General features: G+C 35.3%; 4 protein-coding genes, 2 long non-coding RNA genes and 4 pseudogenes across 6 annotated transcripts; 4 read left to right on the top strand and 6 right to left on the bottom strand.

Moving 5' to 3' along the window:
* Positions 1–13,525: 13,525 nt before the first annotated feature.
* LOC141489302 (olfactory receptor 14A2-like) lies at positions 13,526–14,482 on the bottom strand. Its single transcript, XM_074190019.1, has one exon. It carries the CDS (start codon positions 14,480–14,482, stop codon positions 13,526–13,528), a length of 957 nt encoding a protein of 318 aa, XP_074046120.1.
* Positions 14,483–52,467: 37,985 nt separating this feature from the next.
* LOC141489301 (olfactory receptor 13G1-like) lies at positions 52,468–53,436 on the top strand. Its single transcript, XM_074190018.1, has one exon. It carries the CDS (start codon positions 52,468–52,470, stop codon positions 53,434–53,436), a length of 969 nt encoding a protein of 322 aa, XP_074046119.1.
* Positions 53,437–59,210: 5,774 nt separating this feature from the next.
* LOC141489747 (uncharacterized) lies at positions 59,211–106,236 on the top strand. The gene is made up of 4 exons (XR_012468976.1): positions 59,211–59,334; positions 94,663–94,728; positions 105,332–105,502; positions 106,147–106,236. It is a non-coding gene; the product is annotated as an uncharacterized LOC141489747 (long non-coding RNA).
* LOC141489746 (triosephosphate isomerase pseudogene) lies at positions 84,962–85,712 on the bottom strand (annotated as a pseudogene).
* LOC141489748 (uncharacterized) lies at positions 106,236–270,780 on the top strand. Its single transcript, XR_012468977.1, has 3 exons — positions 106,236–106,309; positions 192,735–192,838; positions 270,702–270,780. It is a non-coding gene; the product is annotated as an uncharacterized LOC141489748 (long non-coding RNA).
* Positions 108,788–109,720, bottom strand: LOC141489745 (olfactory receptor 14A2-like). The gene has a single exon (XM_074190199.1). It carries the CDS (start codon positions 109,718–109,720, stop codon positions 108,788–108,790), a length of 933 nt encoding a protein of 310 aa, XP_074046300.1.
* LOC141487789 (olfactory receptor 14A16-like) lies at positions 130,965–144,503 on the bottom strand (annotated as a pseudogene).
* On the bottom strand, positions 179,236–180,168 carry LOC141489744 (olfactory receptor 14A2-like). Its single transcript, XM_074190198.1, has one exon. It carries the CDS (start codon positions 180,166–180,168, stop codon positions 179,236–179,238), a length of 933 nt encoding a protein of 310 aa, XP_074046299.1.
* Positions 197,055–197,733, top strand: LOC141487774 (KICSTOR complex protein ITFG2 pseudogene; annotated as a pseudogene).
* LOC141489743 (olfactory receptor 14A2-like) lies at positions 245,158–246,086 on the bottom strand (annotated as a pseudogene).
* Positions 270,781–288,358: the final 17,578 nt, after the last annotated feature.

Below are 288,358 nucleotides of genomic sequence, written 5' to 3'. Positions count from 1 at the left end.
CAAACTGGCCATACTGGGCCTGAACAGCAGGGTCAGTATAGGCTCCAGTTCCACACAGGAGGTCAATGGCTAAATCCAGGGGAGTATAACCCCGGGATTTTGCCAGCTTAGAGGCCTCTCTGCGGGCCTGAGCCTTAAAAGCTAAATATAAGGAGGGCATCTAGGCACGCGGGCTGCAATTTCGTCAAAGTCAGCAGGGGTCCAAGGGTGCGTAGCAAAGAGGTTTTGCATCAGTCTTTTTACATAAGGGGAGCTTGGGCCGTATTTAGTCACGGCCTCCTTAAGTTCCTTAAGCATCTTAAAAGGGACAGGGCGGTAGTCTCGGGCTCCGGTAAGGGGGTCCGTAAATACCGGGTAGAGGCCCCAGTCATCCCAGTCCACCTCCTCCCCTTTCTCTATTGCTATGGAGGCACTGGTGGCAAGTAGGCTGGATGGGCGGAGCCCTTGAGGGGATCTCTGAAGGGCAGACAAGGAACACGGGGGATTTTTTGCCTCTGTTTCCTGGCTGGGCCGCCAAGCCTGGGGCGCGGCAGCTGTCCAATCAGCGCGGACTTCTCCCTCCTCGTCAGCAGCCTCCCGGTCCCACCTACTCACGCTCCTCTTCCCTGCCACCCCTGAGGACTGTTTGCACCCCTCCCTTCCTGAGCTCGGAAACTTCCGGCCCTGAATCTTCTCCCTGGGGGCCCCTTGTTCCCCCATTGTTTCTTCTAAGTTCCTCCCACGGATACAGGGGAGGGAGTGGCCTTCCCTCTTCCTCTGAGCTCTCTGAATCCGATCCCGCCAACGAGCTACCCACCTGAGTGCTGATTGTTCGTGCCAAAGTCACCTTCTGGGGATGCAGGGCTGCATCCACTATCTTATACACTGTAAAATCCTTGGGGGTCAGTTTTCCCGGGCAGGTGTCATTATAGGAGGCCATGCTGCTGCCCTACCACCTTCCATTTATCTGGTTGGATCCCACTATGTTGCACCCAAGGGCAGATGTTCCAGATATTCTCAACAAAAGCACGGCAAGTCTTGATAGGTAATTTACGGCCATGCTTAGCGCAGAGTTTATAAAGCTGCGCCTGCAACGGCCTCTTTTTCCTCCGGCTCAAAGGCGGGAATACTATTCCGGCCCCCCATGCTGTCTACTAGCCGAGGCTGCAATCCTAACAGGTGGCAGAACTTCAAAGTTCCCGTTCGGCAAAAGAGAAGGAGGAAGCAGGGCACAATCAGACAGGCCAGCACGGCAAGGAGCGTGATTAGAGCAGAAGGAGAAAGGGGAGAGAAAGAAAGCATAGTCAACACAATAGGGGTATGTCCTTCAGGCAATATCTGAGAGTAAACGCCCTCTCCTTCCTCCCGGTCAGAAACGACCGAGGCTGTCTGGAGAATCCGACCAGCGGATTCAGACGTTCCCTAGCAAAATCAGGTCCCGGGTTTCGGCACCACTTGCCGGGTTTTTATTTACAACGCCGGCTTCTTTATGCTAGTCCGTCCTCTTACTCACCAGTCCAACGTGTGATGAGTCTTCGGGGTACCTCCGGCCCCCACTCTTTGATGGGGGAAGAACCAGACAGAGCGCCTCAGGTGGGTAATGAGTCTTTATTCTTCTCTGATCACATTCCCGCTCCCCCCCACCTCTCAGCAGACACTTTTATCCCCTCTGTCCTCCCTCCCATGAACTCTTACTCAATGAGGGGCCGAGTTCTGTAACATTCCCTTATAAGGTGATTATGTTTCCCCCTCTAAGCGACCGCCAAGCCTCTTCCCCCCCGCCCCCAACAAGGTAACAGCACTATATTGGTTTCATAGGAAAGAGTTAGGCAGAGTTAAATCTTTCCCTCTTTTTCCAAAGAGTTCATATAGCATTGGAACCAATTGTTCCTTAAATGTTTGGTAGAATTCACTTGTGAATCCATCAGGTCCTGGAGATTTTGGGTTAGGGAGTTCAATTGAATTTCTTTTTCTGAGATAGGGTTGTTTAGGTATTTAATCTCTTCTTCATTTAACCTGGGCAACTTATATTTTTGTAAATATTCATCTATTTCACTTAGATTATCAAATTTATTGGCATAGAGTTGGGCAAAATAATTTTGAATTATTATTTAATTTCCTCCTCATTGGTGGTGAGTTCACCTTTTTCATTTATGATACTAGCAATTTGGTTTTCTTCTTTCTTTTTTTTAATCAAATTGACCAGAAGTTTATCAATCTTATTGGTTTTTTAACAATACCAACTTTTGGTTTTATTTATTAATTCAACAGTTGTTTTGTTTTCGATTTTATTAATTTCTCCTTTAATTTTTAGAATTTATAATTTGGTATTTAATTGGGGATTTTTGATTTGTTCTTTCTCTAATTTTTTAGTTGCATGTTTAGTTCATTGATTTCCTCTTTCTCCAATTTATTAATGTAAGCATTTAGAGCTATAATATATCCCCTGAGAGTCGCTTTGAATGAATCCTATAGGTTTGCTATGTTGTTTCATTATTATCATTATCTAGGATAAAATGGTTAATTCTTTCTATAATTTATTTTTTTTTTTTTGGTCCACTCATTTTTTAAAATGAGGTTATTCAGTTTCCAATTTGTTCTGGGTCTATATCTCCTTGGCCCAGTATTGCGTATGACTTTTATTGCATTGTGATCTGAGAAAGATGTATTCACTATTTCTGCCTTTCTGCAGTTGATCATTAGGTTTTTTATGTCCTAGTACATGGTCAATTTTTGTATAAGTTCCATGTACTGCAGAGAAAAAGGTATATTCCTTTCTATCCCTGTTCAGTTTCCTCCATAAGGCTACCATATCTAATTTTTCTAACAATCTATTTACCTCCTTAACTTCTTTCTTGTTTATTTTATGATTCGATTTATCTAGATCTGATAGTGGGAGGTTGAGGTCTCCCACTAGTAGAGTTTTTTTGTCTATGTCTTCCTGTAGTTCTTTCAGCTTCTCCTCTAAGAATTTGGGTGCTATCCTACTGGGTGCATATATATTCAATATTGAAATGACTTTATTTTCTATGGTACCTTTTAGGAGGATAAAGTTTCCTTCCTTATCTCTTTTAATGGTATCTATTTTTGCTTCTTCTTGGTCTGAAATAAGGATTGCTACCCCTGCTTTTTTTACTTCAGGTGAAGCAAAATATATTTTGCTCCAACCTTTTACCTTTACTCTATATGTATCTTTCTGCTTCAAATGAGTTTCTTGTAAGCAGCATATTGTAGGATTCTGGTTTTTAATCTAATTTGCTATTTGCTTATGTTTTAAGGTAGAGTTCATCCCATTCACATTCAAGGTTATGATTACTAATTCTTTATTGCCCTCTGTGCTATCTTCCCTCTGTATTTTTCCCCCTTCCCCCCTTTATCCATATTCCCTAGTATTTTGTTTCTGAATATCACTCCTTTCAGTGTATTTGCCTTCCTATATCATCCCCTCCCCTTTCTTTCCCCTTTCCAGTTTTCCCTTTTCCCTGCCATCTTTGGAGGGATTCACAATGATGACCTCTTTGGATTCTGCTTCATCTTGCCTGAGTTCAAATACCTTTCTCTTTAGAGGAGGCTGAATGATGCACTGAAAAGACTGCCAGGCCTGGAATCTAAAAGACCTTTATCTAAATCTGGACCTGACCTTCATTTCTGGGCTCAAATACTTCCAAGCTGTGGGATTCTGGGCAAATCACTGAACTTGTGCTTGCTTCAGTTTCCTTATCTATAGAACAGGAATAAGGATAGGACCTCCCTCCCAGGGTTAAATGAGATAATAATTCTAATAGCATCATGCCTAATACATTGTGAGCACTATATGTGTTAGTTATTATGATCTTATGCTCTATCCACATAAACTTTTTTTTTTAGGTTTTAGCAAGGCAAATGGGGTTAAGTGATTTGCCCAAGGCCACACAGCTAGGTAATTATTAAGTGTCTGAGGCCACATTTGAACTCAGGTACTCCTGACTCCAGGGCTGGTGCTCTATCCACTGCGCCACCTAGCCGCCCTCCACATAAACTTTTGATTGCATCAAAAGGCACATGAAAAGTAACCACTGCTCCCATGAAGGATACATGAAGATATGCAGAAATATGTACTTTATTACACAATTGAAAGGAACTACTGGTAAATGTTTCAATAAGACTTTTTAAACAGAGTTTTATTTTCTAGACTGCATTGTGTAAAGATGGGCTGCAATTTTCAGAACTAGGCATTAAGGTGCTTCTAATACCTTAGGGGGACAAGAAAGATATTTCAAGAATTACAATACAAATTGGAATAAAAAATTCATGTCATTACTAGTTCATGGAGATGTGATAGTGGGTGTTAGCTTCTGATAGTCAGGATCAGGCACAGCTTCATGGTTTATGGAGCTTTGTATGCATACATGCATATATATGAATATAAATACATACATTTATGAATATATAGATAAGTCAATATGTATATATCTATTTAATTGTCTTTCAGTTCATGCAGTAATGTGGATTTTTTTAAAGTTTTTGCAAGGCAATGGGGCTAAGTGGCTTGCCCAAGGCCACACAGCTAGGTAATTATTAAATGTCCGAGGCCTGATTTGAACTCAGGTACTCCTGACCCCAGGGCCGATGCAACCTAGCCACCCGCAGTAATGTGGATCTTAAACAGTGGGTTCAATTTCTTCAAGTAGAACTATTCAGGTTGTTGAAGGAGATATCCCATGCATTTTGCTAGGAAACACATAGAAGTAGGTAAAGGCAGGAAGAGGGATTTTTCTATTTTTCCAACCAATAGACCTTTTAAAATTCTAACTAATGATGTTAAGTTTACTTTAAATTGAAATTCTGGTCTTATATTTTGACAAGCATTATTCCTCAAAATCCCATTATTTATTTATTTATTTATTTATTTACACATTACTAAAATAGTCTTATTGTAAAAGTAAACATAATTTTCCCTCCCCCCCAAATATAAAGAAACCTTAAGAAAAATAAAGTGAGAAAAATGAAAAAAAATTGTACTTCAGTCTGTGTTCAGAGATAACATCTGTCTCTGGGTTGAATCATCTTCTTTATCATTAATCTGTTAGAGAAGTTGCTTCAATATTTTTTCTGACAGTTGCTATTGCTAATTGTATTTCCTTCCCCACTCCAATTTATTCTCTTTTCTCTCTCTCTCTCTCTCTCTCTCTCTCTCTCTCTCTCTCTTCTTTCACTTTATCACTCCTCAAAAGTTTGTTGTATGGGAGCCAAGTGTCACACTGGAATCCAAATCTGACCTCAGACACCCAACAATTGCTCAGTCATGTGACCTCAGGCAAATCACCCAACCCCAACACTGCAAAAAAAACGTGTTGTATCTGACCACCATTTCCCATGGTCTTCCCTCTCTTCTATCACCTACACTCCCCCTGCCCTCCCCTGCCTCTTCCCATCCCCTTCCTCTCCATTTTCCTCTAGGGTAAGATAGATATTTATACTCTATTTAGTATGTATGTTGTTTCTTCTCTAAGCCATTTCCAATAAGAATGAGGTCTCACTCATTCCTCCTTACCTTCTCCCCTTCTCATTCCAATGCAAAAGCTCCTTGACTCTTTTTTATGAAATATCTTAGCCCATTCTACCTTTCCTTTCCCTTTCTCCCAGTACATTCCTTTTTGCCCATTGATTCCATCTTTATGATATATTATACTTTCATATTCAGCTCTCTCCTGTGCCTTGTCTACATATGCTCTAATAAACGAGAAGGTTCACATGAGTTATCAGTATAATTTTTTCATGCAGGAATCCTTTCAGTTCAACATCATTAAATCACTCATAATTTGGCCTTCCCATCCACTCTCTCTATGCTTTGCTCGAGTCCTGATTATATACAGTTTTAATTTCTTCATTTAAAAACTTGTCTATTCATATATCAATTGGGGAATGACTTATAAATTTGATGCAATTCTTTATACATTTTAGAAATGAGACCTTTATCAGAACTACTGGTCTACTGGTTGTGAAGATTCTTTGTCAACTTTCTGCTTTCTTTCTAATTTTGACAGCATTGATTTTATTAGTGTAAACCCTTTTTAATTTAACATAGTACAAATCTTTCATTTTGCAGTTTATAATGTTCTCTAATTCTTGTTTGGTCATAAATTTGTCCCCTTTCTATAGATCTGATAGATTATTTCTTGATCTATTAATTTATCTATGGTGTTATGCTTTATGTCTAAATCCTATACCCATATTGACCTTATTGTAGTATGGGGTGTGAGATATGAATTTATGGCTAGGTTTTGCCATACTACCTTCCAGTTTTCCCATAATTTTTTGTCAAATCGTGAGTTCTTATCCTTGAAGCTAATGTCTTTGAGTTTGTCAAACAGTAGTTTACTGTAGTCTTTTACCTATCCTAATCCATTGATCCATTATGTTTCTTAACCAGTATCAGGGAGTTTTGATGGCTGCTGCTTTATCGTACAGTTTTAGATCTGGTAGAGCTAGTCTACCTTCCTTTACATTTTTTTCCATCTGTTCCCTTGCTATTCTTGCTTTTTTTGTTGCTCCAGATGAATTTTGTTACTATTTGTTCTAGTTTGGTAAAGTAGTTATTTGGTAGTTTGATTCATATGGCATTGAATAAGTAATATGATTTGGGTAGAATTTCCATTTTTATTATATTATCTCAAACTAACCATGAGCATTTGACATTTTTCCAGTTATTTAGATCTGACTGTATTTGGATGAGAAATGCTTTATAATTGTATTCATATAGTCTCTGGGTTTGTCTTGGGAGGTAGATTCCTTAGTATTTAATGTTGTCTGCAGTTACTTTGAATTGAATTTCTCTTTCTGTCTCTTGCTCTTGGGCTTTGTTGTTCATATATAGAAATGCTAATGATTTATGTGCATTTATTTTATACCCTCCTACTTTGATGAATTTGGTATTTGTTTCGAGGAGATTTTTAGATGATTTTCTTGGGTTCTGTATGTATATCAGATTATCTGCAAAGAGGGAAAGTTTGCTTCCTCATTGCCATTTCTGATTCTGTTAAATTTTTTTTCTTATCTTTTTCCAACAGGTAGGATTTCTAATATTATATTGAATAGTAATGGGCATCCCTGTTTCATGCTTGATTTTATTGGAAATGCTTCAAGTTTATTCCCATTACATATAATATTTGTTGATGGTTTTAGATAGATACTATTTATTATTTTAAGGAAAACTCAATTTATTCCTAAACTTTCTAGTCTTTTTAATAGGAATGCATGTTGTATTTAATTAAAGACTTTTTCAGCATCTATTGTGATTATCAGATGATTTCTGTTGGTTTTGCTATTGATATTTTTAAATATGTTGAGTGTTTTTCTAATGTTGAACCATCCCTGCCTACCTGGTCATGGTGTATTATCTTATTAACTTGCTGTCGTCCCATTACTAAAATTTTATTTAAGTTTTTTTGCATCAATATTCATTAGGGAGATTGGTCTATAATTTTCTTTGTCTGTCTTGGTTTTTCCTGGTTAAGGTATTAGCACCATGTTGGTGTCATAAAAGGAGTTTGGCTGGATTAATTTCTTTCCTATTTCTTTAAATTGTTTATCTAGAATAGGGGAATAACTTTATACCTTATTGTGAGGATTAAATGAAATGTGAGAAATGTAGGGTGTTTGATTTCCACTGAATGAAAGAGGAGATTTTTTGTTTGAATATATATATATGTGTGTGTGTGTGTGTGTGTGTGTGTGTGTGTGTGTGTGTGTATTTATATATATGAGAGAGACCTATATATCTCTCTCTATATGCCTGTGATTGTGCCTATATGCAGGTATGTTAGAGTAAGACAAAATATTGACCCCACCTTGATCAGACCTGATATTAAATCAGATCTGCTCCATTTTGTTCCAAGTTGATCAAGGGTTTCTGTCCTTTACAAGTGGCATATAACTATACACACCCCTATGCTCATGAGTATAATGATGTGGCACAGAAAACATATTATTAGAGAATGGTATTGAATGAATTGTAACCCTGACCAGTGATTGGCATAAAGGGGATGAACAAGCCTTTCAAACTGTATTTGAGACTGGACATTATCATAATTTGCAGCATTTCTCACTAGGAGAAATAGCCCTCTGTAGAGAAGTTTATTAATAGAAACTATTTGAATCACTCTGGATTAAGTATTTATAATTGCAATGCATTTACAACAGAAATAATATATATGTCTATACCTTAAAGTGGAAGACTAAACACAAGCTTATACATCTAGGCTTTAAACCTTGCTATCAGGATTGAGTTATATAAACCATAAAAATGTGAACAGTGAGTTATCCCACTTATTCAAACAGAAATTTTGAATTTGAAGAATTATACTGATTAAATGAATCAGAAAAATAATGTATGAATATGCTCTTTAGATAGGAATAAAATATCTTAGCTTAATCAAAAAAGGGAGAATTTGATCACACTGAATGGAAATTCTCAGTGACCTGTACAGACTCAGTCATTGTATACTATTCTTTATTAGACATTGCTCTTTCATATTTCTCTGTTTCGTGGATACTCAGGTGATTTGAAATGTTATGTCTCTTGGGGGGTCTCTACAGTTGACAGATCTTCAAATACAATATTTTCAAATACCTACTTTTCTTTCAGAAAAGTCTTGGCCTCTTGATTTTACCTTCAAATTTAGAACAAAAGCACTTAAATTCAGAACTGGGAGCGACATCAATTCTCATTCCTTCAGTTTAACTTGAATGTGACCTTGAACTACATATAAAACATCCTCAATTGTGGTCATTCAAAATTCATATAACTATTTTGAGTGAGGGAGAATCTTAATCTTATTGTTTTCCCCCATAAAACCAACATCTATTTTTATTTTCAACATTTCATTACTTTCAACTTTATTAAAATCTCCTTTGATTTTCAGTGTTTCTAATTTGGCAATTAATTGGAGATATTTAATTTTTTCTTTTTTCTAGTTTTTAAAAATTATACGCCCAACCTATTGATCTTGTGTTTGTCAAATTTATTGATGTAAGCATTTATAGATATTAATATTCCCTTACATACTGCTTTTACAGATATTAATGTTTCCCTAAGTACTGTTTCAGAGGTATTTTATAAATTTTGGTATGTATGATGTGTCACTTATCATGTCATCTTTAATTAAATTAAATTACTTACTGTTTCTAGGTTTTGTTCTTTGACCTACTCATTCTTTGTGATTAGATAATTTAATTTCTAATTCATTTTAATCTATATTTTTTCATGACTTTTTAATATAATTTTCATTGTTTTATGATCTAATGCATTTAATATTTCTACTTTTCTTCATTTGGCTGCAATGTTTTAAATGCTTCAATACAAGGTCAATTGCTGTGAAAGTGTTATGTATAACTGATAATATTATACTTTTTATTTCCATTCAATTTTCTCCAGAGATCTTTCATATATCTGAGCTTTTCTGAAATTCTCTTCATCTTCTTAACTTCTTTTTTTGCTTATTTTATGGTCAGACTTTTCTAGTTCAGAGAGGGGAATGTTAAAGTTCTCCACTGGTATAATGTCTATTTTTCTTATTTAACTCATTTGACTTTTCCTTTAAAAATTTACTGCTATGCCATTTGGTACATATAATTTTAGTCTAGTTCTAATTTCATTGTCTATGGTACCCTTTTTTTTAAAGAAAATGTAGTTTTCTTGTTGATCTTTAATTAGGTTGATTTTTTCTTTGTCTGAGATTGTGATTGCTAGCCATGTCTTTTTTTTAAAAAGCTCAACTGAATCATAAAAGATTCTGTTACAGTCCTTCATTTTTATCTGTGTATCTTTTTCCATTTTAAGGATGTTTCTTTTAAACAAAATATCATTGGAATCCAGCTTCTAATTAATTCTTTTAACCACTTCTGTTTTATGGGTTAGCTCATTCCATTCACATTCACAGTTATGACTACTAACTTTTCATATTTTCTTCTGTTTCTTCTCTCTGCTCTCTCTGCTCTCTCTCTCTCTCTCTCTCTCTCTCTCTCTCTCGCTCTCGCTCTCGCTCTCGCTCTCGCTCTCGCTCTCGCTCTCGCTCTTGCTTTTGTTCTCTTCTCCTTTCCCTCTCCCATATCCCTCTTCAAAAGTGTGGTATGCTTTTAATTTCTACTTCCCTAAATTTTCCATTCCTTCTTTCCTTTCCCCTCCCTTATCCTTTCCCCAACCTATTACCCTATAACATAAGATAGACATATATTCCTCTTATATACTACATAATTTCCTACTTGAGGTGAGATGGTTCTGATGAGGGTAAGATTCAAGTGTTGCCCACCTCCTTCGTCTTCCTTTTCATCATAGTTTCTTTTGTTTTTCTTTCTTTCCTGCCTCTTTTATATGAGATATTTCCCCCTGTTCTTCTCCTCACTTTTACCAGTGTACTCATCTTTCTTGCCCCTTAATCTTTTTTTGAAATCATGCCATCATAGTCATACCACATCCATGCCCTCTCCAAAATTTTTCTAACTCCCCTAATAATGATAAAGTTCTTAGGAGTTACAGTTATCATCTTCTCATACAGGAATATAAACATTTAAACCATATTAATGGATTTTAGTTCTTTTTCATAGTCTTTTTTTATTTTACTCTTGAATTTAGAACTTAATCAAAATTTCTATTCAGCTTTGACTTTTTCCAATCAGAAATGCTTGAAAATCTTCTATTTCATTAAATATTCATTTCCCCTGAAATATTAGACTCAGTTTTTTGGCAAGTTATTTTTGATTATAAATCCTATCATCTTCCAAAATTTTGTATTATAAGTCCTTCCATCCTTTATTATGAAAACAGCTAAATCTTAAATGATCCTTGCTTATGATTCCATGATATTTGAATGGTTTCTTTCTACCTGCTTGCTAAATTCTTCTGTGATTTTGGAGCTCTAGAATTTATCTATAATATTCCTGGTAGACAGACATTTCCTCCTAACCTCTTAAGTTATTTTGGGCTGAGAAATGGTTTCACCTGATCTCATATTGATACTGGTGCTCCAGAATTTGATTTAATGTTAATTTTTTATTTGTTTGGGGGAAATTTGGGATAACTTGGCTGAGTTTTACTTTGGGAGCTTTACTCTCCTCTCTTGGTTCTATCTTTGCACTCATAAGTTTTTGTTTGTACTTTTTTAATAGCGTTGTAATTAGTCTACCACAAATCTTGTTATAATCGACCTGTTTTTAAGAGAAATTGTGATTTTGTTAAGTTGTTTTTCAATCATGTTTGACTTTCTATGATTCCATATGGGAAATTCTTGACAGAGATCCTGTAGTGATTTGTCATTTCTTTTTTCCAGCTTATTTTACAGACTGAGGAATTGAGGTGAAGAAGGTCAAGTGACTTGCCCATGGTCATGAGTTTAGTGATCAAATATTCACTCATACAATCAAGGCATCCTTTTATAGAGCTTTGTTATAAAAATTCATTTTATACTTTTAATTGGTGCAAACTAAACTGAAATTGGGATTGATTCATAATTACTCTGATTTGCAACACAGATCTTCCAGAGTCCATAGTAATAAAGAGGTAGTCAATGAAATTTGGATTAATACTTTCCCAAAACAATATGTCCTTATGCCACAGAAACACAGTGCTAGGAAAAACATCTCCTGACTAGGTTACATCATTTTCCCAAGAGGCATGTAACTCAAAATTACATGAATAATATCTTAACAAGTATGATTCTATCAAGGACTATACAAAATAAATCTAAATCTAAGTCTTTAAAATTGATTTATTTTTTTAATTTTTTTCTTTTGCAAGGCAAATGGGATTGAGTGACTTGTGCAAGGCCATACAGATAGGTAATTATTAAGTGTTTGAGGCAAGATTTGACCTCAGTAAAATTTATTTAAATGAAGACTGCTGTTATTAAACTTAGCTATTAATCAATTATCAGTAATAACTTTCAAAACTCACCCAATTTAATTTATTCTTTAATGTTGCTATGAGAATATTTTTCAATTTAAAAAATATAACAATAGCTACCTTGATCCACATTGTGTATAAGGCTAGGTGTGTTCCATTTCTAGACATTTAGATTATTAAAGCTCCTAGCAATTTGCTTCAGTACTCTAAGAGGAAGGCAATAATTCTTTTTATCCCAGCTTCATTCATCTAGTAAGAACTATTTCAAAGAAATATTTGTTTCAAAAGATATAATTACAAATACATGAAATTTACTTATCAATATGTAAGAGTCATAATCCCACCCTTTGTGACATGGGGTATGGTCTATAGCTTAATTATAAGAAAGAGTCCTAAATTACAAGTTCCCAATCCTCTTCAGGTTCAAGTCCCAGGGACTTGGTTTCTGTTCTTTGTTGGCTAGTTGCAATAACCCAATTGCAATTCTGCTTCCAGGGTTTACTGGTCAGGATCACTCATTGCTTTTGAAACTAAGAAAAAACAAATGGTACAAAAGAGAAACAAACATGAATAGACCTATTTCTTGGAACTGGAATAAAAGAGTGGAAGAGAAGGAAATCCATTCTCTCTCTCTCTCTCTCTCCCCCAGCTCTTGTTCTCCCTCTCACTCTTCTCTCTGCTACCACCATGAACTCAACTAGTGACAAGGAAAAGACATGAAGTTATTCTCCCTCACTCAAAATACTTATATGAATTTTGAATGACCACAATTGAGGATGTTTTATATGTGATTCAAGTTCACAATCAAGTTAAACTGAAGGAATGAGATTGATATCCCTCCCAATTCTAAATTTAAGTGTTTTTGTTCTAAATTTGAAGGTAAAATCAAGAGGCCAAGACTTTTCTGAAAGAAAATTAGTTATTTGAAAATATTGTATTTGAAGATCTGTCAACTGTTTGCTTAATTAGGTATTTGAAAATATTTGTTAACCCCTTACTGTTATTGAGGTGAACAAATATCGTATTTTGAAACTACTTAAAACCTTTATAGCAAAATACACATGAAAAGTATTTTTGGTGCTTCTGATTCAAATGCTTCTATTTTTTTTACAAAGCAATATGATTAAGTGACTTGTCCAAAGTCTATTAAGTATCTGAGATCAGATTTGAACTCAGATCCTCCCTACTCCAGGGCCTGTGCTCTATCAACTGTACCACCTCCCTGCTCAGCTTCATCCATTGTTCAAGGCAGATAGAATCTTCTATCATTCCACTAATCCTGTTATTAAAGGAACAGATGATATAAATTGAAATGAGGATATTCAAATTCATTGTTTTCAAATAAATTCACTTTTTTTTAGAAAACTGGTAACTTGATTTTAGAACTCGAATGGGCATACACAGTATGAAAAACATATTTTTATGATGTTCCAGGTCTTTTGAAAGTCAACATTTTATAATTGGTGAACTTGACAGGGGTATATAAGCAATGATTTTAAATTTTAAACATATAAAGATAAAGGATCTGTCTATATATATATGCAAACACATTTATATGAAACTCATAGACATATGCATGTCTGTTTATGTATATATGAGTATGAATATACATGCACAGGTGTGTATATATATATATATATATATATATATATATATATATATATATGATCATGGAAAAAACTTTGGTATTAATCTCTTTGATAAGTATTTCCAGGTCATAAGCTTCCTCAGAGCAATCTTCATGTCCTTATTCCTCAGGCTATAGATGACAGGGTTCAGGGTTGGAGGCACCACTGTATAGAACATGGACAACACCATGTCTAGAACTGAGTCAGATTCTTGCTGTGGCTTTAGATAAACAATGACAGCTGTTGTGACAAAAATCGTGAGAACAATGAGATGGGGCATGCAAGTGGAGAAGGCTTTTAATCGATCCTCTTTAGTTGGAATCTTCAGCACAGTTGAAAAAATGTGGCTGTAAGAAATTGTGATGTAAATGGAGCAGAAAATCCCTAGACTAAATCCCAAAACCATAGTGACATAAACTGCAAGATATGATTCAGAGCAGGAGATCCTAAGTAAAGAAGGGACATCACAGAAAAACTGGTTGATCTTCTTGGAGCCACAAAAGGGCAAAGTGAATGTACTAGCTGAGTACAGGACCCCAAACAAGCCTCCAGTAAGCCAGGAAGCAGCTGCCAGTTTCACACAAGTTTCACTGTTCATAATGACTTCATAGTGTAGGGGCTGACAGATGGCCACATACCGGTCATAGGACATTGCTGTGAGAAGAAAAAGCTCTGATGCTACAAATAACATCATTAAAAATAGTTGTGATACACACTCTAAGAAAGAGATGGTGTAACTGTGATTGAGGGAATTTGCAATTGATTTGGGAACTGTGGTAGAAACAAGACAAAGATCTAAAAAGGACAAATTCTTTAGAAAGAAGTACATAGGAGTATGGAGTTTCCCATTGAGAGAGATGAGGGTGAATATGAGTAGATTTCCCAGCAGAGCCACTAGGTAGATGACCAAGAAGAGGATAGCATGTAAAATTTGTAGCTCCCAGCTGCTGGAAAAGCCCATGAGGAAGATTTCTGTAATCACAGTGAGATTTGCCATGGTCTAGGGGATGGAAAGTTCTCGGCACTGTCTGCATAGAGAAAAGAAACAAATATCAAATGATGAGAACATTCATTGTTTTGAGGGTTAAGTTCTCTTGGTTTATGTTCACTGTGTGACCTTGGACTATAACTGCCTTAATTTTCTCATTTTTTCAAATTGAGGTGATTGAACTAGTTCTGAGAATTTTGATCTAACATCCATGAACCTAAAATATTTTGATAAATATATTTTGTTTTCATTTTAATCTTATGTATTTTATTTGATATTTTTGAAGATAGACTCTGTAGGCATCACTAGATTTCCAACGGGGTCCATGAAACACAAAAAGTCTCAGAACCACTGAAGTAAATGATTTTTAAAGTTCTTTTATATCTTAGATGATCTAGGAATTTTTAAACAAGACCCTTACCATGAAAAATTGATATCATTAGTTATATCTCTCAGTGGATTATTTTCATTATCATGACGTTCTTTCATCTTTTTAGGTAGACAACTGGAGTCCTATAATTGGCAATTTATACCCAAGACACTGAAGTTTCAAATTGCTATGTGAGGTTTCAGAGGTTATACAAAGGCATAGCAGACCTGGTTTCCTGATTTGAAGTATGTCTTTAAAAATCCTCTATCTTCTTTTGCTGAGCTACATTTTAACATGCTGTCCCTAAACACGTTTGTCTTCTCATTCTTCAAGACTGACAGTAATATGAATTCTCTAATAATCATATCTGATTTTCATTGCTCTGGATTCATTCACTATGCAAGACGTTTTAACACCATAATATTTCCAATAGACTAGAAATTTCATGTAGATGAGGACAGTGTCACATATAAGAATTCCATAAGATCTGTTTAATTTCAAGCTCTGCCTTGGTTACCTCCAACCCAGACCAGCTATGTTGAAATGTAAATTCATCCTAAAATGGAAAATAACTCCTAAAGCATTCTCCTCTGTGTTGAGTCTCTTCTGCTTTTTTGTAGAATGCAGGATATGGAAAAACTGTGCCTTTTACCCTTAAACCTCACTATAGATTTTCAGTCAATTTGTCCTACTTAGAACACTTCCATGCTGACACTAATATCGTCATTAATTTTTTTCCCCAATCTATATGTCTTGGAATCATTGTTTGATAGACATAAATAGAAATTTGTGTTCAGATATGGAGCAAAGAAATTGCAAATAATGGTTCAACCTAACATTTGATAAAATATTTATTGAGATATTATTCTAAATTTGAAGAGTTTTAAAAATAAGTCATCTTCAGTTTAAGGGGTCAAGATGTTACTACTATGGTGGATAAGAAATATATGCAAATAAATATAATGCAGATTTGAATTGGATATATGCACAGGCGAACAAAGAAGTCAGAGCAATATGAAACAGAGCTTATTTCTGATTATCAGGATCAAGGGATGACTTCATGCTTTATGGAGTTTGATATGTAGGAAAATTCTTGGGACTAAGTAGGATTTTAAGAGCCATAAATATTAAGAATGCAAAAGAAGATATTTCATGTATCTTATGACCATAAACACAGATGAGGTTACAAATAGGATAAGGAATAGGGATTGTCTATTTTTTTATGTTTTTGCAAGGCAAATGGGGTTAAGTGGCTTGCCTAAGGCCATACATCTAGGTAATTATTAAGTGTCTGAGACCAGATTTGAACCCAGGTACTCCTGACTCTAAGGCTGGTGCTTTATCCACTACGCCACCTAGCCACCCTGATTGTCTATTTTCTTACTAAAAACCTTTTGCTATTCATATATTGATTTCATGTGGTTTAATTTCACTAACCTTATACTGTTATTAAATAACCACATTTTCCATTCATTATTTTTCTTCTGTCTATTTTTTATTTTTATTAGGACTTACAGTTCTTATATCATTCAACAATTTTCTTGGCAATTATTATTCATCTCACTTAAGTTTCTTCTCTTTCTAATTGTTTCCCTATAGTTAACCAATTTAACTGACTATTTAACACTTCTCTTGAATCTCTTCTGATTTGGTCTTATTTCATATTATATGCATTTTTAAAACAAGATGATGGGGTTAAATGACTTGTCCAAGGTCATACAGCTAAGTATAAATGTCTGAAGCTGGATTTGAACTCAGATCCTCCTGACTCCAGGGCTGGTACTCTGTCCAGTGTGCCACCTAGCTGCCCCCATATGATATACCTTATCAAACTCTAATCCCTGATTACTTTAGCCATCCACCTCTTATAATTTTACTCATATACTGCAGAATGGAGCTAGTCAAAATCACAAAATTCTACCATATAATTAATATATGCCATAGAATCATGAATGATCCTCACTTCTGTCAGATTGTCATTTTGCTCCTTTCATGTTGGTTTTTTCCTCATTCTTTCCCTTGGCTGCTCCCAATTTTATACTTTCTCCTTATACCTCCCATACTTTCCCTTCCAAACATTTTTACAAATGAAGTCTTAGTATCATTTTCCATTTAGAATATAGTCAATTTTTGATGAATTACTTATTTCTTTTTTTATTTCAAATTGCAACTTCTTCTCCACTCTCTTCTTTATTCTCTGCTGATCATTCAGGGTGGCCCTGCCCCTGCCAAAAGTGAAATTCTTTATGTACATTCCCTTGATTCATTCCTCCTTTTGTAAAGTTTTTCCTCTGTTAATAACCTTTCATCCATCTCTAATTTTTATTTTTTCCTCTGTATATTCATTCCTTTTCTGCTGCCTAAAATTTCCCTTATCCTTAGAAATCCTCAAATAGTTCCTATAGTGCCCTCAATGTTATGTTTCTGCATCTGGTATCTCAGTAATAGTTCCAGAAAGACTCTGACACTTTCTCTCTCTCTCTCTCTCTCTCTCTCTCTCTCTCTCTCTCTCTCTCTCTCTCTCATATCTACCTATCTTTTTATTTCCAGTGCCACCCCTTTTAAGTCTTTATAAACTCTCAAAAATCATGACCTGTTGCTTTGAAACTTTATGTCATCAGGAGTACCACAATCGTTTCAATCATGAGAAGCATACCTTTAGTACTATAGGTTTTTTTTTTTTTGCAAGGCCATGGGGTTAAGTGACTTGGCAAAAGTCTCTTAACTAAGTATTAAGTATTTGAGATTGGATTTGCTCTATGCACTATACCACTACCCAGCTGCTCCTACTAATATCCTTTTAACATAGTTTTTTAACCCATATCCCCATGTCCAATCAGTTTTCAATTACCTCAATGTCTCTGCATTTTTCCCTTTCACTTCATTTACTTACTTATTCCCCTATCTGATCCTTTGTTCAAAAGGGTAATATAAATAGTGGATAGAGCACCAGCCCTGGAGTCAGGAGGACCTAAGTTCAAATCCAACCTCAGACATATAATAATTATCTAGTTGTGTGACCTTGGGCAAGTCACTTGACCCTATTGCCTTGCAAGAACAGAAATCAAAAAGGTTAATATAAAAGACTTTTCACTTTTATACTGAATCCCAAACCCCAGTACATCAGTTAATTTAGACTATCCTTTCCAAATTCAGCAATAACTTATGAATATTCAGTTCTGATTACTTTTTCTCCAGACTTATTCAACTTTTTTCCTTCTGTGCAGTATTTGATATAGTTGAGCACTCTCTTTTCCTTTAGAGCATTTCCTCTCTGGATTTATTTTTACACTGTTATTTCTTGGTTATCTTAACTGTATCTATCTATTGATTCTTAGTTTCTCTCACTGGATTATCATCATCCCACTTTGTCCTCTGACAATATCAGAGTTCTATTTTAGGCTTTCTTCTTTGCTCTCCATGCACTCATTTTAGTGACCTTATATTTTCATGTCTTTATTCATGCTCCCTATGATGAGTCCTTCACCTTTATTTCCTGCCCTAGTACTTCTCTTGAAATTTAATATTGTCTGGAGAATTTAGGTGGTACTGTGAATAGAGCACTGGCCCTGAAGTTAGGTGGACAGTGAGTTCCAATATGACTTGATACTTACTAGCTGTGTTAACTTGTACAAGTCACTTAACAAAACAAACAAAATTAGATGTATTTTTATTGGTTGTGATCTTTTTTAAAATATTTATTTGAGATCAGGTATTCAAAAGAATGTTTTGACAGAATATTATGGACAATGAATTTGTAATTTTGGAACTGGCTGCACCACAAAGAAAGTTAATCCTGAGTGGGCAGAATCATTATTGAGGGGCTGAGGAGAGACTACTTGAATGTTCATTAAGTAGTAAGGGAACAGTATGAGGGACCTGTGTTCCTAAAAGGTAGAGAAGAAGGGATTCTAAAGCTTAGCAAAGAATATAAAGATGTAGAAGCTTACCTAAAGCAATCTTCATATTCTTTTTAATTTTGTCCCAGTTGGCTTTGATTTTCATGTTTCATATAGAAGTTGTCACAAACCCTCTGTGATAATATAGTCTTTAAATATTTCTGGAAATTTAAGATGAATTTTGTCATAGTATTTTCCTAATCGTGTTCACAATGTCACTTATGCATCTCTGTTTAAGAAAAGTGGAAATTTATACCTCTTATTATGATAAGACAATCTGTTTTCCATTCAGGCAACCACTGGTTTATGTAGAGGTGGAGCAAGAGTTCAGAAGTGAAGGATATTTATATTCTCAAGGATAAAATGCACAACTAGCAAAATCTTTTCATTTCCTTTCTTCTGAATTCTGGTTCTAGTAGCATGTCACCATGTTCTCAATCACCAGAGCATTCTAAAGTTCACATTTCCACTTTGACTGTAGTATTTAAAAGAATCAATTTTCTTAGCATCTAGTCTATTCTTTTTCTTTTTTCTGTATTCTTACATCATTTTATTTCCTTCTGAGATTTAATATCTCTAAATTTGGTAGGATTCTCTCAGGGAGATTATTTCTACTATCAGTAATTGTTATGGGTACTACAGTCCCTCAAGTATTCTGAGCCCAGAACCTAAAGGCAACTTGTTAGTATGACCCTTGAGGATTGGGGGATGGCAGGGGAGTGGTATGTATTTGAGGACTCTATGATGCCTAGATTCTTTGAATTATCTTGATAACATCAGAAACATTCCAGTAACCACTGGGTCACAAATATCACAGAAAGGTATACAAATTCATATTTCGCCTCTTTGCCAAACAACAAAATAACCTCACAAAAATATTTTCCTCTGCAACTCTTAGGAAAAGCAGTATAATTCAAAGCAACCATTTTCCATCATAATTTTCCATTTGTTTTAAGTTGTAAAAATAAGTTATGGAATTATTCACGATTCTTCTTTTGAGAGAGAGAAAAAGAGACAGAGAGAGATAGCAGATATCTTAATACTTAAAGTCTCTGCATCACTCCCATCTTGTGTTCCTTAATTCATCATTGCTTTTCTCATTCTGTTTAGGTCATTCCCCCCGCCCCTATACTCTGTATAAAATTGAAGTTAATACTTCATTGATCTCTACTTAATTGTGTCCTGAGTCATGCAAGTATATTTTGAATTTTTATCCTAACTCACCAAACCTCATCATGTTTAAAAGCTCTCCTTCTACCTTTCCATAAAATAATCCCATGGATAGATAGTCCAGTAATAAGGTTCATTACACACATATTCAGTGATACATATGAACTGAAGTTTGCTTTCTCTATTTTTTTTTCAGGTTTTTGCAGGGCAAATGGGGTTAAGTGGCTTGCCCAAGGCCACACAGCTAGGTAATTATTAAGTGTCTGAGGCTGGATTTGAACTCAGGTACTACTGACTCCAGGGCCAGTGCTCTATCCACTGCGCCACCTAGCCACCCCTCAAGTTTGCTTTCTCAATCATTACCCCTAAATCTTTTTGCTTGTTACTTAAATTTGGCCATTTGAATATGGATTTAATTCTAAACGCATGAATTTTATTTCCTGGTCCTTTCTTGGAACTTATCTGTGGCATACCTTCCTTCTTTATTTTTAGCTATACTTTATGCCATTCATCTTGATGATTGTGATTAAGAAATCTTCTCCCTCTCCTCCCCAGTAAATGCCAAGAGAAACAATATGCTATTGATTATAATTTATTCATGAAAAACATATTTCCATATTATCAATATTGAAAAAAGAAACAAAATAAAACAACAAAGAGGAAGAAAGTACAAAAACTATACCTTAGCCTGCATTTTAGGTTCATCAGATTTCTCTTTGGAATCTTTCTCCATATGGGGCCTTGTGAATTGTCTTGAAGAATTTTCTTGATCAGAGTGCATAATTCTTTTAATCGTGTTATTACTGTGTTCTATGATCTCCTGGTTTTATTCATTTCATTTTCTGTGAATTCATAAATGTCTTCCCAGCTTTTTTTTAAAATTTCTCATAGCAGAATGGTATTATATCACCAAGATATCCAACAATTTGTTTAGTCATTTTCTAAATGTTGGTTATCTCCTTGATTTGCAATTCTTTGTCACTACAACGAATTGATATATGCTTTTTTATAAATAAACAATTTTTTCCTTTTCCTTGATATCTTTGGAATAAAGATTTAATAGTGACATGTCTGCATCAAAGAGTATGCATAGCTTTATACCTTTTTGGATGTTGTTCCAAATTGTTTTCCAGAATCATCAGACTGGTCTGCAGTGTCACCAACAGGACAATTTTTCCACATTCTCTCATTTTTCTTTATTGTCATATTAGTTATTGAGACAGGTATGAGTTGATATCTCAATAATTTTTTTGAATTTGCATTTCTCTAATGTTCTACCATTTTTTTCATATGGCTAATGCTAGTTTTGATTTCATCCTCTGAGAAATACCTATTGGTATTTTGTTAGGTTCCTTTGTCTATGATAGGGTTACTTAAATGCTCTAGTTCCACTTCTGTTAATTTGGGCAATTCATATATTGTTTCTATAAATATTCATCCATTTAATATGGCTTATCAGGGGAATTGCTCTTATTTTTTATTTATTTGGTTTTTATACATTTGAGAAGTGAGGCTTTTACCAGGGAAACTTTCTGTAACATCCTCCTCCACTTTTAATTTTAGTTCTATTATTTTTGTTAGTAAAAAAAGATTTTGAATTTCTTATAATCAAAATTATGTATCTTACTTCCTATAATTCTCTTTATTTCTTATATATCCATAGATTTGATAGGTTATATTCCCTTCTGTTTTCCTAATTTACTTGGGATGTCATCCTTTATATTTAAATTATGTATCCTTTTTTGACTCTCTCTTGGCATGTGACATGAAATAGATACTGCCAAACTGTTTTACAGTTTTCCCAGCATTATTTGTTAAATGATGACTTCTTACCCAAAACCCTGGATCTTTGGGTTTATCAAGCACTAGATTGCCGTGGTCATTTACTACTGTTTGCTGTATGTCTCATCTATTCCTCTGATTCCCAATTCTGTTTCTTAGCCAGTACCAAATTGTTTTGATGATTGCTTCTTTGCAATCTAATTTGAAATCTAGAACTGTTATGCCACCTTCCTTCACATTTTAAATTGATTTCCTTGAGAGTCTTGTCCTTTTGTTCTTCCAGATGAATTTTATTATTATTTTTTGGCTTTGTAATTTTTTTTGATAGTTCAAAATGACTCTGAGTAATTAAATTAATTTAGGAAGAACTGCCATTTTTATTATAATGGCATAGTCTGGCCATGAGCAATTTATATTTCTCTCCTTACCTAGATTTGACTTCATTTGGATTTATATAGCTCCTGGATTTATCTTTTCATATTCCCAAATATTATATATTGTCTGCAGTTATTTTAAATTGAATTTCTCTTTCTGTCTTTAGCTGTGAACTTTGTTGGTAATATGTAGAAATGCTAATGATTTATTTGGGTTATTTTATATCCTACAACTTTGCTAAAGTTGGTAATTATTTCATCTATTTTTTGTTGAATCTCTGAGTATGCCATTATTTTATTTGGAAACTGATAGTTCTGTTTCTTCATTACCTATTCTGAAGGACCTCCACTGACTGAAATTTCCTCAATTTCTTTTTTTTGATCTTTTTTGCTATAGTTAATATTTCTGGTATAATATTGAATAGTAGTGGGATTAGAGACATTCTTACTTCACTCAAACTTATTTGGGATAATATTATATATATATGTATGTATATATATATGTATATATATATATATATATATATATATATATATATATAAAATACTTGCTCACAGTTTTAGATGGATACTATTTAAAATTTTTAGAAAAGCTCCATTATTTTCATTCTTTCAAATGGTTTTTTTTTTGCAAGGCAATGGGTTAAGTGGCTTGCCCAAGACCACACAGCTGGGTATTTTTTTTAAAAAAAGGAATAGTTGTTGTGGTTTTTCAGAGCTTTTCCCGGATAAATTGAGATAATCATGTTTGTTGGTTTTGTTATTGACATGGTCAATTCAGTTGATAGTTTTCCTAATTTTGAACCAGTCTTACATTCCTGGTATAAATTCAAACTGGTCACAGTTTATGATCTTAGTGATATATTGCTGTAATCTCCTTGCTAGTATTTTATTTATAATTTTTGCATAGATATTCTTTAAGGAAATTGATTTTGCTTTTCCTGGATTAGTTATCAGCATATTGTGTCCTAAATGGAATTTGGTAAAAAATTTTTTGTCTATTTTCTCAAATAGTTTTTACAGTATTGGAATTAATTGTTCTTTAATGTTTGTAAAATTTCCCTTGTGAATCCATCTAGCTCTGGGTTTTTTTAAATTTTCTTAGGGAATTCATGTAGACTTTATCCAGTTTCTTTGTCTATGATAGGGTTACTTAAATACTCTATTTGCTCTTATGTTAATTTGGGCAACTCATCCATTTTATCTAGCTTGTCAGTGATATTAGCATATAATCGGGCAAACTAGATTCAAATAATTGTTTTAATTTCTTCTTCATTGGTGGTGAATTCACCATTTTCATTTTTGACATGGGTAATTTTTTAAAATTTAATTAACAAGATATTTATTGGTTTTAATGACTTTCCCCCCATAAAATAAACTTCTAGTTTTTTTATTTCAATCTTTTCTAACTTTCAGTTTTATTAAACTCTTCTTTGATTTTCAGAATTTCTAATTTGATATTTAGAGAGTTTTAATTTGTTCTTTTTCCTTGAATTAAAAAATTTCATACCCGATTTATTGACCTACTGTTTCTCAAATTTATTGATATGAACTTTCCCCTAAGTACTGCTTTACTTGAATTTCATAAATTTTGGCATGTTGTCTTATCATTTGTGTCATCTTTAATGAAATTATTTATTGTTTCTAGTATTTGATCCTTGTACCGATCTTTTAGGATAATATTGTTTAATTTCTAATTATTTTTAATCTATTTTTCCCATGACTCTTTAGCATAATTTTTATTGTATTATGATCTGATAATACATTTTCTATTTCAATTTTTCTGCATTTGATTACAAGGTTTAGATGTTTTACTTCATGATCACTTGCTGAAAAAATTATATTCCTTTTATTTCCCATTCAGTTTTCTCCAGAGTTCTTTCATTTATCCAACTTTTATCCAAATATCCATCTCCTTAACTTTGTTCTTGTTTTTTTAATGGCTAAATTTTTCTAGTTTAGAGAAGGGAAATTTGAAGTCCTCCACTAGCATAATTTTATTTTTAGGTTTTTGCAAGGCAAATGGGGTTAAGTGGTTTGCTCAAGGTCACACAGCTAGGTAATTATTAAATGTCTGAGGCCGTATTTGAACCCAGCTACTCCTGACTTCAGGGCTGGTGCTCTATCCACTGTGCCCCCTAGCTGCCCCCACTAGCATTATTTTAGTGTCTATTTCCTTATTTAACTTATCCTCTAAGAATTTGAATACAATGCCATTTGGTGCATGTATGTTTAGTATTGATCTAACAGCATTGTCTGTGGCACTTTTTTTTAAGGAAAATATAGTTTCCTTGCTGATGTCTTTTAATTAGGTCAACTTTTACTTTATCTAAGATCATGATTTCTACCCCTGCCTTTATTTTTAAAGCTCAACTGAATCATAATAGATTCTGTTCCAGCCCTCCATTTTTATCTGAGTGTATCTTTCTGCTTTAAGTGTTTCTTTTAAACAAAATATTATTGGATTCTAGGTTCTAATTCATTCTTATGCCCACTTGTTTTATGGGTGAGTTCATTTCATTGACATTGACATTTATGATTGTTATTACGAATTGTGCATTTCCTTCCATCTATTTTCTTCTTTTTCTCCCCCCATCTCTCTCCCTGTCCTCCTATTTCTCCTGAAAAATTTAGTTTGCTTCTAATTACTGCCTCCCTTAATTTACCATTTCTTCTATCATTTTCTTTTCCTTACTTTATTCTTTTCCCATCCTATTACCCTGTAAAGTAAGACAGAGGTATATATTGTACTTAGGGCATAAGTTATTCCCTCCATGAACTGATTTTGGTGGTTCAAGGTTTCAGCACTTCCCACTTCTTCCATTTTCCCTTCCTTCGTAAAAGTTCTAACTTCATACCTCTTTTACATGAGATTTTCCTCTGTTCTTCTCCTCACTTTTATCAGTGCATCCTTCTTTCTTGCCCTTTAAAGAAGTTTATGTTCTGAAATTATGCCATCATAATCATAACACATCCATATCCTCTCTATCTAATCTTTTCCTAAATCCCCTAATAATGATAAAGTTTTTAGGAGTTAAAATTATCATCTTCCCAAATAGGAATTTAAACATTTTAGCCAGATTAATTACTTATGGCTTCTTTGTCAGGTTTACTTTTTATGTCACTCTTCAGTCTTTGATAATCAAAATTTCTATTCAGCTATGATCTTTTCCATAAGAAATGCATGAAACTCCTCTTCATTAAATATTCATTTCCCCCTGAACTATTATAATCAGTTCGTTGGGCTTATGATTCCCAGCATCTTTGTCTTCCAAAATATCATATTACAAACCCACCAATCCTTTACTGAAGCAACTAAATCTTACATGAGCCCCAGCTAGTGACTCCATTGATATTTGAATTATTTCTTTCTACCTGCTTGTTATCTTTTCTTCTTAACCTTGGAGCTCTAGAATTTATCTATAATATTGCTGGGAATCAGACATTTCCTGTCAATCTCCTAAGTTATTTTGGGTAGAATAATTGTTTCACCTGATCTTATGTTGTTTCTGCTGCTCTAGAATTTAATTTTAACTTATTACTTTTATGGTTCGTTGAAGGGAATTTTAAGAGAGTTTGTGTGAGTTTTAATTTGGGTGCTTTGCTCTGTCATCTAGGTTCTATCTTTGCCTCTCACAAATTTTTGTCTGGACTATTTTAATAGTCTTGTAATTAGTTTACCTCAAATCTTATTTCAATATATCTATGATTAAGGGAAACTTAGACTTTGTTGTTGTTTGTCAGTCATGTTTGACTTCCTGTGACCCCATTTGTCATATTCTTGGCAGAGATGCTGAAGTGGTTTGTTATTTCTTTTTCCAGCTTATTGTACACATTGAGAAACTCAAGTGAAGAGGGTTGAGGGTTAAATTACTTGCCTGGGATCATGACTATTAATTACCAACAGCAGACATCACTGAAACCTTAGTGATTAAAGATTCACTGATATAATCAAAACATCCTTTTAAAAAGTTTGGTTATATAAGTTCATTTCATAATGTCAGTTGGTGCCAACTAAAATGAAATTGTGATTGATCCATAATTACCCTGATTTGCAACACAGGTCTTTCAGAGTCCATTGTAAAATAGAGTTAGTCAATACCATTTGGAAAGTCCTCAAAACAATATTCCCCTATACCACAGAAACCTAGTGCTAAGAAAAACATCATCTAAATAGGGTATATCTTCCTCCCTTCATCTTCTTTATTTCTTTGAAGAGGGAGGTTCATTCCAATGTGCATGAATAATGTTTTATCAAGTATTATACTATCAAGAACTATACAAAACCTTTAAAAATTTTTTATAATAGGGGAGGGTAGGTAGCGCAGTGGATAGAGCACAGGCCCTGGAGTCAAGTTCTCCTGAGTTTAATTCTGATCTCAGACACTTAATAATTACCTAGCTGTGTGGCCTTGGGCAAGCCACCTAACCTCATTGTCTTGCAAGAACCTAAAAAAATTGTTTACAATGGTTACTGTTTTACATATATGTGTATATATATATATTATATATATGTGTGTGTGTGTGTGTATGTATTTATATATGTATATAAATATATATGTGTATGTATAAAACAGTAACATTATATAAATGTGTATATATATAGTAAAGCAAATAGAAATCAATCAATAATTTTTCACAACTTATCCAATTTAATGTATCCTACATATAGCTGCCAGATGTTTTTTTAAATTTTGAAACAGTATAACAATAGTTACCCTAATCCTCATTGCCTATAAGACTAGGCATGTTTCATTTTATCCCCTTTCCTGGGTTCTTTGTTATTCTTCGGATGCTTAAAGCATTTAGGCTCTCAACAAATGACTCTAGCTATCACCAGAAGTGCTCCTCCAAGCTAGGTGATGGTAATTACTTATATTCCCATCCATTTATCCACTGACAGCTAGATTAGCTCTGCAAAGAAATACTTATTTCACAACGGATAATCCCAAACATGTGAGTTCACTTACCAATATGGGGGAGTCATAATCCTTCTTTTTGTGACCTGGCCAGGGGAAAGAATTCCTTTTTATCTATCTTTGGTCAAAGGATAGGGTTTATAGCTTAACTCCATTATTGAAAGGCTATTCCTAAATTCCAAATCCATAAGCCCCTTCAGGCTCAAGTCTCAGGGCCTTTGACTTCTCTGCTTAGTTGGTTTGGTGCAAAATCCCACCTGCAATTCTGCCTCCAGGGTTACCATGGCTCAGTTTCTTAATTCCAGTGAGAATCACTCATTAGATCTGAAACTAAGAAGAACAAATGACATGGAAAGAAATTAGACCCATTTCTTGAACTAGAGTAAACAAGTGCTACATTCAGAGGCCATAAGTTTCCTCAGAACAATCTTCATGTCCTTGTTCCTCAAGTTATAGATGACAGAGTTCAGGGTTAGAGGCATCATTATATAGACAATAGGTCTAAAATTGAGTTGGATTCCTGTTCTGGCTTTAGTTGAGCAATGCCACCTGCTGTGATAAAAATCATGAGAACAATGAGGTAGGGCAAGAAAGTAGAGAAGGCTTTTGACTGATCCTCTGTAGTAGGATTCTTCAGCACTATTGACAAAATGTGACTGTAAGAAATTGTGATGTTTATGGAGCAGAAAATCACTAAACTAATTCCCAAAATCATAGTGACTTTAACTGCAAGGTGTGAATGAGATCAGGAGATCCTAAGTAAGGAAAGAACATCACAGAAGAAATGATTTATCTTCTTGGAGCCACAAAAGGGCAAAGTGAATATTCTAGCTGAGTACAGGACCCCAAGCAACCTCTAGTAAGTTGGGAAGCAGCTGCCACTTTCACATAAGTTAGACTGTTCATAATGACTTCATAGTGTAGGGGCTGACAGATGGCTACATAGTGGTCATAAGACATTGTGAGGTGAACAAGCTCTGATACTACAAACTACATCATTAAAAGGAGTTGTGACACATACCTTAAGAAAGATATGGAGTGGCTGTGCTTCAGGGACTTGGCAATTAATTTGGGGACTGTGATGGAAATAAGACAAAGAGCTAAAAAAGACAAAATCTTTAGGAAGAAGTGTATAGGAGTTTGAAGTTTCCCACTTGGAGAGATGAGGATGAATATGAGCAGGTTTCCCATCAGAATCACCAGATAGATCAACAAAAAGAGAATAACATGTAAAAAAAATTCTCAAGTATTGGAAAAACTCATGAGGAAGAATCTTGATCAGGGGATGGAGGGATCTCTCCACTGTCTGTATAGAGAAAAGAAACAGCTGCCAAATGTTAAGTTCTCTTGATTCAGGTTTACTGTGTGACCTTAGACTCCCTTTATCTGCCTTAATTTACTCATTATTTTTTTTAGGTTTTTTTTTGCAAGGCAAATGGGGTTAAGTGGCTTGCCCAAGACCACACAGCTAGGTAATTGTTAAGTGTCTGAGACTGGATTTAAACCCAGGTACTCCTGACTCCAAGGCCGGTGCTTTATCCACTACGCCACATAGCTGCCCCAATTTACTCATTATTTAAAATTGAAGTGATAGAACAAGTTCTGAAGATTTTAACCTAATGTCAATGAACCTAAAATATTTTGATAAATATGGTTTGTTTTTATTTTAATCTTATATATTTATTTTATATATTTAAAAATAAGATTCTCAGAAATGAGTCCATAGACTTTACCAGATTGCCAAAGGGGTCCATGGAGCACAACATAGCTAAGAAGTCATTGAATTTGATGATTAAAAGTTCTTTTATATTTTATATGTTCTAGGGATTTTTAAACAAGAGCCTTACTTTAAAAATTGTATATCAGTGGTTATATCTCTAAGTGGATGATTTTCATTACCATGAAGTTATTTCATCATAAGACTTCCTGTTAAATAGAAGATTCTAGTAGTATTATTGGAAATTCATACACAAGACACTAGAGCTTGGAAATGTTATGTGAGGTTTCTGAGATTATATAAGGTGTATCAGAACCAAGATGTTAAATCAGTTTTCCTGTTTCAAAGGCTGTCTTGAAAGATCCTCAAGGTTCTTTTGCCGAGATATATTTTAACATGCTGTTCCTAAATAAATGTTTGTATTCCCAATCTTCAAGACTGGCAGGGATGTAAGTTCTCTAGTAAATGTATCTGATAGCTACTGCTCTGGATTCATTCTCTATGCTAGATATTTTGACACCATAATCAGCCCAATATACTAGAAATTTCATGTGGATGAAGGTAGTGTCACATATAAGACTTCTTCAAGACTTAATTTAATTTCTCAACCACCACTAACCCAGACCAGCTATGCTGAAATGCAAATCTAACCCAAAATGGGAAATAACTCCCAAATCTTTCTCTTCTGTGTTGGATCTCTTTTACTTCTTTATAGAATGCAACATGTGGAAAAAGTTTTCCCTCCATCCTCAAACCTCATTTTGGATTTTCAATCAGTTTGTCCTACTTAGAATCCTCCTACGTTCAGACACTCACATTTTCATGATTTTTTCCCAAGCTATTCATCTTGGAACCATTGTTTTTGTCTACAAGGTTATACATAAACAGAAATTTGTATTTGGGTACGGAGCAAAGGAATTACAAGTAATGGATCAGCCAAAACATTTGATAACACATTTATTGAGATCTTGTCCTGCTTAAGCCCCTATTCTAAACCTAAATATTTAAAAAAAAACATGAATCATCTCCAGTCCAAGGATTCAAGATATTTCTACTCTGTTAGGGGTTCAGAAATTATATGCAAATCATTATGATACAGAATAAAATGGAATATATAGGAAGAATTCAAAGAATCCAGAGAAATGTGAGATAGAGCTTATTTCTGACTATCAAGATCAAGGGATGATTCATGTTTTGTGGAGTTTGGTTTGTAGGGAAATTGTTGGGGCCAAGTAGGATTTCAGCAAGCATAAATATTAAGACTGCTGTTTGATCTTCTTTCATATTATAAACTTTACTGGACTCTATCCCCTGATTACTTTAGTCATCAACTTTCTATAATTTTACTCACATAATTCTGAATGGAGCTGGGTTAAAGTTCCATACTAATTTATGCCATATAATCACTATTAGTTCTCATCTTTAGCCAGATAGCAATATTTTTGACGTGCAATTTTCATGACTTTTTCTCCAGAGTAATTCAATTATTGATTTCTGTGCTGTATTGGTCACTATTAAGCCATCTCTTTTCCTTTATAATATTTCCTCTCTGATTTTTTTTACACTGCTCTTTCTTAGTTATCCTAATACATATCTGACTACTAATTCTTAGTTTCTCTTGCTAAGTTATCATCATCCCCTTGTGCCCTCGAACTGGGTTTTTCTCTAGGTTCTATTTTAGACTTTCTTCTATGCTGTTTATATATACTTGGTCTTAGTGACATTATTTCACGTCTTTATTTATGTTCTTAACGATGATGAGTCCCATAACTCTATTTCTTGTATTAGTCTCTCTTTTGAAATTTAGCATTGTAGGGGGCACTGTAGATAGAGTGCCCTGGAATTAGTAGGACCTGAGTTCAAATTTGACCTCAGACAAATACTACTTGCTAGCTGTGTGACCCTGGGCAAGTCACATAACCCTGTTTCCCTCCTCCAAAAATAATAAAAGAGAGAGAGAGAGAGAGAGAGAGAGAGAGAGAGAGAGAGAGAGAGAGATTAGCATTGCAACCTGTATGAAACATTTTGATGTGGATTTCTTTAGCTATTTCAAACTTACCATGCCCTAAATCCACCTCATTATTTTCTTCATTCCACAAAGTCCCCCCCCCCACCGCTGTAGAAGTTTCTTACTTTTTCGTGAGAATCACAATCATTTCAGACAGCAGATATATAACTTAAATGTGTCATTTTCACTCCACCTGGTCCCAGGTCCCCACATCCTGTTTTCCACATAGTTTTGTATTACCTCAGTGTCTCCCACATTTCCACCTTTCTCTTCATTTTCTCATCCACCCCTTGGGTTCGTACCCTTGACCCTTATTAGCTTGAATACTTTATTGTCTTCCTACTTGGTTTCCCTCCCCAAGTCTTTCACCTTCAATACTTCCATCATAGATCTGCCAAGTTAGTTTTCACAAAATACAAAATTGAGTATGTCACTCCCCTACACATAAAATCCCGATGTGCTCACTAATCCTCATAGAATCAATTTTGAACTCTGTACCCAATTTTTTATTTCCAGCCACAGTGCATATTAATCGTCTCTACTTGAATCTATGCTAATGTTCAAGAAAATTGAACTTCTTACTTGTTCTCATACATGGTACTCTATCTCCCATCTCTGTGCTATTGCCCTGCTTGCTGAAAAAGTCTAAATCCAAGATTTTTTCACTTTTGTCATTGAATTCCTAGTGCAAAGTACAGTGCTTTATGCATGTTAAGACTGTAGCAGGTGATTGCTGATTGATTTTTTTGTGATTAATCTTTCAGTGATTACTTAATTTATAAACCATAAGAGGCATTAGAAAGATAATTGCAGCCCCAAATATGAATTTAAATTGTCTGAAATGCACAAGTTCACAGTGTTCATTCTTCCTGAATATTACTAAATATGTATTTTTGGAGCAGCTTGGTGCAGCAGTGGATAGAATATTGCCTCTGGAGTCAAGAGGACCTGAGTTTAAATTTGGCCTTAGAGCCTTGATACTTATTAGCTGTGTCAATTCCATTTCTTTGTAAAAACAAACAAAAAGATATAATTTTGTTGGCTATGATCTTTTTCCTTTCTATTCTTTTTTTAAACATTTAGTTAAGATCAGGTATTGGAAACAGTATTTTGACAGAATGTTATGGCATATGGATATGTAATTTGGAATTGGCTACACCACTAAGAAAGTTAACTCTAAATGAATACTGCTATAATTGGGAGGGCTGAGGAGAGAAAAATTAAATGTTAATTAGTAAGGTATGAGGAACCTGGACTCCTAAAGAGTGGAAAAAATAAGAGAATTGTTGAATGTTCATTAGGTAGTAAAGGAATCTTATGAGGGACCTGGACTCTTTAAGCAAAGAAAAGGGGAACTCTAACACTTAATAAAAAATTTAAGGAAGTAGAAGCTTGCCAGCAGCAATATTTACATTCTCTTAAATTTTTGCCCCACTTAGCTTTGATTTTCATAATGTTTCAAATAAAAATTGGCATAGACTGCTATAATATAGATTTTTTTAATATTTCAGGAAATTTTAAGATAGGTTTTGTCACAGTTTTTTCATAATCTTGGGCACAAAGTCACTGATACACCTCCATTTTAATTATAAAAAGTGGAAATTTATACTTTTTAATTCTGTTCATTTCTTTAATCTGTTGCTTGAGATAAGACAATCCATTTTCCATTCAGGCACCTACATGTTTATGTAGAGATGCAGTAAGTGTTTAAAAATGAAGGATATTCATATACCCAATGGTAAAATGCACAATTAGCAACATCTTTTCATTTCTTTTCTTCTGATTTCTGGTCCTAGGAGCATCTCTCCTCTCAGTCATTGGAGTATACTATGGTACGTTTTTCTACTTTGATTATCACATTTAAATTGTCTTTAGGGAATCACATTTTAGAATCTAGTCCATTCTTTTTCTGAGGTGGATATAATTGCTATATTCTTACATAATTTTATTTTCCTTCTGAGATTTAAGATCTCTAAATTTTGTAGGAATCTCTTAGGGTAATAGCACTGGAGAGCTCCTGATTATTTCTCTTGTCAACAATTGATATGGTTCCTATGGTTCCTGAAGAGCTCTGACCACAGAACCAAAAGGCAGCTTGTTAGCATGGCCTTTGAGGATTGGGGGGGGGGGAGTGGTATACATGAGAATGCTATGATACCTATAATCTTTGACTTATTTTTATAATACTATAATCATCCTGGTAATCATTATGTCACAAATATACCACAAAGGAACACAAATTAATGTTGTACCCCTTCCCCACACCACAAAATAATCTTATAACAAAATATATTCCTCTACAGCTCTAAGGAAAAGCAGTATAACTCATTATCTCTTATAATTTTTCCTCTGTTATAAGAAGGAATATTACTGAACAATTTGGCACAAATGTTGCTCTCTGTTTCTAGTCCCCAGCAATTCTGATGCATACTAGGCTTATATTGAGATGAAAAAGAAGTGATGGAGCTATTCGCTTTTCTTCTTTTGAGAATGAAAAAAAGTCAGAGAAAGAGCAAAACAGCAGATGTCTTAACACTTAAGTCACTGCCTCACCTCCATATTGTGTCCCTCTGCCAAGTTTCTAATCATTTCCCTTAATTCATCATTGCTTTTTTCTTTCTGTTTAGGTCATTTTTTCCATACTCTGCATACCATTACAGATAGTACCTTCATTGATCTCTACTTAAATTCTCTTTTACACCTTTTTTTCTTTATGATTTATGTAAGTATCATTTACATTTTTATCCTAACTTACCAAACCTCATCATTTTTAAAAACTCTCTCACAAGCTTTTCATAAAATAGTCCCATTGATGATGATATTCCAGTCTTGAGTTTCAGGACACAAAGAATCAGTGATACATATGAATTCAACTTTGCTTTCTGAATCGTGACTTCTAATTTGTTGCCTAAATTTGGTTATTTGAATATGAACTTTTAAGCCTATGAATTTTATTTTCTGGTTCTTTCTTGGAACTTATCTGTGGCCTTCCTTCTTACTTTATTTTATTTACACTTTATGCCATTCATCTTGGTATTTGTGAATAATAAATTTCCTTACTCCCCTCCCCACTTAATGACAAGAGAAGCAATATAACATTGATAATAATGTGGTCATGAAGACATATTTCCATATTCTCCCATTGCAAAAAATAAACAAAATAATACAATAAAAATGAAGAAAATATGATAAATATATTTTAGTCTATATTGGAGTCATATTTCATGATGGGTTCTTTGGAATTGTCTTGCATAATTTTCTTGTTCAGAATGCATAATTTTTATAATCTTGGTGTTACTGTGTAAAATGTTCTCCTGGTTCTGCTCATTTCATTATATATGAGTTCTTACATGACTTCGCAGCTTTTTCTTATATTTTCTCATAGCAAAATTGTACTCTATCACCATCTTATTCCACAACTTGTACAACCATTTCCCAGTTTATGGTTATCCACTTGATTTCTTTTTCTTTGCCACCACAAAAAAATTGCTACATATGTTTTATGTACTAGTAAATAATTTTTCCTTTTCTTTGGAATAAAGATCTAGAAATGACCTTACTGGATCACAATTTTATAATTATTTGGATATAGTTTCAAATTGCTCTCTAGAATGGTTGAACTAGATTACAATGTCACCAACAGGACATTAATGGGTTGCAATTTTCCCACATTCTCTCACTTTTCTTTATTATCATATTAACTATTCAGATAGATGTGAGATAGTATCTCATATGTAATAACTTGGTCTAACCAACAGTAATTCATATTTCTCTAGTTTTTTCAATCTGACTGTATTTGTGTGAAAAACATTTTATGATTTTGTTTAGATAGCGCCTGTATTTTTCTTCACAGGTGGATCATAGATTATGATCCTTATAGTATATTATTGGAATCTCTTTTGAAAATGTTATTGAAATTTTTTGCATAGATATTCTTTCATGAAATTGGTCTTCTGTTTTTTTCCCCTCTGTTTTTTATTTTATTTGTTTGGGTGTCAGCTTGATATTTCTGTCATAAAAAGAACTTGGTCAAACTTTTTTTTTTTTGCCTAATTTTCCAAAAAGGATTTTTTGTATTGAAATTATTATTCCTTAATGTTCCTTAAAATTCACTTGTGAATCCATCTGACTCTTAGAAATTTTTTTTCCTTAGGGAGCTCATAGATGTTTTGTTCAATTTCCTTTTCAACGACTGGGTTACTTAAATACTCTATTTTCTCTTCTGTTAATTTAGGCTGTTTATATATTATTTTTGTAAATATTCATCCATTTCACCCAGATTGTCAGGTTTATTAGCATACAATTGTGCAAAATAGATCCTAATAATTGCTTTAAATTCTTTTTCATTGGTGGTGAAGTTGCCATTTTCATTATTGATACTGGTAATTTGTTTTTTTAAAAGTTAAATTAATAAATAATTTCTCTGACTAATTGGTTTCCTCCCATAAAACCTGTATCTACTTTTATTTATTACTTTATTCTTTTCTTAATTTCAATTTTATTAAATTTTCCTTTGATGTTCAGAATTTCTAATTTGGCATTTAGTGAGTTTTAATTTTTTCTTCTTCTAGATTTTAAAATATTGCATGCCCAATTTATTGTTCTATTTTTCTCAAATTTATTAGATATAAATGTCCCCCTAAATACTACTTCAGTTGAATTTCATGAATTTTGATCTGTTATCTCATTATTTGTGTCATCTTTAATGATATTATTTGTTGTTTCTAGATTTTGTACTTTAATCCTCTCATGTTTTAGGTTCTGATTTGGTTTCTAATTAATTTTAATCTATACTTTCATCACTCCTTAATATATTTTTAATGAATTTTGATCTGGGAATGATGCATTTACTTGTTTTGTTCTTCTGCATTTGGTTGTAAGATTGTTATATTCCAATGCATGATCTGATGCTGTTAAGGTATTAAGTACAAGTGAGAAAAATTATACTCTTTTTTTATTTCCATTTAATTTTCTCCAGAGGACTTTCATATACCAAACTTTTCTAAAATTCTATTCATCTACTTAACTTCTTTCTTGTTTATTTTTTGATCATATTTTTCTAGTTCAGAGAGGGGAAAGTTGAAGTCCTGTATTAGTATAGTTTTAATTTCATTTTCTTAATAAGCTTATTTGAATTTTCCTGTAATTAGGTTAGATTTTGCTTTGTCTAAAATCATGATTGCTATCCCTGATTTTTTTTTAAAACACAATTGAATCATAATATTCTTTTCCAGTTCTTCATCTTTATCTGTGTATCTTTCTATTTTAACTGTTTATTTTAAACAAAATATTGATTCCAGTTTCTAATTCATTCTTTTATACTCTTCTCTTTTGTGGGTGAGTCCCTTCCCTTCACATTCTCAGTTATGATCACTAACTGTGAATTTCCTTACATCCCATTTTCTTATTTTTTACTCCTCTCTCTGTCTTTCAGTTGTTCTGTTCTTTCATCCCTTTTTTAACATCTCTTTTGTTTTTGACAATTGCCTTTTTTGTCTATTCTCTTTTTCATCACAACTTTCTTATTTTATCCTTTGTCTCTTTCTACCTAGTTGTATACACACTCACAGACATTCACCTTTGAACAATTTTACATGTGAATAAGGTTCAAGTGTTGCCTGCTATGATACTCCTAAGAGTTTTAATTTTGCTATCTCCTTCAGGTGGTAATCAATGGATTCTTTCAAGTTCTATTTTATGTTCTGGTTCAAGGATATGGGAGCAGTTTTTTTTGATAATTTCTTGCAATATGTTGTCTAGATTCTTTCTTCAATATGACTTTTAGGAAATTCAGTAGTTTTTAAATTTTATCTCCTCTTGGTCTATTTTCCAGGTCAGTTGTTTTTCTGTTGAGTTTTCCACATTTTCTTCATTTTGTTCTTACTTTGTTTTTATGGTTTCTTGATTTTTCCAAATCTAATGTTCAAGGAATCATTTTCTTCAACAAGGTTTTTGCTTTATTTTTTCAATTCTACTTTTTTAAAGTACTATTTTTCCAGTAATTTTATGCCTTTAAAAAAAAAAACAAGCTGTTAATTGTATTTTCAACATTTTCTGCTTTTGCTTTAATTTATTTATCTAATATTTCTCTATTAGTTTTATTTGATACTGAAAATAATTTTTTTTGCTCTTCCAGAAATTTTTGTGCTCTTGTGTCCAATTCACATTTGTTCTTTGAGGCCTTACATGTAGCTATTCTTATTTTATTGTTTTTATTTTGTCAAATCACCCCACCATCTCAGTGGGATATTCAAGGCTACCCGAAATCTAGGATCCATTCCAATTCTGAAAAAAAGAGGCTTGGTAGGTCCGGATTGATTCTATGAGTAGTTTAATTATCAAAGTAGGATACTCACATTGAATCAATCTAGGATGGCAGCTAGACTACTTTTTGAATTTTCCCCCCACCCCCATTTCCCACCCCAAAATCCCTGTGGGTAATTATAGAAAAGGGAGAAGGACATATCACTGTAGACTGACTGATATTTTGGGGTTTGGGCTCAGGTCTCAGATATCTGTGTATCACATCAGTGCTATTAGAGCTAGAGTACTGAGCATATGAGACCTTATACTGGTCACTGTTGTCATGCTCCAGCCAATGTGTTTTCTTTTGGCTTACATTAATCATGGTTTATATTATCCATAGCTTACAATGATATAAACTCCATAGGAAGCTCCTTTCATGTCTTTTGCTGCTTAAGAAATCCCCAGTTTTATAGCTTTCACCAATAGGGATCCCACAATATTATTTTGAATTTATGTATTCCACTTCCCTGTTATCACTATATCTTTTGTAGTCAGGTTCTTTTTTATTATTATTTTCTTATTTCCCCACCTTTTTTCTTGATTGAGAATTTTATGTTAGTGTTGGGCTCATATTCTTGGAGTGTGGGAAGAGATGTACACTGTCTCAAGTTTCAGGCTTTTTTCATAATCCAATTTTCAGAGCTAGATTTTGGAAGTTTAGAAGTTTTTGATACTTATAAAGTGGTGAGATCTGGAAAAAGGTATGGTTAATGCTTTCTTGGACTGCACTCTGGTCCTTACCCAGATAGGATCTTTGACTTCTTGAGATTTCAATCAGTACTGCTTCTTAGGGTCCCCCCTCCCTTAGAACCTGAAGTGAAACCTCCCCTTGGGGCTTACATTTTCTCTTGATTGAAAGTTTTCCTCTCCCTTTACCTATGATTCAGAAGTAGATCTAGTCAATGGAATTGTCAGAATTTGGGTTCTGCATCCAGGTTTAAAACAGGAGTATGCTATTTCTTTTTGATTAGTTTCCCAGGTCCCTTTGCCATCTCAGGCTTAAATGCTCCTGAAACTGTTGATTTTTCTGTCACTACCACAATGGTGGTAATAAGGTGGTGGGTTCCCCATCATCATTCCTTCTCTCTAACCTTTAATCTCTCCTTGTTCATTTATTCCTTTCTTGTATTCTACAAACACATTCAACTCCCTCATGTTTCAAAAAGGCTCCTCTAGTATTTCATTCTTGCCCAGTAGAACCCCATTGATTTTCCTTTCCTGAGGTTATGAATCCTATACACCATAGAAAGTCCAAATAGCACCCAATCATAGTATGGTGACCCTCAAACAAAACACATCCTCCATGGAGACCCCAAAAGCTCCCAGTCCCTATAGAAACCGTATCATCCTGTCTCTTCTATCCTATATCCTATAAAATGAGTAGCTCTCTCCACTCCCTATGGCTGGAGTCTGCTCAGAGACAGTCCACCATTCCTTTCTTCAATAATTAACTTTGTATTTATTTTCATTCATAGCATTACCTTCTTTTTTTTGGCAAAGCAATGGGGTTAAGTGACTTGCCCAAAGTTGAACAGCTAAGTAATTATTAAGTGTCTGAGGCCAGATTTGAACTTAGGTCCTCTGGACTTCATGACCAGTGCCCTATCCACTGCAGCACCTGGCTGCCCCCTATTATCTTTCTTTTTACCACAGGTTCACCCTTTTACCTTTCATTAGATGCTGAAACCCAGGAGATGAGTGGAAGGGAATTTTGAAAGATCACTACCAGGGAAGCAGTGAGCTGTGATAGCATGCTTGGGTTAACTCCTTGATCATGCCTAAAGGAATACTTGCTCCCCTTTCCTGGACCTATCAAACCCTCCTGCTACCAGTTCTCTCACTCACCCCAGCTTCAGAAGATGAGGCTAATTTGAGAGATGAGACTCCTTCCTGTTAACTCCCCCCCTTTCTCCTTGCCAGGAGGCTCAGGAAGTTCTTTTCTGAAATTCTAGCTAGTTGAGGAACTGCCTTGAAACAGAGAAATGGAACTGGGATGCCACTTTCTTTCTCTGTTTTAAACCAAAACTAAATGACTCAACAGGTGAGAACACTTCCTGTGTGGGTCTTGGTTATAGCCACTGGGCTTCTCTTTGTACCTTCACCTCTCCTAGTATTCATCTTCATGGGAAGCTACATTCCAAAAACACCCCAGTCACTCTACTGGGATTTGCCTACAAAAAATCTAAAACCAATAGATCCCCAAATCGAGCCTAAACTGCTTGTCAATATAAATTGGATAATGGGGAGGCATGGTTATCTGAGGGGATTTTTGATTATGCCACTCTCACTGACAGAAGCAACCTTTTGGTACTCTTTCCTATGTGAATCCATCTTAAGTACCCATATTATCCTTCTTATCAACTAGAACTTCCCAAATCAAGTTCATCAGCTCCTCAGCTCATTCCACCACTCTTCCAGCTAATCTCCTGGAAGATGTCCTCGTTTTGGCCCCACTCTGCTTTCCCCTCCTTATGTTCCTCTTCCTCTACCCGATTTCAGGTCTTTTGCTAAGAGTAGCCACAACATTTATTCTCCCTCCTTCTGTTTCAGGTAATTTATCTTTTTTAACCACCACAATTTCTTCCCCTCTTTTATATCCTTTTCAGGCTTGCCTTTGCCCATCCTGTCTTCCCTTTTTGTGAAGTAGCAAGTCTCCCAAGGGCAAATCTATCAGGGTCCCTGTCTCTTTTTATTTTTCTGACTGCAGTCAGATTGAAAAACTGCCTTTGTTTCTATTCTGCTGATCCCCCCCAGTTTTCTATGGAATTTAATTATCTTACTGTATCCTATGTTATTTTTTCCACTTCTATGACTGCTGATGAGTAGCACAGAATCATGGAGACATGCTAAATAGACAGAATCCCTCAGACAATCTCACAGGGACAACTGCATACCCTAAATGGGACTACCAATAGAAACCCTAAATGGGACTACCAATGTCCCCAAGATTTACATGCAAGGGACTGAAAGATTAACTGCCTGATGGCCAACCTGCAAACTGCAGCTGAGAAAACTGTCAGCTTTGATACAGTTAAGGAGGTTTCACAGGACCCCAATGAAAACCTCACAACATTACTTAACAGATTTAAAGAGGTTACTACAAATATACTAATTTCATCCTGAATCTCTTAAAGAGATTATTTTTTCTAATTTTTCTACTTTTTCTATTCATTTCTTAGTCAGGACTTAATGTCTGTAGAAAACTGAGGAAGATGGAGGCTGCTCCACCCAACCCTCCCAGACACCCATAGGAGTGCTGGTCAATGAGGCCTTCTTGTTCATTAATAATTGGGATAAACAGAAAGCTATAACCCAGGCTAAATCTCTCCAGATTTTAACCTCTGCCATTAATGGGTTCCAAAAACCCCACAGTTTTATGTTAATAATGGCAAAGATCCCAAAAGTAATTGTTTTATATATGGTCGGTCAGGATATTGGACAACACAGTGACCAAATCCCAGAACAGCTTCCAAACCTTGCCCAAGGCAAAAAAAGGACATTGGAAGTCAGACTGCAACTCTCATTCTCTAAAGGACTTCAATCCACTCCTAACAACTTCCCTGCTCTCTTGGGTTTAGCTAGGGATGACTGACCAGTGTCAGTGTCCAGGATCTACCTTGGCCCTCAAACCCATAGCATAACTGGAACCTTGGGTAAGGCTACAAGTGGCAGGTAAGGCAAAATATTTTCTCCTAGACACAGTGACCATCTTCTCTGTCCTGACAAAATATAAAAGACCCCAAAGAACTCATTTATTTCAATTATGGGGTAATGAAATTCACCTCTTATTCTCTAATTATTACTCTTCTGTTTGGACTTCCACTTTTACTCTTCCCTGCCTGGTAGTTGCCAGCTGTCCTACACCTATATTAGGTAGGGTATACTCTCTCCAGTCTAAAGGCTCAGATCTTAATTCAGTTGTTCCATCAGCAATTGTATGAGGATCCTATGATATTTTCCTTCTTTTATTTTCTGACTCTCCCAAGTATATTTCTACTTTCCTGTATCTCCCTATAAACCCTGTCATTTGGGTTACCTCTGTTCCTCTAATAGTTTTCCATCATGAGCCAATTCATATCAAGCTGAAGGACCCCACCTTCTTCACTAACAGACATCAGTATCCTATCCCTCTTGCAGGCCTTAAGGGCCTCAAGATGATGGTTGTTAGACTTCTTAAGGTAGGGCATCTATGACCCACATCCTCCCCTCATAACAGCCCAATACTTCCAGTAAAGAAGCTTACTGTTTCTTTCCTTTGTATAAGACCCTTGTATCACTGATCAGGCTGTTATGCCTCTATATTCTGAAGTACCTAACCCACATACACTTCTTTCCCTCATTCCCTAATCTACTACACTGTAATCAATCTTAGATATTAGTTATTTATTTATTTAGGGTTTTTTTTTTTTTGCAAGGCAGTGGTGTTAAGTGGTTTGCCAAGGCCATACAGCTAGTTAATTAGAAAGTGTCTGAGGCCAATCTGAACTCAAGTACTCCTGACTCCAGGGCTAGTGCTCTATCCACTGCACAACCTAGCCACCCCATCAGTCTTAGATCTTAAAGACACCCAAAAGTCTTAACAGCTAACTTGGACAATCATCCCTCAAGGTTTTAGAGAAAGCCACCCCTCCCCACATCTTTTTGGCCAAACATTGACCCAAGACCTTCTGGGAGTTATCCTTTCCTCTTTGACTCTTCTCCAATATATGGATGATTTTCTTTTATGTATTTTAGACTGAATCCTTCCAAAAGAATACTGCTGATCTCTTTAATTTCATAACTGGTTAGGGATATCATGTGTCTTGGGACACCCATCTAGGTTTCAAAGTTACCAGTTCTGGTAAATCAAAGACTAATGAGAGATGAGAACTTTTCTTTTTTATGCCTATGCCCCTGGCTAAACATAAGCTCTTGACCTTCCTTGGCTTGGCTGGTTATGGGATTCCCTAATTTGGGGTCCTAGTAAAGCCCCTCTGAGGGCATCTAAAGCATCTCTTTCTGAACCACTGCATCTGGAATTCCCATATTTGTCCCTTTTTACAAGCTCAAGGAGACCCTCATTATACCTTTTCCCTTCCAGACCTTAATAAGTCCTCCCTGCTTTATACTGATGAGAGACAAGGTATAACAGTGGATATTCTTGGTCAAAATATCCAGACCAGATCTGAAATTGATTGCATACCTTTCTAATCAACTTGATCCCATGGCCTGGGGCTGATCAATCTAATTGTGTGTCCTGGCAACTGCTGTCCTTTTGACCAAGAAGCCCAGAAATGAACATACTCTTCTGGGGATAATTCAATTGTTTCCCTACATCCCGTATCTGATCTTTGTATTGCTGTCTGTGAATCTTGCTATCTGTGAAGTCTCTACAGGAAGAAGCAAGTCTTTAAGACCTAATACCCATGCCTTATTTACTGGATTTTTCTAGAAAATGTTGCCACAAGCACTTGTCGTGCCCCCTGCCCCCACTTCAGGGTGAATTAATCCTTTTCTCTACTGGACAAATATATCTTTATAACTGACTTCTTTCATTTTTGCTCACTTTTTTTTGCTCTCTAATCTTCACTTCCTTCAGATCTCCCTCACTGTGTCAGCTCCACCAGGCTGACAATTTCTGACTTCTTAGCAATTAGATAGAACCCTTGCTTTGGTTCACTTTTTACTAAATCTTACCAATTTTGATTTGGCAAAAACTTGCTGGCTCTGTCTTTCTTTCTCTATGGCTACATATCAAACCCTTATAGCTCCTTTATCTGTGTGACTTCATAGCCCTGCCTCACTTTCCCTTCACAAGGAAGTGGGTAATGCCTTTCTAGACCATGTTCATACTCTTCTGGGAAATTACCCTGCCTCTCTTTCCAATACAGCTTCAAAGCTCTGTAATAGTTGTTACTCTTCACTTTCTAGCCTCTCCCTGGTCAACACCCCCCATCACTGGCATTGTTGCTGTGGATGTTCCTTTCCTAGTTACAATCAATCTCCAATACCCCAGTGTGCTCCTTGCAGACAAGCAATTATACACTGCTGCTTTCCTCATCATTTGATCATCAAAATATCTGGGTTAATTATTCTATCTCACCCTCTGAAAATTGCCTATTTATTTATCCCCTTTGATTCTCAGTCTCCCCATCCCTGATAGCTTCTAATTCTGATCTTACTATTTAATATGACAGTGACCAATGAACAAGTAGCTCTCAGACTCACTCCTGTCCATATAGGAACTGGATCTCGTTGCTTGAGGCTACAGCATATTAGTGGACAATGGAACCAAACTTCTTTTGATTGAGCCTGAGGTAGAATATCCTCCTTTCACAGCTGTGACAGGCCTAGCCCTTGGGATTCTCTCTCCTTTGGCACAGGGAGAAGAATGAGTTTGTTCACCTCTTCTCTCTCCACCTTAGTGTTTGCTAGAGAGGATATGGGATCTTCTTTCTCTCTGGGAATGCTGCATATTTGTTTTCCCACCAACTGGACAGAATTTGTTCCCTAGTCTACCTCTCACCCCACATTGTGGTAGCCCCTAACAGTCAGTCCCTTCCTGACATGCTAAAGACACATGCAGGAAACTGAAGGACCCCCACTTTCATTTCTTTCTTAGTAGTTATAGACATCCTTTCTGGAGTGGGCACAGTGCTAGGAGGCATCACAACTTCTCTGTATTACTTTCAGCAAAGTCTTGATGATTTAGCCAAAAACCTCCTACAGATTTAAGATCAAGTAGTTTCCGAGATGCTGTAACCTTTCAAAACAGATGGGATGTGGACCTACTGATTGCTTCTGTTCCTGGACAAAGAATACTATTTATATGTTAATTGGTCTGGATTGGTTCAGTATACTGCTAAAAAACTCTCTGATCAATCATCAAGAGGAAAAATCAGTTGACACCTGATCTAGTTGGTTTCTGTCTTGCTATCCTTCAAACAAAATACAGTGAACACTGCAATATCTCAGATGGCCAAATCTATGATGCAACTTTGGACCCAAGGATATGAACAGTTGTACCCTTTATCTTTTGCAGTACCTGAGGGCATCATCACCCCCATTTAGCTAGACACAACTCTGGAAGAATTGACCTTTGACTCCAACCCCCTTTTAGTTTAATGAAAATAAAATGACTCAAATGTTGAATCCAGGCCCGAGTTTCATTCTTGCCCAGTAGAGCCTCATTGATTATCCTTTCCTAAGGACACAATTAGATCAAATCATAGAAACTCAAAACAAGTCCCAATCACACCTTAGTAAATCTCAAACAAAATACTTGCTCCATGGAGACCCCAAATGGCTCTCAGTCCCTATAGAAACCATACCACCATTTCTCCTATGTGCCATACCCCATAGAAGGAATTGCTCTCCCCACTACCCACTCCTGGAGTCTGCTTGGATCCAGCCCACTACTACTTCCTTCAATAAACAGTTTTTTCATTCACTTCCATTTATAGTGCTATCTTCCTTTTTACCATGAATTCACCTTTGGACATTTCAACTAGCTCCTATCATTCTTTGCTGTTTATTATCCTTTCTTTCTTAAATATAGCTGTAAAATATGAATACAAGATATGTTCTTTTCTAAAACACAATTTTATTAAAATCTTATTATTAGCAAAAATTCATCATCCAAAATATGAACGTATGATTTTCAATCAACCTGTACACAAATTTTTTTAATGCCAGGTGGTGGAGATACAAAGATAAAAATGTGAATTATTCTTGCTTTTAAGGAGCTTGAAATATATTTGAGGGACATTAGTACTTAGATGATAAAGTAGAGGAAAAGTGAAGGAAAGGGAGGGGGGAAAGATGGGAGGGTGAGGAGAAAAGGGGAAAAATTAGGTTATGGAAAGGATGGGGATAGGGAAATGAAAATGAGAGGGAGTAAGAGAAAGGAAAGAATTTTGGGTGAAAGCAGTATTTATGGAGTATGGAGGGAAGGTTGATTCATGAAAGACCCTATTCCATGGTGAACAGTCTCTATGATTTCAATTTGAAATAAATAATATCCATTCACACTCACATAATGTCTCAAGGTTTACAATAATTGTGACATATATTATCTCATTCATCTTCACAATAGTAACAGGAGTTTAAGAATAGAAGTATCATCACCTCCTTGCCTGATAACACAGGGAGTAGTTATATAGATTCAGGAGAAATTCCTGGTCTTTTGACTTTTAGATCATTTTTCTTTTATGTTATATTATGTGGCTTAGATATAATTTCTCTTGCTCCTGAGAAAATTATTTTATTATTATATCAATAACTAATTTAATATGCACGATCCAAAGAGCCTTTTTGATGATTAATAATGAAGTATTTTTTTTAAAAGAGAAACATTTATTTTTTAGTTTTTTTGCAAGGCAAATGGGGTTAAGTGGCTTGCCCAAGGCCACACAGCTAGGTAATTATTAAATGTCTGCGATCGGATTTGAACCCAGGTACTCCTGATTCCAAGGGCCAGTACTCTATCCACTGCACCACCTAGCCGCCTCTATAATGAAGTATTAATAGGTTAGTTATTAATAGGGTTTTCCCCCATTTTATTCCATCATTCAAAGTTCAATGAAAGAGAGGGCTGACAATAAGATATTCTCCTCTATCTTAGGCGGGACTCCACCCAACTGAGGTATTATTATTAAAAGTTAAAGATAATCTAATGTAGGTGGATTCTGCCTTATTGTTTAACTGCTTAAGTGGTATCATACCCAAGTGAATCTCATCAAGTCATAACCTCAGCAGGAGAATTTGAAGACTTTTTACTCATTAATTTGCTCTTCATTAATTGGTTGACCTCATTAATTTTCCAGGGTTGATTTTCACACTCAGGGACAACCCCTTTTTCAAAAATATTTAAATATTCAATGACCTCCATTTTGGGTGTTTGTGTCTCTCAAGAGAAATTATTGACCATCAATTTGTTGATTATTAGCTAGTCCAATTAATAAATTATTTATTAATTACTCATAAACTATGTTTCTTGAAATTTTGAGTCACTGCTGAGTGGAATATTCCCTCTTAAGAGTTAACATTCCTGGTGAAGTCCTCTTAGGGTTAAAAATCATTAAAACAAAGGCAGACTCTTAGTACTATTCTTAAAAGAGTGAGAGAGGCCTTGCATTCTCAGTCAGACACTACCCATTCTAGTAGGGAATGAACCAGTGGACTATTGAAGTGGTCCTTGCATTGATTCTGTTAGGGAAGGAAATAGTGGAATAGTTCCACAGAAGAGACCTTGCAGTCCTAGTCAGCCACCTATTTGATAATAGACTGTGAGCACAGTAGCCTGCCTTCTCTTGTTTGATAAGTACTAAACTAAGAAGTTGATAGACTTCCTTAGAAGACCTTGCATCCTCAGACATTCATTCTTTTACCAGAAGGTCATTAGAAATCTTCTTCTGATATCCTCACCATTTATTCTTCGCTTTGTGGCTGGGTAGAATTTTCGTGTAAAAATTGTATCTCTGAAAACCTTAACCAGTTAGGTTGGAAGAGAAGGGACATGGGAAAGGGGAATGTGCTAGGCCATATAATCTTGCTTAACTGTTACCTCAGGGCAGTTCCTTGATCTTCACTACCTTTGTGAGACTTGGAGTATACCCTTTTCTCAACAAAAGCCAAAATAAACTTTCCTTTTTGTTCAGAGGAGTCTCAATATTTTTAAAGTGGATTTTTATCCAACACACTGCAAATAAAAGTGAATTCATCTTCATCTGTCTTTTTTTTGAGATGATATGTGTAAAATGAAGAACAATCATTCGATATCCTTTGTATATCCCAGCATCTAAATGAAATCTCCTGGATCTGGTCTTCCTGGTGTTCTTATGATTTCACAAACATTTAAACTTTGTAGAAAGTATTTTAACCTTGGATAGCCCTTGGGAGGGAAAAAAAAAGCAATTAAACTGAGTTGCCCAGTTTCTTCTGTTAGAGGTGTCAGTGTATTATTTTATGTCGTTTTTAAGTAGGGGAAATGTTAAGAGAAGTGTTCTATAATTAATCTTTTCTCTCTGCACTTTTCTCTCTGTGCACCTTATATTAATGCTGACTTGATCCATCCCTCCCTTCCTCCCCAATCCCATCTTTCAAGCTGGGAAATGAGGTCAATGAACTTTTAGCAAAGTACCTTACTCCTCCCTGGCAAGGACTCAATAAATCCCTGCCATCAGGCACAAAATCCCCTATCAACAAAGCAAAGAATCCTTGTTTTAGCCCAAAAGGATTAATCCTTTGACCTCCCCCCATCTACATATCCTTAATTGCCTCATCTTTGCTCAATAAATTACTTTCCCCCCACTTTTGTCTCCCTAGATCTTCTTTAAAAGCTCAGCTCACTCTTCAGTTGAGTTGTTTGTCTTCTGAAACTTACTTGCCCTGGGGCAACCTGATACCTTACTCCAAATTCACCCCTCTACCACTTATATCCCATTTGCTTATCTTCCTGTGGGAAGCTAGCCTGCTCTTGGGGAACATCATTGCCCAAATAACCTCTCATTTACTACTTATACCCTGCTTGCTTCTTTACTCAGTCTTTCATGATGGTTTTGGATGTTTAGGTTGTTGAGGCTGTTTAGTGGTTTCCTGCCCTTTAGACTCTTTTCCCCTCTAACTCACCACAATAATTAAATAAACATTTTTGTCCCTAAGAACAAAAAAAGAGACAACTTGTGAACTTTTTGTAGCAGCTTGTGAATTAAAGTCTAAGCTTTTCTTACTTCCCTGAATCAGAGAGTTTGGTGATTTCTTCACCCAAAATGAACCCATATTGATCTTTAAGCCTCCTTCAGGAGGCTCATTTTCTCAGTTTCATAAATGCCCACAGGAAGGGACAGTAGTTGGATTTCATCCAGCACCCAGCAGCAATATCCTGTCTAGTCTCTTTTTGTAGGGAAAGTTAAGCAGGTTTGTCAAAACCACTTGAAAAAGGATTTGCTTAAAAAAATAGTGATATTTTCTTTTGACTTTGGTGTACCAGAAATAATTAGAAACTGTCAGATTTTGCCATTTCTGTCTGGACAACATTTCTTGAAACTGACCTCTCTACTCACACAATAACTACTTTAAGATAATTACAAAGGTTTTATAATTTGTTTCCAAACATTAAGTCTTTCATTATTCCAGTAATCCTGCACATTGCTGCCAAATGAATCTGCTTGAATTGACAGTGGGAGAACAGAAATTAACCAACACTACGAACCAGGGTTTAATGTTACTTTTGTTGATTGTCTAGACTTAATGAAGAAATGGAGAAACTGTTAATTATGCAGATTAAATTTTAAAATGTGTGTGTTTTTTTTTTTTTTTTGATGAAGAACCAGTTGCTAACCATTTACAGCATACCCTTGCCTAAGGACAGATCTGTTTATTTCACTCTCTGCTCTTTAAATTCTCCCTATTACTGACCCTCACTTATATTTCCTACATTGTTTTATATTACTACTTCTCCCATACTCTATATTCTACTTTTACTGACTTTCCTTAAGTTCCTCAAATATAACACTTCCATCTCTTTGCTGTTAAGCTGGTTATTCCCCATGACTGGATTTTTTTCTCCTTTTTTAACTCTGCCCCTATAGAATCCCTCTCTTCAGTGCAGTAACTTGGAAAACAATTTTTTACAATTAGTGGTTTTGACAAAGGACTCATTTCTAAAATATATAGAGAACTGAGTCAAATTTCTAAGAAAACAAATCAGTCCCCAATTGATAAATGGTGAAAGGATATGGAAAGGCAATTTTCTGATGAAGAAATTAAAACTATAATAATGTTTGTTTACAACCATGACATCAATGAGATGATGCCATGACAAGCACATGAATTGAATTTGTTTTTTGTTTATTTATTTTTTAGGTTTTTGCAAGGCAAATGGGGGTTTGCCCAAGGCCACACAGCTAGGTAATTATTAAGTGTCTGAGACTGGATTTGAACCCAGGTACTCCTGACTTGAGGGCCAGTGCTTTATCCACTAGGCCACCTAGCCATCCCTGATTCTTCTATCACAAAGATTAATATGGATTTAGGTTTAGCATATTTATGCATGTAAAGTCTACCATTAGATTGTTTTGTATTTGGGGAGGCAAGGAGGGAAATGAGAGAGGGAGAAAATTGTGAAACTCAACACCTTGTAAAAATAGTTGGTGAAAACTACTGCTGCATGTAGTGAAAAAACATAAAAATAATTTTAAAAAAAGAATCCTCTTTCTTCAAGATGCATCTCAAGTTTAACTTTCTAGATCAAGCCATTTCTGATCTCTCCAACTGCTAGTGCTGCCTTCCCTTCTAAAAAACTTTATATTTAAATTTATAAAAAATTTATATTTATACAAAAATATATTGTATTTATTTACGTTGATTCTTTTTATATTGATTTGTTTAGACTTACATCATATGTAGTTGTTGCTTCTCCTGCTTGGGTGTAATTTCTTTTAGAATAGGCATTGTCCCATTTTTTGCTATTTTTACCTGCATCACCAGATAAACATTAGGTACTTAATTTTTTGTTTAACATATTGCTTTAAAGCTCACAAATATCATCTCATTTGAGTCTCCTATAACATAGATGCTTTAGGAATTATCTCCATTTTAAAGAAGAGGATATTAAGACTCAGGGAAGTTATATATATAAGAAGCTAATATTTACATGCATCATTTAGAAATGAAAAAGACTCTCAGAGTGACAAACCAATATAATGGGTTCCCAAGGGAGAGTGTGGAATCTCCTTCCCTGAAGACCTTCAAGAAAAGAATAGGCAATTCCATGTCCAGGATATTAGAAATTTAGTTGCCTGACTAGAGGGAATCTGATTCCTAATTTTTGTTGTCTCTGATTGTTTTGCAATATCTGCTATTTTGAAAGAACCTTGCATAAACAACAGCAGTTCTGAGCATTAATGGCTCTCTAGTTCATCATCATTAAGAAGGACAGGAGGAAATCAGTAGAATTCACTTGTAGTATGAGGCACTAATATGTAAGGGGGAAACACTGATAAGATTGTTACGGATACCTAAGGAAATTTTTGTCTTCCACTAATCAGTCAGTGAGAAAAAAGTAGCATGTTCTATAGTAACAGGTGAAAAGGAATTCAAAACCATGAGGATGTCATAATGTTCTGTCTGGAGCTGTATTTGTACCCTAAGTGATATGTTCAATTTATGAGTTGGTAGTAGCTTCTCCTATAAAGTCCTGATTTAAATGTACCAATAGATATGTCTGTTTAGTCACCCTTTTCTAAAATTAATTTTTTCTTTTATTATAAACTTTATCAACTAATCCAAGCATTGCAATACACAAAGAAAAAGATATATGAAACATTGTAAGCTTTTATTACTTTTTTCTTAAAAAAAGGAAAGCATTACATTTAAACATTACTTTCTTTTTATCTCCTGATACACATTTCAAATTATTTTGATGATGATAACTGCCTTGTGAATAGAGTTTGAAGTTTGAAAACCTTGAAAACCTTTCATATTTTCCCAGATAAACGTTCATAAAAGGTAAAGTGAGTCTTCTTTACTGGTGAGTCTTTGTCCTTATTGTTAATCAGTTTCTGTCTATGTCTATTTTATTCAGTGTACCTAGTAAAAAATAAGTGATGATGATAATAATAGAGATAATAGCAGTTCAGATTTTTAATTTTTTTAAAAAATATATTTACAAAGTTCTTTATCCTGATTATCTCTTTTAATCTTTCTAATAATTGTGTAAAATTTTTTTATTAAGTTTAAGTTATCTCTTTTATAGACATAGTACCTGAGACTCAGAGAAGAAGGAGTATAGGATAGAATATGAAATCTCAGTTCCTTATTTTTTCTTATACCTTAGAGTCTAAACTTCAAGTCATTTAAAATATATTTTCTGTAGAGGTAATGTAAATTCCTCATTTCTTATTTATAATGTATTAATTAAATATTCAAAATGCTGATTAAACATAATGTAAAAATATTAACATATTCTTATATATATAAGTTGCCTGAAATGAGGCTATCAGAAACTAGAAAATGTAGTAATAGTAATCTCCATAACCTTATAATACTTTTGCTCCATTTAACATCTGAGTAATTCTTTTCCTCATTAAAAGATCTAAGGATGTGACCTAATGTAGCTTCAGTCAATATAAACAGCATATTTCTGTGTAGTTAGTTCTACTGGCCAAACATAATTAGGCCAACTTTTAAAGATGCTTTGAAAAACTGAAAACATTTTGATCGGTCTTATATTGGGAGGTCAGGCAATGATTTTTGAAGGGATTTATAAGATCACTTAATACTACCCACCCCCATTTTACAGATGAGAAAACTGAAAACAAGAGAAGTCAATGTGGAGCACCTAAAATTACATAGCAAATGATTAGATGAGGTTGAAGACCTGAATTTTCTATTCCTAGTTCAAGAATTTTATTCAATCATTGATTCATTCATTTAAAATTTATTTATGGATTACTTACTACTTAGATGGGGATGCTTCAAACTCCTTAGATTTTCTCTTTTACCTAATAACTTTTGACCCAGTATCCCCTACACAGTCCATTTTAATTTAAAATTCTAAATTTTGACTCAGACAGGTCTCTCTTCCCCAACTATACAAAACCTCATCCTTTAATTCAAAGTTCAGTTCAAGTTTTATCTCTTCCCAGTGCCCTTCACTCTACAGATCTCTAGCATTCATTGATCTCTGAATTTTTATAGTACCATTGTGTAGTAGAAGCATATAAGACCCCCCCCCCCAATAACAAGGTGAATTTGTGTGAACTTCGAAAGCTCAATGAGTATCTATATACTTCAATTTCCTCATCTATGAAATGGAAATGCCTCAACAGGTTATTGTGCAAAAGCATAATATATAAAACATTTTGCATCCATAAGTTACTGTGTAAATTAATTTTATCACAACATTCCTTTGAATGCTTATCTTGTTTTGTCCCTATTGTTTAACTTTATCTTTGAGTGTATTATCTCCTCAAATATATCAGGGTTTCAGCTTTCAAAGAAAAGAGTTGTTTCTTGGTACTCCCCTTTCTCCTCACCCTCTATTGCACCTACTATAGTATCATGCTTAAAGATTACCCTCAGATAGGCTTAATAAATATATATGTATTAAATAAAAAGATAATATATATGTATATATATATATAAATAAGATAATATAAAATGTGGACTCTACTCTCATTCTTCTTCTTTTTTTTCAGTTTTAAGTTTTTGCAAGGCAATGGGGTTAAGTGGCTTGCCCAAGGCCAGATTTGAACTCAGGTACCCTGTCTCCAGGGCCTGTCCCTATCCACTGTGCCACCTAGCCACCCCTTTAGGTGGCATATTTAAAAAGACCTCCTATGATCTCTAATTTAAAAAGTGTTAAAATGCTTATTGAAATGACTTGAATTGAATCAAATGAAAGAGAGGGTAAAACTATCTTCATTATTCTTTGACTTATTTTCAAGGTCAGTTCTTAGTTTGTTGGGATGAAGAACCAGTCTATGGATATAGAATTTATCCTGGTGGGAATCTCCAGCCTCCCGGAGCTACGCATATTTTTGTTAGTGTCCTTCCTGTGTATCTATGTAGTTGCTCTGGTGGGAAACTCTCTCATCTTCTTCACCATCTATGCCAGTCAACAACTTCACACACCCATGTACTTCCTTTTGGGTAACTTATCTGTCATTGACCTCTTGTGCACATCTACAATTGTGCCTAAGATGTTAGCCAACCTTTTTTCTCAGAGGGCTGTGATCTCATTTGCAGGTTGCATGGCCCAGATGTATATGTTCACATGGGCCTTAGTCTCAGAGGCTGCTCTTCTGGCTCTCATGGCATTTGACCGTTATGCTGCTGTCTGCCATCCCCTTCATTATCCAATGATTATGAGTAGTCGTGTCTGCATCGGTATGGCAGCAAGCATCTGGGTCATTGGTATAAGCAACTCAGCAGTCCATACCAGCTTGGCAGTGCCCTTGTCCTTCTGTAGGTCCCTTGTTATTGACCATTTCTTCTGTGAGCTGCCACCCATACTGAAGCTGTCATGCTCTGACACACATCTCAATGAAACCGTAGCTTTCTGTGCAGATGTGATATTTGGAATAGGGAGTTGTTCCCTCATCTTGGTTTCTTATGGATGTATTATTAGGATGATTCTGAGGATTCGCTCCTCTGAGGGCAAGAAGAAAGCCTTTTCCACCTGCTCTTCTCACCTTACTGTGGTCTCCCTCTACTATTCTACTGGAATTTACACCTATATCCGCCCAACCTCCAACCTCTCTTTGGGAAGGGACAAAATTATCACTGCCCTCTATTCTGTCATTATCCCTATGTTCAACCCAATTATTTATTCTTTCAGGAATAGAGAAGTGAAAGGGGCCCTGCAGAAGCTGTTGGGAAAGACTCTATTCCTTCCACCAGGCAGAACATTTAGCCCCAAAAACCATCCATCTTAACTCTGACTCAACACTTTCTCCATTATTAGAAGTGTTGAAGTAGAGGCTAAGTGATCTCATTTACTAAATGATCTCATAGACTACATTTATGCTTTAGGAAGGAGTTGGACTAGCATATTACCTGGGATCCTTTCAAGTTCTAAGTTTATATACCTTTTGATGTAGGTGCTGTTATAGTCAAAGAAATACAAGTTTAAAGGTAGGATATCAGACAGCGTTTCAGACAGTTGAATAGAAATATTGAGGTGGGAGCAGGAAACTTTCCTATCCTCATTAAATGACATCACAGAGGCAGTCACTTCTTTTCCATACCCTCTTTCTCATAAAGTGATGATTATGTTTAATTATATAATTATTTCAGTTTGCAATAGTGTTGTGACATACTTGTCATCAATCAGGGATTTTTCATATACATATATATTTATAAATGCATATTTTTGTTTAGATGGGAAACAATGGTACTAGCCATATATTTTTTGTCGTTAATATTTGCAACATGCCTGGAATCAAAAGAAAATTTCACATAAAATGCAATACATACTGAAAACTGTAGACTTCTTTTTGACTCCCATTCCCTGATTAGGAAGTGGTCATTGAATATTTACTTGGAACAGTTGTTGCATATTTACTTTATTATTTCATAGAATATTGTCTATCAGCCACTGGCTCTGGCTTGATATCATGTAGCTGGAACCTAAATCTGGTTATATATCTTGTCTTTGTTTCTATTATTTAATAGGTGTAAAATTTATTGATTTTACTATGTATCCATTCGGTTGACCAGATTAAAGAATAGAATTCTTCCTTTCCTGAAGTCCTTGAGAACATAGCATGTGTCAGTGATTGACATAAATATGCAGTCTGAGAAGAGAAAACTCTTTGGAAATTGACCAAATATGAGTGAGATGTATGATCCGGATTAGATAATGTTGCTCTCACTTTTTCTATTGAGAATATAATAGAGTTGGATAGCAAAGCAAAGTTGGTCATTCAATTTCAATACAGCTCCAAACAACATGGACTTTTCCAGTTATTCAAACCAGCTGAATACATCAGAGTTAGGAATCTTGAAGACAGCAGGGATTATAATGTGTATATGTGTATGTGTGTGTGTGTGTGTGTGTGTGTGTGTGTGTGTGTGTGTGTGTGTGTGTGTGTGTGTGTGTGTGTGTGTGTTGGGCTTGAACACACCTGTATCTCCATCCTCATGCTCTCTTAAATGATTCAAACCTTCTTGTCAGTGTGCTTTTTTCTCCTCTTTTTCAAACTATCCTCACACCCAAACAAACCCCAACATTTGCCCAAATGCAGAACAAAGTGGTCATCTAACCACAGAGGCACAACAATTCAGTCTTGCTGTGAGACATGGAGAGAGGGTATAGAAAGAATAAGAGTTTGGTAGTAATTTGGTAGTAGTTTTGGTAGTAATCCCTGCATATGCATTTGCATGCCTTTTCATATTGGTCCCATTCAAGAGTGTCAGGGTCATTGCAGAGTAAAAAGACTAATTCTCTAGTTCAGGAATTCTGTGTGATAGACCATGAGACAGACCTGAGATAAAGACTGATGACCATAGGAAAGAGAATGTATAAACTTTTTCCAACTGTCCTTCTAGCACTGATCAACAACATTTCTGATGTATCATCTATCAATTTTCGTCTGGAAGGAGTTAGGTTTAGGAGAAAGAAGGGGTGTTTTTTTTCCATCACAATATGATTATGTGTATTGAAATAATAATGATGATAGTAATATATCAACAATTAATTGCCATTTATGTAGCAATTTAGGATTTGCAAAGCACCCAGCATATGTTATTTCATTTGATCTTCATAACAGCATTGTGAGGTACTGGTATTATTATTATTATCTCCATTTCACAGATGTGGGGGCAGTTAGGTGGTGCAATGGATATAAGTGGGCCTGGCGTCAGGAAGGCTCATATTTTCAAATTTAGTCTCAGACATTTTATATGTTGCTTAGTAAGTCACTTAACCCTGTTTACCTTGGTTTCCTCATCTGTAAAATGACATGGAGAAGGAAATGACAAACCACTGTCCTATCTTTTGCCAAGAAAACTCAGAATTGGGTGAAGAAGAGTCTGACAATACTGAAATGACTGAATAACAACCATTTGACAAATGAGGAACCTGACTCTGAATGACAATGATATTTGAATACTAAGCATCTGAGGCAGGATTTAATATAAATTCATGTCTTCCTTATTCCTTTCCAGCTCCCTATCCCCTACAGTCAGCTGCCTCTTTAGTCAGAACTCTTACTCCTTTTTTAACAAAACACACCTTTTGTTCCAAGCAATGACTTGCATTCACCTGTTTTAGTATTGCAAATTGTCTCAGTTTACCTGTATTCATCATCTAATTCTTGATTGTCTTTAGGATGATTCTAACATAAAAATTTTTATTGAATAAACTCAGTCATATGGTTTCTTTCTTTGTTTAGTCTGGACCTATGATACAATGCAACAACTTGCATATACCAAACAGATTTAGAGAACTTTGGGACACAGAGAGATTAGGATCACAAAGCTAGTTTGTGTCAGAGACAGAACCTGAACTCAGATCTTCCTGATTTCAAGCTCAAATTTGTATTATGTGATGCTACTGTTAGTGGATGAGAAATCAATCAAATGTATAGTTTAACTCAACTGATAGAATAGGTTAACACAACTCTATTCTAAAGCCTGTAGTACTTATATAAACTGATGCTGAGTGAAAGCAGCAGAACCAGAACTTTAGAAACACTAACAATGACAGTGGGTGATGATCAAATATGATGGTCTTGTTCATTTGAACTGTATAATTTCCCACCATTTTTTTCATTGTTCCAGTTAATCCTGCGCATTCCTGGCAAATCAATGTGTGGAGTCAGCTTGAACTGGCTGGGGGAAGAGTAGAATGTTATATTTTCAATATCATCATTTGCATTTCAGAAATCACAAAACAATCCAAACCAGGGTTTTATGTTACTTTGTTGATTGTCCAAACTTAATTAAGTTATTTAGAAATTATTAATAATGCATATTAAATTTAAAAATATATGCAGAGTCCATTTTTTTGAAGAGCCAGTTGCTAACCATTTACAGGACATCCTTGCCTAAGCAAAGATCTGTTTATAACACTTTCCTGTTCATCAAAATCTAGTGTCTTCCTACTGCTCTAAGGGAAAAAAATAGGTTTTTAAAGCCTTCCCAACTTGACCCCTACTTATATTTTTAACAGTGTTGTACATTATTCCACTTCTCACACTCTGTACTTGTCTGACACTGACCTTCTTTCTCTTTCTCAAATATGAGAGTTCCATCTCTTTGCCTTTAAGCTGATTGTTCCACATGCTTGGATGTTTTTTCTTCTTTATCTCTGTCTTGTAGAATCCCTTTCTTCATTACAGTACAATTGGGAAATAATTTTTGCAACTAGTACTTCTGACAAAGGACCAATTTATAAAATATATAGAAAAGTGTGTCAGATTCATAAAAAACAAATCATTCCTCAACTGATAACTGCTCAAAGGATAAGGAAATGTAATTTAAAAATGAAGAAATTAAAACTATCTATGGTTTCATGAAAAATTGCTCTAAATTATTATTGATTAGGGAAATGCAAATTAAAGCAAGGCTGATTGTTTTCACACCTCTCAGACTGGTCAACATGACTAAAGAGGAATATCATCAATGTTGGAGGGAATGTGGGAACACTGGGACACATGTATTATTGGGGGAGTTGCGAACTGATCCAAACTTTCTGGAGAACAATTTGGAGTTATGCCAAAGGGCAATAAAACTGTACATGTCCTTTGATACAACAATACCACCAATAGTTCTATAAAAAAAGAGATCATGAAAAGGGCTACAAATCCACATGTAGAAAAATATTCAAAAGAATATTCACTTTTTTATGATGGCAAAGAGTTGAAAATTGAGGGAAAGTCAATCATTTGGGAAATGGCTGAACAAATTGTGGTATATAAACGCGATGAAACATTTTTCTTCTATAAGACATCATGAGATAAAGGATTTCAGAAAAAGCCCATCAAGACTTACATGAATTGGTGCTGAATGAAATGAACAGAGCCAGAAGAAAATTAAAGATACCAACAGCAACATTGGGTGATGATCAACTATGATGAATATGTTCATTTTAGTAGTACAATAATCAAAAACAATTCTAAAACACTTGTAATGAAAAAAAACACCATCCATACCCAGAGAAGTAGATATGGAATTTAAATGCAGACCAAAAAAGCTTACTACCTTATTTTTTAAAAAGTAATCTTATGTATTATGACCCCTTTCCCCCTCTCTAATGATTTTTCTCCCATTTGAATTGGATTCTTCTTTTATGACATGATAAATATGAATTTAAGTTAAGCATAGTTACACATGTAGATCCTATCATTAGATTGCTTTCTGTTGGTGGATGGGAGGAGGAAAATAAGGGAAGAAGAAAAATTTAAAACTCAAAACTTTGTTAAAAAATGGTTGATGCAAACTACTATTCCATGTATTGGAAAAACAAATAAAAATAATTGTTTATAAAAAGAATTCCTCTCTTTCTTCATTCCCTCTTCTCTTAAATCTAACTATCTAGATCAAATCTTTTCTGAATTCTCCAACTGCTAGTGCTTTATGTTCTAAATAACTTTATATCTAACTTCTTTGTATTTATTTATTTAGATTCTTTTTGTATTGATTTGCATAGAATTACATATATAGTTGTTGCTTTTTCTGCTTGGGTTCTTTTAGAATAGTGATTGTTCCATTTTTGTATTTTTACTCCCAACACCAGGTACACAGTAGATACTTTTCTGTTTGTTGACTGATTAATAAATGACATTTAAAGTTCACAAACATCATCTTATTTGAGTCTCCTGGAACATAGATATTTTAGGAATTATTGTCTCCATTTTGTAGAAGGGGATATTAAGTCTCAGAGAAGTTGCATATAGTAGTATATGAAAGGCTAATATTTACATGCATCATTTAGAAATAAGAAAGACTATCAGAATGGCAAATCAATATAATGGGCTCCCAAGGGAGGGTGTGGAAGCTCCATCCCTGAAGACCTTGAAGAAAAGAATAGGCAACTCCATGTCCAGGATGTTAGAAATTTATTTGCCTGACTATGGGGAATCTGACTAAATGATACTCCAAGACCACTCCTGATTTTTGTAGTCTGTGTTTTTTTTTTGCAGTGTCTGATATTTTGAAATAAACTAAGCATAAACTATGGCAGTTCTGAACATTAATGGCTCACTTTTTCACTCTAACATATCTCTAATAAGGACAGAGGAAATGAATAGAATTCAGTCATAATTTGAGGAACTTGTATTAAAATGAAATGATGAAGATTCTTTAAGACTGGAACAGATATCCAAAGAAATTTGTAGCTTCCACTTGTCTGACTGTGAGAAAAAGGTAGCATATTTTCTAGTAATAAGAGAAATGGGCTTCAAAACCAGGAGGGTATTCTGTCTGGTGCTGTATTTCTAGCCTATGTGATAAGATCAACTCAAAAGTTGGTAGCAACTGCTCCAATAGAGTTTTTTAAATAGACCTATACATATGTTTGTTTAGTCACCCTTTTCTAAAATTGGTTTTTCTCTTTTATTATAAGCTTTATAATCAGCAGATTCAAGCATTGCAATACACAAAGTAAAAGAAAGGTATATGAAACACTGGAAAATTTTTCTACATATTTTTTTTAAGGAATGTATTACATTTTACAATATTACTTTCTTTTTCTCTCCAGATATCCATTTCAAATAATTAGGATCACGAAAACTGCCTTGTGAATAGAGTATGAAGTTTGCAAACCTTGAAAATATTTCTTATTTTTCTGGAAAAGCTTTTATAAAATGAAAAGTAAGTCATCATCACTGGTGAGTCTTTATTTGTCCTTGTTTTTAAATAGTTTCTGTTTATGTCTATTTTATTCAGTGTACCTAGTAAAAAGTTATGATAATAATAGAAATAATAGTTCAAATTTTTAGGTTTTTTTAAAAAGTCATTTACAAAATTCTTTATACCAATTATTTGTTTTGAGCCTCCTAATAGTTCTGTATAATTTTTTAATAAATATATTATATTTCTTTTATAAAATTGGTAAATAAGTCTCAGAGAAATGCACTATAGGATGGAATATATAACCTTTAGTTCCTTACTTTTTCTTGTGCCTCAGGATCTAACCTTCAATTCATTTAAAATATATTTTCTATAGAGGTAATAAAAATTCTCCATTTTTAAATTTACCATCTATTAATAAAAAATTCAAAATTATGACTAAACATAAGGTAAAAATATTAACTTGACTCATTAATATAAAATCTTTTTTCATTTTCTAATGCACAAAACTTTCTGAGATGAAGCTATCAGAAACTAGTAAATGTAATAACATTTTCCATAATCTTGAAATACTTCTGCTACATTAAACATCTGATTAATTTTTATGTTCTTTCATTCATTAAAAGATTTAAGGATGTGATCTAATCTAGCTTCAGTCATTATAAGTAGTATATTACTGTGTAATTCTACTAGCTAAACAAATTTAGGCTAACATTTAAAGGTGTTTTGTAAATCAAAAGCATTTTGATATGTCACATTATGGTAGTTCATATCATGATTTGGCAGGGATTTATAAGATCATTTAGTACCACTCGTCCACATTTTACAGATGAGAAAACTGAAAACAAGAGAAGTCAAGTAGCGCACCTAAAGTTACATAGCAAATGACGAGACTAGACTGAAGACCTGAATTTCCTATTCCCAGTTCAAGAATTTTATGCAATAATTGATTCATTTATTTAAAACTAATTTATTTATGGATTACTTATTACTTGGATGGAAATATATTTAGGACTTCAAACTCCTTAGATTTTCTCTTTTACCTAACAACCTTTGAACCAAAATCCCCTACACAGTCCATTCTAATCTTACTCTAAGGTTTGGCTCATAGGAGACCCTCCTCCCCAACTATCCCAAACCTTAAATTCAAGGTTCAGTTCAAGTTTCATATCTTCTCTGTGCCCTTCACTCAACAATTTTCCAGTGTTCATTGATCTCCTCCTCCTCCTCCTCCTCATGTTTATAGTGCCATTGTGAAGTAGAAGGTATTTGAATTAAAAAAATAAAATTTCCCCCCAATAGCTAAATGGATTTGTGTGAACTTAGAAAGCTCAGTGAATATCTGTGAACTTCAATTCCTTCATCTGTAAAGTGAAAATATTTCTAAAGAGTATTGTGAAAAAGCATAATAGATAAAATATTTTCTAAACATAGCAGTATATAAATTTATTTTATTGCATTCATCTGGATACTTTTCCTGTTTTTTTTCCCTATTGCATAACTCTGTCGAGGAATATGTTGTCACCTCAAATATATCAGTGTCAGCTCTCAGAGAAGTGAGTTGCTCTTTGGTACTCCCCTTCCTCTTAAACCTCCATTGTACTTAATATAGTGTCATGCATATAAATTGCTCTCAAGATAGGTTTAATGTGTGACATAAAATGAAAAAATAAAATATAGACTCTGCTCTCCTAAGGACATACTATGATCTATACTTAAAAAAAGTCTAAAAGTACTTATTGGAATGACTTGAACTGAATCAAATGGAAGAGAGAGAGAGACTGAAATTGGCTCATTATTGCTTTGACTTATTTTCAAGGCCAGTTCTTAGTTTGTTGGGATGAAGAACCAGTCTATGGAAATAGAATTTATCCTGGTGGGAATCTCCAGTCTCCCGGAGCTACGCATACTTCTGTTAGTATCCTTCCTGTGCATCTATGTAATTGCTCTAATGGGAAACTCTCTCATCTTCTTCACCATCTATGCCAGTCAACAGCTTCACACACCCATGTACTTCCTTTTGGGTAACTTATCTGTCATTGACCTCTTGTGCACATCTACAATTGTGCCTAAGATGTTAGCCAACCTTTTTTCTCAGAGGGCTGTGATCTCATTTGCAGGTTGCATGGCCCAGATGTATATGTTCACATGGGCCTTAGTCTCAGAGGCTCTCCTTCTGGCTCTCATGGCATTTGACCGTTATGCTGCCATCTGCCATCCCCTCCATTATCCAATGATCATGAGTAGTCATGTCTGTATTGGCATTGCAGGCACCATCTGGGTCATTGGTATAAGCAACTCAGCAGTCCATACCAGCTTGGCAGTGCCCTTGTACTTCTGTAGGTCCCTTGTTATTGACCATTTCTTCTGTGAGCTGCCACCCATACTGAAGTTATCTTGCTCTGATACCCATCTCAATGAAGCTCTAGCTTTCTGTGCCGATGTGATATTTGGGGTGGGGAGTTGTTCCCTTATCCTGGTTTCTTATGGATGTATTATTCGGACAATTCTGAGGATTCGCTCCTCTGAAGGTAAGAAGAAAGCCTTTTCCACCTGCTCATCTCACCTTACTGTGGTTTCCCTCTACTATTCCACTGTAATTTACACCTATATCCGCCCAACCTCCAACCTCTCTTTGGAAAGGGACAAAATTATCACTGCCCTCTATTCTGTCATTATCCCTATGTTCAACCCAATTATTTATTCTTTCAGGAATAGAGAAGTGAAAGGGGCTCTGCAGAAGCTGTTGGGAAGGACTCTGTTCCTTCCACCAGGCAGAACATTTAGCCTAAAGAATCATCCATCTTAACTCTGACTCAACGCTTTCTCCATTACTAGAGATGTTAAAGTAGAGGCTAAATGACCACGTATTAAGGATTTGATAAAAGACATTTATGTTTCAGGTAGAAGTTGGACTAGATATTTTCTGGGATCCTTTCAAGTTTTAAATTTCTATAACTTTTGAAGTAGGTGCTAGTTCAATCAAAGCAATTCAAATTTAAAGGTAAGATATCAGGTAGCATTTCAGAGAGGGGGGCAGGTGACTATCCTAAACTCATTAAATAATGTCACAGAAGCAGCCACTTCTTTTCCATACCCTATGACGTATGAAGTGATGATTATGTCTAATTTTATAATTGTATCAGTTAGTATTGTGTTGATTTGCTTATCATAAATGAGGGGCTTTTCGTGTATGTATATATGTATACACACACACACTCATACACACACATAAATACACATTTTGTTTAGATAGGAAACAGTAGTACTAGCCATATTTTTTATTGTTAATATGTACAACATGTCTTAGAGTCTCAAGAAAATTTCATATAAAATACAACACACACACACACACACACACACACACACAAACTGAAGACAGGAGATTGTTTTTTGACTCCCATCCCGTGTGCAGGATGAATTGCATTCCCATATTTTAGTGTTGCAAATTGTCTCAGTTTAGCTACATCCATCATTAACTTCTTCATTGTATTTAGGATGATTCCAAAATAAAGATTTATTGAATAAACTCAGTCATGTGGTTTCTTTCTTTGTTTGGTCTAGATCTGTGATGCATTGCAACAACATATATATAATAAACAATTTTAGAGAATTTTGGGGCATAGAATGATTAGGTCTTGCTCAGGATTGTAAACCTAGTCTGTGCCAGAGACAGGACCTGAACTTAGATCTTCCTGATTTCAAGGTCAATTTTTCAATTATACCAGTCTGCCCTTAGTTATTTCACTTAGTGGATGAGAAATCAATCAAATGAACAGTTTAACTCAGCTGATAGTGTAGTCTAATAGAACTCTGTTCTAAAGCCTAGAAGGAATTACATAAAATGAGCAGAACCAGAAGAACTTTAGACACACTAACAACAATGGGTGATGATCAGCTTTGATGGTCTTGTTCATTTAGGTAGTAAAATAAGCAAAAGCAATTCCAAAGGACTTGTAATGAAAAATATCATTCATATCCAGAGAGAGAACTGAGGAGTTTAAATGTGGACTAAAACTTACTATTATCAATGTTTATAAGTTGTCTTATATATTATGTCATTTTCCTCTCTAATTTTATTTTCCTTCTATTTGCATTTGATTTTTATTTCACAACAGGATTAATATAAATTTATGTTTAGCATAGTTATAAATACAGAGGTTATATCAGATTGCTTTCTGTCAGGGGAAGTAGGAGGGAAGAGAGGGAGGGAAAATATAAAACTTAAAACCTTGCAAAAAATGATTGGTGAAAACTAAATAAACAAATAATTTTTTTTAAATAGAAGTCTTTTCTGGGTGAACAGAGTGATCTTTCAAAAAGGTGGCATTAAGGAAAGTATCTTTTTCACTAGAAAGAACAAGGACTCACAACAGGTTTCAGAGTTATGTGACTAGCAATTCCTTATCCTTGTATGATATCTTATAGAGAAAAGGATCTTCACATATTTTAATTTCTTTGAACCTCACAGCAAATCAACAGGGTAGTCAGGACAGGATATTAATCCCTATTTTAAAGGAGAGAATATGGAAATTCAGTAAGTACTCATAACTTTACATCATCTTACAGCTAATGATTGACAAAGACAGTACTGAAGTCCAATTAGCCCTGATTCTAAGTTCAATGCTCTTTCTTCTACTTCAGTTATAATTCTACTCATCAGCACCTTGGGACAGTTTTTAAAATCTAGTATTTGTGAATGGTATGAAGAAATAGAAATGCATTCTTGTAGCTATGAGTTGAATTAGTCAATTATAAATTGATATCATCTATGTTGTATTATAGCTTTATTTATTTTGTTATACATTTTCTAAATGTATTTTAATCTGATCATGATCTACAATTAATAGTTTCACTATAGGTGGCAAGAAAACTATGGGACTAGATAATGTCTAAATTTCCTTCCATTTTTAAGTCAATGATCCTAGGACACAATGAAAATAGTGAACTGGATGTGAAATGTTGTTAGAATGCCTTTACTATTCTCTGTATATAGGATAAAATGACTCTACTTATCTATCACCCTACTTGGCAATACTATATCTCATGCAATGTGGACAAAATAGCCCTTCTAGTTTAATTCAGACTCCTATAAGCTCCTTTTTTTAAAAACTAATTTATTCAATAAAACTAGCATGCAAATCTATTATGTACATTGCTATTCTTTTTAAATATAAAATAGTTTTTATGTAAATTTCTAATTTTTACTTCTCTCCTCTAACACAACCCCTCCCTCCACCTTCTCCCTTTCCCATATAATTCTCATTAGTCTCAATTAGATAGATGTATGTAAAATTATTCTATGCATACTTCTGTTTATCAGTTCTTTTCCTGGATGTAGATGGCATCATTCTTCATAGATCCTTTATTTTTAATTTATATGTATTTATAATAACCCAAATGATTTTGTCACTCAAATCTATTCTTAAAACATTATTGCTGTTACTGTATAAAATATTTCTTTGTTCTGCTCACTTGATTTTTCCCTATTTTGTGCAAATCTTTCCATGTCTTTCTAAGGTCATTGAGTTATCATTTCTTATAGCATAGTAGTATTGCATCAAAACCATGTACCACACATCTGTTACCAAGTTGAAGGGAATCCCCACAGTTTCCAGTTCTTTGTCACAAGAAAGAGAACTTCAATAACTATCTCAATCACATTCAAAGTTCTAATTACTATTTGTGAATTTTTTTCATTTTATTTTTTACTCACTATTTTCACTCAGCCTTTTTACTCTATCCTTGTTATTTTCCCCTCAACTCCCCATTCTCCTATATCTCCCCCCAACCTCCTAAATCTCATCCACATACATATTCCTCTAAAAGTCCCTCTCCTATCTACCCCCCCCCATTTTTTTTCATTTTTGAACATGGACAGAAGATTTCTCCACCCTTCTAGATGTTTATTTTCCCCGATTAAATTTGTATGAGAGTAAGGTTTGAACATTACCAGGCCCCTTCCCCACTTTCTTCCCCTCTATTATGTCTTCCTTTCGTGACCTGTTTTAATAATATATTTGCTCCCTTTAACCTTTGTCCTTCCAATTTTGTTTTTTTTTAGAAACATCTCATCATACAAAATTCAGGCTCAATTTTTCTTTCATGCACATTTTTAAATTGTGATAACATTTTCATATATAAAGTAAGTTTACTGCTTCACCATAATGAGTATCTTATTTTTAGTTTTTAATGCTCCTTATAGTTCTTCTGGATCTTTATATGAATTTTCTATTGAGTTGTGGTAGCTTTGTAACAAATAACTGAAAGTCTTTCAGTTTATTAGTTGCCCATTTCTTTCAGTTAAGATTATGTTCAAATTTTCTGGCTAAGTTATTATTGGACATAATCTTAACTCTTTTGCTCTTCAAAAACAATGTTTCAAGACCTATGATCTTTTAGAATAGAAGCTGCTCTGTCTTGTGGAATCCTGACTATATTTCCACAGTATTTAAATCATTTTTTCTTGTTGCCTGCAATAGTTTCTTTTTTTAACCTGGGAGTTTTGAAACTTGGCTTATGAAATTCTTGTAAATTTTATTCCTTGGATTTCTTTCAGATGGTGAATTTTTTCTACTTTACCTTTTTTGTTAAAGTACTTAGGACAATTTTTCTTAATAATTTCTTTTGTTATTGCATCTGGATTCTTTTTTATCATAAATTTCATGTAATCTGATAGTGTTTATATTGTTTCTGTTCTCTGGATCATTTGTTTTTCCTAATGAGTTATTTCAGATTCTCTTCTATTTTTTCTAGTCTTAGTGTTTCTTAGTATCTTATGCTATCATTTGATTCCTCTTGCCCAATTCTGGTTTTTAAGGAGTTATTTTCTTCCTTAAGATTTTTGTAACTTTTTTTTCATTTGGTTAACTTCATTTTCACCCATTTTTTGCTTTGTTTTTAATTTTTTCCCTAATTTTCCTCAATCTCTCATTTGATTTTTGAATTCTTTTTTAAAGTTATTTCAATAACTTTTTTTCAACTTGCGATTATTTGATGTTGTTTTTGGTTGTACAAGTGGCTTTTGTTTAACCTCACTTATTCCCTCAAAACATAAGTTTCAATAACATTGCCACTTTTCCTGGCCCTGATTACCTATGGTAAATTTGTCCAAAAGCTTTCTTTAGAAATGTTTTTGGCCATAAAGTTTTTACTTAGTAGTCTCCCATATGGTATGGGTCAAGAGAAGCATTTTGAAGATGGAAATAGAAAATTTCCCATCAAAATGAAAAAGGCATGAATAGAAGATGAAAGCAAAGATAGATAACAAAAAAATACAAAAAGGGTAGCATGATGTGTAAGATTATAGTTAGGAGTCATAAAGTTAATAATGAATTGAAATTAGTAAGAATATCTAGAGAGAATGAAAAGTTTTTTCAAAGACATATTGTTAAAATTATTAGGGACACAGAAAGGAAAGGATCCCACCTTCACTTAATAGGATGATGATAACAAAGAGAAGAGTTGGGACTCTTTATTATTACTTTGCTCCTCTTTTTTTTTTTTTTTGTTTTGCAAAATGAATTTTGCTTTAGACAAAACAAAAAGAATGTAAAATTGAATCTCAAATTAAGTAAGGATGGATGAAGAGAATTTATCCCAATATAACGACATGTATAGTTGCTGAAAGAAAAGGTAAATATATTTATTGTGACCTGCATGATCTGAGAGCTTTGAAAGTTCAGGGTTAAGAGAGGAGGAACCATCCTATTTTCAATAAGATATCTTTTTATTGGGGTGGCTAGGTGACACAGTGGATAGAGCACTGACCCTGGAGTCAGGAGTACCTGAGTTCAAATCCAGCCTCAGATACTTAATAATTATCTAAGCTGTGTGGCCTTGGGCAAGCCTCTTAACCCCATTGCCTTGCAAAAAAAAACCAACCCCCTCCCAAAAAAATATCATTTTATTTCTGGTTATCTACCCACTTGGCCTCCTGGAGGCTTACTTAATTTCCTCATCTTATATAAACCTATGTATTAGAAATAGCATCTCTACTATTAAATTTTCAAAAACCTATAATTTTGTCTTGGAAAAAAATTATTAAATTGTCTGTCATACTTATAGTTCTTGAAAGTTACAGCTAAAATACTTAGAACAATTGAAGGTTGTGCAAACAATAAATGATATAACCAATATTTGATGTCAGGTCTTATGATGTCATGGGTCTCTCTCCTATATCAAACTTCTAAATATTATGGGTGAATTTGGGGCATATGGATATCCAGAGGAAACAAAAATCACTAGGCTCTTCTTATAGCAGAAGTTTGTAGTTTTATAAATTGAAATCTATTTTCTACTTAACTTTTTTATTTTCTTAGATGCCTTATTTTTACTGAGGATAGTTTTTTCATTTAACTTAAAAAACAGCAAATAAAATGAAAATTTCCATTGTGAATTGTTTTTCTATAAATAATACTTAAAATTTCTTTTTTTTCTCTATTCTCTATCTTTTTCTTAAGCCTGTTTCTTTTAAAGTTTACAGTTATAAACAGGCTGTTGAATACAATATGAAATTTCTCTAAGTGAAAGTAAAAAAAAAATGAAACAGTTTTGCATGAATAAAATCAGTTAAGTAAGGACATGGGAAGTTATCCATGCTGGAAAACTCTGATAAACTGTCTTGAGGAAAAAGAGCAATGAGGATATGGTTCAAGAACAAGGAGTTGATTTGAACAAGTTCTAACTGCCATTATACTGTACAGTGCCAAGCGTATGAGAACCTTATGTTGAGGTGGCTTATAGATAGTAAGGTGTTATGGTATTACCCTTAAGTCATAGTACTTATTGTATTACAGGGACTGAAATGTGTGCAACTTAAGGATAAGACATGGTCCAATGGTCAGAAAGGAAACAAGAATGCTTTGTGGAAAATGTTAGAAGTATGTTGAACTCATGAAGGGGAAGTTGATTGTGAAAAGTACATGTGCATGTGGAGGGTAGGACCAGCTTGGAAAATACATATATCTTTCTCTATCTCTATCTCCATCTCTATCTCTATCTCTATCTCTATCTCTGTCTCTGTCTCTGTCTCTGTCTCTGTCTCTGTCTCTGTCTCTGTCTCTGTCTCTGTCTCTATATCTATCTGTCTCTGTCTCTGTCTGTCTGTCTATCTATCTATCTATCTATCTATCTATCTATCTATCTTTCTATTTTACGTCAGGTTGCCTATTATTAGATCAGGAGAGGGGAACATCTAACCTGTGGGTCACATTGGTCTGGCATTGCCAAGGCAACCACAGTTTTGAAATGCAATAAATCTTGGAACATTTTAGGGATGAATTCATTAAATGTTTGAACAAGTATAGCCCAAGAATGATGTTATAAATATTCCAATGTTCCTTGACAGGAAATTGGCTCCTCACCCCTGATGCAGATAGTCACTAGGCGCAAAAAATGGTAATGGTCATAGCTGATGGGATATCCTGAGATCTAGTGAGAAAAATCAGCTCTGAAGATTATTTTTATGAGCTCCTTCCCCAGTCATCTCTCTTTCGTGAACATAACAAATAGAAGTTAAGGAGCTTTGGAATTCATTTATTCATTGATTCATCCAATCATTCATTTAGTACAAAAGTAGAAGATATATTTCTGTCCTTAAGTAATAGGGTGATCTAGTCAGCCAAGTAATATGCAATAAAGTATGCATTTTGGTGAACTCTTTGCCCTTTGGACCAAAGTTGATATGCTTGGAAGAAATGAATCTTCATCTAGGTAGTCATGAATAATACAGTCTTGAACTTTGAGATAAACTAGGATTTTTAATATGAGACAATGAGAGGGATATTGTAAAATTTCTTTCTGGTGTAAATGAATGAATTTGATTTTTGTTTGGTAAGCAATCTTAGTCAACATAATTACATCAGCAAGAATTTATTAAGCCTAGTTATATGTCAGACACTATGCTAAATGCTGGTAATGTCAAAGAAGTGAAAAAACCCCATAATTTTCTGCCTTTTGGGAACTTATATAATCATAATAATAGAGGGAAGATACCAACCATATAAAAGGAAGCTGAAATGGAGGATTGGAAAGGTATCATTGCAGGATTATATTAGAAAAATTCTGGATTGGATCTTGATGAGTCGTTTACTACTACTACTACTACTACCTAACAGGCTTCATCCTCCTGGGTAGGGGCAGGTCCATACTAGTGTCTAATGCTACTGCCATTCAGAAAAGTAGGTAGTCAGGGCAAAGGGAAAGCTTCAAGCCTGATGGTTACCTGTTTGATCCTTGGTATGACTGCTCATTTTACAAGATTAAATATAACAATTTACATCATGTTGTAATCTTGGATACCAAAAGTCACAGTAGATATATGTATGACCCCAAACAAGACCTACACCTGGAATATTGTGGAAGAGATGGAGTACTATTCCTTAAACATTGATAGGAGGAATTTATAGGCCAAGGTGAATATGAGCATGCATGCTATACCTGTTTTAGGGGCAGGCACTTGAATGCAAGTTTTAATAGTTGTAATAGTGGGAGCAATAGTGGTTGCTGTTTGTTGTTAGTTGTTGTTGTTGTTGTTGTAGTTGTGGAAATACCAGCTAGCATTTATTTATGAGCTGTCCAAAGGACTTGATACACATTGTCTCATTTTATCCTTATATAATGCTATAAAGTAGGTGCTATTGTTTTTTTTAATTTTATAGGTGAAGAAACAGAGGCTAAGAGAAAAAGTGACTTGTCCAATACCACACAGATAATAGCTGTCTGAGTCAGTGTTCAAATTTAGGTCTTTTAGACTCTTAAGTTCAGAATTCCAAGCCTCTCCTGTGTTGCTAATAGAATGAACTGAAGGAGAAGGCTATGTAATTACCTCTAAATTATATACCCAGGGAGAAATATGCCCATGTTTGATACAATTGAGAGTGCCAATGATGAAGACAGTTTGATTTGATGTCAATGTGGATCTCTTATTTGCCCATATTGGGATTGGATTGGGATTGAGATCTGGACATGGATCTTCCACTAGGGTACTCCCTTTATTGTTCTTAGAAAATATTAAGATATTGTAGCTAGTAAATGTCCTAAACTAAAAGTGACAGGCATTGGATAAAAGTAAGTGTAGGTAATCTCACAGATATTCTAAGTTACCCTACTCCTTTATTGTTGACTGACAGAGATGTAATACACCTGATAATATGTTGTCTTGCAACACTGAAAAAAATAAAAAATCTAACTAATATATGTAGGTATTTTAACTGCTCAGTGATGTTAATAGGCTTCCACTGGAGAGTCCTATGCTCAGCTGTGTAGTTTACAGTTATCTTTGTGAGCAGATGTGCTGGATAAAATTTGTACCATGTATGCCTCTCAGAGAATCAATAATCTTTTATCATACCGTTCCATTTCTCTTATCAAAGTGACATTAACTTGGTGTCAAGACATATATCAATTTGTGGCTCTAACTAATTAGAATTTAACTCAGATCCTCCATCCATTGATTGGGAATTTCATTTTTTAAATTACATTTTAAATTCCCATGGGGCATGGATTTAGTAGAATTGACTCTTCCTTGATGCAGATGCACATATTTTGATACTTTAACATTTAATTTTAGCAAAGAATTGCTAAACAAATAAGCATAAAAGAAGTAGAGAGCAAAGCATAATAAATAAATGATACACTTGGTAAGTGACCATGAATTTGTTTATGTCTTAATTTACATACATAGGATTGATATCAATCTTTTTTAAAATTTATTTTTAATTTTTATTTATTTACATCTTTGAAATCAGTCTTTTAGATTCTAGTTTGAGAATGTATTGCTTTATTCTTCCCTTGAATAGGTAAAGTTGAATAGTAATACAATCCCCACAGGAAGTTTTATTCAAACTTTTAGTAAAATAAGTTGTGGGGCAAAACTAGAGAAATTCTAAATGTGTAATGTGTAGTCAAACAATTTACTTGGGGTCTGTGTAGATTCAGGAAGAGACAGAAACTTGGTTCATTTTTGGGTTGTTCTGTCCCTGGAAAAAATAATCAGTATTTTCTTCTCATAGGTAGGTGGTTCAATTCTAATGAAACAGGGAGGATGGACCACATGACTAGTCATAGCAGATATTTGGAAGCCATTGAAGCTACTTAAGTAAAAGAAACAGATTTATTTTTAGAAATTCACACAATTTTGTATCAGTGTGGATTATGAATTTGAAAAGGTAAAGACAGATTACAAGAAGACCAAGTAGTATTACAGGGGAAGAGTTGATTGGGTATAATGAGCTTGTCTTGGAATGAGAAAGTCATGGTTTCATGTTTTGTGTCTGACACACAATAGTTCTGTTTCTCTATACCAGTTAAACTCTCTCTTCCCCTATTAATACTAAGATTATATTGGTAGAACTTTCTTTTTTTTAAATTTTCTTTATTTAAGGCAATGGGGTCAAGTGACTTGTCCAAGGTCACACAACTAGGTAATTATTAAGTGTTTGAGACAGGATTTGAACTTGATATGAACAAGTCAGAAAAGTACAGATAATATTAAGCATGAATAGGCACAACTGATTCATTTTTTTTTCCTTAAAAAATAAAGGTGGGTTGGAGCCAAGATGATGGCAAGAGCAGGGCCTCTCTTAGGCATGCTCTTCTAAATATTTCAAAAACCTTAAAATTATGACCCTAACTAAATTATCAAGAGAAATAACCCAAAGAAAGATCCAGTGAGGCAATTCTCCAGCTCAAGTTAAACTGGAAAATAGTGGGCAAGCTCTGCTCTCTGGGGTTGGAGGGGGCTGCTGTGCACCAGAGAGAAGGAGCTTCAGCCTCCTCAGAACAGCCCCAGGGCACCTGGGAGTGCCTGCTCCAGGCAGCAGAAGTAGTTTTCAGACCTGCACCCCAGGGAGCATCAAGCACAACTTAGAAGATCAGCAGGGAGACCTCTGCCAGAGAGAGCGAGAAGCCCAGACCCTCAGCCCAGCCGCAGCCCACAGCACAGCCCAAGATTCCAGGAAATGGAAGCAGGTCTGTGGAGCTGCCCATCAGGAGCTGCCTGGCAGCTTCTCCCTGAGCACTCAGTCAACAGAAGGGAAAGGAATGGAGGGAGATTGTTGAGGTCTGTTATCTGTCCCTGGGATGGGACTCTGGAGATTTAACCATATTTAGACCCTGGTCTCAGTCTGGCCCCCACCCCCCATAGAGCAGGGATCCCCCTCATAGCCTGGGGTAGAGAGGTATGCTTGTGATCATTCAACAGACCAGGAGAGCAGTCACAGCCTCATATACTGAGGTACTTCTAGGGATGTTCCACTAACACTCAAAAGCTCAGTAAGCACCCCCCAGACCAGACTGTGGAGATGAGTAAACAGAAAAAAATCTGATCATAGACAATTACTTTGATCCTATGGTGGACCAAAATACTCAATCTGTAGATTAGACAGTTCAAGCTTCTGCATCTAAAGAATCCAAGAGTTATAGAACTTCGGCCCAGGCTATGGCGGAGCTCAAAAAAGATTTTGAAAATCAAGGAAGGGAGATAGAATAGAAATTGGGAAAAGAAATGAGAGAGATGCAGGAAAAACATGAAAACAAAGTCATCAGCTTAGTCAAGCAGATACAAAAAATTGCTGAAGAAAATAACATGTTAAAAACCAGTTTAGGTCAAATGGATAAAACAGTTCACATATTTATCAAAAGCAGAATTGGACAGATGGAAAAAGATATAAGAAAGCTCTCTGAGGAAAACAAATCCTTCAGATGTAGAATGGAGCTAAAGGAAGCTGATGACTTTGCGAGATCTCAAGACACAATAATTCAACACCAAAAGAATGAAAAACTAGAAGCAAATGTAAAATATCTCATTGAAAAAACAACTGATCTGGAAAATAGACCTGGGAAAGATATTAATTTTTAAATTATTGGTCTGCCTGAAAGTCATGATTAGGAAAAGAGCCTTGACCTCATTTTTAAAGAATTTCTACATGCCCTGATATCCTAGAAATAGAGGGCAAAATATAAATTGAAAGAATCCACTGATCTCCCCTGGAAAGAGATCCAAAAAAAATCAATCCCCAGGAATATTATAGCCAAGTTCCAGAGCTCCCAAGACAAAGAGAAATCCAGAAGGACAGAATTCAAATATCATGGAGCTGCAGTCAGGATTACCCAGGACTTAGCAGCCATCTACATTAAGGGCTCATAGGGCTTGGAATATAGTATTCCGGGAGGCAAAAGAGCTTGGAATGTAACCAAGAATCAACTACCTAGCTAAACTGAACATCCTCTTCCAAAGGAAAAGAGGGACTTTCATGATAAAAGGAAATTTCAACTGTTCCTGTTGAAACAACCAGAGCTGAACAGAAAGTTTGATCTTCAAGTACAAGACTCAGGTAAAGCATAGAGAGAGTAGATGGGAAGGGTAATACATGAGAGACTTAATCATGATGAACTGTGTATATTCCTACATGGAAGATGATTCTGAAAATACTTATATGAACATTCTTATTTAATAGAGCAAGTAGAAGGAGTTTATAGACAAGGCACAGGAGAGACCTGACTTTGAAGATATGATATACTGTAAAAATGGACTCAATGGGTCAAAGGGAAATATACTGGCAGTAAGAGAAAGGAGAGGTAGAATAGGCTAAGAAATTTCATATAAAAGATATTTCATGTTGCTTTTGAAATGGAATGGAAAGGGGGAAGGCGAGGGGGAATGAGACATTTCTCATTGGAAATGTCTCAGAGTGGAAACAGCATACACACTCAATAGGGTATAGACATTTAGAAGAAAAAGGAAAGAAGAGGGACAGTGGGAGGAGAGGGAGAATGCTGGTAATAGAGGAGAGGGTAGATCATAGGAGAGGATGCTCAGATATAACACATTTTATTTTTTTACTTTTTTTTTAAGGTGGTGAGATTGGGTGGCCTGTCTGGGACTATGGGGCAAGGTGGTTTCTGGGTCTCTGAGGTGGGATGTAGGCTTGGGACCTCTTGGCCTCAGGGATGGTGCTCTGTCCTCTGCACCACTCAGCTGCCTCACAGCACATTTTTGAAGAGGGACAGAGTGAAAGGTGAGAGAAAATATAATAGATAGTAGTGGGTTGGAATGGATGGAGGGAATTACAATCAGCAACAGCAACTATGGAAAAATATGGAAGTAACTTCTATGATGGATTTATGATAAAGAATGTGATCCACCTGAGACAGAACTGATGGTATTGGAACACAGACTGAAGCACATTTTTTCTCTTTCTTTTACTTTATTTCTCATGAGGTTTTATATTTTTGTTGGGTAAGGGGTATTATGTTTACTCTTAAACAAGAATATTTTAGTAATGTGCAAATAAATAAAAAAGTAGTAATATGATTAGAAAGCTCTTAAAATTAATGTCTCTGAAAAATGTCTCCAAATCATGAACTTCTTCAGTGAAATCTTCAGGTCATTTTTCCCTCAGTGTCTAAATGATGGCATTCAGCATCAGGATAATCATTATATAGACCATAAATAAAAATATTTCCAGAACAGAATTAGATCCCAAAGAATGGTTTAGTTAAGACATGAGAACAAAGAGGTGGGGTAGACAAATGGAGAAGATCTTTGTTCCTTCTCTATGGTTGAAATCTTTAGCACATTTGAAAAAAAATAAAACTATTATGGAAATGCAACAGAGAATCACTAAATTGAACCTAAGTGCTAAAATCACATTAAATGTATGGTCTGTCTCAGAGCAAGAGATCTGAACAGGGAAGGGGCAACACAGTAGAATTGAAGATCTCCTTGGATCTAAAAAGAGGCAAAACATATGTATTAATTGCCTACAGGGACCCAAACAAATCTCTAGTTGCCATCTTCACATGAGTGGCTCTCATAATCTTGACTTTAGGGACTGACAGACAGCCACATAACAGCCATTGTTAGGAGAAAAAACTCTGATTATGACGTAAAAAAGATAGTTAAAAAGAGCTGTACTATAACAATGAGATGAAATGGTTGTGGTTCAGGGATTTTGCAATAAATTTAAGATAGAAATAAGACATAGATCTAAAAAAACCCCCAAATTTTTCAGCAGAAGTACATGGGGGTGTAGAGTTGTGCATCTAGAGACATGAGGGTGAAGATGAGCAGGTTTCCTGTCAGAGCCATCAAGTAGTTCAATAGCAAGAAAATAGCCTGTAACACCTGCAGCTCCTGGGTGTTGGAAAAACCCATGAGGAAAACTTCTGTCATCCCATTGAGACGGGAAATGCTCTGGGGATTTTATTTACTATCCCCTCAGAGAGTAGAATCAGTTGTCAGATGAAAGAATATTCTCTATGCTATGTTTCAGAGGATGTTGTGGGAATGACAGTGTATCTGCATCGAATTTGCTATTTGTTAAATGAGGAGATAAAACTGTTTTGGAGGAACTTAACTTTAGGTCCAACTATTTGTTTTAAAAAAGATTTCAATTGGGGCAGCTAGGTGGTGCAGTGGATAGAGCACAAGCCCCGGAGTCAGGAGTATCTGAGTTCAAATCTGGCTTCAGACACTTTATAATTTCCTAGCTGTGTGGCCTTGGGCAAGTCACTTAACCCCGTTTTCCTTGCAAAAACCTAAAAAAAATATTTCAATAGCTCTGCTTTCATAAAAATAGTTTCTATTTAAATCCATGTATTCTTTTTTACATTTAAAGAACTTATTCTTAGGAAAGGTCTGTAGGCTTCACCAAAGGATTCAAGATAGAAGACTGGTTTCTTGAACCGGATGATTTCTGAGGGCTCTTTATAACTCAAAGGATCTGTGTATTCCTTAACAGTATCCTCTCCTTGAAAAAGGCGTTAATGATAATAAGTCCTCTCTAAATCATGATTTTTAAGAGTTAAAGAGTCATTTTATCACAAGAATCTATTTTAAGGATTTGAGGGACATTTTATCATAAGTATCTTATGAGTACATTTTTTTCAAGTAACATTATTATTATCATTCTGAAGGCAAGATTCTAAAATTGAGAGGAGTTATGTATCTTTCTAGTGGTCATGCAAGAAATGTCAGAATCTGGACTACTGATTCAAAGCCTGACCTGAAAACTTCTCCAAGTTCTTATACTGAACAATAACTGAACTTTCTCTTCATGACCAGATGGTTTGTTTCTACCATTTTTGAAAAATGATAGAGATAAAATTTTAAAAAATTGTTCATTTTTATATCTACATGCAAAGGTAGTTTTCGACAATCATTTTTTGTAAAGTTTTTAGTTCTCCATTTTTCTCCCCTCTCCCTTCCCTCTCCTATCCCCTTGACAGCACATTATGTAATATAGGTTATACATGAATAGCTATATTTAGCATATTTCCAGATTAACCATGTTGTGAAAGAAGAATCAGAACAAAAAGGAAGAAAAAACCTTGAGAGGGGGAAATACCATGAAACAAAACAAATTAAAAACATTGGAAATATTATGCTTTGGTCTGCATTCAGGCTCTATAGGTCTCTGGATGTGGATGGTATTTTCCATTTTAAGTCCTTTAGATTTGTCTTTGATCATTGTACTGTTGACAAGAGCAAGTCCATCATAATTGATCATCACACAATATTGCTGTTAATGTGCTCAATGTTCTTCTGGTTCTGCTCACTTCACTTAGCATCAGTTCCTGCTGGTCTTTCCAAGTTTTTCTCAATACTGGACACTCATGATTTCTTACATAACAATAGTACTCCATCACATTCATATAACAATTTGTTCAGCCTTTTGCAAGTTGCTAGGCATCCCTTTGATTTCCAGTTTTTTGTCACTGAAAAAAGAGTTGTTGTAAATATTTTTGTACATGTTTGTTCTTTACCCTCTATTCCGATCTCTATGGGATATAGCCCTAGTAGCTGTACTGCTGGATCAGAGTATGCACAGTTTTATAGCTCTTTGATTGTTGTTCCTCATGATTCTCCAAAAATTTAGATAACTTCACAACTCCACCAATTGCATTAGTGTCCCAGTTTTCCCACATCCCCTGCAATATCTATCATTTCCTTTTCTGTCATATTGACCAATCTTATAGGTGTGAGGTGTAGCTCAAAATTGTTTTAATATGCATTTCTTTAATCAATAATTGTTTAGAACATTTATTTGTTTTGCATGACTATAGACACTTTAATTTCTTCATATGAGAAATGTTCATATTCTTTACCTATTTCTGAATTGGGGAATGACTTGTATTTTTATACATTTGACTCAGTTCTCTATATATTTTAGAAATGATTCCTTTATCAGAAATACTGACTGTAAAGATTGTTTCTCAACTTACTGCATTCCTTTAATCTTGGTTGCATTGGCTTTATTTGTGTAATTTCCCCTTAATTTAATGTAATCATTTTGCCTTTTATAATGTTCTTTATTTCTTCTTTGGTCATAAACTCCCCCCACCCCCACCCCTTTCCCATAGTTCCTACAGATCTCCTAACTGACTTATGGTATCATCTTTTATATTTAAACCCAAATACCCAATTTGACCTTATTTTGGTATAGGGTGTGCTATACCTTGTTTATACCATAAAATTTTCAAGTATTCCCAGCACTTTTTATTAAAGAATGAATTCTTATTCCAGAAGCTTAAGTGTTTGGGTTTATCGAGCAGTAGATTAATCTAATCACTTACTACTGTTTCTTTTTTACCTAAACTATTCCACTGATCCACAACTGTTTTCTAACCAGGAATATAATTTTAGATCTCATATGACTGCATTTTCTCATTAATTTCCTTTATATTCTTTTGTTCCTTCATTTGAATTTTGTTAATATTTTTCTAACTCAATGAAATATTTTTTATTAGTTTGATATGGCACTGAATAAGTAATTTAATTTAGATAGAATCATCATTTTCATTATGTTAGTGTGGCTTACCCATGAGCAACTGATTCTGTCCAATTATTTAGATTAGATTTTATTTGCTTGAAAAGTGTTTACATATAGTTTCTAAGTTTGTCCTGGAAGATATACTACAAAGTATTTTATGCTATCTATGGTTACTTTAAATAGATTTTTTCTTTCTATCTCTTGCTTCTGTATGATAACAATTTTTAAAGATACATTTAAGTGTTGTCCACAGTCCTAATTAGTTAATTCAACCAAGATATTGTCATAATGACTGCATCATTAGTCCAGAAGCGTAGAATTATCTTGCAAAGAAAGGCAGTGTCATGGATTTGGCACCAATCTGGGTCATTTAATTTCATTCTCTTGTTTATCAAAGACTATGTTCCCAGTAACTCAAGACAATCATTTTGAAATGCAATTTTTTTTTCAACTGGAGAAGTAACTTTTAAACCACCTTTGTTTGTTTTAGTGTTGTTCTAATATATTTTTTATGATGAAGACAGAATGGAGAATGACTTCCTCCTGCCTTCTGATTAATCTCGCATGGGTGGAAAGCATTCACTTATCTCCAGGAAGCTGAATGGAGCAATGGATATTATGATACAATGGATAGAATGTTAGGTCTGGATTCAGAAAGATCTGAGTTCTAATTTGACTTCACACCTTTACTACCTGTGTGATCCTGGGCAATTCACTTATTCTTTCTTCACCTCAGTTTCTTCATCACTTAAGTGGTGATCATAAAAAGACCTATGTCCCACAGTTGCTGTGATGGGATAATAGGATAATGCCTGTAAAGTGCTAAGCAGAGTACCTGATCAATCCATAGTCAGTACTACATAAAGTTAGTCATTTTTTATCTATTCTCATATATTCATGAATCATGTGAATCTGAAAGATCTAACTGCTCTAATTTTTCATATGCAGAAACAAACGTACTTTCATACAATACATTATGCATTTCCTCCTTTCACAAATACTTAGTTATTTTGGACATTAAAGTAAATTAGAGGGTCACTGTGTATTCTATTGACTATTTTTTTTCTCCCCTTCATTTTTATATTTTGCAATGAGAAGTCTAGTTTAAAATTAATTTTAAAATGATTTAAGATTGTAATTAAGCAAATTACATTAAATTAAATAAGTTAAAGTAACATTCCTATTTCTGTTGTCATATTACATAATAGAAATTGTATATTCATATATAATTATATAATATTAATTAATTAAATATTTAGTTTTAATAGTAAAGTTATATGAATATTTATACACATACTTTTAAATTTGGGCAATCTAGCAGAAAAACTCTATCTTAAATGTCCTCCACAGAGGTACATCCTCACATGATTTTAAACACCTCTTGTACACAATCAATTAGCTGAATAACCCCGTATGCCCCTGAATTTATATTGATATTCTCCAATTTGCAATTATACTCATAAAATGAATAAAATCTGTGGATATTTTGACCTAGAGATTCCATCACTGTGATTATAGCCCCAGGAAGCAATTGATATGAAAAAAGGCCCATGTACAACAAAATATTTATAGCAGAATTTCTTGTGAAAGCAAAGAACTGGAATCAAAACAAAGGCAACAATGACTGCTAGAACAACTAAATAAATTGTAATACTTCCATGTATCTTAATGTACAAGGATATTGTAAGGATTAATGAGTAGGATAAGTACAAAAAGCATGAAAACATCTGATCTGTAGTCATAATTTGCAATGACTATAAAAATATGAATAACTAGAAGGATCGCTAGTATATTTAACAATTATAATTTTTTTGGTGCAATGGGGATGTCTTTTCCAATAAATACCATAAAAAAGCAAAGCTGTCTGTTCCCTATCTCCAATATTATTTTATGTCGATCTTGAAATACTTGGAACAGCAATAAGATGAAAGAAATCAAAGTATAAATATCTTTGGTTTTGGTGTCCTAGAGCATGCAAATCCTCCTTTCCTCCCTAACTTTCTCACTCCCTCCATCATTCCTTCTCTCTGTCTCTTCTTATTCTCTTACTCTCCTATAATTTTTCAGTCTTCCACTTTCCCCCACTCTCTTCCTTCTTTCCTTGCTCTCCTCCTCCCCATAAAATAACTTCATATAAAAATGAATATTATGTTAAGCACATTCTCATGTGTTAGAAATAATATTTCCAAGTATTAGGGAAGTACTTTGAAAATTATTGAAATATGAGAGAAATACAAGAGGATACCATCATTCCATCTTCTTCATGGAGGTGGGAGATATATGTGATTTTGGAACTTTTCCAGTTTGTAGATTAGTTTTGCTTATTTTTTCTACCTCTTCTCTCTCTCTCTCTCTCTCTCTCTCTCTCTCTCTCTTTGTCTCTCTTTTTTATCTTGTTTTCTCTGTCTCTCTCTCTCTGTCTCTGTCTCTGTTCCACTGTCTCTGTCTCTCTCTCTCTCTCCCTATTGCTGTCTCTTCCTCTTTGTCTCTCTGCCCCTGACTTTCTTTCCAAAATACTATTTCTTATATGGGATGGTTCTCTGGATGAGGAAGAATTTTGTATGCCAGGGAATAGTATGATGATATAAAAATAAAGACATCAAAAGTTATTTTTACAGTCTTTCAAAATTATTTAAAAATGTTATCTTCCTACTATATATATTGTTCTTGATCTAATAGCTTCTATGTTTCATCAGACCAGAATCAGAATTCTTGGAAATTATATCCATTTCTTATGGCTTATTCATATTATATAATATTCCTATATTTAATTTGTTCAGTCATTCACCAATCATTCAATCAACAATCCAGTTTATATTTCTTTTCTTCCTCTTCCTCTTCCCTGCCCCTTCCTCTCAGGATCAGGACATTTATTGGCTTGAGATTTTCCATTCCTGGTAGTATCCTCTCTCAGACCCTTCATTCATTTTTATCCCTGGTAATTTCTCTGTTGAGGTTGCTATTTTTCTATATCTAAATCTTTGTGTGAATAGAAGCATTTTTTTTGTGGTTAAGAGTGAAGTTCATTAGATGTCTTTTGTGTTCAGTTTCTTCATCTATGTTTATTTGCTCATCTTCTTACATATCCCACTTCTGAGAAGTAGAGTATTCTACTCCTTTCTTCTCTCTTTGGCACAAGAACATTCCTTTCACTTTTCCTTTTCTATTCCCTCTTAAAATCTTCAGAACAAAAATTAATTTACCTTTCTTTTTCAAATTTGGCTCTTGCAATACCATTTTGGAGAAATTATTCTGAAGAGACTGTTGTTTTTTATTTACCTATTAGAATATCATAGTCTTACAGCCCCTTACAATTACTCACATAAATTTATCTTTTTTATGTTTCTCTTCACTCTTGTTGTACTTTAAAGTTTCCATTCAGCTTTGATCTTTTCTTCAGAAAATCTTTCAAGTCTTCTCTCCATTGAATCTTTTTCTGCAATGGTTACAGTCTTTTTTTCCTTTTTAAATTGGACTTTTAGTTATTATTGAGTTCTCATTTTTTTGTAGTGGTCTGTATCTTCTTACCCAGCTTAATTCTTAAAATGGTGTGTGTGCCAGGACTATATTTTTTGCTTTCCATTTGAGTTCTTTTTCCTTTGAGTAAAGTTAGCACTGTATGATCTCATCCTAGATCACCTGAATATGTGGATCTTTACTTTCTGGGCTCAGATTCCCCAAGAATTTTGAGGTCCATAATAACCAATCATTGGGATACTTTATAGATGAAAGGATTTATTTTTTTTCTATTGCTCTTTTGTAAATTTTCTCTGTGTGAAGTGAATTATTCATATCAGAGTTTTGCACTTTTTTATTTGTTATATTTGTAATAATTTCCTACTTTAATCCAGGAACTGCTACTTAGAATTGGGAGTTGGTAAGTATTAGCAGCACTAACAAACTGTGAATCAATGTAGTGTTCATGAATACAAATGTAAGAGGTATGGAAAGAACTTAAAATACTTCAGTATTTTTGCTCTTTACTCTTTTCTGCTAGTCTGCTAGTCAAAAAAAGAAACAGTTTAAGAAAGAAATAAAAAGACTCTTATCTAAAATTTTTGTAAGAACTAAATTTATGACTTCAGAGGGACACTAGTTATGATATATTTAAAATGAATATGATTGGTATAAATTTTAAAAGTGATGACTTTCTATAGTGAATTTCATTTTGAGATATCTCTGGAAGAGCTTTACTTTAGATTATCAAATATAATAGCTAAAACATTTATTAAATACTCAGTATGTTCAAGGTAGTACACAACTTGCAATTTCATATATTTGCATTCTTTTAAAAATAATTTTTAATATTTTTTATCTTTAAACATTTTATTTACTTTGAGTTTTACAATTTCCCCCATCTCACTTCCCTCCCCCCATCCCACAACAGAAATAAATTTGTCAATCTTTACATTGTTTCCATGTTGTACATTAATCCAAATTGAGTGTGATGAGAGAGAAATTATATCCTTAAAGAAGAAACATAAAGTATAAGAGATAGCAAGATCAGACAATAAGATAGTAGTTTTTTTTCTAAATTAAAGGGATTAGTCCTTGAACTTTGTTAAAACTCCATGATTCTTTATCTGGATACAGATGGTATTATCCATTGCAGACAGCCCCAAATTGTCCGTGATTATTGCACCGATGAAATAAGTGTGTCCATCAAGGTTAATCATAACAGCAATGTTGCTGTTAGGGTGTACAGTATTTTTCTGGTTCTATTCATTTCACTCAGCATCAGTTCATGCAAATCCCTCCATGCTTCCTTGAATTCTCATTCCTCCTGGTTTGTAATAGAATGATAGTGTTCCATGACATACATATAACACAGTTTGCTAAGCCATTCCCCAATTGAAGGACATTTACTTGATTTCCAGTTCTTTGCCATCACAAACAGGGCGGCTGTGAATATTTTTGTACAAGTGATGTTTTCCCCCTTTTGCCTCATCTCTTCAGGGTATATACCCAGTAGTAGTATTACTGGATCAAAGGGTATGCACATTTTTGTTGCCTTATGGGTGTAGTTCCAAATTTCTCTCCAGAAAGGTTGGATGAGTTCACAGCTCCACCAACAATGTAATAGTGTCCCAGATTTCCCCAAACCTTCCCAACAATGATGGTTATCCTTTCTGGTCATATTGACCAGTCTGAGAGGTGTGAGGTGGTACCTCAGAGAAGCTTTAATTTGCATTTCTCTAATAAGTAATGATTTAGAACAATTCTTCATATGACTAGGGATTGCTTTGATTTCCTCATCTGTAAATTGCCTTTGCATATCCTTTGACCATTTGCCAACTGGGGAACAGATTTTTTTTAATATGACTCAGTTCTCTGTATATTTCAGAAATGAGTCCTTTGTCAGAATCATTAGTTGTAAAGATTGTTTCCTGGTTAATACATTTTTTTTGATCTTGGTTGCAGTGGTTTTATCTGTGCAAAAGCTTTTTAATTTAATGTAATTGAAATCATCTAGTTTGTTTTTGGTGATGTTCTCCATGTCTTCCTTAGTCATAAACTGCTCCCCTTTCCATAGATCTGAAAGGTAAACTAGTCCTTGATCCTCTAATTTGCTTATAATATTGTTTTTTTATTTCTAAATCCTGTATCCATTTGGATCTTATCTTGGAATAGGGTGTGAGGTGTTGTTCTTCTTTTTTTTTTTTTTTGGTGGGTTGAGGTGCTCATTTATTGGGCTCGGGCTAGTCTGGTCACAGCCGGGTGGGGTGGACTAAAAGCCACAAGAGGCAGTCTCAAGGGGAGGGCACCTAATGGCAGGCCTGCCAAAGCTCCATGTGCCACAAAGTCGCAGAAAAATAAGGGAAGTTCCGGACCTGGGTGGATGGGGGGATTTAGTTGATAAGGTGGGCTGGAAGGGCCCGGGCTTATTGATCGGACTAGGTCACCCTGGCAACAGAGCTCTGAATTGTGGGGGGAGGGTGAGAAGAGTCCTCTAGTTTCTCTTTTTGAAAAAAAAGCACAAGCAGTAGTCAAAGTGGTCCCTCAACTCCCCCAGCCCCGAATGACTCGGAGGTGGCACCATACTTGCTATCCCCCAAATACACCAGCCTCCTTTTGACCCCCTGTGACCGGATCACCTAGAACAAAATTGGGCAAAAGAAACCAAGAGCCAAGCACAGCAGTGATCTCCAGTTGGCTGCCCTTCAGTAATCATCTTCCTCTTCTCTCCCACAGCAGAACCCCACTCCCTTCCTGAGACATATTGGGGGAAGTTTGGCTGGGTGAGGTCTCTGACCTACCCTTGCCTCCTGCCATGAAATGGTACTTGCTTTACCAATGACTGCTCTACTACAAACTCCACCTGAGGCCCAGTGTCTCAGCCAAAATTTTGGCTTAGGGCCTGCTTTTTTTCTAAATGATAATAAGAATATTGTTAGAACTTTGTGGTAGTTTTTAACTTGGATGACTAGGGTTTGCCTGACAGGTGAAGAGGCCAGCTATCAGGGGATGCTTTGTTCCCCATCTCTGGGGCCTCCTTGGTATAAGGCATTGACAAAGCTGGCATTCACCCTTGTCATCACCTGTCTCCCACTCCTCAGCCCCACCTCCAGCCCTTGCCCACTGGAGGTAAGATTCTAGCTTGAGTGAGAAACAGGAAGTAGAGGTCAGTTGTCAGCACCCAATCCTTATGGGGCAGAGAACACCAAGTCAAACCCTTTCCAAGCAACCAATAAGAAATCACAAACATGATGTGCTTCCTTCAAATTTACAGTAAATGGAGAAAGGCCTGGTCCATTAGAGGAAGGATCTCAGAAGCAGTGCATTACACAATCTACATGATGGACAAAGGTGTAGACCACAGGGGATGAGGTACTGAAATCACAATCACATGGGAAAAGGAGGGGTAAACCAGACTAGTGTAGCCTAGTCCTAGCTCTGTATGTATAGGACTCAGGAGGACCACGTGAAGAGCTTAGTTTTTGGCTTGGATGATGTCCAGAAATTTAGGTTTAAGGGACACTCCACCCACCAGGAAGCCATCTTACGTCAGCCTGGCGGGCAAGCTCCTTACAGTTGGCCCCTGTCACAGAGCCTCCATAAATGATCCTAGTGGACTGTGATACACTTACTGAGACATGGATCTTAAGCCAGCCCCAAAGCTTCTCGTGTACCTCCTGAGCCTGCTGAGGAGTAGCTGTCTTGCCAGTACCAATAGCCCAGACTGGTTCATAGGCTAGAACGACTTTGCTCCAGTCCTTCACGTTATCTGCAATGGCCTTGGTCTGGTCAAAGACAACCTTCTCAGTGATTCCAGCTTCCCTCTCATCCAACTTCTCACCAATACAGGCAATCACTCCTAGGCCTTCTGACAGAGCATGGACCACCTTCTGCCCAATAAGCTCATCTGACTCCCCAAAGATGTGTCTCCTTTCAGAGTGTCCCAGAATCACCCAGCTGGCACCGCGAACCTTAATCATGGCAGGGCTGATCTCTCCAGTGAAAGCTCCCTTGGGCACTTTGTAGCAGTTCTGAGCAGCTACACCAAATTTTCCATCCAGTTTCTGGCACACGAAGTCAAGGTAGATAGAAGGAGCTCCACATACCACTTCGGTGTTGGCGGGTACCTTGGCCCCGTTGAGCGAAGAGACGAGATCCTCCAGAGCCTTCTTGTCCCCATTCATCTTCCAGTTGCCCCCCGAGGAAGAACTTGCTGGGAGCCTCCATGGGGAAGCAGCGGCTCAGAGGAGAGTGAAGGTCAGCTGAGGTGTTGTTCTAATCTAGGTTTCTTCCATACTAACTTCCAATACTCCTAATAGTTTTTATCAAAGAGAGGCCTTTTATCCCAATAGCTGGACTCTTTGGATTTATCAAATAGCAGATTACTATAATCGATTCCTGCTATTGCACCTAGTCTATTCTACTGGTCCACCACTTTATTTCTTCTCCAATACTAGACAGTTTTGATAACTGATGCTTTATATATAATTTTAGATTAGGCAGGGTAAGTCCCCTTCTTTTGCACTTGTTTTTCTTGACTTTTTATTTCTCCATATGAATTTACTTACAATTTTTCTAACTCATTAAAGTAATTTTTTGGAATTTTGATTGGTAGGGCACTAAACAGATAGTTTAGTATTGGTAGAATTGTTATTTTTATTATATTAGCTCTATCTATCCATGAGCAGTTGATGTTTGCCCAGTTATTTAAATCTGATTTAATTTGTGTGAGAAGTGTTTTATAATTGTTTTCAAAAAGTTTCTGAGTCTGCCTTGGCAAATAGACTCCCAGGTATTTTTTATTGTCTGAGGCTAATTTGAATGGGATTTCTCTTTCTAGCTCTTCCTGATGTATCTTGCTAGTCATATACAGAAAAGTTGAGGATTTTTGGAGGGTTTATTTTATATACTGCAACTTTGCTAATATTGCTAATTGTTTCCACTAGTTTTTTAGATGATTTCTTGGGATACTCTAGTTATACCATCATGTCATCTTCAAAGAGTAAGAGTTTTGTCTCTTCCTTCCCAGTTCTAATGATTTCAATTTCTTTTTCTTTTCTAATTGCTGAAGCTAACATTACTAATGCAATATTGAATAGTAGTAGTTATAATGGACATACTTGTTTCACCCCTGATCTTATTGGGAATGCCTCTAGCCTCTCCCCACTGAATGTAATGCTTGTTGATGGTTTCAGAAAGATACTGCTAATTATTATAAGGAACAGTTCATTTATTCATACACTCTCTAGTGTTTTTAGTAGGAATGGGTGCTGTATTTTCTCAAAAGCTTTTTCAGCATCTATTGATATGATCATATAATTTCTGATAGGTTTTTTGTTGATATAATTGATTATAATAACAATTTTCCTAATATTGAACCAACCCTGTATTCCTGGGACAAATCCTACTTGATCATAATGTATTATCCCAGTGATGATAACTTGTAATCATTTTGCTAAGATTTTATTTAAGATTTTTGTATCTGTATTCATTAGGGAGATAGGTCTATAATTTTCTTTCTCCGTTTTAACTCTTCCTGGTTTAGGTATCAACACCATATTGGTTTCATAGAAAGAGGCACAGTTCCATCTTCCACTATTTTTCCAAAGATTTTATATAGAATTGGAACCAATTGTTCCTTAAATGTTTGGTGGAATTAACTTGTGAATCCATCAGGCCCTGGAGATTTTTCCTTAGGGAGTTCAATGTTGGCTTGTTGAATTTCTTTTTCTGAGATAGGGTTGTTTAGGTATTTAACCTCCTCTTCATTTAACCTGGGCAACTTATATTTTTGTAAATATTCATCCATTTCACTTAGATAGTCAAATTGATTTGGGTAAAATAATTTTGAATTATTACTTTAATTTTCTCCTCATTGGTGGTGAGTTCACCTTTTTTTGTTTATGGTACTAGAAATTTGATTTACTTCTTTTTTTTAATCAAATTAACCAGAAGTTTATCAATTTTATTGTTTTTTTTCATAAAACCAACTTTTGGTTTTATTTATTAATTTGATAGTTTTTTGCTTTCAATTTTGATTCATTTCTCCTTTAATTTTTAGAATTTCTAATTTGGTATTTAATTGAAGATTTTGAATTTGTTCTTTCTCTAAATTTTTTAGTTGCATATTTAATTCATTGATTTCTTCTTCCTCCAATTTATTCATGTAAGCATTTAAATATATCATATATCCCCTGACAGCCACTGTGAGTGAATCCCATAGGTTTTGGTATGTTCTTTCATTATTGTCATTATCTAGGATAAAATGGTTAATTTTTTTCTGTAATTTGTTTTTTGATCTACTCATTCTTTAAAATGAGATTATTCATTTTCCAATTGGTTCTGGGTCTATATCTCCCTGGCCCAATATTGCATATGACTTTCATTGCATTGTGATCTGAGAAAGATGTATTCACTATTTCTGCCTTTCTGCCGTTGATCATTAGGTTTTTATGTCCTAGTACATGGTCAATTTTGTATATAAATGCCATGTACTATAGAGAAATAGGTATATTCCTTTCTATATCTATATCCATTCAATTTCCTCCATAAGTCTACCATATCTAGTTTTTCTAACAATCTATTTACCTCCTTAACTTCCTTCTTGTTTATTTTATGATTCGATTTATCTAGATCTGAGAGTGGGAGTTCGAGGTCTCCCACTAGTAGAGTTTTGCTCCCTATATCTTCCTGTAGATCTTTGAGCTTCTCCTCAAAGAATTTGGATGCTATCCCATTGGGTGCACATATATTCAGTATTGAAGTGACTTTATTGTCTATGGTCCCTTTTAGGAGTATATAGTTTCCTTCATTATCTCTTTTAACACTATTTTTGCAGCTGCTTTGTCTGAGATAAGGATTGCTACCCCTGTTTTTTTCACTTTAACTGAAACAAAATATATTTTCCTCCAGACGTTTACCTTTACTCTCTCTCTATATATCTCTGTTTCAAATCAGTTTCTTCTAAGCAGCATACTGTAGGATTCTGGTTTTTAATCCCCTCTGCTATTCGCTTACATTTTAAGGGAGAGTTAATCCCATTCACATTGAAAGTTATTATTAGTAATTCTTTATTGCCCTCCATACTATCTTTCCTTGTTTTATATTTTCCCCTCCCCCTTATCCATATTCTCCAGTATTTTTTCTGAATACCACCCCCTTTAGTGTGTTTGGCCTCCTATATCTACCCCTTCTCCTTTCTTTCCTCTTTCCCTTTTTTCCTTCCCTTACTTTTTGTTGGTTCCCCTTTCCCCTCTCCCCCTCCCTTTCTCCATCCCCCTCCCCCTTTCCCCCTTTCCTCTTTTAATACTTGAAAGATTAGTTGTTTTTTAAGTTAAATGAGTATGTGTGTAAGTTGAATTTAAGCCAATTCTGATGAGAAGTTCCAGGTGTTTCTCATATCCTCTGTTTTTCTCCTCTATTACCATAAGTATTTTGTACCTCTTAGTGTAATGAGATTTACCCCATTCAATCTCCTCCCTCCTCCCATCTCCTTCCTGTCCCCTTTTTTAAGGAGGTAATGTTTTTGAAATCATTCTATATGAGTCATAGAATATTCTGAGTATCCATCACTTCTAGCTCAGTATCTTCTATCTAATAGAGTTACAGGTCTGGAGAGTTACTAGAGTCTTTCTCCCAAGTAGGTCTATAGCCAGTTTCATCCCATTGGATTGCAGTCTTTCTGGGTTTTGTGGATTCAATTTCTGTTAAGAGGTTTGTTTCATATCATAGATGGTGATAAATGAGGAGACTTTAGAACTATGCCAGAAGTCCCCATTTTATATATATATATATATATATATATATATATATATATATATATATTTATATATATATTTATATATATATTTATATATATATTTAGTTTTTGCAAGGCAATGGGGTTAAGTGGCTTGCCCAAAGCCACACAGCTAGGTAATTATTAAGTGTCTAAGGCCAGATTTGAACTCAGTTACTCCTGACTCCAGGTTCTCTATCCACTGTGCCTCCTAGCTGCCCCCATTTTTAATGTTTTTTAGAAAAATTTGGGATCCTGATTTTCTTCCTCCATTGTAACTGTCCTTCTCTTATAGCTGATGACATAGTTCACAATTGGAAGACCTTTCTATAGAAAGTAGATGCCAACATACCTACATCTTAGTCAGATTGCAAAAGAGATTTTCATATTAGTCATATTATTTGTATTTCAGAAAGGGGGAAAGTCAGACAAAATTTCCAAAGCCAAAATAGTTGGAGTGTATTGTTCCAGAGTGGAAAAATCATTATACCAACTTCATTGGATCAAAGAGAACACATCTTGGAGTAAGGTGGTGTAATACTGGAAGGATAAGAGAAGTTAGGTTATGACAAACTTTGAACGCAAATAGTTCATTTTGTATTTGATACTGGAAGCAATAAGAAGCCACTTCAGTTTGTTGACTCAAAGTATGAAGAAAGTGTGTGTGACATGGTCATATATGGAAAATCATTTCACAATTTCCATGATGAAAGAATCTTTTGCAAACTCTGTACACTTGAAATGAGTTTTGCTACCCAGGTTTTTGAAGGATAAAATACTAATCTCTTGATTCATTCATTCATTCATTCATTCATTCATTCATTAGAAAAAGTACCGAGACACTTAATAATTACCTAGCTGGGTGGCCTTGGGCAAGCCACTTAACCCCAATGCCTTGTGAAAACCTAACAAAAAAAAATCCTCAAGAATATTACATCCTTGAGTGGGGTGGAGCCAAGATGGTGACAAGAAGGGATCGAGTCTTAGCAGCTCTCTGACAAAACTCATAAGCTAAGGACTCTAACTAAACTTTTGAGTGAGAGAACCCACAAAGGGACCCAGTGAGGCAGTTCTCCTACTCAAGGTAACATGGAAAAGAGAAGAAAGGCTCTGCTCCCCAGGTCAGAGGGGCAGCCCGCCAGAGGGGGTGGCCCACCAGAGTGAAAGAACTTCAGCCTCCCGGAGGCAGCCCCAGGGTGCTGGGAGCTGCGGCTCACAGCAGCAGGGGAGTCTCCTGAGCTGCACCCCAGGGAGCACCGAGCACAAAGTGGGGGAACAGCACAGGAGCTCTGACAGAGCGAGCACATGGAGCCCAGCCCTCAGGGCACACAGCCTGCAGCTTGGTCATTCCACAGCCTAGACCTGGAAACAGAAGCAGGCAGAGCCAGTAAGCAGGAGTCCCCAGTGCATGAGCCCATTGAACTGAGAGAGGGGAGTGAAGAGAGACTGCTGAGCTCTTTCCTCTGCCTCTGGAGCAGGACTCTGGGGGCTCTGACCACATTCAGATCCTGATCGGTCTAGGCCCCCCCCATAGAACAACAGGGCCCCCCTACCTCGTCCCGTGGCAGAGGGGGTGGAGTTTGTAGTTATTCACAGACCAGGAGGGAGGACAGAGCTTCACACACTGAGACCCTTGTGGGAGTGTCCCGAAAGCTCAGGAAGCACCCCAAAACCAGGCTCAGGCTGGGAAAATGAGCAAGCAGAGAAATAAGAGGAAGACTATTGAGAAATATTTTGCAAATGAACCCAAGAAGGATCAAAATACTCAGTCTGAAGATGAGGAAACACAAGCTCCTGCATCTAAAGACTCCAAGAAAAACAGAAATTGGGCTCAGGCTATGACAGAGCTCAAAAAAGACTTTGAAAATCAAATGAGGGAGTTGGAAGAAAAACTGGGAAAGAAAGGAGAGAGATGCAGGAAAAACATGAAAATGAAGTGAGCAGCTTAGTCAAGGAAATCCAAAAAAAAAAATGCTGAAGAGAATAGCATGCTAAAAACCAGCTTAGGTCAAATGGATAAAACAGTTCAAAAAGTTATTGAGGAGAAGAATGCTTTAAAAAGCAAAATTGGCCAGATGGAAAAAGAAATAAGAAAACTCTCTGAGGAAAACAAATCCTTCAGACAAAGAATAGAATTCAGGGAGATTGATGAATTTACCAGAAATCAGGAATAAATACTTCAAAACCAAAAAAGTGAAAAATTAGAAAAAATGTGAAATATCTCATTGAAAAAACAACTGATATGGAAAACAGACTTAGGAAAGATAATTTTAAAATTATTGGAGGCGTGGCTAGGTGGCGTAGTGGATAAAGCACCAGCCTTGGAGTCAGGAGTACCTGGGTTCAAATCCGGTCTCAGACACTTAATAATTACCTAGCTGTGTGGCTTTGGGCAAACCACTTAACCCCATTTGCCTTGCAAAAAAAAAACCCTAAAAAATTATTGGAATATCTGAAAGTCATGATCAGGAAAAGAGCCTTGACATCATTTTCAAAGAATTACTACATGAAAATTGCCCTGATATTCTAGAAGCAGAGGGCAAAATAGAAATGGAGAGAATTCACTGATCCCCCCGAGAAAGAAATCCCAAAACACCAACCCCTAGGAATATTATAGCCAAGTTCCCGAACTCCCAAGTCAAAGAGAAAATATTACAAGCAGCCAGAAGGACACATATCATGGAGCTGCAGTCAGGATCACAAAGGACTTAGCAGCAACTACATTGGAAGCTCGTAGGGCTTGGAATACAATATACCAATAGTCAAAAGAGCTTAGAATGCAGCCAAGAATGAACTACCCAGCAAGGCTGAATGTCCTGTTCCAGGGAAAAAGATGGACTTTCAACGAACCAGGGGAATTTCAAATGTTCCTTTTGGAATAGCCAGAACTGAACAGAGGTTTGATCTTTGGATACAGGACTCAGGTGAAGCATGGAGATTGGAGGAGAGGGGGGAAATATGAGGGACTTAATGAGGCTGAACTGTATGTATAGAAAAATGATACTGATAATATTCATATGAACCTTCTCAGTTAATAAAGCAGGTAGAGGGAGCTTTTATAGTTAAAGCACAGGAGAAAGCTGAATTTGAAGATAAAATATGGTGTAAAAATGTAGTCAATAGAAAAAAAGGGAAATGGAATGGGCGAAAGATAAAGGAGAGGGGGAATAGTCAAAGATATTTCACATAATAAGATTTTTTTTTATTACAATGAGCTATTGCAATGATATGGAAGGGGGGGAGGCAAGGGGGAATGAGGGAACCTTTGCTCTCATCAGAGATGGCTAGGAGAGGAAACAGCAAATATACTCAATGAGGTATAGACATCTGGAGTAAGAAGGAGGGGGGAGCAGGGGGAAGGGGTGGGGATGTGAATAAAGGAGGAGAGGATGTTCCATGGGGAGAGAGTGGTCAGATATAACACATTTTCTTTTTTACTTCTTGCAAGGGGCTGGGATTGGAAGGCTTGTCCAGGACCGTAGGACCAGGTGGATTCTGGACCTAAGGGGTGGTATGGGAGCTCAGGGCTTCTTGGTCCCAGGACCAGGGATCTGTCTGCTGCGCCACTCAGCTACCCTACAGCAGAGTCAGAGTGAAAGGAGAGAGAAAATAGAGTACATGGTAGTGGAGAAATAAGAAATGAGGGAGTTGCGATTAGCAATAGCAACATTGGAAAAATATGGAAGTAACCTTTGTGATGGACTTATCATAAAGAATGTGATACAACCGTGACAGATTTGTTGGTGTTGGAACAAAGACTGAAGCACATTTTGTGTTATTATTATCTGGGGGAGGGTGCAGGGCAAGTGGGGCTGGGTGGCCTGTCTGGGGCCACATAGCAGGGTGATCTTTGGGTGTCTGGGGCTGGATTTGGACCCAGGTGCTCCTAGTTCAAGGGCCAATGCTCTGTCTGCCACCCAGCCACCCCTACTATTATTACTATTTTATTTTATTTTGGGTCTTTTTTTTCCTTCTTTTTGGTTTTTGCAGGGCAGTGGGGATTGGGTGGCTTGTATGTCACATGGCTGGGTGATTGTTGGGTTTAGGAGGCTGGATACAGACTCGGGTGCTCATGGCTCCAGGGCTGGTGCTTCGTCCATTGTGCTACCTGGCCACACCTACAATTATTACTTTTATTTTTTTAATTTTAATTTTTTTCTCTCCCCTCTACTTTTTTCATCCAAGCAAGTCTATCTATATTCATGGGGGGAGGGGTATTTTGTTTACGTGTAAACAAAAATATTTTATTAATGTAGAAAAACAGTTGTACAAATGAGAGCAAAAAGTAAATAAAAAAAAGAAAAAGTACCAATTTTCTTATCTGTTTCTGTAGAGTCTGATGCCAATTATCCATACCTACATGTATCAATTTGTTTTGTGAGGTAATAGCTTCTAATTAGTTGTTGATTTATATTCCCTTCTGGGATACATTTTCTTTCCTCATATTCTTCTAATTTTTCACCATAACTTTGTACTTACTGTTTTTATTTGTTCAGAATCCAGGGTGTTTTTTTGCTCATAAATGATGGAACTTTTGGATATTAGTGTGGCTGAAAAAAGAAGTACTTTTTGCACCTCAAGGGTGTCAGTTATCTATATATCCATAAATTTTTTTGAGTCAAAAGACTTGAAAAGGAGGCCTCTCAAACAGTTTGGCTGTAAAAGATAACAAAGAGAATAAAGTTATCATTAAATCATCATAAAGCTAATAAAAAGCTAGTATTTAAATTATAATGTTTTACAAAAGATAGATGTTTATTATTGTGATCCTCAAAATAACAAAATTATTATTATTATTATTATTATTATTATTATTATTATTTCCATATTAGAAAGGTGTAATCTGAGCTGCAGAGGAGTTTAGTAACTTGCCTATGATCATACATCATCCCTCTCTGGGGTATTCTAGAGGCCATCCCTTTCTGCTACGTCTATTAAAGAGAAGTAAATTAGGCATTTGGCAGATTTCTCTGTTTCAAGGAGATTCTGAGTGACCTAAACATGACCTAGAATAGTGTAGATATTAGAATTTAACTGAATCCCAGGGATATGGAGCAGAAAGCCTGTTCCTTTCTCCTTGGTGCCATTCACCCACTCCTCACTTAGGACGGTAGATAATTTGTATTTAGATTTCTGTCTCTTGACTCACATAGATCTGAATTTGAATAGAGTACATTGGTTCTGGTTTCTCTTCCTTTCTTTTGCTGTCCTAATTTCATTGTAAGCCTAAAGAAATCTCTCATGAAATATTTATATATAACTTTCAAATGTGGCTATTGTGATACTTTCTAGAAAAGGTACTCATTAAACAATATAGCTATCAGTTACATTATGTTCATTTATTTTCTCTACCATAGACGATACTTAAGACAGAGAAGAGTTTGAAGACCAAAAAAATGTAACTTGTCCCATAAACATCTCAAGTAAATTGCACTCGTTATATTTTTTCTCCCAAATGAAAAGGCCCTTTGTATGGTTGAACTGATATTTCATGATTATCTTGGATATGAGAAACGTTTTAGGTGAATATCATCAGATTAGTCATGGATGTTTTAGACTTTCTGGAGTTAACAAGAACCAAATGGTTATCTTCTTCACAGAGGAGCTCTCTTCCATCTAGCTGTCTGGTGCTCAAAATTAACTTCTAGGGGAAAAGCATCCATTGCTTAGGATTGCCAGTTAATAGTCTGTGCTCATGATTAAAAAAAGAGCAAGAAGAGAGAAAACTGGCTTGGACCCATTTTCCTAAGCAAGCACAAATTTTAATTTTAATTATTCATTATTTATTATTAATTTTTTATCTTATTATTTATTTATTTATGTTTATATTTATATTATTATATTTTGTTAATTTTAATTATTTAATTATTTTAATTTCCTACACTTGCATAGGAGAACGTGTCCTCACCAGTTTTCTTCTTGGCATGAGATGGGAAGAAGTAAGATATCTTAATTTGTTCCCTCAATTTTGTAGGAAGTTTAAGGAAAATTAAAAATCTGTCTAACTTTTCCAAAAGAAGAGCCCATAAAGTACATTGACTTCATTGCTCAGTGATCTTAAACACCATATAGATGGATTCCTTATATGTGTATTTGTTTTAGTATGTCTGTGTGTGTGTGTGTGTGTGTGTGTGTGTGTGTGTGTGTGTGTGTGTGTGTGTGTTTACTACTTGTAGCAGATGTTTGAGATGGAAATCTGCTATAGATAGAGACTGGATTAACATGAGTCTGATATCCTAAGTGTCTGTGACTTTCTGATTTTTTTTAAATGTTGAAGTAAAATTAGTAATCAGTTACCTTATAAAATATAGCTATAAGAAGATATATTTTATTTGAAGACTCTTACATTAAGTTTATTTTTGAGACAGAGCTTGAGGCATATAAAGAATTGGTTTTGACATCAAATTTTGTTTGTAACAGACAATAATTGAGTGACCCTGAAAAGTCACTTCAGTTTTTACCTATCAGAATAATTTTCTAATACTACACTATTAGAGAGATTCCTCACAAGGAATTAACTCCAATCTGTGTCAAATAAATAAAAGCCCACCCAGAGATTTTTACTTAGCACTTGTCTTCATGAGGGAAAATATGTCTTTGAAATAAAAAAAAATTCCTTGAGTCAGGACTCTGCTTGTGTGTGCTTGAGCATGGCACTTAATATCTGGGAGATCCAATTTTTTTAATCTTAAAATAGCTTTTCTTATGTTCAGATAAGGATGAGCTATTAACTTGTCAAATCCCTATCAAAATAGAAAAGAATATAGAAATGTATAATTTTGGCATAATTTGTGTTACTTATATGAATACCTATACTTTGAAAATAGTTTATTAAAATTCTCTGTTATTCTTTCTTTCTAAGGCAGATATGTATAAAATATGTATAAAATACCTGTACACACACCTGTTACAACAAACCCAAGACTTATATAAAGACAATTATTAAAACATTTTATAAAAAGAAAACCATATTTGAAATTGATTTAAATTTATATTATTTAAATAATTCTCCAAAAATATTTGGGGGTTTTAATTTTTTATTTGTACGCAGGTCCAATATAATAAAAAGGAAACTTTTATCTTAATTAAATTATATGTTCAATGTAATCCCAATTAAATTACCAAAAAATTAATTTTCTGAATTAGTCAAACTAACAAAATTCATTTTTGAGAACAAATAAATTAAGAGCAAAAAGCAAGCTGTAAAAAAAACACAAAGGAAGAAGTTTTAGCAATATCAAATTTTAAGCTGTGCTATAATGGATTTATGAAAGCTACCTGCTATTGGTTATGAAATTGAAAGGTAAATCAATGGAACAGAATAGATATAAAATTTTCAGTAACAAATAAATATAGTAATCTTGCAAGTGACAACTGAAATGCCTTCCATTTTTGGGTTAAAAATCCACTTTTTTGGGAAAAAATTGTTGGAAAAACATCAAAGTAATATGGCATAAATTGGGCTTCGACCAATATCTCTCACCATTTACCAAGGTAAGTTCAAAATGGATATAAGATCTAGATCTATACAGACATATTGCAAGATAATGTGAAAAACATGAAACATGACTTAGCAGACATATGAGTAGTCCAACATTTTATGAAAAAAGAAGTTAGAGAGGATAGTGATGTATAAAATGGATGATTTTGAAAACATTAAACAGTTGCTATACAAATAATTCAAATGTAGCCAAGATCAGAAGGAAGGTAGAAAATTCAGATAATATTTTTGGTAGATATTTTCTCAGATCTAGGTATCATATATAAAATATACAAAGTACTTTATCAAATCTATTGGAATATGAGTCATTCCTCTATTGATAAATGAATGTCAGTAGGCAGTTTTCCAATGAAGAAATGAAAACAATTTATAATTACATGAAAAGAATTAACAAGATCATTATTGATTAGAGAAGTACAAATTAAAACAACTTTACAATATCATTTTACATATTGACTAAAATGTTGGAAGACAAAAGTGACAAATGTTTAAGGGTTTATAAAAAATTGAGATACTTATTATTCACAGTTGGTGAACTTGTGAATTGATCAATTCCATTTTTTTTGGTTTTTGCAAGGCATTGAGGTTAAGTGACTTGCCCAAGGTCACACAGCTAGGTAACCATTAAGTGTCTGAGGCCAAATTTGAACTCAGGTCCTCCTGATTCCAGATCTGGTGCTCTATCCACTGTGCCACCTAGCTGCCCCAGATCAATTTCATTTTTGAGAGTGAATGCCGAAAGCATTATTAATCTACCTGTACCCTTTCACCCAGCAATTCCACAGCTATTGCTATTTCCAAGATGATTGGTTGGTTGGTTGGTTGGTTGGTTGGTTGGTTGGTTGGTTGGTTTTTTGGTTGGTTTTTTGTCTTTTGTTAATGAAGAAGATCAAAATGGCATCACTATATATGAGACATATTATAATGTGTCCAACTGTGGTTGATCAGACCAATACAGTCTCCAAGTGCTCTATCACAGATTGGACACAAATAATCCATATGAACACCTGGAGTGAATCCTTTAAACTTATGGATGTCACTTTTTCTTTGAGCTGCTTCAATTCTGCATGCATCATATAATGCAGCACCCTCACTGTTGAGGACACACTATGTTGGGCAGTTCTGTGACAGTGTCTCCCATACTGTAAATCAATTCTAAAGTTCTACAATGAAACCTTCAGGATATTATCATTTTTTTCTGACCCCCTTGTGAGTGCTTGCTGTATGTGAATTCTCCATATAATAGTTTTTATTTATTTATTTATTTTTGGCAAGCAAAGGTCTGGCATTCTAATAATGTATCCAACCCATTGTAGTTGCGCCCACTGTGGTAATGTTGGAATGCTAAGCAGTTTTGCTCAAGAAAGGACCTCAGTGTCTGGTATCTTCTATTGCCAGGTGATCTTCAGAATCTTTCTAAGGCAATTTACATGGAAGTGATTCAATTTCCTTACATGGTGCTGGTAGACTTTCCAGGTTTCACAGGCATATAGCAATGAGGTCAACACATTGGCTCTGCCTGTCTAATACCTCTTTTCTCCCATACTTTCTTTCAGAGTCTGACAAAGTAAGTGAACTTGTCCACAGTACTCAAAACTTCTTCCTTTGCTGTAATTGATGGTTTTGCATATGGATGGTGTGGTGCTGGCTGATGGAGCACCTGGGTTTTCTTGTTGTTAATTATTAGATCAAAATTAGCACAAAAAAGCAGAGACTTGATCTATACTTTGTTATAGCTCAGATTCAGAGACTGTATTAGAGTGCATGATCATCTGCAAACAGAACATCATGCACCAATACTGCTTCCACTTTAGTCTTGGCTTGGGCAGTTGTTGGACAGAAAACACCTCTTTGACAATTCCTCTCCCCTTTCTGAAGTCACACAGGCTCTCAGGAAGGTGACCAACTTCTAGGTGAAGAAACAGCCTATTGAATACTCTGGCAAGAATCTCACCAAAGAATACTAAAATAGAAATACCCCTCTCATTGTCATTGGAAATCTATTCCCTTTACCTTTATAGAGATGGATGTTGGAGGCATCCTTGAATTTTTGGCGATAACTTTGTTGTGCCATATAATCTGTAAAATTTCAGTAAGATTTTAGATGAGGAATGGAACCCCCCCCCCCCCACCTCGTAGATATCAGCTGGAATACAATCATCACCAAGTCCTTTGCCACTTGAAAGGAACCTAATGGCATTCAAAACCTTTTCTTCAGTTGGAAATTTAGGTAGGGACTGATTGACTCCAACTTGAGGGAAATGTGCAATGGCTTCTGTATTGATTGATGGTGTCTCTTAAGAACCTTATGGAAATGTTCAGCCCAACTCTGTAGTATCATTTCCCTATCAATAATCCATGTGGATCCATCAGCACTGAGTAGTTCAGATGCACCATATGTCCTTGGTCCATAAATAGCCTTCAGACATCATAAAAACATTTTGGCTTATATTAGGGAGGTGGAGCCAAGATGGCGACAAGAAGCGATCAAGTCTTAGGCGCTCTCTGATAAAACTTGAAACTAAGGACTCTAACTAAACTTTCAAGAGACAGAACCCACAAAGGGACCCAGTGAGGCAGTTCTCCTATTCAAGGTAACCTGGAAAAGAGCAGAAAGACTGTATTCCCTGGGGTCGGAAGGGTGGCCCGCCAGAGGGGTGACCTGCCATGTCAGAGTGAAAGAACTTCAGCATCCTGGAGGCAGCCCCAGGGCACTGGGAGCACAGCAGCAGGGAGTCTCTTGAGCTACACCCTGGGGAGCACCTGGCACAAAGTGGGGGAACAGCGGGGGACCTCTGCCAGAGAGAGCATGTGATAGAGGGAGCACATGAAGCCCAGCCCTCAGGGCACATAGCCAGCAGCTTGGTCTTTCCACAGCCCAGATCTGGAAACAGAAGAAGGTGGAGCCTGTAAGCAGGAGCCTCCAGGGCATGAGCCCATTGAGCTGAGGGAGGGGGTAAAAAGGGACTGCAGAGCTCTGTCTTCTGTCCCTGGAAGAGGACTCTGGGGTTCTGACCACATTCAGATCCTGATTGCAGTCTAGGCCCCCATAGAACAGCAGGCACCCTCCACTTCAGCCATGTGGCAGAGGGGGGCTCTTATGGTTATTCACAGACAAGGAGGGAGGACAGAGCCTCACACACTGAGACCCTTGTGGAAGTGTCCCAAAAGCTCAGGAAGCACCCCCAAAACCAGGCCCAGGCTGGGAAAATGAGCAAGCAGAGAAATAAGAGGAAGACTATTGAGAAATATTTTGCATATGAGCCCAAGAAGGATCAAAATACTCAGTCTGAAGATGAGGAAGCACAAGCTCCTACATCTAAAGACTCCAAGAAAAACAGAAATTGGGCTCAGGCTATGATAGAGCTCAAAAAAGACTTTGAAAATCAAGTGAGGGAGTTGGAAGAAAAACTGGGAAAAGAAAGGAGAGAGATGCAGGAAACACATGAAAATGAAGTCAGCAGCTTAGTCAAGGAAATCCAAAAAATGCTGAAGAAAATAGCATGTTAAAAAACAACTTAGGTCAAATGGATAAAACAGTTAAAAAAGTTATTGAGGAGAAGAATGCTTTAAAAAGCAAAATTGGCCAGATGGAAAAAGAGATAAGAAAACTCTCTGAGGAGAACAAATCCTTCAGACAAAGAATAGAATTCAGGGAGATTGATAAATTTACCAGAAATCAGGAATCAATACTTCAAAACCAAAAAAATGAAAAATTAGAAGAAAATGTGAAATATCTCATTGAAAAAACAACTGATATGGAAAACAGACTTAGAAAAGATAATTTAAAAATTATTGGAATACTTGAAAGTCATTATCAGGAAAAGAGCCTTGACATCATTTTCAAAGAATTACTACAGGAAAATTGCCCTGATATTCTAGAAGCAGAGGCAAAAATAGAAATGGAGAGAATCCACTGATCCCCCCCCCCGAGAAAAGAGATCCCCAAAAACTAACCCCTAGGATTATTATAGCCAAGTTCCAGAACTCCCAAATGAAAGAGAAAATATTACAAGCAGCCAGAAGGACACAGTTCAAATATCATGGAGCTGCAGTCAGGATCACTCAGGACTTAGCAGCAACTACCTTGGAAGTCATAGGGCTTGGAATATAATATACTGCAAGGCAAATGGGCTTAGAAGGCAGCCAGGAATGAACTACCCGGCAAGGCTGAATGTCCTGTTCCAGGGAAAAATATGGACTTTCAATGAACCAGGGGAATTTCAAATGTTCCTTTTGGAATGGCCAGAGCTGAACAGAAGGTTTGATCTTCAGATGCAGGACCTGAGTGAAGCATGGAGATTGGAGGAGAGGGGGAAAGTATGAGGGACTTGATGATGAACTGCATGTATTCCTGCATAGAAAAATGACACTGATAATACTCATATGAACCTTCTCAGTTAATAGAGCAGGTAGAGGTAGCTTTTATAGTTGAAGAACAGCAGAAACCTGAATTCGAAGATAAAATATGGTGTAAAAATGGAGTCAATAGAAAAAAAGGAGAATGTAATGGGAGATAGAAAAAGGAGAGGGGGAATAGGCCAAGATATTTCATATAATAAGATTTGTTTTTATTACAATGAGCTATTGCAATGATATGGAAGGGGAATGGCAAGGGGGAATGAGGGAACCTTTGCTCTCATTAGAGGTGGCTAGGAGAGGAAAGAGCATATATATATATATATATATATATATATATATATATATATATATACATACTTATTGGGGGTATAGACATCTGGAGTAAGAAGGAGGGGGGAGCAGGGGGAATGGGTGGGGATGTGAATAAAGGAGGAGAGGATGGACCATGGTGGGGAGAGTGGTCAGATATAACACATTTTCTTTTTTTACTTCTTGCAGGGGGCTGGGATTGGAAGGCCTGTCCGGGACCGTAGGACCAGGTGGATTCTGGACCTAAGGGGTGGTATGGGAGCTCAGGGCTTCTTGGCCCCAAGACCAGGGATCTGTCTGCTGTGCCACACAGCTACTCTACAGCAGAGTCAGAGTGAAAGGAGAGAGAAAATATAGTACATGGTAGTGGAGAAATAAGAAAGGAGCGAGTTGCGATCAGCAATGGCAATGTTGGAAAAATATGGAAGTAACTTTTGCGATGGACTTACCTTAAAGAATGCGATCCACACATGACAGAGTTGTTGGTGTTTGAACAAAGACTGAAGCACATTTTTTATTATTGTTATTTGGGGGAGAGTGCAGGGAAATAGGGCTGGCTGGCCTTTCTGGGATGATCTTTGGGTGTCTGAGGCCAGATTTGGACCCAGGTGCTCCTGGCTCAAGGGCCAATGCTCTGTCTGCCATCCAGCCACCCCTACGATTATTACTATTTTATTTTATTTTATTTTGGGTCTTTTTTTTCTTCTTTTTGGTTTTTGCAGGGCAGTGGTGATCGGATTGCTTTCATGTCACATGGCTGGGTGATTGTTGGGTCTATGGGACTGCATGTGGGCTCCAGTGCTTGTGGCTCCAGGGCTGGTGCTTCATCCATTTTGCCACCTGGCCATACCTACAATTATTAGTATTATCTTTTTTAGTTTAATTTTTTTCTCTCTCCTTTACTTTATCGCCCAAGAAAGTCTATATTTATGGGGGGAGGGGTATTTTGTTTACTCTTAAACAAGAATATTTTATTAATGTAGAAACAATTTGTACAAAATGAGAATTAAAAAGTGAAATAAAAAAGATTTTCCTAAAAAAAATTCTTGGCTTGTTTCTATCTTCATAAAATTGAATTTCATTTGCCTTTTTACTAAACCAAGAGTCCTGCTGCTCTTGAAGCTTTGCTTTAACTTCACTTTTGATGCTGGTTATAGGATTTGTTTGAGGAAGACTAGTATCTTGGTGTGAGGACTGCCAAGCCCTCTTTAGGGCTGCTTTCCACCTTTGATGTTCATCTGAGCCACCTAATTCTCAGCTGTGGCTCCAAGAAGTTGTAGCTTGTTTAGTGGCCACACCCCAGTTAATCATTTTGTCAAGAAGGTTAAACCTGGTTGAGAGTAACTGAGGGAGTCTCAGATGCATCATTGTGTAGTGGGGGCTGTCTACCTCAAGCATGTGAAGGCTTCCACTGGTTAAATGTGTGGAAGAGAATAATTCATTCCACTGTCCTTGAACCCTGTTGAAGTAGGTACTGTGGAGCCCTCAGAGCTTGGTTAGACATTGAAGTGGATGACCAAGGTCATCCACTGTATCCAAAGCCTGTTATCTTGACTTTGTCTTGCTATGCTAGAACATGAAGAATTTGAAAGAATGAGTCAGACAACTTTGAGCAGCTGTACCTCACTTAAATCTAATTTACATAGTCAACAAAATACATCACTCATAACCATCAAAATCCTGTGGTGAAAAAAGCAACTGATGAAGCATCAGGTGTGAATACACTGAGAGTTGTAGCCATAACCCTGCACACAGGTGGCCTAGGGGCATAGTGGTGTTTCTCCACTGAAAGCAGCAGAGGGATTCAGCAGTCCCCTGGATGACTGAGCAGCTTTTTTAAGTTTTGCACTGTTTGCCTCCTGATTTGAAGAAGGGGCTAGAAAAAATACCCTAAAAACTGTCTGCTTACCCAATACTGGTCTGATTACTATGACAATCCCCCAGTGTAGTCAAGAAACAAAAAATCTACAAAACTTCTTCAAAGAAGATTCCACTCACCATCGATACATGGAACATGCACACACTCATAGAGAACATAAGATCCAAAAGACTTGAAAGATGAACAGCTTCTCTTGAGAGAGAATTCAGCATGTATGGTATACAAATTGCAGCTCTAAGTGAAATAAGTCTGGCAAATGAAGGTCAGTTTACTGAAGTCAGAGCTGGAATATTTTCTGGAGTGGTCATAGTGAAAGGGAAAACCGTGAAGCTGGGGTAGGTCAATCAAACTAATCTAGTCAACATTCTTGAATACCTACCAAAAGGAGTGAATGACAGGCTCATGTTGATGAGATTGCCTCTTTCAGGTAGATGCCATGCCACTATCATCATTGCCCATGCTCCCACCATGATGAACACAGTTTCAGTTAAAGAAAAATTTTATGAAGACCTGTAGACCCTTAAATCAGTATACCAAAAGATGACAAGTGACTTAAAGGTGACTTTAATGCTAGATTAAGGCTCAGATTACCAGATATAATAGGGAATCCTTGGGAGAAATGGATTTGGAAAGAGCGAATAAATTAGGAACATTTTCAATAAGATCAGGGATGAAAGAAGGATGCTCATTATCACCATTATTATACCATTACTACATCCAGTATAGAATTAGAAAAGTTAGCTTTTTCAATAAGAGAAGAAAACGAAATTGAAAGAATTATAATTGGCAATGAAGAAGCAAAATTTTCATTCTTTCTAGATGATATGATGATATAGTTGGAGAACCCTAGAAAATAATTTAAAAACTACTTTAAACAATGAACAATTTCAACAAAGTTGCAGAATATAAAATAAGCTCATAATAAAACACACAGGCAAAGTTAGAAAGAGGATTTCCATTTTTAAATAACTGTACAACATCAAATACTTGGGAATCTACCTCCCAAGACAAATCCAGAAACTATATGAATAAATTTACAAAGCACTTCTCCCTCTAAACAACTGGAAAAACACCAATTGCTCATGATTGCGTCAAACTAATATAAAAAATGACAATTCTACTCAAATTTATTTTTTCAGTGCCATACCAATCAAACTACCAAGAAAACTGTAGGAAAAATAGCAACTATAATTATCTGGAGCAAAACAGTTCAATAATAACAAGGGAATTGATGGAAAAAATGCAAAAGAAAGTGGCCTAGCTCTACCAGGTCTAAAGCTGCATTATAAAGAGGCACTCATTAAAATTCCCCTGCTACTGGTTAAGAAATAGAGTAATAAGCCAATGTATTAGAGTAGGTACAAAAGAAACAGAAATAAATAACTACAGTAATTTACCATTTGACAAACAGCTTCTCGAATAAAAGTTGAGTGAAGTAAGCAGAACCAAGGAAACATTGCATACCAACTTTGGTATATCAACTATGATGGATGCAGTTCCTATCAACAGTTCAGAGACTAAGGACCACCCTCAGAGGTCTATTATGGACAATACCATTCATATTCAGAAGGGAAAAAAAAACATGAATTCTGAATGCTTGCTATGTTCACAATTAAAAAAAATTCTTATCCTTACTTTCTCATGGTTTTTTCTTTCCCCTTTGTTCCAATTCCTCTTTCACAAAATGAGAAATATATAAATACATTAAATACAAATGCACATGCACAATTTTTACCTGACTCTTTGCCATTATGAGAAGGGGAGAGGGAAGGAAAGGTTGTAGAAAATGTGGAATTCATAAATTTGCAAATGGAAGAATGTTGAAAAACCACCAATACTTCTAAGGGGAAAATAAAATAAAAATTCATATACAATAAAAAAGAGAGATAACGGATGTCAGAAACAATCTGAAGCTATTAGTCATTAAAAAGTCTCTCTAGATTTTAGTAATGAAAATGTTATTATTTTATTACAGAAACACACAATAACATATACAACCATGGTATCGGAAACTTCCTCCTGACACAAAGAACCTGGTGACACTTCAGGTGATGTCACTTTTTTGTCTCAATATCTCATCCAAATAACATGGTAAAATTAATATTTGATCCCACAAACCATAGAGGCTGACAGGACTGAAACACAGGTATGTTTATTTTTAGGCTAGGAAAAATAAATATGAATGATATCAAATAACATAGATATTAATGTTAATGAAGGCCAAATAACAACAACAGGCACGTAAAATGCATTGGTTACTTTAATTGCCTGTGCTTTAAGTTTCTAATCATCCTTGGATTTTCTTTGGAGAAACTTTAACTGTCTTCTCACTTGCAGGCCACAGTATTTCTTGCAGACCTCTGTTCCAGATATGGGAATTCTGTTTTGTTTTTCCTTAGCTTAGTTTGCTTGGCAGACCCTTTTCCCATTTCCCAAGGGCTATTGCCTATCTTATTTTTTTTGTGCAGTACTTTGATGGGAAAAGTAATTTACTATATGTAGTCTTTGGATTTTTTTTTTATTATTACTTGATCTACTACTATTTTAACATTTTTGCTTGTGTGAAGGTGTCCCAATTTAGGCACCTATCTCATTTAAAACTGGATTTTCTTAAAGTAATCAACAACTATGAATCCACATATCCTCTTTCAGTCATCCACTGGGGTGTTGTTCACAATCTATACATTGTCCTTACTAAAAGACTGTTCCATCTTTAAAGTCCTTAACTCTACAATTTCACTTTTCCAACTATGTTCTCCAGTCCTTTTTTTTGTTTCCATTTCTAAACAGGAGGTAGTGATGGAACAGATTTCTAACCACTGAATCCCTAATATGCCACTTGAAGAAGTAAAGGAACATGGACATCTATACTTACAAACCAGTGAAGAATCTGTGCTTGCCTATTTCTCACTTTCATGATGCCCATTGCTGATTTGATGCTTTAAGACAGAAGGTAAGGAAAATGTGGAGTCAGTGAATATTTTCCCAAAATGAACTCTTCAAAAATCTCACTCAACCTAGAGGCAGATGGACTGAATGATTTTTATTTCTGTTGTTCTTAAACAATCTTACTCTGGTAGAAACATTTTATTCTTATCAGTGGGTGTATAACTGATTTGCCCAATTTGCTATATTTGGAAAACTTTCCCCTCTTATCCATAACTACTTTTAGATTTGGAAATTGGTCAGTATTAGCTGCATCAAACAACTTGAGAGTCTGTGCAGTGACTCCTATTTGAATATAAGTGGTATGGCTAGACTTTTAAAACTTAGTGTTTTTGGAAATTCTTTTTTGCCTTCATTTTTATTTATTTTATTTTACTTTACTTAATTTTTAAATTTAATTTAATTTAATTTTAATTTTGTTTTTTGCAAGGCAACAGGATTAATAACTTGTCCAAAACACAACTAGATAAATACTAAATGTCTGAGACTGGATTTGAACTTATGTGCTCCAAACTCCTGGGCCAGTGCTCTATTCACTGCACCACCTAGCTTCCCCTTGCCCCTTCTTTATTATAAGTGATAGAAACCTGATCTAAAAACAGTTTCTTCCAGCTAAACGTGGAGAGGGAGTCCATTTCAATTTTTTTCCTTTGAAGTAGAAATCCTTCACCCAGTTGTCTCAAGGAAATAAATACATCTCTTACCCTCTTTTCATTTTACTAGTACATTAATAATACCTGTGAGAATTGAGATAAGGAAACTCTAGATTAAAAAGTTTTGCCTGCCCCCACACAAGGGATGTCTGCATATTATATAGGTATACAGTATGCTTATAGATCTTGCAAGGTTCAAATTAGCATACCAGGTATGGTCTAATTAAATACTTTCCTTAACAAACATTTTTTATATAAATAAAATATTGCAATTAAAGGAAATGAAAGTTTCATGTAAGATACAACAGTAAGAAAACAAATACCCATTTAGTTTAATTAGAAAAACAAGCACAAATAAAGCAGCACAGATATTGGCAAGGGAAATTTTAGGTTTCATATATATATAATATAATCTATAATCTATATATGTATGTGTGTATCATTTTGTTCTTTTTTTCTTTTTTTTTTGTTTTTCTATTTGTATAGAAAATTGTTCAGGAAAATGAATAAAGAAGCCCCTAAGTAAGATTGGAATCAATTTTAAATGAGGTGTATGTGTTTTCTTTGGAAGCTTTTAAACTCCCAAAATATTTGCTATTTAGGCCTAATTGGAGTATTTATCCCATCATTCTTCATTCTTTCCTTCTAGTCTAGCCAGTGAAAAGAAGTAAAAAATAAAAAGTAGAATAAAAAATAAAAAGACTACCTTAATCCTTGTTTTACAAAAAGAAAGTTTATCACTTCATAGGGAATATCACTTCACAGGAATCATTTAGGGAATGATATTTTAGAAATTTAGAAGTGGATTGATTTAGTGCAGACTTTAATATAAGATGTTAATTTCCATACTGAATTTCATGTTGAAGTGCCTCTGGAAGAGTTTTACTATGGATGTGAAGCTAATGCATTTATTAAATACTCAGTTTGTTCTATTCAATAAACTAATTAGAAATTCAGATATTTGGAACTAGCCTTATTCTTTTTTCAAAAAGTTTCTTTTTTACTTTTTTAACATTTTTGTTAAAATTTAGTTTCATATTTTTTTACTTGCTTTCTACCCCTCCTCACTCATTGAGGACAAGTAGTATATCAATTATATATATGAATTATGCAAAGTAGATTTCCATGTTAGCATTGTTACTTTCATTTTTTATTTGCTGTTTAATGGTGTGTTGATGAAAATTCTATTTCTGAGTCAAAAGTTTTGAAGGGGAGGCCACTTAGGACATCTTAAAATTGAAACACTTGGTGTTTCTTTTAAATATGCAGCAAAATTATAAATTTCTTTTTATTTCTTTTTTTCCTCCTTACCTCTCTCATGCCCTAGAGATAACTACCATTAGAAACAAATAGGCATATATCTGTAAAGTTATTCTATACATCTATTAATCAATTCTTTTTCTGGATGTAGATATCCTTTTCCTTCATAGGTCAAATATAGCTAATATAAATATAATATTCAAATAACTTATTTGCTTAACTAGTATCTCTTTTGAAAATAATTTATTAATAATTTCAAAGATATGTCCTTTTTTTTTAGGTTTTTTATTTGTGCAAGGTAAATGGGGTTAAGTGGCTTGCCCAAGGTCACACAGCTAGGTAATTATTAAGTGTCTGAGGCCGGATTTGAACTTAGGTACTCCTTACTCCAGGGCCGGTGCTCTATACACTGTGCCACCTAGCTGCACCGAGATGGCCTTCCTTAATGAATGCCATTGCAAAGAAGGAAAGAGGTCAAGTCAAGAAGAAGAAAAAGCCCTCACTTGATTTCTTTTTCTTTCATTTTAAATAATCCAGTCATAAAATCATTCAAAAGAATTTAGTGTTATTCCCTATGAGAAGTGTTTCCATGCTATTAGATTCCTTAGAGAATTCTTGATGTCCTTATTCCTTAGGCTATAGATGAGAGGGTTCAGGGTTGGGGGTACCACTGTATAGAAAATAGACAAAAGTAAATCCAGAATTGAGTCAGATTGCTTTTGAGATGGCTTTAGGTAAACTGTTATTGAAGTTATGATAAAAATCATAAGAACGATGAGGTGGGGTAGGCAAGTAGAGAAGGCTTTTGAACGACCCTCTGTGGTTTGAATTTTCAGTACAGTTGAGAATATAGGACCATAAGAGATAGATATCAAAATAAAGCAGAAAATTCCTGCAATAACCCCAAATGCCAAAGTCACATCTACTCCAATATGTATATTAGAGCAGGAGAGCCTAAGTAATGAAGGGAAATCACAGAAGAACTGATGGAGTTCCTTGGAACTACAGAATGGTAAAGTGAACGTACAAGCTGAATAAAAAGCCCCAAACAAACCTCCACCAAGCCAGGAAACAGTTGCCATCTTCACACACATCCCTTTGTTCATGATGATTTTATAGTGAAGGGGCTGGCAGATGGCCACATAGCGGTCATAGGACATTGTTGTGAGGAGAAAAAGCTCAGATGCTGCAAATAAAATTACTAAAAAGAACTGTAATACACACCCCATGAAAGAAATAGAGCGACTATGACTCAGGGAGTTTGTGACAGATTTAGGTAGGGTAGTAGAAATAAAGCAGAGATCTAAAAAGGACAGGTTCTTCAGGAAGAAATACATGGGAGATTGGAGATTCTTGTCAAGAGAGATGAGGGTGAAAATGAGCAGGTTCCCTATCAGAGAGACCAAGTAGATCATTAAGAAGAACAAGGCATGTAAGACCTGGATCTCCCAGGTGTTGGCAAAGTCCAACAGGAGGAATCCTGTCATCATAGTGACGTTGGCCATGCTCTGGGAGTTCTCTTGATTATCTGCACAGAAAAAAGAAGTTATTATCAAATAAGTACCTTTAGTTCGCTGGATGTTAAGATATTGCTTCAGGTCTATTTTGAGGTCTTGTACAAATCACAATACTTTGTTTTGGTCATTTGCTAAATGAGATAAAACTGTATCAGAAAGTCTTAGGTCTAGGAATTCTTTTTAAACATAATTTGATAACCATTTCCCCTATATCAGTTCTTTTGAAATCTATGCATTTTTCAAATATTTGAATATATTGTTCAGAGAAGGGCATGCTAGGCAATACCAGAAGTAGCCCAAGACATAAGATGGGTTAAACATCCTTGAACTAGATTAGATGAGTTTAAAGGGTTATATACATTCCAAAGCATTTATTTGTGAAATAGTATCTACAGCTTTAAAAAAGGTGATTAGTAGCAATATATCTCTAAAGTATATGAATTTTAAGGGTTATAGAGTACATTAATTACAAGGACCCTGCAAGATAGATAGCTCAAATACTACTATACCATTCTGAACATAAGATCCCAAATCTCATGAAAGATAATATGACTTTCTAGTGGACATACAGGAATTGTCAGAATCTCACCTTGACTTCAGACTAAATTGAAAGTTACTACTGGTTACTGTGTTAAGTAAGGCACACTCAAAATTTTTCTTCATGAAAAAATGACTTTCTTCCCATTCTTCAAGAGTATTAGTGATCTTTATCAATTTTAAATGATGTCCACTGCCCAGGATTTATAACTTCACCAAGACATTGTCATGTTGGCAACTTCATTACTCCAGAATACTAGACTTGTCATGCAAATGAATTCAGTGTCATTGGCACCAACCTGAGTTATTTATGCTTTATACTCTTCTTCAATAAAAGGCTATGGGACCAACAACTAAGAACAGTCATTTTGAAATGCAAATCCATTCTCAACTAATTTCCAAATGATCTTGTCTCTGGTGAATCTCTTCTACTCGATTTGATGAAGGTAGAATGGAGAATGACTGTCCTTCTGGAGTCTGATTATTCTTCCTTGAGTTAAAGTACTCTTTTATATTTAGGTAGCAATATGAAAAAGTGGATAGAGTGCTAGACCTTTATATAGGAAGATCCGAGTCAAAATTCAGGTGGATATTTTCTAGTTGTGGCATCCTTGACAAAGACCCTCTACTCTCATTAAAGATATTCCAAAAGAAAACTGTGTTATTCGTACTAGTCAAAGGAATTATTATCAGTATGTTTCACTAATACTTTACAATAAAGTTTTAGCAATTGTGTGTTCTTCACAAAAGTGTTCTAGATCATAGGTCATATAAATCAGCAATGTCCAATTGTATGCCTTGACTCTTCTAGACTCTCAAACAGTCAAGATAGATTTGCAAATAACTACAATACAAATTATCAGGAGATAAATGCCTAATAGCATAACAAAGAATTCAGTGAGATGTGAGAGGGAGAGCTAGCTTCTTGCAGAGATAAAGATAGACACACATATAGAGCATGCATATGTTCTTGAATGAATACACATGAATACCATATGTGTACATGTATCTACCTGAATATATATACACATACACACATGTGTTTCCATATAAATATGAGTACACACACTTATATATACATATGTTTGTATATCTCTCTCTCTCTCTATATATATATATATATCTGTATCTATATCTATCTATCTATCTATCTATCTATCTATCTATCTATCTATCTATATATATACAGTCACTTGAATTCTGTGAAGTGTTCCTTCAGGCAGGAATGCTTAAGTTTTTGAAGGAGCTATTACAAATATGTTGCTAGGAAATATACAGAAGCAGAAAAGGGAATATCAAGATTTGAAGAAAGGATTCTCTATTTTTCAACAGATCTTTTAAAATCCCAAGTTTTGATTCTAATAGGTGAAATTGGAATTGAAATTTTGGCATTTTTACTAATATTTTCAAACCTAACTTTCCCTAACCATGTGCTTTGTCTTTCCTGGGACCTCTATTCTTCAGTACTTTCCTTGATAATCACCCTGTTCTGGCTTGACTTTTCAATCTGGGATCCTGCATTTAACCTGTTTTATCTACTCTTGAATCACTTCCTTTCTTGATTAATTGCAGAACACACTTATTGAAATTAACTAGTGGGGGGCAGTTAGGTGGTGCAATGGATGGAGTTCTGGCCCTGGAGTCAGGAGCACCGGAATTCAAATCTGGCCTCAATTATTAATAATTACCTAGCTGTGTGACCTTGGGCAAGTCATTTAACTCCATTGCCTTGTAAAAACAAACAAACAAAAAGAAATTGGCTGATGAAAATTTCTTTATTCACTTCCTTTAGTACTGCTTAAGTACTTCTGAATGGAACTGAAGAAAATAAAAAATTGCTAACTGATTGCATTGCTACTTCTAATTATCCAATATCATCAAGGTAATCTTTTACCTTTCTTAAATCAATTAAAAAAAATCACATTCATCGTTTTGCCTTTTCTCAAACTTATCTGTTCTCTTTATATTTCCTGTAGTATTTTTTACCAAAAACTCACATAAAAATTGGAATTTTTTCTATCTAAATGAATTATAAATTTCATACTTCATTTAGAAAGTAGAGACTTTTGGTGAGATTCTTCTTTTCCATTTATTTTTCAGTTATACTTCTTTGACTTCCTCCATTCTCTCCTCCTTTACTTTCTTGTTGATAATGTGAGGGGACAAGTCTCCAGACAAAGGAGAAACTTGAGTTATACTTTCCCATCCTGTCTTTATTATCTTCATTCTTTATCTCCCCCCCATTTCCCCTCCAATCTATCCCTGACTATTACATCTACATTTTCCCATTCTCAAAAAAACAAAATAAAACAATTTTTTAGACCTTACAATCTTCTGCAAAATATCTTTCTATTGTCTCTCTTTCATTTCTCAATGCTGCCTAGACTTTTTGACCCCATCACCCATATTCTCATACTCCCTGACCTCACTACTATCTGCTATATGACCATAGATCTATTTGAAATGATCTTTTCCAGTCAACTGATCTGATTTCCTCTCTCCAGCCTTATTCTACTTAGCTTCTATGCAGTATTAAAGACTGTTGGCCACCTCTTTCTTTTATATTGACTTTTCTCTCTGAATTTCTTGACCCTGCCCTTCCCTAGTCTATTCTTACCTGTTTTATGACTCATTCTTAATTTATCTTGCTTATTTATTCTCACAACATGCTAAATTTTGTTGTAGTTTCTCTTTTTTTGCTCTTCCTGGATCTGCTTTTTGACCTTATCAGTTCATATAGGTTTATCTACTTTCTTTCTGATGATCAATTCTACATCTAACTTTCTTGACCTAGTCTCGCTCTAGATCACCATTGTTAAATCTTCAATTGCCTACTGAACAATCCTATTGGACATTTCAAGTTTGAAGTCCTAGTGAAATCTCAGTCAGCATATTAAAAAAGAGAAATTATTATATTTACTAAATCTCCTCCCTCCCTCCCTCCCTCCCATCATAGTTCTAAAGTAGCACTCTGCTTCTAAAGTTTCTTACTTGTATGAAGGTGGCACTCATTGTTTCTGTCATTCAGATTCGGAACTTTACTGATATATTCTTGTTACCTTACTCTCAACTACCACAGACATCCAATATGTTTCCCTTCTTATGCTTTCTGTCTCCCATCTCAAATTGTCTCTATTCCTTTCATTTACTCAAAAATCAATCTTATTTCAGTCCCTGATTACCTATCACTAGAATCTTTCAATAGCCTCTTTTTAAATTTTTTTTATTTATTTAAGACAATAGGGTTAAGTTATTTGCCCATCGTCACACAGCTAGGTAATTAAGTGTCTGAGGTCCAATTTGAATTCAGGTCCTCCTGACTTCAGGGCTGGTGCTCTACCCACTTCAATACCTAGCTGCCTTTCAATAGCCTCTTAATTGGGGTAACAGTCTTATGTCTGTCAACCACTGCTGCCTATTCATTATATATCACTCCCTAACCTTCAGGGATTCCCCAGTACTTCTAAGGTCCTATTTAAATACTTATGTTTCATATCTTTGGTGAATCAAGACTCAACTTTTCTTCTCAGTCATACTGCCTACCACTTTTTTTGTAGGTTCCCATAGTTCAATCCTAAAAGTCTTTTTGCTGATTCTTGTACATAGCATATCATTTTCCATCTCTGTGATGTTGCACTGCTGTTTAGCATGCCTGACATGCATTTCCTTCTCAGTTAAATGTCCTAGAATGATCAGTTTTTCAAGTACCAGCTAAAGTCCCTCATTTAGAAACACATGCTAGCTTATTAGTGTGACCTCTGGGGGTTGTGGGAGGCTTTAGGATTTAAACATCCCTAGACCTAAGACTCATTTTTATTACAAATACATAAATATCACAGTATCCATTAGATTAAATTTAGAATTTATATTTTATTCCTCCTACAGACTTCAAAATTCATTTTCTATGGAAAATTATGAATTAATTGAGCCCTATAGCCTATAAACTCTTTTGAAGCCAAGGGATATTTTGATATTTTGTCTTTCTATCCCTAGAACAATGATTGAACTTAAATAGGAACTTAATAAATGCTTGTTGATTGATTGGAGTCAGTGATTTTTTCAGTCAAAGACTTTAAGGGACATTGGAAAAGTCAGAGTCCTGTCATACAACTTCAAAATTCTTGAAATGATTAACTTTACTGTTTTAAATTTTACTATATCTTTCAGTACAGCTAAGTTGGATTGTAGCTTTTTTATTTTTATTTATTTATTTATTTTTGGTTTTTGGAAGGCCTTAGGGTTAAGTGGCTTGCCCAAGGCCACACAGCTAGGTAATTATTAAGTGTCTGAGGCTGGATTTAAACTCAGGTACTCCTGACTCCAAGGCCAGTGCTCTATCCACTGCGCCACCTAGCTGCCCCATTGTAGTTTTTAATCTTTTTTTTTTTTATTTTTGTATTTACTTGATTTCAGGTGCCAAAATGAATGTTTCCAAGGAATTGAAAAAGGAACTTTGAAACTGAATACAGCACAAAGAAAGTTAATCCTAAGTGTATAGGTTGGTAATTGAGACGAGAGGGGACAACTCTGAAGTCTGAGCAGGTAGCAAGTGAGCAGCATAAGGGATTTATATTATTAAAGGGTAAAGAGAAGGTGCCAAAATTTAGGAGAAAATACATTGGAAGTAGGAAGTCACAAAATCAATCTGTTTCACCTTCTTTTCAATTTTTTTACATTTTGCCTTTATTTCCATATCTGAGAGCTGCTTATGGTCACATAGTCAAGTTCTCAGAAATATTTTCTACATTTTTTCAAATGGTCTTTAATATTTCCATTCATTTCAGATCAATGGAGAACTAACTTTATTTGGTCTTAGTCATAAAGACACTGCTGTATATACTTTAGTGAAAGAAAATTAAAATGCCTACCTTGTATTCCATTTATTTCTTCAATCCATTGCTTTAGGGTCAGACCATGGCATCTCCAGATATTAACCAATATGCTTATGTGGAAGTGAAATAATTTTTAAAAAATGGAAGAGATTATATACCCAGTTGTTACATGAAACGATAACAAAAATTCCCCTAATTTTCCTTCTAATTCCTTTTCCAAGTATGACCCCACCATTTCCTAGAGTCACTGCAGGTACATTGGGGAACAAATCCTTATTGTGTTCTTTAGTATGAATAATAATTTTCTTTTTTACATTGGTTGAATCATTTAAAATATCTGTGAGAAATGACATTTCTTAGATCCCAATCAGTTCTTCTTATGTTGAAATACTTGCAATAGATTTTTGCATCATTTTATTTCACTTCAGGGATGCAAGACTTCTACATTCTGAACATCCTCTGAGGATGATGAGGATTTCTCTAGAGTGCTCCTACAATCATTCTATGTCATTGGTCCCTGAATAACTCAAGTCCCTGACCTACAATTAGTTTAATCATGTAACTCCTGGGTGTATGTGGGGTATTTTAGGATTCAATCATTTCTACATCCTATTTCTCATTTTGATAAAATCCCCAAATATTGCAGGTTATATTTAAACTTCATTTTATTTCCTGCCAAACACCCAAAATTCATTATTAACTAAATGCTCACTCTTGTGAAAACAAAATAATTCCAGCATCAAAATGCTTACCTTTGTAATTTGGGGAAAATTTATGCAGAAAAGTGATTGTTACTCATACATTATACAATTGCTATTGTTTATATTTTCCCATTTGTCAAAATAAAGGAATAGTTTTTTTTTCACCTTTGCTAAGTTGTCACATTTGTTGTCTTTGTATTCCCATTGCCCGGATCATAGTTGGCATTTATTAAGTTATAGAAAGAAATCATGATGTCATTTTTTTTGAGTAAAGATGGAAAGCTCTTACAGATGTTATACTAAACAAAGTTTCCTCATGAATACCACATAATGCATCTATATCAGTTCTTTAAAAATTTCTCTGAGTTTCTCATTACTTTTTGCTGATTTATAATACCTTTTTTACACAAAAGTGATCATTTCCTAGTTGTTTTAACCACTCTTCCTTTTGAGTCCTTTCCATATGCCTAGTCTTTTAGACCTCTGCTGCCTTTCTATTATTTAGTCTTATATTTTCCACTTGTTATATGTAAAAACAATTTTTAACATTTATTTTTAAAACTTTGAGTTCCAATTCTCTCCTTTCCTCAAACTTAGCCCTATTCTTGGAGAAGTAGGCAATTTCATAAAGATTATACATATGTAATCATGCAAAACAGGCTATAAGGTGTGTTCAAGGAAGACTAGTACCTCTGGTATGAGGTTTGCTGAATCTTTTGTTTTCCACTTTTGAAGTCTACTTGAGACATACCCCCCCATAAATCATTTTTGGCTGATGGGCTAAACGATGTTGTGGGTAACTAAAGGAGCTCAAACACTTCAAAGAATTAGGTGGGGTGTCTACCTTAAGCATGCAGAGTCTTCCACTGATGAGAGCAATTCATTCCAATGGTTATGATGGCAACTGAAGTCGGTGCTGTGGAGTGCTTAGTGCTTGGTTAGATTATGAAGACACTAAGGTCATCCACTGCATCTAGAGCCATCATCAATTGCCTTGACTCTGGCTTGATACTGGACAATGATGACTTTGGAAGAGTTTGCTGATATCACCCATACCACTTTAACCCTTCCTATCTCAACGTTTTGCATGACAGGCAAGCAATAAAGCAGCAGCTGCAGATACACTGGGAGCCATAATCACAATTTTGCCTATAGATGGCCCAGATCATAGGGCCATTTCCTCACTGGAAGCAGCAGTGTAATCTAGTTGTCCCTTGGTTGTCTAAGCAGCCCTTTTAAGGATCTCAATATTGTCCTCCTGGTGTGAAGAAAGAGCTAGAAAAGATGCCATAAAAATTATCTATTCACCCAATCATGACCTGATTATCACAGCAAGTGATCAAAACACACACACACACACACACACACACACACACACACACACACACACACTGTACAAAAGTTACTTCAAAGAAGATTCCTGTCAATATTCGTACATGGAGTGTGGACACATTCATAGACAACACAAAAGTTTATAGACCAGAAAGAGGAACAACTCCTGTTGTGTGAGAACTCAGGAGGTATCATATACAAATGGCAGCTCTGAGTGGAACAAGACTGACAAATGGAAGTCAACTTACTAAAGCTGGAACTGGCTGCACATTTTTCTGGATTGATTGCAGTAAAGGGTAAATTTCAAAGTTAGGATGTATTTTGCAATCAAAACTAATCTAGTCAACAAGCTTGAATTCATACCCAAAGGAGTAAATGACAGGATCATGAAAATGAGATTGCTAACTTGAAGGAAAATGCCATGCCACCATCGACAGTGCCTATGCTTCTACCATGACAAATTCTGATGTATTCAAAGAAAAACTTTATGAAGACATGGAGACCTTTATCATCAGCTTACCAAAAGGGGAGAGGCTTACAATTCTAGCTTACTTTAATGCTAGAATAGGCTCATGTTACCAGTCATGACAGGGAACAATAGAGTTGGAAAGCAGCGGTCTACTATGAAGACTTGCACATCTCATGACTTTCTCATCACCAACAATGTCTTTTAGTTACTTAAATGTATAAAACTTCTTGAACATACTTTCACAGAAAACATTGTCTTCTAATAGATGATGTGATTGTAAGGTAAAGAGACAGATAGCATGTGTGAATGATATAGATAATGTGTCATCAACAGTGCTGGACTGATTGCTGACTCATCCTCTTCAAGCTAAATATTCAGCTGAAGTGGTGGCACCAAGGCAAAATGACTACTAGAATTAATGTCTACAGATTAAACTGCTTCTCTGTGCAGGAACACTTTGTTGTTAACTTGGAGAGAAAATTGAGCTAACACATAATTGGCAACAGTAGAGCAGAAGAGGTGTGGGAAGCTTTCATTTGTTCAGTGAAAAAAAATGAGAGCTCTACAGGGTTTGCCTTCACGATAACTTATCCATACTAAGAAGGTAGCATTTAATTCCATCAAAAATAAAATATAAATGAAGCATAGAGATATTCAGGATTCTTGACTCATAAGAAGGCAAATGAAATTAGTTTTATGAAGATAGTAATGCTTGAAAGTGCTATTATTTTATCCTGAAGGTTATTCATAGGTCAATGACCTATAGTGCAAATCAGTTACTCAGTGCATATTTTTTTTGATAATGGAATAGAATTACCACTCAGTTTTTTGCCATGTGAAAGGAACCTAAAGACATTCTAAAGTTCTTCTTCAGTTGGAGCTTCAGCTAGGGATGGATTACTTCAATTTGATATAAATGATCAATGACTTTTGTATTAATTGATGACAGTCTGTTAGCAACACTATGGAAGTATTCTTCTGATCTCTTTAGGATAATTCATGTGGCTCCATCAGCAGAGTGGATTTGCACCATGTGTCTTTCTCTGGGAATAGATAGCTTTCTTCATCTTAAGTCCTTATCATAATTTGTCTTAGATCACAGTATTGCTGAGAAAAGTGAAGTCATTCACTGCTGGTCATCCTAAAATATTACTGTTACCTTGTACACATTATATTTCACTTGCATCAGTTTATGTAAGTCTGTCCAGGTTTTTCTGAAACCATTCTGTCCATCATTTCTTATAGCAGATAGAATTCCATCATAATCACATATTTCAATTTGTTCAGTCAATTGCCACTTGATGGACCTTCCCCTCAATTACCAATTTGTTGCCACCAGAAAAGAGCAGTCATAAACATTTTTGTCAGCATAAGTCCTTTTCCTTTTTATTTTTTGGCATTTTTGGAATACAGTCCTGGTAGTGGTGGAATACAGCACTTTGCTGGATCAAGAAGGCATGAATTTATAACCCTTTGGGTATAATTCCAAATTACTCTACATAATGGTTGAATCATTTCACAACTCCACTAATAAATGTCTCATTTTCCCTACAAAAGACATCTGTCATTTTCCTTTTCTATCCTATTAGCAATCTAATAGGATAGTACATCAGAATTGCTTTGATTTGCATTTCTCCAATTAATATTGTTCAGGACATTTCTAATATGGTAGATTGAATGAATGGTTGGTTACTGAGCTTTGTTATTGAAGAAAACCAAAATTATATCACTAAGTTAGAGACAAGTCACAATATCTGACTTTGGCTGATCAGACCAATATGAACTTGGAATGTCCTACCATAGATCAGGTAGAAGTAGCCCTTGTGAACACCTGGGTGGTTACCTAGTTAAACTTACACATCTCATATTTCCTTTGGGCTACATCAATTCTGCCTTGCTCACAGATGAAGGCACTGGCAGGGGATGGGGAGGGTGAGGGCAGGGGGGTGGTGTTTCCTGTGCCAGTGATTCTCATGCTCTTATCAACATAATTGTTTTAAATAAAACAGCTTCAAGTAGGAACCATTGATTTAGAAGAAAGAGAAGATTTTTCCCAATGCCTTTCACGTCAATGGATAGGAAAAATTGTTTCAGTTATCTATGCATCAGTACTTGTCATTACAGATACTGCTAGACACAAAACTGCACAGTGCCATGCCAAGCAATGAGAGAAATAAAATGGTCTTAGAATGTGTTCTATTGAGATCCTAGTAAAAAAACCAAAGCTGGAATTTGATGCAAGATTATCTAGTCAAATCCTTCATTTTTGGAGGCAGAAACTCAGTTGCAGAAAAATAAAAGAACTCCATCAAGTGAAATGTGTGTGTGTGTGTGTATAAGTATGTTTATATGTTTCTATTTATGTGTGTGTGTTGACTGTGTAGGTTATATAATTATTCCTTCCACATCATGACTTTTAATATTGTGATCTTGATATATTTGTTTGCCATAAACAATTAAATGGTAATTTTTTAGGAGTCTTGCATTAGCCACAGATGACACTGGATGACTAGCAGAAAGCACAACATTATGACTAAATATTTAATCAAATTTTACAGTGAGGTACTATAATCACTGCGGAATAGAAAATGACAAAAATCAAACTTTACTGGTGTGAAGGAAGAGTCATAATATTTTACTTGGATTTTTCGTGTTTGGGGGAGTGGTGGCATATATACAACTCACAGGATTGTATTAATAGATAGTTTTAGATTCTTACCCATGTTATTTTTAAAAATTTTATTAGTATTTTATTTTTTCCCACTGTAAAAATAATTTTTATCATTTAACTTTTAAATTTTAATTACAGATCCCTTTCCCCTTCCACCCTCTGACTCATAGAGAAGGCAAACAATTAAATGTATACTATACATGTGTAGTTATACAAAACATTTCCATAATGTTCATGTTGTGGAAGAAAATATAGAAAAAAACACTTAAGAAAAAAGTATGTTTCAATCATTCACAGTCACCATCAGTTTTTTCTTTATGACTATAGAAAGCATACTTCATCAAAAATTCTAGAGAGTTGTCTTGGTTCATTGTTTTGCTGAGAAAACTAAGTCACTTGTAACTGATCATCTTACAATATTGCTGTTACTTGTATATAATACATTTCTCTTTGCATTAACTCAGGAATTTTTGAGAGTATCCTGTTCATTATTTCTTATAGCAGAATAGAATCACATAACACAATTTGTTCAACCATTCTCCAAATGATGAACAATCCTTCAACTTCTAATTGCCTACCACCAGAAAAGAGCCACTATAAATGTCTTTGAACATATAGATCAATTTCATTTTTGTAAAGTCTCTTTTGGATATAGTACTAGTATTGGTATTGCTAGGGTAAAGGGAACGTATGTTTTTTAGACTTCCAGGCTTAGTTTCAAATTGCTCCACAGAATGGTTGAATCAGTTCACAATCCACAAATAATGAATTAATATCTCATTTCTTCCCACATCCTCTCCATGTTTTGTCATTTTCTTTTCTGTTCTATAAGACAATCTAATAGGTACGAGATAGTGCCTCAAAATTGTTTTAATTTGCATTTCTCCAGTCAATAGTGCATTAAAATTTTTTTCATATGACTATAGATAGCTTTGATTACTTTATCTGAAAATTGTTCATATCTTTTTATACTTTATCAATTGTGGAATAGTTCCTATTTTTTGAATTTGGTTCAACTCTATATTTTAGAAAAATGAGACATATAGAAGAGAAACTTGCTTCATTTTTTTCATTTTATTGCCAATTGTATTTCCCTGAGATTTTTTCTATTTTCCCGTTTTTTTGCTATTGTCTCTCTTCTTTCACTCTTTTCCTCCTCAAAACTGTTTTGTTTCTGACAACCTAGTCCTCTAATCTTCCCTCCCTTCTATCAAACCTAGCCCCTCCTCGTATCCCCTTTCCTGCCTACTTTTCTATAGAGAAAGATTGCTTTCTGTACCCAATTTAATGTCTAAATTATATATTTTTTAAATCGATTCTGATAAGAGTTTCACCAGAAGTTTTTTCTTGTCTCATTTATATGAAATAACTTACCCCATTCTACCCCTCCTTTTCTCTTTATTTCCATGTGTTCCTCTCTCATCCATTTATTTTATTATTTTTAGATATCATCCCTTCATATTCAACTTACTCCTTTTCCCTCTTTCAATACATTCCTTCTAACTACCCTAAGAATAAGAAAGTTCTTATGAATTAGTAGTATGATCTTGCTATGGAGGAATGTAAATTATTTAACCTTATGAAGTCCATTATGGTTTCTTTTTTACCTCGTCATGTGTTATTCAGATTATATCTACCTCAGTTTTGAATTCTTTTTCTTGTTGCTTACAACAATGCCTCCATATAGTCATGTGCCCTGAAGACTTCAAAAACCCAAAACTTTTGGAAATTGTTTGAATTTGATGAATTATTCATGCCTTAAATAGGATTACACAAAAACTGACAAATGATATTTCACAGGTTTAAACATGATCACAAAACTTCTTGAAAAGGCTTCACTAGAGAACTTGTGGGACATAGCCAAGACGATGGCGTGGAGTTAAGAAGCTCTCAGAATATTCTCTGAAATAACTTTAAATGAAACCTCTCCACAGACCTTAAAGTTACAGATCCCACCAAAAAAGAATGAAACAAGTTCTCAACTTAAAATATTGTGGAGGATATTCAGCAAAGATCTGTCACTTCTGGGCATAGGGGAAGAATAGATTAGCATAGGTACAACAGCAAGAAAGTTAACAGTAGGGTTTTAGCTGAACCATATTTTGGGTCCTGGTTCAGCAGGCCAATATGGCAGCAAGTCAGCAGTGAGGGTCTCAATCCCAGCTCAAAAGATAAATCTGTATTCTGGGAATGCTAGTGTACCAGACAGGACTAGGTTGGGAAGAAATCACTTCATAGGCAAAGCCTTAGAACAAAGGAGGGAACAAACTTCTTTATAGACAAAGCCTCAATTGCAAAGGCAACACCTTGGTTAGTGATAAAGCAGGGACAAGATCCTGAGCTCAGCACAAAAAACAGAGCAATAGTCCCTGTACCCTAGGAGAAGTGCTCAGTTATAAAAATGAGCAAAAAACCAAAAAGAGTACTAACCATAGAAAGTTTGTATTCAAAAAGTCACCTAAGAAGAGGGAAGCTAAGCCAAATTGCCTGCAGTTGAAGCCTCAAATGAATTTAAGAATTGGTCTCAAATCCCAAATCTCTTGGAAGAGTGCAAAAAAAGATTTTAAAAACTAGAGGAGCGGGAGAAAAAAATGGAAAAAAGAAATGAGAGCCTTGCAGGAGAAATATGAAAAATTAAAAAAAAAAAATCAGCCCCTTTAAAAGTAAAATTGGCCAACTGGAAAGAGTGCAAATAATCAAAAAAATAAAATTGATCAGCTGGAAAGGGAGGGCAACTCATAAAAAAAGTAATGTTGAACAACTGGAAAAGAATTGCATCTCATCAAAAGAGTAAAATTAACCAAATGGAAAAGGAAAATAACTCATTTAGAAGTAAAATTAACCACCTAAAAAGGAAACACAGAAGTTAACTGAAAAGAATAGAACTCTAAAAATTAAAATTGGACAAATATAAACTCATGACCATAGGACACCAAGACTCAAATAAAACCAAGACAATGAAAAAGTTAGAAGAAAAATAAAGTAATTTTTGGGAAAATCAAATGACCTTTAAAATTGATCCAGGACAAAAAAATTATAAATTATTGGCCTACTTGAAAACATCAATTAAAAAAGAGACTGGGGAATATCTTTCAAGAACTTATCATAGAAAACTCCCCTAATATCCCAGAATAAGATCATGGAATAGTCCTTGAAATAATTCATTGTTCACCTCCAGAAAGAGTTTCCAGAATAAAAACTCTAATAAATATTGTGTTCAAATTTCAGAATGCTTACCTAAAAGAGAAAATCTGCAAGCTCACAAAAGAAGCAGTACCAAAGAACCACAATTAGAATTACATAGGAGTGATCAGCTTCAGCATTAAAGGACTGAAGGACCTAGAATATGATATTCTAGAGGGGAAAAGACCTTGATTTTTTCTCAAGAATCAACTACCCTGCAAAATTCAACATATTCTTTTAGAGAAAAGATGAATTTTCAGTAAAATGTAGGGCTTTCAAAATTTTCTGATAAAAAGACCAGAATTGAACAGAAAATTTTATCTTCAAATATAAGACTCAAGAGACAGTAAAAAAAAGTTAAATGGAGAGGGGAATAAGTGCTAGTCATTAACATTAAGCTGGATATATCCCTAGAAAGGAAGATCATACTTGTAATTCTTGAGAATTGTATTTCTCTTAGGACAGTTAAAAGAAGCATGCTTGGGTAGATAGTATGGGTACAGGATGACCATGAAAGTGCAGGGTCAGAACTTCCAGGGTTGAGCCAAGATGGCAGGGTGAAACGAAGCATGCTCCTAGAGCTTTTTTCCTACAAAACCTTAAATGAAGTCTCTACACACTAAAAAAAAGGAAAACAACTTCTCAAAGATGGACATCTTGGATGATCTTCAGAGATGTCTGTCTCTTACAGAGTAAAGGGGAAGTATAGCCCAATTAGAGACTCACAAGGCTGAAATATAGGTAGGTTTATCTCTCAGCTAGCATAAATAAATAGGAGTGATATAAAATTTCATAGAAATTAATGATAATGAAATATAAAAACAACAACAGTCAGGCAAAATGTACTTAATTGCTTCAATTATCTTTATTTGGGGGCAGAGCTAAGATGGCGGCATGAAGACAGGAATTTCCAGAAACTTGTTTCCCAAAAAACTCCAAAAGCCAACAAATTATTACTCTATCCAAAATTTATAGGGGCAGAACCCACATAAAGGCTGAGTGATACAATTTCCCAGTCCAATACAAAGTAGAATTTTGTAGAAAAGTTCTATTTCACTGGGACTGGGGGTTGGAAAAAGCAGATAAAACAAGTCAGCAGCTTGGTGAAAGAAATGCAAAAATATACTGAAGAAAATCACATGTTAAAAACCAGTTTAGATGAAATGGCAAATGAGAAGAATACCTTAAAAAGCAGAATTGGTCAGCTGGAAAAGGAGAATTAAAAAGCTCTCTGAAGAAAATAACTCCTTCAAATGTAGAATGGAACTAAAAACAGTTGATGATATTGTGAGAAATCAAGAAACAATAAAACAATACTAAAGACCCAAAAATTATAAGAAATTATGGAATATCTCATTGGAAAAATAACTGACCTCAAAAACAGATCCAGAAGAGACAATTCAAAAATTACTGGGCTACCTGAAAGTCATGACCAGGAAAAGAGCTTAGACTTCATTTTTCAAGAAAAATCAAAATTGCCCTGAGAACCTAGAAGTAGAGGGTAAAATAGAAATTGAAGGAATTCACTGATCTCCTGAAAGATATCCCAAAAGAAAAACATTATGAGCAAATTCAAAAATTCCCAAGTCAAAGAGAAAATACTAGAAGCTGCCAGAAGCAAACAATTCAACTATTCTGACTATAGTCAGGATTACACAGAATTTGGCAGCATCTACATTAAGGGCTTGTAAAGTTTGGAATATGATATTCTCAGAAGGCAAAAGAGCTTGAATTACAACCAGAATCAACTACCCAGCAAAACTTAACATCTTCTTTTGGGGGATAAGATGGACTTTTAATGGAAGAGGGGAATTTCAAATTTCCTTATTGAAACAACCAGAGCTGAACAGAAAGTTTGATCTCTAAGTACAGGACTCTGGTGAAGCATAGAGGGGGTGAATGAGAAGGACTAATTGTATTTCTGTATGGAAAGAAGATACTTATAACTCATATGAACCTTCTCATTTATGAGAGCAGTTAGAAGGAGCATATATAGATAGTCACAGGAGGGAGTTGAACATAATGATATAATATGGTATAAAGATGGAGTCAATGGGTGATAAAGGAAAGTACTGGCAGAAAGGGAAAGGAGAGGAAAAAGGGGCTGATTTATTTCACATAAAAGAGTAAAGAAAAAGCTTTTGCAATGGAATGGAATGTGGGAAGGCAAGGGGGAATGAATGAGCCTTCATTCTCATCAGAAATTGCTCAGAGAGCAAATAACATGTACACTCAATAGGACATAGAAATCTATTTTACCCTAGAGAAAAACAAGAGGAAAGGGATGGGGTAAGGGGGAATAAGGGAGAGAGGAGAGGGGAGTAAGTGGTAGAAGAGAGGGAAGGTTGCGGAACAGGGACAGGGTGAAAGGAAAGAGAGAGAGAGAATAGAATAAATGAGAGTGGGAAGGAAAAGAGTGGAGAGAAATATAGCTAGGAATAGTGACTAGTAAAAATATTGAAGCAACTTCTCTGTTGTACTTAAGATAAAGAGGACATCTCATCCCAGAGGCAGAGCTGTTGGAATATGAACACATACTGGAGTACACTTTTTTCTCTTTCACTATTCTTTTAAAAAATATGTTATTGGTTTTCCAATTATATAAAATAGTAGTTTCTACCTATCATTTTTTGTAAGGTTTTGAATTTTACAATTTTTCTGCCACCTCCCCTTCCCTCCCACATCCCCCACAGAAGGTAGTCTGATAATCTCTCCATTATTTCTATGCTATATATTGATCGGAATTTAGTGTTCTCCTCCTTGTGGAGAAAATAAAATATTAAAGATAGCAAAATTATGTTGTACATAAGACAATTTTTAAAAAAAAATTGATGGAATGATCAAGTCCATTAAGGTTGATCATCACCCCCATGTTGCCTTTAAGGTGTATAATGTTCTTCTGGTTCTGCTCATCTCTCTTCTCACCAATTCGTGCAAGTCCTTCCAGGCTTCTCTTAAATCCAATCCCTCTTGGTTTCTAATAGAACAACAGTGGTCCATAACATAGATATACCACTTATTTGTTCCTTCATTCCACAATTGATGGACATTCACTTGATCTCCAGTTCTTTGCCACCACAAACAGGGTTGCTATGAATATTTTTGTACAAGTGATGTTTTTACCCCTTTTCATGATCTTTTCAGGATATAGACCCAGTAGTGGTATTGCTGGTTCAAAGGGTGTACACATTTTTATTGCCCTTTGGACATAATTCCAGATTGCTCTCCAGAAATGTTGGATGAGTTCACAGCTTCACCCATAATGTATTAGTGTCCCAGATTTCCCATATTCCTTCCAACATCAAATATTGTCCTTTCTGGTCATATTGATCAATCTAATAGGTGTAGTAAGATGGTACCTCAGAGCTGCTTTAATTTACATTTCTCTAATCAGTAATGATTTAGAACAATTTTTTATCTGACTATGGATAGCTTTGATTTACTCATCTGGAGGAAATTTTGCATATCTTTTGGCGATTTGTCATTTGGGGAAATTGATTTATTTTTTATAAATTTGATTCAGTTCTCTGTATATTTTAGAAATGAGTCCTTTGTCAGAAATACTAGTTATAAAAATTGTTTCCCAATTTACTACATCTTTTTTATCTTGTTACAGTGGTTTTGTTTGTGCAAAAGCTTTTTAATTTAATGTAATCAAAATTATCTAATTTGTTTTTAATAATGCTTTCCTTCTTATCCTTGGTCATAAACTGTTTCCCTTTCCATACATTTGACAGATAAACTATTCCTTGATCTCCTAGTTTGCTTATAATATTGTCTTTTATATCTAAATCCTGTACCTGTTTTGATCTTATCTTGATATGGGGTGTGAGATGTTGGTCTAATCCAATTTTCTGCCATATTAACTTCTAATTTTCCCAACAGTTTTTATCAAAGAGAGAGTTCTTATTCTAGAAGCTGAACTCTTCATAATTATCGAACAGCAGATAACTAAAATCGTTTCCTGCTATCTCTTTTGCACCTAATCTATTCCACTGATCCATCCCTGTCATAATTCTTGAGATTTCTCTGCCTTTTTTGGGGGGGGTTATGTTTACTCCCACAACAAGATTATTGTAATAATATAAAATAAATAAACCATATTGTCACTCAAAAAAATTGTCTGTGCTTTGAGTTTCTGCTCACCCTTAGTCTAATCACCCTTACAGTAGAGAGATCTCTCCTCTAATTGTCACTTTATACAAGACTTTGAGGTCACAATGTCTCTTGCAGACCTCTATTTCAAATTTGGGATTTATAGTTTGTTTTATTTGCCCTTGCTTTTCTTGGTAGGTCAGTTTCCATTGCCAACAAGCTTCTTCATGTCCTTCTTGTTCAGTTGTCTGGTGAAAAAAAAAAAATTACTATAGGTGGTCTTTGGATTTCTTGATCATTATTTGATCTAAAACTATTGTAAATTTTTGCTAGTGTAAGGTTTTTAGAACTTGTCTGCCTATCCCAATTTTTGCACCTATCTGGTTGGAAGTTGGAGTTTCTTAAAGTAATGAATGCCATGAATCTTCATCTACTCTCTCAACCATCCCTCAGGGTGTTATTCTCAGTCCTTATATGATCTTCACTAAAAACTATTCCATCTTTAAAGTCCTCAACTCTATAATTTCCCTTTTCCAACTAGGTTCTCAGGTACTTTCTGTATTTCCATTTCTATGCTACACTGAATCTCTAATATGCCACTTGAAGAAGGAAAAGAATGTGGGAGATCTCTACTTAGGGATCAGTAAAGAGTCTGTGCCTGCTTATTTTTCACTTGCATGCTGTCAACCAATCTTGTTATACAGATTTGACTGTTTAGGTCAGCAGGCAGAAAAAATGTTGGGTCAGTGAATGTCTTTTCCCCAAAAGAATTTTTCCAAAATCTCAGTCATGCAAGAGACGGATGGTTTGAATGATTTTTATTTAGGCTGCTCTTAAACTTCCTCTGTGTAGAATGATTTATTCATATCATTATGTGTGTGTGCATGTATGTCCTATCTGCCCAAATTGTTATATTTGTAAAACTTTACTCTTTAATCTTTTATCTGTCGCTTAGAACTGGGACTTGGTCAGTCATTACTGACCCCATCAAAAACCCCTGTGAGTCTATGTAGTGATCATGTATGTGAATGTAAAAGATATGGGTAGACTTTCAAGATCTAATGCAGTTGGAATGCTTCTCCATCCCCCCCACTTCTTTATTGAAAGGGATAGAAACCTGCTCTAAAACTTAATTTTTTCCAGTTAAATTTAGAGGAACCCATTTCAATTTCTTTCTTTGCTAGCATGTACTGAATACCTTGACCAGCTAGCTGTCTTATGGAATATCTTCAGGCAAATAAATGTGTTGCATTACTCTTTTCCTTTCTCTACTATGTTAAAAATGTATTTCAGAATTGAGATAAAAAAGTTATAGATTAAAAAAAAAGATTTTTGCCTGTCCTAGTACAAGATACATCTTCATATTACAAAGTTTACAAAGTATACACTGTGGTCATGATCTTGTAAGGTTTAGATTTGCTTAGATATAGTTCAATTAAATGTTTTCCTCAGGGACAATTCTATTATCTAAATAAAATATTTCAATTAAATAAGATAAATTTCCAAGTAAGGGAAAACCATAAGAAAACAAATTTTGGCAAGGGAATTTCAGGTTCATATATATACATATATTTGTGTGTGTGTATATATATATATATATATATATATATATATATATATATATATATATATTTGTGTGTGTGTGTGCATGTGTATGTGAATTTATTTGCATTATTTATTCACATCTGTTTAAATGTATATATATATATATATATATATATATATATATGTTGCTTTGAAATAGTTTACCATTCTGGGATAGAAAAAGTGCAATTTTCAATTTAGTTCTGAAAGCCTTCCAAAGGATTCACAGAGATGCTTAGAGAAATTCTGAACAAATAACAGTTTATTTTGCCTCTCCCAATGAAGAAAAAATGGATGTATACCTTAAATAGATCTAAGAGAATCAAAGTTAACTCATTATTTTAACTTTTTTTCTGATGAATGATTTAGTGCTGTGAAATTGTTCTTGTTTCATCTTTTTGTCTATATGTGATCAATGTGGTTCAGGAAAAAGAAAAAAAAGCTGCCCATAATATTAAAGTCCATTTTAAATGAAGTGAGAGCTATTCTTAGGAAGCTTCTAAGCTTCCAGGTTATCTGCTATTTAGATCCAATTGGAATATTAATATCATCTCTCTTCTTTCTTTCCTCCAAGTTTAGTCAGTCAAAAGAACAAAAATAAAATCAAGAAATAAAAAGATTTATTTACTCCCTAAATTTGTTTTAAAATAAAAGTTTTTAAATTCACAGGGATTTTGGGAAAACTATTTTAGAAATAAAAGGGTTAGTGTAAAGAATAAAATGGTGGCCTTTCTAAAGTGAATTTCATATTTAAATGTCCCTGGAAGAACTTTACTGTGGATGATTAAATGTATGACTTATACATTTATTATGTGCTCAATATATTCCAGGCAGTATGCTAATTAGAAATTCAGAGATTTGCAATCAGCCATTCTTTTTTATTATTATTTATTATTTATTTTGGTTTTCGCAAGGTAATGGGGTTAAGTGACTTACCCAAGGTCACACAGCTAGGCAATGCCCTCCTGAGTCCAGGGCTGGGGTACTCTATTTTCTGTGTCACCTAGCTACCCCCAGGCATTCATTTTTAAAAAAATATTTTTTTTAGCTTTTTTTTGTTTTTGAATTTTGAGTTCCAAATTCTTTTCCTGCCTTCTACCCCTCCTCACTCAATGAGAAGACAAACCATGTATCAATTATATATGTGAAATCATGCAAAGCAGATTTCTATATAATCAATATTACTTTCTCTTCTTTTTATTTGTTGTTTATTGATGTGTTGATGAGAATATTATTTTTTGAGTGAAAAGTTTTGAAGAGGAAGTCACTAAACACAGTTAAAATTGAACAACTTGCTTTTTCTTTTAAATATTCAAAGTTATAATGTAAAATTATTTAGTTTTTCTTTTTTATTCACTCACCTCTTCCATGTCCTAGAGGTGGCCACCATTAGACACAAATATGAACATATCCTATACATATATTTATCAGTTCTTTCCCTGGTTGCAGATAGCCTCTTTCTTCATATATCCTATATAGTTAATTTGGATATTTATGGTAGCTAAAATAACTGATTTGCCAGAGTGTATCTCTTTTGAAAATAATTTATTAATGTAATATAAATATGCATATGTATGTGGATGAATGCTGAAAAACTTCATGATATGTAATTGGAAAAATAAATGAGAATATCAATTACAGAAAATTTTTTTTTAAAAAGAAAGTAATTTATTCACAATCTCTAAGAGACAACATTTCTTAATTGATGATCTTGACAAGAGCAAACAAGTTCAAATCAATAAACACAGAATGACCTCAACTGATTTCCTTTTCTTTCTTTTTAAATAATGTAGTTATAGGATCACTGAAAAGACCTTAGTATTAATTCCTATGAGAAGTCTTTCCAGGCTATTAATTCCTTCAGAGAATTTTTGATGTCCTTGTTCCTCAGACTGTAGATTAGAGGGTTCGGAGCTGGGGGTACCACTGTATAGAAAATAGACAAAAATATATCCAGAATTGAGTCAGATTGCTATTGAGGTGGCTTTAGGTAAACTGTGAAACCAGTTGTGACAAAAATCATGAGAATGATAAGGTGGGGAAGACAAGTAGAGAAGGCTTTTTACCTACCCCTCTGTGGTTGGAATCTTCAGTACAGTTGAGAATATAGGACCATAAGAGATAGATATAAAAATAAAGCAGATAATATCTACAATAATTCCAATTGCCAAAGTCACATCTAGACCAATATGTAGGGGTGGCTAGGTGGATGAAGCATCGGCCCTGGAGTCAGGAGTACCTGGGTTCAAATCCAGTCTCAGACACTTAATGATTGCCTAGTTGTGTGGCCTTGGGCAGGCCACTTGCCCGATTTGCCTTGCAAAAAACCTAAAAAAAAACAAACCTAGACCAGTATGTATATCAGATCAGGTAATGAAGGGACATTACAGGAGAACTGATGGTTCTCCTTGGAGTTGCAGAAAGGCAACGTGAAAATACTAGCTGAGTACATAACTCCAAACAAACCTCCACTGAGCCAAGAAATAGCTGCCATCTTCATACAAGTGCCTTTGGTCATGATAGCTTCATAGTGAAAGGACTAGCAGATGGTCATATAGTGGTCATAAGCCATCATTGAGAGAAGAAGATCAGACACTGCAAAGAAAACTACTAAAAGTAGCTGTATAACACACCCCATGAAAGAAATGGGAATCACTTTTGCCTCAAGGAATTTTTTTGTTTTTGTTTTTGTTTTTAGTTTTTCCAAGGCAAATGGGGTTAAGTGGCCTGCCCAAGGCCACACAGCTAGGTAATCATTAAATATCTGAGGCTGGATTTGAACTCAGGTACTCCTGACTTCAGGGCCTGTGCTCTATCCACTGTGCCATCTAGCTGCCCCTCAGGGAGTTTGTGGTAGATTTAGGGAGTGTGGCAGAAACAAAGGAAAGGACTAGAAAGGACAAATTCTTCAAGAAGAAGTACATGGGGAATGGAGGTGGTCATTATGAGAGATAAGGGTGAAAATAAACAGGTTCCCCATAAGAGCCCCAGATATATCAGTAAGAAGCACATTGCGTGTGAGACCTGCAAGTTCTATGTATTGGAAAAGCCCATGAGTAGGAATCCTTTCATTAGGGTGAGATGGACCTGTTCTGGGAATCTTCTTGATCATCTGCATAGGAAAAAAAGAAATAGTTATCAAATGATGAGAACATTCTATATCTGTGGTGTCAAGAATTTTGATTTTGGTTTGGGTCTAACCTTGTGCAGACCAAGTGCTTTGCTTTTATCAATTGCAATTTGTGGTTATGAAACTATAAGAGCAAAAATTATCCTTAGATCCAGAAATTATTTTACCTGTTTCCCATGTATGAATTCTTTGGAAATCATTGCATTTTAATCCTTATATTTAAATATACTATTCAGAGGAAAGGTGGTAGGCTATATCACAATCAACCCAAGACTACAAGATAGGTTTAGAATCCTTGAACTAAAAATGTTTTTAGGGTTCATTCATAAATCAAAGTATCTGTGCTTCAAGGAATAGTATCAACTCCTTCCAAATGTTGAAAAATGCAGTATCTAAAGTATATGAATTTTAAGTGTTACAGTTTTATTACAAAAACCCTGTGCAGTGGAGGGTTCATACCATTTTGAAGATAAGATTTCAAATATCAGGAAAGTTATATGACTTTTCATGTTCATAAAAGAATTGTCTGAAATTGGTTGCTTAACCTACACTTCTGATTCCAAGACAGAGTTGAAACCTTCTTCTGGTTCCTATAACTGAGGCAAACTTGAATTTTCTTTTCATGAACAAATGAGTTTTTTACTATTCTTCAAGAATTCTAGTGATATGGATAGATTCTCTCACAAGTTTAAATGGTATTCACAGTCCAGGAAGGGAAACCCAATGAAGACATTGTCACCTTGACAGCCTCTTTACTCCTAAATAATATAATTGTCTTGCAAATGAAGTCAGTCTCTTGGATTGGGCACCAACCTAGATAGGCTCTTTTAAGCCTATCAGTGTAAGTCATCTTGAAATGCAAATCCATTGTCAACTAATTCCCAAATTTTATTTTTTTTTTTGTAGTGAGTCTGTTCTAGTCTCTTTGTAAGATGAATGCACAATAGAATGACTGACCTGGAGCCTTCTTCATCTTCCTTGAGTTAAATTCATCTGTCTTTAGGCAGTGGATGGAATGTGAGACCTCAATTTAAGAAAACCTGAGTCTATATCCAGGCAAACATTTGCTAGTTGTGACATCCTTTATATGTCACTTCTGCTTGCTTCATTTTTCTCATTTGTAAAACAAATATAATTCTACTATCTTTCAATGTTTTTTGAGGGTAAAATGAAATAATACATTTAAATCTCTTAGAATATACTCTCAAGCAAATGCTATGCCATTCTTAACTGATATTGTTATCTATCCTCATAAACTCATAAGTTGACATAGAAAGGCATGCCTAATGGACCCTCTACTATCATTAACGATATCCAGAAAGCATCCTGTACTTTATACACAAGACAAAGGAATAGCTCTTAAATGTTTCATTAAACTAAAACTTTCAAAGTTTTAACAATTGTGTTCTCTATGCAAAACTGTTGTAGATCCGAAAAGTCATGTAGATCAACAATGCCTGATGGTAGGCCTTAATGACTTTCTAGCTTCTTAAGAAGATACGAAAGATTTTCAAATAAATAATAAATATGTTAGAATGAGTTAAATGCCTAAGAGTATGACAAAGACCAGTGAAATATGAATAAGTTAACTTTTGGCAGATGAAGACAATAGACACATATATTCATACACTGATATGTATATATGTATATATGTATGTACATATAAATAAATAATATATATATATTTGTATCATCTATCTATTTATCATCTATGAGTTTTAAACAGTAGATTGGTTTTCTTCAGGCAAGAATATTTAGATTTTTGAGGAGCTATTGCAAATATGTTGCTAGTAAATACACAGAAGCAAAAATAAAAAGGTCAAGTTTGAAAGGAGGGTGCTCATTTTTTTCAACATACAGCCCTTTTAAAATTCTAAGTATCAATTCTAAGAGGTATAACTACAATTGGAATTTTAGTATTTCTACTTACATTTCCAAGGATAGCTCTCCCTAATTATGCTCTTTGTCTTTCCTAGGATCTCTATTCCTTATATTTTTTGGTATTTTCCTTGGAATTCAAACTGTTCTGACTTAGCATTTCTAATTGGGATCCTGTACTTAATTAAATTTCTTTACTGTTTAATCTTTTGATTTGTTTGAATAATTGCAGATCCCATCTATTGAAATTAACTCTTGATTTCTTCAGTATTCAATCCCTTAGTTTCACTGAGGTCCTTCTGATTGGAGTTTATGGAACTCCAAAAATTATTAAATGGACCTGTTACCAATTTCAGTTATCCAGTCTCAGCAAGGCAATCCTTTTCCCTTATCTTAAATCAGATTTTAAAATCACATTCATCATTTTGTCTTTTTCCAACTTATCTAGCTTTATATTTCCCCTACTCTTTTTTTATCAACAACTCATGTAAGTTAGTACTTTCTTAATTCATTCATAAAATAGAGATTATACTTGCTGAGATTCTTCTTTTCTACATTTTTTTCTATAATTTCTTGATAATTCTCCATTCTCTCTTCCTTTGCTCTTTGATTATGATGTGAGATGACAAGTCTCCAGGCAAAGGTGAAACTTTATCCATTCCTTTGATCCTTTCCCATCCTGACTTTATTATCTTCATTGTTTCCTAACCCTCTAATATCTATTGTTTATTTCTTCCCCTGCTACTTATGAAAACATCTAAATTTTCCCATTATCAAAAATGTTTTCCTTAGAACTTATAATTTTCAGGGGGTGGCTAGGTGGCATAGTGGATAAAGCACTGGCCTTGGAGTCAGGAGTACCTGGGTTCAAATCTGGTCTCAGACACTTAATAATTACCTAGCTGTGTGGCCTTGGGCAAGCCACTTAACCCCCATTGCCTTGCAAAAACTAAAAAAAAAAAAAACAAAAAAAAAAACAACTTACAATTTTCAACAAGTTAATTTATCCATGTCTCTCTTTACTTTCCCAACCTGACCAGAATAATGCTGTCTTCACTTTTGGACTTCACTGCCTGAACTTTCATTCTTCTTAACCCTTATAATCTGCTATATGACCACATCAGCCACATAAAACGATCCTTTCGCAAGTCAATATAATTTTTAATTGATAGACCTGAGTACCTTTTTTCTAGCCTTACTCTTTTTAAGATTCTGTGCAGTATTTAAGACTGCTGGTCTCCTCCTCCTTTTATACAATCTTTTTTTCTCTGAAAATTTCTAACCCTACCCTATCAGTCTATGCCTACTTATTTTATGATTCATTCTTAGTTTTTCTTGCTGATTCATTCTCACATTATTCTAAGAATGGATAGTAGTCACAAAAGTTTTGATGTAGGATATCTTTTATGTTCTTCTTGGATCCTCTTTTTTACCTTGTAAGTTCTCATAGATTTATCAACTTTCTCTATGATGATCAGAACTGTACCTATATTCCTTGATCTAGTCTTTCTCTGGTTCATCAATGTTGCATCATTAACTGCTTATTGACATTTCAAATTCACTGTCCTATCAAAATCTCAAAGTTCACCCGTTAAAAGAGAAATTATCTCTATTAACTTTCCTCACTCTCTCCCACTACAATTCTAAAGGAGCCCTCTACTTCTGAAGTTTTTAACTTTTATTAAGGGGGCACTCACTCTTTCTATTACCCAGATTCAGAACTTTCCTGGTATTCTCAATAACCTCCTTCTCAGCTACCTGGATATCAAATAATTTTCTTATCTTGTGTTTTCTATCAAATATCACCTTGTCTATATCCCTTTCATCTACTTAGCTACCACTCTAGTTTAGTCTCTGATAGCCAATCACTAGATTCTCTCAATAACTTCCTTTAAAATTTTTTTTTATTTATTTAAGGCAATGGGGTTAAGTGACTTGTGCAAGGTCACACAGGCAGGTAATTATTAAGTGTCTGATGCTGGATTTGAACTCAAGTACTCCTGACTCCAGGTCTTGTGCTCTATCTACTGCTCCACCTAGCTGCCCCTCTCAATAACATCTTTTTAAAGAATCTGTTCAAAACTTTATTTTTTTCCAGTAATTTAACATTTTATTTGTTTTCCAACTATATACAATTGTAGTATCTACCTATTATTTTTCATAAGGTTTTGAATTTTACAATTCCCCCACCCATAGGAGGCAGTCTGATAGTCTTTACATTGTTTCCATGCTATACATTGATCAAAATTGAATGTGCTATAAGAGTAAACATATTCCCCCCCCCCCCAAGAAGATGAGAAACTGCAAGAATAGATAGAGAGAAAAAAATGTATTTCACTCTGTGCTCAGATTCTAATGGCTCTGTCTCTGGGGTGAGTTGCTGCTTCTTTATCATAAGTCCACCAGAGAAGTTGCTTCAATATTTTTTCCACAGTTGCTATTACTAACTATACCTCCACTCTTATTTTCCCCACTCTCATTTATTCCATTCTCTTCTCCTTTCATCCTGGCCCTGTCCAAAAGTGTGTCGTATCTGAGTTCCCTCTCCCTCGATCTTGCCTCTCTTCTATCACCTATTCTGCCATTCCCTCCCCCCATTCCCCCTTATCCCATCCCTTTCTTCTCATTTTTCTCTAGGGCAAGATAGATTTCCTCACTCTATTAAATGTATATGTTATTTCCTCTCTGAGTCATTTCTGATGAGAATGATGACTCACTCATTCCCTCTTGTCTTCCCCCTTTCCACTCCATTGAAAAAGTTTTTTCTTGACTCTTATGTGAAATTTCTTAGCTTCTTCTTCATCTCCTTTCCCATCCTCCAATTATTTTCCTTTATCATCCATTGTCTCCATCTTTTTACTATATTATACCATTATATTCCACTCCTTCCTATAGCTTGGCTATACATATATATATATATATATATATATATATATATATATATATATATACTCCTTCTAACAGCTCTTATAAATAAGAAAGTTCATATGAGTTGTTAATATCTTCTTCCCATGAAGGAATATAAAAAGTTCAATATCATTAAGTTCCTCAGAGTTAGTCCTTCTCTTCTACCCCCTCTATGGTTCACTAGAGTCCTGTACTTGGAGATGAAATTTTCTGTTCAACTTTGGTTGTTTCAATAGGAAAATTTGAAAGTCCCCTCTTTCATTGAAAGTCCTTCTTTTCTTCTGAAAGAAGATGTTCAGTTTTGCTGGGTGGTTGATTCTTGGTTTCAAATCAAGATCTTTTGCCTTCTGGTATATCAAATTCCAATCCCTACGAGCCCTTAATCTAGATGCTGCTAGATCTTGTGTAATCCTGACTATGGAGCCTTGGTAGTTGAATTGTTTGTTTCTGGCAGGTTTTAGATTTTCTCTTTGATTTGGGAGTTTTGGAATTTGACTATAATATTCCTGGAAATTTTTCTTTTGGAATCTCTTTCAGGAAGTGATTGGTGAATTCCCTCAATTTCTATTTTACCCTCTGCTTCTAGGATCTCAGGGCAATTTTGCTTTATTATTATTTCTTGAAAAATAAAGTCTAGGTTCTTTCCCTGATCATGGCTTTCAGATAGCCCAATAATTTTTAAATTATTTCATCTAAATCTCTTTTTGAGGTCAGTTATTTTTCCAATGAGTTATTTCCCATTTTCTTCTAATTTTTGGCTTTTTGGGGAAGAGTTTAATTCTTCCTGATTTCTTGCAAAGTCATCAGCTTCCTTTATTTCCATTTTGCATTTGAAGGACTTTTTTTCAGAGAGATTTTTTTATTTCCTTTTCCAGTTGGCCAATTTTGCTTTTTAAGGCATTCTTCTCCTCATTTGCCATTTGTTTTTCTCTTTTCATTAGAACTAAACTGGTTTTTAATAATATTTTCTTCAGTACTTTTTGTATTACTTTCATGATTTTTCTGCATCTCTCTCATTTCTCCTCCCAATTTTTCCTCCACCTCCCTTAACTGCTTTTCAAAGTCATTCTGAGCTCATCCATAGTCTGAGCCCATTTTTTAATTTCTCTTGGAGCTTTTGGACATGTAAGCTTTGATTTTGTCATCATCTGAGTATGTGGTTTGATCTTCCATGGGGCTAAAGTAATTCTCTATGGTCAGATTCTTCTTTTTCTGTTGTTTACTCATTTCATCAGCCCAAGACAGCATTTAAAGGCTTTCAGTTTTTTTTTTTTTGGGGGGGGACACCCCACTGGGACCTTTATTCCTCCAAGGTCATATGCTCTGTTGCCTATGCTTTGATATGTAGATGACCACCTCACTTCCCCCTGCCCTGGAGCTGTAAGGAGGAGGAGTCCTGCTTGGCTACTTAGTATGGAAACCAAAACTGCAACCTGGATCTGAGTGTAGGCAAACAGCAGAGTCCTAACCCAAGGGAGAGTAGAGAAATTTCTGCAGTCTTCTATGACCTCCTTACCATTTCTGGGGGTGCAGGCTGCTTTCTCTAGATAGTTGCTGCAGATGCTGTGGCCAGTGCTCCTCGCTCCACACTCATTCTGGTGTAGCAGAGTTCTCTCCCCACCTCTTCAAGCTGTTGCAGGTGATCTCTGGGATGGGCTGGGCTGGGCTGCACTGTAGCCACAGCTTTTTTCCAACCCTTGTTCCTGGTGGAACACACCTTTCCCATGGAATTTCTAAGTTATCTTGGACTGGGGAAATGTATCACTCAGTCTTTCCGTGGATTCTGCCCCCTCTAAAGTTTGGCTAGAGCCATAATTTGTTGGCTTTTGGAGTTCTGGGAGGAAGGAGTTCCCGGGAAATGCTACATTTAAGCCACCATCTTGGCTCCACCCCTCCTCAATAGCTTCTCAATTGCTTTCCCAATCCCCCAGGTCTGTCCCCACCAAAATCCATTCTTCATACAGTTGGCAAACTGTGTTTCTTTCCTAAAGCAAAGTGTAAGCATACCACTACTCTGCTCACTGAACTTCGGTGTCTCTCCAATATTTTGAGGATATAGGCTGCTTTGTTTGGCAATCTGTGGTGAATCAAGTCTCAATTTTTCTCCTTACCCACATTGCCCACCAGTCTTCTGTAGACCCCCATAGTCTAATCTCAAATGCCTTCTTGCTGTTCCTCTTACATGGCATATTATTTCCTGTCTCAGTGACTTTGTACTGCTGTTTCCAATGCCCAACATGCATTTCCTTCTCTCTTCAGTGTCTTAAAATTCCCAATTTTTCAAGTCCCATCTAAAGTCTCGCATTCTGAACTTACCACCAGTTTATTAGTTAGAACTCTGGGGGCTGTGTAAGGCCTTGACCTAAGACTCATTATGGAAAAGAAAAACAAATATTCCAGGATCCATTAGCTTACATTTAAAATTCATATTTTCATTCCTCTCAAAACCTCCAAAATTCATATTCTATGGAGAATAATGAGTTAATTGCCCTGCTTAGCCAAAACAAAATGATTCCAGCAAAAAAAATTATAACCTTGTAAGCTTTTCCCCAAATTAACCATCTCCTTGCCCTTTCTTCTGAAATCCTTTTGTAACTATTTGATAATCATTTATATATATATATGTCCTGCTTCCTAATATAGTCTACAACATCTTTGAAGGCAAATATTGTTTTGGTTTTTGTCTTTATTTAGAGCGATATGAGGTCTAATTTAAGAGCTTGATAAATGGTTGTTGGTTTTCTGGAGCCAGCCATTCCTTGATTTTTCAGTCAGAGGCTGTAAAAATAATAGTGCCCCATTGTGCAACTTTAAACTTCCTGGCAGACAGAGCATTGGCCCTTGAGCCAGGAACATCTGGGTCCAAATTTGGCCTCAGACACCCAATGATGACTCTGATATGTGGGCCCAGGCAGGACACCCAGCCCCATTTGCCCTGCACCCCCCCAAAAAGAATAATAATAATAAATGTTCTTGCGTCTTTGTTCCAACACCAACAATTCTGTCACGGTGTCACGGGTGTATCACATTCTTTATGATAAGTCCATGGCAAAAGTTACTTCCATATTTTTCCACTGTTGCCATTGCTGATCGCAACTTCCTCCTTTTGTATATCTCCACTACCATGTACTATATTTTCTCTCTCCTTTCAATCTGACTCTGCTGTAGGGTAACTGAGTGGTGCAGCAGACAGATCCCTGGTCCTGGGGCTGAGACGCCCAGGAACCCCCATACCACCCCTTAGGCCCAGCATCCACCTGGCCCTATGGTCTCGGACAGGCCATCCAATACCAGCTCCTTGCAAGAAGCAAAAAAAGAAAATGTGTTATATCTGACCACTCTTCCCCCATGGTCCATCCTCTCCTCCATCACTCACATCCCCCCCTTCCCCCTGTCTGCCCCTCTCCTTCTTACTCCAGATGCCTATACCCCATTGAGTATATATGCTGTTTTCTCTCCTAGCCACCTCTAATGACAGCAAAGATTGCCTCATTTCCCCTTGTGTTCCCCCCTTCTATATCATTGCAATAGCTCATTGTAATAAAGAAAAATCTTACATGAAACATCTTGGCCTATTCCCCTTCTCCTTTTTCTTTCTCCCATTACATTTCCCTTTTTCTATTGACTCCATTTTTACACCATATTTTATCTTCAAACTCAGCTTTCTCCTGTGCTTCAACTATAAAAGCTCCTTCTACCTGCTCTATTAACTGAGTAGGTTCATATGAGTATTATCAGTGTCATTTTTCTATGCAAGAATACATGCAATTCATCATCATTAAGTCCCTCATATTTCCCCCCTCTCCTCCAATCTCTATGCTTCACCTAAGTCCTGCATCCAAAGATCAAACCTTCTGTTCAGCTCTGGCCATTCCAACAGGAACATTTGAAATTCCCCTGGTTCATTGAAAGTCCATCTTTTTCCCTGGAAGAGGTCATTCATTTTTGCTGGGTACTTGATTCTTGGTTGCATTCCAAGCTCTTTTGCCTTCTGGTATATTAGATTCCAATCCCTTCAAGCTTTAAATGTAGTTGCTGCTAAGTCCTGTGTGATCCTGACTGCAGCTCCATGTTATCTAAACAAAAAGGGGGAATTGCTCTGGACCCAGCTCTGGACCTTGGCCACCTATGGGTTAGGAGACGCCTGGGGGTGTGAACCCGCCCACATGGGTGCTGGGAACCCCCCAGTAACAGGAGTGGCTCCGCCCATGAGGGAGGAACAGGGGAGGAGCTCGGGGGAGGAACAGAAGACTAGATAAGGGAGGGGACTGGGGAAGAGGAGAGGCTTTTTTCCCTGCTATGTAAGGAATAAAGACCTGCTTGTTAGACTGCAACTGGGTGTTCTGTCCAGTTATTGCCCTCCTTCCCCAAAGGAGGGTCCGTGTGTCCGAAGACCGGGGAAAGGTATGTATCCAGGCGAAGGCTCGGGATGGGTCCCAGAGCAGCTGACGCCCCGAACAGGGACCAAGGGAATTTCTGCCTGGCCTCCCTTAACAGGGAGAAGAGCTGGACAGCCTCAGATTAACTTGAGATTAATCTGGTCCGAAGTTATGGGGCAGGGAATGGGTTTTCCCCTGATTAGACCCGAAGAAAAGGCAGTTCTAGCTTGTCAGTTATATAAATTAGGTAAGCGGCATCAATTTAAGCCACATATTAAGCAGTGCCATGAATTTGTAGATAAGGTGTGGGGGTTCTCCCCTTGGTTAGAACATTCAGGGATTACCAAAGAGAACTGGGAGACAGTTGGGCAACAGTTGGCTTCTTTTGATGAGTCATGCCCTGGAATCCTAACTGACCAGGACTTCTTTTATTCTCTCATAAATACAATGTTACAGGGGGGTCCTCATCCCTGTGGACAAGAAACAATTGGCACACAAGTGGGAGAATCAGTAGGAGAATCTTCTGAGGAGGGGGGGTTGTAATAATCCTCCTCCGATTTATCCTTGGGCAGAACTTAGAGAAACTTATAAGAAACATAATAAATATGGAGTTGGGGAAGAAGAAGGAGGAAGTAGCTATTTGGAGGACAGAGCAAGAGCTAGGAAGAATAGGGAGGAAGTTAGAATCAGGGTTGTGGCACAGCAGAAATTAAGACCCAGGACTGTGGCGCAGCAAACATTGAGAAAGGAGGAAATGTTTAGGCCACTAATGTCATCTACCACCCCTATTTTGGGGGTGGGAGGCCACCAAGGGGCTAGAAAAGCAGAGCGTCATTTAAGATGGAGTTATGAAGGACAAAGTGGTTTTATTCGTCCCTTAAAGATTACGGGACTAGGCTCTGCCCTGTGGGGTAGAGATTTGTTACATCAGTTACAATTGTATCTTACCACCCCTGAACATTTGGCAACAAACTCCTAGGGGCTACTGTTATGGTGAGCTGCCCAAAGATTACTTGGAGGAGTGATAACCCTGTGTGGGTGGAACAGTGGCCCCTTTCTACGGAGAAGCTCACCGCATTAAAAGATAGTAGTTTGAAACATTAGGTTAGGAAAAATTTTCTTGTTCTGAGGTAAGCCAGCATAGAAATTATTAGCATATACAGGATTTTAAAATATTTTTAACAACTTTTTTTCCTGTTAATTGATGAACTTGCCTAATTCATCATGAAAATTCTTCAATCATCCTGTATCAATAAGTACTTTATTATGTTTTTTGGTTATTTGCTATTTTACTGTCACTGATACAGCATGTCCAAAGCATCTAGAAAACAGCATTATATAAGAAAACAAAGTTATCCAATTCCTTGGTTTTTTCCCCCAGAGGATAGGAAAAGATCAGAATGCAAATTTAGACTAGAATAGAACCAGACCAGTGCTCCACCATTTGCCCTGTTTGTTCAACCCTTGGTAGGACTCTGATTTTATGAATCCTTTTCAGATTTGCCTTGGCATAAAATAATAATACTGTCACATAGCAATCACGTTTATAGAATTACTGTACCTCTAGGGCTTGTGAAGGCTAGACTTATTTTGGCAAAATCACCCAGAAAATGTTATTTCCAAAACAGGTTTTGGACCTTTCAAAAACAAGAGCTTTATCTGGGTGCTATCAAATCCAACTTAGAAGTCATTCTAACTAGCTGAATTCTCTTTTTATAAATATTTTCTACCTTCCTAAACTAATCTCTCACTATTTGAGCAGTTTTTTTTCATATATTTGCTAAGTCAACCTTTCATATTTTTGTATCTGCAATATATAATCAAAGAGTGCTACTTTATTCTTAAATTAAAGTGGTTCTGTTGCTACTGTCCTATGGAAGGGGAAGTGTGTCTACTGTGGTAGCAAGCATTCACCCTCATTTTTTGGGGGGGCTGAGTCATAGTTTTTACAGTCTAGCTGTTGCACTTTATGCTTTAAATTTTATAGCTGTCTTTTGATATAAAGGTCACAAATGTTTTTTTTTTCCTATATCTCAGTGAATATATGTGTACCTCTATGGTTCCATCACAACTTCCATAATATCTGTAGAGAAAATGAGTTCCATGAATTATGGCACTATACCTGTGATGATCCAGTCAGGGGAATCATTGAGATTTCTTTCAAGAACTGTGAAACTAATACATCTAACTATTTTAGCCCTTATCAATACCTTGGTCACACCCTTAGTGAAGAGAGGGCATCTAGAATACCCCCAAAGGTGAATTTAGAGAAATGTAGTACCCTTAATGATTTCCAGAAACTTAATGGTTCCATACAATGGATACGTTCTACAGTTCCTATTCCTGATGATTTGATGTATCCTCTTTATGATATCCTAAAAGGAGATTCCACATTGACCTCACCCCGGTATTGGACCCCACAAGCCAAAGAGGCCATGACACAGATTTTGTCCAGGTGTCATGAGTCTATAGTTCAATTCGATCCTGAGCAACCTATATTTGCTACCATTTTAAATCAAAGGTCACATATTGGTTGTCTCTATCAAAAGCAAGGTGTCCTAGAATGGCAATATTTTCCAGAGAAGTAAAAGAAGCATCCCTTGTAAATTTGCGATGCTGGCCAATTTATTCCTAGCTATGTCTGATCGTTGTCTTTGTATGTTTGGAAAATATCCTGTTTTAAATATTTGTGCTTCTGAAGGTGCTTTTTGTTATTTTACTGACTCTATCCCTGAATGGGCTGATAGCACATCTTTTAACCTGTTTTTCCACTTGTGGAGTTCCTACAGCCATAAAAACAGATAATGGCCCTGCATATTCTTCCAAGGCATTTGCAAACTTTTGTCAAGAATTTTCCATTTTACACAAAACTGGAATTCCATATAATCCCACTGGCCAGGCCATAGTTGAACGTGCTAACCGCACCCTTAAAACCCTCCTCATTAAACAAAAAGGGGGAGTCAGTGGTCGTGGCCGCCTTATATATTAGCACAGGCCGTATACACCATGAATTTTCTTCAATTGAGAGATGATGGTACCTCCCCAGCTTTGCGTTTTTTCGCAGGAACTTCATGAACACTCCACACACACGCAACTAGCCATCCCTCTCCCTGCCCAATAGGCAACCGAGTACTGTGGAAATGCCCAGATGGCCAATGGCATGGCCCAGGCTCGGTAATTATAAACGGACAAGGGTATCTTTGTATTCAACCAGATCCAAATCCGGATGGCAAAGAAAAGGAGAAACCAGTTTGGGCTCCAACCAAGTGGGTCAGAGACCTCGGAGCAAAAGCGTGAGGTGATTGATCTTGCTTTCAATATCATAAATTTTTCTTTCTCACTTTATGAGGAATTCCAAATTCAGGATCTTTACCAATGACAAGGATATTTGGCATCTGTATTGCAGAACTTCTTGACCCAGCAATCATCCATGTGGACCACCCAAAAATCATATAAATTGGGCACTTCAAAAGGAAATAGATGCTTTGGCCCCTGTAGTAGTTTACATTGGGAATGAGCTTGCTTACCATGAATTGATAACCCAAATTCCTTGTCACTATAGATATAAACCATTGTGTGTCACTCCATTACAGGTAAATCTTACCAACTCTTCTTTTGTTGGTTCTTGGCTTCAGATACGGGCTGCATTACAGGGTGCACTACTATCTCATAATGCTTCATCAGACATTCATCAGTTAGCCTTATTGCTTCAAGAACTGAGAAATATTTTGACTGATTTTTCAAATCATCAAACTGCTGCCTTTAATATTGCTAATTATCTCAAGCATTTACAATTTTTACAGTGGTTATTCAGCTGGATAGGTCCTGTTGCCATATTATTTCTCCTTTGTATTTTTGGCCCCTGCTTGATACGGTTTTTAATATCCCTAATGAAGACTGCCTTGATCAACATCAAGGCAGATACCATGTCTCTTATTCATCGCACTCCTCGTTCAGCATCAATATAAATATTTATTATCCACCGTTTTGCATCTCATCTTTCCTGGTGAAAGCGACTGCAGGCAGCGCTTTCTCTAAGGATTGAGGCCTTCTGCCAGAACTGTCCTATATTACTGCAAAATAGGAAGAAGAATGCACATCACCAGTGCTTGTACTTATAACTACATTTTTTGTGTGCTAGAATGGTTAATATTATATTTTATAGAGTTATTTAAGAATGCATTCAAATTTTTATATTAATTGGTTATTTAAAAATTCTTAATAAATTTATATAAGAGGTTCCTCAAGACATTCTAATTGATTCTAAAAGTTATTTTTTCTTGACCGGTCTTAATTGGTTCATTAAAAAAATTCAATGAGACATTTTCACATCTCTCTACTGGCCTGGAGGGATAGGAAAATGTTCCTATATTCTGGGATTGATGCCGGCCAGGGCATCAATCACGGCTTGGTTAAAATGATTGTTTTCTGTGAGTTCGTACATATGTCTGTGTATGTGTGCTTAATTCAGATCTGAAATAATTTTATTATTATAGGATATTAAGACTATGATTATTTCTATCCTGCCTCTTTTGCTACATATGCTTGCTGCAAAAATACGCTATCAAAGGCTGACCCTCGTGCTCTTCTCCAGAATCCCAGAGAACGACCAAAAATGGACACTACCCCTGTCTAAACAAAAAGGGGGAATTTCTCTGGACCCAGCTCTGGACCTTGGCCACCTATGGGTTAGGAGACGCCTGGGGGTGTGAACCCGCCCACATGGGTGCTGGGAACCCCCCAGTAACAGGAGTGGCTCCGCCCATGAGGGAGGAACAGGGGAGGAGCTGGGGGAGGAACAGAAGACTAGATAAGGGAGGGGACTGGGGAAGAGGAGAGGCTTTTTTCCCTGCTATGTAAGGAATAAAGACCTGCTTGTTAGACTGCAACTGGGTGTTCTGTCCAGTTATTGCCCTCCTTCCCCAAAGGAGGGTCCGTGTGTCCGAAGACCGACGGGTCCGTGACATGCGAAGACCGGGGAAAGGTATGTATCCAGGCGAAGGCTCGGGATAGGTCCCAGAGCAGTGTCCTTCTAGCTGCTTGTAATATTTTCTCTTTGACTTGGGAGTTATGGAACTTGGCTATAGTATTCCTATGAGTTGGTTTTTTGGGATCTCTTTCTCGGGGGGATCAGTGGATTCTCTCCATTTCTATTTTGCCCTCTGCTTCTAGGATATCAAGGCAATTTTCCTGTAGTAATTATTTGAAAATGTTGTCAAGGCTCTTTTCCTGATCATGAATTTCAGGTATTCCAATAATTTTTAAATTAACTTTCCTAAATCTGTTTTCCATATCAGTTGTTTATTCAATGAGATGTTTCACATTTTCTTCTAATTTTTCATCCTCTTGGTTTTGAAGTAATGAGTCCTGATTTTTCATAAATTCTTCAGTCCCCTTGAGTTCTATTGTTTGTCTGAAGGATTTGTTTTCTTCAGAGAGTTTTGTTATCTCTTTTTCCATCTGGCCAATTTTGCTTTTTAAAGTATCTTCTCATCCATAACTTTTTGAAATGTTTTACCCATTTAACCTAAGCTGGGTTTTAGCATGCTATTTTCTTCAGCATATTTTTGGATTTCCTTGACTAGGCTGCTGACTTCATTTTCATGTTTTTCCTGCATCTCTTTCATTTCTTTTCCCAGTTTTTCTTCTAACTCCCTCATTTGATTTTCAAAGTCTTTTTTGAGCTCTGTCATAGCCTGAGCCCAATTTCTGTTTTTCTTTTAGTCTTTAGATGCAGGAGCTTGTGTTTCCTCATCTTCAGACTGAGTATATTGATCCTTCTTGGGATCATAGATAATATATTTCTCAATGGTGTTCCTCTTTTTTTTCCTCTGCTTGCTCATTTTCCCAGCCTAGGCCTGTTTTGGGGGTGCTTCCTGAGCTTTTAGGAAACTCCCACAAGGGTCTCAGTGTGTGAGGCTCTATCCTCCCTCCTGGTCTGTGAATGACCATATGTGCCCCTCTCTGCTATGGGGCTGAAGTGTAGGGGGGCCCCTGCTGTTATATGGGGGCCTAGACTACGATCATGATCTGAATGTGGTCAGAACCCCAGTGACCTGTTTCAGGGGTGGAGGACAAAACTCTGTAGTCTCTCTCTTTAGTCCCCTCCCTTGGTTCAATGGGCTCATGCCCTGGGGGCTCCTGCTTACCAGCTCCCCCTGCTTCTGTTCCTGGATCTGGGCTGTGCTGGCCAAGCTGCTCTCTGTGTGCCCTGAGGGCTGGGCTTCATGTTCTCACTCTGTCACATGCTTGCTCTGGCAGAGGTACCCCCGCTGTTCCCCCAATTTGTGCCAGGTGCTCCCCAAGGTGTAGCTCAAGAAACTCCCCCACTGCTGGGAGCTGTGGCTCCCAGCTCCCTGAGGCTGCCTCCAGGAGGCTGAAATTCTTTCGCTTTGGTGGGCCACCTGTCTGGAGGGCTGCCCCTCCAACCCAACCCCGGGGAGCAGAGCCTTTCTGCTCTTTTCCAGGTTACATTGAGTAGGCGAACTGCCTCACTGGGTCCCTCTGTGGGTTCTGTCTTTCGAAAATTTAGTTAAAGTCCTTAGTTTCGAAGATTTATGAGAGAGAGCCCGCTCTTGTCGCCATCTTGGCTCTGCCCCTCAAATAAAATTTTAACAATGAGATTGCAGCTAGTTATTGCTAGTAATAATACACCATGATCATATAGAATTTGTACCAAGTAAGGAGGGATGGTTCAATATTAGGAAAACACTCAACATAATTGAACATATCAACAGCAAAACTAATATAAATCATATGATTATTTCAATTGATTTTGAAAATGCCTTTGATAAAAAAGCAATATTATCCTATTAAAAGCACTAGAAAGTTTAAGAATAAAAGGAGTTTTCCTTAATATAATAAGTAGTATCTATCTAAAAAAAATCAGAAAATTATTATATATAATGGGGGATAAACTTGGAGAATTTTCTTTTTTTTTTTAAGGTTTTTTTTTTTTTTGGTAAGGCAAATGGGGTTAAGTGGCTTTCACAAAGCCACACAGCTAGGTAATTATTAAGTGTCTGAGGCTGGATTTGAACTCAGTTATTCCTGACTCCAGGGCCGGTGCTCTATCCACTGCACCACCTAGCCACCCCAACTTGGAGAAATTTCAATAAGATCAAGGAATGCCCATTATCATCATTACTATTCGATATTGTATTATAAATGTTAGCTTTAGCAATAATAGAAGAAAAAGAAATTGACAGAAACAGAATTGGCAATGAGGAAGGAAAACTTTCACTCTTTGCAGATTATATGATGGTATACATAGAGAATCCAAGAAAATCATCTAAAAAATTCCTTGAAGCAATAACAAATACAGCAAAGGAACAGGATATAAAATCAACATACATAAATCGTTAGGATTTCTATAAGTGAACAATGAAGCCCAAGAACAAGAGCTAGAAAGAGAAATTCCATTTAAAGTAATTATAGACAACATGAAAAACTTGGTAATCTACCTCACAAGACAAATTTAGAAGTTGTATGGACACAATTATAAGGCACCCAAATAATATTCTCACCCAAATAAAGTGAGATCTAAATAATTCAAAAAATGTCAAATGCTCATGGTTAGGATGAGGTAATATAATAAAAATGGCAATTCTACACAAATTAAATTACTTAATGCCATATTAGTCAAAGGTCAATAGCAAAACAATTGATGAGAAAAATGTAAAGGAAGGTGGCCTAGCTCTGCCAGATCTAAAATTACACTATAAATCAGTAGTCATCAAAATTGCCTAATAATGATTAAGAAATATTGTATTGGACTAGTGAATTAGAATGAGTTCAAAAGAAACAGTAGTAAATGATTACAGTAATCTACTGTATGACAAACCCAAAGACATTAGCTTCTGGGATAAGAACTCATTGTTTGACAAAAATTGTTGGGAAAACTGGAAAATAGTATGTCAAAAACTAGGCATAGACCTGTATCTCACACAAACACTATACCAAAATGAGGTCAAAATAGGTACAGAATTTAGACATAAATGGCAAATACATAGATAAGTTAATAGACCAAGAAATCAGATCTATGGAAAGGGGATAATTTTCTGACCAAACACAAAAGAGTACATTATAAACTGCTAAATGAATGATTTTGACTATATGAAACTAAAAAGTTTTCCCACTAATAAACTCAATGCTGCCAAAATTAGAAGGAAAGCAGAAAACTGGGAAACAAACTTCACAACCAGTTCTGATAAAGATCTCATTTCTTAAATATATAGTGAGCCACATCAAATTTATAAGATTACAAGTCATTCCCCAATTGACAAATGGTCAAAGGATATGAATGATTAGTTGGGTGGTTATTTGGTTGGTTGGTTTTTATCCTTCATTATCGAAAAAAGACCAAAATGACATTACTGTGTTTGAAACAAACTACTGTGTGTCCTACTGTGACTGCTCAGACCAATGAGAGCTCAGAATGCTCTACGATAGGTTGGACACAAATAGCCTGAGTGAACATCTAGGATGGCTACTCTAAGCTTATTGATGTCACATTTCCCTTGTCCTGCTCCAATTCTTCCTTCTTCAGTAAGTGTAGCAACCTCACTGATGAGGGGACCTCTGGACTGTGCCAGTGTCTCCTATGCTGTACAATCAGTTCCCAAGTTCTTCAGTTAGACCTTCAGGATGTTTCAGTATCACTCACTCTTGGGAGTGCTTTCCCTGTGTCAGTTCTCCATCAAATATTTTTTTTTGACAAGTGAACATCTGATATTCTAGCAATGTGTCCAGCCCATCATAGCTGCACCCTGTGTAGTAATGTTGTAATGCTAGGCAGTTTAATTTAAGAAAGGACATCAGTGTCTGGTATCTTCTTCTGCCAGGTGATCTTCAGAATCTCCCTGAGACAATTTAAATGAAAATGATTCATTTTCCTGACATGGCATTGGTAGAAAGTCCAGTTTTCAAGTGAAGAAATTAAAGCTATATATATATAATCATATGAAAAAAATGCTCCAAATCATTTTTGATTAGAGAAATGCAAATAAAAACAACTCTGAGATATTACCTTTCACCTATCAGATTGGCTAAGATTACAGCAAGGGAAAATGATCAATGTAGGAGAGGTTGTGGGAGGATTGGTACATTAATGAATTTCTTGTGGACCTGTGAAATGATCCAACCATTCAGGAGAGCAAAATGTAACTATGTCCAAAGAACAATGAAACTGTTCATATCCTTTGACCCAACAGCTCCAATTCTAGGCCTATATCTGGAAGAAATTAAAAAAAATGGAAAAAGTCCCACGTGTTCTAAAATATTCATTGCAGCTCTTTTTGTAATGGCAAAGAATTGGAAATTGAGGGGATGCCCATCAATTGGGGGAATGGTTAAACAAGTTATGGCATTTGAATATTATGAAATGCTATTGTTCTATAAGAAACTCTAGACTAGAGAAGAATGGAATGAATTAGATCTGATACTGAGTGAAGGGAGCAGAACCAAGAGAATAATATATACATTAACAACAACATTGTGAGATACTCAGTCCCAATGGATGCAGTTGCTCTCAGTAGTCTAGAGAACTAGGCAATTCTATTAGACTGGCTATGGACAATGCTATCCCCATCCACAGGAAGAAAAACAAAACAAAATAAAACAAAACAGAACCCCTTCAGAATCTGATTAACACTGCATTCATTTTTTTGAATCAGCCAAGTATTTATTTTTATTTTCAAATTTGAAATACAATGTTTTAAGAAGAGCCAGAAAATGCATAGATTTGGTGAGCATTGACCAGTACTCCCAAAATGAAATCGATTATGCCTTAATGGTTAGCAAACAGCTGGTGGCCAACATGGTACATATTTCAAAATTAGCTGTCTGTGGGAAATTGGATTAATGAACTGGTTAGAGTAAAAGTCAAAACAAGTACTGAATAGAAGAAAGAGGAAAAGACATTTCATATAACTTCCAATCTCATCTTTTTAAATTGACTATTGTCTTTGAAAATTGGAAAACAGATAAAAGTAAAGAAACTGACTGGATGGATGTCTATGATGGAAAAATCAGCACAGTGGAAAGAGAACTGGTTTTGCACTTTAAGATTTGGGTTGGATCCCCTAAGTTTAGTACTTAGGCAACACACTGAATCTCTTATTGATAAAAAGGAGTATTATTTTCACTAGCCTCCTCATGTAGTTGCTGTGAGGAAAGGACTTTGAAAATCTTAAAGTACTGAACAAATATGCACTTTTAGTATTCCTACATTCATTTTTTTAAAAAAATATTTCTTATGTATTTCTTTACCTTAATTCCTCATACTTAAAATGATTAATCCGTAAGCATGTTTAACACAAGTGTGTTAAATATTACAATATTAATCTGACTGTTTACCATTGAGGGGAGGGGTCTGGGAAGGGAGGATGGAAGGAAAATTTTCAATTTAAAATACACATATGGATGAATGTCGAAAAACTTTCATAAGTTGTATTTGGAAAAATAAAGTATCAATTAAAAAAATAAAAAAGGCTCCATAGGGAAACAAATATTTACAGTAGCTCTTTTTGTAGTGGAAATGAATATGAACTTGCGAGGCATCGGTCAATTTGTGAACAAGTGAATAAGCTGTGATAAATGTAGAATGTTTTTGTGCCAAAAGAAATGGTGAAGGGAGTGGTTTTATAATTAAAAAAGAAGTAATGGGAAGACATATGCAGAGTGAAGTGAGAAGAATCAGAACATTATACATAGGAACATCAGTACTGTAGCACTATCTCTTGTGAAAAACTTAGTTAATCCAATCAAAACATGGATCCATGACAATTCCAAAGGATGAGCTCATGGTAAAAGATGCTCCTCATCTTTTTAGAGAGAATTGAAGAACTCTGATTGTAGATTAATGAATTTTAAAACATTTTTGCATATTTTAACATGACATACATATATATTTATATATTTCATGACTTCACATATATATTTGATTTCATATTTCTTGCCTTCCCAATGAATGAAGAAGGTAGTGGAGGAAGGAAAGGAATTTGGAACTGAAAATTTAAGAAAATAAATGCTAAAACTAAATAACTAAAAAATGAAAAAAAAAGTTAAAATCCTGATATAACTCTTACTGAGGGGTGGGAAGGAAAGGAGTCCTCTTACCTTGGACTCTGACTCTTAACTCACATGGGAAAGGATGCAAAGTGGGGACATTTGACTAGGTATGCCATCTTCTAATTGCTATCCTTGTTTCATAGAGAAAATGTGGGTAAATAAATCTCTTATGAGAAATTTAAATATAGCATCTGAAAATATGGGTACCAGAATCTTTTCTAGAAAAGATACTCTAACAATATCAGGTATTGTGTATTTTTTTGTTTTCTTTATCACAAAAATGATTATAACAGAGGAGTTCAAATAGCATTTCTTTTGTTTAGTATAGAGGTGAGATATTAGCTTTTCAAAGCCCTTTCAAAATTATAAAGGCCTAGAGAAATGTACAATTTTGGTATAACTTTGGTTGCTTATGTGAATGCAAATACTTGGAAATAGTTTATTGAAAACAATTTATTAATCATTTATATTATTATATTATAAATTATTAATAATTTATTAATAATCTCTATGTCATTGTTATGACAGAAAGACAGAGTTCAAATCAGTAAACATATAATGGGAAACACTGATCTTTCTTCACCAACAGGAGTGTGTTCAAAGTACATATAAAATACATGTGCATACACCTGTTAAAACAAATACAACTATATAAAGAAAATCACAAATAAATTTTGAATAATGAAAATCAGATTTAAATAATTGTTTTAAATTTGAATTATTTAAATAATTGAACAATTCTCCAAATGATAATTGGAGAAATATAATTTTTTCATTATTTAGGCAGGTCTAATATAGTGAAAATGACAATTTTATCTTAAATAGATTATGTATTCAATGCATTCTCAATTAAATTACCAAAACCTATCTTACTGAATTAGAAAAAATAATAAAATTTATTTAAAGGTACAAAAAATCAGGAATAGCAAAGAAAGCAAAAGAAAAATGTTAAGGAAGAAGACTTAGCAGTATCATATTTTAAACTATGCTGTAATGTAATTGTTATCAAAATTACCTAGTATTTGCTAATAAAAGAGAAGGAAGATAAGTGTAACAAAACATGTACACAATTTATAGCAGCAATATAGTAATCTTGCTTGTGAAAAGTATAAAACCTTTTTGCTAAAAAAAATCCATTCTTTGGAAAAAATATTTGAAAACCTAGAATGTTGTATGACAAAAATAAGACATAGATCAGTTCTTTACTCCATTTACCAAGATAAGAACAAAATGGATAAATGATCTAGATATAAATATAAATACTATAAGCTAATGTGAAAAACATGAAACACATTGCTTATCAGACTTATGAACGCAAAATAATTTATGAAAAAAGAGATATAGAGCAGTGAAGTGTAAAATTAATGATTTTAAATACATTAAATTAAAAATATTTTATGAAAATAATACAAAAGTTGCCAAGATAAGGAGAAAAGCAAAAATTCAGGAAACTTTTTTTTAAGACAGCTTCTCAAATAAAAGGTAACATATCTCAAATAGGTTTTTTTTTTTTTTTTGCAAGGCAAATGGGGCTAAGTGGCTTGCCCAAGGCCACACAGCTGGGTAATTATTAAGTGTCTGAGACCAGATTTGAACTCAGGTACTCCTGACTCCAGGGCCGGTGCTTTATCCACTGCACCACCTAGCCGCCTGCAACATATCTCAAATATATAAGGAACTTTGTCATTTCTATAGGAATGATTCATTTCTCAATGGATAAATGGTCAAAGAATATCAACATACAGCTTTCCAATGAAGAAATGAAAATAATTTACAGTTGCATGAAAATAATTCTTCATATTATTATTGATTTGAGAAATGAAAATAAAAAAAACCCAAACAAACCTTGAGATGTCATTCTACATCTATGAGATTAGCTAAAATGATGGAAAGTAAAAGTGACAAATGTTGGGGGGTTTAAAAAATTGGGACACTAATTCACTTTTGGTAGATTTGTGAAGTAATCCAACCATATTTAGAAAGTGAACTTGAGGGGTGGCTAGGTAGCACATTGAATAGAGCACTGGCCCTGGAATCAGGAGGACCTGAGTTCAAATCCCACCTCAGACACTTAATAATTACCTAGCTGTGTGATCTTGGGTGAGTCACTTAACTACATTGCCTTGCTAAAAAACCCAACCCAAACCAAAACAAACAATAAAGAAAGTGAACTTGAATATGCTCAAAGCTCTATTTTACTGCCCAGATCTTTCACCCAGAAATGCCATTATTATTGCTATCTCCAAGATGATTGGAGTAAAAAACCCAATATATTCTAAAATATTTATAGCAGCTGTCTTTGTGGCAGCAAAGAATTCAAAATTATAGGGATGTTCCATCAATTTGGGAATGGCTGAACAAAGTGTGGTATCAAGATACAATACTACTGTCTTTTTAGAAATGATTTTAGAAAAACATGAATAGATTTGCATGCAATTATGAAGAGCAAAATGAGCAGAATCAAGGGAATGATGTATAAAGTAATAGCAGTATTGTTTTAAGAACAACTTTGAGCAAATTAGTCACTTTGACTCTCAGAAATAGCCAAATGTAGTGAAAAGGACTTATGAAAACATTATCTGAATCTAGAGAGAGAACTGATAGATGAATGAATAGAATGAATTTACATATGTCCATCTATCCAAACATACATATGTGCACACACACACACACACACACACACACACACATATATATATATATATATATATATATATATATATATATATATATATATATATATATATATACATATATATACATTTCTGTCTAATAGTAGTATCTCCTCAGAGGGAAAGGGTGAAGCAAGAAAAAAAAAGGAAAAAAGAAATTTATAAAATAATTTTATTTATTTTAAAGGAATAGTGACAAGTATATAGTAAATTTAAAGTTTTATCTTTTTCTTTGTTCTATGTCCTGAAAATGCTTGTCTTATTTCATAAATTAAAAATAAAATAAATAAAATCAAATCAGTATATCTATATTATATATGTCTCTCTCTCTCTCTCTCTCTCTCTCTCTCTTGTGTACGTGTGTGTGTTTGTGTGTGTGTGTGTGTGTGTGTGTGTGTGTGTGTGTGTGTGTGTGATATTGGAAACATCTTTAGGGGTAAAACCATCTGAAGAATGTTTTCAGATCATAAGTTTCCTTTAGGTACATCTTCAAATCCTTTTTCCTCTTACTACAGATAACAAGGTTCTGGGTTGGAAGCACCACTTTATAGATCATAGAGAATACTGGAATTGAGTGAGTATTCAAAGGCAGACTCAGATAAAACTTGACTGAAGTTGTGATAAAAACCAAGAGAACCAATAGTCAAGTGGAAAAGTCTTTTGATGACTCTGTGATTGGAATCTTCATCACAGTTGAAAAAAAATGAGACTGCAACAGAAAGCAATGGGAATTTAGTAGAAAATCCTTAAACCAAAAACAATGGTTGTAGTCATATCAACTACAATATGTTTATCAGAGCAAGAGTATGGGAAGGACATCACAGAACTGATGGATCTCTTTGGACCTATAGAAAGGCAAAGTGAATGTACTAACTGTGTAGAGGATTCCAAACAAGCCTCTAGTGAACCAGGAAAGAGCTGCCATATTTACAAAAGTCACTTTGTTCATGAAGATTTGAAAATTATGGAGCTGGCAGATTCACCAAAGGCATCACTATCACTATGAAAAAGCTCTGCTGATGCAAGGAAAATAACTTTAAAAAGCACTTAATAAACACTTAAACAGAGATGAAATTTTGGTTTTGGCTCTGGGAATTTACAATGGATTTCGGGATTATGGAAGAAATTAGACAAAGATCTAAAAAGGACAAGTTCTTCAGGAAAAAGGACAAGACAAAGTGGGGGGTGCTCATGTAGAGTGATGAGGGTGAAGATGAGAAGGTTTCCCCATCAAAACTACTGATAAATCAGCAAGAAGAATAGTATCAGATCTGAAGCTCCGAAGTACTGGGAAAGCTCATAAGAAAATATTCTGTTTCCATGGTGAGGTTGCTCTGGGAATTCTCTTGACTATCTGAATGGAGAAAAGAAGCAACTGTAAAATCATAAAACCAATCAGTGTGTTGAATCTCATGACATCCAGGTTCAGACCTACTATGTAACTTTGTACAAAACAGAATCCCTTTGTCTACTTTGGTCATTTGAATTCAGTGATCCATTGAATGAGTAGATGAAGCTTTATTGAAGCATCTTAATCTTGGGTCCATGAATTTACATAAAAACCAAATGTTAATGTTAATGTTAACTCAACTTAAACATAGATGATTTATTTTGAAATCTATTTTATTTCTAGCATTTAAAAATCAGGGGCCCAAGACATAAAACAGATTAAAAACTTCCTAACTAAATGACTTTAAGGGCTCCTTTGCCTTTCAAAGAATCTGTGTTTCTAGGAGCAGTATCCTATTTAAAAATATGACAAGAATATCTCCATAAATTGCATGTTTTTTAAAGAATTAGAGCAATTGGTTGTTAAAAGTACCTTATGAGATTGGTTTCTCAAGTAGTATTATTACCACTTTGAATATAAGATCTTAACTGTTGTGTTCTGGCTGCCTAGCATATCCTTTATTCCTAAACTATGTCTTGACTCAGTCCAACTGTAATCATGTTCTCAGGCAAACGTTGAAGAAGCAGGAGACAAAGATGGAAAGTTCTCCATTTATTAAACCAAATATAAGTGCTTAAATATCCTCCCCAGTTCCTGGTCCACTCTCACTCCTGTGGCACTCTCCAATCAACCAGTAAAATAATGCTGTGGTGCTCAAGGACACCAGGTGATAAAGGTTTACTTCCTCAGTCCAGTACTCCCACACACAACAGTCCCTTTCAAATCCCTCTTTTTGTTTTTGAGATGAATTTCCTTAATTTAACTCCATGATGGATGCCACATAAATTGTAAACAAAAGTTCAAAAATAGTATAAACAAATGTCAATAACAACTAAGCATCCAAGTCAATTAACATAAGTTATTAAATTTTACAAAATAATATTTCCATCATTATATTATGCATGAATCCACAGATTTATCCCAAAAGGTGGTCATGAGTTGTGATATATCCCTTACCACTACTTCAAAACAATCATAAGTAAATTCCAGGTTTTAATATTACACACAGTATTCAAATAGCTTACATATTCAAAAGAGAATCAAACACTGTTAATACAATTTATTTGCAGATAGAAAAGAATATCACATAACTGATAAATATATTCCCTTTCATAAACGTGTGATAATAGATGAGATAAAGTTTATAAACTTTTTTATTTTGCCAACAAAAGACCCTTCAAAGCAATTAAATTCAAAACCTAAACTAAAAGGAGTAGCATTTCTGTAACTATTTCATATCTGAATTACACAGGAATTCAGACACCAACACAAATGCAGAAACAGCTGTCTTGTATCACATTTACCAAGCTGAGATTGAGATTGATACCCTGACTAGAACCTGGTCTCAGAATATAGACTAGTGGAGGGATATAAAATGACCTATTGATGTTTAAATACACATATTCACATATATATACACACAAACACATATTTATATTTTGACCAGTTAAGAAAAATAACTTTTAGAGTAAATCAGAATTTCTTGAGGAATCTCATATATATATATATATATATATATATATATATATATACATATATATGTATATATATATATGAATCTTAAAATATTCAATCAAAAAATTGAATGCATTCTTGAACAACTTCACAAAATTCAAAGTTAGCTACTCTATTACAGAGATATTATCCCTAAGCACAGGTTTTATTCAAAAGATCAAATCTGAATTTCCCAGTCCCAGAAAAAAAGTCTTCTTCATCTTTTTTCTTAACTAATTTACCACAAAGCTTCCCAATCAACAGCCTAAGAAAAATGTGTTCATTTTCCACCCCCCCACTTACTCCCCAAACCTGAACGAAAGCATTTTGATTTCTAAAACAAGTTTTTTTTGGGGGGGTTTTACCCTTCCTGAAGTGAAACATGCATACCTTCTGAGACATAGGTTTGAGTTTTGAAGTTCTAAAAAGGAAGATTTCCCTTCTCCCTCCCTCCTCCCTCTGCAGAGGGTGGGAATGTCAGAGAATGAGGGAAAGCATTTGAAAGAGTAAGAGAGGAAAAAAAGTTCCACCCAAAGGTTTCCATGAGAAAATGCCTTCAATGAAACTAACTGCATCAAAAGAAGATTTTCTCATAGACAGGGTGGGAATCATAGTAGTGTTTGGTACACCTGTTGTGACAACTGTGGTGACAGCTGGGATGATTGAGACTGAAGGTAAAAGTTTAGCTGTAGAATTAGTTGGAGATGGACTGGTAGTAAGTTCCACTAGGTATTTACTTGAGTTGTTAACAACAGTACAATTTGGAGTTGTTGCATTTTCTGAACAGTAGACAGCACCATTACAGACTGTCCAATAGCATATGATGTTTTTGCTCTCATCACAGCAAGTGCAGTTAGTGTGTACTTCCTGGCGTTCTGGTGCCAGAGCAAGGGCCGTGTGCCATGCTTGGTTGTGGGATGGAGAGTGGAATTCATTGTGGCTTCGGAAGTGGAATTCATAGTGGGTGCTAGAGTGGATTTCAGGATTGGTGGCACCAATGATGAGTCTCTGAAGTTGGCCATAGGTTTAGGGGTTTGGGTTATGCTTAGCATGCGTAGTGCACCCAGGCAGACAACAGTGGCCAAAAGGAGTGGCCAGCAGGTCCCCTGCAGTCCATTCATGGAGTTGGTGCTTGGTCATTGGACTGCCACTGAGGAACTCCTGTGCAGGAGACTCCACTTCCCACTGGCTCCTCAGCAGCAGGATGTGACTGAAACTTTTTGTAATGCTGAATACTTGGTTCTTCTTACTTTCCATTTCCTCTACAGTTCTTTGTTCTAACTCCCTTTCAGATACCCCTGATGTTTGCCTCTAGAGAACAACTAACTTGTTGCCTTCTCTGAAGCTTTTTTCCCCCTTAAAGTCTTGGTCCTTTAACGCATGGTTCTGCTTGGTCCTTATCCCAGACTCTGATCAGATATTTCTGAAATCAATATTTTTCTTGGCTTTGTGCCCCATGCTTGAGCATCATATGTTGCATTCTGGCCCGCTAGCGTATCCTTTATTCCTAAACTATGAGTTGACTCAGTCCAGCTGTAGTCAAGTTCTCAGGCAAACTTTGAAGAGGCAGGAGACAAAGATGGAAATTTCTCCATTTATTAAACCAAATATAAGTGCATAAATATCCTCCCCAATCCCTGGTCCACTCCCACTCCCATGGCACTCTCCATTCAACCAGTAAAACAGTGCTCTGCTGATCAAGGACACCAGGTGATAAAGGTTTACTTCCTCAGGCCAGTACTCCCACACACAACAGTCCCTCACACTTAACATTCAGAGATGTTTTGTGACTCTCTGGTGGTTATATAAAAAGTGTCAGAATTTGATTAATATCATTGTATTCTGATTCCTAGGCCAACATGTAGCTCTTCCAGTTTCCTGTAGTGAGACAAGTTTGAACTTGTTATTCCATGAACAAATAGCTTTTTCATGAAGAATTTGTAGAAAAAAACACACCAAATTGTACTTTATTACACAAGCAAAAGGAATTACTGATTAGCGTGTTTCAATAATGATTTTCTACAAAGTTTCATTAGTCATTTTTGAGTATAAACCATTTTTCTAGACCTATATACTCTAAATGATGACCCATAATATCCAATACTAGACATTAAGGGACTTTTAGTCTCTCAGGGGGACAAGAAACATGTGTTAAGAATTACAATATAAATTGGAATGAAAAAAATTCATATGAACTTAACAGGGAGATGTAAGATTGAGAGTTTATGAAAGGATCAGTGTTAGCTTCATGATTTATGGAGCTTTATATACACAAGTGTATATAAATATATATTTAAATACATATATATTTATATATCTCATTCTCTCAATTTATGCAGTAATGTAGGTTTATGGTGGGTTGGATTTCTTTAGGAAAAAATATTCAAGTTGGAGATATTCCATGTAAATTGTTAAGAAATATAGAAGCAAATAAGAACAAGAAGAGAGATTTTTCCATTTTTTTCAGCCTATAGCCCTTTTGAAATCCTTATTATTGATTTTAAGACACTTTCTTTTAACTGAAATTTTGGTTTCTTTATTAAAATGCACAATTCTACAAGCATTATTCTTCTTAAACCTATTCTTTGTCTCCTCTGGGATCATAAGTATTACGTCCCTTTTCTCTGTCATCATACCGATTCTAACTTATCTTTCTTACCTTTCTAATTGAAACTTTATATTAATCAACTTCCTTTTCTTTTTGATCATTTGATCCCTTGGTTTTTGCAAATAACACCTAAGAAAATCAACTACTGCCCTGCAAAATTTAGCATATTCTGTCAGGGAAAAAGATTGATTTTAAATGAAATAGAGATCATCTGAAATTTTCTGATAAAAAGACCAGAACTAAACAGAACTTCCTCTCCCCAACCCCAATCTGGGTCCACTGATTAGATATGGATCAGGATAACTGGAGTTGGCCCTGGATGTGAGACAATAAGGATTAAGGACTTGTCTAAGGTCACACAATCAGTAAGCATCTGAGGCTAGATTTGAACACAAGGCTTTGTGATTTCAAGGCTGGTCCCTTCCCACTGTGCCATCTAGTTTCTCATTTTAAGTATGATACTTAAAAGATGAATGGGTTTGGTGCAAATTATAGCAGGATTGAATTTCTAAAGTGAATTTAATGTTGAGGTGTCTCTAGAGTCATTTTACTGTGGATTATTAAATGTATAGTGAAGGCATTTCTTACTAAGTATGTTTTCAGTAGTATTCAAATAAAAAATCAAATATTTGCAGCCAGCCTTATTCTTTTTAATAATTCTTTTTAATAATTATTAATTTTAAGATCTAGATTCTCTCCCTCACTATTATCCATCCCTCACCCATAGTTTCTCAAGTGTTCAAGGTTGGGGGTACCACTGTATAGAAAATAGATGCCAACTGAATTATATTCCTGAGATCCATTATAACTGTGAAATCACGCAAAAGAGAATTTCATATTAGCCATATTATTTTCTCCCCTCTACTTTCTTACTTTCCTTCTAATTATGGCTTCATTGGTTTTATTTCTGTAGAACCTTTTTAATGCCATGTAATTGAAATTTTCCATTTTAATTCCTTTGTTCTCTTTTCTTTGTTTGGTAATATTTTGTGGATATTCATTTAAAATTTTCTTCTTCCATGGAACTTGTGAATTTAAAGTCATTTGATTTATTAATTTTGAATTCTGTTAGAGTCACTATATTCTTAGTCTGGAGCCAGTTCCTTTATTTTATGTCAGCATAAATCTTTCCCATATCTCTCTAAGGGGGACTTTAATTCGTACCCTTAAGGGAAAAGGAGAAGGGGTCAGGAAACATGTCATCTTTTTTCCTCTGAAAAAAATGGCAGGATTTTATCTAATTTTTCCCTTTTACTCACCCCCAAAATGATTGTCTAAGGGAATAATTCTATACTTATGAAGGTCAAGCACAAAGTTTTAGCTTCAGGTCAGAATCTTTCCTATCAAAATTGAGTTACTTAGACCATAAAACTGTGAACAGTGATTATCCTATTTATCCAAATAGCAAATAGAAATTTGAGAAACTGTACTGATTAGATATGAATATGCTCTTTAGAGAGGAGTGAAATGTCTCATTCAATCAAGAGAAGAGAGACTGATCACACTGAATGGAAATTCTTTGAAGTCTCTAGGGAAGCAAATGGAAAATCAGGGAATTGTTGAAAATTCATTTTTTTTCTACATCTTTTCCATTTTACAACATTTCCATGTGATGAGAATCTGGGACAATGAAGCAAAAATGAAGAAAAAAATTTCTCCTTTTCAAAGCTGCTTTGCAATCTCTACCCTTTTGCAATTAATCAACATCTAGTCAACATTCTCATTCCCCACTTAATCATTTAACATTGATTAAGATCCTATTATCCAGATTTTTTGCTAAGCACTGAACTTATAAAGAAGAGTCAAAAGACAGTCCCTGCCCTCAAGAGGGTTACAATCTAAGGAGACAAAGTGCAAACAAAAATAAGCAAAGAAAAAGTCAGATAGTTTACTAGGCAGAACGGAAGAAGCAGAGCCTTCCACGCATACCAGAACCAAAAACTAGAGTGTGTTGTTCCAGAGTAGAAGTAGTAGAATGGAAATGTCACTGAATCAAAGAGGTTATGTTAGGGAGGAAGGTACAATAAATGGAAGCATAGAAGTGTATGGGTTCTAAAGAGCTTTGGATGCTGGTAGAGCATTTCGTATTTGATACTGGAAACAATTTGATATTAGAGATCATGGAGTAGAGGGTGTGATTGACATGACTGACTGCTTTAGGAATATGACTTTAGAAATTCTCCAATGAGAGTCTTTTGCAAATTGTTCACACTTGATATAAATTATACTACCAAATATTTCCCCCCCTTTTTGGGTTTATTTATTTTATGTTATTGCAATAATCTTGTTATGAGAGTAAATATAAACCTTCCTCCCCCCCCCCCCCCAAGAAGATGAAAAACTTCAAGAATAGTGAGACAGAAAAAAATGTACTTCAGTCTGTATTCAGATGCCAATGGCTCTGTCTCTGGGATGAGTTGCCTTCTTTCTCATAAGCCCAGCAAAGAAGTTGCTTCATTATTTTTTTCCACAGTTACTATTACTAGCTGTATTTCCCTCAATTATATTCCTCCCCACTCTCCTTTATTCTATCCTCTCTCTCTCTCCTTTCACCCTGTCCCTGTTCAAAAGTGAGTTGTATCTTGAGTACCTTCTCCCACGATCTTCCCTCACTTCTATCACCTCTTCCCCTTTCCCTTCCCCATTCCCTCTTATCCCATTCCTTTCTTCTCATTTTTCTCTAGGGTAAGATAGATTTCTATACCCTATTAAGTGTGTATGTTATTTTCTTTCTGAGCCATTTCTGATGAGAATGAGGGCTCTCTCATTCCTCCTCACCTTCCCATGTTGTACTCCATTGAAAAAGCTTTTTCTTGACTCTTATGTGAAATTTCTTAGCTTCTTCTTCATCTCCTTTCTCTTTCTCCCTGTACTTTCCTTTATCACCCATTGATTCCATCTTTTTACTATATTATATCATTATATTCAGTTCCTTTCTGTGCCTTGTTTTTGTATGCTCCTTCTGAATGCTCTTACAATTGAGAAAGTTTATATGAGTTATCAATATCCTCTCCCCATGTAGGAATACATACAGTTCAACATCATTAAGCTCGTCATAGTTAGTCTTTCTTGTCCATCCCCTCTATGGTTCACTTGAGTCCTGTACTTGGTGATCAAACTTTCTGTTCAGTTCTGGTTGTTTCATTAGGAAAGTTTGAAAATCCCCCATTTTATTGAAAGTTCATCTTTTCCCCTGAAAGAAGAAGCTCAGTTTTACTGGGTAGTTGATTCTTAGTTGTAAACCAAGATCTTTTGCCTTCTGGAATATCATATTCTATGCCCTGTGAGCCCTTAATGTAGATGCTGCCAGATTTTGTGTAATCCTGACTATAGAGCTGCTGTAGTTGAATTGTTTGTTTCTGGCAGCTTTTAGTATTTTCTCTTTGACTTAGGAGTTTTGGAATTTGGCTATAATATTCCTGTAATTTTTATTTTGGGATCTCCTTCAGGATGTGATAAGTGAATTCCCTCAATTTCTATTATACCCTCTGCTTCTGGGATCCCAGGACAATTTTGCTTTATCATTATTTCTTGAAAAATGAAGTCTAGGCTCTTTTCTTGTTTGTGATTTTCAGGTAATCAAATAATTTTAAAATTATCTCTTCTGGATCTTCTGGATCTACTTTTGAGGTCTTGTTTTTCTAATTTTTTTTGAAATAGCTTTATTTCTTCCTGATATCTTGTAAAATCATTGACTTCCTTTAGTTCCATTTTGCATTTGAAAGAGTTATTTTCTTCAGAGAGCTTTTTTATCTCCTTTTCCAACTGGCCAATTCTGCTTTTTTAAGGCATTCTTCTCCTCATTTTGTGTTGCTTTTTCCATTTGGTCTAAACTTGTTTGTAGCATCCTTTTTTCCAGTATTTTCTGTATTTCTTTCACCACGCTGCTGCTTTGGTTTTCATGATTTAGCTGCATCACTCTCATTTCTCTTCCCAATTTTCCCTCTACCTCTCTTAATTGCTTTTTTTTTAGGTTTTTTTTAACAAGGCAAATGGGGTTAAGTGGCTTGCCCAAGGCCACACAGCTAGGTAATTATTAAGTGTCTGAGACTGGATTTGAACCCAGGTACTCCTGACTCCAAGGCAGGTGCTTTATCCACTATGCCACCTAGCTGCCCCTCTTAATTGCTTTTCAAAGTCTTTTCTGAGATCATCTATAGCTTGAGCCTATTTTCTATTTCTCTTAGAGGATTTGGATTCAGAATCTTTGATTTTGTCATCTTCTGAATCTTCAATGGGACCAAAGTAATTTTATATGGTCATATTCTTATTTTTCTTTTATTTGCTCATTTACTTAGTCCATGACTGATTTACCACACTCTCAAGGCTTTGGGGATTTTTTTGGACATACCATTGAGAACTTAATTCCTCCAAGGACTGATGAGAGGCCCTGACTGCTCTCTTGCCTGTGCTTTGATATGTGGATGATCACAGGTGCTCCCCTCTACCCTGGAGCTGTGAGGAAAGTCCCTATTTGGCTATGGTAGTATGGAAACCCAAATTACAACCTGGTTCTGAATGTGAGCAAATAGGAGGGTTCTGCCCCAGGGACAGCAGAGAGACCTCTTCAGTCTCCCCCCGATCCCCTTACTCTCTGAGGACTGCATTCTGGAGGTGCAGGCTAGCCTCCTCAATTCCTGCTGCAGGTTCTCATCACAGGGCTGCTCTGAGGCTGGCACTTGCTCTGCACTCACTCTGTTGTGGCAGAGTTCTCTCACTACTTCTTCAATCTGTTCCTGGTGATCCCTGGGCTTCACTGTGCTGTAACTGTGGCCCCTAGATGGTGAAATGGAACTTTCTGGTTCTAAGTTGTCTTGGACTGGAAAACTACATCACTCAGTATTTTTGTGGGTTCTGCCCCTCTAAATTTTGTCTAGAGTCATAATTTGATGATTTTTAGAGTTTTGGGGGGAATGAGTTTCCAGGAATTCCTAACTTCATGCCACTATCTTGGCTCCACTCCTGAATGTAGATAACTTTCCCCCAAAACTTTAGCTCTAGGCTCTTGCATTCCACATCTTGTTTCTCTGAGTCAAGACCCCTGACCATTCCCCAATGTTTTTTGAAGGATGAAATACCACTGTCTTGATTTCTACATGAATTAATAGGGAGAATTAAAAACTGAAAGACTAATATTTTCATCTGGCTCTGAAGCATCTGAGGTTAACAGTCCACATGTTTATACAAAATCATTCTTCATGGATCAGTTTATTTGAGGGGTTATAGCTTCTAGTTTGTTGTTGATTTCTACTGATTTATATTTCCTTCAGGGATACATTCTCTTTCCCCATATTCCTTCAATTTTTCCTTATAACTTTGTGCTTTCTACTCTTTTAATTCTCCAGGAGGCAAGGTGCTCCCTTTTGCCTCCATATTTTAAATGATGGACCTTTGGGATATTTGAATGATTAAAAAGGAAGACTGTTTATGTGCCTAGACCCTGTATATCCATAAATTATTTTTCAATCCAAAGCCTTGAAGAATGTCTCAAAACAATTTGATTATAAAAGATAACAAGAATAAAGTTATCTTTAATCAAAATAGTTAATAGATTACTAATAATTATAGATTTCTTAATGTTTTACAAGTTGTTTTAGTATTTCATTATTTCATTTGATCCTTAGAATAGCACAATTATGCAAATCAGCATATTGAAGTACAGAGAAGTTAAGTGATTTGTTCATAGTCACAAGTTATCCCTATATAGGGTATTCTATAGGTCATCCCTTTGAATTAGGTCTATTAAAGAGAGACTAATCAGGCATTTGCTATAAACATATATATATATATATATATAAATCTATATCTACATCCATATCCATATCCATATCCATATATCTATATTCATATCTATATCTATATCTATATCTATATCTATATCTATCATCTATCATCTATCTATATCTATATCTATATCATCTATCTATATCTCTATCTCTATCTATCTATATACATATACTTAAGTCTCAGGGTTAGAGGGCAAGAAATCTGTTTTTTTTTTATTCTTTTGCTATCACTCACTCATAGTAAAACTGGAAAAATCTGTCACCCAAAATTATGTATGCTGAAAGGTGGGTAAGAGGATCCCTTCCAGAAAAAAAATATAGCACCCCCCCCAAAAAAAAACCTCCTTCTAGGAATGCTATTAAGTTCCTGATGCAACATTTGACTCTGGTCAATGAATTATTCACTATGGCATTTAATGTAAAAAACATCTTTCTATTGTCTGTCTGCCTGTCTTTCTGTCTGTTTTTCTTTATCTTTTTTTTCTTTTTTAGATTTTTTTTGCAAGGCGATGGGTTTAAGTGGCTTGCCCAAGGCCACACAGCTAGGTAATTATTAAGTGTCTGAGGTCGAATTTGAACTCAGGTACTCCTGACTCCAGGCTGGTGCTCTATCCACTGCACTGCCTAGCCTCACCTCTTTCTTTCTTTCTTTCTTTCTTTCTTTCTTTTCCTAGAATGTCTTCCATAATTGATAAATGGTCAAAAGATATGAACAGTTTTCAGAAGAAATGACAGTTATTCATAGTCAGATGAAAAATTCTGTTATTCAATTTTAATTACTTAAATGCAAATTAACACAAATCTGAGATATTAACTCATACCAATCAGATTGACTAATATGAACAAAATGGGAAATGATGAATATTGGAGGGTAGGTGGAAAACTGGGTCTTTGATGCACTATTGGTGGAGTTCTGTACTTATCCATCTATTATGGGGAGCAATTTGGAAGTATACTCCATTGGTAGTAAAACTGTGCATACCCTTTGATCCAGCAATACCCCTGCAGTTCTATATATCAAAAATGATTATAGAAAACCAAAAGAACCTATATGTTCTAAAATATTTATAGCAGCTTTCTTTGTGGTGGCAAAGAACTAGCAATTACAAGTCATTTGGGAATGACAACAAGTTGTGGTATAGGATCATAATGGAATACTATTCTGCTATAAGAAGTAATTTTAGAAAAATACAATGAGAGGTGTATGAAATAATGAAGGACAATATTAGTAGAATCAAGAGAATATTGAATACAGCAGCAGCAGAAGTACTGTTTTAAGAACAGCTATGAGGAAATAAGTGTTGATTATTAAAAATAGCCAAATTTACTCCAAAGGATTATGAAGATCTTATAAGCATCCAGAGAAAGAAGTAATAAATAGAAGTATAGAATGATTTTAAACACACATATACATAGACACACACATGCATAGATACCATGCATGCTTCCATGTACACATACATATATACACATACCTGCCTGTATGCATGCATATTTGTGCCTAATGGCAGCCATCACCAGGGTAGAGAAAGTGGCAGTTATAAAAATAGGACTAAAATGAATTTATATAGTTTTATTAGCTTAAAAGAATGGCTATTTATACATAATAGATTTGCAGTTTCATGCATAATAATCTTTTTTTGTTCTACTATGCTATAAAAATGCCCATAAATTTAAGAGAAATAAAAAAAATCTGTTAAAAAGTATGCATAAAATCATGAAAAATCCTTTCCACATCTTCATATCCTTGTTCTTTAAGTTATGGATTGAGAGGGTTCAGGATTGGGGGCACCACTATATAGAACACTGAGAACAGTAGATAAAGAACATAGTACAGTATCCAAAAGAGGATTTACACAAGACATGGTTGCAATTGAAATCAAAATCATGAGAGCAAAGATGGTATAGACAAGTGGAAAAGACTTTTGACTGATCCCATCTGGTTGAATCTTCAGTCCATTTAAAAAAATTGGACCTTAAGAGATAGTATTGGAAATGCAGCAAAGAATCCCTAAACTGAATCCAATAACTATAGCCTCATCAACTGCAATATAGATTTTATAATTAGAGATTGTGAGTAAGGAAGTAATATCACAATAAAACTAATGGCTCTCTTTGGAGTTACAGAAAGGGAAAGTGAATTGTGTTGAGGACCCCAAACAAACTTCTAGTGAACTATGAAGCAGCTCCCCTCTTTGCACAATCCCCCTTATTTATGATGATTTCATAGTTTAATGACTGGTAACATATCAGTCATAGGATATTACTATTATAATAAAAATCTCTAATAATGCAAGAAATATAACTTTAAAGCCCTGATATTCACTCCAAAATAGAGATGAAATGGTTGTGGCTCAGGAAATTTGTTGTGGATTTAGGGAATATGGTAGAAATTAGGGAACAAGTTAAAGAGGTGCATGAATGATTAAAGGTGCTCATCTAGAAAGACGAAGGTGATGATGAGTGGGTTCCCCATCAAAGTCACCAGGTTTATCTTAGATGCATGTCAGGCTTCTAAATCCTGACACTCGAAAGTATTTGAAAAGTCCATGAAGAGAAATTCTGTTACCATTGGGAGGTTGATCATGTTCTGGAAGTTCTTTCAACTATCTACAGAGAGAAAAGATTATCTGCAGCTAGCAAATGATCAAATAATTGAAACATTCAGTGTTTTGAGGATCATGAGTTCTAGGTTCATATATAATCTGTGAACTGTATAGCTAAGAGTCTCTTTGTTTTGGTTTGTTCATCTGCTGAATGAGTAGATGAAACTATATCAAAACATTGAAGTCTTAGGCCCATGAATTTAGATAAAAAGCATATTTAAACTGAGATGGTTTTCTTTTGAAATAAATTTTTTATTTCAGTCATTTAAATATCTTATCCTGAAAATGACTTCAAAGGTTTGCCATGAGGGGTTCAAGTTTCAAAAAATCTTAAGAAAGTTTTAACTAAATGATTTTAAGGTCTCTTTTACAATGCAAATAATCTATATTTCTAGGAGCAGCATCTCAAGATTTAAAAATATGACAATAGTAGTAAGAAATCTCTAAATTTTATGATTTTTTAACATTAGAACAACTTTTACAAGTACTTTGTGAAATTGATTTTTTGAGCAATATTATTATTACCATTGTGAACATAAGATACTTAACAATCAAAAAAGTCTGATACCTTTCTAGTGGTTATGCAGGATGACTCAAAACTTGAATGTTAACATGGACTACTAATTTCAAGAACTTGAAAGCTCCTCCAGATTTCTGTACTGAGGACAAATACTTTCCTTCCATGAACAAACAGCATTCTTTCTATTCTGAACTTTCTTTCAATGAACAAATAGCTTTCTTCCCATTCTGAGCAAAATAATAGCCATGTAAATTTTCTAACAATTTAAAATGATGTTCACTGACTAGGATGTGTAACCCAATAAAGACTCCCAGATATTGGACATCAAACAGGAGGCTCAAGAGACACATGAAAAGGTAAAACACGGGGCGGGGGGTTGTAAAGGGCAAAAATACTGCTATCCAATAAGATGAAACTGGCTATATACCCATTGTCATATACTATTGTCATATTTTTAAATGTTGAGATACTCCTCATTAGCCCAAACTAATAGCATTGTTATATAACAAAAATAAGTATCATGAATTTGACACCAACCTAGGACATTTAATTTTATGCCCTCTCTATGCCACCAGGGACTAAGAACAGCATCTTGACATAGAAAACTACTGGTGAACTCCCAAACCACTTCTATCTGTAGTGAGTATGTCCTACAGGACAGGATGCAGGATGCAGAATAATGGCTCCTTTGTATTTTATTTCATCTTGCCTTTCTAGAGGAAGTTTAATGGTGCAGGAGATAGACTGCCAGACCTGGGATTTAAAAGTCCTGAGTCTAAATTTGGGAATCAGATAATTCCTAGTTATGGGATTTTGGCAAGTCACTGAACTTCTTGCTTCAGTTTCTTCATTTTGATTTTTTTGTTATTGTTTTTGCAAGACAATGGGGTTAAGGTCACATAGCTAAGTGTCTGAGGCCAGATTTGGACTCAGATCCTCATGACTTCAGGGCCAACGCTCTATCCACTGCACCACCTAGCCGCCTTAGTTTCTTCATCTCTAAAACAAGAATAACAATAGTACTGACTTCCCAATATCACAAATAGTACTTCTGAATGTCTTCCTCCCCCCTACAATTCTTTGGTGGAAAAAATATTTATTATAGGTGATCTTTGGATTTCTTGGTAATTATCTGATCATCTAACATTTTAATATTTTTACTAGTATAAAGTTTAAAGAATTTGGCTACCTGACCCAATTGAGACACCTATCTGTTATCTAAGTTGAAGATATCTGACTATTAAGCATCATGACCTCATAATTTTTTTAAGATTTTATTTATTTAGAGTTTTAAAATTTTCCCTCCAATCTTCCTTCTCTCCCCACCCCCAGAAGGCAGTCTGTTAGTCTTTACAATGTTTCCATGATATACATTGATCTAAGCTGAATGTGATAAGAGAGAAAACATATCCTTAAGGAAGAAAGATAGAGTATAAGAGGTAACAGAATTACATAATCTTCAAATGAGTTTCTTGTAAGCAGCATACTGTAGGATTCCACCTTTAAATCCACTCTGCTATTTGCTTACATTTTAAGGCAGAGTCTATCCCATTCACATTCAAAGTTATAATCACTAACTCTTTATTTCCCTCCATGCTATCTTCCCTCTGTATTTTCCCCCTTTTTTGCCATTATCCATATTCTCCAGTATTTTGCTTCTGGATACTGCCACTTTCAGTATGTTTGCCCTCCTATGTCCACACCCCCTCCCGTTTCTTTCCACTTTCCCTGTTCCCTTTCTTCCGTCCCTTCCTTCTGTTAGTTCCCCTTTTTCCCTCCCCCTTCCTGTCTCCTTCCTCCCCATCTCCTCCCTCCATTTTTCTTCTTTTAATACTGGAAAGGTAAGATAAGTTTCTTAACTGAGTATGTGTGTAAGTTAACTTTATTTTATTTTTGACTATTTTTTATTTAATACTTATTCTCATTTTGTACAAATAATTTTTTTACATTAACAAAATATTCTTGTTTAAGAGTAAACGAAATAGCCCCTCTCCATATGGACTTGCTTGAGTGATAAAGTAAAGGGGAGGGAAAAAAATTAAAATTAAAAAAATAGTAATAATTGTAGGTATGGCCAGGTGGCACAATGGACGGAGCACCAGCCCTGGAGCCATGAGCACCCGAGCCCACATCCGGCCCCATACACCCAGCCGTGTGATATGCAAGCCACCGGAACCCCACTGCCCAGCAAAAACCAAAAAAAAAGAAAAAAAGACAAAAAATAAAATAAAATAGTAGTAATAGTAGGGGTGGCTGGGTGGTGGACAGAGCATTGGCCCTTGAGCCAGGAGCACCCAGGTCCAAATCTGGCCTCAGACACACAAAAGTCACCCTGCTATGCGGGCCCAGGCAGGTCACCCAGCCCCATTTGCCCTGCACTACCCCCAAATATTAATAATAAAAAAATGTGCTTGAGTCTTTGTTCCAACACCAACAACTCTGTCGCAGGTGGGTAACATTCTTTATGGTAAATCCATGGCAAAAGTTACTTCCATATTTTTCCACTGTTGCCATTGCTGATTGCAGCTTCTTCCTTTTGTATTTCTCCACTACTATGTACTATATTTTCTCTCTCCTTTCACTCTGACTCTGCTGTAAGGTAGCTGAGTGACACAGCAGACAGATCCCCGGCTCTGGGGCCAAGAGGTCCTGAGCCCCAATACCACCCCTTAAGTCCAGTTTCCCCCTGGCCCTGTGGTCCCAGACAGGCCATCCAATGCCAGCCCCTTGCAAGAAATAAAAAAAGAAACTGTGTTATATCTGACCACTCTCCCCCCAGGTCCATCCTCTCCTCCATGACTCACATCCCCCCCCTTCCCCCTCTCCCCCCCTCCTTCTTACTCCAGATGCCTATACCCCATTGAGTATATATGCTGTTTCCTCTCCTAACCACCTCTGATGAGAGTGAAGTTTCCCTCATTCCCCCCTTGCCTTCCCCCTTCCATATAATTGCAATAGCTAATTGTAATAAAGAAAAATCTTATTATATGAAATATCTTGGCCTATTCCCCCTCTCCTTTTTCTTTCTCCCATTACATTTCCCTTTTGTCTATTGACTCCATTTTTACACCATATTTTATCTTGGAATTCAGCTTTCTCCTCTGCTTCAACTATAAAAGCTCCCTCTACCTGCTCTATTAGCTGAGAAGGTTCATATGAGTATTATTAATATCATTTTTCTATACAGGAATACATGCAGTTCATCATCAAATCCCTCATATTTTGCCCTTCTCCTCCAATCTCTATGCTTCACCCAAGTCCTGTATCTGAAGATCAAACCTTCTGTTCAGCTCTGGCCATTCCAAAAGGAACATTTGAAATTTCCTTGGTTCATTGAAAGTCCATCTTTTTCCCTGGAAGAGGACATTCAGCCTTGCTGGGTAGTTGATTCTTGGCTGCATTCTAAGCCGTTTTGCCTTCCAGTATAATATATTCCAAGCCCTACAAGCTTCCAATGTAGTTGCTGCTAAGTCCTGTGTGATCCTGATTGTAGCTCCACGATATCTGAACTGTGTCCTTCTGGCTTCTTGTAATATTTTCTCTTTGACTTGGGAGCTCTGGAATTTGGTTATAATATTCCAAGGGGTTGGTTTTTTGGGATCTCTTTCCCGGGGGGGGGGATCAGTGGATTTTCTCCATTTCTATTTTGCCCTCTGCTTCTAGAATATCAGGGTAATTTTCCTGTAGTAATTCTTTGAAAATGATGTCAAGGATCTTTTCCTGATCATGACTTTCAGGTATTCTGATAATTTTTAAATTATCTTTCCTAAGTCTGTTTTCCATATCAATAGTTTTTTAAATGAGATATTTCACATTTTCTTCTAATTTTTCATTTTCTTTTTTGGTTTTGAATATTGATTCCTAATTTCTGGTAAATTCATCAATCTCCCTGAATTCTAATCATTGCCTGAAGGATTTGTTCTCCTCAGAGAGTTTTCTTATCTCTTTTTCCATCTGGCCAATTTTGCTTTTTAAAGCACTGTTCTCCTCAGTAACATTTTGAACTGTTTTATCCATTTGACCTAAGCTGGTTTTTAGCATGCTATTTTTTTCAGCATTTTTTTGGCTTTCCTTGACTAGGTTGCTGACTTCATTTTCATGTTTTTCCTGCATCTCTCTCTCTCATTTCTTTCCCCAGTTTTTCTTCTAACTCCCTCATTTGGTTTTCAGTCTTTTTTGGGCTCTGTCATAGCCTGAGCCCAATTTCTGTTTTTCTTGTAGTCTTTAGATGCAGGAGCTTGTGCTTCCTCATCTTCAGACTGAGTGTTTTGATCCTTCTTGGGCTCATTTGCAAAATATTTCCCAATGGTATTCCTCTTGTTTCTCCGCTTGCTCATTTTCGCAGCCTTAGCCTGTTTTAGGGGTGCTTCCTGAGCTTTTGGGACACTCCCACAAGGGTCTCAGTATGTGAGGCTCTGTCTTCCCTCCTGGTCTTTGAATGACCATATCCACCCCCCCACCACGAGGCTGAAGTGTAGGGGGGCTCCTGCTGTTCTTTGGGTGGGCCTAGACTGCGATAAGGATCTGAATGTAGTCAGAACTCCAGCATCCTGTTCTAGGTAAGAGCTCTGCACTCTCTCTCTTTTCACTCCCCTCCCTCAGCTCAATCATCAGTTAACTCTAAACCAAGTCTGATGACAGAAAGATTCAGGTGGTTCTCATCTCCTCCTTTCTTCCCCTCTATTACAATGAGATTTACCCTATTCAGTCCCCTCCATCCTCCCATTTCTTTACTGTCCCTGTTTTTAAGGAGTTATTGTTTTTAAATCATTCTGAGTCACAGAAAAGGCATGAGTGTCCATCATGTCTAGCTAACTAGATACTATCTAATAGAGTTACAATTCTCAAGAGTGATGAGAACCTTTCTACAAAGTGGGTATATAGCCAGTTTCATCTTATTGGATAGCAGTATTTTTTCCTTTACCCCACCTTGTTTTTTACCTTGTTTTTTTACCTTTTCATGTGTCTCTTGAGCCTCCTGCTGGATGTCCAAATTTTCTATTAAGCTCTGCTATTTTCATTATGAAATGTTGGAAGTCTCCCATTTTGTTTAATGTACATCTTCCTGGAAGAGAAGGCTCAGCTTTGCTGGGTAGTGGATTCTTGGCTGCCTTCCAAGCTCCCTTGCTATTCAGAATATCTCTTTCCAGGTCCTTCGATCCCTTAATGTTGATGCAACCAGGTCCTGTCTAATCCTTACTGTGGCTCCTTGGTATTTAAATTATTTCTTTCTGGCTTCCTGTAGAATTTTCTCTTTTATCTGATAGTTCTCGAATTTGATCACAATATTCCTTGGTGTTTTCATTTTATGATCTCTTTCCAGAGGGGATCGATGTATTCTTTCAATAACTATTTTGCCCTCTGGTTCCATGACATCTGGGCAATTTTCCATCACTAAATCCTGTAATAGTAAGTCCAGGCTTCTTCTCTCTTCAGTGTTTTCAGGAAGATCAATAATTTTCTGGTTGTCCCTTTTTGAATGGTTCTTGACGTCAGTGGTTTTGCTGTTGAGGTATTTTAGATTTTCTTCTATTTTTTGATTTTTTTTTGGTTTTGTTTAACAGCCTCTTGATGTCTCATGAAGTCATTAGCTTCCACAGATTCCATTCTTTTTTTAGAGAAGAATTTTCTTCATTTATGTTTTCCAATTCCTTTTCCAATTGACCAATTCTATTTTTGCAAGTTTTCCATTTGACTAACTGAGCTTTTGACAGAATTATCTTCTCTTTTAATTTATCCAACTGCATTTTCCAGTGATTTGTTTTCTTGTTGCAAGGTGTTAATTGTTTCTACCAAATCTTCCAATTGATTTTTAAACTATTTCCTGATTTCTTCAAGGAAGTCTTTCTGTGCTGGAGACTAGATCATATTCCCCTCAGAGGTTCTAGGTCTCTCTGAGTTAGGGTCTTTTCCTTCTAGGAATTTTTCTATGGACCCCCCTTTTTCTGGCTTTTCTTTATTTTACTAAGAACTTATGTTGTCAAGGGACTGGTTCACAGAGGTCTGATGTTGAGATCCCTAAAGGCTTTACTGAAGTGGGCTGATCAGAAGGCCATGTTGGTTGCTTTCTCTGGAGTGTCTGTGACCTTAATTTGAGGCCTCTCCCTTAACTTGATGTAGCTATTGAGTATTTTTATCTTAGATCAATGGTGGATTTTGCTCTAGGGCAAGATAATTGCTCTCCCTATTCACACCCTAAGGAAGTCTTCTGCTCACAGGCCTGGGGCAGAGGTTGGCTTTAATTGTGTTTGTTCTGGAAGAAGCTTCAGCTGAAAGGAAGCACTGGAACTCTCCCTCCAACTCTGCCAGAAAGCTCCAGACCTTCAGTGCCACAACCAGTGCCTCTGCTCCCTAGTTTACCAATGAGGCTTGCCCTTACTTTTACACTTTCAGGCTCTAGCCCACCATGTTGATCAGGCTAGTCGAGTTCTCAGGCCCTGATCCTGTCCTGTGCTCCTGGAAGAGTCCAACAGTTCACCCATGATCCTGGGGGAGAAACTTTGAGGTAGATCTTCTCCTAGTTTCTCTTTCTGGGGTTTTTGGATAAGACTTCTGTTAAGAAGTTTATTTCATCTTATTTATGATGGAAGGTCAGGAGATTAGCACTGTGCTTGTCTTCTCTTTGCCATCTTGGCTGGAAGTTGACTTCATAATTTTTAAATGTAATCGATTGCTACAAATCCGTATCTCCTATCATTCAGTCATCCATTGTACTATTCACACTCTATGTATCATCCTCATTAAAAGCTGTTTCATTTAAAATTTTTTTAACACTACAATTCTCCTTTTTAGCTATGTTCTTAGGTCCTTTCTGTGTTGTCATTTCTTAGCAGAAGTTAGTGATAGAACAGATTGCTATCTACTAAGTCCTTAGCATGTCACTTAGAGAAGTAAGAGAAAAATAGGAAATCTCTACATGGGTGACAGTGAAGATACTATGCCTGCCTGTTTCTCACTTCCACATGCCAATCAGTCTTGTTTGATTGACTTGACTGGTAAGGTCAGCAGTTAAGGAAAATGTGGGGTCAGTGAAAAAGTTCTCTTAATTAAACTCTATAAAAATCTCAATCTAGCTAGACACTGATGGAATGAGGGATTTTTATTTCTCTTGCTCTTAAACAAAATTTCTGTCTGTAATGATTTATTACTAACAATACATGTGCATTCTATTTGCCCAGATTGTTAAATTTGGAACATATTTTTCCTTTAGCCCATGAACTGCTGCTTTCATCTGGAACCTGGTCAGCATCAAACAACTTAACAACTTGTAAGTGTGCAGTGACCATGTATATGAATATTAGAGGTATGAATAGACCTTCAAGACCTAATGAATTGGTACTTCTCCTTTTCCTCACTTTTTTATTCCAAGGGACAGGAACCTGCTCTAAAACTTAGTTTCTTCCAGGTAAATGTGGTGAGGAAAACTGTTTCCATTTCTTCTCTTGCTAGTAGGTACTTATTCCTTTCTCAAATACATTCAAAAAAACCTGTGGGAATTGAGAATAAGGAAAATTAAAGAGTAGAAAGTTTTGCCCGCCCCAGCAAAAGGAACACCTGCCTATTACATTGACATATGTGTGTGTGTGTGTGTGTGTGTGTGTGTGTGTGTGTGTGTGTGTATGTTGTGTTCACTGGTCTTGTGATGTTTAAATTAGCATACCAATTATGGTCAAATTAAATGTTTTCCTTGGGGATGATTCTTTTTTGTAAATAAAATATTGTGATTAAAAGAGATTAAAGTTCCATGAAAGAGAAAATACTAAGAAGATAAATACCTACCTTGCTTAATTAGAAGAAAAACAAAGAACAAATAAAAGAGCAAATCTTAGATGTCGTCCAAGGAAATTTCAGTGTAATACGTATATATATATATATGTATATATATATATATATATATATATATACATATATATATAATATACTTATATACACATTTGTATGTATATTTATATGTATTCATATAAAATAGTTTGCCATTCTTTAATAGAAAAATTCAAATCTTCAATTTAGTTCTGACAGTCTTCCAATGACTTCATTGAGTTGCTCAGAGGAATTCAGAAGAAATAACAGTTTTTATATCTCTCCCAATGAGGAAGGATTGAGTCAAGACCTTGAATAGATCTAAGAAAAGCAAAGTGAATTGATTATTTTATTTAAGGAATGAATGATTGAGTGTTGGTAAAATTGTTTTTATTTCCTCTCTTTATCTGTATATGTTTAATATTGTTACAAAGAGGAAAAACAGCCTATTATGAGATTGAAGCCAGGTTTAAATGAAGTGGAATTCTTTCCTTTGGAAGTTTCTTGAACTTCTAGAATGTTTACTATTTAGGCCCAATAGTTAATTCTAGCTATATTCATTTTTTCCTCCAAGACTGTTTAATGAAAAGAAAAAAAAGTAAAATGAAATCAAGAAATAGATCCTCTTAATCTCTAAATTTGTTGTAAAATTATTATATATATATCTCTATATATGTATATATATATATATATGTATATATATACATATATATATATATATATATGTATTGGCAAGGAAAATGGGGTTAAGTGGGTTGCCCAAGGCCACATGGCTAGGTAATTATTAAATGTCTGAGACTGGATTTGAACCCAGGTACTCCTGACTCCAGGGCTGGTGCTTTACCCACTGCACCACCTAGCTTCCCCTATAAAATTAATATTCATGACTTCACATGGACTTTGGGAATGATATCTCAGAAATGCATGGTGCAAAGTATAAAATGGTTGGCATTCTGTACTGAAATACATGTTTAACTCTCTTTGGAAGAGCTTTACTGTGGATGATTAAATATCTACTAATGAATTTAATATATATTCATTGTGTTCCAGGTAGTGTGCAAATTAGACATTCAGAGATTTGCAAATACTCTATTTCTTTTTCAAAAAATTTTTATTTATTTTTGAACATTTTAGTCTTTAAATTTTGAGTTTTGGATTTTCTTTCTGTCTTCTAGCCCCTGCATCTACTGAGAAGACAAAAAATATTATAATTATATATATGTGAAATCAGGGAAAGTAGATTTCCATATTAGAAATGTTGCTTTAATTTTTTTTAATTTGGGGCTTGACAGTTTATTGATCAGAATTCTATTTTTGAGCTCAAAGTTTTGAAGAAGAGATTACTTAAGACACCTTAAAAAAATCACACAATTTGCTATTTCTTTTAAATATGCAGTATAGTTATCATGTAAATTTTCTTTTTTTCCCTTTTCCCCCCTTACCTTTCCATGCCTTAGAGATGGCCACTATTAGACACACACACACTACTCTCTCTATATATTATTCTATGTATATTTTCTGTATATTCATCAGTTCTTTCTCTGGATGAAGATAGCCTCTTTCTTCATTTGTATGATACAGTTAATTTGGGTATTTATAGTAGTCAAAATTACTTACTCTGCATATGTCTGTTTTGAAAATAATTTATTAGCAATTGCAGAGATAGTCTTTCTTAATTCATGACCTTGAAATGGACAAACAAGTATAGAATTCAAGTCAGTATGCACAGAAAGGTCTCAACTAATTTACTTTTTTTTAATAAATTAGTCATATGAACATAGAAAAAATAGCTTTAATAACTATGAGAAATGTTTCCAAGCTATTAGTTTCCTTAGAGAATTCTTGATATCTTTGTTCCTCAGGCTATAGATGAGAGGGTTCAGAATTGGAGGCACCACTGTATACAATATAGACAACAATAAATCCAAAATTGAGTCAGATTGCTTTTGAGTTGGTTTTAGGTAAACCGTAATAGCTGTTGTGACAAAAATCATGAGAACGATAAGGTGGGGCAGGCAAGTGGAGAAGGCTTTTGTCTGGCCTTCTGTAGTTGGAATCTTCAGTACAGTTGAAAATATAGGACCATAAGAGATAGCTATGAAAATAAAGCAGAGAATCCCTATGACAACCCCAATTGCCAAAGTTATATATACTCCAATATGCATATCAGAGCAGGAGATCCTAAGTAATGAAGGGACATCACAGAAGAACTGATGGATGTCCTTAGAGCTACAGAAAGGCAAAGTGAATGTACTAGTTGAGTACATAGACCCAATTAAACTTCCACTGATCCAGGAAACAATTGCCATCTTCATGCAAGTCCCCTTGGTCATGATGGATTCATAGTGCAGGGGCTGGCAGATGGCTACATAGCGGTCATAGGACATCATTGTGAGGAGCAAAAGCTCAGATCCTGCAAATAAGAGTACTAAAAAGAGCTGTAATACACACCCCATGAAAGAAATAGAATGATTATGTCTCAGGGAGTTTGTGATAGATTTAGGAAGTGTGGTGGAAATTAGGCAAAGATCTAAAAAGGACAGATTCTTCAGGAAGAAATACATTGGGGATTGGAGATGCTCATCAAGGGAGATGAGTATGAAAATGAGCAGGTTACCCATCAGAGCCACCAGATAGATCAATAAAAAGAGCATGGCATAAAAGACCTGCATCTCCCAGGTGTTGGAAAAGCCCATCAAGAGGAATCCTGTCACCATGGTAAGGTTGGTCATGCTCACTTGATTTTCTGTATAGAGAAAGAAACAGTTATCAAATAATGAGAACATTGTGTGCTTTGTTCCAAGATATTTTTGTTCAGTTCATTTACCAATTGTGAGGATGAAACTATATCAGTGAATATTAACCTAAGGTACAAGAATTATTTTTAATCATAAATTGATAATTATATATCTCTTATGTATGAATTCTTTTGAAATCAATGTATTTTGATTCATATATTTAAATATTCTGTTCAGAGGAGGGGGTAGTAGGCTAAAGTAGAAGCAGCCCAAGTCACAAGACAGTTTAATAATCCTTGAACTAGACAATTTTTAAGAAGTCTTCTAGATTCCAATGCAACTATATTTCTAGGAATAAAAAATTCTATTCTAATATTCCTTTCTAATATTTCTGGAAATCCACAACTTGAAAATGATGATAACTGCAATATTTCTCTAATATATATTCATTTTAATATCTATACAGTGCTTTAATCACAAGAATCCAGTGAGGTAAAAGGTTCAAGTATTATTTTAACATTTTGAGCATAAAATACCAAATCTCAGGGAAGTTATGAGACTTTCTTGGCATCATACAGAAATGGATTCCCAGGCTAAATTAAAAGCTACTCCAAGTTCCTATTCTGAGGGAAGCATGAACTTTCTCTTCATGAACAAATGACCTTCTTCCCATTCTTCAAGAATTTAGAGATATAGATTCTCTCACCATTTTACATGATGTTACTTGTCCAGAATTGAAAATTAAACCTAGACACTATCATACTGACAGCCTCATTATCTCAAAAATAATAGAATTGTCATGGAAATAAAGCCAGGTTCAATGATTTGATATCAACATGGACTCTTTTAACTTTATACTCTCCCTTAATCAAAGACTATGCCACCATTTATTCAAAACAGTCAAATTGAAATGCAAAACCATTACCAACTAATTTCCAAATCACTTTTGTTTGTGGTGAGTCTGTTATACTTTCTTTGTATGATGAAGGCAAAATGGAGAATGACTACCCCCTCTGACTTCTGCTTCATCTTCCTTGAGTTAAATTACCCATCTGTCTTTAGATAGCAAGATGAAACAATGTATAGAGTATTAGATTTCTATTTAGGAAGAACTGAATCTAAATCCAGGCAAATATTTAATTGCTGTTGCATCCTTTCTTTAGTTTCCTCATTAGTGAAATGGGAATAATAATAGCACATATCTTCCAGGGTTGTTATGAAGATCTAATGAAATAATAATTGTAAATCTCTTAAGATGGCAAGTACTATGTAATATCCTAGTTAATAGTTTTGTCTGTCCTCAAAAACTCATAAGCTGAAATAGAAAGGCATGTTTATAGTACTCACTATTCTCATTAAAGATATGCAGAAAGAAACCTGAACTTTGAACATAAGATAAAGGAATTACTGATGAGTATGTTTCACTAATACTTTTCTTTTTTATATATCATATTTTCTTTTTTTTTCTTCCTTTTGAAATTGTTTCATTGTTTTTTTTTGAAAGTCAATGGGGTTAAATGATTTTCCCAAGTTCACACAGCTACGTGATTATTAAATGTCTGAGGCTTGATTTGAACTTAGATCCTCCTGACTCCAGGCCTGGTGCTCTATCCACTGTGTTACCTCTCTGCCCCTCACTAATATTTTTCAAAAAAGTTTTTTTTCATTGTGTGTTCTATAAAAGCTGTTCTAATCCTGTATAGATCATAATTGATTTTCTAGAGTCTTAAGGAACCAAGAAAGTTTTGAAAATAAATATAATAGATATTAAATTAAGATAAATGCATAGGAACATAACAAAGAGAATAGGGAGATGTGGGAGCAAGAGTTAACTTCAGGCAGACAGAAAGACACATGCACATTTATTAATACAAAATATATATAAAATAGAAAGGAAGTATAATTTTTTTTGCGTGTATGTGAGTATATCTGTACCTATTTATCTATCTGTGTATCTGAGTTTTAAACAGGCAAGAATATTTAGTTTTTGTTAAGATTTTTTTTCAAGCAAATGGGATTAAGTGGCTTGCCCAAGGTCACACAGCTAGGTAATTATTAAGTGTCTGAGGTGGGATCTGAACTCAGGTACTCCTGACTCCCGTGCTCTATGTATTGTGCCGCCTAGCCCCCAGAAAATTTAGTCTTTTGAAGAGATTTTTCAAGTATATTGACACCAAAAACAAAGAAATAGAAATGGAAAGGTCAACTTTGGGTGGAGGGATGCTCTGTTTTTTCAATACAGTTCTTTTAAAATATTAAGTATTGGTTCTAAAAGATGGAGCTGCAATTAAAATTTTGAGATTTTACTAAAATTTCCACATCCAACTCTCCCTAATCATGTTTTTTTTTTGTTTTCTGTAGGACATCCATTCCTCATATTTTTCAGTAATTTTCTTGGAAACCAAGCTACTCTGATTTAACTTTTCTAATTGGGATCCTATACTTAACCAATTTTTGTCTCCTCTTGAATCACTTGATTTCTTGAATAATTATAGCTTACATCTAATGAAATTAACTTGTGGTTATTTCTGTATTTCCTTGTTTAATCTTACTTAGATATTTCTGAAGAGATGATGAAATTCAAAATTTATTAAGTGAGGCTATTGTCAGTTTTAATTATCTAGTCTCAGCGAGGTAAAAATTTTCCCTTCTATTAAATCAATGTTTAAAATCGTATCCACCTCTTTTTCTTTTCTCAACTTACCTATTCTCTTTATATTTCCCATACACTTTTCTATCAACAACTCACATGAATTAAGACTTGATTTCATAATTCATTTATAAAATAGAGACTATTCCTGGTCAGATTCTTCTTCTCCATTTTTTTTCAGTTATGCTTTCTTGACATCCTCCATTCTCTCGACTTTTGCTCCTTTATGATGATGTGAGGTGACATATCTCCAGATAAAGGTGAAACCTTATGCATATCTTTGATCCTTTCCCATGTGGTCTTTATTGCCTAATACTGCGTTGTCCCCTGCTACTTATAAAAACATGTAAACTGTGCCCATTCTCAAAAGACATTTTCAATAGGCCATATTTTTTTTCATCAAATTATCTTCCTTAGCTCTCTTACCTTTTGCAACCTGCCTAGAATAATTCTTGCTATACTCCACTGGCTTTACTCTCATTCTTCCTGACCCCACTGTAATCTGCAATGTGGCCAAATCAGATACTTGAAATGATGCTTTCCCTAGTCAATGAATAATTTATTTATTGATATCTGATTGCCTTTTCTCTAGCCTTACTCTCTTTAGTTGCTGTGCATTTTTGAAGGTTGTTGATCACATGCTCATTTAATATAATGGATTTCTCTATGAAAATTTCTGATCCTATTTCTACCTGTTTTATAACTTATTCTTAGTTTCTCTTGCCAATTCATTTTCCTAACATGCTAAGTATGGATAGTTGTAAAAGTTTTGTTATTGACTTCCTTTTATATTCTTTTTGGATCCTCTTTTTGACCTTATCAGTTCACAGTTTTATCAAGTATCTCTATGATGATCAAGTCTACAAATATATTACTTGACTTAGTCTTTCTCTGGATTATCAGTTTTATAGCATTAAATGTCTCTTGGATATTTGAAATTTCAAATCTGAATTCCTATTGATACCTCAAAGTTATCAAGAGAAATCATTATCTCTACTAACTTACCCACTCCCTTACAGTATGATTCCAAAGGATTCCCTTGCTTTGAATTTTCATCTGTCATGGTAGAACTCATTCTTCCTATCACCAGGATTCAGAATTTTACTGATATTATTTTTACTTCACTCTCAATTGGCATAAATATTCATTAAATTTTCCACATTTTCTATTCCTTTCAACATCACTAGACTCTTCCAATAGCCTCTTAATTGGGTTCCGAGTCTCAATTCTGTCCCAACTACAAACGATTCTTCTGCCAAACTGAATTTTCTAAAGCCAAATTAAAGCACAACACTACCCTACTCACTCAAGTTCGGGAATTCCCCAATTCAAGTATAAGCTGTTATGTTTGACCATCTCTTGCGAATCAGGAATCAAATTTTCTTCTCAGCCATATTGTACACCACTCTTTTCTAGACCCCCAAATTCAACCCCAAGGAACTTCTTTCTGTTCCCTTACATGGCATATTATTTACCATCCCTGTGACTTTGCACTGCTCTTTTCGATGCCTGGCATGCATTTGCTTCTCACTTCAGTATCTCTGAATATTTAATTTTTTCAAGTCTCATCTAAAGTCCCCCATTCAGAGCCTATTGCCTGGTTATTTGTAGGAATTCTAGGTGACTGTGAGATACTCTCAGGTTTAAAACATCCCTAGAACTAAGACTCATTCTGATAAAAACATAAATTTCCCCAGTATCCATTAGATTCAATTTAAAAATTCATTTTTTTTACAGTCCAAAGCCAGGTGTCAGAAATACTTTCTGCATTTATTCATATAGTCTTTCTTATTTCTGGTTATTTCAGATTGATGAAAAGCTAACTTTTTATAATCTTAGTTATAAAGATAGATGCATATATATTTTCCACAAGAGAAAATTGAAATTCATACCTTGTAATCCATTTATTTCTTCAAACTATTGCTTAAGGGTCAGACCATGTCGTCTCCATATTTATCCAATAGGCTTATGTGGATATAGTGTAGTTTTTCAAAAGTGGAGGAGATTCATGTATCCAATTGTTACATGAAGAAGAAACAGAAATTATTGTCCTTTCTTCTAATAGCTTTTCCCAAAATGCTCCCACCATTTCCTAGACTCACTGCAAATATACTGGGGTAAAACACCTTACTGTATTCTTGGGTATAAGTAATGCTTTTCCTTTTACCTTTGGTTGTAGCATTTAAAGTATCTGTAAACAATCACATTTATTGGATACCAGTCTCTTAAAATACTTGCCAAACACTTGCATCATTTGATTTTCCTTTAGTGATGCAGGACCTCTACTTTTTGGGAATCCCCTTAGGATAATAGAACTGGAGTTCTCTGGAGTGTTATTATAGTCATTCTGTGTCATGGGTACCTTAATAACTCAAGCCCCAGAACCAACTGCCAGCTTATTAGTATGAATCCCAGTGGATTGTGTGATATTATTGTATTTAATCATTCCTAGATACTATAAATCATTTTGATAAACAAAACAAATATTCCAATGTCAATTGAATTAAATTTATTATCCTGTCAAACTCCTCAGGTTTATGTTCCATGGAAAATTATTGAATAATTGCCAACTTCTGTTAAAACAAAATAATCCCATCAACAAAACAAGTGATAGGAAAATTTTTAGAAAAGTGATTTTTACTGATACAACATACAATTGTTAGAGCTTACAATTTTGCATTTGTCAAAAGAAAGGGATAGTTTTTCAATTTTGATATGTAGTTGTCTTCCTATTTCCAAGGTCTGGCACATAGAAAGACCACTTTAATTCTCTTGATAGAGATGAAAACTCTTGCAGATGTTTTACTAATTAAATTCCCCTCACAGTTTCCATATGATACATCTGTATCAGTTCTTTAATCATTTCTCCATCCTTATTGCTTTCCCCTTATTGCTGTTTTATTTATACTACTACTTTGAATTAAATTAATTAATTAATTATTGCATTACTATAACAATTTTGTTGTAAAAGTAAACACAACTCCCAGAAAGATAGAGAAACCTGAAGAAAAATAAAGTGAGAGGAAAAACAGTGTATTTCAGTATCCAAATATTATCAGCTCTGTCTTTTTGATGGATCAAATTCTTTATCATCAGAGAAATTATTTTTTTCCCTACAGTTGCTATTGCTAGCTGTATTTCCCTCCATCCTATTACTCCCCACCACCATTTGTTCTATTCTCTCTCTCTCTCCTTTCACTCTATCCTTCTGCAAAAGTGTGTTCTATCTGACTACCCTATCCCATGATCTTCCCTCTTTTCTAGCACCTACACTCATCCTCCTCTCCCCCTGTCACCTTTCTCCTAATCCTTCCTTCTCCTTTTTCCCCTCTAGGGTAAGATAGATTCCTCTAACCTATAAAGAGTGTATGTTATTTCCTCTCTGAGCCACTTCTGATAAGAATGAAGGCTCACTCATTCCTCTTTATTTCACCTATTTCATTCCATTGTAAAAACATTTTCCTTGCCTCTTTTGCATTAAATATCTTAACCCATTCTATCTCTCATTTCCCTTTCTCCCAATGCATTCCTTTCTTATCCATTAACTCGATCTTTATAATATATTATACCTTCATAAACATCTCCCTTTTGTGCCTTGTCTATATATACTCCTTCTAACTCCCCTAATAAACGAGAAGGTTCATAGGAGTTATTAGTATCATCTTCTCTTGCAGGAAATCAACATGATTAAATTCCTCATAATTTGCCTTTCCTGGCCACCCTCTCTATGCTCCATCTAAGTCTTGTACTTGAAGATTAAACTTTCTGTTGGGCTCTGATAGTTTCAACAGGAAAGTTTGAAAATCCCCTATTGCACCGAATTTCCATTTTTTCCCCTGAGAGGATATGATCAGTTTTACAGGCTAGTTGATTCTCTGTTGTAATCCACACTCTTTTGCCATCCAGAATACCATATTCCAAGTACTATGAACCATTACTGCAGACACTGCAAAATCCTGTGTAATCCTGATGGTAACTCCACAATATTGGAATTATTTCTTTCTGACTAATTGTAATATTTTCTCCTTAGCTTGGAAGTTCTGGAATTTAACTATAATATTCCTGGGAATTCTTATTTTGGGATCTCTTTCAGGAAGTGATCAGTGTATTCCCTCAATTTCTATTTTATCCTCTACTTCTAGGATATCAGGGCAATTGTCCTGGGGAATTTCTTTTAAAATAAAGTTTAGATTATTTTTTTCATCTTGATTTTCAGATAGCCCAATAATTTTAAATTGTCTCTCTTGGAACTTTTTCCCAGGTCACTTGTTTTTCCAATGAGATATTTCACATTTTCAGCTAGTTTTTCATTCTTTTGTTTTTGTTTTATTGTTTCTTGATTTCTCACAAAGTCAGCAGCTTCCTTTAGCTCCATTGTACATTTGAAGGAATTATTTTCTTCAGAGAACTTTTCCTATATCCTTTTCCGTCTGACCAATTCTAGTTTTTTGTTTGTTTGTTTTTGACTTTTTTTACAAGACAATGGGGTCAAGTGATTTGTCCAAGATCACACAGCTAGGTAATTATTAAGTGTCTAAGGCCAGGTTTGAATTCAGGTCCCACTGACTCCAGGACCAGGATTCTAGGACTCTATACACTGTACCACCTAGCTGCACCCCAATTCTGCTTTTTATGTCATTCTCCTCATTGACCTTTTCTACCACTTTTTTCCATGTGACCTGAACTGGTTTTTAAGATATTATTTTCTTCAGTATTTTTTTGTATCTCCTTCACCAAGCTACTGATTTGGTTTTCATGATTTTCCCACATTGCTTTCATTGCTCTTCCAAAATTTTCCTCTACCTCCCTTACTTGATTTTCAAAATCTTTTTTGACCTCTTCTATAGTTTATTCATATTTTTCTTGGAGCCTTTGGATGCAGAAGTTTTGACTTTGTCATCTTTTTTTTTTAGATTTTTTTTAAAGGCAAATGGGGTTAAGCGGCTTGCCCAAGGCCACACAGCTAGGTAATTATTAAGTGTCTAAGACTGGATTTGAACTCAGGTACTCCTGACTCCAGGGCTGGTGCTTTATCCACTGTGCCACCTAGCCACCCCACTTTGTCATCTTCTAAGTGTTTGCTTTTATCCTCCACTGGAACAAAGTAATTATCTATGGTCAGATTCTTTTTCTTCTGTTGTTTGCTGCCAACCCCAGTCAACTCTGTTAACTCTACTTCCCAGGTGGATGATGCACTTCCTAAGCTCTTGAGGGTTTTGCAACTGTTTTTCAGGCATGTTTCTCCCCCCGCCCCCGCCCCCTTGCAGGGACCTCCATTCCTCCAAACCTAGGAGAGAATGTAACAGCTCTCCTGGTCTGTGCCCTGCTCTGTGGATGACCACAAGCACTCCTCTCTGCCCTGGAGCTGTAAGGAGAGTTCCTGCTCCTCTATGGCAGACTGTGTCCTACATTTGAGTATGGGCAGAGCCACAGTCTTCCACTAAGAATAGTGGAGAGATCTCTGCACTCTCCCTGACCCTCTTACCATCCCTGAGTTGAGCCCTATGGAAGCAGCTGCTGGGGGGCTCTGCAGTGGTGACCAGGACTGGTGCTATGGTGAAGCCTGGGCTGGACTGGGTTTTGCCCTCACTCGGGGGTGACATAGTTTCCCCATTGACCTTCCGAATTGTCCTTGGCACTTGACTAAGAGATCTGGAAATTACTCTGCTCCCCAGGGACCCATGCAGCCCAGGGATATATGAGACCAAATTTTCTACTTTGAATTAATGACTTCTCATTCATTGCCTAAGTTTGGAGTATTTGTATATCAATGGTTTTAACCTGTAAATTTCTTTTTCTTTATTGTTTTTTTCTTTTTGGGTCTTGTATTGTGTCCTTATATGGCTTCAACTACTGCTTTTCTTCACTCGTTTTACTAGCCCTTGGTTATTTTTCTTATATTAGTCTGGCTTATCCATATGCAGTTGATGATTGCCTTGTTATTTAGATCTGATTTTATTTGTGTAAAAAAGTTTTTTATAGTTCTTTTTATAGAGTTTCTGCATCTGCCATGGTGGGTAAACTCACAAATTTTTTATGTCTGAAGTTATTACAAATGGGATTTATCTTTTTTACTCTTGCTACTGTATCCTGCTAGTAATATATAAAAGTGCTGAGGATTTAATGTGGGTTTATTTAATATCTTGTGACTCTGCTAAAGTTGCAGTAGTTTTTTAGATGATGTTTTAGAGTTCTCTAGGCAGACTATCATATCATTTGCAAAGAGTGAGAGTTTTGTTTCTTCCTTTCCAATTCTAATTTCTTCAATTTCTTTTTCTTCTCATTGCTGAAGCTAACATTTCTAATACAATATTTAATAGCAGTGGTGGTAATAGGCATCCTTGTTTCACCCTTGATTTTATTGGGAATGCCTCTAGCTTATTCCCATTGCATATGATGCTTGTTGATAGTTTCAAATAGATACTGTTTATCATTTTAAGGAACAATTAATTTTTTCTTACTGTCTCCTTTTCAGTATATATTAAGATAATCTTATTATTTCTGTTAGGTTTGTTATTGATGTAATTAATTATACTGGCAGTTTTCCTAATATTTAACCTACCTTGCATTCCTGGAACAAATCCTGCTCTGGCATAGTATATTATCCTAGTGTTAAGATGCTGTAATCACATTATTAATATTTTATTTAAAATTTTTGCATCCATATTCACTAGGAAAATTGGTCTATAAATTTTTCTTACTTTTGATTCTTCCTGGTTTAAGTATCAACAACATATTGGTGTCATAGAAGGAATTAGGCAGAGTTCTGTCTTTACCTATTTTTCCAAGTAATTTATATAGAATTGGAAATAATTGTTCTTTGAATGTTTGAAAACACTTATGAATTCTTCTGGCCCTGGAGAGCTTTTCTTAGGGAGTTCTTGATGGCTTGTTTAATTTCTTTTTCTGAGAGAGTTATTTAGATATTTAATTTCCTCTTTGTTTAATCATGGGCTATTTATATTTTTGTAAATATTCATCTATTTCACTTACATTATCAAATTCATTGGCATACAGATGGGCAACTAATTCCAATTTTTAACTTTAATCCTTTCCCCATTGGTGGTGAGTTTAGTTCTTTCATTTTTGATACTAGTAATTGGATCTTTTTCTTTCTTTTTTAAACAAATTAACCAAAGATTTATCTATTTTATTGCATTTTTCATAAAACCAACTCTGGGTTTTATTCATTAGTTCAATAACTTTCTTACTTTCATTTTATTAATTTCTCCTTTAATTTTTAGAATTTCTAATTTGGTATTTATTTGGGGGTTGCTTATTTGTTCTTTAACGTTGTTCATTTGCATGCTTAATTCATTGATTTCCTCCTTCTCTATTTTATTCATCTAAGTATTTAGACATATAACATATAACCTAATAACTGCTTTGACTGTATCCCATAAATTTTGTTATGTTGTCTTGTTATTGCCATCATCATCCTGGATGAAATCATTAATTCTTTCTATGATTTGCTGTTTGATCCACTCATTCTTTAAAATAAAGTTATTTAATTTCTAATTCGTTTTATGTCTATCTCTCCATAGCCCATTATTGTCTATATGATTTCTATTGCATTATGGTGGGGAAAGGATGTATTCACTATTTCTGCCTTTCTGCGTTTGATTGTGAGGTTTTTATGTCATAGTACATGATCAATTTCTGGGTAGGTACCATGTACTGCCAATAAAAAGGTATATTCCTTTCTATCTTCATTCAGTTTTCTGCAAAGGTTTACCATGTCTAAGTATTCTTACACTCAATTTACTTCTTTAACTTCCTTCTTGTTTATTTTATGGTTAGATTTATCTAATTTTGAGAAATGGAGATTGAGGTTTCCTACCAGTAGAGTTTTGCTACCTATGTCTCATAACTCATTCAGTTTCTACTCTAAGAATTTGGATGCTATCATGCTTGGTGTATACATTGTTTTGAAAACACTTCATTCTCTGTGGTACCTTTTAGGAAGATCCAATTTCCATCCTTATCTCTTTCAAAGAGATCTTTTTTTTGCAGCTGCTTTGCTTTGCCTATCCCTGCCTTTTTCACTTCAACTGAAGCATAACATATTGTGCTCCAGACTTTTACCTTACTCTGTATGCATCTCTCTGCTTAAATGTGGTTTTTGTAAGCAACATATTGTATGATTTTAGTTTTTAATCCCTCACTTCCATTTTATAGGAGAGTTCATCCCATTATATTCAAAGTTATAATTACTAACTCTTTCTTGACCTCCATGCCTTCTTCATATTCAAAGATATAATTACTAACTTTTTCTTGCCCTCCATGCTATCTTCCTTCTCTTTGAATTTTCCCACTTTTTTCACCTTATCCTGACTCCCCAGTATTTTCTTTCTGAATACCACCTCCTTCAGTGTGTTCTATTCAATGGCCCTCCTTTTCCCTTTCCTCTTTCCCTTTGCCTCTTCTTCCTTCCCTTCCTTCTGTCAATTCCTCTTTTCCTCCCCCCTCCTATCCCCCCCTTTTTTAGTTTTTTTTTTTTTTTGCAAGGCAATGGGGTTAAAGTGGCTTGCCCAAGGCCACAAAGCTATGTAATTATTAAGTGCCTGTGGCTGGATTTGAACTCAGGTACTCCTGACTCCAGGGCCATTGCTCTATCCACTGCAACACCTAGCTGATCCCATTCCCCTTTTAATACTTGAAAGATAAGATAAGTTTAGAAACTTAGTGTGTATGTTTGTGTTAATCCTTCTTTGAGCCAAATCTGATGAAAGTAAGATTCAGGTAGTTCTCACCTCCTCTCTTCTTCCCCTCTATTGCAAAAAGTCCTTTGCACCTCTTCATGCAATGTAATTTTCCCAATTCAATATCCTCCTTCCTCACATCTCTTTACTATCCCCCCCCCCCCTTTATAAGGAGATATTTTAAAATCATTCCATCAGAGTCACAGACAATTCATGAGTGTCCATTGTTTCTGGCTAAGCAAATTCTCTCTATAATTCTCAAGAATTATGAGAATCTTTCTGCCAGGTGAGGAGGGCAGATATAACCAGTATCATCTTATTGGATAACAGTTTTTTTGTCTTTTCCCCTTTTTACCATTCCATGTATCTCTTGAGTCTCTTGTTTGAAGAACACATTTTCTATTTAGCTCTAGTTTTTTCTTAAGGAAAATTTGAAAGTCTCCTATTTTGTTAAGTGTCCTTCATTTTGCCTGGAAGAGAAGGCTCAGTTTTTCTGGATAGTAAATTCTTAGTTGCATTTCAAGCTCCCTTGCCCTCCAGAATATCATATTCAAGGCCCTTCTATTCCTTAATGTTGATGTATCCAGATCATGTAATCCTGACTCCTTGTTATTTGAATTGTTTCCTTCTTTCCACTTGAAGGATTTTTCCTTTATCTGATAGTTCTGGAGTTTGGTCACAATATTCCTTGGTGTTTTGATTTTGGGACCCCTTTCAGGCGGGAATTGATGTATTCTGCCCTCTGGTTCTAGGATATAATGGCAATTGTCCTTCAACATATCCTGAAATATGGAGCCCATGTTTTTTTTTTTTTCTCTTCAAAGTTTTCAAAAAGTCCTATGATTCTTAAATTATGTCTCCTGGATCTATTTTCCAGGTCTATTGTTTTGCTAATGAGAAGTTTTATATTTTCTTCTACTTTTTCATTTTTTTATTTTAATAGATTCCTGTTGTCCCATGAGGTTATGAGCTTCTACAGATTCCATTTTTTAAGGAAGAGTTTTCTTCATTTATAATTTGCATCTCTTTTTCCCATTGATCAGTTCTATTTTTGATGGAATTTTTGTCTTTTTCCATTTGTTCAAATGTGTTTTGGAGAGAATTATTTTCTTTTTGTACTTATTCAATTGTATTTTCAAAGAATTTATTTTCTTGTTGTAAGGTATTAATTTTCTCTTTCATTTCTTTTCCCAATTTTTCCATTTGAGGTTTAAGCTACTTTCTGATCTAAGAAGATTTTTTGGGCTGAAGACCAATTCATAATCTCCTCTGAAGCTCCAGTCCTCTCTGAGTTAGGTTTCTTGACTTCAAGGTAAAATTCAATATACCCTGCTTTTCACTGGCCTTTCTTCACTTTGGGCCCCTTCTCTAGGGTCTTGTGTTCAGGGAGGGGCTGGTTCACAACCTTGGTGATAGGATCCCTAGAGACCTTGCTCCACTTAAGCAGGTTACCCAGTGGGCAACTTGTAAGGGATGACAGAAGTTTTCTCTGGATTGTCTGTGATGTTGATTAGTGACCTACTCCCTAGGCCTTGGGAGGTGGTGGAGACAGCAGGATCTGGGCTGCCCTTGAAGAATGTGGGCTAGGCCCTGGAACTAGATAGTTAATTTACTTAATCCACAATCTGATGGGGTGAAGGTATCTAGGAATCACATTTGAGTCTTGTGGTAAGGTACAAACATCTGGGGGGTTGTTAACTGTATTTTTCTGGAGAAAATCTATGGTGGAGGGGGACTCAGCTTGAAACACAGGGACTCTGGTGAAAACATAGGGGTTTGCATCCTGGGTCTTCCAGACCAGCTGAGCTGATCAGATAGATGTTTGGACTCTCCAGACCACCACACACACACACACACACACACACACACACATGCTTCATTTGCTGTTCTCAGTTCAGTTCCCCAGTCTCACCCCATTGCTCTTTTTCTGGGTCTCTGCTGTCTACCCGCAGCTCCCTCATACTCTCTGTTAACAAACCTTGCTGTGTGATGTTCTCCTTGGTTCTTCTCTGGATTCTGTGCATCCAAAATAAATTAAGAGGCTTGATTCATGTTAGTTCTGAGGGAAAGTCAGGAGAGTTAAAAACAGTACCTGGCTTCCCTCTGCCATCTCAGGTGGAAGTCCCAAGGAATTAATTTTTTTTTTTAGGTTTTTTTTGCAAGGCAAATAGGGTTAAAGCCAAGGAATTAATTTAAACTGTAATATTATAGTTCTCATGGATGATTTCCTTTGAAATCTGTCTTTTTTATTATTTTATTATTTTTAGTTTTTGCAAGGCAATGGGGTTAAGTGGCCATACAGCTAGGTAATTATTAAGTGTCTGAGGCTGGATTTGAACTCAGGTACTCCTGACTCCAAGGCCAGTGCTCTATCCACTGCGCCACCTAGCTGCCCCTGAAATCTATGTATTTTAATGGATATAGTATATCAAATACAGGATTCTGAAGGGGAGTTGGTAGGCTTCTTTGGAAGCAGTCCTTTACAAAAGATAGGTTAACAAACACTGAACTTGAAGATTTTTAAGGATTTAAAGATCTAGAATGCAGAGGATTTGTGTTTCTTGAAACAGTATCCAACTCTGGAAAAGGTGATGATAATAGGAATATATCTCTAAAGTATTTGAATTTTACAAGTTCTACATTGCTTTTATGACAAGAACACTATCAAATAGAAGAATCAGTAGCATATCATTTTGGTCATAAATATACCACATCTCAAGGAAGTTATTTTGACTTTGGACAAAGACATTCTGGTGGTCACAAAAGAACTATTATGACCTGGTTGCCAACCTCACACTTATGATTCTAAGATAGAGTTGAAAGCTACACCTGATTCCTGTATTGAACTTCTCCTGGACTTTCTCTTCATAAAAAAAGACTTTCCTACAAGTCTTTTTGAAAATTCTTTGTTAATTATTTATTTTTATACTTATATGTAATGATAATTTTCAACATTCATTGAAACATTTTTCCCTCTCACCTTTCTCTTCTTACAACCTAGGATAGCAAGTAATCTTTTACATGTTATACATGTAGAACCCTATTACCCAAATTTCCATACTTTTAATGCTGAAAGAGAAGATTCAGGACAAAAAAAGAAAAGAAAACTTTTGTAAAAGAAAAGGCAAAAAATAAATTTTTAAAATGTGAAAATATTATGCTTTGGTCTGTATTCAGATTCTGTAGTTCTTGTTCTAGATATAGATAGTATTTTCTATCCTTGATCACTGTATTTGCTGAGTAGTTGATCACTGCACAATAATACTTTTAAGATGTACAATGTTCTTTTGATTCTGTTTACTTCACTCAGCATCAGTAAGTCTTCCAATAGTGTTTGTTATAGAGCAATAATATTCATTAGGTTCATATGTCACAGCTTGTTTAGTCATTCACCTGGTATTAGACATCCCCTCAATTTCTAATTTTTTGCCTCCACTCAAATAACTGTTATGAACATTCTTGTCAATGTGAGTTTTAATTTATTTTTGTAATTTCTTTGGGATATAAACTTAAAATTGCTATTGTTGGATCAAAGGGTATGTACAGTTTTATTGCCCTTTTTGTATAGTTCTAAATTTTTCTCTGAAATGGTTAGATCAGTTTACACAACAATACAATAGTGTCCTGGTTTCCCCCTCATCCCCTTCCACATTTATCATTTCCTTTTCTGTCATATCAACCAATGTGATAGGTGTAGGTGGTACCTCACAGTTGTTTTAGCTTCCATTTTTCTAATTAATAGTGACAGAAAATTTTTTTCATAGTATTATAGGTTCCTTTAATTTTTTCATCTGAAAACAACCTGTTTATCTCCTTTGACCATTTTTTAAATTGTGGAATGAATTGTTTTCCCATGAATTTAAATCTGTTATCTATATATATTTTATAAATGAGGCCTTTATTAGACACACTATTTGTAAAAGTTTTTCACATATTTCTGGTTGTCTTGTAATCTTGGTAATATTGCTTTTGTTTGGCAAATACTTTAACTTAATTTGATCAAAATTGCCAAATTTGCATTTCATAATGTTTTCTATCTCTTTTTAGGACATAAATTCTCCTTCACTACATAGATCTGATAGATAAATAAATTCTTTTTCTTATAATTGGCTTATAATATCACCTTTATGCCTAAATCATGTGTACATTTTGACCTTTTTCATGTAGGGTTTGAAATTTTTGACTATGCCTAGTTTTTGCCCTCATATTTTGGAGTTTTCCCAGCAGTTTTTGTCAAATATTGACTTCTTAACCCAGAACCTGAAGTCTTTGGATTTTTCAAACAGTAGATTTGTGCAGTTATTTACTACTGTCTTTTGAAAGTAACCCATTCCACTGATCCACCACTCTATTTTTTAGCTAATACCAAATAGTTTTGATAGGTGCTGCTTTATATTATAGTTTTAGATCTGATATGACTAGGCCACATTTTTTTGCATTTTTTCATTAATTCTCTTGTTATTTTTGACTTTTTGTTCTTTCAGATAAACTGTTATAATTTTTAAGATCTATAAAATAATTTTAGATAGATACAATATATTTGACAAGTTTGGTACTGAATAAATATGTTAATTTAGTTAAATTTTCATTCATTTATATAAGCTTGGCTAATATAAACCATGAGCAACTGATTTATTTCCAGTTTTTTAGATCTGAATTTATTTGAGTGAAAAGTGTAATTGTGTTTATATAGTTGTTGAATTTGTCTTGACAGGTCAACTCCCAAATAATTTAAGTTGTCTTATAGTCATTTTGAATAAAATTTTTCTTTTTTGTCTCTTACTACTGGACTTTGTTGGGAAAGTATTGAAATGCTGATGAATTATGTGGGTTTATTTTCTATTCTGCAACTTTACTAAAACCATTAATTGCTTCAAGTAAATTTTTAGTTGATTCTCTAGGATTTTCTGAATATACCATCATATCATCTGCAAAGACACATAGTTTTATTCATTGCTTCTTCTAATTCCTTCACTTTCTTTTTCTTTTCTTATTGCTAAAGCTAACATTTCTAACACAGCATTGAATAATAGTGTTGATAATGGACATTCTTGTTTCCCCTTTAATCTTAGTGGTAACACATCAAGCTTATTCCAAATGCATATGATGCTTGCTTATAACTTTATTTAAATACTTATTATTTTAAATAAAAATGTATTTGTTTCTAGGTTCTCTAGAGTCCTAGGATTGGATGCAGTATTTTTTTTTGCAAGGCACATGGGGTTAAGTGGCTTGCTCAAGGCCACACAGCTAGGTAATTGTTAAGTGTTTGGGACCGAATTTGAACCCAGGTTCTCCTGACTCCAGGGCCAGTGGTTTATCCACTGTGTCACCTAGCCGCCCCGGATGCAGTATTTTCTAAAAAGCTTTTTGCATCTGTTGTCATAACTATATGATTTCAAATTTTTGTTATTAGTATGATCTTTTATGCTCACCATTTTCTTAAAATTAAACCAGTCAGCAAAATTAAAATCTGGCCAGTGAACCCAGAGCTATCCCCTCATTCAAATCCAATTCATGTGCTTGTCATGACATCACCTTTCATGTCATGGTTATCTTTGAGAATGAAGGACAGTTTTCCACATACAATTTGCCTTGGCAATAGAGAAAACCATGTGTTGAGTGTGTTGGTGGTGGAAGACATTGCTGGAAACTGTCATTTTACAAGAATGATGACACCTGACCATGGATCACCTGTTCCTGACAGGGAATGCTTACTTGAATTGGGTAGGAGATATATGTAACAAGGGAAAGATCTTGATTATGGCAGTTAGTGCTGAGAACTGGTTTTACCTGTTTGACCCCAATGCCTGCTAAGATGCCAGATACCTCTGGATGCCATGAGATGCCAATAGGCAAGTAGCATTGACTAGTGTTCAAGCAGCACATCCCCACCAACACCAAAGTCATGCTGATCAGTGATACTGATTGTGAGATGGTGGTAGACCACACAGATCATATGGTGAAGGTGTTCTGATGGGAGGAAGTCAGTGATAGCATGGAACATGGAACTGGACAAATGATTTTACTTAAGAAATGGCTACTAGAGAGAGATAGGCAGACAATCTGTCAGTAACTCTGGGGCCTCAGGGAGCTGATGATATTCCAATCAGGTTATGTTTACAAAGCATTCTACCGAGTACCTGGACCAAGGAACCTTTCCCTCTTCCTGAAGAGAGTAAAAGAGAGACCACTGCTGCTCTCTAGTATACCAACCTGCACCAAACATTTGGACATAGTCATGATAAGAATGACTGTATCCATCTCTTTGGCAATATTAGCCTTGACCAAAGCAATGAAAATAGTGGCCCAAGTCTCTTTGCCTTCTGCATCCTTGACAGAACTCTAAAGTTCATGGATGGAGCAGATAAGCTGCTGTGGTTGGTTCAGGTGGATCATAAACTTTTTGCCCTAGAAAAATTAAATATTACAGTCAATAGAAGTTAGGAAGTAGAGGTGTGTGCTTGGGATGGACAGACATACATCTTTTTTTAAAGAAAGAGTTTATTTTGAGTTTTACAATCCCCCCCATTTTTGCTTCCCTCCCCCTACCCTGCACCGAAGCCATTCTGTTAGTGTTTACATTGGTTCCATGTTATACATTGATCTCAGTTGAATGTGATGACAGAGAAATCATATCCTTAAGGAAAAAAAAATAAAGTATGAGATAGTAAAATTACATAATAATATAATGTTTTTTGTCTAATTTGATGGTAATAATCTTTGGTCTTTGGTCAAAGTCCATAATTCTTTCTCTGAAGATGAATGGAATTCTCCATTGCAGATAGTTCATAATTGTTCCTGCTTGTTGCACTGAAGGGATGAGCAACTCCATCAAGGTTGATAATCACCCCCATGTTACTGTTAGAGTGTACAATGTTTTTCTGGTTCTGCTCATCTCACTCAGGAATAGTTCATGCAATTCCTTCCAGGCTTCCCTGAATTCCCATCCCTCCTGGTTTCTAATAGAACAATTGTGTTCCATGACATACATAGACCACAGTTTGTTAAGCCATTCCCCAATTGAAGGGCATTCACTTAATTTCCATTTTTTTGCCACCACAAACAGGGTTGCTATAAATATTTTTGTACATGTGATGTTTTTACTTATTTTTATCATCTCTTCAGGGTATAGACACATTAGTGGTATTGCTGGGTCAAAGGGAATGCACATTTTTGTTGCCCTTTGAGCATAATCCAGACATAAAAATTTGATTAAAACCAAACTGTAACCTGCTTCCAGGTGTATGAGAATATCTGTGCTTTCCTACATAGGCCTATATACCTGCAAAGAAGGTCAGAACAGTCCCTGCCTAGTGTATGTGACCTTCAACCAGAAGATTTACATCTATTGGAATATGTTGCTTGAGTGAATGGAGTCTACCACTTTGGTGAAGGTGCTGGAGTGCCAGAGTACCAGGGCCTTCTATAGGAATTGGTTGTTGGTTGCCAAGAAAGAGTTTTGCAGCACAGAAGGAAAGAGACAGCATATTTATGGCAGAAAAGGGAAACCAGTACAGAAAAAATCTTTTGACCTGACTCCTAGAAGAACCGGGTTCATTGGATCTTAGAGATGGAAGGAACCTCAGAGACCAGCTAGTCTTATCCACTTAATAAATTCCTTTTGATTGACTGGATTCATTTCAGTGATTCATAAGTTTTAAGGGGCATTGGAAAGATCATTGTGCCTCATTATAAAATTCTACACTTCCTGAAATGCTTAACTATGGGGTTTTATACTACCTGAAATTATACTGTAGCTCCATGATATTTGAATTGTTTCATTCTGGCTGCTTTTAATATTTTCTCTTTGACTAGGGAGTTCTGGAATGCCCTTTTTGTTGTATTTTTTTACTCTGTTGAAATCAGGTGATAGAATAAGTGTTTCAAATGAATATTATTGAGAATAGATATCTAATTTTGAAATTGGAGTGTTGCTGATTATAAAAGATTTAGAGATTGAAGACAGAAGACTTAAGGTCTCTGAAAAAGCAAAGGCATTTGCAGCTCTCTGGGATGTTAAAACTGCTCAGGATTTTATTATGGCAAAATATTGTTTTTTTAAATTTATATTTTAATTTATTTACACATTACTAAAATAATCTTCTTGTAAGAGTAAACATAATTCCCCCCCACAAAAATAAAAAACCCTCAAGAGAAATAAAGTGAGAGAAAAAAAATGTGCTTCATCTCTGTTCAGATACTATCAGTTCTGTCTCTGGGGTTGGTCACATTCTTTATAATAAGTCCATCAGAGAAATTACTTCCATGTTTTTCTACATTTGCTGTTGCTGATTTTAATTACCTCCATCCATTCCTCCCCATTACCATTTACTACATTTTCTCTCTCCTTTCACCCTATCCCTCTTCAAAAGTGTGCTGTGGGGCAGCCAAATGTTGCAATGAACAGATACTGACCTTAGGGCCAGGAGGCCCCATGCCTACAACCCACCCCAGAGCCCCAGCAACCACCCCATTGTTTGGGACAGCCCACCGAATCCCACCACTTTGTATAAAGTACAAAAGAAAATGAGCTGTATCTGACCACCCTCTCCCATGAACTACCCTCTCTTCTATCACCTACATCCCCTCTCCCCTTCCACTGTGCTGTCTCCCATTCCCTTTCTTTCTTTTTTTCTTCTAGATTTCTATACCCTATTAATTGTGCATGTTATTTACTCTCTCAACCATTTCTGATGAGAATGAAGGCTCTCTCATTCCTCCTCACCTTCCCCTCCCGATCCACTCCATTCCAAAAGCTTTTTCATGATTCTTATACTTGAAAAATCTAGCTCATACAACCTCTTCTTTACCTTTCTCCCAGTACATTCCCTTTTCACCCATTGACTCCAGTTTTACACTATATTATACCTTCACATTCAGCTCTCTCCTGTGTCTTGTCTATACATGTTCCTTCTAACTGCTCTATTAAGTGAGAAAGTTCACATGAATATTATCAGTATCATTTTTCCATGTAGGAATACATGCAACTATACATTATTAAATTCATCATAATTTACCCTTCTCATCTACCCTCTCTATGCTTCACCTGGGCCCTGTCCTTGAAGATCCCACTTTCTGCTCAGCTCTGGTCATTTCAACAGGAACACTGAAATTCCCAGTTAAGGTCCACCTTTCCCTCAGTTTTGCTGGGTGGTTGATTCTTGGTTGCATTCCAAGCTCTTTTACCTTCTGGAATATTATATTCCAAGCACTATGAGCCCTTCATGTGATTGCTGCTAAATTCTGTGTAATCCTGACATTTCGTATTTGAATTGTTTTTGTATGTAATTTGCATTTGTATTAATTTACACATTACTAAAAATATTCTTGCTATAAGAGTAAATGTAATCCCCCAAACCCCCAAAAAAATAAAAAAAAACTCATGAGGAATAAAGTGAAAGAGAAAAAAAAATGTTCTCAGACTGTGTTCTGACACCATCAGCTCTGTCTCTGGGGTAGATCACAGTCTTTATCTTAAGTCCATCAGAGAAGTTGTTTCCCTGTTTTTCCAGTTGCTGTTGTTGATTGTAATTCCCTCCATCCATTTCTCCCCACTACCAATTATTATATTTTCTTTTTCCTTTCACCCTGTCTCTCATCAAAAGTGTGTTGTGGGATAGTCGAGTGGTACAGCTGACAGAGCACCAGCCCTGGAGCCAAGAGGCCCCAAGCCTATATCCCACACTAGAGACCCAGCATCCACCCATCCCTGTGTTTCCCATCAGGCCATCCAATCCCACCACCTTGCAAAAAGTAATAAAAGAAAATGTGTTATATCTGACTATTATCTCCCATGATCTACCCTCTTCTCTATCCCCTACCTACGCCCTCCCTTCTCTTGTCCCCTTTCTCCCATCCTCTTTCTTCTCCTTTTTCTTCTAGATATATTTGACCTATTATATGTATATGTTGTTTCCTTTCTCAGTCATTTCCGATGAGACTGAAAGCTCTCTCAATCTCCCTCACCTTCCCTACTTCCATACCACTGCAAAATCTATTTCTTGACTTTTTTTATATGAAATATCTTACTCTATTCTACCTCTCCTTTCCTTTCTTCCAGTACATTTACTTTTTGCCCATTGACTCCATTTTCAAAATATAGTATACCTTCAAATTTGGGTCTCTCTGTGTCTTGAGTATAAAAGGTCCTTTTAACTCCTCCAATAAATGAGAAGGTTCATATGAGTATTATTAGTATGTTCTTCCCGTGCAGGAATACATGCAATTCATCATCATTAAATCCCCCCATAATTCATCCTTCTTGTCTACCCTCTATTCTTCACCTGAGTCCTGTACTTGAATAGCAAACTTTCTGTTAAGTTCTGGCCATTTCAACAGGAACATTTGAAATTCCCCTGTTTCATTGAAAGTCCATCTTTTTCCCTGGAAGAGGATGTTCAGTTTTGTTGGGTGGTTGATTCTTGTTTGCATTCCAAGCTCTTTTGCCTTCTGGAATATTATATTCTAAGCCCTATGAGTCCTTAATGTGAATACTGCTGAATCCTGTGTGATCCTGACTGTAGTTCTGACATGAAATGGTGCACCAACTACCTTGAGTTTTTTGACCAGCAAAGAACTTGTTCTCAACTACAGTGAAAGGATGAGAGACAGGAGCCTCTTTTAGTAGGAACAAAAGACCACTTTACTCAGTATCCTTAACCTTTATATATTTTGCCAATGTCCGTGGACAGCACAAACATATCTTGGTGAGTTAATCAACAGGAGCCAATCATACAAAAAGATCATAAAGCTGTTTGTCCAAATTCTTGGTTTACTTCCTTATCTTTACAGTTAAGGTATATATACTTTTATCACAGGATGAGCCGCTTCTTGGGCAAACACAAAAGTAGGAGAATAAAGATGGCCTGAGATTTCGAGCCAGCAGTATTATGAAATAACAGAGGCACAAGAGGGTCTTGGAGATCTTTGTCTTTGTTATCTCACAGCTGTGGTCCTCAAGGATCGCTAACATTTCCCCTTCTTTATTTTTGCCAAATATGTGACTTTGTATGATCAATGTTGGAGCGTATAACAGAAATAGCAAATTAAGCAAGGAATGACAAGATAAAAAAAAACCATAATAATGGCTCAGATAGTTGATCTGATTGTGCACAGAGCATGCTGTCCCCAAGAAGGAAAGGATAAATGACTAAAATAATCAATGATTTTTTGAGCAGTCTTATCAGGCAAAAGATCATTTTTAGAAGCATCATTAATTTTTTGAGCTAAGTCATATAAATCTTCAATTTGCATAGAAATATTACCATTATCTATAATCCCTTTCAGGTCATTCTTAATCCTGTCCCATGAATGATGTGACTCATTATATTGTAATTTTGTCAAACAAAATGAGGAATATCGAAAATCACATGTTAAACTAGCCTTATATTCTATCATGTCTACTTTATTCCCAACATTTTTGATAATATCCCTTAGTGTTTGATAGACTTATAAAATTCTTCATCTATAATTCACTGTTTTTTAAATCCCAAAGAAACATTCTTAGCTAATTCTTCTAAAAATTGAGTCTGTGCTATTTTGTTTCTTACAGTACTTACAGAGGTTGCTAAGGAAAGTGATGAAGCAATAAGAGATATAAATTCAGATATTCCTAAGATAACACATGAAATACACCTTTTCTCTCTGATGAATATAGGATAGTGAGATATTCTTTCTTCTATTTCTGAAAATACTTGATCAGCCCTACTTTGATTCCAACCCTGGGCTTTTACAGGTATCATAAACAGATCTTGGTCTAGTTAATGTGAATATTGTTCCTTTGACTTTTCTACCTACACATTCTGATACAGTACAATTCATGCATGATACATTATAATAATTGTCAATCCTAGTTATGTTTACTTGAGATTCAGACATAAATGCATAGTTATCCCCCAAACAAGCCCTTCCCATCAGTACATCTGTTGAGGTAGTCCTGTTGAATGTATCCCTCCATGTGATCTTGTTCCATCCCATAACTATAGCTATTTTCCATCCTTCCCCCAAAGTCTTCCCCACCTTGTAAGGTAAAATGGAGCAGGGAATCCATGATAAATTGTTCCATTAGGAAGTGAGTCATTGTGCCATGACACATAGTCATTGAAGCAAGTAGCTTGCTGTGTACTATATTTAATCATGTGTGGATATAACTCTGGATTAAAGTATCTATATCCCATAGTATAAGGAGAATAGAATCTTTGTCCAGTGACATTACAAAATGTCCCATTGACCCCAAAAGTATTTTTTGCATAGTGGGCTTGTGTTTTCCTTTTCCCCTTCTATGTGATCATCTCTGCTGTATTTTGCATCTTTGTCCCTTCAAAAACAGTCCGTGCATTCCATTGAGGAATTCAGCATTCAGTTCCTTCATCTATAGAAACACAAAGAAAACCTGGCCCTTTTGTTAGTACCTTGTTGGGCCTTTCCAAATTCCGTCATGATTTTTCCACATAACCTGTTCATTGTGCCTCAGTTGTACAATTTGTTTATGTTCTTTGGTACAATTATTTGTTAAGGGAGAGCAGTGATATTTCATGTCAGGGGTAACATGGTCTTTATTAAAGGTCAGGTGATTATATGTATAACATGCCATGTCTATTCTTATCTTAGTTTTTACTCCCAAACTCCACTTTCTTTTGTTTTTGAAGAAAGGTCTTTAGGGTCCTATTGGCATATTCCACTATAGCCTGACTTCAGGGATTGTAAGGAATTTGTGTTACGTTGCATCTCACGAAATTCCTTTAAAAAGGACTTGAAAGACTGAGAAACATAGGCTGGAACATTATCAGTCTTAATAGAAGCAGGGATGCCATGGATGGAATAAAAGGATATTAAGTGATTAATGACATCCTTAACTGATTCCCCAGACAGTGGTGTGGCCATAATAATGAAGAAAAGGTATTCACCATTACATGAACATACTTCTGTCTGCCAAAAGAGGGCTCATGAGTAACATTCATTGCCATAATTCATTAGGGAAGGTACTCCTAAGGTTCCTAGGGATCAGAGACTGATCAGAAGGTTGAAAAGGGGACACACTGAACACACCATTTTACAATCTGTCTGGTTTCTTCTTTGGAAGTGTGACATAAAAGTATAAGGGACTGTGCAGAGAGGTGAAACTGTTCATGAGCTCCACAGGCCTCCCCCCACTGCACCTACCAACAGTTTATCAGCCATATTATTGCCTTCAACAAGGGGACCAGGCAGCCCTGGGTGTGAAAAAACCTGCATGCAAAACATAGGATCAGATTGTGCCCTAATTGAAGACTTTAAATCATGAAGCAACTGTAACATAACTTCATCACTTTGTTTAATAAATGCAATTTCTATTTGGGCTATGATACCTGATACATATTGACTGTCTATGATCAAATTGATGGGATGGGGGTTGGAAGTAGCAAAAATAGTAGCATAGAGTTCATTCTTTTGAATAGAATCAAAAGCAGTTTCTATGATTTTTAACAATTTCAATGCTGGACAATAAATAAAGGCTCTATGTTTCTTTGTGGCATCAGTATAAGCATTATAACCTTGTACAGGTTCTGTTTTCACTATCTTTGATTCATCCCAAGGCCACATCTGAAATAATGACTTTATTAACAATAGGATCCCAGTAAAAAATTTATTATTACCAACTATTTTCCAAAAAGAATCTTCCATAATAAATTCATTTATAATATCTAATGAACATGGTGAGTAGGTGTTATTAGGTGTTCTTCCACTAATTTGCAATAATACTTGGGAATTACCTGTATGTATGAGCTGAGCTATCATAGTGGCATATATAACCAATGATTTTTCTTGGTTTAAACTCTTATATATCCATTCAGCAATTCCTGTCCCTTGAAGAATAACACCAGTATTCTATAAGGAGTACTAAGTATAGTAATATCAAATGGAATGTGGTCAATCTTTATGGTATAAGTGTTTTTCAGGGTTTCAGTGAACTGATAAATGGCTTGAACAGCCTCAGGAGTCCATTCTTTTGGTGAATTTAAAGCTGGATCACTCTTTAACATTTCATATAAGGGTTTTTAAGGTACCAAAAGGCAAATGGATTTTTAGTCTTATCCATTGTATTTCTCTTAGTAGTTTTTGTAATGTATGTAATGTATTTACTTTACTTATGTCTAAATGTGGGGGTGTAATATTTATTTGTGTAGGATTGATCAATTGTCCCAGATAATTAATGGGTGGATGTCTCTGGATTTTTTTAGGAGCTACCTTGAGGTTTTAACATGCTAAAACCTTTTCTAACTCCTGTAAAGCTTTCTCTAAAAGATTAACATTATGATTAGATGCTAGCATATCATCCATATATTGGAGAATAATAATATCCTTGAAAGTATTTCGGATGGGCTGTAATATCTTTGCTTTTTAGATTTTGCAAGGCAAATGGGGTTAAATGGCTTGCCCAAGGCCACACAGCTAAGTAATTATTAAGTGTTTGAGACCGGATTTGAACTAAGATACTCCTGACTCCAGGGCCAGTCCTCTAACCACTGTGCCACCTAGCTACCCCTAGGTTGTAATATCTTGCCCACAAAATATTGACACATTGTAGGGCTATTCTTCATCCCTTGTGGCAATACCTGCAACTGAAACCATTTCATGGGTAAATTTAAATTAACAAAGGATATAGAGAAGGCAAATCTAACAGCATCCTCTGCTTGTATGTGTATAGAATAAAAACAATCTTTAATATCAATTACCCATAAAGGCCAATTTTTTGGAATCATGTTGGCACAGGGGAGTCCAGGTTGGTAAGCTCCCACTGATTCCATAGAATTGTTTACAACCCTGAGATCAGTAAGCATCCTCCATTTTTCTGATTTCTTTTTAATAGCAAAGACTGGAGAATTCCATGGGCTGGTACTTTCCTCTATATGCCCATTCTCAAGCTGTTCTTTAATAATTTGTTCTAGAAACTGTATTTTTTTCTGAACTAAGGGGTCATTGATCTATCCAAATATTCTCATCTGATTTCCATTTTATCTTAGGGGGCATCAATTGTTCTTTTTGTTCCTTTTCCAATGGTCCCTATGAAAAATCCTTCGAGACTATGAGTCCCACTTGTGTGAGCAAGTCCTTTCCCCATAAAATCATGGGAAGCCTTTGTACCACATAAGGTCTAATTTTACCTTGTTTATCTTCAAGTTCTCAATCTACATAATATTTTGATATCTGAGTGTCCTGTAATCCACCTACATCCCAAAACTGATTATCTGTAGTCTCCAGAGGCCAATTATGAGGCCAAATGCTAATAGGAAAACAGTTTTATCAGTACCAGTGTCTAGCATCCCTTTAAAGTTATCATCAATTTCTATATGATTTTGTAAGGGATTAAAAACCAAAAATCTCATTTACTTTTAATATAGCTACTTAAACATGGAAGCCAGTATAGTCTGTACTTGGAGCATTTATCATTAAATACTCATTATCTGTTAGAATTTCTTGTATGGGTAAAAGAACTGTAGTATTGGCCCTGATTAAATAATTCTCTCAGGAATGTAGACCAATTAAATTGTTCCCTGTGAGAGGTTAACTCCTGATAGTTCTGTCTTAATTCCTTTGTCTCTTGATTCACTTCCATTTCTACCCCAACATTCCCCATTTGTTTCCCTGGGCCAATGAGATGTGGCCCAACATTGAGTTTAAACAGCATTCACTTGCCCAATGTCCTGGCTTTTTACATTTAGGACAGGGTGTGGTCTGTCCTTTATTGTGGCAGTCTTTCTTCATATATCCAATCCCACACTTGAAACATTTTATGCTACTTTTATTAAAACTCCTAGACATAACTTGAGCCATGATTTTGGCTGCATATGCTGCAGAACCTATGCTAGAACATTTTTGAATCATCTCTTCCCATGAGTCATCCTGTCTGCTCCCTGTTAAGGCTTTTTTACAATCTGTATTGCAATTATTTCCTATCAATTGTTTCAATAGAGTGTCTGTACCTGGGATGTCCCCGTACTCTTAGCTACAACATCCTGCATTCTGGCCACAAAGTCAGCAAAAGGTTCATCAGGTTTTTGTATTATAGTGGCAAAGGGTTTTTTACTTTCTCCAGATACAAGGAGTCTACCCTGAGCCTCTTGCACATTTTGCAAATCTTTCATAAAGTTTCCAGAGTATAGGTGATCTGCTGACCATCTGTAAAATACTGTCCAGTTCCTGTCATTTGCTCAAAGTATGTGTTAGCATTTATTGGAATATCTGGATTTAATGAACTTGCTACATTCCTGCAGTAAATTCTGACATCCATGCTACTGTTTCACCAGGTGTTAGACAAGCCCTGATTACTACCTTCTAATCATTTGGTATAAGAACATAAGTTTCCTGATTTTTTAACTGCAAATGTACATACGGTGATTTCACCACATATTCTTTAACTGCTTTCTTTACCTCTTTTATTTGACTAATAGGGACCACATTATGTCTTCTGATTCTAGCTTGTTGTCCAGTATTAGGATCCACTTGAATGTCTTCTAAGACAGGCATCATTATTCCCAAGTCTGTGAGGTTTTCTCTTTTGTAGTGTCTGAAATAGGCCCCACTTTTAAGAGGTGATAAGCTGAATTCCTTAGTTTCTGAACTAATTAATTATTTCTTGAACTCATTCGGGCTGTCTATGAGTTTGTTCATAATGCTCTTAACTGGCTTTTGATCTATTAAAAGCTTAGTCAACTTATTGCATTTCTCCGCTAATTCTGTGACTTCTTTTTCTAATCTATCCATTGTTTCCTTGTTAACCCTTTCTCTTTCATCTTTAAAGGGACGCAAATCTGGATACAATAAGTTGTTAAGGACTGGAGAGTTGGGTGTCTCTTGACCAGATCTAGAAGCAGAAGTTTGCATTTCTGTGTTAAACTTCCTAGTTCACTGTAAGTGGGATTCATCTGCATAAACAGATCTAACCAAATTATGCATAAAATATTCCTTCAGTGACAGGTTTGTGCTTATGAATTTCAGTCATTTTTTCCCTTACTATGAACCAATCATTCATGTCACTAGGCATTCTTTCTAACACCCAAGGGGATGCTTTATAAACTACTTCTAAACATTTTCTAATATCTCTGATTTGTACTGTACAACTCTGTTTCTTTAAGGCATTATATAATAATCTTATGGGCATGTCTTGTCTTTATCTGAAACCCCTAATACTTTTCCCATGATAAGAATATTCTTACTCCACCAGTCCATACACTGGGCTGTAGCCAGATGCCTCCTGGACGCACAGAGGCTGATATGTCCTGTGGTTGAAGTCCTTCAATGATCTTCCCCTACCATGTTGAGCGCCAAATGGTATGAAATGGCGCACCAACTACCTTGAGTTCTTTGACCAGCAAAGAACTTGTTCTCAGTTACGGTGAAAGGATGAGAGACAGGAGTCTCTTTTAGTAGGAACAAAAGACCACTTTATTGAGTATCCTTAACCTCTATATATTTTACCAATGTCCATGGACAGGACAAACATATCTTGGTGAGTTAATCAGCAGAAGCTACCCATACAAAAAGATCATAGAGCTGTTTGTCCAAATTCTTGGCTTTAAAGTTATGGTATATATCCTTTTATCTCAGGATGAGCCGCTTCTTGGACAAGCACAAAAGTAGAAGAATGAAGATGTCCTGAGATTTCGAGCCAGCAGTATTGCAAAACAACAGAGGGGCAAGAGGGTCTTGGAGATCTTTTTCCTTGTTATCTCACAGCTGTGGTCCTCAAGGAGCACTAATATAGTTCCATGTTGAATTGTTTCCTTCTGGTTGCTTGTAACATTTTCTCTTTGACTTAGAAGTTCTGGAACTTGGCTATAATGGGAATTATTTTTTTTGGATCTTTCATAGGAAGAGATTGGTAGATTCTCTCAATTTCTATTTTGCTCTCTGCTTCTTGGATATCAGGACAATATTTTTTTAAGGTTTTGTTTGCATGGTAATGGGGTTGTGTATTTCCCAAGGTCACACAGTTAGGTAATTATTAAATGTCTGAGGCCACATTTGAAATCAGGTACTCCTCACTCCAGACCTGGTGATCTACCCACTGCACCATCTACCAATCCCCTAGAATCATTTTCCTGTAGAAGTTCTTTAAAAATGAAGTCAAGGCTCTTTCCCTGTTCATGACTTTAAAATAACGCATAGATTTTTAAATTCTCTCTCTTTGATGTTTTCCATCTCTGTTTTTTTCCCCACGAGATATTTCATGTTTAAGGATTTGTTTTCTTCACAGTTTTCTTATCTCCTTTTCAATCTGGCTGCTTTTGCTTTTTTAAGTTATTTTTCTCCTCATTGACTTTTTGTATTTTTTTTTTCCATTTACTTAAATTGGCTTTTGACATGTTGTTTTCTTCAGCATTTTTTTGGATCTCCTTGACCAAGCTGTTAACTTAGTTTTCATGTTTTTCCTGAATCTCCTCCATTCCTCTTTCCAATTTTTCCTCTACCTCCCTTACTTGATTTTCAAAATCTTTTTTGAGCTCTGCAATAGCCTAAGACCAACTTCTATATTTCTTGGGGGATTTAGATGCAGAAGCTAGAACTTTCTCATCTTTTGAATGTGTGTTTTGGTCCTCTATGGGACCAAAGTAATTGTCTATGGTCATTTTCCCAGGCTATGCCCTGGTTTTGGGGTGCTTCTATACTTTGTCCAGGGGTCTGAATATGGACAAAGCACAAGAGTCCTGTCCCAGAGCCCGAGGAGAGACCTCAGTAGTCTCCCCCACACCTTTATCTTCCACGGGTTGAGTTCTCTGGGAGCAGCTACTGGGTAACTCTGTAGGCCTGCTTCCATTTCTTGGGATGTGGGCTGTGCTGAAGGTCACAGCTGTGTTTATGGCCACAGCTATGCTGAGAGTCATGCTGGCTCCCATTCACTTTAGCAGATCTTTCCCCGTTGATCTTCCAAGCTGTTCTTGGTGTTCCTTGGATTCAGAAAACTTCTTCTGCTGCTTGGAGCCAGTGCTCTCTAGGACCCAGTCAGTCCAGTGGGCTATTCCCAGAAGACTGGAGCTTCTTCTCTCTGGCAAAATAATCCTGGCTGTGCTGCCACCTTTTCTACCACCGTGGAACAGAACTTTCCCCTGCTCTTCCAGATTACTTTGGGCTGGGGAATTGCCTCACTGGATTTTTTCCATGGGTTTTGTCTCTTGAAAATTTAATTAGAGCCATAATTTTAAGGTTTTTGGAATATTTTGTAGAGAGCTCCTAGTAAAGGCTGTTCTCAATCCACTATCTTGGCTCCATTACCCCCCCCCCCCCAACCGAATTGTTTCTTTCTGGTTGTTTGTATATTTTCTCTTTTGAGTAGAGAGTTCTGGAATTTGGCTATAATATTCCTGGGAGGTATGTTTTGCGTCACTTTTAGGAGGAGATCAGTGGATTCTCTCAATTTCTATAGTGAACTCTGCTTCTATGATATCAGTGCAATTTTCCTGTAGAAATTCTTAAACCATGAAGCTCTTTTCCTGATCATGGCTTTCATGTAACCCAATAATTTTTAAATTGACTGTCCTGGATCTGTTTTCCAGGTCAGGTTTTTTTGGTGAGATATTTCACTTTTTCCCCCTAGTTTTTCATTCTTTTTGGTATTGTTTTATTGTTTCATTGATTTGTTGTAAAGTCATCATCTTCTTTTAGCTCCACTGTACATTTGAAGGAGTTGTTTCCTTCAAAGAATTTTCTTATTTACTATTCCATCTGGCCAATTTTGATTTTTAAGGTATTCTTCCTCTCATTAAATTTTTGGATTGCTTTTTCCATTTTACCTAAACTGGTTTTTAACATCATGTTTTCTTCAGCATTTTTTGGATCTCCTTGACTAAGCTGTTGACTTGGTTTTCATTTTTTTTCCCTGCATCTCTCTCATTTATCTTCCCATTTTTTCCTCTGCCTCCCTTACTTGACTTTCAAAATCTTTTTTTGAGCTCTGCCATAGCCTGAGCACAACTCCTGTTTTTATTGTAGGTTTTGGATACAGAAGCCTGGACTTTGTCTTCTTCTGATTGTGTGTTTTGATCCTCCATGGGACCAAAGTAAATGTCTATGGTCAAGTTCCTTTTTTTCATTTTCTCATTTCCCCACATTGTCCCCTGGTTTTGGGGTCCTTCCTGAGCTTTTGAGAATTATTGGAACACCCCCACAAGGACCTCAGTTCATCCAAAGTCTTGTGAGATGCTCTGACTGCTCTCCTGGCTTGTGCTTTGTTCTGTGGATGACCAGAAGCACACCCCTCTACCCTGTGTGGGAGCTGTGAGGAAGGTCCCTGCTCTGTTTTATGTTGATATGGGCGCCCAGACTGTTCCAAGGGTCTGAATATGGAGAAAGCACCAGAGTTCTGTCACAGGGGTAGAGGAGAGACCTCAACAGTCTCCCCAAACTCCTGGGAGTACCTGCTGGGCAACTCCCTACTGGGTGGTTCTGTGGGTCTGCTTCTGTTTCATGGGATCTGGGCTGCTTTTATGCTGAGGGCTGGGGCTGTGCTGAGGGCTGCACTGGCCTGCCTTAGTACTTGCTTTGGCAGAGGTCTCTCCACTGATCTTCTAAGTTGTGCTTGGTGTTCCCTGGGTGGGCAGGTCAGGAAACTGCTTCTGCTGCCAGGAGCAGGTACTCCCATGGGTTGTTTGCCAATTACTTGAGCTCTTTCACTCTGCTCCATGATTCTGGCTGCCTTGCTGCCCTCTCCAACTCTGTGGAAATGAGTCTTCCCTCTATTTTCCAGGTTACCTTGGGCTGGAGAATTGCCCCACTGGATCTCTCTGTGGGTTCTGTCTCTGGAAAATTTAGTTAGAGTCATAATTTTAAGGTTTTTAAAATACTTTGGAGAGAGCTCCTGGGAAAACCTGTCCTCATGCTGCCATCTTAACTCCTCCCCTCCCATGGCAAAATATTGTCACAAGATACATTGGCGAAAATTAGTAATAAAAAGCAGTATGTACCCTGAGGACAGGCCAGGTAAAGTCTGAGAGAGAGAGAGAGAGAAAGAGAGAAGGGCAGGCAGCCATGAGGCTTGGCTTAACTAGGTCATATGATGAGGCCCATGGTGTTCCATTTGTATTTACGAAGAGTCAGAGATAGGCCCATCCTTCTGGATGGGAGACCATAAGAGGTCAAAGGGGCAGTACTTACTGTTATATAGTCCTCTATGGAGGATTGGAGGATGGTGCTTAGGGAGTGGTCTTACACCTTGGACCAGGTAGCTTCCAATGACAATCTACATACTGGTTTTTCCTGACCCAAGGTGCTTGATCTCCAAGTTCAATATGTTATTTCCTGTTCCTCCAGTATCCAGGGCAAGGTTATGTGAAAGGGAAAAGGAGGAAAACATACAGCAGCAGTTTCCAGGGGAGGCAGGATTTCAAGAGCAGGTAACTTCTGCCCATTTAACAGATTTTGTTTCTACTACATTCATAATTCTCTACATCTGTGTATTTCCCCGTATCAGGAGAAAACACAAAGAAAGTTAATAGGTGGTGGTGGCAATTGGGGAAGGGAGCCAATTCTGAAACATGGGACAAGGGAGCTACATAAGACATGTCTAATTTAAAGGAAAGAGAAGATAAATGCCAAAATCTAGGAGAAAATATAGAAATAAGATGATTGCTAAAGTTATTTCCATCTTTTCTCCAATTTCTCCCACACTTTGCCTTATTTTTGATGCCCAAGACATTGTTTATAATTCACATATAAGATTTCAGAAAAAAAAAACCTTTACATTTGCTTACACTTTTCTGTTTTTGGTTCTTTCAGATTGATGGAAGCATAAGCTTTTATAATATTAGTCATAAAGATACTTTTTTCTTTTTTTTTTCTTGCTTTTTATTTATTATTTATTCTCATTTTGTACAAATAAAGGTTTTTACATTAATAAAATATTCTTGTTTAAGAGTAAATGAAATACCCCCTCTCCCCCATAAATATAAACTTGCTTGAGCTATAAAGTAAAGGGGGGAGAGGAAAAAAATTAAATTAAAAAAAATAATAGTAATAATTGTAGGTATGGCCAGGTGGTGCAATGGATGGAGCAGCAGCCCTGGAGCCATGAGCACCTGAGCCCGTACACCCAACAATCACCCAGCTGTGTGATATGCAAGTCATCCAAACCACACTGCCCTGCAAAAATAAAAAAAATAAAAAAAGACCCAAAATAAAATAAAATAAAATAGTAATAATAGTAGGGCTGGCTGGGTGGCAAACAGAGCATTGGACCTTGAGCCGGGTCCAAATCCAGCTTCAGACATCCAACGATCACCCTGCTATGCAGCACCAGGCAGGTCACCCAGCCCCATTTGCCCTGCACCGCACCCCCCAAATAATAATAATAAAAATGTGCTTGAGTCTTTGTTCCAAAACCAACAATTCTGTCGTGGGTGGATCACATTTTTATGATAAGTCCATGGCAAAAGTTAACTTCCATATATTTCCACCATTGCCATTGCTGATCACAACTCCCTCTTTTCATATTTCTCCACTACTGTGTACTATATTTTCTCTCTCCTTTCACTCTGACTCTGCTGTAGGGTAGCTGAGTGGCACAGCAGACAGATCCCTGGCTCTGGGGCCAAGACGCCCTAAGCCCCCCATACCAACCCTTAGGCCGATCATCCACCTGGCTCTATGTTTTCGGACAGGCCTTCCAATCCCAGCCTCTTGCAAGAAATAAAAAAGAAAATGTGTTATATCTGACCACTCACCCCCCAGGGTCCATCCTCTCCTCCATCACTCACATCCCCGCCTTCCCCCTGTCCCCCTCCTCCTTCTTACTCCAGATGCCTATACCCCATTGAGTATATATGCTGTTTCCTCTCCTAACCACCTCTGATGAGAGTGAAGATTCCCTCATTCCCCCTTGCCTTCCCCGCTTCCATATCATTGCAATAGCTTATTGTAATAAAGAAAAATCTTATTATATCTTGGCCTATTCTCCCACTCCTTTTTCTTTCTCCCATTCCAATTCCCTTTTTTCTATTGACTCCATTTTTACATATTTTATCCATATTTTATCTTCAAATTCAGCTTTATCCTGTGCTTCAACTATAAAAGCTCCCTCTATCTGCTCTATTAACTGAGAAGGTTCATATGAGTATTATCAGTGTCATTTTTCTATGTGGGAATACATGCAGTTCATCATCAAGTCCCTCATATTTTCCCCCTCTCCTCCAAACTCTGGTTGCCCTGAGTCCTGTATCTGAAGATCAAACCTTCTGTTCCTCTCTGCCCATTCTAACAGGAACATTTGAAATTCCCCTTGTTCATTGAAAGTCCATTTTTTTCCCTGGAATAGGATATTCAGCCTTGCTGGGTAGTTGATTCTTGGCTGCATTCTAAGCTCTTTTGCCTTTCGGTATATTATATTCCAAGCCTTATGAGCTTCCAATGTAGTTGTTGCTAAGTCCTGTGTGATCCTGACTGCAGCTCCATGATATTTGAACTGTCCTTCTGGCTGCTTGTAATATTTTCTCTTTGACTTGGGAGCTCTGGAATTTGGTTATAATATTCCAAGGGGTTGGTTTTTTGGGATCTCTTTCTCGGGGGGGGGGGGGGGATCAGTGGATTTTCTCCATTTCTATTTTGCCCTCTGCTTCTAGGATATCAGGGCAATTTTCCTGTAGTAATTCTTTGAAAATGATTTCAAGGCTCTTTTACTGATCATGACTTTCAGGTATCCAATAATTTTCAAATTATCTTTCCTAAGTCTGTTTTCCATATCAGTTGTTTTTTTCAATGAGATATTTCACATTTTCTTCTAATTTTTCATTTTTTTGCTTTTGAAGTATTGATTCCTGATTTCTGGTAAATTCATCAGTCTCCTTGAGTTATATTCTTTGTCTGAAGGATTTGATCTCCTCAGAGAGTTTTCTTATCTCTTTTTCCATCTGGCCAATTTTGCTTTTTAAAGCATTCTTCTCCTCAATAACTTTTTGAACTGTTTTATCCATTTGACCTAAGCTGGTTTTTAGCATGTTATTTTCTTCAGCAATTTTTGGGATTTCCTTGACTGAGCTGCTGACTTCATTTTCATGTTTTTCCTGCATTTCTCTCATTACTTTTCCCACTTTTTCATCCAACTCCCTCATTTGATTTTCAAAGTCTTTTTTGAGCTCTGTCATAGCCTGAGCTGAATTTCTGTTTTTCTTGGATTCTTTAGATGAAGGAGCTTGTGCTTCCTCATATTCAGACTGAGTATTTGGATCCTTCTTGGGTTCATATGCAAAATATTTCTCAATGGTGTTCCTATTTCTTCTCTGATTGCTCATTTTCCCAGCCTAAGCCTGTTTTGGGGGTGCTTCCTGAGCTTTTGGGACACTCCCACAAGGGTCTCCCGGTGTGAGGCTCTGTCTTCCCTCCTGGTCTGTGAATGACCATAAGTGCCCCGCTCTGCCCCAGGCCTGAGGTGGGGGGCCCGGCTGTTCTGTGGGTGGGGGGGAGCTAGACTGTGATCAGGATCTGAATGTGGTCAGAAACCCAGCAACCTGTTCCAGGGGTGGAGGACAGAACTAAGCAGTCTCTCTCTCCCTCTTCACTCCCCTCCCTAGGTTCAATGGGCTCATGCCCTGGGGGCTCCTGCTTACCAGCTCCCCCTGCTTCTGTCACTGGAACTGGGCTGCGTTGACCATGACCATGCTGCTCTCTGTGTGCCCTGAGGGCTGGTCTTCACTTGCTAGCTCTGGCAGAGTTAGCACTGCTGTTCCCCAAATTTGTGCCTGGTGCTCCCCTGGGCATAGCTCAGGAAACTTCCCTGCTGCTGTGAGCCATGGCTCCCAGTGAGCTGAGGCTGCCTCAGGGAGGCTGAAAATCTTTTGTTCTGGCGGGTCACCCCTCTGGTGGCCACCACTCCAACCCCAGGGAGCAGAGCCTTACTTCTATTTTCCAGGTTGCCTTGAGTAGGAGAACTGCCTTACTGGGTCCCTCTGTGGGTTCTGTTTCTTGAAAATTTAGTTAGACTCCTTAGCTTATGAGTTTTATGAGAGAGTGCCTAAGACAAGATCCATTCTTGTCGCCATCTTGGCTCCACCCCCAGGGTTCTTCTTTCTTTCTCTCTCTCTCTCTCTCTCTCTCTCTCTCTCTCTATATATATATATATATATATATATATATACACGTATATATATATATATTCACATATATATTTTTTTAGGTTTTTGCAAGGCAATGGGTTTAAGTAGCTTGCCAAGGCCACACAGCTAGGTAATTATTACGTGTTTGAGACCAGAATTGAACCCAGGTACTCCTGACTCCAGGGTCAGTGCTTTATCCACTGCACCACCTAGCTGCCCCTACTTATTTTCATAAGAGAAAGTATCATTTGCCCAAAGACCTGAATAGCTCAGACATGATAATTTACTTCTAGCTTATTAGTATAGCACCTGGGACTTGAGTGCTATTTTAGAAATGATGATACATAGAGTTTATGTGTCATTTTATAACCACATAAATATAATCTGTGTTCATTGAATTAAATTTAAAATTAATTTTTACTTCAACCATCATTTTCCATCAAGATTTACATTCCAATGAAAATTATAAATCAATCGCCTGACCTTGTCAAAAGTAAACCATTCCAACCAAAAGAAACTGCATACCTTTGTAATTGTTAGGAAAAGTGATCAATTCAGATACCAATATTCAATCTTTTTTTAAAAATAATTTTCAAATTGTTAAAATTATGGAGTGTTCTTTTATTTTGAAAAATTGACACATTTTGTTTTCTTTATATTTCTAGTGTCTAGTACATAGTAGAAAGTAACTGAATTATGGATAGAAGTCATGAACTCATTTAAGTTATTGCTTTTGATAGAGATAAAAATGTCTGCAATAGAAGACATCTAATTAAAATCAAAGTGAATATTGAGTTTGATAGTTCCAAATTGTGCTCTAGAATGAATTTTTCAAGTAACAATGCCACTAGCAGTGCCTTAGTGTCACTATTTCTCCATATAATTTCCAGTCTTTGGCAGTTTCCTTTTCTATATCATGTTAGCAAATAATCTGATTGGTGTGAAAAAGTACTTCAGAGTTATTTAGATTTGCATTTCATTAATCAGTAGTGATTAAGAGACTTTATCATATGAGTATAGATAACCCTCCTGAAAACTACCTATTTATAACTTTTGATCATTTACCAATTGGGGAATGACTCACTATATAAATGTGATTACACTTTCCATATATACAAGAAACAAAACCTTTATTGAGAAACTTGCTGCAAAATTCATCCTCTCTGATTTTCTTCTTTCCTTTGAATCTTGGTTGTATTGATTTTGTTGGTTCAAAATCTTTTTTTTTTAATTCATGTAATCAACATTTTCTAATTTATTTCCTTTGTTCCTCTCTCTTATTTGTTCATACTTTGTGGATATTCATGTGAAATTTTCTCCTTCTATTCTACTTCTTAGTGTTAAGTCTTTTGTAGAGCAAGATAAAATTTTAAATTTAAGCAGGAATGTATCTTCATCCCTCTCTGGGTGAAATCTCTTGAATAGAATTTACTGAGTGTTGACACCCTCCCTTCTTTCCCTTTAGTATAATAGAGTTTTGTGCCTCTCCATCTGGTGTTATTTATTGATAGCAGTACTATTAATCAAATACCATTAATCAAAATGCCATCAATAGGAGACAAATTGTGTCAGATTCCTTTTGTGTTACCATTATGGTGATGATCCTTAAACCAGGAAGAATCAGAACAATCAAAAAAATTATACATCATTCTTTCTAATGAATATTGATGCAAAAGTCTTAAATTAAATTTTAGCAAAGAGATTACAGCAAGTTATTAGTAGAATAATAAAGTACAATCAGGTAGGATTTATACCAGTTAGGGGTGGTTCAATACTAGGAAAGCACTCAACATAATTGAATATATCAATAGCGAAACTAACAAATCATATATTATCTCAATAGATTCTTGAAAAGCCTTTGATAAAATATAACATTCATTCCTATTAAAACACTAGAAAATATAGGATTAAATGGAATTTTCCTTAAAATAATTAACAGTATCTTTTAAAAACCATCAACAAATGTTATATGTAATGGGGATAAACTTGGAGCATTTTCAATAAGATTGGCATAAAATAAGAATGTCCATCATCACCATTATTATTCAATATATAGTATTAGAAATGTTTGCTTTAGCAATAGAGAGAAGAAAAAATAAATTGATAGATTCAGAATTGGCAGTGAGGAAGCAAAGCTTTCACGCATTGCTAATAATATAATGGTATACTTAGAGAATCAGAGAAAATCATCTAAAAATTCTTGAAACAATTAACAAATTCAGCAAAGTAGCAGGATATAAGATAAACCCATGTAAATCATCACCATTACTATATATGAACAACAAAGCCCAAGAGCAAGAGATAGAAAGAGAAATTCCATTTAAGGTAGCTGCAGACAGCATTAAATACTTGGGAATATATCTCCCATGATAAACCCAGAAATTATATCAACAAAATTACAAAACACTTGTCACACAAATAGAATCAGATCTAAACATTTGAAAAATGTCAATTGCTCATGGTTAGGCCAAGCGAATGTAATAAAAATGACAATTCTATGCAAATTAAATAAGTTATTCGGTGTCATACCAATCAAAGTACCAAATAATTATTTTACTGAGTTAGGAAAAATGATACCAAAATTTATCTGGATCAATAAAAGGTGAAGAATTTCAAGGTAATTGACAAAAAATAATGTAAAGGAAGGTTTCTTTGCCCCATCAGATCTAAAACCATAGTATAGATTGGCAGTCATCAAAATACCTGGTATTGGTTAAGTAATAGAGTACCAGACCAGTGGATTAGGATAGGTTCGAAAGACACATTAGTAAATGACTACAGTAATCTACTGCTTGAAAAACCCAAAGACATTAGATTCGGAGATAAGAACTCGCTATTTGACAAAAATTGTTGGGAAAAGGACTTCTGACCAAGATGGCAGAGAGAAGACAGGCACTGTGCTAAGGTTGCTTGATCTTACCTCCTATATAATATGAAACAAACCTCTTAACAGAAATCAGATCATCAAAACCCAGAAAAAGAAGCTAGGAGAAGAACATCTAGCTGAAGGTCTGGCTTCTGGGATCATAGGTGAGCCACGCACAGAGAGCAGAGTCTGCCATGGGGGGTGAGAGTTGTACTGTCCTGGGATCATCTGTGGAGGCGTTGACTGTGGGGGCTGTGATCTGACAGCCAACTGGGGAGCTAAGTGTTGCTGTGACACTGATGGACTGGGGCTTAATGTCAGGGCTGTAGGGTGAGTTCCAGCACACAATATGGCTGGATATTGATCCACTGGGCTCTGGTCTGGAGGACATGAGACTCCATGCCTTCATTTCAACTGAACCCTCTTTCCAGAATGCAATTACAGCCCTCCTCCCCCCTCTCCCCTCCCTTCCCCCCAGGCTCAGATGTGAGCAGCAGAACTCCCTCAGCTGTGAATTGGGAGAGTAGTTACCTTAACCCAGGGCATAGCCCACATTGACCAAGGATGAGAGTATAAGTCAAGATCACAGAGACTCCAGAGAAGAAATCAGCACCCTCTATTGGCCAGGCCACTTTGAGTTATTAAACTCAGTGAGCAAAGCCTCTAGCACCCCATGCTGGCTGGTCCATTTGGAATTACTAAACTCAGTGAGTAAAGTGTCTAGGGATCCCAACACCAAACCTCTGTGAATCAGCCCCTCCCCCAACACAAGATCTTAACTAAATGAAGATAGGCCAGTGAAAAGAGGTGATCTATAGAAAAAATCCTAGAAAGTAAAGACACTAGCTCAGAGAGATCTAGAACCTCTGAGGAAAGTATCATTTGGTCTACACAGAAAGACTTCCTTGAAGAAATCAGAAAGAGTTTAAAAATCAATTGGAAAATTTGGGTAAAGAAACCCAAGAGAAGATTTAACAAATTGCAACAAGTAAACAAATCCTTGGTAAACACAATTGGATAAATGCAAAAAGGAAATAATTTTCTCAAAACCTCAAGTGATTAAATGGAAAACTCTTTCAAAGATAGAATTTACCAATTGGAAAAGGAATTGAAAAAAATCAACGAAGAAAATTCTTCTTTAAAAAAAATGGAGTCTTGAAACTAATGACTTCATGAGACAACAAGTTTGTTAAACAAATAAAAAAATAGAAGAAAATATAAAATACTCCTTCAACAAAAGCACTGACCTTGAGAATACATCAAGGAGAGATAACCTAAGAATTATTTTTCTTCCTGAAAACACTGAACAGAACAAAAAAAAAAAACCCTGAACTTAATATTACAGGATTTAGTGATGGAAAACTGCCCTGATATCACAGAACCAGAAGGCAAAATAGTTATTGAAAGAATACATTGAGGGGCAGCTAGGTGGAGCAGTGGATAAAACATTGGCCCTGGAGTCAGGAGTACCTGGGTTCAAGTCCGGTCTCAGACACTTAATAATTACCTAGCTGTGTGGCCTTGGGCAAGCCACTTAACCCCATTTGCCTTGCAAAAACTAAAAAAAAAAAAAGAATACATTGATCCCCTCCAGAAAGGTATTCCAAAATGAAAACACAAAGGAATAATGTCACCAAATTCCAGAACTGTCAGACAAAAGAGAAAATCCTACAAGCAGTCAGAAAGAAACAATTTAGATACCAAGAAGCCACAGTAATTATTACACAGGACCTAACTGCATCAACATTAAGGGATCAAAGGGCCTGGAATGCAATATTCTGAAAAGCAAGGGAGGTTGGAATGCAGCCAAGAATTCATTATCTGTCAAATTGAGACTTCTTTTCCAGGGCAAAAATGGATATAAAATGAAAGAGGAGACTTCCAACTTTTCTTGATGAAAAGACCAGAGCTTAATAGAAAATATGGACTTCAAACAAGAGACTCAAAAGACAAATGAAAAGGTTAAAAAAAGGGGGAGGGTAAAAAATAAAGAAAAAATACTTATCCAATATGATGAAACTGGCTATATCTCTACCTGGTAGAAAGACTTTATTAACTCTTGAGCACTGTAACTCTATTAGAGAGAATGTATTTAGCCAGAATGGATGGACACTCATGACTTATTCCTTATCTCAGACAAAGCAGCTGCAAGAATAGAGATCCTTAAAATAGATAAGAAAGGAAACTATATCCTCCTAAAAGGTGCCATAGACAATAAAGTAATTTCAATACTAAATATGTATGCATCCAATGGTATAGCATCCAAATTCTTAGAAGAAAAGCTGAAGGAAGTTCAAACTCTATTAGTGGGAGACCTTAACCTCCTGCTCTCAGATTTCAATAACTCTAACCCTAAAATAAACCAGAAGAAAGTTAAGGAGGCAAATAGATTGTTAGAAAACCTAGACACAATAGACTTATGTAGGAAATTCAATTGGTATAGAAAGGAAGATACTTTCTTTTCTGCAGTACATGGCACTTACCTAAAAATTGATCATGTACTAGGGCATAGAAACCTAATAATTACAGAAGAACAAAAATAGTGAATATATCTATCTCAGATTATAATGCAATAATAATCACATGTAATATTGGACGAGGGACATATAGACCCAAAACTAATTGGAAACTAAATAATCTCATTTTAAAGAATGAGTGGATCGAACAACAAATTATAGAAAGGATTAATTATTTCATCCTAAATGAAGACAATAATGAAACAACATACCAAAATTTGTGGGATACACTCAAGGTGGCTGTCAGGGGATATATTATATCTTTAAATGCTTGCATGAATAAATTAGAGAAAGAGAAAATAAATGAACTAAATATGCAACTAAAAGATTAGAGAAAGACTATATTAAAGATCAAATTAGAAATTCTAAAAATTAAAGGAGAAATTAATAAAATCAAAAGCAAGAAAACTATTGAATTAATAAATAAAACCAAGAGTTGATTTTATGAAAAAAACAATAAAAATGATAAAACTCTGGTTAATTTGATTATAAAAAGAAAGAAGGAAACCAAATTGCTAGCATCATATATGAAAAAGGTGAAATTAAAGTAGTAATTTAGAAGTATTTTGCCCAACTCTATGCCAATAAATTTGACAACCTAAGTGAAATGGATGAATATTTACAAAAATATAAATTTCCCAGGTTAAATGAAGAGGAAATTAAATACCTAAATAACCTATTTCAGAAAAAGAAGTTCAATAAGCCAATCTCCTTTGCCCTGTAGAATATCATATTCTAAGTCCTTCTATTCCCTAATGGTGAATTCCCCAAGTCATGTGTGTTCCTGAAACTGGCTCCTTAGTATTTGAATTGCTTCATTCTCAATGCTTGTGGAATTTTCTTCTTGATCTGATAATTGTGGGGTTTGAACACAATATTCCTTTGTGTTTTTTTTCTGAGATCTCTTTCAGGAGAGAATCAATATATTTTTTCAATGAATATTTTGCCCTCTGGTTCCAGGATATCAAGGTAGTTCTCTTTAACTTCTGAAATAAGAAGTCCAGGCTTTTATTTTTGATTTGGGTTTTCAGTTTTGTGATTGTTACATTGTCTCTCTGAATCTATTTTCCAGGTCAGTTGTTTTACCAATGAGGTATCTTACACTTTCTTTTACTTTTTCATTGTTTTGATTTTGTTTAATAGATTCTTAATCTCTCATGAAGTCATTAACTTCAATAAATTCCCATTTTTTTCCAGGGTAGAATTTTCATTATTTACCTTTTCAATCTCCTTTTCCATTTGGCCAATTCTATTTTTGGAGGAGTTGTTATCCTTTTCCATTTGCCCAACTGTGTTTTTGAGGGAATTATTTTCTTTTTGCATTTGTCCTGTTGTATATCTAAAGGATTTGTTTTCTTCTATCTTCTATTTGTTGTAAGATGTTAATTTTCTCTTGCATTTGTCTCCCTAATTTTTCCATTTAATTTTGAACTCCCTTTTTGATTTCTTCTAGGAAGTCTTTATGGACTGAAGACCAATTCATATTCTCTTCTGAAGCTTCAATTATTCCCATTCTGTCCTTTTCTGAGCTAGTATCCTTATCTCCAAGGTAACATTTAATAGACCTTGCTTTGCATGATCTTTTTCCTTTTGGGATGTTAGCTTTCCCTGGGGTGTTGTGTTGGAGTAGGGCCTGGTTCATACACTTTCAGTGTTGAAAACACTAGAGGCCTTGCTCACTGGAATTAGGAACTTGGGGAGGGAGGGAACAGCTAGGTGGCACACTGGATAGGGCTCTCACCCTGGAGTATGAGAATGTGAGTTCAAATCTAGCCTTAGATACTTAATATTTACTTAGCTGTGTGACCATTGGCAAAAATAAACCCCACATAAAACAAAAAGGAAAAAAGAAAAAACAAAGAAAACTACCTGTTCATAATCTTAGGTGAAGCTTGGTAAAGTAGTGAATAGAGCACCAACCCTGAATTCAGAAAGAACTGAGTTCAAATTTGACCTCAGACACCTAATAATTACCTAGCTATGTGACTTTGGGCAAGTCACTTAACCCCATTGACTTGCCAAAAAAAGGAGAACTCCAGGAAGTTACTCAGGGAACTAACCAATATAAAATGCCAGAAATTGTCTCTGGATTGTCTGTGATAGAGGTGTCAGGAACCCACTTACTAGACCTGGGTCTGGCTCTGGATCATCCTCTTTTAACCCGGTCACTCTGTCAAGTTGTCAGGGCTGGAAATACCAGAAGGCCTCTCTGGATAGTCAGTGCTTGGTAAGATTTCCAGCTCATACCTGGGCTTTGGAGCACATTTGGGAACAGTTGGGACTCTTTCTGTGTTTGTACTGAACAGGAACTCCAGTGGCTACTCTGGGAATGTTGGTGGCTTCTCTGGGAACACTGGGAACTTACAATTTAGGCCACTGGCCAGATCAGCTGAGATGGTTGACTGGGTGTCCTGGGCAGGTGCTGGACCTCTCCCAGTCCATCGGCCATGCATAATGCAGAGGTTTCTGATCCCATCATTGTGGTGGGTGACAACCTCACCCTGCTGTATGTGCTCTAGATCTTTACTCTGTCCTGGACATGCTCACTCTCCGCCAGGTCAGACCTTGATGGAAGATGCTCCCCTCTGTTCTTTTGTGGGTTCTATGGATCCAAAATCTGTTAAGAGACTTGATTCATGTTGGTTCTGAGGGAAAGTCAGGAGAGTTTGAAACAGTGCCTGGCTTCTCTCCACCATCTTGGCCAGAAGGCAATCAAAGATTTTTGGAGGACAAATTACTACTCTCTTGATTCATTATTTAATGAACAGTGAGAACAAAACTACTGATGTTCTCATCTGGTTCTGGAGTGTCTGATGCTAACAGTCCAAATGTCCTTGTGAAACTAATCTCCATGCATCTTTTTGTTTGTTTGTTTGCTTTGTTTTTTGAGGGATAATATCATCTATTATGTTATTGGTTTCTCTTGATTTATATTACCATCTTTTGTCCATTCTCTTTCTCCATATTCCACATAACTTTGATCCTATGTGATCTTAATAATTCTTAGTACTTGGTCAGGAGCTAAGGTGTTATCCTTTGACTCCCTAGCCCAAAGGATAGGACTTTTGAATATTAGAGTGGTTGAAAACAAAGGTTGTTTATTAACATTATCTCTAGGATGCCTGTTATTGATGCATCATAAGTATTTTTGAGTCAAAAGTCTTAAAGGTAAGATCTCTCAAGACCATTTGATTGTAAAAGTTAACAAAGAGAATAAAGCTATTAAATATTCATAAAAGCTCATGACTAGTTTATACCTATATTTATATATTTCTTAATTATTTCTAAAATGTTTTGGTCTGTTCTTTCATTTGATCCTCACATAACACAATTATTCTTATCATTTCCATTATATAAATGGCTAAACAGAGCTGCAGAGAGGTAAATGACTTGCCCACAGTCACACATCACTCCTTATAGGATGATTCTATCAGCCATCCCTTGTTGCTAATCTTTCATTAAAGAGAGGCTTATCAGGCATTCATGCATTTTCTCTTTTCAAGAAGATTTTGAATGATGTAAACACTATCCTTATTAGTGGAGAAAAAAAGTCCTGATATAATTCTCAGGAATTGGGGGAGGGGTGTAGGGAGGGAAACTGTTCCTTTCTCCTCGTTGATATCCATACATAGTAAAATTCTGGAAAATTCTTTTACTCAAAATTAGCTATGATTTCTTGAAAGAAGAGCAACAAGATCCCTTTCAGAAAAATATGCCTCCTAGAAAATGCTAGCAAGTATATTAGAGTAGACTGCATTTAACTCTATGGTCATAGACATATCCACAATACAATTTGCACCAGAAGGACCTTTCTATTATCTAGCTAGCTAGCTAAAAGGATGACAAAATGCCCTTAGGAGTGGAAGATGTTTTTCAGATTCTTGCCTAATTGGGACCGGGATTGGAACTCAGGACATTGGACCAAGTTTCTGCTTCTTTGGTTCATAAGAACATGAGTTCAGGGGTATGGATCATGAACAGTCTCATGATTTATGAAGCTTTGCTAATACATATATGTGTGTTTCTGTAATATCTATCTATCATGTTTCTCTATATGTATGTGTATGTGTATGTGTATGTGCATGTGCATGTGCATGTCCATGTGCATGTGTATGTGTATGTGTATGTGTATGTGTATCTCTATCTCTATCTCTATCTCTATCTACTTATTTCTTCTTCATTATCTCTCATATTTTATGCAGTAATGTAGGTTTTTTTTTTTTTTAGGTTTCTGCAAGGCAAATGGGGTTAAGTGGCTTGCCCAAGACCACTTAGCTAGGTAATTATTATGTGTCTGAAGCTGGATTTGAACTCCTGCTCTATCCACTGTGCCACCTAGCCACCCTTGGTAATGTAGTTTTAAATAGTGGGTTGGATTTCATCAGGTATAACTATTTAGGTTGTTGTAAGAGATAAGATCAGGAAGAGGGATTTTTTTCCCTCAACCTATTGGCTTTTAAAAATTCCAAATTATTGATTTTTAAATGTTTGCTTTCAATTGTAATTCTGATATTTTTTACTAAAATGCACAATTTTTACATGGACTATTTTTCATAAACCTATTCTTTTTTTACTTGGGACCATCTATTTGTATATCCCTGGCAATCACTCTTGTTCTAACTTAATTTTTTTACCTTCCTAATTGGGACCTCACATTTATCCAATTTCCTCTCCTTTTTAATCATTTACTTTCTTGGTTAATTGTAGAACACATCTAACATCAACCTTGATTATTCTCACCATCCACCTCTTACTTAGGTGCTGTGGAATGGAACTGATGAAAGTTAAAAATTGTTTTAACTGATCCAACTATTAATTTTAGTTTTCTGAACTCAACTGGTTCCTCATTTCAGAAAGGCAATCTTTTTTGTCCTTCTCAAACTGTTTTCCCTGCCGTTGCTATGAAATAAAGAGAATTTTCATGTCATCATTCATTTAGGAAAAGAGACCATCTTTGGTAAGCTAATTCTTTTCTCCTTGACAATATACTCCACTCGCTCTTTCTTTACTCTGGTCAGATGAAGGTGAGGAAGAAGTCACTAGTCTCTTCTTCTGACAAAGATCAACTAAGTATTCTCTTAAAAATTTCTCCACCTGAGTAAAACGACTCCATTTTCCTCTATCCCTTTAATTTTTCTCAATTGTTTCCTTTCTAAATATAACTAAATTTCCCCAACTTTAAAAAACTCTCATTAGATCTGAAAATCCTCAAGTTGTCTTTCCATATCTCTCTTCCTTTTCTCACCTTAAGTCTTAGAAAAAATTCTGTCTACACTTTGAACTCCACTGCTTGCACTCAAATATTTTCTAAACCATTTGTGATCTGCATTATCACCTCAACAGATATCTAAAACTATTCTATCTTAAATCACTGATAATTTGTTGATAGATCTAATGACATTTCCTTTATACTCATTCTTCTTTACTTCTGTTTAATATTTGAAACTATTTAATACTTTCTTCTCCTAGTCTTTCTTCTTTGGATTTTCCTGACTATGCCTTCTCTTGGTGTTCTTTCTACCTCTTATGACTCATTTTTTTTCCTCCTAGGTGATCATCACAACATATTTTATTGCTGTGAATAGTTGTTAAGGTTTTCAGTGAGGATCTTTTTTATACTATTGACATCCTCTCATTTTTTAAGCTTTTCAGTTAAAATAATTTTATTAGTCTTCTCTAATCTTTTCTATTCACACACCTGTATTTCTTCCCTAGTGTCTGTTTTTGTAATATTTGATTTATTTCTCAACTACATGCAAAGGTAGTCTTCAACATAATTTTTTTTCAAGGTTTGCAGTTTCACATTTTTCTCCCTTCTTACCTTTCTTCCCTTTTACTCCTGAGAGAAAGGAATCTAATACAGGTTATACATGTGGAGCTACATTAAATAGTTCAACTATGTTAAAAATAAATCCTTATTAATCAAATAGAAATGGGAAAAATCTAATATATAAAACTACTTTAAAATTAAAGATAGTAATCTTTGATCTGCCTTTAAACTCCATAGTTCCTTTTGTGAGTATGGATGATATTTTCTATCAGTCTTTTAGAATTGTTTTTGATTTTTGTAGTGCTGAAATAAACAAGTTTATCATAGTTGATCATCACCCATTGTTGCTGTAAGTGTGTATAATGTTCTTCTGGTTCTGCAAATTTCCTCATGCAGGTCTCTCTATGCTATTCTGAAGTCCCATCCTTCATGATTTCTTATAGAATAATAAGATTCCATCACATTTGTATACTACAATTTGATCAGCCATTCCCCATTGATGGACAGTCCTTAATGTTCAATTCTTTGATGTTGTAAAGAGAGCTGCTATAAATATTTTTGTACATGTGAGATTTTTACCTTTTTTTTTGATGTCTTTGGAATACAGAACTACTAGTGGTTTTTCTGGATCAAAGGTAATGCATAGTTTTATTGCCCTTTGGGTTTAGTTCCAAATTGCTCTCCAGAAAGGTTGGATTAGTTCACAGCTCCACCAACAATGTATTCATGTCCCAGGTTTCCCACATCCCTTCAACACTGATCATTTTCCTTTTTAGTCATATTGGTCAATCAGATAGGTGTGTAGTGGTATGTCAGAATTGTTTTAATCAACATTTATTTAATCAATAATGATTTAGATCATTTTTATATGAGTATAGATAACTTTAATTTCCTCATCTGAGAACTAACTTTTCATATCCTTTGATCATTGATCAATGGGGGAGAAAGGCTTGTATTCTTATAAAAAATGACTCAGTTCTCTTATAACATTAACAGTAGCTATAAAAATTGTTACCCAACTTAAAGCCTTCCTTTTTATCTTGTTTGCATTGGTTTAATTTGAGCATAAACTTTTCAATTTAATTCAATAAAATTATCCATTTTGCATTTTATAACATTTTCTATTTCTTCTTTGATATAAACTGCTCCCCTTTCCATAGATTAGTTAGATAAAATATTCCTTGTTTTCTTAATTGTCTTATGGCATCACATTTTCTTTCTAAATCCTATACCCATTTCAGTCTTATATTGGAATAAGGTGTGAGATAATGGCCTATGTCTAGTTTCTTCTATTCTACTTTCCAGTTTTTCCAACATTTTTTAATCCTTATACCAGAAGCTGGAATCTTTGGGTTTATCAAATAGCAGATTACTACAGTCATTTACTAACTGGTTCTTTTTACCTACCTATTCCATTGATTCATCATTCTATATTTTAATCAAAGTTTTGATTACTGTTTCTTTATAATATAATTTTAGGTTTGGCATTACTTGACTAGTATTCCTTGCATTTTATCTTACTTCCATTGGCATTTTTTCTTTATTTTTAATTTTAATTTTATCTTTCAATTATATGGAAAAGTAGTTTTCAACATTCACCCATTTGCAAGTTGAGTTTAACATTTTTTTTTGCCATCCTCCTTTCCCACATATTTCCATATTGATTTTGTTGTGAAAGAAGAATTAGAACTAAGGGAGAAAACATGAGAAACAAAGAAAAAACATAAAAGAACTTTTAAAAAGTGAACATAGCCTGCTTTGTTTTGCATTCAGACTCCATAGCTTGTTTGTTTTTTTCTTTCTTTCTGAATGTGGAAGTCATTTTCCATAACAGATCCCTCAGGGTTGTCTTTGATTACTGAATTGTTGAGAGAATCTGCATCCATTAGCGTTGATCTATCTCACAAGGTTATTAATGTGTTCATTGTTTTTCTGGTTTTGCTCACTTCTCTCAGCATCAATTCTTGCAAGTATTTACAGGGTTTTTTTTTTTTTAACCCAGCTCCTCATTATTTCTTTTCTTTTCTTTTTCTTGATAATTTCTTTTATTTTTCTAATTACATGATAGGAAAATTTTTCAACATTCATCCACTTGCATTGTTGGTAGCCAGGGGCTCTAAGCTGCTTGATACTGTCACAGCAAGAAGACTCAAGGTGGTCACACCACTTGATTGAACAATATTTTCTTCTTCAATATATATAGGGATTCCATGCATACCAATATTTATAGGTCTATTATTGATTGCAATACTTACTCATCCTAATAGTGGAATGACTATAAAGGAAGGATTTCAGAGAAATTTCCTAAATTAAACAGATTGTAAACTCTGTCCAAATTTAACAGGACTGCCTCTCCCTGAGGCATACAAAAGGCTTCAACATTATGAAATCTCTGGAATGCTCAACACTGGGAATTCCAAGAAGATGTCAGAATATATACAGGGAAAACAGATACAAGATGGGTCAGATAGAATTCCAGGGAAATGAACAGATTTGCCCCCTTTACCACACACAGGAATATATGAAAAAGATGGTGAAAGAATAGTTAGTTTAGGTGACCAATATGTGAACACTAACAGCCTCAGTTTCTTGGGAAAAAATAAAAAAGTCACAGTAACCGTGGTTTCTACCAACAAGTGATGAAAGGAAAATTGATTATTGTAAGAATTAATGCATGGGTGGACAAACATAACGACCCTTACTATGGATTGTTAAGGGAGTGTATCGATGAACATTACTTACACAGAAAATATAAAAAACTTTCCATTAAAAGAATTGCTTAATTAATAACTTTAAATTAATTAACAATTATACAATGTAGTAATAAACTAAGTAACAGATAGGTTGAAGTCATCATGGTCTGAGCAGGGATAAAAAATCAATTTACTATATGATTGTTATTTAAACTTGTAATCACATGATTAAAATCGTAACCACATGAATTATATGATTGATAATGAAAACTGTACACTTTTATAACCAAGGAAATGATCGTAGCTTGCTTGCTTGATGCATATATGATTCTGAGATTATAAAAATAAATTCAAGCAACTGACAGTCAGTCAACCTGCTCCTGCCTTTGCCCCTGTGGCTGACTCAACTCATTTCACCGATGCTATCCCTAATGTCAGGTTCCAAGGACCCCATGGAGGCTGGACCCCCGCATTGCATGTTTATTAGTTACATAATTTTCTTCTCTCTCCCTCCTCTCCCACTGTGGCAAACAGTCTAGTGAATGTTGTGCCTGTACATTTGTGTTTAATATGTTTATATATTAGTCATTTTGTGTAGAAGGAATTAGGACTCAGGGAAAAGAAAGAAAACCATGGGATAAGAAGAATCATAAAAGAAATATTTTAAAGGTGATCATATTGTTCATTCAGATCCCATGTTTTATTTTTTTAATCTGGATGTGGATGGTGTTGTCTATAACAGGTCTCTGAGGGCTGTCTTAACTCTCTGAACTGCTGAGAGAAACTGCATGCATTTTTTGATATTCTTGATCTTTTGTTCTTCCAGATGATATTAAATGTTATTTTTTAGTTTAATGAAACAACTTTTTTTAGTTTATTTAGTGTGGCATTGAATAAGTAATTTAATTTAAATAGAATTTTTATTTTTATTATATTAGCTTACCCATGAGCAATTAATTGACATTAGCCCAGGTTTTTAAGATCTGATTTTACTTTTGTGAAAAAGTGTTTTATATTTATTTATATTTAGTTTCTGAGATTATCTTGACAGTAATATTTTATGTTGTCTATAGTTACTTTAAATAGAATTCCTTTTTGTCTCTTGCTACTTTGTCTTGTTGGTAATATGTAGAAATGCTGATGATTTATGTGGGTTTATTTTATAACCTACATCTTTGCTAACATTGTTAATAGTTTCAATAGTTATTTGATGATTTTCTAAGATTCTCTAATTACATCATCACATCATCTGCAAAGCATGAGAATTTTGTTTCTTCATTAGTAATTCTGATTCCTTAAATACCATTTTCTTCTCATTGCTTAAGTTAACATTTCTAATAAAATATTGAATAATTGTGAGTATAATGTGCATCCTTGTTTCACCCCTAAAATTATTGGGAATGCTTCTAGCTTATCCCCATTACATATAATGTTTGTTGATGGTTTTAGATAGATACAATTTATCATTTTAGGAATACTCCATTTATTCATATGTTCTCTAGTGTTTTTAGTAGTAATGAGTACTGTATTTTTGTCAAAAATAACCTTATGATTTCTGTTAGATTTGCATACAGATATGGTCAGTTACACTGATCGTTTCCTAATATTAAAACAACCCCACATTCCTTGTATGATTCCTGCTTTATCAGTGTATTATCCTAGAGATACCTTACTGTAATCTCTTTGGTAATATTTTATTTAAAATTTATGCATCCATATCATTAGGAAAATTGGTTATTTTCTTTCTCTATTTAGACTATTCTTTATTTAGGTATAAGTACCATATTGGTGTCAAGGAAGGAATCTGACTTTTTTTCAAATAGTTTGTATAGAATTGAAATTAATTGTTCTTAAATATTTGGTAGATTCACTTATGAGTCCACCTAACCCTGGAGATTTTTTCTTAGGGAGCTATTTGATGGGTTGTTCAATTTCTTTTTTCTGAAATGGAGTTATTTAAGTATTTAATTTCTTCTTTTGATTTGTAAATGTTTTTCTCCTTTACTTAAGTTATCAAATATATTATTATACAATTGAACAAAATAACTTCAAATTATTACTTTAATTTCTTGTTCATTGGTGGTGAATTCACCTTTGTCATTTTTGATACTTGTAATTTGGTTTTCTTCTTTGTTTAGTCAAATTAGTCAATCTAGTCAAGTAGTCAAAACCTAATCTATTTTATTGTTTTTAAAAAAATCTATTTTTCATTTTATTTATTAGTTCAATAATATTCTTAATTTTTAAAATAATTTCTCCTCTCAGTCTCAGAAATTTAATTTGGTATTTGAGGAATTTTAATTTTTTTCTCAAGCTATTTTTAGTTGCATGCCAAATTCATTGTTCTCCTCTTTTTCAATTTTATTTATGTGAGTATTTAGAGATATAAAATTTTCCATAATAACTGCTTTGGCCCTATCCCACATGTTTTGGTATGCTGTTTCCTTATTGTCATTGCCTTAGATGACATTTAAAAAAATATTTTTAGGTTTTTGCAAGGCAAATGGGGTTAAGTGACTTGTCCAAGGTCACAAAGCTAGGTAATTATTATGTGTCTGAAGCTGTATTTGAACCCAGGTACTCCTGACTCCAGGGCTGGTACTCTATCCACTGTGCCACCTAGCCGCCCCCCTTAGATGACATTTTAAAAAATTATTTCTATGATTTGTTGTTTGAGTCACTCATTTAAAATTAGGTTATTTAGTTCTAATTAGTTTTATGTCTATCTCTCCATGGCCCTTTATTGCATGCGATTTCAAAAAGGATGCATCCAATATTTCTGCTTTTATGCATTTGACTATGAGGCTTTATGCCCTCATACATTATCAGTTTTTGTGTAGGTGCAATGTACTGCAGAAAAAAATGTATATTCCTTTTGATTCCAGTTCAAAATTCTTCAGAGGTTTATCCTATCTAAGTTTTCTATTCTATTCACCTTCTTAACTTTCTTTTTGTTTATTTTATGTTTAGATTTATTTAATTGTGAGAGAGGGAATTTGAGATCCATCACCAATATAGTTTTGCTGTCTATGTCTTCCTGTAACTCATTTAGCTTCTCTGAAAATCTGGATGCTATACCAACCACTTGGTGCATACATGTCTAGTATTGAAATTATTTCATTGTCTTTGATACCTTTGAGGAGGATATATTTTTCTTCCTTATCCCTTTAAATAAGATCTATTTTTGCTTTTGTTTCATGTGAGATAAGGATTGTTACCCCTTCTTTTATCACTTCATCTGAAATTTAATATATTCTACTCCAACCTTTTACTTTTACTCTATGTATATCTTTCTACTTCATGTGTTTCTTATAAAGAGCTTTTTGTAGGATCCTGGTCTTTTATCCACTCTGCTATCTGCTTCCATTTTATGGGAGAGTTCATTCCATTAATATTCACAGTTATAATTTCTAACTCTTTATTACCTTCTTTGCTACCTTTGCTCTGTTTATATTTTTTGATCTTTCACCTTATCACTTCTTCTGAAGAGCACCTTTCTCAATCTCTTCCCCCTTCTATCTACCACCCTCTTTTTTCCTTTCTTTTTTCTTCTTCTCTTCTATAAGTCCTTCTTTCCTTCACCTTCCCCCTTTCTATTCTAAATCCCTGAAGGGTAAGATAACTTTTTAAACTCAACTTAATATACATCTTATTCTCTCTTTGAACCAAATCTGATGAAAGTAAGATTCCAGCAGTTCTCATCCCCTCTCTTCTTTCTTTCTACTGTAATGGATCCTATGGTTCTCTTCATGTGATGCAACTTACCCCACTCTGCATTTTCCTTCCTCCTATAATTACAACCCCCTCTGCCTTTTTTGTCTTAATTTTTTTTTAAATTATCCCATCAAAATCTCCTCACGTCCATTGCTTCAGCTTTAGTATATTACCTCTAAAAGTGTTAAAATTGTCAATAGTTATGACAATCTTACTTCCATGAAGGTATATAGCCAGTTTATCTTATTTACTAGTATTCTTTTTCTTTTCCTTGTTTTCTCCCTTTTCAGGTATCACTTGAGTCTTCCTGTTTGGAGACATAATTTTATCTTCAGCTTTGGCCTTTTCATCAGGAAAGTTTGGAAGTCTTTTAATGTCAATTTTTCCCTCTGAATGAGTATGCTCAATTTTGCTGGTAAGTTAATTCTTCACTGTGTGCCTTGCTCTCTGGAATATCATATTCCAGGTCCTTCAATCCTTTAATGTTCATTCTGTCAGGTAGTGTGTAATCCGAACTATAGTTCCTTTGTATTTGAATGGCTTCTTTCTGGCTGCCTGCAGTTTCTTTCCTAAGTCCCGCTGCTGAATCAGCCACTGGTTTTTGGAAATTTGAAAGAAAATGTCCTGTTGATTGGTCAAACTCAACATGTTCTAAAGAGAAATCACTATCTCTTCCCCCTCCCATTCAATTCCCTTAAAACAAAAAAGAGCCCTCTACTTTTGAAGCTTCTTACTTTTGTCAAGGGGGCACTCATTCTTTCTCTGAGCCAGATTCAGAACTTTCCTGATATTGTTGCCTTACGCTCACCTCCCACAGGTATCCAACAAAATTTCTATTATCTTGTGCTTTCTACCTCACACCTTACATTGTCTTTTTTTCCTTTCATTTACTCAGCAACCACCCAAGTTTAAACTCTGATTACCTGTCACTAGACTCTATCAGTAACATCTCAGTTGGGATACAGTTTCACTACAGCCTCTGGGCTTCTGTGTGTCTTTTTTGTACAATTCTTTGGTGTAAAAAGTAATTAAATGTAGGTGGTCACTGGATTTCTTAGCTATTGTTTGATCTACTGCTATTTTAACATTTCTTTTTTTTTAAAGTTTTTGTAAGGCAAATGGGGTTAAGTAGCTTGCCCAAGGCTACACAGCTAGGTAATTATTGTCTGAGGCCCGATTTGAACTCAGGTACTCCTGACTCCAGTGTTCCATCCACTGCGGCACCTAGATGCCCCTATTTTAACATTTCTGCTATTGTATGGTTCTGAGAACTTGGCTCCATGTCCCAATTTAGGCACCTATCTATATGAGAAATTTCAGATGTCTGTCCTTTAAGTTTCCTGACTACACAATTTTTTATTGTAATCACCTGTTATGAATCCAAATCTCCTATCTTTCTAACATTCATTGGAATGTTTTACACAATCTATACATGATCCTCATATAACCTCTTTTATCTTTAAATTTCTCAACTCTATAATTTCCCCTTTTTTGATACAAAGTTAGCATTCTATAATGAATTTCATGTTGATGTATCTCTGGAAGAGATTTATAGTGAATAATTAAATATCTTATTAATACACCAATTAATTGAGTGTGTTCCAGGTAGAATGCTAAATGGAAATTCAGAGATTTTCAATGTTATTTTTTTCAAAAAAGATATTCATTTTTAAACAACTTTTGTTTTAAATTTTGAATTCTAGTTCTTCTCCCTGCCTTCCATCCCTCCTTACCCGATGGGAAGACAACTAAATGTTATATACATTATATATGTGAAATCATGTAAAGCAGAATTCTATATTACTTTTTGCTTTATATTTTATCAGTGTGTTGAGGAGAATTCTATTTTTTGACAAAAAGGTTTGCAGAGGAAACCTTAAAATTGTAAACCTTCTATTTCTTTTAAATATACAACAATGTTTTTTAAAATCCTTTTATGGCTGTCAAGCATGCATGATCTTAGCACTAAGGAAAAGTGACCATTGCCTTGAAATTTGGAAACCATTGAACAGGTGTTTGCAGCAAGTTTTTTAGTTTTTTTTTTCATTAGATTTTCCACTTTGCTGACTGTTATAGAAGGCTGATTGAGATTATTTGCTTTGTAGTATGACTGTTTTTTCCATCAAGTCAAATTTGTAAATGCCCAAGAATGAGATGTTATCTATAAGTGAGGTTTAGTTATCATTGTGATAAATATTTGAAAAAAGTAAAATGACCTTTTTTTTTTAGTTTTTGCAAGGCAATGGGGTTAAGTGGCTTGCCCATGGCCATACAGTTAGGTAATTATTAAGTGTCTGAGGTTGCACTTGAACTCAGGTCCTCCTGACTCCAGGGCCGGGGCTCTATCCACTGTGCCACCTAGGCACTCCGAAATGGTCTTTCTAATGTATTTTCAGATTCATATGTTTTTTAAAAGTATTTTGAGATTGGAGATAATGTTATCCTAGGTGTTTGCAGACTGACTCTGAATTGAGTGGTTCAAGTTAAAGCAGTTCAGCTAAATGGAACAATGGTTAAGAATGAATGGATTTATATTCTGGAAGATTTGAATTTAAATTGGACCTCAGTAGATTAGCACTGTGTTCATGGGCAACAACCTCTCAGTCTATTTCCTCATGTACAAAATGAGGATAATAGCTCCTACCTCCCAGGGTTGTTGTGAGGATGAAATGAGGTAATCTTTTGTAAAGCTCTTTCCAAACCCTCCTGAACTATATAAATGCTAGCTTTTATTATATCCAGGCATGATTTGATCTATATTAGTCATTTCCTTATTGAAAGATGTGATATAGGAGGAATATTGTTTTACACCAGTCTCTATAACTTAATAGTGGCCTTAGGCAAGTCATTTCTACTAAGGATTCCTCATCTGAAAATCTGAGTTAATTACACTCCATGCTAAGTTTGGGATTTTTTGTTTGTTGGTTTGATTTAGAAAAGTACTTTTCAAACCTTAAATGTAAGTAGTCATAATTTCTCCATTTAATTGTAGATTTATCAAAGTAATTTAAGATGTCTTTATTTCTTATGGAGTTCAGATTGTTCTTTCTCATCTCTAGTACAGTTTTAGCTATAGATAGGTAGCAATACATAATTATTTCCTAAAAGACTGGAGCATTGACAAGTGACTCATCTAGTATAGAAATGAAAGGATTGAAAATCCAGAGGTATTCTATTGATTAACTGTTATGAAATTGTAATATTTAATTTTTTATTTCCCAGATATAATTGTTAGATCCATTTTGTAAAGTCATAGGTTAATTATGAATATTTTTTCCACTGGCATTAGAATATCTATTTTTTTTTAGGTTTTTGCAATGGGGTTCCGTGGCTTGCCCAAGGCCACACAGCTAGGCAGGTATTGGGTGTCTGAGGCCAGATTTGGACTCAGGTCCTCCTGACTCCAGGGCTGATGGCTCTATCCACTGCACCACCTAGCCACCCCAGAATATCTATTTCTTGACATAGTTGCATTTAACAAAATTTTTAAAAATTTTTAAAATTTTAAAAATTAAACTATAATTCAGTGTGTATCATGGATGTAGTTTTTAATCTTAAGAAATGAGCATTTATGATAACAAAGCAACCATTTGTATTAAATATTAAATTGTAAGTAGTTTTAAAAATGCATAATAAATCCCTCCCCCTCAAACTTAAAATATTAGCTTTTGTACTTAACTTAATCTTTTCTTTTTCTACTTAGTATTTCTTTTAAAGACTTTTTTTCCTTTTCTGATTTTTGCAAGGCAGTGGGGTTAAGTGACTTGCTCAAGGTCATATAGTTGAGTAATTATTAAAGTATCTGAGTTTGTATTTGAGCTCAGGTCCTCCTGACTCCAGGACAGGTGCCCTATCCACTTCGACATTTAGCGGCTTCTTAAAGACTTGTTAATTTATAGTGATTATACTAAAGGAAGAAAGCATTTTTATACATTTTAGAAACTACTTTCCTTATTATCACTTCAGTGTTTTTGTGTAGCCAGAGTAGCCACATTATATAGTTAACTTTTCTTAAGTTAAAAATTATTATACCATTTGTTGTCCATAAGAAAATGATTCAGTGATAGTAAAGTCTTTTGTGACTTATAAAAATTTTTTTTAAAGTTATGTACTTAAGGTATCAAAAAAATCAACTGTTCAAGTACAAAATAGGGAAGCTGAGGCATTTCATGTGAAAAAGACCTGGAAATTTTAGATTGCAAGGTCAGTATTAATAAGTATGATATAAGTACCAAAAAAGCTATGATTAAAAATATATTGTCCAGAAGTGAAGTAATAGACCCTCTGTGTTTTGTGCAAGATAGAATATGTCTGAAGTATTATATTAATTTCTGGGTACTAACTTATGTAAGGGATATTGAGATGGATTGTATTTAGAGAAAGGGTGACCAAGGATTGCAGGAAACAAAACTATATGATCAGGGGGCAGTTAGGTGGTGCAGTGGACAGAGTACAGAGCTCCATCCCTGTAGTCAGGAGGACCTGAGTTTGAATTCATTCTCAGACACATAATGATTGCATAACTATGTGACCTTGGGCAAGTCACTTAACCCCACTGCCTTGTAAAAACTTAGAAAAAACTATATGGTCATATTAAAGTCAGATAAAGGAACTTAGTATGTTTTGAATGTAGAAAGAAAAGACATCACTGGAGTTGTTATAAAGTGATAGTTTTCTCATCTGTAACTGGACTTTAGAGTCATAGAACTTTTGGGAAGAAAGCTTTGTCTATAATACAATTTTATAATCTGAACTGTTATTAATATTTGTGTTCATGGAAAAACTGTTCAGGATGTATGTGTGTAATTCACACATATCTACATATTGGGCAAACACAGTAGATGGAGAGAGAGGACTGGATTTTCATTTAGGAACTTGTGAGGAGGGCATTTCAAGCTTCTCCTTCAAAAAAAGGATCATACTTTTTTATTTTCAATTTTTATTAGTGATCACTCTCACTTCCAACAACACACTCTCTTGGCCCCTCTCTTTAGGGAGTTATTCTTTATTGCAGAGAGTTTATGATAATCCAATCCATGGATTGCTATAATCTCTGAAGAATTAAATTTACATAACACCCAAATCTTATTGAAGATGGGTTTATGGTGGACATGAAAGCTTTTTAATGAAGAATTGAACAGGGAAGCGGGGTAAGGGATATAATTAGAGAACTGGCAGGAATGTTGGGGTGGGTGTGGGGAGAAGGCACCCTAATTATGATAAGAATGAGGAATAGCATTGAATAACCCTGATGTTCCATTGATATCAACCATATATTAATAAATCTAGAGTCAAAGCCCCAGCATGTTGGGTAAACCTCTTGTGCTGTTCATAAGACAAGAGTTAAACAGGATTTGTTATAACAGTTAATAATCTGCACCATTAGTGATAGTTAACTTAAGTGAATTTGTGAATTCCTTTAGAAGTATTATGGGAGGGGAAATTAAACTTATTCTGCTTGCTTTCAGGAAAAACTTAATTTAGTATTTATGGCTGATATATGAGGGTTTATATCAGAAATTCACAATATAAAAAAGTACTTCCTGACAATCAGCAACATCCAAAAGTACATTGGGTTTCTTCATGAAGAATTAAATTTCCAGTCACTGATGGTTATTATCCAGAGACTTGTCTTGATTGTGTAAGGATCATTTGTGATTCAGATATATGTTCTTTTAGTTGATCTTTAAATGTCCCTTCTAACTCTATTCTATAATCCCAGAGGAAAACAGCAATAAAACTATTATTTTGATAGCTATTGAATAATCTTTTTTAGATTTATTTTACTAATTGTGTTTTGCTTAGGCAATATTAAAGTAAGTCTTACATACCTTGAGCATGTAATTTATGGCTGAAGGGAGGATATTTTGGAACTAAAATTGCTGTGAAATAATCAAGAATTTATAAAGGAATTAAATTTTTGTAGAATTTGAGAGCACAATAGTCAAAACTTATTTGTTGGTAATTATTTTTTTTGCAAGGCAATGGGGTTAAGTAACTGACACAACTAGCTAATTATTAAATGTCCAGGCCAAATTTGAACTCGAGTCATCCTGACTCCAGGGCCAGTGCTCTTATCTCTTGTGCCACCTAGCTGTCCCCTTGTTTATTATTTTTAATTAGATTTTTTTTGGCAAGGCAATGGGGTTAAGTGACTTGCCCAAGGTCACACAGCTAGGTAATTATTAAGTGTCTGAGAGTGAATTTGAACTCATGTACTCCTGATACCAGGGCCGGTGCTCTATCCACTGTGCCACCTAGCTGTCACTGGTAATTATTTTTGAGCCATTTTGAATAAAGTCCTGTTAATCAGCATTTCTGCCTATTCCCTGAACTGAAATATTTAGTACACCCAAATTCTGAACAATTGTGACAAATGAGCTTATTCATTAAGTTCCAGAAGTCTCATTTGTGCTTTTATGTATAAAAATTCTACCTGATTGTCATGACCTATTTTGTTATAGTCATTCAAGATGATAATCTCTTCCTGAAATTAAAAGTGAGTGCTAGAGTGTAGAGGTGTTCTTTGAAACTTAAAAATAAGAGAATGTTTTGAATGGTGACAAAAAAGTTAGAAAATTGTGATAAAACTATTAAAGATGATTTGGTTGAGGGCAATTAAGGCTGCTTCAATTTTGATTCAATAATTACCTTGTAGTAGTGCAACTTCTGCATAGAGTTTGAGTGATTAACTGCTCTACATTTTGTTCATCTTTATGAAAAAAGGGTAAAATCCCCCCCCCCCCAAATCAAGACAATTGAATTTATTAAGCAAATTTTAGATAAGGGTTGCTAACAGATTTCAGGAAAATTCAATATCCCAGACTATTTAGCTCAAGCACTAGCATTGCAATCCTGGGATAGTTACTTAAACTCTATCTCAGTTTACTCTGCTGTAAAAGGAATAAAAATAGCCCCTATCTCCTAGGGTTGCTGAGAAGATCAAATCTTATAATATTTGTAAATTACCCAATACAGTACAGTACAGTACTTAGCATATCGTGCTTAAATGCTTACTTAAACCCTTCCTAAACAGCTGATCATGCTAGAGAGCCTCTTATCAATAAAAGGCATTTAATATATTGTTTACTAAAACAAAATATGCTATCTTTTGTAAATATTTCCATCCAAAAAAGTTTAAAACAAACATGTTGAAACTTAAATAATAAAAGTTTAAATTACTCAGAATGTCTCATTTTGTATTACTGTATGTTAGGTACATTGACTTTTTGGTTAAAAAAATGAGGAATAGTAAAGAATATGTATTTTTTTCTCTTTGATGTGATAGATTTAGCTGAAAAGAGGAGCTGTCTATTAAGATTCTTCTAATGCGAGGTGGTTAGGTGGCACAATGGATAGAGCACTGGCCTTGGAGTCAGGAGTATCTGAATTCAAATCCAGCCTCAGACACTTAATAATTACCTAGCTGTGTGACCTTGGGCAAGCCACTTAACACCATTGCCTTGCAAAAAAACCAAAAAAAAAGATTCTTCTAATGCAAAGTAGAGTAGGTTTGGCATTTGTCCCCAGCACCCTTACTCATCTGTAAGATTAGACTCTATTCCAGGAAACCAATAGCTTAGATAGAATGATTGAACATTTTTCATTCCAACTGATGTGGCTATGTGGAATAAATGTAAAATTTTACTTCCTCCATTTGCAATTTCTTATCGTTGTATTGTTATTGATGAAATTTCTTGAAATCTTTGTATAAAACTTACTTTGATATCATTCCTCATATCATTAGTCTTCATTTAGGTTTCTGCAATATATATTTGTAAATATGTTTAGAAATTATTTTAGCTCCATATATAGATTAGTGCTAATCTGAAGCATCCTGATGTCCAGCCCACCATTTTTATGAAATAAATTTTTATTGATGTTTTATTTTTAGATCACTTTAAAAAAATTTTTTTGAACAATTAGAAAATAAGAAAAAAAAACATCGCCATATACACAGCAGAACATAGGAGAGGACTCAATATAAGACAACAAATTTCCATTTTAAGAAAACTTGTATAATAAATACTATTTATTTAAAAAAACCCCAAAACCCCAAAAAATAATCTTGAAGGGACAGTCTTTTTTAACTAATGATGTTATATGGGTAAAGAAAGAAAGAGTTCAAGTCCATAATTGCAGTAAGACCTCAATTGATTTCCTTTTCTTTCTTTAAAATATATAAATCAGGAGACTGCAAGGTGTTATAGTAGATGGAGCACTGGCCTTGGAGTCGGGAAGATCTGACTTTAAATTCAGCCTCAGACACTTAATAATTTCCTAGTAACTTAACCCTATTGCCTTAAATAAATAAAATTAAAAAAAAATAAAATATATTAGTAATGGGGGCAGAACCAAGGTGGCAATGTGGAGGCAGGAATTTCCAGAAGCTTTCCTCCAATATACTCCAAGTGCCTTAAAATTATGACTCTAACCAAATTCTAGAGTGGGAAAACTCATAGAAAGACCAAGGAAATAATATTTGGGCCCAAGACAGCATGGAAGAGTCTGTTTCGTTAGGGCTGGAAGGGGTCACAGGGTAGCCTGGGCTGCTCTGTGCCAGAGTTCCAGTCTTCCAGGAACAGCTCATGGGTGTCTGGGTTCCTGGGAGCACCTCAGTTTGTGGCAGCAGGAGAGATTTCTAGACCTCACAGTCCAGGGATTGTCAATGGCAATCTGGAAGGTCAGCAGGGAAACTCTGCCCCACCACAATATGGGGAGAGCTCAGGCTAGCCAGGCCTCAGCACAACCCCAGTCTTGTAATTTGAGGAACCAAACAGAAGCTACTTCCAGAGAACTCAGCCCACAGATGGTAAGAGGATCTTAGGAGACTGTTAGGTATATCCACTACCCCTGGGATTGGATTCTGCTGCTTTGCCCATACTTAGATCCTGGTGGCAGTCTGGGGCCCCACATTGCTGTAGCAGAGCAGGGACCCTCCTCACAGCAACAGTGCAGAGGGAAGTGGTTCTGGTTATCCACAGATCAGAACACGAGCCAGGAGAGCAGTTAGAACCTCTCAGAAGATTTGAATAAATTAAGATTCCTGGTGTGGTATCCCCAAAACACTCAAAAGCTTGGGAAGTATGTTAAAATCAGTTCATAGACTGGGGAAATGAGTAAACAGCAGAGGAAAAGGAATCTGACCATAAACAATTAATTTAGTCCTATGGAGGAACAGAATACACACTCAGAAGATGACAAAGTCAAAGCTCCTTTATCCAAAACCTCCAAGATAAATGGGAATTAGTCTCAGGTTATGGAGGGGCTCAAAAAGATTTTGAGAATCCTGTAAGGCAAGTAGAGGAAGAATTGGGAAGAGAAATGAGAACAATCCAGTACAGTCATGAAAACCAAGTCTGAAGCTTGGTGAAGGAGATACAAAAAATTATTGAAGAAAATAACATTTTAAAAACCAGTTGTGGTCAAATGGAAAAAAAAGCAGTCCAAAAGGTCAGAGAGGAGAACACCTTAAGAAGCAAAACTGGCCAGATACAAAAGGATAAGAAAACTCTCTGAAGAAAATAACTCCTTCAAATATAGAATGGAGCTAAAGGAAGCTCATACCTTTGTGAAAAATCAAGGAACAAAACATAAAGCTAAAAGAATGAAAAACTAGAAGAAAATGTGAAATATCTCATTGGAAAAGCAATTGACCTGTAAAACAGATACAAGAGAGATAATTTAAAAGTTATTGGGCTACCTGTAAGTCATGATTAAGAAAATAACCTAGACTTCATTTTTAAAGAAATTCTCCAGGAAATTGCACTGATATCCCAGAAGCAGAGGATGAAATATCAATTGAGGGAATCCACTGATCAGCTTCTGAAAGAGATCCCCTCCCCCCAAAAAAACTCCCAGGAATATTATAACCAAATTCCAGAACTACTACATCAAAGAGAAATATTACAAGCAGGCAGAAGGACCCAATTCAAATATCATGGAACTATAGTCAGGATTATACAGGATTTAGCAGCATCTTCTTTAAGGGTTCATAGGACTTAGAATATATTTCAGAAGACAAAAGAGCTTGGATTAAAACCAAAAATCAATTACCCAGTATAACTGAATATCTTCTTTTAGGGGAAAAGTTTGATATTCAATTAATTAGGGGACTTTCAAACTTTCCTGTTTAAAGGACCATAGTTGAACAGAAAATTTGATCTCTAAGTATGGCACTTACATGAAGCATAGAGAGAGTGAACAGGAAGGGCAAATTATGATGTTCAACTAATTTTATTCCTCCATGGGAAGATGATATTGATAACATATCAATCTTCTCATTTATTAGAGTTGTTAAAAGGAGCATATCTAGACAAGGCACAGGAAAAAGTTGAATATAAAGGTATAAAATATTAAAGATGGAGTAAATAAGAAAAAAAGGAATGTACTAGGATAAAGGGAAAGTAGAGGTAGAATGGTCTAAGATATTTCACATAAAAGTCATGCCATGGAGTGTAGCTGAGGGGGGACAAGTGAACCTTCATTCTCATCAGAAATGTCATAGAGAGGAAACAGCATACACACTCAATTGGGTACAGAAATAAATCTTACCTTAGAGGGAAAAGAAGAGGAAAGGAATGGGAGATAGAGGATGTGGGGAGGTGGAGTGTAGGTAATAGAAGAGAGGGCAGATTGTGGGAGAGGGTAGTAGCACATTTTTGAGGAGGGACAAAGTGAAAATAGACAGAGAATAGATTAAATTGAAGTGGGGAGCAATAGAATGGAGGGGAAATACAGCTAGCAATAGCAACTGTAGGAAAATACATTGAAGCAACTTGTCTGATGGAGTTGTGATAAAGAATGCAATCTTTCATGAGGACAGAGCTCATGGAAACTGAACACAAATTGAAGAGTAATTTTTCTTTTTCTCTCACACTTTAGTTTTCTTGAGTTTTCCCTATCTTATTTTTGATATTATGTTTATTTTTACAAGACTATTGTCATAATGTGAAAAATTTTTTTTTAAATATAACAGTCATATGATCATGGAAAAGAATTCTGTTAATACCTATGACAGGTGTTTCCAGACTATAAGATTCCTGAAGGAATTCTTGATGTCCTTGTTCCTCAGGTATAGATTAGAGGGTTCAGGATTGGGGGCACTACTGTATAGAATATGGACAATAATAAATCCAAAATCGAGTCAGATTGTTTTTGATGTGGCTTTAAGTAAACTGTAACAGCAGTTGTGACAAAAAATCATGAGAATGATGAGGTGTGGCAGACAAGTGGCGAAGGCTTTTGAGTGACCTTTTATAGTTGGAATCTTCAGTACAGTTGAGAATATAGGAGTATAAGAGATTACTATGAATATAAAGCAGAGTATCCCTACAAAAAAAATTGCCAAAGTTATGTCTACTCCAATATGTATATCAGTATATAAGTATATAAGTAAGGAAAGGACATCACAGAAAAACTGATGGATCTCCTGGGAATTACAGAAAGGCAAAGTCAATATCCTAGCTAAGTACATAGCCCAAGCAAGCTTCCACTGAGCCAGGAAAAAGAGGGCATCTTCAAACAAGTCCCTTTGTTCATAATGACTTCATAGTGCAGGGGCTGGCAGATGGCCGCATAGTGGTTATGGGACATTATTGTGAGGAGAAAAAGCTCTGATGCTGCAAAGGAAATTACTAAAAAGAGCTGTAATGCATAATCCAAGAAAGACATAGAACGTCTATGACTCAGGGAGCTTGTGATAGATTTAGGGAGTGTGGTAGATACAAAGCAAAGATCCAAAAATGACAGTTTCTACAGGAAGAAGTACATAGGGGAGTGGAGGTGCTCATCAAAAGAGATGAGGATGAAAATGAGCAGGTTGCCCATCAGAGCCATCAGGTAAATTAGTAAGAAGACCATAGCATATAAGCCTTGCAGCTCCCAAGTGTTGGAAAAACTCATGAGAAGGAACCCTGTCACTATGGTGAGGTTGGCCATGTTCTGGGAGTTCTTTTTTTTTTCTGCAAAGGAAAAAAGTAACAGTTATCAAGTGATGATTGTGGGTCTCAAGGGATTTCTGTTCAGGACTATTTGTGTACCTTGTGTAAATCACAGTGATTGATTTGGTCTTTTACTACATAAGGAGTTAAACACATATAAGAGTTAATATTTGGTCTAGGAATTATTTTTTAACATATTTTCATAAAGATATTTTCTTTTGTATGATTGTTTTTGAAATCTCTGTATTTAAATGGATACATTCAAATATACTATTCTGAGGAGTAATTGGTAGGCCTCATCAAAACCATTCCTTAACAAAAGATAGTAAAAGAAACACTGAACTTGATTTTTTTTTTGTTTGTTTGCTTGTTTCAGCAAGGCAGTGGGGTTAAGTGACTTGCCTAAGGTCACACAGCTAGGAAATTATTAAGTGTCTAAGGCTGGATTTAAACTCAGGTACTCCTGACTCCCGCACTGGTGCTCTATCCACTGAGCCACCTAGCCACCCCTGAACTTGATTTTTAAGGACTCTTTTAGGTTCAAAGGATTTGTCTTTCCAGGAACAGTATCCATATCTTGAAAAGCATGATGATGATGATAACAATATATCTCTCTCAAATATTTTAATTTTAAAGTTTAAAGGATACTTTTATTAAGAATTATTATTATTAATAATTAACAATACTTATATAAATTATTATTATTATTATTATTTATAAAGAATGCTGTGAAATAGATGGGTAACGTGCTATTATACAGGTTTGAACATAAGATACCTAACCTCAGAGAAGTTATTTTGATTTTTGACTAACTTTCCTTGGCCACTTCTCAGAACCTATTGTTCTCCTTACACTTCTGATTCAAAGACTAAGTTGAAAGGTAATCCAGATTGCAGTATTGAGGCTAACTTCAACTTTCTCTTCTTGAAGAGAGATGACTTTCTTACAATTCTTTTCTTATAATTATATTTATTATCAATTTTTCTTCTTATAGTTAAAGATAATTTTCAATATTGCAATGTTTTCTTCTTCCCAGCATTCCTAGAATTTTTCAGCAAATACTCAATTCTTATCCCAGAAGCTGAAGATTTTTGGTTTATCAAACAGTAGATTCATTAAGTCATTTCTTATTGTGTCATTTGAACCTAACCCATTCCACTGATCCACCACCCTATTTTTTTAGTCAATGTCAAATAGTTTTGATAATTGCTGCTTTATAACATAGTTTTAGATCTTGTATGGCTAGGCCACCTTCCTCTGAATTTTTTTTTTCATTAATTCCCCTGATAGTTTTGTTAGAGCTATAAAATTATTTTGGGCAATATGGTTAAGTATGGCATTGAAAAAATAGATTTATTTAGGTAAAATTGTCATTCTTTTTATATGAGTTCAGTTAGCCTATGAGCAACCAAAATTTTTTCAGTTATTTAGATCTGACTTATTTGTGTGAAAAATGTTTTTGGCTTTTCTTGCCAGGGAGTCTCCCAAATATTTTATGTAGTCCATAATTGTTTTAAATGGCATTTCTCTTTCTCTTTCTTGCTTCTGGGCTTTATTGGCAATGTATTGAAATGCTGATGATTTATGTGCATTTATTTTATATACTACAACTTTGCTAAAATTATTGTTTCAAGTAATTATTTAGTTGACTCTCTAAGATTCTACAAGTATACCATTATGTCATCTTTAAAAATTGAGAGTTTTATTTCTTTATTGTTTATTCTAATTCCTTTAATTTCTTTTTCTTCTCTTATTGCTAAAATTACTTCCTTTAATTTTTTTCTTCTCTTATTGCTAAAATTACTATTTCTAGAATAACATTGAATAATGGGTGATAATAGGCATCTTTGTTTTTCACTTGATATTACTGATAAAGCTTCTGCCTTATTGTAATTGTATATGAAACTTTCTTATGGTTTTTTGTAAATAATTCTTATCATTTTAAATAAACATACATTTATTCCTATGCTCTCTAATGTTTTCACTATGAATGGATATAGTATTGTGTCAAAAGTATTTTCTGACAGTTCTATTATTGATAGGGTCAATTATGATAATAGTTTCCTTAATGCTGTACCAGCTGAAATTGCTGGCATAAATATCACCTTGTCATAGTCTATTATTTTGGTAATAACTTGCCGTAATCACTTTGCTAATATTTGTTTAAAATTTTTGAATTAGTATTCCTTTGGGAAATTGTTCTATAATTTTCTTTCTCAGTTTTAGTTGCCCTTATTTTAGATATCAACACCATATTTGTGATATAAAAAGAATTTTCAAATAGTATATATTGTATTGAATTTAATTAGTCATCTTTGATTACAAAGGACAATAATCAATCCATCTTGAATCCATCTTGAATCCATCTTGCTTTGAAAATTTTTCTTTTGGAGTTCCTTGATGACTTGTTCCAATTTCTTTTTCTGAATTGGGGCTATTTAAATATTTTATTTCTTCTTCTACTAATCTCAGCAGTTTCATTGTGAATTTGCATTCATTTCACTTAGTTTGTCAGATTTAATGACATATAGTTGGGCAAAAGAATTCTGAATTTAATTTCTGCTTCCTTGGTGGTGAATTCACCCTTTTCCATTTTGATACTGATAATTTGGTATACATCTTTCTTTGTTTTTAAATCAAGTTACCTAAAGGTTTACTCACATTGTTTTTCCCCAAAATGCAAATTTATTAATTCAATAATTTTCTTTTTTAAATTTTATTAATATCTACTTTGATTTTCAGGATTCATAATTTAGTAATTAATTGGGGATTTTGTTTTCCCCCATCTTTTTTAATAGTGTCCCCCAACTCATGGATCTTCTTTTTCTCTGTTTTATTAATAAATTCATTTAGGGATATAAAATTTCCCCTAAGAATTTTTTTGACTGCATCCCCTAAATTTTAGTATGTTGTCTCACTATTGTCATCATATTGGTTAAAATTGTTTATTGCTTCTCTGGTTTGTTTGACTCATTCTTTAAAATTTATACTTTAAAATTATTTTATTATTTTTGATTATTTTTAATCTAACTTTTGATGAGAATTATTTGTAATTTTTATTGCATCATGATATTATTAGTTTCATTACAAATTTCTTCCTTTCTACATTTGTCAGGTTTCTATGCCCTAGGTGCCATGTATCACTGAGAAAATATATTTATTTCTGTCTCCATTCAATTTTCCCCAAAGAGATATCATACCTATCCTTTCTAAGATTCTTTTCATCTCTTTTCTTCTTTCTTGCTTATCTTTTGATCAGATTCATTTAATTCTGAAATAGAGAGCTTGGTTCCTGCACTAGCATAGTTTTAGTCTATATACAGTATATTTCTTCCTTTCATTCACTTAACTTCTCTAAGAATTTGGATGCTATACATGTAAGTATATTTAGTTTTGTAGTTTTGATGATTGCTTCAATGTCTATGGGGCCATTTCACAATATGTCATTTCCTTTCTTATCCTTTTAAAATCAGGTTTATTTTTGCATTTGTTTGACTGGGAGTAGGATTGCTATAGCAGCTTTTTTTTTAATTGAAGCAGAATTTAGTCTTTTACTTTTGTTCTCTGAGCATCTTTCTGCTTCAAAATATTATTGCTACTTCTATGTTTCCTTCACTTCTATATTCCCCATTTATACATTTTCTCTCTTCTCATATTATCCCTCCTCACCAGTATTTTGCTTTTGACCAACACCCCCTTCAATCTGCCCTTCCTTTTGTTCCTCATTTTTTCCCCTTTCTCCCTACTCCTTGTAGGGTCAGATAAATTTCTAAATTTCAATTATAAATTTCTAAATTCCATTTAAGTGTATATTTTTTAATTCAATTGAGGTGTATATTATTTCTTTTTTAAGTCAGATCTTTTGAGAGTAGGATTCAAAGAATGCTCTCATACTCCTTTCTTTCTCTCTTTTGTAGCAGGTATTTTGTCTCTTTAAATAATATAATTGACTCTCTTCTGCCTCCCCCTTCTTCCCTATATAATCCTTTTTACAACTTGACTTTTTTGTATGTATTGTAATCAAATTATTCCCACACACCCTTTGTTTAAGTAGACTCCTTCCAACTGTCCTAATGGAAAAACCAATTTTCCAGGTATTCTCTTTCTGTACAGGGATGTAAACAGATTAATCTTATTGACAAACTTTTTTTCCCTTTACCTTTTTACACATCTATTCATTTTTGTATTTGTAGAGCAATTTTTCTCCTCAGTCTTTGATTTAATAAGGTAAGCTTGAAAGTCCAATATTTTGTTGAATATCTTTTCCTTTGAAAGAATATGCTGAATTCTTCAAGGTAGTTGATTTTTGGTTGTAATACAACCTTCTTTGTCATCCACAATATCATATTCCAATCCCTCTAATCCTTTAATATTGAAGCAGCTAAATTCTTTGTGATTATGATTATTTTCCCGTGGAATTTGAATCTTTTTTTTTGACTGCTATAGTACCTTCTTGAGTTTATAATTCTGAAATTTTGTTACAATATTTCTTGAAGTTTTAATTTTGGGGTCCCTTTCAATCAGTCTTTGGTGGATTCTTTCAAGCACTATTTTACCCACTCAATTAGTATGTTAGGCAATTTTACTTGATAATTTCCTAAACAGTTTTCTCCTGGCATTTTTAATGATCATTTATTTAAAGTAGTCCTATAATTCTTAGATTATCTTTCCTGGGTCATTTTTTCCAGGTCTGTTCTTCCTATGAGGTATATCACATAGTCTTATATTTTTCAAATCTTTTGATTTTGTTTGATTATTTCTTGATGTCTTATAGAATCACTAGTTTCTACTAACCTAATTCTAATTTTACAGCTTTGTTTTCTTTAGTTAGGTTTTTTAATCTCCTTTTCATTTGGCATATTCTACTTTTAAAAGGTTCTGTTTTCTTCAGTCAATTTTTGGACTTCTTTTTCCAAGCTGTTGGCTTTGTATTCATAATTCTCCTGTATAAAGTCTCTCTTCTTTTTCCAAATGTTCTTCTTTCTCTCTTTCTTAATCTCTAAAATTGTTCTTGATTTCTTCCAAGGGAATTTTTGGGACTAGATACAGTTCATAATTCTCTTACAGGCTTCAAATATATGCATTTTGCCACTGCTTTCCTACTATGAAATTTTGATCTTCCCTGTTGCCTTGCTATCTTTCTATGGTTAGATTATTTTTGTTCTTTTCCTCATTTTAAAAATTGAACTGTGCTCCTGGTGCACAAGTATTTCGTGCTGGGAATGAGGATTATGGTCAGTTGCTTTTCATACTGGTGCCCCAGATGCTGGCAGCTTGTTCCTGCATTGGAGTAGCCCAATCCAATCCCACCTCCTGTGCTGGTGTTCTGGGGCTCACAGTATGCCTTGAGCTGCTGGCCTATTGTACCACTAGTCTATTGAACTGTTTCCCAGGAGCCTCAGGATTGATCTATACTGTGACTAAGAATCTTCTGTTGCATTTCCTATTCCTCCCTGCACTGCATTCCACTTTATAATAGTGATTCAGACCTTTTTGAAGTCCCTCCAAGACATGAAGACCATCTAGACACTTAGGGATACTAGATTTACAATAGCTATAGTGCAAATTAGAATGGGCTAAATGTGTAAGAACAAAAAAAAAGAGTTGTGAAATGTGAAAGTAAGAGTTAATTTCTTACATACCTTATACAGTAAAGTGGATTTTAAACAGGAAGCTGTATATTTCAGGCAGGAATATTTAGGTTTTGAAGGAGATATTCTAAGCATGTTGCTATCAAACTCACAGAAAAAAGAATGGAAAGGTCAAGTTTGGAAAGGAGAAATATCTATTTTCCCAATGTAAGGACACCCAAATATTGATTTTAAGAGGGGCAATTGCAATTGAAACTTTGATATTTTTTACTAAAATTTCCAAGTCTTACTCTCTCTAATTATGTTCTTTGTCTTCTCTAGGACTATCATTCATCATGTTCCTTAGTATTTTCATTAGGAATTGTTCTGCTCTGACTTACTTTTCCTAAATGGGACACTGTACTTAACAAATCTTGTCTCCTCTTGAATCACTTGTTTTTTTTTTAATTGCAGAACACAATTACAAAAATTAACTTTTGGTTAAAACTATATTCACCTCCTTAAATCCCAATTTGGCATTATTAAATGGAGCTAATGAAAGCCAAGAACTGTTAACTGAGCTCATTGCCAATTTTAATTATTTAATATCAGCAAGGTGATTCTTCCCTTCCTTTCCCTTCTTTGCCCACCAAATCAATTTTTCAAATCATATTCATTTTTTATTTTTCCAAATCTATGCACTTTATATTTTCAATATTCTTTTTATTAACAACTCTCATAATTTTGGATTTTGTTTTGTTCTTAGTTTAAAGATATAGATTATTATTGGTGAGATTATTTTCTCTCTTCCTTTTCAGTCATAATTCCTTGACATTCTCCATTCTTCCTTCTTTTGTTCTTGATCAAAGTATGAGATTACAAGTCTGCAAAGGTTAAACTTAATCCTTACCTATGATCCTTTCCCATTTTGACTTTCTTATCTTCATTCTTTTCTTTCCCTCTAATTTTTCTTTATCTACTGGTTCCCCAACTACAACTTAAAGACAATTGCATTTTTCCCATTTTCAAAAAAAAGTCTTCATTAGACCTTACAATAACGAGTTATCTTTCCTTGTTTCCTCTTATTCAGCTTAAGTCTAAATTAATGATATTTACAGTTTGGTCTTCACTCTCTGTAATCTCATACTTCCTTATCCTGCTACAATCTGCTACATGACTTCATTAGTCAATTTAAATGATCTTTTCCCAAATCAACATTTAATTTGCTAAATAATAGATCTGATTATTTTTTCTCTAGCCTTCCTTTCTTTAGACTTCACAAAATATTTAAAACTTTTGGCTCCCTCCTTCTCTTATAAAATTTTTTATCTCTGAATTTTTCTCTTCCTGTGCTCTCTGAGTTCCGTTATTCCCTATTTTATGACCCATTTTTTGTTTTGTTGTTGTTGTTATTGATTCTTTCTCACAGCATACTATGTGTGAGTAGATGCCAAAGTTTTGTTGTAGAATTTCTTCTTTGTTCTTCCTCTATATTCTTGATGACCTTATCATCAGTCATAGTTTTATTTTTTTATGACCATCAGGCCTACATGTATATATCTTGATTTAATCTCTTTCCTGATGAAGGGTTAATACCTATTCTGATCCTGGGAAAGACCATATGCTGGTTCCCCCACCCAAGGCCCCCCATCACCTTTGAATGAAATTGGATGCTTTTTGAATATGCCCAATATTCCCTTTAGGAACTAGCCATTCCTGGAGGTTGAATCTTGGGAGGGTTGGTTACCCACTCAGAGTGTCAACGTTTAATTGATTTCAGAATCTTGCCCGCAAGTCTTCCCAGGTCATGCATGCATGCATGTACTCTTCACATGGTCATGTGTGTACTCTTCACATGTCCTGGTTAAGTGCTGAAAAAGCTCATATAAGCCTATTGGCAATGTGCCATCTTTGTCTGGTACGCCTTAAAAGTCCCTAACATTGGCCAGCTCCTCAGAGTTTCACCCATGAAAAGGATGCTTTGCCTGGGACATATTTCCAATCACAACTCTGAAAGTCTGTGAATTTGAACTCCCCAGCCACTGTGGATTCAGATACTCCCCTGATTGGTGATGTTTTCTTTTAATATTTATCTTCATGTAGGCTGTGCTCTTCTTTTTATTATATTGGGACTTATTGGTTATTTTTGTTGTAAAACTGATTTATTTCTACTGTTTTTTTTTTGTTTTTGTTATTTTATTTTATTTTTTTTAGTTTTTACAAGGCAATGGGGTTAAGTGGCTTGCCCAAGGCCACACGGCTAGGTAATTATTATATCTGATGCCAGATTTGAACTCGGGTACTCCTGACTCCAAGGCCAGTGCTCTATCCACTGTGCCACCTAGCTGCCCCTATTTCTATCTGTTCTTTAATCACTTTATTAAATATACTTTTTGGTTTTTTTTTTTTGTTTTGTTGATGTGAACATGTCATTTTATAGGAGTGAATAGAAACCAAACTCCTTAATCAAACACCTGACCACCATTGCTGCATTATCAACTGTCTATTGGACCCTTTGGACCTTTAAAAGTTGAAATACCATAGAAATCTCGAAACTAACATATCCAAAAATGAAAACATTATCTCTACTAAGTTGCTCTACTCTTTCTTGACACCAACCTAAAAGAATCTTCTGTTTCTGAAACTCCTTATTTCTATCAGTGGAGCATTCATTTTTTATGACCCATATTCTTAACTTTACTGATGTTTTTATTATTTTACTCTTACCTACCACAGACTATCTGATACATCTTTCCATAACGTACTCTCTATTTCCACATCTCACTATGTCTCTGTTCCATTTATTTACTCATTTTCCATTTGAGGTAATCAATCTCTGATTACTTATCACTAGGTTCTTTCAATATCTTCTTAACTGGACACTCACCCTCAGTTCTGTACCCTCTGCAACCTATTCTTCACAGTGCTGCCAAACTTGTTTTCCTAAAGAAAAATCTGATAATTTCACTACTGCACTCACTAAGCTTCATGGACTTCCTAACAATGCTAGTATCAAATATAAACTGCTCTGTTTGGCAATCTCATCTATTATTTTAAGCCATACTGTACATCATTCTTCTCTAGGTCCTTTATAATTTAGTCCAAAAATGTGGTTTGTTTTTTTTCTTTTTGCTTATCCTCTTATGCCATATCATTTCTCATCTCTTTAATTTTTTCCTGTTCTTTCCCAATCCTGACATGTATTTCCTCCTCAGTTCATTGTATTAGAACTTTTAATTTTCCATCTTTTATCTCAAGTAGTCTAATTTAGATGAGGTTTTCCCTGATTACACCAACTCCTTGCCTTTTCCCTTGAAGTCCCCGTGCATCTGTTTGACATTCTTTTTAATATGCTTATTTACATATATGCATATATTAATTTTTAAATATATATAAAACATATGCAATTATATGCATTTCTGTATATATTATATATAGATATGTATATATATTTAAATATGTATTGTATATATCTATATCTATCTATCTATATTTATAACTTGGCTCTCTAAAAGCATCTATAAAACATTAGAAGTCACATGCTGTTTTCAATTTTTCTTTGTAACCCCAGATTAATGATTGACCTAAAGTAAATGCATAAATAAATATCTATTGATTGGATTCAGTCTTTCAATAATTCTTCAGGTCATAAGTTTTAAGGGGCATTGAAAAGCTTATTGTGCCCTGTCATATAATTCCAGATTTTCTGAAATGCTTATCTGTAGTGTCTTATACTACCTGAAATTATACTATGAAGGTTAATTAAATTGAAATAATATTTTACATTTGCTTGAGATCAGAATGAGTGTTTTGAATGGTTATTTAAAATGAATATACAAATTTGAAACTGAATATGACACAAAAATGTTAGTAAGTGTGGGTTGCAATTGGGAGAGGGGAGTCAACTTTGAAGTCAACTCAGATAGCAACATAGCAGCATGACAGATACGTACAATTAAAGGGAACAGAAGAGAATATGCCAAAATTTCGGGGGAAATATAATGGAAGCAGGAAGTTCTCAACATCTTCAATTTCTCCCATACTTTGTCCTCATTTTCACACTTGAGGACTTGTTTACTGTCACATACACTTTGACAGAAACAACCTCTACCTTTATTCACAAGGGTTTTCCTGTTTTGGATCATTTCATATTTTGGCAGCATAAATTTTTATATCATAGTGATACTTATGCATATATCTTTTCATAAGAGAAAATGAAAATTCATACCGTGTTGTTTCCTTTATCCATTGCTTGAGGGTCAGAATATGAGATAGTTATACATTATTCAATATTCTTATGTGAATATGGAGCAATTTTTCAAAAAATCACATGCCAAATTTTGATATGAAGTAGTAGCAAAAAATTCTGTTGATACTTCTTTGAATTCTGAATGCCAATATGACCTCACCATTTCCTAGAATGATTACAAGTATACTTAGATAGATTTTTTTAGTGCTTCTTTATCTTTAATTTAATATTTTTCTACTTTGGCTGAAGCATTCAGGGTCTATAAAGAATCATGTTTCTTAGAATCAAATGAGTATTTCTTCTGATGTTAAAATTCTTGACAAATGCTGGCATCATTTTATTTTCATTTAAGGATATAAACCCTCTCTTTTTTGGGGGCATCTTCTGAGTATCACAGAACAATAGTTCTCTGGAGTGTTCCTATAGTCTTCCAGTATCAATTGTCCGAAGTCTCTGATTGGCTCAGGCATGATAACTTATTACTAGCTTATTAGTGTATCCTCTGGGAATTGAGTTACATTTTAGGACTCTGTTATCCAGATCTTATGCCTCATTTTCCAACCACATAAATAAATAGCCCTGTGTCCATTGGGTTAAATTTAAAATTCATTTTTATTCCAAACTCAATTCCATACCAAGTTCCACATTCCACAGAGAATTATAAATCAGTTACTTGCCCCCTGCCAAAAGCAAACAATTCCAACAAAAGATATGTACAGTTTTATAATTGTTTGGAAATCTATACAGAAAAGTGGCCAATTTTGATACCACATACATACTTTGTATTTTATAATTTTCAATTTGTTAAAATAAAATAATTTTGAAAAGTTGACACTTTTGTTGTCTTTATATTCCCATTGTCTAGCACACAGACACTTAGAGAATTATTTTTAGAACTCATGAAGTTATTCATTTTATTGTTTTTTGTAGAGATGAAAATGTCTGCAATTGAAGACATCCTATTAAAGACACCACATCACTATCATAAGAAGTTTCTGTGTTAGTTTTTTGGGTCAATCTGCTAAATTCCTCATTGTTTTATATATTTCCTAGCTGATTCTGTTTGTACAAAACATTCACTCCATTAGAGTTTCCCTACATATAAAACATTCCCTTCTAGGAACTAATTATACCTTCTTAATTGTTCAGGCTACTCTTCCTTGTCCATTTCTTTTATTTCTCTTTTTTTCATACTTTGAATAACATATTTATCTCTCTAGTCATATTCCAAAAACAGAAATCTTGTCACAAAACTTCAATTATATATATATATAGAACCAAATATTACCCTTTGAATTAGAACCTTTTGAAAGATTGTAGAAAAAAGTCAAGAACTTTCTTAAGTGTTCTTGGGTTTCCCTCAGAAACAACACTAATGAAGTCTTTAAATTGATTTTGGAGTGATAGAACACAGTAAAGAACATAATGGAGCATATTTCAGCAAGATCTGTTTTCTTGGGCGGGGTAGAGTGTGTGGATATTCAGGGCAGCAAACAGAAAACCAGCTCAAAGTTCATGGAGCAAGGTGGGGACCAACCCGCAGATTCTCAGCTATAGCAGAGATCTCCAGGTCCTTGGAGTTCAAGTTCAAGGGGTCAACAACACAGCAGGTCAGCTAGGAGTATCCCGTCAGCTAGGAGTATCCCAGGCAAGTTCCCCAGATGCCCATTTAGCTGGTGCTACTGATATGAATGGCCCAGCCCAGAAGGCAAGCCCCTAGAGTTCCCATACAGAAGGCATAATTTGGAGATCATGCCTCAGGGGTTTCAAAAGTGGAGGGTCCAGGGAGTGGGTAGCTGTTATTCCAAGCACAGATGATCCAGAGAGCCAGTCATTGATATTCCTGAGCCTAGCCCAGTGAGCAATCCCCTCAAGTTTGCAACAGCTAAACTGCCCAGGCCAGTAAGCAGGCATCTAGTGTTATCAACACCAAAGGTCTGTGAGCAGACACTAACCCTGATACAAGAACTTCTGGATAGTACTCAGTAACAAAACTCAAAATGAGTAAGAAGGGTCAAAGAAAAGCAGGTTCCATTGAAAGTTACTTTGGAGATAAGGATAGGTGAAACACCATTTCAAAAGAAGACAGCTGAAAAAACATGATATGTAAAACTGCAGAGGAGAATTTGAATTGCTCTACAATCCAAAAAGACATCTTGGAAGAATTCAAAAAGAATTTAAAAATCATATAGAAAAACTGAGGAAGGAATTGAAAGAGAAATTCAACATTCTTGCAAAAGGAAGTGCAAAAATTGACAGAAGATGAATCCTGTAAAATACAAATAGACAAATGAAAAATAAAATGGTTCAAATGGAAAAGAAGATGGAAAAGCTGACCGAAGAAAATAATTTCTTGAAGAACAGGATGAGTCAAGTGGAAGCTAATGACTTCATGAGACTTCAAGAATCAGTTATGCAACATCAAAAAATGAAAAAAAAAGAAAATGCAAAGTACCTTATGGGAAAAACAACTGACCTATAAAATAGATGAGTGATAATTTAAGAATTATTGGGCTAGGGGGTAGCTAGGTAGCACAGTGGATAGAGCACTGGTCCTAGAGTCAGGAGGACCTGAGTTCAAATTTGACTTCAGACCTAAAATATTTACCTAGCTGTTTGACTTTAAGCAAGTCACTTAACCCCATTGCCTTGCAAAACAAGCAACAACAGAAAAAGAATTATTGGACTACTTGAAAGCCATGATAAAAACAAGAGAAAGAGCCTGAAGCTCTTTTAAGTAATCAGCAAACAAAACTGCTCTGTTATCCTAGAACCAGAGGACAAAATAGTCATTGAAAGAATCCACAGATCACCTTCTGAAAGGGTTCCCAAAATAAAAACCAACATGAAATATATAAAGCCAAATTCAAGAATTATCAAATCAAATAGAAAATCTTGTAAATGATTAGAAAGAAGTATTTCAAATACCAAGGAACCATAGTCAGGTATACACAAAATCTGGCAGTATCAACATTAAAGGATCAAAGATCCTGGAATATGATATTCCAGAGGAGAAAGGAGTTTGGATTACAACCAAGAATCAGCTACCCAACAAAATTGAATTTACTTTTTTTAGGGGTAAAGAAGAATATTTATTGAAATAGGTGACTTTGAAACTTCATTGATGAAAAGACCAGAGTTGAACAGAAAATTTGATTGATAAGATGATGCATGAAATACACAAAAATGTAAACAGGGAAAAAGAAAAAGACTAGTATTTGGTAAGATTGGGCAGCTAGGTGGTGCAGTGGATAGAGCACCGGTCCTGGAGACAGGAGTACCTGAGTTCAAATCTGGCCTCAGACATTTAATAATTACCTAGCTGTGTGGCCTTGGGCAAGCCACTTAACCCCATTGCCTTGCAAAAAAATAAAATAAAATAAAAAATAAAAAAAGATTAAATAAGTTACAGTAATTGACAGTAAGATTCTCATAACTTGAGAATTATAACTCAGTTAAGAGTATACTTATACTTAGACTGGATTTAATGGGATGATTTAAAAAAAATTAAGGCATTGAACAAAAGAATTATGATGAAATTGGAGGAAGGGGAAGACAAAGTGAGGCAAATTACATCACATGAAGAGGTACAAAGGACTTATTACTGTCAAGGGAAAGAAGTGAGGGGGTGAGAACTGCTAGAATCTTACTGTTATCAAATTTGCCTCAAAGAGTGAATGTGACGTATGTCCAGTTGGGATTTGAAATTTATCTTATCCTTCAGGCATTAGGAGGGAAAAAGGGGAGGAAAGGAAAGAGGGATTGATAGAACAGAGGAAAGGGAAAGGAGAAAGGAGAAAGAAAAAAGAGGAGCTGAAAAAAGGGGGAAAAGATTGAGGAAGGTGGAATTCAGAAACCACTAATGAGGAGGGATAGGATGAAAGAAGAAAGAAAACTACAAAGGGAAGGGAGATTAGATGGAGGGTAATAAGGAGATAGCAATTATAACCATTATTTTTAATGGGATGATAGCACAGTGGATTAAAAATCAGAATTCTACAATATGTTGTTTACATGTAATACATTTGACACAGTCAGATACACAGAGTAAAGGTAATAGGCTGGAGCAAATTTATATTATGTTCAACTGAAGTGAAAAAAGCAGAATTAGCAAACTTTATCTCATACAAAATGAAAGAAAAAATAGATCTCATTGAAATGAATAAGGAAGGAAACTACATCCCCTTCAAAGTTACCATAGACAATGAAATAATTTCAATACTAAACATGTATGTATCAAGCAGTATAGCATCCAAATTCTTAGAAGAAAAGCTAAATTAGTTACACAAAGTCATATACATTATACCTCTCAGAATTAGAAAAATCTAACCATAAAGGAAACAAGAAGGAAGTGAAGGAGGTGAATAAAATGTTAGAAAAGTTAAATATGATGGACCTCCCAAGAAAATTGATTTGGAATGGAAAGGAATATATATTTTTCTCTGTGGAACATGGCACACACACAAAAATTGATCATGTATTAGGGCATAAAAAGTCACAAACAAATGGAAAAAAGCAGAAATATTAAATGTATACTTTTCAGGTTATGACGTGATAAAAATTAAGTGTAATAAAGGGTCACAGAAAGATAAACTAAAATTTAATGGGAAACAAAAATAGTATAAATTTAAAGAATGAGTGAATCATATAACAAATCACAGAACTAATAATTTTGCCTAAGACAATGATAATGAGACAGTACATCAAAACTTTGTGATACAGCCAGAGCTATTATTAGAGAAAATTTTATTCTCTATATGCTTACATGAATAAAATAGAGAAAGAGCAGGTCAAGGAATTGGGCTTGTTACTAAAAAAGCTAGATAAAGAACTAATTAAATACAAGCTACAAATTCTGAATGTGTTATCAGCTGTAACTTCAGTAACTGACCTTCATTTGCCAGCCTTGTTTCACTCATGAGAGCTATTTGAATATGTTACCTGTTGAGTTATCTCACAAAAAGAACTGTTTGTCTTTCAGGTCTATTGTATCTTGGGTTGTCTATGAATATGTGTACGCTCCATGCACTGATGGCAAAGGGGATTTTCTTTGAAGAAGTTTTTGTAGATATTGTGTGTGTGTGTGTGTGTGTGTGTGTGTGTGTGTGTGTGTGTGTGTGTGTGTGTGTGTGTGTGTGTGTGTGTGTGTGTGTGTATGGACTGTACTGTGGGATCTCTGTCTGCTGCAGTAATCAGACCAGGGTTTTAAGCAGACAACTTTTAGGGCAACTTTTCCAGCCCATTTCTCACAACATGAAGTGAATAGTGCAATCCTTAAAAAGGGCTGCTAAGGGGCAGCTAGGCGGTGCAGTGGATAAAGCATGGGACGTGGAGTCAGGAGTATCTGAGTTCAAATCTGGCCTCAAACACTTAATTACCTAGCTTTGTGGTCTTGGGCAAGCCACTTAACCCCATTTGCCTTGAAAAAACCTAAAAAAAATAAAAAAGGGCTGCTAAGTCATTCAGGGAGCTGCTGAATCTCACTGCTGCTCTCAGTGGGGAAATGACCCTATGGTCTGGGCCACCTGTGTGCAGGGTTAAGACTACAATTCCTAGTGTATCTGCACCTGTTGTTTTGTCACTTACCTGTCACCACAAGACTCTGGGGAATGGTAAAGTATGGGTGATGTCTTTTGATGCTTGGGTAAAATTGGATTAAAGTGAGGTAAAACTGTACGAAGTCATCTGCCTCATTCTCTCTTCCAAAGTCTTCATGATCAAGGCTAGCAAGAGAGAGTTGACAACCGGTGATGACTCTAGATACAATGGATGACCCTGGTGTCTTTGATGTCTAATGACGTTCTAAGTGCTCCACAATACCTGCTTCAGCTGGCTTTATAACCATTGGAATGACATGTTCTTATCTGCCCATTCCACCAGAGGAAGACTTCACATGCTTGGGGAAGAGACTCCCCACAACTCATCACTTAGTTTGAGACTCCTTTGGTTGCCCTCAACATAGTTTAGCCAGTCTATTGAAATAGTTTACATTGCTGTGGATGCTGTGCATGCTGCAGCTTCTTAGAGCTACAGGTAAGAGTTAGCTGGCTCAGGTGGACATTCAAGATAGAAAACAGTCCTATAAAGGATGCAGCAGACCTCACACCAAAGGTACTAGTCTTCCTTGAACATACCTGTACGTTTTTCCAGAGTGACTACAGTGAATGGGAGCACCATGAAGCTGGGGTAGGTTTCCTCACAACTAATCTAGTCAACATTCTTGAATGCCGACCAAAAAGAGTGAATGACAGATTCATGAAAATGAGATTGGCGCTTCCTGGAAAATGTCATGCCACCACCAGTAATGCTTAGGTTCCCACCATGACAAACAATGATGCAATTAAAAAAATTATGTAGTATTGGAGACCCTTGTCATCAAAGGACCAACAGAGCATAAGCTTATAGTTGTGGGTTATTATAATGCTAGAATAGAGTTAGATTATCAGCCATGGCATGGAGTCTTTGAGAGGAATGGAGTTAGAAACAACAGCAGCAATGGTCACCTACTATGATTTGTGCATCTGGTGACATTCTCATCACAAATACTATCTTCTTTTTATCTAAATGCAATAAAACGTACTGGATATACCATCATAAATAACAAACATTGACTTCTAATGGACTACATATATATATATATATATGGAGAAGAGATAGCGAGGATGTGAGAGTGATAAAGGCAACATGTGGTGCAGTGATGGCCTGACCACAAACTCAACCTCTGTAAGACAAATATTCACATTCAACCAAAGCAGCAGTTCTAAATCAAAATGACTATTGGAAGAATTAATAAAAAGAGATTAGAATGTCTTTCTGATAGGGAGCAGTTTTTTGTCTATCTCCCTAGGATCATGTCCCTATTGTTAATCATTGTGGATCCATTAGCACCATAGGTCTTTGATTCTTAAAAATAGTATTCCAACATTACTTTAGAGAGTATAACTATGATGGGCTGGCTATGATGTTAGAATGCCAGAAGTATGCCTGACAAAATGTCCATTCTATGGAGAACTTAAACAGGGCAAGTGCTCACAAGAGAGTCAGAAGAAGTGATACCTGGACATCCTGAAGGTTGCTCAAGAACTTTGGAATTGATTGTACAGCATGGACAACACTTGCGCAGGACCATCCAGCATGGCATTCCCTAATCAATTAGGATACTGTGCTCCATGAGAAGGGCAGAACTGAAGTTACTCAAAGGAAACATGACATATGTAAGTTTAGAATACCCACTCCAGGGGTCCATATGGACTATTTGTGCCCGACCTGTGATAGAGCATTCTGAGTTCATATTAGGCTCTTGAGCCACAGTTTGTTTCAAACATAGTGATGAAATTCTGATCTTCTTTGATATGAGGGACATGAGCCAACCAACTACAAATTCTGAAAAGCAAAGGAGAAATTAATAAAAGTAAAACCAAGCAAAACTATTGAAGTAATAAATAAAGCTATGTTGGTTTATGAAAAAACATTAACAAAATAGATAAATCTTTGAATATTTTGACTAAAAAAAGAAAAAAGACAAATTAGGTGAATTAAAAATAGGAAAAGATGAATTCACCAATAATGAGAAGGAAATTAAAGTAATAGATTGGAGATATAATAAGTAATGATATAATAAATACATTTGACAATATAAGGGAAAAGGATGAATATTTACAAAATATAAATTACCCAGATTAACAGAAAAGGAAATAAAATGCTTAAATAATGATATTTCAGAAAAAAGAAATTGAACAAGTCATCAGCAAACTCCCTTAGAAAAATGTCCAGGCCCAGATGGATCCACAAGTGAATTCTTCCATGCATTTAGGGAACAATTAATTCCAATTCTATATAAACTCTTTGAAAACATAATTGAAGAAGTTCTGCCAGATTTCTTCTATGTCACCAACATGTTGCTGGTATCTAAACCAGGAAGAATCAAAACAGAGAATGAAAATTTTCCTAATGAATTTTGATGGAAAAATTTTAAATACAATATTATTAAATAAATTATAACAATTTATCACTAGGATAATGTAGTTTGATAAGATAGGATTTAAACCAAAAATGAAGAGTTGGTTCAATAATAGGAAAATTATCAGCATAATTGACAATTTCAGTAACAAAACTAACAGAAATCATAAGATTGTTTCAATAGGTGCTGAAAAAACTTTTGTCAAAATAATCTCATGATAAGAGTCATAGTATAATTCTCAGTGGTGGTAGATACTTTTCTAATTCTTGACTCACTGGGACCAGGCACATGGGTCCCATGAATCTGGCACACTGGATCAGTTTTCTATTCCTTTGCTTAACCCTCACTTCATAGTAAAGTTCTAAAGGAACATCTCATGAAAAATTTAGAGAGAACATCTAAGATTTGACTAACAGGATCCCATATAGAAAAGACTTAGATTTGAGTTATGGTTTGCTAATTTATTTTTTCAATCACAGAAAATACTTAAGCCAGAAAAAGTTCAAATGTGCTTCTAGAAAATAGAACTCTTCCACAAACATCTCAAATAAATTGCTCTCATCATACTCTTCTCCCAAAGGAAAAGGCCCTTTGTGTAATTGTTGAACTGATATTTCCTGTTTACCTTGGATTGTGGGCAACTTTTAAATCAGTATAATAAGGTAAATCAAGGTATGACTTAGACTTTCCAGTGTTAAGAAAGATCTAATTGATCATCTACTCTGAACAGTTCTCTTCTATTCGGATTGCTAATTAGTAAATTGTGTGCCTCAAAAAAAACCATCAAGACAGTAAAGCTGACAGGGACTCTTTCGTATGCAAAAACATGTTTTTATTTATATGCATAAACAAATATAAGTTCCCCACTAGCTTTTTTCTTGGCTTGGGATGGGAGGAAAAAGATCCCTCAATTTTGCAGGAAGTTTAAGGAAAACTAAAATCTGTCAAATTGTTCTAAAACAGATTACATCAATGAAGTGTGTGTATATGTGTGTGTGTGTGTGTGTGTGTGTGTGAGTGTGTGTGTGTGTGTTTTGCTCACTGCTCTTAAAACTTCAGAGATATTAGCTACTCCTATTTTTGTATCCAATCATTTTTAACAAAATTTCTTGGTCATAAGGACAAATTGGTCAATCAGTATCTGTTGTGTCATCTCAGGAAAATTCAAGCCTCAGCAAATAGCTCACATTATTCAGAACTATGAGTAAAATATGTGTATGTCTATATTTATGTGTATATGTGAATGTACACTATTTGTGGATGTTTGAGATAGAATTCTGGTACAAGTAAAGACTGAATTAAAAGGTGTCTGATATCACTAAATGATTGTGGTTTTCTGATTTTGTTTTAAATATTGAAGGACAGTTAGTTGTCAGTTGTGTTACAAAAAGACTATTGCTTCTCCTAAAATCATTTCTTTGAAGATTTTCAAATTAAGTTGGCTTCTGAGGCCAAGCTGTGTTGCTCTTATCATCAGGAAAACATTGGTTCAAGTCCTTCAAGTCTGCTTTTTAATGACACTTATTGTATGACCCTAAGCATACTGCTTAAATTTATACCTCCCAAATCTAATTTTCTAAGACTACACTAATGCATTCTTCATTGAGAGTTTCCTCTAATCTGTTCCAAAGGAACAATGACCCATCCAGAACTTTTTATTTAACACATCTTCATGGTATGGTTTACTGGGGAAAATTTTTGACTTTGAAATACAAAATATGTATTTGAGATGAAGGCCCTTCTATGTTTGGGCTTGAGTTGATTTCTGGGAGATACAGTTTCTTTAATAGTAGAATAGCATTTCTTATGAATAGTATAAGTTTTTTAGTTATGAGAATCCTTTTAGGACTACATGAGTCTAATGCCTATATGAGTGTAATATTTAAGTAAAATTGCAATTAAGTATGTGAATGTATATGCTTTGAAAATATTTTGTTAATGCTCTTTAGAATATCTAAGAGATATTTTGTAATTAATGACCTTGCCATAGACACAGAAGGAAAGACTTGAAATCAATAATCATAAAACAGGAACCACTCATCTTCCTTCTCCTTCTCCCCTTCTTTTTTTCTTCCTCCCTTATTTCCTTGCTTCCTTTCTTCCCTCTTTCATTTTTTCCCATCTGTCCTACTTCCTTCCTTCCTCCCTTCCCAAATGTCCCCTTTCTTCCTTCTTCCCTTCTTCCTTCCCTTCTTCCCTCCTTCCCTCCTTCCTTCCTTCCTTCCTTCCTTCCTTCCTTCCTTCCTTCCTTCCTTCCATCCATCCTTCTTCCCTTCTTTTCTTCCTTCCTGGCTTTAATACCCTCACAAAGGATATGCAAAAATAAGCTTCTTTTGTTACCCAAACAAAAGGAATAACTGATAAATGTGTTTCAATAATATTTAAAAAAAAGTTTTAGCAATCATTTTATTTGTAAAAACCTTGTTTCTAGACCTGCATAGTATAAAGATGAACCATAATAATCAGTCCTAGCATTAGGGTACTTCTAGTTTTTCAGGGCCAGGAGAATCACAATGCAAATTGGAATGAAATAAATTCATTAGAGCTTAATAAGTTCAGGGGAACATCAGAGTGAGAGTTTACTTCTGAGAGTCAAGATCAGTCTATCATACTGTATTGAACTTTGTACATATGCACATATTTCTACATACCTATATATATATGTATATATATATATATTATTTATATATATTATTTTATGCAGTTATAGCAGTTTTAAACTGTGTATTGGATTTCTTCCAACAGAAATGTTAAAATAGTGAAGGAGATATTCCTTGTATAATCCTAGGAAATAAAGAGAAGTATAAATGGTCAGGAAGAGAGATTTTCTATTTTACCAACCTATAGGAATTTTAAAATCTTTACATTTGTTTGAGAGATATTTACTTTTTTTAAATGCTATTTTATTTTTTCTATTATGTACAAAGATATTTTTCCACATTCATCTTTTTGTAATACTTTGAGTTCTATATTATTTTAAATCCTTCCCTTCCCTTTCCCCTACATATTACAGTGAATAATCTGATATTGGTGTCATATATACCATCATGTTTAACACATTTCTATATTAATCATGTTTTTTTAAAAAAATCAAATATATCTAAAGGGAAAAATGAGAAAGAAAAGAATTAAATAAGTTTTATCATTTGGAAATATTTTGTTGTGGTCCACATTCAGAGACCATATTTTCTTCTTTCTCTCTTTGTGGATGTCATTTTCCAATACATCTTTTAGAACTATCTTTTACCATTGAACTGCTGATAGGAATTAAATTTTTCATAGATGATCATCACACCATATTACGGTAATTGTGTACAAAGTCTTTCCAGATTTTTATGAAGTCTAACTGCTTATGAATTGTAACAGAATAATATTTCCAATTCTCTGCCATTACAAAATTTTTTGTTTATGTGGGTCCTTTCCTCTTTTTTAACTCTTTCAGATAAAGACCCAGATGTGGCATTGTTGGATCAAAGGGTATACATACATAGTTTTAGATTATAAAATGCTTGGATTAGTTCACAACTTCACTAACAGTACATTTATGTACCAGGTCTCTGCAATCTCTCCAGCACTGATCATTTCCCTATTCTGTCATATTATCCATTATGATGGGTGTGAAGCGATGCTTTAGAGTTTTTTTAATTTTCATTTCTCTAAGCAATAATTAAGCAGAGGATTTTTATATGACTATAGATAGCTTTAATTTCTTCTTTTGAAAGCAGCCTCTTTCTATCCTTTGACCACTTATCAACTGGGGAGTAATAAAGGCAAGGGTTTTACCATCCCTTTTTTCTCTGAGAGAGAAGGGTACTGAACTAGACTTTTATCTACTTTTCTTCTTTACCCATCCCAAGATACTGGTCGAATGGAATAATTCTTTATATTCAAACTGTTTTTGTTGTCAGTATAACTTAAAGGGAAAGGCCAAATACAAGTATGTATCACCAGACCTTAATCTTTCCCACCAAAGCTAATTATATAGATCACAAAACTGTGAACAATGAGTTAGTTCAATTATTCAAACAACAAATAGAAATTTAAGAAACTCTACTGATCAAAATGTGTCAGAAAATATACAGTATAGATAGGGGTGAAGTATCTCAGCTCAGTGGAGACAAGGAAGACTTTGATTACATGAATGGAAATGTTTTAATATCTGTAATGAAACAAAGTGAAAATATGTGATCTGTTGTACCTTTCTTCTTCATGACTGCCATTTTCCTCTATTTGCCTGTGATGAAAATCTGAAATAACACTAGTGATTTCTTGAGGCAAGAATGAAGGAAAATATTTCTCCTTTTCCTAATTTCTTTACAAACTCCACCCTTATTCAGTTAATCAACTTCCAGTCAACATTCTAATTCCCCAGTCAATCAATCAGATTTTTATTAAGATTCTATTAACTTAACCCCCACCACCATGTTCAAAAATATTCTATTAAGATCCAGCTACATTACTAAGTACTGGACTTATAAAAATAGACAAAAGAAAGTTCCTTCCCTCAAGGGGCTTACAATTTAATGGGAGAGGCAACATGTGAACAAAAATAAATAAAGCAAGCTACTTAGAAGATAAATAGGAAATAATTGACAGAATGAAGGTAGTGGAATCAAGAGGGGTTTGGGGGCAGCTAGGTGGCATAGTGGATAAGGCAGTGGCCTTGGAGTCGAGTACCTGGGTTCAAATCCGGTCTCAGACACTTAATAATTACCTAGCTGTGTGGCCTTGGGCAAGCCACTTAACCCCATTTGCCTTGCAAAAACCTAAAAAAAAAGAGGGGTTCGGGAAAACTTGCAATGCAAGATGGGATTTTATTTAGGACTTAAGAAAAACCAGGAAGGTAAGTAGGCAGAATGGAAAAGCAAGAGCATTCCAGGCAAGGGGGAGAGTTAGAGAAAATTTCCAAAGACAAAAGCTGGAATATATTGTTTCATAGTTGGTTGTTATCCTTTGTCACTGAAGAATACCAAAGTGACATCACTATGTCTGAGACAAATTGCATTGTGTCTTACTGTGGCTGATCAGACCAATACAAGCTCAGAATGCTCCAGAAGTTGGGCACAAATTTTCCATGTGAATGCCTGGGGTGGGTACTCCAAATTTTTTGCATGTCAGGTTTTCTTTGAGCTGTTTCAATTCTCCCTTCCTCATTGAGTGCAGTACTGATGAGGACATGCCATGCTTGGTGGTCCTATGCTAATGTCTCCCTTTCTGTTCAATCAATTGTAAAGTTCTTCAATGAGATACTCTCAAGATTTCCTAGTCACCAATGGAGGAAAACAAAGATGTGTATTTGTTCCCATACTTTCTAGCAGTATGTTTTCAGTCATGTTATCAAATGCCTTTAATGAGGATGAACATGACCTCAAGTTCAACTACTGCAGTAATGGAAAAATTCTTCAACTTGAAAAGGCTACAAGCCAAGACTAAAACGGAGGGAATATTGGTACATGATCTTCTTTTTTGCACTCAGTGCAGCCTCTGAACCTGAGATGCAACAAAGTGTGGATTAATCCTCTGCTACTTGTGCTAATTTTGGTCTAACAATTAACACCAAGAAAAAATAGGTGCTGCATCAGCCAGCACCACACCATCAAAATATGGAACCACCAATTACAGCAAATGGAGAAGTTTTGAGTATCGTGTACAAGTTCACTTACTTTGGCAGTATCTTTTCCAAGGAGGTACACATTTATAATAAGGTTGCACTCACATTGCCAGATCTAGCTCAGTTTTTGGAAGGCTCTGAAAGAAAGTATGGAAGAGAAGAGGTATTAGACTGACTACCAAACTGAAGATAAAGAGCCATTGTGTTGACCTCATTGTTTGTGAAACCTGGAAACGGAATCACTTCCATTAAGTTTTCTTAGGAAGATTCTGAAGATAACCTGTCAAGAGAAAATACCAGACACTGAAGTCTTTTGTCAAATTAAACTTCCTGGCATTCCAACATTACTACAGAGAGTGCAATTATGATGGGCTGGACACGTTGTTAGAATGTCAGGCATACTCTTGTCAGAAAGAAAACAAAACAAAACATTTTATGGAGAACTCATACAGGGCAAGCACTCACAAGGGGTTCAGAAGAAGTGATAACGAGACACCCTGATGGTGTCTAAACCTTAGAATTGGTGTTACATGTTACAGCTTGGGAGATACTGGCACTGGAACACCCAGCATGGCCTGCCCTCATCAGTGAGGGTGCTATAATCTATGAGGATGACAAAACTGAAGCCGCTCAAAGGAAACCTGACATTCAAAAAATTTAGAGTACCCATCCCAGGTTTTCACTTGGACTATTTGTGTCCAACTTGTGGTAGAGCACTCAGAGCTTATATTGCACTGATCAGCCTCAGTAAGACATAATGCAATTTGTCTCAAACATACTGATGTCATTTTGGTCTTCTTCAATAATGAAGGACAAGAACTAACCAACCCACCAACCAACTTACCAACCTTCAATGATACTGTCAGGATGTCTTGGTATTGCTTCTTCTTATCCTCTTGTGAGTGCTTGCCCTGTGCAAGTTCTGCAAAATATAGTTGTTATTTTTTTTTCTGGTAAATGTTTGCCTGCATTCTAACAATGTGTCCAGTCCATGGTAGTTGTACTCTATATAGTAATGCTGAGAAAAGACCTCAGTGTCTGGTATCGTCTCCTGCCAGGTGATCTTCAGAATCTTTCCAAGACAATATAAATTAAAATGACTCAGTTTCCTTATGTTGTTGGTAGACTGTTAAGTTTTCACAGGCATATAGCAATGAGGTCAGCACAATGACTCTGAAGACCTTCCATTTGGTACTCAGTCTGATACCTCTTTTCTCCCACAGTTTCTTTCAGAGCCTCCCAGATACTGACCTAGCTCTGGCAGTGCAAGTGTCAATCTCATTGTCAATGTGTAACTCCTTAGAAAGGACACTGACAAGGTAAGTAAACTTGTCCACAGTACTTAGTACTTCTCCATTTGCTGTTATTGATAGTTCCATATATAGATGGTATAGTGCTGGCTAATGGAGCACCTGTGTTTTCTTGATGTTAATTGTTAGACCAAAATTAGGGCTAGCAACAGAGAATTGATCCATAATTTGTTGCATCTTAGCTTTACAGACTTCATTGAAGGTACAATCATCTGCAAATAGAGGATCATGCACCAACACTCCCTCCACTTTGATCTTGGCTTTTAGTCTTTTCAAGTTGAATTTGCCATCAGTGTGATACCTGACCTTGACATCATGCACATCCTCAGTAAAGGCATTTGATAATGTGACTAAAAACATCATGCTAAAAATTATGGGAGCAAGGATACATGCTTGTTTAACTCCATTGGTGCCTGGGAAATCTCTAGAACACTGTCTACTATCCAGAACCCAGACATGCATGCTGTCATGAAATTAAAATACAATACTTATGAACTTCTCTGGGAAGCTAAATTTTGACATAATTTTCAATAAACCCTTGTAATTGACAGTATCAAAGGTCTTGGTCAGATCTACAAACATTGTATACAGATCTCTGTTCTGTTTCTGGCATTTTTCCTGGAGTTGCTAGGCAGCAAACACCATATCAACTGTTCTTTGACTGTTTCTGAAGCCACATGCTCTATAGAAGATCCAGGAGGCCAGAGTCAGTGGAACAAAGAGAACTAGCCAGGAAGTAATGTGTAATACCTGGAAAGGTAGGTGCAGTTGGATTATAAAGAACTGTGAATACTAATAGAGCATTTGTATTTGATATTGGAATCTATAGGGAACCATAAATCACTGAATAGAGAATATTTGCTTTAGGAAAATCACTTTAGTAATTCCCCAATCAGAAAATCTTTTGCAAACTTTCTGCCCTTGAAATGAGGTGTACTATCTGAGATTTTTGAAGAAGAAAATATTGCTCTCTTGATACATTCTTGAATGAATAAGGGAGGATTAACAGTGGAACTATCAATTGTTCTCATCTGGTTCTGAAGCGTCTGATGACAATTGTCCACATATCTTCATTGAGCATCCTTTTTTTTTGAGTGGTAATAGTTTATTTTTAGTTAATTTTTGTTGATTTTTATTACCCTCTCAAATGCATTCTCTTTCTCTGTATTCCTTCCTGCTCTTTTCATTGATCAGAAGCCAAAATGTTTTCCTTTGCCTCTATATCCCAGGTCTTGGATCTTAGGCTGATTGAAAAGGAAGCTTGGCTCTGTGCATGGCCTCAAGGAAGTCTTTCTAAATATTAATAATTATTTTGAGTCAATAGTCTTGAAGAGGAGTCCTCACAAAAAAAAATTTGGTTGTAAACAATAACAAAGAGAATAAATCTAAATTAATGTAAAAAAACTAATTGTATTTATGTAGTTCTTAATGATTTGCAAAATGTTTTAGGTACATTATTTTGTTTGATACTCATAATAACACAATTATTAATATTATTTCTATTATACAAATGCATAAATTGAGTAGTTAAGCAACTTGCCTCTCATGGGGGATGTTCTATAGAGCATCTCTTTGAGTAGGCTATTAAAGAAAGGTTAATTAGTTATTTGGCATATTTCCTTCTTTCAATGAGATTCTGAGTGATCTTTAAAAACTTAGAGTAGAGCACTCATTATACTCTTCTCCCAAATGAAAAAGGCACTTTGTGTGATTCTTGAATGAATATTTCATGTTTGCCTTGGATATGACCAACTCTGGAGGTCAACATCCTTAGACTAGTCATGGATGGTTTAGGCTTTCTTGAGTTAAGAACCAATTGGCCATCTCAGAAGAGCTCTCTCTAGTTGGTTGTTATTTAAAATTATATCCTAGACAAAAATTCATCCATTGCTTAGGATGTTAATTAGTCGTTTACACCAGAAGAAATCTGGTAGTGACTTATTTTCCTATGCAAGCACAATGTTTTCCTATTATTCTTCCATTAAAGAACACAAGTCCCATCAGCTTTCTTCTTGGCATGATGTGGGAAGAAGAATGATATCTTAATAAATTCCCTCAACTTTTCAGGGAGTTCAGGAGAAATTAAAATCTATAAAACTGTTCCAAAAGAGAAGAGTCTGTAGGGGAAGTTGTCCTCTTTTCCTGTGTTCACTGCCCTTAATAATCACAGAGAGGGTAGCTCCTCTTGATTTTGCATCTAATTATGTTGAACTCAGCTTCCTTGACATTTAAGGATAAGCTAATCAATCAAGATTTATTGGATCATCTCAGGAACATTCATGTCTCATCAAGTAGTATCCATCACCAGAAACATAAGTAAAAATTCATCTCTTTTGGTGTGTGTGTGTGTGTGTGTGTGTGTGTGTGTGTGTGTGTGTTTGTGTACACACATTACTTATTGTTGATGTTTGAGACAGAAATCTGGTTCAGATAGAGCCTGGATTAAAAGGTCACTGTTATCTCCAAGTGTCTGTGGATTTCTGATTCTGTTTTAAATGTTGAAATAAAATCAATGGTCAGTTACCTTATGAAGAGAATATTGCTTCTTTTGATATATTTTAAGATCCTAATATTACTTTATAGGCAAAGCTGTAAGGTATATGGGGATGCTCCAAACTCTCCTTTCTTTTGGGTTCTTAATTTTCTTAAATCAATATAGATACTTCTCCAAGTGCATCTCTTTTAGCCTTCTGCTTTCTTTTTTTATTCTTTGAATACTGTAGTTATTTTCTGTCAATATTCTGGCATTTGGATTTGCACCTTAAAAATGTCAATTAAATATTGATATATGTATACACATATATCAATAATTTATATTTATGTGAAGACAAATTTTCTACTTTGAATTAAAGACTTCTCATTCTTTGCCTAACATTGGAGCATTTGTATATCAATTTTTTTGCCCATGAATTTCTTTTCTTTCTTTTTTTAATTCTTGAACCTTATATTGTGACCTTCTATCGACCTCAACTACTGACTTCTTCAGTCATTTTAGTTAAACTTTATAACAGCTAGCTCACTGAATATTCATATAAAATTATTTCCTTTCATTATCTGTTTTAGATTAGTTTTTCTTTCAGTTTTATCTAGAGATGCTCAGATGGTTTCGGTTCTGAATGATAGAAATCTATCTAATCTAAGACTATTAGAAGTAACATAAATGAATGAAACAATAGGACAAAAAACAGTTATCAAGTCTTTTTTTTGTGGTATTGAACAGTCACTCTCCTGAATGCTGAGAATTTAAATGCAAAAAATGATAGATTCTCTGTTTAAAAAAAAATTCAAATAGAGGTAGATTACACCTTTCTTCCTTATCATTATGTTATAGTACTTATAGTGAATAAGAGAAATAGTTTTTCTTGGAGTAGTCCTAGGTATTGGAGTTGTTTCATCAAGCATTCAGTTGATATGCTTTACAGTAGAGTTGATAGCAACAACATGGCAGAATTTATTGTTTAAGTTAAATTATATTTATAGAGGTTATTTTGAATGTTTTCTAATATATTATGACATACATTCTCTTCTGATTGACAAATGACCATTTCCTGATTTTGTAGTAGGCTGATTTGAAATTCACTTTCTTTTGAAAAACAAAGTCCCCTCCAATAGAAACTACTCTAAAGTGAACAGGATTCTAAGCTGCTTCCATATGAGAGAAATTATTATTTTCTATTATATTACTAATCTATGATAAATAAGGATCCAGCCTTTTTATTTCCTTATTCAGAGACCAATCCTCTGTACTTCAGTCAGCCAGTCCCTGAAAGACATGGCTGATAGGGGATTTTTCCCTAATGAGTGGAGTTCATGTTCTTTCATTTTGGACAGAACCCCACACAACTTCTGACTGAGGAGTATAAAGTATTTAATCTAGTTGAATTTTTGCTCTGAGGGAATAAGCCAATGTACTTGCAGTCCTCCATTTGAGTGGTATATGAATGAGAATCATAAATGAAAAAATCAATCACAGTAGTCTGAGCACAGCCATGTTAACAACAGGAGAAGCTGAAGAATTCTAGGTTTCTAAACTCAATGAGGGTTGATTTTTACTTTTTGGGAAACACATTTCCATATGTATATCAAAGCTGACTGAAACCAGTGACCATCAATTTATTTAATGTTAGTTAACTTAATTAATAAATTGATTATTATCCAGAAAATCTGCCTCTCAAGCGCTTTTGTTACATAGGTTAGATATGTGATATTTTATATATCATCTTATCTGTAAGATGATGGCATTGTTCTCGATTGCATCAGGATTTTTTCAATGGAAAGCACAAATCAACCCAGATTCTTGCTTCTTACTCTTACTGTATACTAAGAAATTGACTGCCAGTTTGCTCCTCCCTCCCCAATTATTCTCAGTTGTCTGTTCTATTATACAAAGTATTCATCGGGAGTTAAAAAAAAGAAAAACCAGATATTCACAGATGTGTTGATGACAGAGAATGGGATGAAAGAGAATTTGTTGATTGTATGATTTTAGAAAAGTCTGGGTGAGATTTCAATAGGTATCTGCTCCTTTCCTCTACTATCTTAGTTTGCAAAAGAAAGAGAAATACATCTACTTTATGCATCTATAATTGTTAATTTATACACACACACACACAAACACACACACACACACACACACACACACACACACACAGACTGGAAATAGACGTATACCTCCTAAACTAAAGTGTTGTCTCTCATACTTAGTTTTGATCAAAGGAATGCAGATGACACTATGATTTATTATAGAGAAGGATGTAGGAGTCTGTGGTTATTAGGCATGGGAAAGAATACCAAGCTTTTATTTGTGATAGTCTTGTGGTTTCATTGTAGAAACAAATCAGTACATATTAGCCATGGTATCAATCAGAAGCTTTCTCCTGACACAAAGAATCAGGGGATGTCACTTTCCTGACTCACTGTCTCATCCCTACTGCCTCATCAAATAATCATGGAAATTTAATATCTATTTCCAAAAACCATTTTAATATGTAAGCAAAGAGGTTCTCAAGGTTGGAAACATGAGTAACCTGGTTTATCTATAGGTTAGGAAAAATATGGGAGTATTATCAAAGTCCAAAGAAATTAATGGTAATAAAAATGAATATCACTTTTCTTTGGTCTGTATAGATTCAGTCACTGAGTATACTTCCTAGGATTGGATTCTAGCTGGTCTTTGTTAGGTGTTGTTCTTCCATATTGATAATCCATTTCATTGTTCATCTGGTGATCTGAAGTGTTGTGGACCCTCTACTCTAGCAACTCTCTATTTGTGTCTCTTGTCACTACAGGTATTTTTCAATCCAGTCATCACTGCAATTCAGTTTCCATTTGATAGCACTCTTTCCCTTTTACATTGCCAAACTTTTCAGTCCATGTGAGTCACAACTTGAAGAGATAATTTTAGATGATCCACTTAGTGAACCTCCTATTTTCCTTTAATTCTCAGCCAAGGCTATATACGCTGCACATTTTTTTTCTTGAAAGGCAATGGGGTTAAGTGGCTTGCCCAAGGCCACACAGCTATGTAATTATTAAGTGTCTGAGACTGGATTTGAACTCAGGAACTCCTGACTCTAGGGCCAGTGTTCTATCCACTGTGCCACCTAGCTGCCCCTACACTATACATTCTGAATGTTAAGTAAAATTTTCCTCTAACTAATAAAATGTGTTCCCCAAATTTCATGTTGATTCCTGGTAACTTCACAATTTTCTTCTTACTGTTGTTTCCTGGGTAAACGTACATTACCTGTGTCAGTAATCTGCATCAAAAAGCTTTGGAGTATAACACATTATTCCTCTCAATTTTTTTCCACCTAGCATGATCTTCTTATGTAGTTTGGAGGATTTATTCAGATTTCTGTCCTATTATCTTAAAAACTTTAGTTCAGGAGAGACAAGCAAGCATGAATCATTGACTAAATGTTTGCTACGTGTCAGTCTCTCTGTGCTGAAACACAAATAAAAGCAAAATGGAAACATTCACTGCTGCAGTTGAGAGGACATCTGCCTCATAATAGCAAAGTCTGGAGAAAGTCAGATGCTCAGCTGTGAAGGGAATGAAATATGGCCAACCTAAGCCTGTCCCTAGAATGGAGACTTCTCAAAAGACTTAAAAATCCATGATGGAATGGGGGACATTCTTGGAAGGATATTGCTGAATGAGAAGAACAAGCATGTTGAGGAACACAGAAGAGTTAGTAGACAGAAAAATTATGGTGCTAAAATTTAGAGAGAGAAGGAAACAGTATTAAGTGGTTTTTAACCTTTTTTTGTGCCTATATATCATGGGCCACATTGTCAGTCTGAAGGCTATAGCTCTGTACTCAGAATAATGTTTTTATAAATATATAAAATAAAAAGTCATAAAATTAGAAAAATTTTTTAACAGAAATGCTCCCATCAAAGTAAATGTTTTTAATAAATTTTAACTTAAGATTAAGAACCTCTCATCTAAAGGAAAAAAATGCCTTTTATGCACAAAGAATAGGAACAATTGCTTTCAGTTATCCTTGCATCAATACATGCCATTATAGTCACTGGTAGATACAAAACTGCGCTGTCCCCACCTCAAGCAACGAGACAAGTAGAGAGGTCTTAGACTGTGTTCTGTTGAGATCTTAGGAGCAAAACCCAAACTGGAGTGTGCTCCAAGATTATCTGGTTGAATGCTTTATTTTTGGAGGTAGAAACTTAGCTGCAGAGAAAAGAAAGAACACCCTCCAAGTGAAGATGCAGTATGTGAGTTTGTGTGTGTGTGTGTGTGTGTGTGTGTGTGTGTGTGTGTGTGTGTGTGTGTTGACTCTGTATATTATATAGTTATCCCTTCTTCTTCTTAATATTCCCAATCATGATTTTGGTATATTGTGGATTAGCATAAGTAATTAAATGTGAAATTTTTAGGAGACTTGCAGAAGCGACAGATGACACTGGAAGGATAGCAGACTACATAGAATTTATGAATCAAGACAGCCCAAATATTACAATAATGTACTATAATCATGCCATAAAAGAAAAATAACAGACTTCTCAGGTATGAAGGGAGGGTCAAATAATTTTACTCGGAGTTTCTAGAATTATATTTGGGGACATGTCAAAAAATTTTGTGCATTGGAATGTATGTCTTTATATATTCATATTGTCTGAAAGTGATTTGCAGTATTACATTATAAGATTTAGTTTCTTTCCCAATTCTTTTTTTCAAAGGTTACTTGGTATTTCATTTTCCCTCACTTTCCTGTAAAAATAAATTTTTAGCATTCATTTTAAAAACGTTAATTTCAAATTCTCTCACTTACTTGTTCTCTGTACCTACTCATTGAGAAGACAAACAAATGGGTATATACTAAGCATGTATAGTCATATAAAACATTTCCATAATATTCATGTTTTGAAGGGAAATACAGACAAAAAAGCCTTTACGAAAATAAATAAAGAAAATATGTTTCAATCTACTCAAGCACCACCAGTTCTCTCTTGGGTCATTGTTTGATTGAGAAAAGGTAAGTTATTCACATTGTTATTTTGTATTCACTCCATTTCACTTTGCATTAGTTCATTTCAATCTTTCCATTAAATCTTTTCTGAGAGAATTTTGGTTATTATTGTTTTTTAAAACAGAATAGTTTTCTCTCATAATCACATAACACAATTTGTTCAGTCATTTCCCAACTGATGGGCATCTTTGTTTCAAAAATGATTTTTATAACTCTTTCCTCACAGGTTTCTGTTTAAATCTATGTATTTCATGTTAGGCAAGTATAGATTTTATTCTGAGGAAGGCTCTATAGGCTTCAATAAAATAATCCAAGACAGAAGACAGATTTCTTGAACTTGGAGATTTATAAGGATTCTTTATATTTTAAAGGATCTGTGTGCATATGAACAGTATCCTAAGTTTGAAAAATATGTTAGTGATAGTAATTGGAATCTAAATTATGAGATTTAAAAATTTTCTTTCTTATTTTTGGGTAGGTAAATGGGGGTTAAAGACTTGTTCAAGGTCATGCAACTGATAAGTGTCTGATGTTGGATTTAAACTCTGCTCTTCTTAATTCCAGGACTGGTGCTCTATCCACTGTGCCATCTAGAAGCCCTCTAAATTGCATGATTTTAAGAGTTATGAAGTCTTTTATCACAGGAACCCAGTTTTAGAATTTGAGTGATATTTTATCACAAGATGTGATTTTTTTCGGAGGGGGATTTTTTTCAAGGCAATGGAATTAAGTGACTTGACCAAGTTCACACAGCTAAGTAGATCCGAGATTAGATTTGAACTCAGGTCCTCCTGACTCCATGCCTGGTACTCTATCCAATGGGCTGCCTGACTACCCCGAGATAGATTTTTCAAGAATCATTATTACCATATGCACATATTACTAACATGCAGAGGAGATAGGTAACTATTTAATAGTCATACAAACGATGTCAGAACCTGGATGCTACCTTGAACTCCTAAATCCAAGTCTTATTTGATAGCTATTACAGGTTCCTATTCTTAGCAATACATGAAATATTTCTTCATAAGCAAATGACTTTCTTCTTATTCTTTCAGAGTGATAGAAATATAAAATTAAAAAAATAATTTTAATTATGTGCACTGCCATTGTTAAGTAACCCAACAAAGACAGTATCATAGTGACAGCCTCTTTAGCTCAGGAGAGTAGAACTGTCATGCAAAAAACACATTTTCATGCATTGGACACTGACCTGGATAATTTAATTTCCTACTGTTTCCTAGTCAAAGACTATGCCACAAGTAATTCAGGACAGACATTTTGAAATACAAATTTATTGTCAACAAGAAAACTAACTCCCAAACCACCACTGTTTATTATGGGTCTATTCTACCAACTTTCTATGAAGAAGACAGAGTAGAAAATGACTACCTTCAGCATTCTGATTAATCTTACCTGACTATAAAAACATTCATCTCCAGCCAGGTGAATGGTGCAATGGATAGAGTGCTAACTCTGGAATCAGAAAGACCTGAATTAAAATTCAACTTCAGATTCCTACTACCAATGTGGCCTTGTCTCTTGTCACCTCACTTTATTCATCTAAAAGGTATGATAATAGCCCCTAATTCCCTGCATTGTTGTGAGCATCAAATGGGATAATATTTTTAAAGTCCTTAGCAGAGTGTTTAGTCCATAGCAAGTGCTACATAAATGTTAGTCATTATTACTATATATTGTCATATACTCATGTATGACATTGAAAGAAATTTCTGAAGGGTCTCTTTCCCTAATTAAGGATATGTAGAAGCAAAATTGTTCATTATTTCACACATATGTAGGACATTGCTCTTTGTTGAGAGGGTCACTGTGTGAATCTTTGATTTGACTTGTATCCTCTATACTATTCACTTTATTTTTGTACTGTGAAGTATAATCAAAAATTAATTTCAAATTACAGGAGTATAATTGGAAAAATTACATTAAATTTTTAAAAAGTAAGATTGCATTTCTAAATTACATAGTAGTCATCATATAGTCATATGCAGTTAGGTAATATAAAGTTACATAATATAAATGAATATAAATATATATATATGTATATATGTATATATATATTCACAGTTAAATCTAACATAAATAATTCTATCTTAAATTCTTCTCCGAAGAGATCCATTTTTAGGTGATTCTAAACATCTCTTTGTACACAAAGATCTTAGCAGAATAACTTTAAGTGAATTCTTAAATAGGCATCTACTTTTTGCAGTTTGCAATTATGCCAAAAATATTAACAAAATCTCCATATCTTTTGATCTAGAGATTCCATTATTGAGGTTATAGCCTGATGAAGCAATTGATAAAAAAATGAAGTCCTATAAACTCCAAAATATTTATAGCAACATTTTTGTGGGAACAGAAAATTGGAATTAAAGTAAAGGCCCATTGAGTGAAGAATAAATAAATTGTGTTACTTGAATCTATTTGATTATTAGTATTTTAAAAGCAATGATGAAAGTGATAATTACAAGGAAGCATGGAAAGAGATACATGATCTGATTCAGAGTGAATTAGGACCAAGAAGATAATAAACACCTTGACTATTAACAATATAACTCCACTGAATAAATCAATATTATATTTAATAAAATAATAATAAATTTTGTTTAGGAGTGGGGAGACACTAGCAAAGATATTGACTCTCTCTCCACTATTAATTGTTATAGTCCTGAATATGTTAGCAACAGCAATACTAAGACAAATGAAAGAATCAAAGCATAAATATACTTCGGTTTCTTGCTGCCTAGATCATGGTGATGTTCCTCCCTTTCTTTCTTCTTTTTTCTTCCTTCCTTCATTTTCTTTCGCTTCCTGTCTGTCTTCTACTCTCTCTGCCTCTGTTTTTCTCTTTCTTTTTCTGTCCTGTAATTTCTCCCCTTTCTTTTTTCAACTATCCTTCCTCCCACTTTTTCTTCTGTTTCTCTTGCTGTCCTCTCCCCCATGAAGTAATATTATTAAGATGCTCAACATTATGTGATAGTCATAACTTATTCTTTCAACTATAATGTTTCAATGGTTTTGGGGGAAGTACTTCAAGCATGACATGATTTAAATGAAGAAATATGAGAGGATGTCACCAACCCTTCAAATTTTATGGAACTTTGAACTTTTCCAGTTTTTTAGTTTGTTGCTTATTTGCGTTGATTTTCCCTACCTTACTTCTTCTATCACATTCTCTCTCTCTCTCTCTGTGTCTCTCTCTCCAGATTACTATTTATTATATGGTATGATATTCTGGAAGATAAACAAGGAAGGATCCTGGGAGTATTATGACATATAAAATATATACATCAATGCTTATTTTAGCCTTTGAAAGTTGGTTACTATGCTATTTTCTTTATTTAATTTGTTCTTGACTGAAGAACTTCATGTTTCATCAGTTCATACTACCCAGGGTTCACAGAAATCTTTGCCACCCCCTCCACATTTATTATGGTATAATAATTTTGCATTGCATATTTTATGATTTATGTTCTTTAATCATTCTTCTGTCTTTTAATAGGCAATCTTCATTATTTTCTTAGATTGCATTTCTTTTCTTTACCCTTCCTTACCTCCTCTCCCAATTTCAATGTATATTTCAGGATCAGCACATTTATTTTTCTGGGAACTTTTTCATTCCTGGTTAATATCCTGAGTCATACCCTTCTTTTTTATCTCTGCTTTTTCTCTATTGAACTTAATATATTTCATTATCTATTTCTTTGTGCAGATTTAATACTATTTCTTATTCAGTTATGAATGAAGTTCACTTGATACATTTTGTAGCAATTTCTCCATTCATGTTTGTATGTGCTTCTTACATACCCCATTTCTGTAAAGCAGTTGCTTCCATTCTATTTTTCCTTGTTTTAACATGAGTACATTCCTTTCACATTCCCTTTTGTATTCCCTGATAAAACCTTTAGAACAGTTCTCCCCAACTTAATTTCTTTTTTTAATCATATTTCAAATTTTATTTTTTATTCTCATTTTGTACAAATGTTTTTTACACTAATAAAATATTCTTGTTTAAGAGTAAATGAAATACCCCCTCCCCCCATTAATATAGAATTCCTTGAGCGATAAAATAAAGGGGAGAGAAAAAATTAAAATAAAAAAATAGTAATACTTGTAGGTATGGTCAGGTGGCGCAATGGACAAAACACCAGCCCTGGAGGCACGAGCACATGAGTCCACATCCAGCCCTGTAGACCTAACAATCACCCAGCCATGTGACATGCAAGCCACCTGATCCCCACTGCCCTGTAAAAACCAAAAAGAAGAAAACAAAAGACCCCAAATAAAATAAGATAGTAATAATAGTAGGGGTGGCTGGGTGGCTGATAGAGCATTGGCCTTTGAGCCAGGAGCCCCTGGGTCCAAATCCGGCCTCAGACACCCAAAGATCACCCTGCTATGTGGCCCCAGACAGGCCATCCAGCCCCACTTGCCCTGCACCCTCCCCCAAATAATAATAACACAAAATGTGCTTCAGTCTTTGTTCCAACACCAACAACTCTGTCATGGTTGGATCACATTCATTATGATAAGTCCATCACAAAGGTTACTTCCATATTTTTCCAACGTTGCCATTGGTGATAGCAACTCCCTCCTTTCTTATTTCTCCACTACCATGTACTATATTTTCTCTCTCCTTTCACTCTGACTCTGCTGTAGGGTAGCTGAGTGGTGCAGCAGACAGATCCCTGGTCCTGGGGCCAAGAGGCCCTGAGCCCCCTTACCACCCCTTAGGCCCAGAATTCACCTGGCCCCATGGTCCTGGACAGGCCTTCCAATACCAGCCTGTTGCAAGAAGTAAAAAAGAAAATGTGTTATATCTGACCACTCTCCCCACCCATGGTCTATCCTCTCCTCCTTTATTTGCATCTCCACCCCTTCCCCCTGCTTCCCCCTCCTTCTTACTCCAGATGTCTATACCCCATTGAGTATACATGCCGTTTCCTCGCCTAGCCAACCCCGATGAGAGCAAAGGCTCCCTCATTCCCCCTTGCCTCTCCCCTTCCATATCATTGCAATAGCTCATTGTAATAAAGAAAAATCTTATTATATGAAATATATTGGCCTATTCCCCCTCTCCTTTTTCTTTCTCCCATTACATTTCCCTTTTTTTCTATCGACTCTGTTTTTATACCACATTTTATCTTCGAATTCAGCTTTCTCCTGTGCTTCAACTATAATACCTCCCTCTACCTGCTCTATTAGCTGAGAAGGTTCATATGAGTATTATCAATGTCATTTTTCTATGCAGGAATATATGCAGTTCATCATCATTAAGTCCCTCATATTTTCTCCCTCTCCTCCAATCTCTATGCTTCACCTGAGTCCTGTATCTGAAGATCAAACCTTCTGTTCAGCTCTGGCCATTCCAAAAGGAACATTTGCAATTCCTCTAGTTCATTGAAAGTCCATCTTTTTCCCTGGAAGAGGACATTCAGCCTTGCTGTGTAGTTGATTCTTGGCTGCATTCTAAGCTCTTTGCCTTCTGGTATATTATATTCCAAGCCCTAAGAGCTTCCAATGTAGTTGCTGCTAAGTCCTGTGTGATCCTGACTGCAGCTCCACGATATTTGAACTGTGTCCTTCTGGCTGCTTCTAATATTTTCTCTTTGACTTGGGAGTTCTGGAACTTGGCTATAATATTCCTTGGGGTTGGTTTTTTGGGATCTCTTTCTGGGGGGGGCAGGAATTGGTGGATTCTCTCCATTTCTATTTTCCCCTCTGCTTCTAGAATATCAGGGCAATTTTCCTGTAGTAATTCTTTGAAAATGATGTCAAGGATTTTTTCCTGATCATGACTTTCAGGTATTCCAATAATTTTTAAATCATCTTTCCTAAGTCTGTTTTCCATATCAGTTGTTTTTTCAATGAGATATTTCACATATTCTTCTAATTTTTCATTTTTTTGGTTTTGAAGTACTGATTCCTGATTTCTGATAAATTAATCAATATCCCTGAATTCTATTCTTTGTCTGAAGGATTTGTTCTCCTCAGAGAGTTTTCTTATCTCTTTTTCCATCTGGCCAATTTTGCTTGGATTTCCTTGACTAAGAAGCTGACTTCATTTTCATATTTTTCCTGCATCTCTCTCATTTCTTTTCCCAGTTTTTCTTGTAACTCCCTCATTTGATTTTCCAAGTCTTTTGTAAGCTCTGTCATAGCCTGATCTCAGTTTCTGTTTTTCTGGGAGTCTTTAGATGCAGGAGCTTGTGTTTCCTCATCTTTAGACTGAGTATATTCATCCTTCTTGGGATCATAGATAATGTATTTCTCAATGATGCTCCTCTATTTTCTCTGCTTGCTCATTTTCCCAGACCAAGCCTGTTTTTGGGGTGCTTCCTGAGCTTATGGGGCACTCCCACAAGGGCCTCAGTGTGTGAGGCTCTGTCCTCCCTCCTGGTCTGTGAATAACCATATGCGTTCAGTCTGCCACCTGCCTGAGATGGAGGGGGCCGATGCTGTTCTGTGTGGGGGCCTAGACTGTGCTCAGTATCTGAATGTGTTTAGCGCCCCAGAGTCCTGTTCCAGGGGCAGAGGACAGAGCTCTGCAGTCTCTCTTCACTACCCTCCCTCAGCTCAATGGGCTCATGCCCTGGGGCTCCTGCTTACAGGCTTTGCCTGCTTCTGTTCCTGGATCTGGGCTGCAGAAAGACCATGCTGCTCACTGTGTGCCCTGAGGGCTGGGCTCCACATGCTTACTCTGGCAGAGGTCGCCACTGTTCCCCCACTTTCTGCCTGGTGTTCCCAGGTTGTAGCTCAGGAGACTCCCCCACTGCTGTGAGCTGGGGCTCCCCAGCGCTCTGGGGCTGTGTCTGGGTGGCTGAAGTTCTTTAGCTCTGGCGGGCCACCCGTCTGGTGGCCGCCCCTCCCACCCCAGCAAGCAGAGCCTTTCTGCTCTTTTCCACATTACCTTGAGTAGGAGAACTGCCTCTCTGAGTCCCTTTGTGGGTTCTGTCTCTCAAAAGTTTAGTTAGAGTCCTTAGTTTAGAAGTTTTATTAGAGAGCACCTAAGACTCAATCCTTTCTTGTTGCCATCTTGGCTCTGCCCCTCCCAACTTAATTTCTTAAATTGATGCTTGTGTCAGGACCATGTATTTTAATTTCCTTTTAGATGAAGCTGTTTGTCCTGTTTTAACTAAATCCAGGTCATCTGAATTCCTATGTGGAACTGTGGGGTCCCTATTTTTGAAAGTTATATTAATGTGGATCCTTTCAGCAGTGAAAGCCTTGATGTAGGTTTCCTAGCAAAAGTCTGTAGCAGTAAATGAATAATGTGAGATTCCTATCAAAATTTCTTTTGTTGAAAGCCATATTACTAATAATAATACAGAGTTCCTAACAATAGAAGCTACAAATAATTTAAGCCAAAATTAATCTAAATCAAAAATAAGCACACTGACTGGGGCATGACCACAGTGACTAGCATAAGACTTCACATGCCTGGGACTCCACTTAGAATAATTGTGATTTGGTATCCAGGTTTTTTTGACCCAAGGACACTAATGAGCTGGGGAAATACAAAAATATCAACCAACCTGGACTAACATACTCTATTACTTCTTCCTTTGTCTAATTTCTATGATTACCATAGAAGTTTTGGGAGATGTTTACAAAAAAATACAATTTATTGTTTTCCTATTTCCTTAGACTATACTGATGTGAGTATCCCACTTTGATTATTAAACTACTTCTATATTCATTCTGGAGCCCCATGGCCTCTTTCTTTGGTATCATGTTGGACCCTTGTTTTGTTGGGGAGAAACCCTAAATATCCCAATGTAGGTGGGGTTTTAAGTCAAGAGAGACCTCTACTTCCTGGAATCAGACTACCACAGAATTTTGAATTGATTTTTTTTTCTTTTGTTCCTGAATAACTGTCTCTGCATAGAATGATTTGGTCCTGTCATTAGCTATGTCATATTTGCAAAAAATTATGTCTGGAATATTCTCCTCTTTAATTCATGAGCTGATCCTTAGAAGTGGGACTTGGTCAGTTTCTGATGCATCAAACAATCTTTAAGTTGGTACACTGACCATGTATATGAATGTAAGAGGCATAGGTACATCTTCAAGATTTTCGAAACTTCTACTCTTTATTCTTTTTCCTATTCTGATCATCAGAAGGAAAAGAAAAAGTAAAATAAAAATAAAGCCTGTTACTCCTGAAACTTTTTGTAAGAACAAAATTTATGACTTCACAAAGCTTCTAAAATGATATTTTTAAAAAATGAATGTTTTTGGTGCAACCTACAATAGGGTTGGCTTTTTATACTGTAGTTTATATTGAAGTGTCTCCATAACAGTTTTTCTCTGAATTATTAAATAACTAAAGCATTAATTAAATTCTCAATATGTTCTAGGTACATCTTAGAGAATGTATTTGCAACCAACTTTAGGCTTCTATTAAATAAAATTTTATTTATTTTTGACATTTTTTGTTTTTAAATTTTGAGTTCCACATTATCTCTCTTTTATCCATCTCTTACCCACTGAGAAGATAAATAATATATTGTATAGGTAAAATCATGTAAACCAAATTTTTATCTATATTACTTTCAATTTATTTTTGATTTATGGTTTATCAGTACATTGATGAAAATTCTGGTTTTGATCCAAATGTTTTGGATAGAAGGCTCCTTAAAATAAACTTAAAATTAGGTAAATTGCTATTCCTTTTAAATATATAGAAGCTAGCATATAATGTTTTTCTTCTCTAACCATTTCCCATCTTGGAGAAATGACCATCATTAGACATAAAGTTGTAGATATATGTAAAATTATTTTATATATTTATTAGTTCTTTTTCCGGATGCTGATAGAATCTTTTCCTGTGTCCTTTATAGTTGATTTAGTGATTTATAGTAATCAAAACTATTTGCTCAGAATATTTCTTTTGAAAAGAATTTATTAAAATTTCAAAAAGCATATACTAACTAATGACCTTGACATGGACAAACAGGAAAAGAATTCAAGTCAATAAGCACAAAAAAAATCAAAAATTGACCTCTTTTTAAAAAATGAATCAGTCATATAAACATGGTAAAGACCTTAATGTTACCCTAAAAGAAGCATTTCCTGGTTATTAACTTCCTCAGAGACATCAGAGAACTCATGAAGTCCTTGTTTCTTAGGGTAAAAATGACAGGGTTCAGGGTTGGAAGCATCACTGTATAAAATAAAGATCTAGAACAGAGTAAGATTTCCGGGCTGCCTTTAGAAAAGTAGTGACACCTGCTGTGATAAAAACAATGAGAACAATGAAGTGGGACTGGCAAGTGGAGAAGGATTTTGGCCCATCAATCTCCCATAGTTGGACTCTTTAGCACAATTGAGAATATAGGACCATAAGAAGCAGTTATGAAAATAACGCAGAGAGTCATTAAAGCAATTCCAATAGTCATAATCACATCTACTCCAATATGTATATCAGAGTGGAAGAGACTAAATAATGAAGGGACATCCTAGAAGAATTGATGAATTTCCTTGGAGCTACAGAAAGAAAGACAAAGGGAATAGACTAGTTGAATATAGAGAACCAAACAAACCTCCACTGAGTCAAGAAAGAGTTGCCATCTTCACATTAGTCCTTCTGGTCATGAGGGCTTCATAGTGTAGGGGCTTACAGATGATCACAGTGTGGTCATAGGACATCATTGTAAGGAGAAAAAGCTCTGATGCTGCAAATAAAATTTCTAAAAGCAACTGTAATGCATACCCCATGAAAAAAAATGGAATGGCTATGGCTCACAAAGTTTGTGATAAATTTATGGAATGTAGTAGAAACAAAGCAAAGATCAAAAAAGGTAAGGTTCTTCAGGAAGAAGTACATGGTGGAATAAAGGTACTCATCTGAGAGACAAGGATGAAAACAAGCAAGTTCCCCATCAGAGGTAATAATAATCTTTGGTCTTTGTTCAAGCTTCACAATTCTTTCTCTGGATACAGATGGTATTCTCCATTACAGATACCCCTAAATTGTGCCTGATTGTTGCACTGATGAAATGAGCAAGTCATTTAAGATTAATCATCAACTCCATGTTGCTGTTAAGGTGTACAATG

Source organism: Macrotis lagotis, chromosome 5, assembly GCF_037893015.1.
Source record: "Macrotis lagotis isolate mMagLag1 chromosome 5, bilby.v1.9.chrom.fasta, whole genome shotgun sequence".
In the NCBI taxonomy this organism is placed as follows: Eukaryota; Metazoa; Chordata; class Mammalia; order Peramelemorphia; family Peramelidae; genus Macrotis; species Macrotis lagotis.
The sequence above is the reverse complement of the archived record's forward strand: the minus strand, read 5'-3'. Positions and strand labels throughout refer to the sequence as shown.

What these genes read in the sequence shown, in the direction of transcription:
- LOC141489301 (XM_074190018.1), top strand. Translation starts at nt 52,468, where the DNA reads ATGAAGAACCAGTCTATGGATATAGAATTTATCCTGGTGGGAATCTCC.
- LOC141489744 (XM_074190198.1), bottom strand. Translation starts at nt 180,168, where the DNA reads ATGACCAACCTTACCATGGTGACAGGATTCCTCTTGATGGGCTTTTCC.
- LOC141489302 (XM_074190019.1), bottom strand. Translation starts at nt 14,482, where the DNA reads ATGGCAAATCTCACTGTGATTACAGAAATCTTCCTCATGGGCTTTTCC.
- LOC141489745 (XM_074190199.1), bottom strand. Translation starts at nt 109,720, where the DNA reads ATGGCCAACGTCACTATGATGACAGGATTCCTCCTGTTGGACTTTGCC.